Raw genomic sequence first — 217,948 nt, 5'->3', positions numbered from 1 at the left:
GCTCTACTTACGTTGGTAACCAGTTTATAATAGCAATAAGGCACCTCAGGGGTTTGTGATATATGGCCAATATACCACGGCTAAGGTCTGTATCCAGGCACTCCGCGTTGCGTGGGGCCTAAGAACAGCCCTTAGCCATGGTATATTGGCCATATACCACACCCTCTCGGGCCTTATTGCTTAAGTATACTGTATCACTACCGTCAATGGAAAACTATATAAAACAGAAGCGGGGGGAAGTCTCTCTCTCTCTCTCTCTCTCTCTCTCTCTCTCTCTCTCTAAAAGGTGCTTGACATCCATCCACCTCTTTGTTCAGGAAACATAGGTGAACCCTAACCTTTGGCACGTCCCTCACACTTGCCTGAGGGTCATTTGGCGAGTGGCAGAGTGTGTGTGTGAGAGTGAGAGATCAAACACACCCAGTCGTAAAAAAAAAAAAGCAAGTATCAGGCTGCAGTGTTGCACAATGCAACCCTCACCTTCCTAAATGCAGCAAGGAGTGTGTGTGTGTGTGTGTGTGTGTGTGTGTGTGTGTGCAGTCAGGGTCACTTAAGCCAGGGCTGTCTAAAGCATTGCGCAACAGGAGGGGACAGTGGACCAGAGTTTGGACCTAAGTGCCTATCAAAACATAATAGTAATCTGAATCACAGATCAACTAGCAGCTTCACAATGAATGGCTGATATAGTAACTGAACTACAGGATCTAGATCACAGGCTGTCCCAAATAGCACCTAATTTCTTATGTACTAATGCCCTACTTTTCACCAGGGCCCATTGGGAAAAAGGTGCCATTTGGGACACAACCACAGAGAACACAATGGAGTGAGCCATGCTAGTAACACAGTGTGACTGCTTTCTCCCCATTGACATCAGTCTCCTGACTACTAACTGAATACAATCACCCAGAGGGCATGGCCATGGACAATACAGCCACTGTTAGAGACACTATTCAAAGACTACAGATGAACTTCTACCAATCCTGTGTGTGTCTGTGTGTGTGTGTGTGTGTGTGTGTGTTAGAGACACTATTCAAAGACTGCAGATTAACTTCTACCAATCCTGTGTGTGTGTGTCTGTCTGTCTGTGTGTGTGTGTGTGTGTGTGTGTGTGTGTGTTTGTGTGTTTTTGTTTTTTTGGTTGGACCAGAAGTCCTCACAAGAATAGTAAAACAAGGAAAATTCTGACAAGTGGGGACATTTCGCCTGTCCCCACAAGGACAAAGGCTATTTTAGGCTTAGGGGTTAGGTTTAGGGTTAGGGTTACAAATAGGGTTAGGCTAAGGGTTAGGGGTTAGGGAAACTAATATTTTGAATGCTTGTGTGTGTGTGTGTGTGTGTGTGTGTGTGTGTGTGTGTATGTGTGTGTGTGTGTGTGTGTGTGTGTGTGTGTGTGTGTGTGTGTGTGTGTGTGTGTGTGTGTGTGTGTGTGTGTGTATCCATGTGTGTGTGCGTGTGTGTGTGCCTGCACATGTGTGTATTTTGAAGGTTACCGTAAAACAGCACTCTCCTCCTAAGGCCCATCTACCTCCTGTCTGCTCATAAATCAGCCCCACCAGGAGAGGCTCTGTGTGGGGCATCTCCCTCTACTTCCCAACCCACCCAGCCCCCTCCCTCACCCCCGGGCACAGGGCACACACCCCCTGCCAGCCTCCATAGTCCCACCCCCCCCAGTCTGCTGACAGGATGGGTCTCATTCACATCCTGTTAGCCCTGCCTGTCTACCTGTTAGCCCTGCCTGTCTACCTGTTAGCCCTGCCTGTCTACCTGTTAGCCCTGCCAGTCTACCTGTTAGCCCTGACTGTCTACCTGTTAGCCCTGCCTGTCTACCTGTTAGCCCTGCCTGTCTACCTGTTAGCCCTGCCTGTCTACCTGTTAGCCCTGCCTCTCTACCTGTTAGCCCTGCCTGTCTACCTGTTAGCCCTGCCTGTCTACCTGTTAGCCCTGCCTGTCTACCTGTTAGCCCTGCCTGTCTACCTGTTAGCCCTGCCTGTCTACCTGTTAGCCCTGCCTCTCTACCTGTTAGCCCTGCCTGTCTACCTGTTAGCCCTGCCTGTCTACCTGTTAGCCCTGCCTCTCTACCTGTTAGCCCTGCCTCTCTACCTGTTAGCCCTGCCTCTCTACCTGTTAGCCCTGCCTCTCTACCTGTTAGCCCTGCCTGTCTGTCACTCTGCCTGTTACACACACACACCTGAGAACACAAACACACGCTTCCACATACACGCAAGCACGCACACACATACACACACTGCTAATGAGAAAAAATTCCTGTGTAAATCCCTATAACCCTGTCTGTCAGTGTGGGTATCCTAGCCTGTCTGTTAGCCTGCATATTACAGTATCTGGCTGCCTCATCGCCTGTCAGATTCCTGTGGCTTGAGTGTGCAAGGACATGTGTGCATACACATGGTGTGTGTGTCCCTCTCCCCAACTGGTGCTCCAGGCGGTACTCCTCCCCTCCCCCCTCTCTCTGAAGTGCTAATGCTGCAGAGAGCCACAGCCACAGCCACAGCCACAGCCACAGCCACAGCCTGCAACCTCATGCCAGCGCTCGGCAGTTACACACGCACACACGCACGAACACACGCACACGCACACACACAAACACACACACACACAGTAGTAGTAAATAGTTAGTGCTCATAAAGTTTTCTATCATTATCTCAATCTGTCTCACTGTCGTAGCTGTGCTATTTCAATCTTTCTCACTGAAAGCCAGTGCTCACAGTCAGTATCTAAATAATATGTGTGAAATGCTTGATAGTGTATGTGATGTAAACAGAGAGGTCTACTTTCTTGGGGACCTGAATATTTACTGGTTTTCATCAAGCTGTCCACTCAAGAGGAAGCTTCTCACCGTAACCAGTGCCTGTAATCTGGTTCAGGTTATTAACCAGGGTGTTTACAAACACTACAGGAACAAGATCATCCACATGTATCGATCACATTTTTACTAATACCGTAGCACTTTGTTCTAAAGCTGTATCCGTACCCATTGGATGCAGTGATTATATCCAGGAAAGCCAAAGTTCCAAAAGCTGGGCCTAAAATAGTATATAAGAGATCATACAAAAGATTTTGCTGTGACTCTTATGAGAATGATGTAAAAAATATTTGTTGGTCTGAAGTGATTAATAAGGAGCATCCAGACGCTGCACTTGATGAATTCAATAAATTGCTTCTTCCAATTATTGATAAACATGCACCTGTTAGGAAAATGACTATTAGAACTGTTAAGGGTCCATGGATTGATGAGGAATTGAAAAACTGTATGGTTGAAAGAGATGGGGCAAAAGGAGTGGCTAATAAGTCTGGCTGCACATCTGACTGGCTGACTTACTGCAAATTGAGAATTATGTGACTAAACTCAACAAAAAGAAGAAGAAACTGTATTATGAAGCCAAGATCAATGATATAAAGAATGATGGGAAAAAAAGTTTGAATACTTTAAATGAAATTATGGGCAGAAAGACAAATTGAACTCCATCTTTCATCCAATCAGATGTCTTATTCATCACAAAACCATTTGATGTTGCCAAATATTTTAATGATTACTTCATTGGCAAAGTGGGCAAACTTAGGCAGGAAATGCCAACAACAAACAGTGAGCCATCGTATTCATGCATATATAAACAAATAATGAAAGAAAAGCATTGCAAGTTTGAATTTTGTAAAGTTAGTGTGGGAGAGGTGGAAAAAGTATTGTTATCAATCAATAATGACAAACCTCCTGGCATTGACAACTTAGATGGAAAGCTACTGAGGATGGTAGCTGACTCTATAGCCACTTCTATCTGTCATATCTTTAATCTGAGCCTAGAGGAAAGTATTTGTCCACAGGCCTTGAGGGAAGCCAAAGTAATTCACCTACCCAAGAATGGTAATGTGGCCTTTACTGATTCTAACAGCAGACCTATCAGCTTGCTGCCAATTCTTAGCAATCTGTTGGAAAAAATGGTGTTTGACCAAATCCAATGCTATTTCTCTGTAAACAAATGAACAACAGACTTTCTGCATGCTTATAGGGAAGGGCACTTAACATGTACTGCACTGACACAAATTACTGACGATTGGTTGAAGGAAATTGATAATAAGAAGATTGTGGGAGCTGTACTGTTAGATTTCAGTGCAGCCTTTGATATTATTGACCATAACCTGTTGTTGAAAAAACATACACTACCGTTCAAAACATTTGGGGTCACTGAGAAATGTCCTTGTTTTCTAAAGAAAAGCAATTTTTTTGTCCATTAAAATAACATCAAATTGATCAGAAATACAGTGTAGACATTGTTAATGTTGTAAATGGCTATTGTAGCTGGAAACGGCTGATTTTTTATGGAATATCCACATAGGCGTACAGAGGCCCATTATCAGCAACCATCAGTCCTGTGTTCCAATGGCACATTGTGTTTGCTAATCTAAGTTTATCATTTTAAAAGGCTAATTGATCATTAGAAAACCATTTTGCAATTATGTTAGCACAGCTGAAAACTGTTGTGCTGATTAAAGAAGCGATACAACTGGCCTTCTTGAGACTAGTTGAGTCTCTGGAGCATCAGCAATTGTGGGTTCGATTACAGGCTCAAAATGGGTAGAAACAAAGAACTTTCTTCTGAAACTCGTCAGTCTATTCTTGTTCTGAGAAATGAAGGCTATTCCATGCGAGAAATTGCCAAGAAACTGAAGATCTCGTACAACGCTGTGTACTACTCCCTTCACAGAACAGCGCAAACTGGCTCTAACCAGAATAGAAAGAGGAGTGGGAGGCCTCGGTGCATAACTGAGCAAGAGGACAAATACATTAGTGTCTAGTTTGAGAAACAGATGCCTCACAGGTCCTCAACTGGCAGCTTCATTAAATAGTACCCGCAAAACACCAGTCTCAACGTCAACAGTGAAGAGGCGACTCCGGGATGCTGACCTTCTAAGCAGAATTGCAAAGAAAAAGCCATATCTCAGACTGGCCAATAAAAATAAAAGATTAGATGGGCAAAAGAACACAGACACTGGACAGAGGAAGATTGGAAAAAAGTGTTATGGACAGACGAATCGAAGTTTGAGGTGTTTGGATCACAAAGAAGAACATTTGTGAGACGCAGACCAAATGAAAAGATGCTGGAGGAGTGCTTGATGCCATTTGTCAAGCATGGTGGAGGCAATGTGATGGTCTGGGGGTGCTTTGTTGGTGGTAGAGTGGGAGATTTGTACAGGGTAAAAGGGATCTTGAAGAAGGAAGGCTATCGCTCCATTTTGCAACGCCATGCTATACCCTGTGGACAGCGCTTGATTGGAGCCAATTTCCACCTACAACAGGACAATGACCCAAAGCACAGCTCCAAACTATGCAAGAACTATTTAGGGAAGAAGCAGTCAGCTGGTATTCTGTCTATAATGGAGTGGCCAGCACAGTCACCGGATCTCAACCCTATTGAGCTGTTGTGGGAGCAGCTTGACCGTATGGTACATAAGAAGTGCCCATCAAGCCAATCCAACTTGTGGGAGGTGCTTCAGGAAGCATGGGGTGAAATCTCTTCAGATTACCTCAACAAATTGACAACTAGAATGCCAAAGGTCTGCAAGGCTGTAATTGCTGCAAATGGAGGATTCTTTGACGAAAGCAAAGTTTGAAGGACACAATAATTATTTATATTTAAAAAATATATTTCTAACCTTGTCAATGACTACATTTCCTAAGCATTTTGCTATATTTCCTATTCAAACTCATTTCATGCATGTTTTCATGGAAAACAAGGACATTTCTAAGTGACCCCAAACTTTTGAACAGTAGTGTGTATCTTATGGCTTTTCAACCTCTGCCATATCGTGGACTCAGAGCTATCTATCTAATAGAACTCAAAGGGTTTTCTTTAATGGAAGCTTCTCTAATGTCAAACATGTAAAGTGTGGTGTACCGCAGGGCAGCTCTCTAGGCCCTCTACTCTTTTCTATTTTTACCAACGACCTGCCACTGGCATTAAACAAAGCATGTGTGTCCATGTATGCTGATGATTCAACCATATACTCATCAGCAACCACAGCTAATGAAGTCACTGAAACTCTTAACAAAGAATTGCAGTCTGTTTTGGAATGGGTGGCCAGTAATAAACTGGTCCTGAACATCTCTAAAACTAAGAGCATTGTATTTGGTACAAATCATTCCCTAAGTTCTAGACCTCAGCTGAATCTGGTAATAAACAAGATGAGGAGACTAAATTACTTGGCGTTAACTTAGATTGTAAACTGTCATGGTCAAAACATATAGATTCAATGGTTGTAAAGATGGGGAGAGGTATGTCTGTAATAAAGAGATGCTCTGCTTTTTTGACACCACACTCCAAAAAGCAAGTCCGGTAGGCTCTAGTTTTGTCTTATCTTGATTATTGTCCAGTCGTGTGGTCGAGTGCTGCAAGGAAAGACCTAGTTAAGCTGCAGCTGGCCCAGAACAGAGCAGCACGTCTTGCTCTTCATGGTAATCAGAAGGCTGATATAAATACTACGCTTGTCAGTTTCTCTTGGCTAAGAGTTGAGGAGAGACTGACTGCTTCACTTCTTCTTTTTATAAGAAACATGATTGTGTTGAAAATCCCAAATTGTTTGCATAGTCAATTTGCACACAGCTCTGACACACACACTTACCCCACCAGACATGCCACCAGGGGTCTTTTCACAGTCCCAAAATCCAGAACAAATTCAAGAAAGCGTACAGTATTTTATAGAGCCATTATTGCATTGAATTCCATTCAATCTCATATTGCTCAAATGAACAGCAAACCTGGTTTCAAAAAACAGATAAAGCAACACCTCACGGAACAACGCCATTTGACCTAGATAGTTTGTGTGTATGTATTGATATGTAGGCATTTTTTATGTAGTTCTGTCCTTGAGCTGTTCTTGCCTATTAATGTTCTGTATTATGTCATGTTTCATGTTTTGTGTGGACCGCAGGAAGAGTAGCTGCTGCTTTTGCAACAGCTAATGGGGATCCTAATAAAATACCAAATACCAAATATCTAAATCTCTCTCCATCTCACCCTCACTGTGTCTGTCTTCATCATCCCTCTCTCTTCTCTCAAGGGGAATATTTGTGATTCATTCCTACCTGCTTACTGTAACATATCAGTTAATCTGTGCTACAGTACCTGTTTAGTGGCTCACTTCTCAGAAACCCTGATAAAATATAGTTTGTTACTATCACTAAATCCAGTGAAGAGTGTGAAGGGCAGTCTACAGTGCCTCGTCAACCCCCACTCCACCAATTCAGCTGTGCATTTTGCTCAGCCTACAACATGAACTCAGTAGCATTAATCAAAGTCCTTGTGTTGAGGCCAACAGATGTATGTAAGTAATAATGCTTGTGCATTGTGGATGCCTCAGATAGAAATAGTATGACTTACTGGGACTTGTGATGGAAGAAGAACCTTCTCTGTCTGTCCTCCTCAGTCTCCCACTGGTGGACCTGGCAATACCTGTCACGCAGAGAAATATAAAGAGAGAGGAGGGAGGGGTGGGGGGGGGGGGGGGGGGTTGGGGGGTCAATAAAGGTAATCAATTCTATGTTGCCTAATACCATTATAACAAAACACTACATATGCCTGCAAGTTAACAACACTAAACCCCTATGACCCTGATAACCTGAAAACAGAGAACCCAGTGACAGCTATCACAGATCCTAGATGACACTGAGCAGCTCTGGAATCACTGGAATGCCTCCTGGCGTTCCACTGCGGCTTTCCATGGAATGTTGACTGGGAGCGGCCTATTCCATTCCAGATCGATACAGGGTGTTCTGTTCTGTTGTGTTGTGTTCTCTTGTGTTCTGTACTGATCATTCCTTATTCCAGGCCAGGAGAGTTGAGGTGTTGGAGTGTGTGTGTGTGTGTGTGTGTGTGTGTGTGTGTGTGTGTGTGTGTGTGTGTGTGTGTGTGTGTGTGTGTGTGTGTGTGTGTGTGTGTGTGTGTGTGTGTGTGTGTGTGTGTGTGTGTGTGTGTGTGTGTGTGTGTGGACTATAGTGTAGACCCTGTGTAGACTATTGGTCTCTCTGTAGAATGAGAGGTCGTCGGAGGTCACAGAGTTCAAAGGTCAACTTGGTCAACCATCACCCATGCCAGTACAGGTCATACCAGCAGTGGAAGGGTATATGGTAGATAGGCTTAGTGGGAAGATGACTAGTTGAGTTACTGATACATAGAAAGTTGGCCTACATGGCTGCAGCTGAAATTCTACCCAGCTAGTAAGAGTAAGATGAGCACCCCCTCTAGCATCACAGTTGTGATGAACTACATGCTGAGGGTAGATGTTGAGAGTACAGTCACTTCTTGTTCTTTCTTTTTCTTCATGAATTTGGCAGTCTCTCTCCTCACATATTTAGTGTTTATTGGATATGGTATAGGAGAGGAGTGACAGGAGAATAGAGGGAGAGGGTGCTGAAATTGCAGTGGGATGGATTCGAACCCATGCTAGAGCGGTCTACTGTATGTCTTCCAGGTGCAGCAGCTTAGACTGCTAGACCACCCTAGGCAACAGTAAGTATCTATTTCTAAAGAGCTGATGATGATGTGATGATGGCCACGGAACCATGGTTTATAGATAGGTGATTCAGAGGAGTCACACATGCCACAGGGGCAACCATCATAAGAGATCAGGGATTTAACCCAGTCAGTACTATTCAGATGAAATGACTCCAACCTGTGGTCACTGAGTCAACTGACCCATCCCCTGTTCTGGCTCCTCCTTTTATTTAGACACTTCCTTTCTCAGTTCTGTCCTGTATGACATCATTCACCACCATTACCAAGAGATGTGGATTCCTCTCTGAAGAGTCACCAGTGTCTTTAGAGAGACATAGACAGCTGAGGGACAGGAAGGAAGTCTAAAAGGGTTCTGACTGTATGTTACTGAATACGGTGGGAGGAAGTCTAAAGGGATTCTGACTGTATGTTACTGAATACGGTGGGAGGAAGTCTAAAGGGGTTCTGACTGTATGTTACTGTATACGGTAGGAGGAAGTCTAAAAGGGTTCTGACTGTATGTTACTGAATACGGTAGGAGGAAGTCTAAAAGGGTTCTGACTGTATGTTACTGTATACGGTAGGAGGAAGTCTAAAAGGGTTCTGACTGTATGTTACTGAATACGGTGGGAGGAAGTCTAAAGGGGTTCTGACTGTATGTTACTGTATACGGTGGGAGAAGGAGCCTGTGAGGCGTGAGTCACAAGTGGATGTGACCAGCAGAGAGAGTTAGAGAGAAAGGAAGGGGTGAGGGGTAGTGTGTGTGTGTGTGTGTGTGTGTGTTTACATGTTTAACTATTCTTGTGGGGACCAAAATTTGACCAACTGGGGACATTTTGTTAGTCCCCACAAGGTCAAATGCTATCACTAGGGGGTATAGGGTTATGGTTAGAATTAGTGTTAGAGTTAGGTTAAGTGTTAGGATTAGGAGCTAGGGTTAATTTTAGGGTTAGGGTTAGGAGCTAGCGTTAGGGTTAGGGTTAAGGTTAGGTTTTTGGGTTAAGGTTAGGGTTAGGCTTAAGGTTAGGGTTAGGGTTAGGGTTAGAGTATGGATTAGGGTTAGGGTTAGGTTTAGGGTTAGGGAAAATAGGATTTTGAATGGCTGCGTGTGTGCGTGTGTGAGTTGTAGGATAAAGGTCGCCGCACAGACAGAAGAGCATCAAAGACACGTGCTTAACACGTGAGCACATCCCTTTCCCTGTTAAATACAGTACCTATAATCCATTAAAGCACAGGCCTCTCTCACACACAAATTGATGGTTTGGACATCCTAGGCATACTTCACAAGATGACGTGCATGTGCGTCTTTGGTTTTAAGACAGAAGAAAAGAGAGAGTCTGTCTGTTAAGTCTATCTCAATGTCTATGTGTGAGAGAGCGAAGAAAAATGAGGGAGAAGACTAACATCCACTGGATCCCACAGACTGTTTTATGCTCTGGAATTTGTCTCTGTGCCCACAGAAAGCAACGCCTGGCTCTCCCAGACTGACCGACATCAGAGAGAAACCAACAGTCCAGTAACTTCAGAGAAACAGCAGCAGCAGCACAGCCAGCCATGCTCTAATTCCTCCTCCTACTGACTAACCAACAGACAGGCCAGAGAGAGGCTCCCAGACCAGACTAGCTGAGGCCAGAGCCAACACACTCATTCACTCCTCCTGCAAGATAAATACAACTAACATTCAGAAACCCAGTGAAGCTACCAGTACCAGACCAGACCAGCTAAACAGAGCCCGGTAAATATTTACTGAAGCAGGGTTGGATGAGAGCTCGACAGAGCGACTACTCTCCCCTGCCACTCACCAAACAGGCCTCTCCCTGCTGCTCTACACCACAAATGGCCCAGTAGCAACAGGTCTGTTTTTTTCAGGGAGGTGGTAGTGTTGTAACAGGAGGATGAAACTATGTGGCACACACACACACCTCTGCTAGCTTAGACAGCTACGTATTTATTTACTGTACTCCTCAACAGCAGAATCCCTCAGATAGACTGAGGGTGCTTCCCAAATAGCACCCTTTCCCTATATAGCTATATGGTCCCTGGTCAAAAGTAGTGCACTATAAAGGGAATATGGGTGCCTTTTGGGACGTACCATAGATTGACTCACCATTCACTGTTACTGTAAGTAATGGCGATGAATGATTTAAATTGGGAATTCATAATTGTTATCTAAACTGTGGCTTGGCAGAGAGCTTTAGACTACGGCTTTGAATCAACATGATGTTGAGTCCTGGAGAGGCTATGGTTGCTATAAAACAATGTTCAAACAACCTGAGAATAAGGACATTGAACTGAACAGCTGTGAGTCAATGAGGGATGTTGACATGTCAGTAAAGTACACACACCTGACCTGACTTGGGACAGGCAGCGCATGTATTTACAGTTATGAATGGGAGCAAGGCAGAGAAGCAAGTCTGTGCTTTACCTTATTCTACAGCAGAATCTCAATGGGAAACTAACGGACGCTAACTAATGAGATAACTAGAGACTGCTGATCATGTACTACAACAACTACCAAATAGATAATACATTAATAAAACATGTACGCACTACAACAACTATAAAATAGATAAATATCCCATCCAAACTTTGTGAGACAGCGAAATATATGTAGGCCTAAGGACTACAAAACAACCAACTATATAAGGCATCAATTTGACATTCAGAATATGTTAAACAGCAAAAACATGTAACAACCAAACCGATAAGGCATAATTTGGCATTTAGAGAATATGATTCAATGCCACCAGTAGCTGTAGGAGTCACACTGAGTTTAAGGAGTGGACAGACTGATCATAGGTACACTGGCAGAGTACAACAGTGTTTGAGCCAATCAACAACTCCTGTAAAGCCTGAATGGAAAATAAAAGTGTGAGCAACCCCAGAGCGGAACCCACAGTGTTGTTGGAACAAAGGAGATGTGTGTGAGAGAGAGTGTGTGTTGTTGAAAAGCCCTGGACAAGACTGAACAGGTGAGTGCAGCGCTACAGGGCCCTCTACAGCTCCACACACAACACAACCACACAGAGACAGGTGTGGCCTTATACACAACTCTACTCAGAGACAGGTGTGGCCTTATACACAACTCTACTCAGAGACAGGTGTGGCCTTCTACACAACTCTACTCAGAGTAGGTGTGGCCTTATCCACAACTCTACTCAGAGTAGGTGTGGCCTTATACACAACTCTACTCAGAGACAGGTGTGGCCTTCTACACAACTCTACTCAGAGTAGGTGTGGCCTTCTCCATAACTCTACTCAGAGTAGGTGTGGCCTTCTCCTCAACTCTACTCAGAGTAGGTGTGGCCTTCTCCACATCTCTACTCAGAGACAGGTGTGGCCTCATACAGGTGTCATGTGAATCTCCTCACACAAAGCTAGAATGGCCCTCTTAACGCTGAGGGACTGTTACAAATCACTTATGTCAGGTTTATGACAGTGTTATGTAGGTTTCATGGTGGTAAATAGCCCTGCTACATGGCTGTTGAACACACAAACACCACATGCTGTTTCACAAAAGCTTAACCACATTTTTTCCCCCAACGGTTATACAGGTCCAAGTAAAGCATTTTCATGTTTTCATATGAACAATAAAGCTTCCTTTGGTACTTCCCTAGTCCTTTGTTATTGGTGAACTGAAGTGTCTGAATAGCCGTGTTTCAGAACAATCAGTGTGTCATGTAGTGTGATTGAGTGATCTGACCGGTCAAGTGCAGGCCTCGTCAAACATGTGAAATGAAGAGTTATTGGTTACAGTTGACTGGGGAGCGAAAACAAGAGGATTGGGTGTAGAGGGCCCGTCTCCTGCAGTTTAAACCCTGTGGCCCTGTGGTACACACACACAATAGTGCATGTGCACACAAGCACACACACACACACACACACACAAACACACACACACCTCAATGGCCCTTGATCCTTCTTGACTATTTTTGTAAAGGAGGCTAGTCACTGTTTGAGCTGGAGGGCAGAGTTGAGGACGATCCATCCCTCCTTTCCCCCCATCCCTCCTCCATCCTCCCTCCTTCCCCATCCCTCCTCCTTCCTCCCCCACCCCCAGCCCCATCCCTCCCTTCTCCCCCCATCCATCCCTCCCCTCCTTCCTCCCCCCAACTCATCCATCTGACCCATTGTGTTTTCATGGCCCTCATTACACATGTTCAGAGTATGCTGCAAACACCACACAGAGTTTACACCGTTTCACAACTGGCCTGTGAAAGAGGCTGGGAATGGACAACAGGGGGAACTGACAGAGAGATGGTAATTTTTCATGTGTTTTCACAGCCCAGATAAGGTCTTTACCTGGAAGTGTCCTACCTTGTGTAATAACCACACAGATAGAATGGTACTGACCGTGAGTAGACCATGAATAGTACTGTGAATAGTACTGACCATGACCCTGAACCGCACCAGGCTCAGATAAATTGCTAAATGGTGAGCACTGATAATGTTCATGTTGGTAAAGGGACATTACACTCCAAAATCTAAGTTTGTCAGATGTTTTCATCTCACTCATCAAAACTCACTCAGGATTTTATCACAACTACTGACACAGGTGTGTTTAGTCACAATAAACTATCACAATCACACCAAAAACAGTAAATATCATTTCAGTGAAGCAGCATGACGGAAACAGCTTTTTAAAGGCAGTTTTTATGAGCTCAATAGTGAAACAGTCCTTAAGTAATAGCAGTGAATAAAACAATGGTCTGTAGTGTAATAGATATGGATCGGCCTTCCATCTTGGCAGGTAGAGTAGAGATCAGTAACTAAAATAAACTCAGACTGTGTCCCTAACTGCACCATATTCCCTATGTAGTACACTACTTTTGACCAGGGCCATAGGGCTCTGGTCAAAAGTAGTGCACTTTTATAGAGAATAGGGTGCCATTTGAGATGCAACCTCAGTTAAAAAGTCCATTGAGTTTTATGGGTTTGAAATTCCCTCTGGAACACTAGGTTCCTAGCCTGGAATCCGTACTGATATGCTCTGTTTCACCAGAATTGAGAGCCCTTTGAAGAGTTATTTTTGGTTCTAGGTAGAACCCTATTGGGATCCATGTAGAACCCTTTCCCCAGAGGGAACCCAAAAGAGTTCTACCTGGAACTAAAAAGGGTTCTCATATGGGGACAGCTGAAGAACTCTTTTGGAACCCTTTTTTCTAAGAGTTTAGGCTATTAGGGGAATACAGAAGAGGGAGGAAGGGAAGGAGGGGGTGAGAGAGAGGGGGAGAGAGAGAGAGAGAGAGAGAGAGAGAGAGAGAGAGAGCTAGCTATAGTATGTAAACTACAGGGTCATCTAGGGTTTGAGGGTAACAGATTTGTCTGTGTTTGTTTGTGTTGGCTTGGGGGTTTTCCGTAATTCAAACGTGGAATTGGGACCACTAAACAAATAATTCCAATCCTGGTCTTGAAAACCTAAAGTGTGTGTGTGTGTGTGTGTGTGTGTGTGTGTGTGTGTGTGTGTGTGTGTGTGTGTGTGTGTGTGTGTGTCTGTGTGTGTGACACCAAGAGAGATATGTGAGACAAAAAGACAAAAAGACAGACAGACGGACAAAGCTCTTTGGCCTCATACAGTATGTGTCACTATGTAGATAGAAGACACTAGCATCATCTGTTACAGCTCTTCCTCAGTCAGCCCCTCCCCTGGCATCATCTCACACCCCTGACAGACAGCTATCATCACAGAGCTGCATTCCTGTCTGGAGTCCCAGATAAACACAGAGTGGACACTTCAGACCTGGCTCCATACTGTATAGAGCACAGGATATGGTAGGAAATGGGGACTAGGCCCTGTACTGTGTCATGAGTAGACCACAGGACCAGGGGGAAAGGGGGGACACTATATACAGTATAGGTAGTTCTTGACAATGCAGCTTTTAAAGGAAATGTTCCCACATTTACGGTAAATGCTGAAGATGTCGGCCCAATCGGAAATGACCTACCTGTAAATGTCTAGTACTCTACAACACGACTCGGACTGAATCCTGGCTATAGTCTACAATAGATTCCCTCTGTCTCTCAGAGTGGGAGAATGAAACAGAATGTAGCTCAGCTGTCATCAATTTTTCTCCATACAAGACTCAACATCCAGGAACTGGGAAAACTAAGTTATTGTCTTTGTCTTAAAACTGACCAGGCATTCTGAGGTAGTGATAAAACATGTCATTAAACCCTGTCGATGTCTGGGCCCCCGCGGAAATCAAATTAGCATAATAAAATAATCCCATCTCATCTGAAGTCGGTACCGCCGATCTGCCATGTTATACTCCCGAGTGGCGCATCGCAGTGCTAGCTGTGCCACTAGAGATCCTGGTTCGAATCCAGGCTCTGTCGTAGCCGGCCGTGACCGGGAGACCCATGGGGCGGCGCACAATTGGCACAGCGTCGTCCAGGGTAGGGGAGGGAATGGCCGGTTGGTAGAGCATGGCGTTTGCAACGCCAGGGTTGTGGGTTCGATTCCCACGGGTGGCCAGTAAGACAAAAAAAATATATATATAATAATAATAATAATAATGTATGCACTCACTAACTGTAAGTCGCTCTGGATAAGAGCGTCTGCTAAATGACTAAACATTTAAATGTAAAAAATTATCTGTCTGTATCGTCCAAACAGTTTGGGCTAATATGACCCCTCTATGGAAAGGTGAGTTTCTCATGAACACGTACATGTCGGTTGTTTTGCTCTAGGACGCCCACAAGCCTCAGGTCTGAAAGTAGCCGGGTACCAGTTAAAAATATGTATGGAAGTATAAAATGCATTCGGAAAGTATTCAGAACCCTTGACTTTTTCCACATTTTGTTACATTACAGCCTTATTCTAAAATGATTAAATTGTTTTTTTCCCCCTCATTAATTTACACACAATACCCCATAATGACAAAGCAAAAACAGGTTTTTAGACATTTTTGAAAGTTTATAAAAAAAGAAAAAACTGAAGTATCACATTTACATAAGTATTCAGACCCTTTACTCAGCCTCGAGTCTTCTTGGGTATGACGCTACAAGCTTGACACACCTGTATTTGGGGAGTTTCTCCCATTCTTCTCTGCAGATCCTCTCAAGCTCTGTCAGGTTGGATGGGGAGCGTCGCTGCACAGCTATTTTCAGGTCTCTCCAGAGATGTTTGATCGGGTTCAAGTCCGGGCTCTGGCTGGGCCACTCAAGGACATTCAGAGACTTGTCCCGAAGCCACTCCTGCGTTGTCTTGGCTCTGTGCTTAGGGTCATTGTCCTGTTGGAAGGTGAACCTTCACCCCAGTCTGAGGTCCTGAGTGCTCTGGAGCAGGTTTTCATCAAGGATCTCTCTGTACTTTGCTCCGTTCATCTTTCCCTCGATCCTGACTAGTCTCCCAGTCCCTACCACTGAAAAACATCCCCACAGCATGATGCTGCCACCACCATGCTTCACCGTAGGGATGGTGCCAGGTTTCCTCCAGACGTGATGCTTGGCATTCAGGCCAAAGAGTTCAATCTTGGTTTCATCAGACCAGAGAATCGTGTTTATCATAGTCTGAGAGTATTTTGGTGCCTTTTGGCAAACTCCAAGCTGGCTGTCATGTGCCTATTACTGAGGAGTGGCTTCTGTCTGGCCACTCTACCATAAAGGCCTGATTGGTGGAGCGCTGCAGAGATGGTTGTCCTTCTGGAAGTTTCTCCTATCTCCACAGAGGAACTCTGGAGCTCTGTCAGAGCGACCATCAGGTTCTTGTTCAACTCCCTGACCAAGGCCCTTCTCCCCCGATTGCTCAGTTTGGCCGGGTGGCCAGCTCTAGGAAGAGTCCTGGTGGTTCCAAACTTCTTCGATTTAAGAATGATGGAGGCCACTGTGTTCTTGGGGACCTTCGATGCTGCAGAAATGTTTCCCCAGATCTGTGCCACGACCCAATCCTCTCTCGGCGCTCTACGAACAATTCCTTCGACCTCATGGCTTGGTTTTTGCTCTGACATGCACTGTCAACTGTGGGACCTTATAGACAGGTGTGTGTCTTTCCAAATCATGTCCAATCAATTGAATGTACCACAGGTGGACACCAATCAAATTGTAGAAACATCTCAAGGATGATCAATGGAAACAGGATGCACCTGAGCTCAATTTCGAGTCTCATAGCAAAAGGGTCTGAATACTTATGTAAATGTGATATTACAGTTTTTTATTTTTAATAAAACTTGTAAAAAAATCTAAAAAACTGTTTTTGCTTTGCCATTATTGTGTATTGTGTGTATATTGATGAGAAAAAAATCAATGTAATGAATTTTAGAATAAGGCTGTAACGTAACAAAATGTGGAAAAAGTCAAGGGGCCTGAATACTTTCCGAATGCACTGTATATGGAAGTAGTACTCCTGAGTGGCGCAGTGGTCTAAGGCACTGCATCGCAGTGCTAACTGTGCCACTAGAGATCCTGGTTCGAATCCAGGCTCTGTCGCAGCCGGCCGCGACCGGGAGACTCATGGGCGGCGCACAATTGGCCCAGCGTCGTCCAGGGTAGGGGAGGGAATGGCCGGCAGGGATGTAGCTCAGTTGATAGAGCATGGCGTTTGCAATGCCAGGGTTGTGGGTTTGATTCCCACGGGGGGCAAGTATAAAAAAAAATATGTATTCACTAACTGTAAGTCGCTCTGGATAAGAGCGTCTGCTAAATGACTAAAATGTAAAATGTAATGTAAAATGTAGTTTGGTGGACAGTTTTTTTTTGTTAAATATGGGTAAAAAATATAAATAAATAATTTCCTGATCTGTCTTATATCTCTCATATATAGGGCAGACACTTTAAAACAAACACCCTTTTGATTTATTTTTTGACTATCTGTTTTCCATGTATGAATCTGTTATTCAATGTGTTTCTATGGGCTAATAGCAGTAAGGCCAAATTCAATGTTTCATCAAATAATTGATTTATATACACCACCAGTCAAATGTTTGGACACACCTACTCATTCAAGGGTTTTCTTTATTTTTACTATTTTTTTCATTTGTAGAATAATAGTGAAGACATCAAAACTATGAAATAACACATATGGAATCATGTAGTAACCAAAAAAGTGTTAAACAAATCCAAATATATTTTATATTTGAAATTCTTCAAATAGCCACCCTTTGCCTTGATGACAGCTTTGCACACTCTTGGACTTCTCTCAACCAACTTCATGAGGTAGTCACCTGGAATGCATTTCAATTAACAGGTGTGCCTTCTTTAAAGTTAATTTGTGGAATTTCTTTCCTTCTTAATGCGTTTGAGCCAATCAGTTGTGTCGTGACAAGGTGTGTGTGGGGGGGAAATTAAGCCCTATTTCTTAAAAGACCAAGTCCATATTATGGCAAGAACAGCTCAAATAATGAAAGATAAACGACAGTCAATCATTACTTTAAGACATGAAGGTCAGTCAAGGAAGATTTCAAGAACTTTGAAAGTTTCTTCAAGTGCAGTCGCAAAAACCATCAAGCACTATGATGAAACTGGCTCTCATGAGGACTGCCACAGGAATGGAAGACCCAGAGTTACCTCTGCTGCAGAAGATACGTTAATTAGAGTTACCAGACTCAGAAATTGCAGCCCAAATAAATGATTTACAGAGTTCAAGTCACAGACACATCTCAACAGCAACTGTTCAGAGGGGACTGTGTGAATCAGTTCTTCATGGTCTAATTGCTGCAAAGAAACCACTACTAAAGGACACCAATAATAAGAAGAGACCTGCTTGGGCCAAGAAACACGAGCAATGGACATTAGACCGGTGGAGATTTGTCCTTTGGTCTGGAGTCCAAATTTGAGATTTTTGGTTCCAACCGCAGTGTCTTTGTGAGACGCGGTGTGGGTGAATGGATGATCTCCGCATGTGTAGTTCCCACCGTAAAGCATGGAGGAGGAGGTGTTATGGTATGGGGGTGCTTTGCTGGTGACACTGTCTGTGATTTATTTAGAATTAAAGGCACACTTAACCAGCATGGCTACAACAGCATTCTGCAGCGTTACGTCATCCCATCTGGTTTGGGCTTAGTGGGACTATCATTTGTTTTTCAACAGGACAATGACCCAACACATCTCCAGGCAGTGTAAGGGCTATTTTACCAAGAAGGAGAGTGATGGAGTGCTGCATCAGATGACCTGGCTTCCACAATCCCCCGACCTCAACCCAATTGAGATGGTTTGGGATGAGTCGGACTGCAGAGTGAAGGAAAAGCAGCCAACAAGTGCTCAGCATATGTGGGAACTCCTTCAAGACTGTTGGAAAAGCATTCCAGGTGAAGCTGGTTGAGAGAATGCCAAGAGTGTGCAAAGCTGTCATCAAGGCAAAGGGTGGCTATTTGAAGAATCTCAAATATTTGTTTAACACTTTTTTGGTTACTACATGATTCCATATGTGTTATTTCATAGTTTTGATGTCTTCACTATTATTCTATAATGTAGAAAATAGTAAAAATAAAGAAAAACCCTTGAATTAGTAGGTGTTCTAAAACTTTTGACTGGTACTGTATATATACTGTATATATATATATTTTTTATACCTAAAGGAGTCCCCCCCAAATCTTAAGGATTAAGGACACTATCAAAGGAGACGATGAGGTGTGTGTGTGTGTGTGTGTGCATGTGTGTGTGCGCGTGACTGCGTGTGTGCGTGTGGGAGTTATAGGATAAAGGACGCCACACAGACAGAAGAGCACCAAAGACACGTGCATAACACGTGAGCTCATCCCTCTCCCTGTTACATACAGTACCTATAATCCATTCAAGCACAGGCCTCTCTCACACACAAATTGATGGTTTGGACATCATAGGCATACTTGACAAGATGACAGGGCAAATAGTGTGTTTCAACAGAGTTTATAGATTGACTTTCAAGTTCCATCTAACACTACCTTTACACACAGCAAATCAAAGCCTGTCTGCGTATATAAACAATTTTAAAAGCCATAATGCAGAGCAATGCTTGCAATAAGTCAGAGAGGTAGTAGAAGTGTGTTTGGGGTTGGACTTGAAAGCGCATACCAGACCCAGCGATACCCTGTTATGAGTAAATCAGTGCTGTGGGCTCTGTAAATAATGAGCCTGTGTGTGTGTGTGTGTGTTTGTGTGTGTGTGTGTCCTAGCCTCTCCTTTGTGTGGTTGTTATTCATCTGCAGGTTACTGATTGATCCACCAGGCTGAGGGAGAGGCGTACAAGGCAGAGAGCAGCTCCACACACAGGGTTCAGCTACCAGGGTCAGACACTCACACACTGCCACTAGCATGTGAAGTGAACACCCTAATTTACAGTCTATGATGAATACAGTCAGACAAACATGCACATTGCACTCTCTCACACACACATTCTGTAATACTGTATAATAATACTGAGAGAAACATACAGCTCTGAGTGTGTGTATATATATATACACACACACACACACACACCATCCATATCCCATCCCCACACAGACCCAAATCCCTGTACAGTATCTCCACACACAGTTTCAGCTCTGGGGCCAAGGCCCACCCTCCACCCTTCTCAATGTCAAACCCCCACATGTCTGATGGTAGTCCACTCCAAACACTCCCACACTGATCATGAAGACGGCCTTCTCCAAACACCCCCACCACCACGACGGTCTTTGTTATTAGTCAATATCCTGTCTCCAGAGCTGAACTCTGACAACTATGCCCAGAATGTGACAGCAGCTCCGCACACGTTCCGGCGGGAGACAAACAGGACAGATGACGACGGCATGACCAGACATGCACACTCTGCTCCGATGGAAACTGTGGGAAGGGAGTTGTTGGGAAAGGAGACATTCAATGGTTTGTGTACACTGAACAGAGCAGCACAGAGCCAAGTGCTTAGGGTTAGAGGCTGTGGAGACTCAGACTGCGCCCCAAATGGCATAACTCTATGGGCCCCGGTCAACAGTAGTGCACTATATAGGGAATAGGGTGCCATTTGGGACACAACCTCAGAGAAAGGAAGCTGTAGGTTAAAGCAAATAGAGTGGGTTCTAGGAGTGGGTGAGTGAGTGGGACACCATTAAGAGTGAAAGAGTGGGTGAGTGAGTGAACCACCATTACGGGTGAAACGTGATGCTGGATACAGGCTCCAAACAGATACAGGCTACAGCAGTTGTTCACACATGGAGGTGAAACATAGTCAGGAGGGGAGAGAGACAGCACAGGGACAATGACCAGCCATGCTGAGTATTATGGATGGATGGATGGATGGATGGATATATCAACTTTTCTCCATGCTGAGTATCATGGATGGATGGATGGATGGATGAATGGATGGATGGATGGATGGATGGATGAATGGATGGATGGATGGATGGATGGATGGATGGATATTTCAACTTTTCTCCATGCTGAGTATCATGGATGGATGGATGGATGGATGGATGGATGGATGGATATATCAACTTTTCTCCATGCTGAGTATCATGGATGGAAGGAATTAAATAACAACTTTCCTCCATGCTGAGTATCATAGATGGATGGATGGATATAACACCTTGTCTCCAAGGCTCTTCGAGAGTAACTTTCCTAAATCACCACCCATGTATGGCACCTCACTGGCACACATTCTGACAGCAGACATATAGGACCAGAGAAGACGATCTGTTAGCCAATCATCATCACCTATAGACCAGATATGAAATAATCTGATGAGGGCTGTATATTGTAAACCACATTACATTTACATTTTACATTTGATTAATTTAGCAGACGCTCTTATCCAGATTGACTTACAGTTAGTGCGTTCATCTCAAGATAGCTAGGTGGGACAAGCACATATCACATTCATAGTAAGTACATTGAGAAGACGACATGTACACATCCGTCCATTGACAAAACAAATAGACAGTGTTGTAGGACATAAACCTTGTCTTGCTGCAGGGCAGTGGAAGGGAAGCAGTGGTGAGAGGACCATCAACCTGTCAATCAACTGTATTTGCAACCAAACTGTCAAGAGACAACACTATCTCGATTGGAAACATACTCTACCACATCAATGTATTATTAATCTCTATTCTACATACAATGATACATAGAGACCATACTGTAAGTAAACATCATATTCTTCTTCAGGTTTTCATGAAGTATATTTGGCAATTGTGTGACCTCCAGACCTTGAAAAGCACCCCTCATTATGCCAACAGATTAGAGGTCAGGTAAATTCACTAATGGCTCTTGTTAGTACTTTGCCTTTCCAGACAAAGTTTTTTCAAACGTCATGTGAATTACTTGGCAGTAAGAATACAGTCAGGCTTAACTATTGTCAATAGTCAGACATTGTTTAGTTAAAGACTAACAGAAATTGTCACGCCTGGCTCCATGCGTGGCTCTTTGAGAGGGTAAATTCACAACAAGGATAACTTGATGATCAAGTATCTTTAAGCAATAAGGACGAGGGGGTGTGGTATATGGCCAATATACCATGGCTAAGGGCTGTTCTTATGCACGACACAACACGGAGTGCCTGGATAGCCGTGGTATATTGGCCATATACCACAAACCCCCGAGGTGCCTTATTGCTATTATAAACTAGTAACCAATGTAATTAGAGCAGTAAAAATAAATGTTTTGTCATACCCGTGGTATACGGTCTGATATACCACGGCTATCAGACAATCAGCATTCAGGGCTCGAACCACCCAGTTTATAATATCTAATAACTCATCACAATCAACAGAACAGCATGATGTGTTGAAACAGTATATCACTCAACAGTTAGACCATTAAGGTGGGATGGCGGGATATTGTGTAGTGGTTGGAGCTTAGTGACTCAGTCAGGAATCATGGTGGCAATCATAACTGACCTTTAGAGTACAGGAAAATAAATCATTATCCCATGCCTATGTACATTTATTCTGACAGTCTCTCTAGGGCACTTTCACTTTCTCTCAACACAGCTAACCTACGCGCACGCGCGCGTACACGTAACCTAAAGTTACATATGTACAAGTAACCTAAAGTTACATAATTTAAGCTGATACTGTGCACATTTAGATGGACAACTGTAAAATAACAATGTAAAGTGTTATAATAACATTACAGCAAAGTTATAACAACAATACGAGTATCCATAATAAATATTCCATCAAACGGCACACCTACCTGAATATCCTGATTTCTTCATGATGATCCTTCGTACAGAAATGACTCGCTTTATGCCTCGATATGAGTTGTTATTATACCGAGGCAATGTCTCAGACGTGTTCGATGTTGTCCGTGGCAATCAGATCCTCATTTACAACCGTAGTTTCACAGGTATCTCGGTGCGCGCGTTTCTCCCTATTCCTCCTAATCCTTGAACTTTAAGCTTTCCAAACACACCTGGCTGCTGGGAAAACCTCTACTTCGTGGACTTGAAGTACGTTTGTGAATTATTTAATTTATCACGATCGAACGCGGACAACAGGAAGTTAACCTCAGGGCCAGGTTATCTCTAGATAAGTAGAATGGATACAATCACACCTGCGCTCCCAACGCACGCCCAATCTGAAGGCGGGACTTCGAGCAATATACTGTACACGTTAATCAGAGGAAGTTATGTCAAAGTTCACGGTGATGACACTGTAGTGTAGGCTAACCCCTTGAGAAAATATACATTTAGAAATCACAGCATGTCAACAAACAATTGCTTATGGAAGCAGGGTGAATCATTACTTTCTTTAATCAATATAAGAATCCACATTGGACTCACACAGTGTTTGATTCTAAATAGGCTACAGTTGTAATACCCTTTTCATGTACAGTATAACTTTAGTATGAAAAGCCTTTGGCAAAGACGTTTTGCTGAAGTCAAAACTCTAACACCAGGCAGCCATAACTTTTGTGTTGGGAATTGTATGTTGAGATACTGTATGTGAATGGATGGTGGGTGTGTTCTTTTTTCTTTTTTTCGGTGTCATTTATCAAGGAAACTTGGAACTTCCCTTACTGTGCCTGCCTCTCACCCATGTACCATCCCATCTGCATCATTCCATCCCATCTAATACCCAGCCTGAGCTGTGCAGCAGGACCTCAGTGTGGGAGGTCACTGAGAACAGGCAGGGCATGGGGACACAGATACAGAGCCTGTGTGTGTGTGTGTTCATCTGAATGCTCTCTCTCTCTGCCTCTCTCTCTCTGCCTCTCTCTCTCTCAGAGTGCTGATGCTACACAGATGAATGAAAAGACCAATTAACAGGTGATTAATGAAGGATGCAGCCAGTAGCTTATTCAACTGTGGGAATTCTGCTATGTCAATCATATCAAAGTGTACAACTGTCAGTGCCATTCAAACATGCAAATAAGACTTGATAAAAATTGTTCTGCTATTCTGATTGCCAAGAGTGTGCAAAGCTGTCATCAAGGCAAAGGCTACTTTGAAGAATCTCAAATATAAAATATAATTGTATTTGTTTAACACTTGCTTGGTTACTACATGATTCCATGTGTTATTTCATAGTTTTGATGTCTTCACTATTATTCTACAATGTAGAAAATAGTAAAAAGAAAGAAAAACGCTGAATGTGTCACGGATCCCCCCGGTACTGCTGCTCATTCCGTTCACCAGCTCCGGAGGTCTACGTCACCGGCCTTCTAGGCGTCACTGACGATGTTCATTACCACCAACCCCGGACTGTCTTGTCTCATTACGCACACCTGGTTTCCATTCCCCCAAATTAGTATGTGTATATATGTGCCCTCTGTTCCCCATTGTCCTTGTCGATTATTATCCCATGTCCGTTGGTCTCGTGAGTACCGTGTATTGTGTTCTTGTTTATTACGGGTCTCATCCCGTGTATTTGTTTGGAGGTTTACACCACAATCTTCTGTTTAGGTTACATCCCAGTGTTATATATATATATACGTGTTTGTTTTGGGCTTCGTCCCCATCGTTTTTCATGACGTAAATAAAACCCCTAATATGTATTCCTGTGCCTGTCCTCAAATCATTATACAACGTGACAGAATAATCAACCCATAAAATGGAGACAGCGGGAAAGGTCGAGCTGGTGACCATTATATAGACAGTCCAGCATCACAAGGACTGTCTCTCCAGACTCGGCAGCGCCGTGGACAGCGTGCTGGCAACCATCCTGCATTTGGAGAGGAATGTGCAGTCCCTCCAGTCTCCAGCACCGGTTCTGGCACCAGCCCCCACACCAACACTACCTGCCTCCATCCTATCTGAGCCGATCCGCGGAATAGCCCTGTCCCTGCCGGAGCGCATCGATGGTGCGCCAGCGAGATGCAAGGGATTTCTTCTGCAATGCGACCAGTACCTCGCTGACTACGCCGAGGCTGTATCCGGGAGAGACAGGGTTGCCACAGTCATCTCGGCACTGACTAGAAGGGCCCTGGACTGGGCTGCCGCGGTCTGGAAAACGGGCGGACCCGAGGTCAAGTCCTACGAGCGCTTCACCCTCCTCTTCCGATCGGTGTTTGATCATCCTGTGGAGGGGCGAGAGGGGGGTGAGCGTCTACTCCGACTACGCCAGGGATCTAGGACCGCCTCAGAGTTCGCCCTGGAGTTCCGGACCATCGCGGCCTCCACTGGATGGAACGAGTCGGCTCTGGTCACCGTTTTCCGCAGCAGACTGCAGGAGGAGGTATAGAGGGAGTTAGCCTGCCGTGATGACAACCTGTCACTCGACCAGCTCATCAGCATGGCGATCCGGTTGGACAACCTCCTGCGGTCCTGACGAAGACCTGTGCCGAATCCGGAGCCCATGGCCACACCTGCTCTGTGGCCAGAGCCGATGGAGGTGGGGTCTGCGCGTTTGCCCGAGGCAGAGTGTAGGAGAAGGAGGAATCTGGACCTCTGCTCCTATGGTGGAGAAAGGGGTCATTTCTCCCCGACCTGCCCTCTATCCACTAATAGGCGACGAGGTGACAAGCCAGGGAATTCCCCTGCTCCAACCAAGGTAAGATGCAATATCTCCTCTCCTTTTCTGTCGACCCAACCAGTGTGTTTTCCCATTAAATTCCATGAATACCCTAGCCCCTCACTCCCGTTAGCTCTGATTGATTCCGGAGCTTCAGGGAATCTTTTAGATAGCGCACTGGCCACTGCATTACGCATTCCTTTGGTTCAATCAATCAATCAATCAATTTTATTTTATATAGCCCTTCTTACATCAGCTAATATCTCGAAGTGCTGTACAGAAACCCAGCCTAAAACCCCAAACAGCTAGTAATGCAGGTGTAGAAGCACGGTGGCTAGGAAAAACTCCCTAGAAAGGCCAAAACCTAGGAAGAAACCTAGAGAGGAACCAGGCTATGAGGGGTGGCCAGTCCTCTTCTGGCTGTGCCGGGTGGAGATTATAACAGAACCATGCCAAGATGTTCAAAAATGTTCATAAGTGACAAGCATGGTCAAATAATAATCAGGAATAAATCTCAGTTGGCTTTTCATAGCCGATCATTAAGAGTTGAAAACAGCAGGTCTGGGACAGGTAGGGGTTCCATAACCGCAGGCAGAACAGTTGAAACTGGAATAGCAGCAAGGCCAGGCGGACTGGGGACAGCAAGGAGTCACCACGGCCGGTAGTCCCGACGTATGGTCCTAGGGCTCAGGTCTCTCAGTTGGCTTTTCATAGCCGATCATTAAGAGTTGAAAACAGCAGGTCTGGGACAGGTAGGGGTTTCGTAACCGCAGGCAGAACAGTTGAAACTGGAATAGCAGCAAGGCCAGGCGGACTGGGGACAGCAAGGTGTCATCATGCCCGGTAGTCCTGACGTATGGTCCTAGGGCTCAGGTTCTCAGAGAGAAAGAGAGAACGAGAGAATTAGAGAGAGCATACTTAAATTCACACAGGACACTGGATAAGACAGGAGAAGTACTCCAGGTATAACCAACTAACCCCAGCCCCCCGACACATAAACTACTGCAGCATAAATACTGGAGGCTGAGACAGGAGCGGTCCGGAGACACTGTGGCCCCATCCGAAGAAACCCCCAGACAGGGCCAAACAGGAAGGATATAACCCCACCCACTCTGCCAAAGCACAGCCCCCGCACCACTAGAGGGATATCCTCAACCACCAACTTACAATCCTGAGACAAGGCCGAGTATAGCCCACAGAGGTCTCCACCACAGCACAAACCAAGGGGGGGCGCCAACCCAGACAGGAAGATCACGTCAGTAACTCAACCCACTCAAGTGACGCACCCCTCCTAGGGATGGCATGAAAGAGCACCAGCAAGCCAGTGACTCAGCCCCTGTAACAGGGTTAGAGGCAGAGAACCCCAGTGGAGAGAGGGGAACCGGCCTGGCAGAGACAGCAAGGGCTGTTCGTTGCTCCAGAGCCTTTCCGTTCACCTTCACACTCCTGGGCCAGACTACACTCAATCATATGACCTACTGAAGAGATAAGTCTTCAGTAAAGACTTAAAGGTTGAGACCGAGTCTGCGTCTCTCACATGGGTAGGCAGACTGTTCCATAAAAATGGAGATCTATAGGAGAAAGCCCTGCCTCCCGCTGTTTGATTAGAAATTCTAGGGACAATTAGGAGGCCTGCGTCTTGTGACCGTAGCGTACGTATTGGTATGTACGGCAGGACCAACTCGGAAAGATAGGTAGGAGCAAGCCCATGTAACGCTTTATAGGTTAACAGTAAAACCTTGAAATCAGCCCTTGCCTTAACAGGAAGCCAGTGTAGGGAAGCTAGCACTGGAGTAATATGATCAAATTTCTTGGTTCTAGTCAGGATTCTAGCAGCCGTATTTAGCACTAACTGAAGTTTATTTAGTGCTTTATCCGGGTAGCCGGAAAGTAGAGCATTGCAGTAGTCTAACCTAGAAGTAACAAATGCATGGATTAATTTTTCTGCATCATTTTTGGACAGAACATTTCTGATTTTTGCAATGTTACGTAGATGGAAAAAAGCTGTCCTTGAAACAGTCTTGATATGTTCGTCAAAAGAGAGATCAGGGTCAAGAGTAACGCCGAGGTCCTTCACAGTTTTATTTGAGACGACTTTACAACCATCAAGATGAATTGTCAGATTTAACAGAAGATCTCTTTGTTTCTTGGGACCTAGAACAAGCATCTCTGTTTTGTCCGAGTTTAAAAGTAGAAAGTTTTCAGCCATCCACTTCCTTATGTCTGAAACACAGGCTTCTAGCGAGGGCAATTTTGGGGCTTCACCATGTTTCATTGAAATGTACAGCTGTGTGTCATCCGCATAGCAGTGAAAGTTAACATTATGTTTTCGAATAACATCCCCAAGAGGTAAAATATATAGTGAAAACAATAGTGGTCCTAAAACGGAACCTTGAGGAACACCGAAATGTACAGTTGATTTGTCGGAGGACAGACCATTCACAGAGACAAACTGATATCTTTCCGACAGGTAAGATCTAAACCAGGCCAGAACTTGTCCGTGTAGACCAATTTGGGTTTCCAGTCTCTCCAAAAGAATGTGGTGATCGATGGTGTCAAAGGCAGCACTAAGGTCTAGTAGCACGAGGACAGATGCAGAGCCTCGGTCTGATGCCATTAAAAGGTCATTTACCACCTTCACAAGTGCAGTCTCAGTGCTATGATGGGGTCTAAAACCAGACTGAAGCATTTCGTATACATTGTTGGTCTTCAGAAAGGCAGTGAGTTGCTGCGCAACAGCTTTTTCTAAAATTTTTGAGAGGAATGGAAGATTCGATATAGGCCGATAGTTTTTTATATTTTCCGGGTCAAGGTTTGGCTTTTTCAAGAGAGGCTTTATCACTGCCACTTTTAGTGAGTTTGGTACACATCCGGTGGATAGAGAGCTGTTTATTATGTTCAACATAGGAGGGCCAAGCACAGGAAGCAGCTCCTTCAGCAGTTTAGTAGGAATAGGATCCAGTATGCAGCTTGAAGGTTTAGAGGCCATGATTATTTTCATAATTGTGTCAAGAGATATAGTACTAAAACACTTAAGTGTCTCTCCCGATCCCAGGCCCTCGCAGAGCTGTGCAGATCCAGGACAGCTAAGCCCTGGAGGAATACGCAGATTCAAAGAGGAGTCCGTAATTTGCTTTCTAATGGTCATGATCTTTTCCTCAAAGAAGTTCATGAATTTATTACTGCTGAAGTGAAAGCCATCCTCTCTTGGGGAATGCTGCTTTTTAGTTAGCTTTGCAACAGTATCAAAAATACATTTTGGATTGTTCTTATTTTCCTCGATTAAGTTGGAAAAGTAGGATGATCGAGCAGCAGTGAGGGCTCTTCGGTACTGCACGGTACTGTCTTTCCAAGCTAGTCGGAAGACTTCCAGTTTGGTGTGGCGCCATTTCCGTTCCAATTTCCTGGAAGCTTGCTTCAAAGCTCGGGTATTTTCTGTATACCAGGGAGCTAGTTTCTTATGACAAATGTTTTTCGTTTTTAGGGGTGCAACTGCATCTAGGGTATTGCGCAAGGTTAAATTGAGTTCCTCAGTTAAGTGGTTAACTGATTTTTGTCCTCTGACGTCCTTGGGTAGGCAGAAGGAGTCTGGAAGGGCATCAAGGAATTTTTGTGTTGTCTGAGAATTTATAGCACGACTTTTGATGCTCCTTGGTTGGGGTCTGAGCAGATTATTTGTTGCGATTGCAAATGTAATAAAATGGTGGTCCGATAGTCCAGGATTTTGTGGAAAAACATTAAGATCTACAACATTTATTCCATGGGACAAAACTAGGTCCAGAGTATGACTGTGGCAGTGAGTAGGTCCAGAGACATGTTGGACAAAACCCACTGAGTCGATGATGGCTCCGAAAGACTTTTGGAGTGGGTCTGTGGACTTCTCCATGTGAATATTAAAATCACCAAAAATTAGAATATGATCTGCTATGACTACAAGGTCTGATAGGAATTCAGGAAACTCAGAGAGGAACGCTGTATATGGCCCAGGAGGCCTGTAAACAGTAGCTATAAAAAGTGATTGAGTAGGCTGCATAGATTTCATGACTAGAAGCTCAAAAGATGAAAACGCCATTTTTTTTTTTGTAAATTGAAATTTGCTATCGTAAATGTTAGCAACACCTCCGCCTTTGCGGGATGCACGGGGAATATGGTCACTAGTGTAACCAGGAGGTGAGGCCTCATTTAACACAGCAAATTCATCAGGCTTAAGCCATGTTTCAGTCAGGCCAATCACATCAAGATTATGATCAGTGATTAGTTCATTGACTATGACTGCCTTTGAAGTGAGGGATCTAACATTAAGTAACCCTATTTTGAGATGTGAGGTATCACGATCTCTTTCAATAATGGCAGGAATGGAGGAGGTCTTTATCCTAATAAGATTGCTAGGGTGAACACCGCCATGTTTAGTTTTTCCCAACCTAGGTCGAGGCACAGACACAGTCTCAATGGGTATGGCTGAGCTGACTACACTGACTGTGCTATTGGCAGACTCCACTAAGCTGGCAGGTTGGCTAACAGCCTGCTGCCTGGCCTGCACCCTATTTCACTGTGGGGCTAGAGGAGTTAGAGCCCTATCTATGTTTGTAGATAAGAGGAGAGCACCCCTCCAGCTAGGATGGAGTCCGTCACTCCTCAGCAGGTCAGGCTTGATCCTGTTTGTGGGTGAGTCCCAGAAAGAGGGCCAATTATCCACAAATTCTATCTTTTGGGAGGGGCAGAAAACAGTTTTCAACCAGCGATTGAGTGCTGAGACTCTGCTGTAGAGCTCGTCACTTCCCCTAACTGGGAGGGGGCCAGAGACAATTACTCGATGCCGACACATCTTTCTAGCTGATTTACACGCTGAAGCTATGTTGCACTTGGTGACCTCTGACTGTTTCATCCTAACATCGTTGGTGCCGACGTGGATAACAATATCTCTATACTCTCTACACTCGCCAGTTTTAGCTTTAGCCAGCACCATCTTTAGATTAGCCTTAACGTCGGTAGCCCTGCCCCCTGGTAAACAGTGTATGATCGCTGGGTGATTCGTTTTAAGTCTAATACTGCGGGTAATGGAGTCGCCAATGACTAGGGTTTTCAATTTGTCAGAGCTAATGGTGGGAGCCTTCGGCGTCTCAGACCCCGTAACGGGAGGAGTAGAGACAAGAGAAGACTCAGACTCAGACTCCGACTCGCTACATAATGGGGAAAACCGGTTGAAAGTTTCTGTCGGCTGAATGAGCGACACCGGTTGAGCATTCCAACAGTATTTCCCTCCAGAAGCCATGAGAAAGTTGTCCGGCTGCGGGGACTGTGCGGGGGGATTTATACTAACGTTACTATCTGTACTTACTGGTGGCACAGACGCTGTTTCTTCCTTTCCTAAACTGAGATTACCCTTGCCTAACGATTGCGTCTGAAGCTGGGCTTGTAGCACAGCTATTCTCGCCGTAAGGCGATCGTTCTCCTGTATATTATGAGTACAGCGACTGCAATTAGAAGACATCATGTTAATGTTACTACTTAGCTTCGGCTGTTGAAGATGTTGACGAACCATGTCCAGATAAAGCGTCCGGAGTGAAAAAGTTGAATAAGGGAAAAAAGTTGCGATGGAAAAAATGAAAATAAAGTAAAGTTGGCAGCAAAAACGCACAGGAAAATGACTCTTCTGTCTCGGGATAAAACGTCCGGGGTGAAAAAGTTTAACGAAAAAAGATGAGTGAGGACAAAACTAAAAAGTTGGTAAATTTGTTGAACACAGAGATTGATTAAACGTTTATTAAAAGTAAAACGTGAATAGTTTGGCAGGATAGTTTCCCCTACAGTGAATAGTTTCCCCTACAGTCACCCATTCCTGTTCGAGCCCTGGATAATCGTCCAATAGGGACAGGGCTCGTACATCACATCACTGTTCCCGTTTCTCTGCTTACCCATGACACTCATTTAGAACAGATCACCTTTTTGATTATAGACACCCCCACGCACCCCGTTGTTTTAGGTCTCCCCTTGTTGAGTTGGCATAACCCTGTTATTTCCTGGTCTGAGAGGACAGGATCTGCACCAGGTTTTTTCTAAGACCCAGGCTACATGCCGGCCTCCTCATTGCCCATGGGACTGTGCCATTGACCTGCTGTCTGACGCAGCCCTCCCGAGAGGACACGTCTATCCCCTCTCCTACGCGGACACCGAGGTCATGGAGACCTACATACAGGAGAGCCTCCAGCAGGAGTTTATCCGCCCCTCTACGTCACCAGCCTCCTCAAGCTTTTTTTTTGTTAAGAAGAAAGATGGGGGACTGTGCCCCTGCATTGATTATCGAACACTGAACAAAGCCACTGTTAAGTTCAGCTACCTTTACCCCTCATCCCAACCATCATCGAACAAATTAAAGGGGCGCAGTACCTCACGAAACTGGACTTGAGGAGCGTCTACAATCTGGTGCGCATTAGTGCAGGCGATGAATGGAAAACGGCCTTTTCCACGACCACGGGGCATTACGAGCATCTCGTTAATGCCCTTTGGCCTGTCTAATGCTCCTTCAGTCTTCCAGGCCTTTATTAACGAAGTGTTTCGGGACATGCTGGGACGGAGTGTCTTGGTTTATTTAGACAACATTTTGGTATATTCCAGCATGTCTCGTTAGTCAGGTCTGTGCTGGGAAGACTGTTGAAGCATAATCTCTATGTTAAACAAGAAAAGTGTTTGTTTTTCAAATGGTCCGTGTCCTTCTTGGGCTACCTCATATCCACGGAGGGAATGGAGATGGAGGAGCAATGCATCAGCGCAGTCAGGTCATGGCCCATCCCCAACTCCGTGTAAACAGTCCAGCGATTCCTGGGGTTCGCCAACTATTTCCGGAGGTTCATCCGGGGCTTCAGCACAGTGGTCGCGCCTCTTACCTCCCTGTTGAGAGGAGGTCCCCAGCGGCTTCGTTGGACGGCCGAGGTGGAGAGGGCGTTCGAGACGCTGAAGGCATGATTCACCACTGCTCCAGTGCTGGCACATCCCGACCCCTCACTCCCCTTCATCGTCGAGGTGGATGCCTCCGAAGTAGGAGTCGGGGCAGTCGATGAAGTACTGGAGACGCCCCGCCTCCTCCTCTGGACATCGAGGGAGGTCCGGCGTACTCGGTCCGTGAAGTCCTGGGTTCGAGGCGTCGGGTGGGGCGTCTCCAGTACCTCATCGACTGGGAGGGGTACGGCCCAGAGGAGCGGTGCTGGGTTCCTGCGGTGGACATCCAGGACGCTTCGCTGACCAGGGATTTTCACCGTCGGCGTGCTGACCGATAGCCCCGGTACTGCTGCTTATTCCGTTCACCAGCTCCGGAGATCTATGTCACCTGCCTTCTAGGCATCACTGACCTGGTTCATTACCACCAACCCCGGACTGTCTTGTCTCATTATGCACACCTGGTTCCCATTCCCCCTGATTAGTATGTTTATATACAGTGGGGAAAAAAATATTTAGTCAGCCACCAATTGTGCAAGTTCTCCCACTTAAAAAGATGAGAGAGGCCTGTAATTTTCATCATAGGTACACGTCAACTATGACAAACAAATTGAGAGAAAAAAATCCAGAAAATCACATTGTAGGATTTTTAATGAATTTATTTGCAAATTATGGTGGAAAATAAGTATTTGGTCACCTACAAACAAGCAATATTTCTGGCTCTCACAGACCTGTAACTTCTTCTTTAAGAGGCTCCTCTGTCCTCCACTCGTTACCTGTATTAATGGCACCTGTTTGAACTTGTTATCAGTATAAAATACACCTGTCCACAACCTCAAACAGTCACACTCCAAACTCCACTATGGCCAAGACCAAAGAGCTGTCAAAGGACACCAGAAACAAAATTGTAGACCTGCACCAGGCTGGGAAGACTGAATCTGCAACAGGTAAGCAGCTTGGTTTGAAGAAATTAACTGTGGGAGCAATTATTAGGAAATGGAAGACATACAAGACCACTGATAATCTCCCTCGATCTGGGGCTCCACGCAAGATCTCACCCCGTGGGGTCAAAATGATCACAAGAACGGTGAGCAAAAATCCCAGAACCACACGGGGGGACCTAGTGAATGACCTGCAGAGAGCTGGGACCAAAGTAACAAAGCCTACCATCAGTAACACACTACGCCGCCAGGGACTCAAATCCTGCAGTGCCAGACGTGTTCCCCTGCTTAAGTCAGTACATGTCCAGGCCCGTCTGAAGTTTGCTAGAGTGCATTTGGATGATCCAGAAGAGGATTGGGAGAATGTCAGATGGTCAGATGAAACCAAAATAGAACTTTTTGGTAAAAACTCAACTCGTCGTGTTTGGAGGACAAAGAACACCATACCTACTGTGAAGCATGGGGGTGGAAACATCATGCTTTGGGGCTGTTTTTCTGCAAAGGGACCAGGACGACTGATCCGTGTAAAGGAAAGAATGAATGGGGCCATGTATCGTGAGATTTTGAGTGAAAACCTCCTTCCATCAGCAAGGGCATTGAAGATGAAACGTGGCTGGGTCTTTCAGCATGACAATGATCCCAAACACATCGCCCGGGCAACGAAGGAGTGGCTTCGTAAGAAGCATTTCAAGGTCCTGGAGTGGCCTAGCCAGTCTCCAGATCTCAAGCCCATAGAAAATCTTTGGAGGGAGTTGAAAGTCCGTGTTGCCCAGCGACAGCCCCAAAACATCACTGCTCTAGAGGAGATCTGCATGGAGGAATGGGCCAAAATACCAGCAACAGTGTGTGAAAACCTTGTGAAGACTTACAGAAAACATTTGACCTGTGTCATTGCCAACAAAGGGTATATAACAAAGTATTGAGAAACTTTTGTTATTGACCAAATACTTATTTTCCACCATAATTTGCAAATAAATTCATTAAAAATCCTACAATGTGATTTTCTGGATTTCTTTTTCTCATTTTGTCTGTCATAGTTGACGTGTACCTATGATGGAAATTACAGGCCTCTCTCATCTTTTTAAGTGGGAGAACTTGCACAATTGGTGGCTGACTAAATACTTTTCCCCCCACTGTGTATATATATATATATATATATACGTGTTTGTTTTGGGCTTTGTCCCTGTCGTTTTTCATGATGTACCTTGTGTTGGGTGGAGTAAATAAAACCCCTAATACGTATTCCTGTTCCCGTCTTCAAATCATTATACAACGTGACAGAATGAGTAGGTGTGTCCAAAGTTTTGACTAGTCCTGTATATATACAAAAAATATATATTGGGGATTGGAAATGATGCAGACAATTACGTTGATGGAAGCCACAACCTATCCCCAATATTAAAGCGGATCTACCCCAAAAAATATAATTTAAAAGAATACATTAAAAGTTTAGACATGAACTCCACATTTTTTAAGTTAGGGTTAAGTTTAGGCATTAACTCTGAATTCTTAAGGTTAGGCATTCAATCCGAATGGTTAAGGTAAGGGTTAAGGTTTGGGATAGGCTTAAAACCAAAATATCAAAAACATCTTTCTATCGCTGGATTCAAACAAGCAACCTTTAGAACTAGAGGCAGATGCATCCACAACACCCCAGCAAAACCAATACCTACTTGAAGGTAACAGCGCTCACAATTGCCCCTAGTGGCTGGCTTCCACGTCATCTCCCGACTTGAGTATGTGGGCAGAGTTGAGCGGTTTGAAGTCCCGCTCATCGCTCAATGTCCTTTACAACTGCTCCACTAAAAACCTCTCCTTGCTTAAAGAAAAAAATAACTACCGCTCCAAATTAGTTCCATTCATTAAAATCACAACCACCCATCTATTTTTGTGACTACCTGGACCTACCATTTTGTTTTTTATTATTGAAACCAAACCATAAGATTTGAATGAAAAGTATTTTAGTAAACAACAATAAAACATGACTGTAAGAAGCGCTCATCATTTCAAATAGGCTACATGTCTTATTAACAGCATATACAGTAAACACTAAATATGTCAGGATCCAGAAAGGCAGCCTAACATGCAAAATAAATGTACACATACATGTTATTCAATCATTGCGCCCACACTGCTCGTGCACGTCAACTAGCGTCTGCGTGGCCAGGCGCTAAAATAGAACTCGGTTCTATTTGTCGCTGCAAGTCCTGCCTCTCCCATCTCCTCATCGGTTTTTAGGAGCATCTACCCATGTGGGGGATTGAAAGATGAACTGAGGTCTACGCTCCAGTCCAGATGGTTGTGGTAATGCACCATAAAGTTGGATGCCAACCGCCATATAAAGTCCACAGAAGAAGAAGAAGCCTGAAGGAGGAGAGATTACTAGAAACAAACTCAGTTTACCCTTTTATCTGTGGATTAATTGTCGGAGTAGAGGACCTTGTGCATTTCAGGTAAAATAACAACCCAATGTTTATATCCTAGGACAAATGAGCTAGCAACAGTAAGCTAGCTAGCTAAATTGCCATAAATGTTTAATGCTTTTCGACCTGTCCCCAAATTAATATAGTTGGTTCAGAGTTCGTTTTGATATTTCAACCTGCGTGTCCTGATTGCATCTGGTGTGGGTGGACAAGATCAACATGCGTGCGATGGCGCACGCGGACGCACGGTCTAGTCAGGATGTAAGGGAACGAAAATGAATTATTTAGGCTATATTATTTCTATTATTTCAAGGCTATAGCCTACAAATAAATAAATTGTGAAGCATTTGCTAGTGCTACACATTAGGCTGGCAGGGACATTAAGCACTCAGCATTTAAACAACATTTATTTGTATTAAATTATTATAGTCTATAAATTGCACATATAGGCTGTGACTTACAAAAAATGCCTTATTAGGCTCCATCTACAGTGCCTTTGAATTTGTTTTTAGAAACATGAGTTTTGCCAGTCTGTGGCTTCAGGCTCATACGATGGTGCCTGGAGAGCAGGCCAGCAGCGGAGAATATCCTCTCAGCGCTTGCAGAGCCACTGGGGATGCTATACACCCTTCGGACCACTCTTGCCTGGCTGGGAAGGGATGTGTGGTTGTTTTTTTATTTTTCTGTAGGTAGGCCTAAAGGATTTTAGGTAAAATAACCCTATCAAAACAGAAAGCTCCTTGAAAGAGGTAATATGCCAGGCCTATTGGGCTAAAATCAATTATGGCCTGTTGTATAGATAATAGAACAAAAATGGACAGAACCTTTAAGAGATCTGCTACAATGACACACTTAGCTAGCTATCCACCTCTTCCTTTCTGTTAGCATGTGCACGTAATAAGTACACCATCATGCTTTTGGTATACCTGTCTTTTCAGATTACACAATGATTCTTTAGTGGACACTACATCACCACACTCCCTCTCTTGCTCTTGGTCCTCATCTTTATAAGTCACCTTGATTTTCCACCTGTGTTTTATCAGTTTCTTTATGAAAATATTTAGTATAGTAGATGACAGTAGCTAAAGCAAGGGGCTATAGCAGCACACAAGTAGACTACAAATGCATGCTGGGCCGAGCATGCCCTGAGCGTGTGAAGTGAGCGCTACTGGAGAGTTACTGGAGTGAAATTGGAGCAGCGAGAAGGCCAACACTCCAGCCTTTGGGAAACTTGCTCCACGCTCCAGTCAAATTGGGCAAGCTCAGCTCCTCGCTCAGCTCCTCGCTCCGCTCCAGCTCCGCTCCACTCACATACTCTGCACCCGAAGTCCTCAGACATGGATGGACGTCGAATACTTACTTGTATCACGGGGGACCTGCCTGCTCACCCAAGATGAGTACTTTTAATAAAAAATGTAAAAAATCAGCTTTATAACTGAAAATGTACAATTATTTGTGTAAACCTAACAGTGAAATATGACTCAGACTCATTCTCTGGCTTCAAAACGGAAGTCCAAACTCTCACGGTAGGCCTACGGTAGTTGCGGTAGTTGTGTGGTTACTCCTTTCCTTTCGACACACCCACTCCTTTCCACACACCCACTACTTTCCTTTCGACACACCCACTCGCCCATACTCCGGATATTGGGCTGCAGCTACCCCCTTCTCGATAGAAGGGAAGTACCTTGGTCAAATAAAACCATAGATGCTCTTTAACAACCTGCTGTTCAATGACTGTGGTTCTCAAACAAAATAAATATAGCATGTACTTTTCATTTGGGCATGTTGGGTCATTTTGGTTCATTAGCAAACTGTAAATGTACAGTGGGGAAAAAAAGTATTTAGTCAGCCACCAATTGTGCAAGTTCTCCCACTTAAAAAGATGAGAGAGGCCTGTAATTTTCATCATAGGTACACGTCAACTATGACAGACAAAATGAGAAGAAAAAAATCCAGAAAAACACATTGTAGGATTTTTAATGCATTTATGTGCAAATTATGGTGGAAAATAAGTATTTGGTCAATAACAAAAGTTTCTCAATACTTTGTTATATACCCTTTGTTGGCAATGACACAGGTCAAACGTTTTCTGTAAGTCTTCACAAGGTTTTCACACACTGTTGCTGGTATTTTGGCTCATTCCTCCATGCAGATCTCCTCTAGAGCAGTGATGTTTTGGGGCTGTCGCTGGGCAACACAGACTTTCAACTCCCTCCAAAGATTTTCTATGGGGTTGAGATGTGGAGACTGGCTAGGCCACTCCAGGACCTTGAAATGCTTCTTACGAAGCCACTCCTTCGCTGCCCGGGCGGTGTGTTTGGGATCATTGTCATGCTGAAAGACCCAGCCACGTTTCATCTTCAATGCCCTTGCTGATGGAAGGAGGTTTTCACTCAAAATCTCACAATACATGGCCCCATTCATTCTTTCCTTTACACGGATCAGTCGTCCTGGTCCCTTTGCAGAAAAACAGCCCCAAAGCATGATGTTTCCACCCCCATGCTTCACAGTAGGTATGGTGTTCTTTGGATGCAACTCAGCATTCTTTGTCCTCCAAACACGACGAGTTGAGTTTTTACCAAAAAGTTATATTTTGGTTTCATCTGACCATATGACATTCTCCCAATCCTCTTCTGGATCATCCAAATGCACTCTAGCAAACTTCAGACGGGCCTGGACACATCTGGCACTGCAGGATTTGAGTCCTGCAGTGCCAGGCGTAGTGTGTTACTGATGGTAGGCTTTGTTACTTTGGTCCCAGCTCTCTGCAGGTCATTCACTAGGTCCCCCGTGTGGTTCTGGGATTTTTGCTCATCGTTCTTGTGATCATTTTGACCCCACAGGGTGAGATCTTGCGTGGAGCCCTAGATCGAGGGAGATTATCAGTGGTCTTGTATGTCTTCCATTTCCTAATAATTGCTCCCACAGTTGATTTCTTCAAACCAAGCTGCTTACCTATTGCAGATTCAGTCTTCCAAGCCTGGTGCAGGTCTACAATTTTGTTTCTGGTGTCCTTTGACAGCTCTTTGGCCATAGTGGAGTTTGGAGTGCGACTGTTTGAGGTTGTGGACAGGTGTCTTTTATACTGATAACAAGTTCAAACAGGTGCCATTAATACAGGTAACGAGTGGAGGACAGAGGAGCCTCTTAAAGAAGAAGTTACAAGTCTGTGAGAGCCAGAAATCTTGCTTGTTTGTAGGTGACCAAATACTTATTTTCCACCATAATTTGCAAATAAATTCATGTCGTATCGGGTGAATGGTGGCCATTATTGCTGTCAACAAAGAGTCCGTCTATGCTGCATCGTGTTAGAGGCTTTTATTAAAATCACGAGGTTACAGCATAAATGACAGGTGACATGACACCCGGAGAGCGACGCCTCAGAATGGCTGCTCGTTCTCCCTTTCTTCTTCGTTTTCCCCCCTATTTATGAACACTGATGCTCCCTCTTCTGGCCAATCACCAGTCTCCCCTGTCTACAACACACTTCCGGTCTGTGGTATGTGACGTTACACTAAAACATATACTAACATAAACAACATTCCATTTCTTCATGAAAAACATTTAACAAAGACATAATCTTCATATACGATATTCCCCCCTTCGAGACGAACAGTCTCGAAAACAAACAGAATAGGATTATGACTAGTAACAATTTATCTTATTGAGTATCTTTAACATTACACCAAACACATTCTCCTCTAGAGTGTAAATACCTTTCTATGAAATATGAATAACTGTTTATGAAGTGTGAATACATTACTATCTTTATGAAGTGTGAATACATTACTATGAAATATGAACAAATCTCTATGGAGTGTAAGAGCGAAAAACTGTCCAGCAACCTTCCATCCATCAATCAAGACAGTAAAATTCTCTCACGGTCCCTCTGCCCCAGGCAACCACCTTCGGTACTCCAGATAACCTCATTAACCATGTATATGCATTTTAAACTATGATGCAATTAAATACACATGTAAGCCCCTGCAAACAAAATCCTATCCAAAAACATCCACTCTAAGGCTGGTCAACCCATTGGACCCTATCGTGGATCTCTCCCTGCCTAGCCTTCCCTGTCCCTTTCCATCACGAAATAAACAAAAACATCTAAGATCCTCACATGTATCCAATAACATCAAATATCATTCTACAAAAATTAATACCTAAGGCTATGACACAAATTATGTATTACACATGTCTATATTTCATTGCAGACACTGGAATGTAGTCCACTACACTTCATCTCCCCCGTAGTCTCCTCTTCCAATAGATTGTTGATGATGGAATCAGAATCTTTCCACACCCTCTCCTTCTTTCATCTCCTCCAGTCATATTGTCCCTTCATATTGTCGTTGTTTGAGTATTTCAATCTCCATATGTTCCCCCAAATGCTTCTGGAAGAAAAGAAAAAACCAAACAGTATCTTTTGCAAAACAAACACTTTCAAATTGAACATCAATATCACCTAAGAATATAGAAATGATATATAAATGATGCATGAATCACATAAACCCATTCCCCCCTTTGATTCATAAATCATACCAACATCACCCTAATATTGAAAAAAAAATAATCAAAAATGATCAAATAATCAAAAATGATATTTATCCATCAGTTCCACTTGTCCATCTTTATCCAGATCAGGAACAGTCAACACCGGCATCTGAGTGTTGTCTCCAGGCACTCTCCAACCTATCTCAATATCATAGCTTTCTCAAAGATCAGTAACAAATTACAAACATCACACAGTGTTATCAAAGCTGAAACTAAATGTAACCCATCACTGCCCCTACTGGCCTACCTGATCTTGCAACTACATCTTCTCAGATCTCCCAAACACATCCCTTATATTCTTCAATGCATATATAACTATCTGAACTATCTGGACTCAAAGTATAACTATTATCATCAGTAGGATCTCCCCAAATGCTACACCATACCATGGAAAAAAAATCCTTCAATGATCGGCTTGAAGACTATGACATGTAGCCATGTCACCCTTTTAACCCTAGATTTAGCTGTGTCCGGTGCTATCCCTCTTATAATAGTAAAAACCTCATATGGAAGCTTCAACGTTGACATGTAACAACATCCTGTCTATCCATAGTGTCAGAATATATATGCTTTATCACCACAAACCCTCAAAATATCTCTAAAATTCCCCATAGTCACATTGTCAGGTTAAAGCTAATCTTTTAACCATCAAAGTCCTGCTGTTCCTACTAACTGGTACATAAAAAGTAACATATTTGTCATCTCTAACCTTATGTTCATGCTTATCCAAAGTTATCATATAACATCACAATCTGATATTCCCATAAACATACCCCTTACCTCATATGTTTTATTAGAACAAAAACAACTTTTAACCCTCCATGGTTACACCTCAAATGCTTCAGGGTTTGCTTGTTACCTGATTTTACTTTCCATCTAACAAATGCACCCAAATTAATTCACTTAACCCAATTACACCTAACCCTAGGCTTAAACCACTGTTCTGACAACGACATTATTTTATCTGTCAATGACTGTTGCTGATACCACAGTCATGACAAAGCATAAGACTGACCCATACCTGATAGAGGCCGCGCGACCGTCTAACATGTTTGGTGCTGGAATTCTCAACAGACATGGACCCTCAAGATTCCTCACTGATCTTACAGAATGAGTTAATCTATCTCTAATTTCCACAACAGAAGAACGAGCGGTACTGATCAGATACCTCTCCTTGTCTGTCATTAAAATCAAAGACCTCATCCTGTCCTCCATGATCAATCAATCAATCAATCAATTTTATTTTATATAGCCCTTCTTACATCAGCTAATATCTCGAAGTGCTGTACAGAAACCCAGCCTAAAACCCCAAACAGCTAGTAATGCAGGTGTAGAAGCACGGTGGCTAGGAAAAACTCCCTAGAAAGGCAAAACCTAGGAAGAAACCTAGAGAGGAACCAGGCTATGAGGGGTGGCCAGTCCTCTTCTGGCTGTGCCGGGTGGAGATTATAACAGAACCATGCCAAGATGTTCAAAAATGTTCATAAGTGACAAGCATGGTCAAATAATAATCAGGAATAAATCTCAGTTGGCTTTTCATAGCCGATCATTAGAGTTTAAAACAGCAGGTCTGGGACAGGTAGGGGTTCCATAACCGCAGGCAGAACAGTTTAAACTGGAATAGCAGCAAGGCCAGGCGGACTGGGGACAGCAAGGAGTCACCACGGCCGGTAGTCCCGACGTATGGTCCTAGGGCTCAGGTCTCTCAGTTGGCTTTTCATAGCCGATCATTTAGAGTTGAAAACAGCAGGTCTGGGACAGGTAGGGGTTTCGTAGCCGCAGGCAGAACAGTTGAAACTGGAATAGCAGCAAGGCCAGGCGGACTGGGGACAGCAAGGTGTCATCATGCCCGGTAGTCCTGACGTATGGTCCTAGGGCTCAGGTTCTCAGAGAGAAAGAGAGAACGAGAGAATTAGAGAGAGCATACTTAAATTCACACAGGACACTGGATAAGACAGGAGAAGTACTCCAGGTATAACCAACTAACCCCAGCCCCCGACACATAAACTACTGCAGCATAATGATGGATCTATATTCTCTCTACTACTATCTGTTCTCCTATTTTAACCCTATTCGTACTATCCTTGACAGCACTCTCCATCCGTAACATAAACCCATGAGTCCTTCTTGCTACCCCTTTAATTTCAGAAAAGTTGTTGTCGATGTCATACTCCCTACATTTGCTATTGCCATCGTATCATTAATCCCTTCCAAAGTTACCATTAAAGTAGTTGATTTAGCTGATGTATCAACACTCTTCACTACCGATATCCTATGTGTATTATTCACTGTTGGAGTGACTACTGTAATCTACTCCTCCTGAACTCCCTCAATGACTGTGGAACTTCAACAGATTTCAAATCTTCCATCATAAGCGTTACTTTACGAATTACATAGCCTTTTAACCAATAATTCTTAACCGGAACAACTTCTAATGCTTGCCCTAGATAAGTATACATATATTCTCCATAACCTTTCTCTGTAACATTACGCCAAATAAGTGAACAGTCACTCCTAACCTCTTCCACTTCATATCGTTATACAAACTATCCCTCCTTTGACTAGGGGCAACAGCTTCTACATCTGGTCCTGATAACAATACTTATTCTCCATAATTATCTCTCCATATGGGAGAAACGTCCCCATCCTAACCCTAATAAGTATTCTTTCCCTAACATTGGTGCTGTATTGGTTGTCTTCGCTTGCACTTCCATCTATCACCACTAGTGTCACTTTTTCCCCAAATCTCAGGCCTTTCTCTAATCCCTGACTTTCAAACTTTTGATTATAAAAAATACACCTACAATTACCTTGATCTTCCTACTCTAAAGTGTCATTCACCATTGTCCTCTCTCTCTTACTACTAACTTTGAAACTTAGCTTACTGTCTTAGAGTTCCCTCAACCTAGTCCTCCTAACTTATTTTAATCTAATCTTTTCTCTCATAACATTTAAAACTTTTTCCCCTGATTTATTCACAAAATCCCTTACCACCAAATTTTTAGAATATGTGATTGGTAAAGTCCCCCACCTGCTTCTGACTCATTACACACAGACTTGGCAAACGTCTAAACACCTTTTAGCCTAGCCTGAAATCCCTTGGTGTAAGAATGTAACCCAGACTCTTTTAAAATCCTCTACCAGACACCATGCATCTCTTCCCAACACTGCAACAGCCTAATATTAGTATGTCTTTTTTAAATTCTCCTTGATTTTTTATAGCAGAGCTCCATTGGTTCCCTAAGAGTACTTAACTGTTTACTACCTCAAATCCCTATCCTAATTACTTAATTTTACATAGTGATATGTTTAACCTCTTTAAGCTGAACACAGATAAGTTTTTACACTATTCACTATCACTTCAATTGTTGGATATTTTCTCTTCTTCTCTAATCGGTGCTATCAACTGGTACCCCCCTTCCGGATCTTCTAGGCACTCTAGAATCTTCAGAGTTCACCTGGAGAACAGGTGATCTTGAATTGCCCCTGTATCTTCCTTAAAAATGTTCTCTTGTTTCCTTCGACTTGTTGCACTCACAGGTAAAGTAACCAATCTGTCCACAATTATAACAGTCTTCTGAAAGTTGCTGGAAGTGTAGCTGAAATCTTCCTCCTCCTTCTAAGTCTTCTCGTCCTCTTCCTCTCCAATTCTGTGTCTGTCCAGAACCTGGCTGTGGATATGGAACATTTGTACCCCCCTTGGCTGGTACAATTGCATTTGATATTGTTCAGTTGAAGCTGTAACAGTGATTGTTGATTTGGTTCACTCTGATTCTTCATAACCAAAACTTATCTTCTCCACCAGTTGTATGATTGAGTTTTCTCAGAGCTTCTTCGTCCTGTTCTTTCTTCTTCTCCAATTCTTGGGATCCTTTTCTCAGCAGTTTCTCCTCTTCTGTATCTTCAGCTGTGTTACTTCTTCTAAACTATTTGCTTTATCCAGGCATGATAAACATCGGTCTATATCTCCTTCTATTTCTTCTTTGCTAGTCATTGTAGGATAAAATCCTCTTGAACATAAAGCACCTTTAATCTCCAAATCTTCATCGCCATCTTCATCTTCAACTTCCATCAGAGATCAAATCTCGTGTATCCTTCTTCTTTCCTCTCTTGCCAACTTCCTTCTGATCACAGAGTCATATCCACCCATGACCTCTTCATCATCACTCTCATCTTCATCATCCTCGTCTTCTTTAACCTCACTCTTCTCTTCCCGACATCTCATTTCCTTCCTTCTGGAGTTTTGGATTCACCCTGATCGTCGTTTCTGCTTGTCCTCTATCTATTATTCGTCTTCATCTCTGATGTAACAATCACCCTCCTGGATGATCACCGAAAGCTGAGGATAAACATCCCTAAGCTCTACTTTTTGCTGAATCCGTATGTGAGAAAGGTGTACTAACTTCTGCCATTAGTTTTTCTAACACTACTTTCTAACACTACTTTAGTTAAAGGATTACTATTTTTCCCTATATCAATCGGTGTAATCACCTTCATCTAGCCTTGCTGTCCTTTCTCCCCATTGTAACAACCCTTTTATATTCCTTTATCGTGAATTATTTTATTTTAGACTGTATAGCCTATGGCTTCCCCCCCCTCTAATTATTAATATAAACCTAACAATTCCAAAAAAAAATTGTTCCCCCCCCCCAAAATCAAATCAACTAAAATATGAATATTAAAAAATTCAATTAAATGTTTTATTCAAAACCCATTTCTAATTACAATAAAAAATCAATCAAAAAATCAATTAAAAATTATGAATAATTTAAAACCAATTTTTTATTTCTATATCCTAACTTATCAATTAGTCTTGGCCATCTCACCACAACCCATCAAATGCAAGTAAATGTAAGTTAGTCAACTCTAAAGCAATCCCAAAAACAAAGCCTCTAACCCTTCAATACTACAATTCCCATAAACCCCTTGCTCTATCAGCATCTAATTATCTTAAATTTACAGAATAATGTCAGTCCTTGATTCCCAACACAACTCCCATCAAACCCCAGTGATGCCCAGAGCTTCCAAAATGCCATTTTTAATGAAATAGTATTTGCCAAGCCTATGTAAAATTGTCATAACATCACATATTTTGTTAGGATGATTTTGTGAACTAGCCTGATATCTGATCCGATCGTCTCGTCACACCTTGTCACGTGACGCACGTCAGTCACACGTTAGCCCCTCCTCTCTCCTGTCGTATCGTATCGCTCCTCTCATATGACAGGAAAACAGAGACACAGAATCACATTTTAGTAGTCAATGCAATCACTGAGTTATTTCAACCATATTCAATATTCCTTCGTTCTATTATTCCCTCCAAGACTAACCTCAGAACTAAATAGATCGCTCAAAAACATTTGTATTTTATTTTAATCCGTCATTTAATTCAATTCATTATACTTCGCCAACATATATTTAATTTATAAATTCAATAGGTCACAAAACAAGTTTCATCTTTAACCATCCGCCGTTTAAACTAGAATACTCGTGTTAAAATCTCTCCTCTTTGTCTGTGTCCATTTCCCTTGCAGGGTAACGCCAAATGGGACCTATGACCTTAACCCACCATTTTGTTTTGTAGGCCTAGCCCAACCGCATGTTGTAGTTTTAGCCCCGTAAAATCAAGCGCATGCGCACATCCATTTAAAAATACTTCTTCACCGTGGAAGGAGATTTTCTACTCCCTCCTAGTCAAACAACATTTAACAGCGCTCACAAAACATATAACCTGACTCACACACACAGAGACAAATTTAAGAGACTTTAATCCATCGCAATGGAGTCTCTAAGGATACATTAGCATGTAGCACACAACACAATTAGCATTAGCCACGATGTACCATGTAGCATGAAACACACTCCCATTTTGCATTAACATTAGCCTTAGCCTTTAGCTAACTGCGGCCTACCCAGCCCTAAGTAACCTGCACTGCCCTATCAATTTTAAACATATTTATCCTACCGTTTTTGCTACCGGGACTAATGAGCATTACACCGAGAAATCAAACCCAATCAGACATCCCGTCGGACGAAAGACAAATCATAATCACAATCAGATAAACCTCATTAATCCGAGCTCTCTTTAAAAAAAAAAAACCACCGTCCACCCATTCTATCGTGCAAACGGATTTGCCGGCCCAACATCTAAAATGGCCCCCCCTGGAGGTCTTAAAGCGGTACAGTGCCCTAAAGAATGCGCATATCCGCCTTAATTGTACACTTCAATACTTAAATCCTACCGTTTAATGCTCTAAAAACTTCCAATTATCTGACGTTTCCAATGGAATAAATTTTAACAGACTCTAGTCACCAGCAATAACGCCACCCGAGGCAAGGTCGCAATGGTACATCTCTCCAGTGTACACAAGTCGTATCCAATCTAACAAACTCCGAAGCGGTAAGAAAAACTCACCCTTTTTGGCCATGCTTCAAAGCGAGTTAGCCTGGCGGTTGACTGAAACAAAGAGGAGACGCAAACCCAGCCCCACGTTGGGCGCCATTATGTCGTATCGGGTGAATGGTGGCCATTATTGCTGTCAACAAAGAGTCCGTCTATGCTGCATCGTGTTAGAGGCTTTTATTAAAATCACGAGGTTACAGCATAAATGACAGGTGACATGACACCCGGAGAGCGACGCCTCAGAATGGCTGCTCGTTCTCCCTTTCTTCTTCGTTTTCCCCCCTATTTATGAACACTGATGCTCCCTCTTCTGGCCAATCACCAGTCTCCCCTGTCTACAACACACTTCCGGTCTGTGGTATGTGACGTTACACTAAAACATATACTAACATAAACAACATTCCATTTCTTCATGAAAAACATTTAACAAAGACATAATCTTCATATACGATATTCATTAAAAATCCTACAATGTGATTTTCTGGATTTTTTTTTCTCAATTTGTCTGTCATAGTTGACTTGTACCTATGATGAAAATTACAGGCCTCTCTCATCTTTTTAAGTGGGAGAACTTGCACAATTGGTGGCTGACTAAATACTTTTTCCCCCCACTGTATCAATTAAAATGATGTTTTTGGTGTGTATTCTTTATGTAATGCAAACTTGAGCTGATTCAGCCTTTTGAAAGGAGTGATGATCCTATCAATTCTTTCTTATCTATGTTTTGAAGTTACTGTATGTAGCTTACTGCATCTAGTATGAAACTGGTATGACGTCACCAGAGATAGTAATGTAGGCTGTTGTAACCACATCCTATCAGTCAGATGCAGCCCCATGTATACTGATCCAAAATATGCAACATGCAATAATTTCAAAGATATTACAGTTCATATAAGGAAATCAGTCAATTGAAATAAATTCATTATGCCCTAATCTATGGATTTTACATGACTGGGCAGGGGTGCAGCCATGGGTGGGCATGGGAGGGCATAGGCCCACCCACTTGGTAGCCAGGCCCAGCCAATCAGAATGAGTTTTTCCCCACAAAAGGGCTATACTACAGACAGAAATAATCATTTTTTATTTCAGCTCATGAAACACGGGACCAACACTTTACATGTTGCGTTTATATTTTTGTTCAGTACACTGTAGTTCAGCTCAGCTTTCACCCTTTTAGTGTTAGACAGAGACATCAACTGACTAGTGTTGTCAGCCAAGCTATTCATTCTGTACGTGCCAGTTCAATGTGGACCCTAAGAGAGACAATTGACAGGGCAAGGAGAAAAACATTACATAATGACCATGTTGAGACCCAGACCAGATATCTGAATGAATCATTGAAGGTCATCTTGACTCATTGGAGGACAACTACAGTGTAATAATAATGTAAATTACTTTACATTGAGGAGTACTTTACATTGAGGAGTACTTTACATTGAGGAGTACTTTACATTGAGAAGTACTTTGCATTGAGGAATTTTGAGGACTTCCCTTCCGTCAGTCCAGGGTTGAGGTTCTATGAGACATCACAAGAAAGTAGGTGTAATGTTGTTGGTGCTGCAGCCTCGTTGAAACAACGTTTACACGATGAGCTGTCACAAAATCTCTTGAGACTGCACTTTTGCAGTACATACATTCTTCTCTTACAGTATCTCGCACCCCCTTGTTTTTTTCCTCGTGAGAATGTCTTCTGGGTCGTTCCATATGATTTCGTTCACTTTCTGACTGCACCCCTTTTGAGTTTAACAAAATGTTTCATACATGTTTGCCCATGGTGGAAGTGGTCAGAAAGTGACTTTTTGGACCTGAATGCCAAAACATTCAGGAGATAGAGGTACTCAAAGTTGACCCATGTTTTACAGTTTGACAACCCTGTTTGTTAGCTTTCAAAGCGATGAAGACATGGATGTCTCATGGTAGGGTGGGGGTATGCAAAATGGGTAAACTTGGAATGTTTTGGCATTCAGGTCCAAAAAGTCACCTTCTGAGCCCTTACACTATGGCCAAACATGTATGGAAGGTTTCGTTCAAATTAAAGGAGTGCAGTCAGAAAGTGATGGAAATCACATGGAATGACCCTTCTTTTGAATTGACATACAGGCCCATACTTCAGAATCAGCAATGTTACAGCTAAACAGGAAATGACTGGCTATGACTGTGACACATAATATAATAATAATAATAATAATAATATGCCATTTAGCAGACGCTTTTATCCAAAGCGACTTACAGTCATGTGTACATACATTTTTACGTATGGGTGGTCCCGGGGATCAAACCCACTACCCTGGCGTTACAAGCGCCATGCTCTACCAATTGAGCTACAGAGGACCACATATCTAGCATATAAAGCATGTTTGTTTTTTCAGAAATTTAAGTATGTGAAAATGTGCTTAGAAATATGATGGATTGAATTCAGTGTAAAAGTGAAAAAGTTACTTGGCCAGTTTGTGGTGAAGGTTTTGACTATTGACCTTTGATCAAGTTAGTCAACATCATGGTCATGTCGGTAAGTTAGCGTAACCCATGTTGTATTCCTGTAAACGGGGGTCTTGACTTCCTCTCTGCTTGCAGTTTCGACCACCCGCTGCACCAACACACGTGCACAAAGACAGGAAGTGTCTTAGTCTCGTCTCAACGCCATCTCCATGCGCACACAAACACACACCACTACCATCACACAAAGACACACACACACACTACCACTAGACAAATAACACACACACACACCACTACATACACCATACTCACATCTCTGTACCTACACTGTACACTTCCTGCATTACATAAAAACACTCGGGTCTACAGAGGGAGAAGAAAGTCACAGCTTTAACCAAACTTTCACCACACGTTCATGATGTGTACAATGAAAACAACATGCAACTCCACTGCGGTCTGGTGTTGTGCATGCTTTAGTGACAAACAGTGTGACATTTAGGCCCTTGCCTTTTGACTCATGGAAAGACTGCCTTGCAAGGCTGCAGGCCTGAGTCTCCAGATGTAACGATCCTTAACCTTTTTGTCTCACAGACCGAGCAAGCAATGGCTCCTCTCCCCCTCCCCATCCTCCTCCAAGGATGTTTTGATTAAAACAAACTAGGTCAAACTAAATCTGTCAGCCAACCATCTGAGGGACCAACTCCGCTATTAGGTTGTTGTAGAATGACACTCCACCGGAAAATTATTCTGCATTAACACACATTAGTATAATCGTAATGCAGTCTAACACTTGTGTTAATGAGTCAGTAGGTGGACTTATTGACTGATAGTAAGTCAGGCTTTCAGAATACAGTTTTATTTTTTTAAGGAGAGTGGGTTTCCACTCCTTTTCGTATTTTTTGTGATTTAATGAGAGAGACAGGAGTGAATGGAAGGGAAAAACAGTATTGAGTAAAGAGGTAGACCTGTGATTCGATCCCAGCTAGCTAGTGGGCCATACAGTAAGTTCTGGAAGGCGACAGCATTACCGGACAGACCAACCCCAGCCTGTCCAGTAAATATAAAAAAACAGACTTGTTTTCCTGTAGAGAGATGAGCCCTGCTGATGGGGGTTCTTAAAATGCAAACATCACAAAACTGTTGTGAAAAAGTTGAGATGCCACAGTGACCACAGAAGCAGAACTGTTAGTCTTATGTAGACTATCATTACAGGAACAACATGATCAGTACAGGAACTAAAGCATGCAAAAGTATACAAATAAAATAGTAGTAAAAGTTGCCTGGCACCTGGAAAATAGGTGTAGGCCCAATGCCATCAAATATGTAAACAAAAATATACTGTAAATGTAAACAAAAATATACAATTGAGAATCATTTCAACATTTAAAAGTGGTAAAAAAATATATTGTCAAACTATACAGCAAAATAGAATGTACGGCGAAAAAAATTGACATTCCATGCACAAGTTAAATTGTGGTGGTAATTACAAGACTCAAGTTCTACCTGCTGCATCAGGGTCAAGGACCATAAAAAGCATTCTCCTAGCCTCTGTATGAACAACCATTTACAGTGTGTGATGTCAGTCACATACAATGCTGTGTATACTTAAGTAGCTACAGTATATAGGTAGCTTGCCTTGAGGTTGAATGACTGACATAAGTGTACATCAATGATGCAAGCCCTTGCTACTAAACACTACCTGAGAAGATATCGTTCAAGGTCCTTCGTTGATATCATGTATTACAGTATGTTGACATCATTGTCTCCTAGTCAGCTGACATGGGCCTCCGTTTGGACCCAAAGTAAAGATGGCTGCCGTGCAACATCAGTAACAACCTGTCTGAGGGTGGTGCCCAAAGTAAAGATGGCTGCCATGCAACATCACTAATAACCCATCTAAGGGTGGTGCGCACGTCTGATGGTGGTGCGCATGTCTTCATAGACGTCGCTAGTCCTGACCTGTGTTGGTCTCATCGTTGAACGCCATGCCTTTAACTGGGAAGACAAGAGATATTGGTCAGATATGGTACTATTAGTAGGCTATATTATTAACAACAGACTTCTTTTTTTTTCCCAACATTTAGCTGACACTCTTATCCAGAGAAACTTACAGGAGCAATTAGGGTTAAGTGCCTTGCTCAAGGGCACAGCAACACATTTTTCACCTAGTCGGCTCAGGGATTCAAACCAGCGAACTTTCAGTTACTAGCCCAACGCTCTTAACCGCTAGGCTACCTGCCGCCAGTGTCTTTAGAAGGGGGAGGGATCAGAAGTGCTCTTGTGTTTCAGTAAATATATTTTGTATTGAATTGAAATTAATTGAACATACATTAACACAGTGCAAATGTCAAAAATGTACATATATACATACACACACACACACTTGAGTAAGATGAGATGGAATATGCGGGGGCAGAATTTACGCAAGACCCCAGAAGCAGTTCGTTCAGTGGTAGTGTTTGATTATAACACAACTCATGAAATACGATCAGTGTAGATCAAATCAAACACTACCACTGAACATGTCTAGTACAAGGAGATATTTCCTGTCAAATACATTGGGGGAAAAAAGTATTTAGTCAGCCACCAATTGTGCAAGTTCTCCCACTTAAAAAGATGAGAGAGGCCTGTAATTTTCATCATAGGTACACGTCAACTATGACAGACAAATTGAGGGAAAAAAATCCAGAAAATCACATTGTAGGATTTTTAATGAATTTATTTGCAAATTATGGTGGAAAATAAGTATTTGGTCACCTACAAACAAGCACGATTTCTGGCTCTCACAGACCTGTGTTGGGTTTTATTTTTCTCATAATTGGATCTGTATGTGATGAATAGCTTGGAAGGAATGCATTAATGAGGAGCACTGTACTGATATGGATTGTTTCACATAACAGGCTGTTGTTATTCATGTAAGGAACGTTAGGGGTAGGACAGATAAGACTTGTATTTCTTACAGATACGAACACTCTCTCTTTGTAGTCTGTGAAACTGTCCTTGAACATGGAGTACAGTGGAATGGTGTCTTTTGGGTGCTGACTCCGCAGGTTATTATCATAGCAACTATGCCTGGCAACAAATGAAATGCCGAGGAGTTGGGACCAACCCCTGCGCCAACGGATTGGCTGAATGGAGTCTGGACCACACTCAGTCCTTTGCTCTGGTTGGCCAACAGAAGAGGTGGAGGCTTTCTGTCAGAGTATTTGAGAAAGAATCTGTAAACAATAATTATAGTTCTCTGTCTGCCCTGCGTGGTTTTTCAGTGAGCCCGTATACGAACCTTCATACTTATCATATATACATTTTGCATATAATAAATTAAGCTTGGATTGAAGATCTCTTGATTCTTATTCCAATACCAGATTTGAATTACGCAATTTCTAACACCTGTAACTTCTTCTTTAAGAGGCTCCTCTGTCCTCCACTCGTTACCTGTATTAATGGCACCTGTTTGAACTTATTATCAGTATAAAAGACACCTGTCCACAACCTCAAACAGTCACACTCCAAACTCCACTATGGCCAAGACCAAAGAGCTGTCAAAGGACACCAGAAACAAAATTGTAGACCTGCACCAGGCTGGGAAGACTGAATCTGCAATAGGTAAGCAGCTTGGTTTGAAGAAATCAACTGTGGGAGCAATTATTAGGAAATGGAAGACATACAAGACCACTGATAATCTCCCTCGATCTGGGGCTCCACGGAAAATCTCACCCCGTGGGGTCAAAATGATCACAAGAACGGTGAGCAAAAATCCCAGAACCACACGGGGGGACCTAGTGAATGACCTGCAGAGAGCTGGGACCAAAGTAACAAAGCCTACCATCAGTAACACACTACGCCGCCAGGGACTCAAATCCTGCAGTGCCAGTCGTGTCCCCCTGCTTAAGCCAGTACATGTCCAGGCCCGTCTGAAGTTTGCTAGAGTGCATTTGGATGATCCAGAAGAGGATTGGGAGAATGTCATATGGTCAGATGAAACCAAAATATAAGTTTTTGGTAAAAACTCAACTCGTCGTGATTGGAGGACAAAGAATGCTGAGTTGCATCCAAAGAACACCATACCTACTGTGAAGCATGGGGGTGGAAACATCATGCTTTGGGGCTGTTTTTCTGCAAAGGGACCAGGACGACTGATCCGTGTAAAGGAAAGAATGAATGGGGCCATGTATCGTGAGATTTTGAGTGAAAACCTCCTTCCATCAGCAAGGGCATTGAAGATGAAACGTGGCTGGGTCTTTCAGCATGACAATGATCCCAAACACACCGCCCGGGCAACGAAGGAGTGGCTTCGTAAGAAGCATTTCAAGGTCCTGGAGTGGCCTAGCCAGTCTCCAGATCTCAACCCCATAGAAAATCTTTGGAGGGAGTTGAAAGTCCGTATTGCCCAGCGACAGCCCCAAAACATCACTGCTCTAGAGGAGATCTGCATGGAGGAATGGGCCAAAATACCAGCAACAGTGTGTGAAAACCTTGTGAAGACTTACAGAAAACGTTTGACCTGTGTCATTGCCAACAAAGGGTATATAACAAAGTATTGAGAAACTTTTGTTATTGACCAAATACTTATTTTCCACCATAATTTGCAAATAAATTCATTAAAAATCCTACAATGTGATTTTCTGGAAAAAAAATTCTCATTTTGTCTGTCATAGTTGACGTGTACCTATGATGAAAATTACAGGCCTCTCTCATCTTTTTAAGTGGGAGAACTTGCACAATTGGTGGCTGACTAAATACTTTTTTCCCCCACTGTATGTTGTTGCAGTACTGATAATAGAACTTCCCCAATAGATTCCATCAGGTCTACATATATGAGTCAAAGCAAAAGGCTGAAGTTAAAAACTGTGCATTTCCCTACCAAAGACAGTCAGTAGAGACAGTGCTGATGTGGCAATCTTGCCACCCGACACACACACACACAAGCACGAATGAGCACACACACGTACGCACGCACGCACATGAAAAAATACTATAGTATACTATGATATAAATACTGTAGTATTCACTGTAGTGTTTTTGCTGACTTTAATGTAGTATTCACTGTAGTGTTTTTGTGGACTAAAGTAGTATTTACTGTAGTATTTACAGTTAACTATAGTATAAATACAGTAGTAAAATAACTGAATTATATCCTATAGTATTTACTGTAGTGTTTTTGCGGACTGTAATATACTGTAGTATTTACAGTAGTGTTTCTGCATACTAAAGTAGTATTTACTGTAGTATACTGTAGTATTTACAGTTAACTATAGTATAAATACTGTAATAAATTAACTGTATTATTTACTATAGTATTTAATGTAGTTTTTCCCGGTTTGTATACTGTAGTATACACTGTAGTATTTACTGCAGTGTTTTTGCAGATTGTATACTGTAGTATTTACTGTAGTATTTTAGTTTTATTATCTTTGACATAGAAGTGGAGGCTTTTTCCTTGAGGAAACCTATTGGAGAAATACTAAAAGAGAAAATGTTCCATAACCTGTAGGTAGGTAGGACTGGGGTCTGAACAGATAGTTCAGAGCTTCTGTTCTTTTCTATAACCTGGCACAAATTGGGATACGGGGGAGGGGAATTGGCAGGGTATATGCAAATGAAATACTGGAGTATTTACTATCGTTAAAGTCTAGCGTTTTTGCAGATGTAATGTTTTTGCAGACAATACTGTAGTATTTACTAAAGTTTTTTTTTCTTCGGATAATACTGCAGTATCTACTACAGTATTCTACAGTCTACTACAACATGATATAGTAAGTACTGTACATGGTCGAGGGATACTACAGTGTATAGTATTGTACAGTATACTACATAATTCTATAGTAAGTACTGTAGTATTCTATAGTAAACTGTAGTATTTTTTCATGTGGGCACACACACACACACACACTTTACTGTAGTACTTACCCTGGGGATGACCCAGATGAAGAGGATGACCAGACTCAGGAGAAGCACAGAGCCAGCAGTGACAGCTGAGACCAGGACCAGATACCTGGGAATGCCTAGCCCTGAGGACGCACCATTCTGGTCATCTGTGGTACAGCAACACACCAGAGTAGAACACATTTTTTAATGCAGTTCAGTACATATTATTTAAAATATCCCCAGGGGCAATTCATGTTATAACAGAGATGTTGAAGAATACCATACAACTCAACAAATTGACCAATCTAAACTTCCTATGTTATTTCTTGTGTTGTTTTTTAAATTTATTTTCTTATTAGTTATAATATTTTGATATTGAATACTGCACTGTAGGGTAGGGCTTGCAGATTAAGCATTTCACTGTACTTGTGCATGTGACCCAAAAAACATGAACTTGAACATTGAAGGGAATAGTAAGTGCCAAATGGAGGGTTAGGGAGCGAATCAGGACTGGCTGAGACACTCACCATTCACCACCAGCAAAATAGCTCCTTCCCCCTCAGTCTGGGATTTCATAGAAACACGGTACAAACACCAGTAGACCCCAGAGTCTTCTATGGTCAGGTTTGTGATGGTGATGTCCATTTTGTTGAGTCCTCCGTTAGTCGTCAATCTGGTTTGGAACCTTTTATTGATGGTGATTTTTCCTGTTTCCTGGTAAAAGTAGAAGACTTGTATCTCTTTTGTCAGGCGCATAAACACACTCAGGTTTTCTTGGTCTTGTAGAGAGGTGCTGCAGTGGATGGTCATGGTGTCTCCCTTCTGCTTTCGGACCAGTAGTCCATTGTTCCCTTTTATGAGCAGATGGGAGAATGGAAGAAACACACACACCATATGTGTCACATGTTTGTTCTTTAAGGATAAACCAATACCAATCAGTCAGTTAAGGAGATTTTCACTACCCTAAACTAGTTTCACAGAAGGCTGGGTCTATTTTTGGAAATGTATTATGAATACAAGGAGCCATCTACTACTCTACTCTCATTTGAATATTGCACTTGAAAAGTAAATGACTTGAAAACAGCCTCTTGTATTGTACCTCTATGATATTGCAACTCTAGATTACAGTGGACTCTAGATTGCAGTGGACTCTAGATTGCAGTGGACTCTAGATTGCAGTGGACTCTAGATTGCAGTTGACTCCTGAAAAATGCAATAGCTTGGGACTGTCGTGCCAGAGCATGCAGTTATCAGGAGCAAGCTATTAACAATCATGTAATTGAAATGAGACTGGAAAACTGTATTGTACTTAAAGAATTCGCACTTATTCAAAGTGCACTTATCAGGAGTCGACTGTACATAATATATTTTAAATGTAAAACTGACTAGATGAAATGTTCAATAAAAAACCACCCCTTTCCATGAACTCAAAAAGATGTCCACCTCCCAATAGAAAATGAAAATAAACACCACTCACCTTTCCCAGCCAGGGTGCTGCAAAGGAGACAGAGGAAGAATGCACAACACAGAAAAGCAGACATTGTGCTAAAACAACATGAGCTTCACATCACAACTAAACTGAGCCTTCAAATAACAGGAAATATATGTCTATACCACAGTGGTGTCTGCTCTAGAACCTCTCCACCAATAGGAACACGAAGTATGCCTACTATATCAAGACCTGAACTTATTTCAATTGCAATTGTGGGTGTCAGTGTGTGACAGAGTCATAGGTTAGGGATAAATGAGGTTAAACAACAAAACACAATTATTTGCTGAGTATTAATTTGTGGGTTTGTCATTCAAAGAAAGTGACTTCAAGTACAACTGGAATAGTACGCTACAACAACCATTTCCAATGGACACACGCCATTAACTTTTCCAAGTTAGTGCACACTGTTGTGACCTTTTATTATTGAGACTATAGGCAGGTAGATATACCGAATCAGAGTGTGTGATAACTTTCTGCTTTCTATGTGCAACCTGGGATCAGGTGATATGTGTAACACTAGACTCCCTACTCCCAGAATGGTTCACTACAAAACATAACCTCTACTCCCAGACATGAGAGGTGAATGGTTCACTACATAACCTCTACTCCCAGACATGAGAGGTGAATGGTTCACTACATAACCTCTACTCACAGACATGAGAGGTGAATGGTTCACTACATAACCTCTACTCACAGACATGAGAGGTGAATGGTTCACTACATAACCTCTACTCCCAGACATGAGAGGTGAATGGTTCACTACATAACCTCTACTCCCAGACATGAGAGGTGAATGGTTCACTACATAACCTCTACTCCCAGACATGAGAGGTGAATGGTTCACTACATAACCTCTACTCCCAGACATGAGAGGTGAATGGTTCCCTACCGGTGGTGTAAAGTACTTAAGTAAAAATACTTTAAAGTCCTACTTAAGTAGTTATTTTTTGGCATTTGTACTTTACTTTAATTATATTTGACAACTTTTACCTCACCACATTCCTAAAGAAAATAATCTACTTTTTCCTCCATACATTTTCCCTGACATGCAAAAGTACTTGTTACATTTCAAATGCTTAACAGGACAGGAAAATTGTCCAATTCACAAACATCCCTGGTCATCCCAACCGTCTCTGATCTGGCGGACTCACAAATTATTCGTTTGTAAATGATGTCTGAGTGTTGGAGAGTGCCCCTGGCTATCTGTAAATAAAAACATTTACAAATATTGTGCCGTCTGGTTTGCTTAATATAAGGAAGGTGAAATTATTTACATTTTAGCAATTACATTTACCTTTGATAAATAAGTATACTGAAAACCAAATCCTTTTAGACTTTTACTGAAGTAGTATTTTACTGGGTGGCTTTCACCTTTACTTGAGTCATTTTCTATTAAGGTATTTTTACTTTTACTCAAGTATGACAATTGGGTACTTGTTCCACCACTGTTCCATCACACATAACATATCCTCTACTCCCAGACATGATAGAGGTGAATGGTTCACTACATAACATATCCTCACCACAACATATACTCACTACAACATATTTTACAGCATATTATATAACATTACAATGCCCTTAGAAAGCCACACTGTGGAGGAAGTGTGTATACACACCTGATTCAATAATTGTGGTCTAAATTGAAGACCATGGTCAGCTGCTTATTGAATCAGGTTAGAGTGGGTCTGGTCAGCTGCTTATTGAATCAGGTTAGAGTGGGTCTGGTCAGCTGCTTATTGAATCAGGTTAGAGTGGGTCTGGTCAGCTGCTTATTGAATCAGGTTAGAGAGGGTCTGGTCAGCTGCTTATTGAATCAGGTTTGAGTGGGTCTGGTCAGCTGCTTAGTGAATCAGGTTAGAGTGGGTCTGGTCAGCTGCTTATTGAATCAGGTTAGAGAGGGTCTGGTCAGCTGCTTATTGAATCAGGTTAGAGTGGGTCTGGTCAGCTGCTTAGTGAATCAGGTTTGAGTGGGTCTGGTCAGCTGCTTAGTGAATCAGGTTAGAGTGGGTCTGGTCAGCTGCTTAGTGAATCAGGTTAGAGTGGGTCTGGTCAGCTGCTTAGTGAATCAGGTTAGAGTGGGTCTGGTCAGCTGCTTAGTGAATCAGGTTAAAGAGGGTCTGGAACTAAAGCCAGTGCACACAGCACCTCCGTAAACCTCAAGTCAGGGTGTGAGAACATCGCTCTCTAGTGGGGGGAGAGGTGTCTGCATAAAGCCAACAATTTGGGGCTTTTTGGGGGCCAGGCCTCAGAGAGGTGGGAACACAAAAGGAAACATTTCTGGGCCAAACACTGGAGCTAAGCCTGATACAGAAAATACCCTGTTAGAAAACATTTGAAATGCATCCTCTTTTCTTCCCCCTTCACTTGAGTTCATCACTGATCTCAAGTGAGGTACCCATACAGAAAAGTTATATATTGAAATAATGTATATGGTGCTAAATTTAAAATATTTTGTAATGTACGTTCATTAAATATATAAATAAAATATTGATTTACATATTGTACATCTGTACAGTATGTAACATATGGCAATTGTAAATGATGATAGAACATACAGTATATCAAATGAATGTGAACATCAAGACATGAAGTAGAAAGGGATAATGTTTTTCTAAAGTCTCAATCATTTTTCTATGCTGAAGTCTGAAATATTCATTTGTGGATATGGTCCCTCTGGGCAAACGGCCTGTGAGACTAAATGAAAAATAATTGACATCACTGCTACTTCAGCCATTGGCTATGTAACTGTAAAAAGCTCTGTTTATGAAATCGACTAACATTGGAAGGATTTTAGTCATCTGTGCCATGGGGGTGGAGTGTTGGGCAGGGAACTGTCAAGGGAGCTGGCTTGGTGGTGTTGAGGTGGTCCCATCAGAGTAGAGCATCCTGGGATATTTTTCCCATAGACCTGCTGTTAATGGGAAAGATGTTAGCAGGCAGGAGATCACCAGAGAAAGCGATGATTGGCTGGCACAGTATTTGAATTAAACCTTATTCACCTGCTTTCCTGAAGTAAGGATTCATTCCTTTGGGAAGAGTTCCCCAGATACATTCCCATCGGGGGAGGAGGCGGTACAGGCTTGTTCTGTAAAACACATTAACAAATTCTCCAAATGATTAGTACCATTCTCACAGTTAAAATACAACGATCATCCACTATTTTTAACTGACATGATTTAAAGTGAATACCTCGGCCTTGGGCTCAGTTTTGTGTCTATATAGAATATTTAAACAGGTTCCTTACAGATTTGTATTTGTCTCAGATAGATGAACCTCCTTTCATCTCCAGAAGATCCAGCTGAGCCATCCTCCACTGTTCTGAACCGCTACAGCAGGGGTCTCAGGCTCAGCCCCCGGCCGCCTGCCAGTCTGGCTCTGAGAGTTGACCTCGGGTTAGTCTGGCTTGGTGATGGTCATTATGGAAGGATCCAGAGCATCTACTCTGGATATCTGTGACAAGTGGGGGAAGTCCGTCCACGTCACCATACAGAACAATCACTAACTGATACACTCAGAATAGCAATTTCATTACCTGAAGTAGAAATCTCCACGTGTAGTATTCACTCCACCATTCCATGTTGGTCCCACCATGGGGGTGTTGGTGTCACGATTCTCTAAGACAGAACCCAGAAGCAGACCAGGACAAGGTGAGTTGAACGAAGGTGAGTGTTTATTTACAGATTCAAAAGATGCAGAATAATCCAGGAGACGGAGCGGGTGGCGGATATGAGTAGGTGGAGGTGAAGTGGCATATTAAATGATGGCACGGCAGGGGTTGGGTGAAGGTTCCGGGAGAATGACTGTAGACAGAAAAAAACAGAGGTAAGTACAAGGCAGGTCAACAAGGTGCAAAATAACAAACGCTAACGTTAGTACTCAGAGGCTGATACGCTGACAACACATACTGTTAATGGCTAACGATCCGGCAGGGAATGGATGTCAGGTCAGAGCTTAAGAAGGGGTGATGATCAGGACCAGGTGTGCCGAGGCTGATGAGAAGCAGGTGCGGGTAATCGAGAGATCACCTGCCTAGCAACGTCGCCCGGCAACCGGACAGGGTGCGTTCAGGAACCTTCAGGAAACAGGAGATATCGAGCAGAAAAACGGCAACACAGGCAGAAACAGACTCAGGACGCAGGGTTCATGACAGTTGGAGCATTCCATTGCTCGCAGGGATGCTGGCTGTTGGGAGGGTTGGGGGGATGCCCTCCCTCTTTGCAGGGATGATATCTTGGTATTGAGCTGCCCCTGCATGTGCTTCATCTCTTGCTGCAAGTTGTTCAGCAGGACCTGAATCTCACCCTAGAGGACATCATGAAAGAGATAGGCTTCACACCATGCCCATTATACCATCTTAAGGATTCTTTGTCACCCAACTCCAATTTTATTAGGAATGCCCTGGTCTGAGCAGATTACTAGTATATTTAGACAAACCTTACCTTGTGAGATGCTTAATGACTGACGGGATGTGTCCCTGCTCCAGTGAGCTCTGATGGGATGTGTCCCTGCTCCTGTGAGCTCTGACGGGATGTGTCCCTGCTCCTGTGAGCTCTGACGGAATGTATCCCTGCTCATGTGAGCTCTGACGGGATGTGTCCCTGCTCCTGTGAGCTCTGACGGGATGTGTCCCTGCTCCTGTGAGCTCTGACGGGATGTGTCCCTGTTCCTGTGAGCTCTGACGGGATGTGTCCCTGCTCCTGTGAGCTCTGATGTGATGTCTTGGTCACTGATAATGGAAAGTGAGCCAGATTAGAGCTCTATGATTCAGCAATGAAACATTCAGCACCCCATGACTATTGAAATGTACTAATAAAGTCGAACCTTGCTCCATTGGTGGTTGTTCACAGGGGAGCCATCATTTTCCATTGGCCATATTGTGATCCATATTGTGATTCCTGTAAAAGCTGGAGATTTTGGTAAAGTTACCAGAATTTTGCGATCAAAGAGTCTAAGAGTACAGTAGCTAGCTAGCGATGTCTGTATGAAGAACCTTTTTGTTTTAGCTTGTTGGTAGCTAGTTAAAAAAGCATCGCCTTTTTGTAGAACAAATGTATCTTGTTTTTTAGGTGGAGGATTGTTATCCATGGTGCTGTGGATGGTTACAGCAGGCTTGTTGTGTTTCTGAAGGCCGCTGACAACAACAGTCATGGAGTCAATCGAAGCAGCCAACACCTGCTACGGAATACCATCCCGGGTGAGATATGACCGGGGTGGTGAAAACAACTGTATCTGTGCCTTCATGGAGCAGTTCAGGGGTGGTGAGAGGGAAAGCGCTCTCAGGGGAAGGAGCACTCACAACCAGAAGATAGAGCGGCTGAGGGGGGATGTCTGGCATGGAGTCGTTTACCATGTTTACCATGACCGGATCACCTTCTTGGAGACAGAGCAGATCATCAACATCAACAATGAGGTTCACCTGTGGGCACTGCACTTTATGTTCCTGTCACGGGTGAACAGAGATCTTGCTTTGTTTCCCAGTCAGTGGAACCACCATGGGCTGAGGACTGAACAACGGCAGTCACCTCTGCAGTTCTTCGTCTCAGGTGCCCTAGCAATGCAGAGGGCCAATCTGACAGCAGTAAGGGATTTGTTCGCCCCAGCTTCAACCACCATCACCTCTCAAGCCACCACCTCAGCTCCTCCAACCACCACCAGCAGCACCTCAGCTCCTCCAACCACCACCAGCACCACCTCAGCTCCTCCAACCACCACCAGCACCATCTCAGCTCCTCCAACCACCACCAGCACCATCTCAGCTCCTCCAACCACCACCAGCACCACCTCAGATCCTCCAACCACCACCAGCACCATCTCAGCTCCTCCAACCACCACCACCACCTCAGCTCCTCCAACCACCACCACCTCAGCTCCTCCAACCACCAGCACCATCTCAGCTCCTCCAACCACCACCACCACCTCAGCTCCTCCAACCACCACCACCTCAGCTCCTCCAACCACCAGCACCATCTCAGCTCCTCCAACCACCACCAGCACCATCTCAGCTCCTCCAACCACCACCAGCACCACCTCAGCTCCTCCAACCACCACCAGCACCATCTCAGCTCCTCCAACCACCACCACCACCTCAGCTCCTCCAACCACCACCACCTCAGCTCCTCCAACCACCACCAGCACCATCTCAGCTCCTCCAACCACCACCACCACCTCAGCTCCTCCAACCACCACCACCTCAGCTCCTCCAACCACCAGCACCATCTCAGCTCCTCCAACCACCACCACCACCTCAGCTCCTCCAACCACCACCACCTCAGCTCCTCCAACCACCACCACCACCTCAGCTCCTCCAACCACCACCACCTCAGCTCCTCCAACCACCACCAGCACCATCTCAGCTCCTCCAACCACCAGCAACTCAGCTCCTCCAACCACCACCACCACCACCTCAGCTCCTCCAACCACCACCACCACCTCAGCTCCTCCAACCAGCACCACCTCAGCTCCTCCAACCACCACCAGCACCATCTCAGCTCCTCCAACCACCACCACCACCACCTCAGCTCCTCCAACCACCACCATCTCAGCTCCTCCAACCACCAGCACCACCTCAGCTCCTCCAACCAGCACCATCTCAGCTCCTCCAACCACCACCACCACCTCAGCTCCTCCAACCACCACCACCTCAGCTCCTCCAACCACTGGCCCCGCAGCTCTTTATTGGTCGGAAGGGGTGATTGTCCCACAAATCCAGTTCACCATCAGCAACACACAAATGGAACTGTTGCGGACAATAAATCCATTGGAAGGCCCCAGAGGCAGCCTGGGAGTTGACATTCTACATTTACATTTACATTTACGTCATTTAGCAGACGCTCTTATCCAGAGCGACTTACAAATTGGTGCATTCACCCTATAGCCAGTGGGATAACCACTTTACAATTTTTATTTTTATTTTTTATTTTTTTTAGGGGGGGGGGGGGGCAGGGGGGTAGAAAGATTACTTTATCCTATCCCAGGTATTCCTTAAAGAGGTGGGGTTTCAAATGTCTCCGGAAGGTGGTGAGTGACTCCGCTGTCCTGGCGTCGTGAGGGAGCTTGTTCCACCATTGGGGTGCCAGAGCAGCGAACAGTTTGGACTGGGCTGAGCGGGAACTATGCTTCCGCAGAGGAAGGGGAGCCAGCAGGCCAGAGGTGGATGAACGCAATGCCCTCGTTTGGGTGTAGGGACTGATCAGAGCCTGAAGGTACAGAGGTGCCGTTCCCCTCACAGCTCCATAGGCAAGCACCATGGTCTTGTAACAGATGCGAGCTTCAACTGGAAGAGGGAATTCTACAGAGGGTTATTTACATTTACATTTACATTTTAGTCATTTAGCAGACGCTCTTATCCAGAGCGACTTACAGTTAGTGAATACATATCTTTTTTTTTTTTTTTATACTGGGAATCGAACCCACAACCCTGGCGTTGCAAACGCCATGCTCTATCAACTGAGCTACATCCCTGCCGGCCATTCCCTCCCCTACCCTGGACGACGCTGGGCCAATTGTTCGCCGCCCATGAGTCTCCCGGTCGCGGCCGGCTACGACAGAGCCTGGATTCGAACCAGGATCTCTAGTGGCACAGTTAGCACTGCGATGCAGTGCCTTAGACCACTGCGCCACTCAGGAGTGGCAGTTATAGACCACTGCGCCACTCAGGTTATGGCAGTTATATCTTCAGCGCCACTCGTTCCTTTGAATCAATTCATTTTTATAATCCTATTATAAATGTTATAATCAGTGGCGGCTGGCCGATAGAGGGCGCCGCCCCCTTATATAAAATTATTTAAAAAAATAAAATAAAAAATAAATAAAAATAATAATAATAATAATAAAAACATCAGTATGTCAATATTTGTGTGTTTGAAATATGGAATGCACACAGTAATATGTGTAAGATATGATAGAAAATCATATTCGCAACCTTTCCTCTGCCTGTCAAACGCCTCGTCAGCTCTGGGCGATACAGAAAGTGCCCCGAGGAGGCGGGTCTACGTAGCAGTTAAGCCAATTGCTAATTTAAGATATGAATGTATGACATAAAATGTAGCTAATCAGCGATTTTAATTCGAATCCAAGGAGGGCGATTATTTTATCGCCCCAAGCTCGCCCCTGATAAAATAAGGACCGGGCTCCAGTGGCGCCATTTTTACTAGACGACAATGGCGAGCGCAAACGTTACTCCTCCAAGACCCAACCCTAACTCTGTGAAATCTCTCCTCCAAGATCCGTTTGAGAGGAGAACTTTGTCAGAGAAAGTTCGGGTGAAAGAGCTGGGCCCAGATCAACCTAAATAAAGGTGAAAAAAAAAAAAAAAAAAAAAAAAACCTGACCTCTCAATCAGACAGCAGGCTAGCGAGAAAGGGAAGCAGTATATGCGCGGCTTCTCCCGTAGCTGGTACACCAGGAAGGCTTGGCTAGCTGGGTGCACTGATGCTAATGCTTTATTTTGCTTTCCGTGCTTGCTTTTTAAAACGACGGGGTCAGATTCAGCATGGACAGGTACCGGAGTGAGGGATATGAAGCACCTGTCAGAGAAGGTAAAGAAACATGAGAACACCAGGGCACACATGGACAACTCTGTAAAGCTAGCTGTATTAGGAAGGGTGAACATTGCTACGCAGCTGGATGACGGCCACAGGATTGCGGTGAGGAAACACAATGAGGAGGTGGATAAAAACAGGCACATTCTATCCAAAATTATCGATTGTGTGAAGTTCTGTGGGGCTTTTGAGTTGGCCTTGCGTGGGCACGAGGAGACTGACTCCTCGGACAACCCCGGCATTTTCCGGGGCTTAGTGGATTTTGTTGCCTCCCTCGACAGTGTGCTGGAGGAGCACCTGAAGACAGCTACCGTTTTTAAGGGCACGTCAAAGACGATACAGAACGAGCTGTTGGAATGTATGCTGTCAGTGCTTAAGGATTACATCCTGGAGGAAGTAAAGAGTGCTGATTTTATCGCCATTCAAGCTGACGAGACGACTGACGTTTCCACCCACTAACGTGTTTCCAGACCATCAGAGACTCTGGGAACTTTGATGCCCCGACTGTCAGAGAGGCGGGGGGCTTTGTGAGGATGCTCGAAGACGAGGCTTTCTGTTTTTTCCTGGCACTGTTCCACAAGATCATGCCAAATGTGGACATGCTTTTCAGCCAGCTGCAGAAGAGGAACATCGACCCTGTCTTCATTAAAGCACTTGTCCAGAGGTTCACAGACAGCATGCTAACAATCAGGTAAATAACTATATTTACTATTGGCTGATAAAGATGTTGTTAGAAAGATGAATAGTTCACTTACAACAGTTTAAAAGCCTAAATGTGTCTGGTCATCAAAGTGAGTGATTATCATAGAGCCGTCACAATTATATTTGTTTTAGTATTTTAAAAGGAAATAGAAGACACAATCAGACGTTGATAATAATGCAGGAAAGTACTACACAGTTTGTAATAATTATTCAGGTGTCCACCAGGTCAATTTCTAGAAGAGGCCTAGTTGTTATTGAAGATTAACTTTATTGCTAAGTGCACAGCAGAACAAAATTATGTTGCATCCCTCTCACAAATGTAATAGAAAAAGGCTTTAAAACGTAATAACATCAGTTAATTATGTACATCACAGGTTAAAAGCAGTTACTAGACATAGTTTGTGTGTATATACACACTATCTGTCTGTCTGTCTGTCTGTCTATATATATATATATATATATATATATATATATATATAAAAGTCACTGGTTGTGTGTTGAGGGGGAATTACAGTGAGCTAAGAAGTCTGATTGCAAGTTATCAAATTAAACTTTATTTTTTGGACCCAGGGCCTCAATTCCCTCTTTGTGTGGGGACAGCGCATCTGATGAGCAGCAACAGCCCATCAAGCGACGGAGGATGCTGGGACCAGGAGAACAACAGAGGTTGGCTATAGAGGTAAGTTGTGATGTAATTGTCAGTGTTTCCCCCTAGAACCTTTTTCAGGCCTGGTAGTATGTAGCCAAAACCCTGAACAATCAGCACCTTGGTAATCATATACTTGAGTTGGACATAGGCATGTGTCAGTCAGGATCACTTGCATCAAAATAGCTTAATTGCAAATTAAAGCTGATGATGTATCTTTTACAGGTATGTGATACCATCCTGAGTCATGCCAAAGAGAGGTTCTCCTTCACCCAGCACCTCATCAGCGCAACACTATTGCACGGAGAGTTGTTCCCACAACACAGTGTGAAGTTCCCCGATACAGCGCTTGAAACAACCGTGGAGGCGTACCCCATGTTGAACAAGGCCAAGCTCAAAACCGAACTGTCCCTCATCTATGAGAACAGTGAGTTCAAGGCTTGTAGTGGTGCAGTGCCCCTGTACCAGTTCTTCATGGAGAACAACCTTCAGAGCACTTTCACAGAGACTGCCAGCCTCCTCAAGATCCTCATCACCACACCCATGACAACTGCTGAGTCAGAAAGGTGCTTCTCTACACTGAAAAGGATCAAGACCTTCCTGAGAAACAGCATGACACAGGATCGCCTGAACGCTCTGGCCATGCTCTCCATGGAGAAGAAACTTGTCAGGGACATTCCTGACTTTAATCAAAGGGTCATTGAGAGGTTTGCCACTCAGAAGGACAGACGGGCAAAATTCCTGTACAAATAAGATGACAGACACACACACACAGAGCAGCTCTGGCCGCATGTTTCTTTGTATATAGTTGACCTTAGCATAAAAAATCCAGTTATATATGGTACTCTAGAAAGTCTTAATAGTGTCTTTGCTAATATTACTGTATATATGTTGTTTTGTATCAATTAATTGTTGCAGTTCTGGAGCACATTAACAATTAGTCACATTTAGTATGATCATAAAATACTGTATGCTATTCTTCCAGTCAAAGGTTTGAGTTCATCCACTTGATATCCATTTCTATATTATACATCCTTTTATACAGTGTAAGATTTCCTATAAACTTTATAATAATTTCATGTTATTGTCCACTTTCCACTCTGTTCTGACAGCATGCCTGTTGCGTTGCCTGTTTACTACCAATGGTGAAAAGTTCACTTTAAATGCAAATGAAAGGCTTGGGTTTGTGTAATATGTTTTTGTGTAAGAATGCCTCAACTTTTTAATATTGGCATTAAATAATTACTGAATGTTTCACTGAGCACTGCTGTCCTGCAGTTTGTGTTAAAATATATCGCGATGGTTACAGAAAAAAAAAAGTATGGCACAGCCCCACCGAGAATATTTTTCACCAGCCGCCACTGGTTATAATACTAACTAAACTGTTCCCAAGGTAACAAGCCTCCTGTAGCTCAGTTGGTAAAGCATGGCGCTTGCAACGCCAGCGTTGTGGGTTCGATTCCCACGGGGGACCAGTATGAAAAATTTATGCACTCACTAACTGTAAGTCGCTCTGGATAAGAGCGTCTGCTAAATGACTAAAATGTAAATGTAACACTCCCCCTCTTTCACACACTGTATGATTTGGTCTCTAGAAATGTACTACAGACATGTTTAACCCTTAACAAAGAGTGTCAAGGTGTATGGCCCCTCGGTGGGTTCAGAGATAGATCTGTGTTTAGGTAATGCTGGAGTTGCCAGTGCGCAGTGGTCCCGACAGGTTGAGGTAACTAGACAACTTATGCTGTAGCGGATCTTGACCAGAGTTGATTATTCTAAAATGGATTAAAGAAATAAAAATGTGGTGTCATACACAAGAAGACTTGAGGCTGTAATCGCTACCAAAGGTGCTTCAACAAAGTACTGAGTAAAAGGTCTGAATACTTATGTAAATGTGATATTTCCGTTTATGTTTTATATATTTGCAAAAATGTCTAAAAAACAGTTTTTGCTTTGTCATTATGGGGTATTGTGTGTAGATTGATGAGGGGGGAAAAGTAATTTAATCAATTTTAGAATAAGGCTGTAACGTAATAAAATGTGGAAAAAGTCAAGGGGTCTGAATACTTTCCGAATGCACTGTACTAACAACACAGACGGTAAGTAGATAAATGCTTAAATGTTGATGTGCAGTTACATTTTCAAACACTCAATTGCTACTGTAGTTTAGTGCTACTAGATACAATTCTATACATTCTGTATCATAAAAATAACTATTTTGAAAAACATTGAATTTAGCTGTCAAATATATCTGCTCACTTGTCTCCATTAGTCTGACAAGTGAGCAGAAAAGAGGTACATTAAGACATTCAAAAGAACAGGGTCGGAAATGTACAAGTCTTCAGCACATAGCTGGTACATATATGAAACGGTGGGAGAGGGAAGGCAGAACAAGTCCCACAGACTTCACCCTCCAATGTTCTACCTATTATCTGTCACTCTCCACTAAGGTGTGTTTCTGCAACACTGAAATGTGGGGAATTCACAATACCCTAAAGGCATTGTAGGTGCTATGAAGAGGGAGCCTTAGTGTCACAGTAAACGCGTTTGCCTCTGGGTACTTTTTCTTCTGCTGCCCAGCGAGACTCCCTCGCGCTGTGTGGAGGAATTCGATGGTCAGGGTGTCCTTAAACCCCAGGGGTGGCGCCACCGTTGCCCCAGTAGCAAACTCCAACACCATTGCCACTGTTAGAGGAGGACATTCTCCATCTGAGGAGTACACAGTAAAACATTTAAAAATACACATTTAAATCACAAATGGAATAATATGGAATAATATGGAATAATATGCAGTTACCGATAAACAACTACTATCTTACCTTGCACCTCGGCCAGCCAGTTGAACCAGTGGCAGATGGTGTCGTTCTCCAACCACCGCCGGTTGCCGTATGGAATAGGTTACTTTAAACAGGTCCCTGGCAGTGGGAGGCTTTATGGAGTGCACAAAAAGTGCTCGGAAGCTGTCCGGGTGGTTCCCCAATGCCTCAAGCAGCCCAAGAGAGTTGAGACCTTATTTGAACCTGTTATGGTTTAGAGACAGTATGTATATTTAAAAAAATAAGTGTTAAGGACAATATAGTGATGTGTATTGATTTAGTGGGGTGGACCGATTAAATACACTTACTGTATGTTAGAGGAGGTAATGACAAGTACTTCACAGATTTATAACAGCGTTGACTTACTGCTCCAAGGCCACCTGCATGCTCCCTTCGGCAAATTGTTGAGCCACCAATTCAACCACACCATCCCTGTCCTCCATTGTCTTGACAACGTTCCTTTTCAGCCTCAGTAGGCTCAGCCAGTCTACCATTTCCTCCCATTTGTTCTTTACCTCTGATAGGTCCACTGCTTTTTTGATCTAGAATTTTAAAAATGTATGACAGGCAATCAAGAATTTTAAACACAGCAAAAGAAACCATACATGTAAAAAGGATGATATATTATTTCCTTTTGCTGTTAGGGAGGACATAAAACGTACATTTTCCAAACGTGCTCTCAGAGTAGTGTGGCCCACCTCCTCCAGTCTGAGTGGAGGAGCAGGCTTCCCACACACTGCTGCAAAGAGTCGCTCAGAGAAGAAGTGTGGCCCAACCCTTCAATGGACCACACACACACTGACCATTTCCCCAATGGTTCCATACAGGCCCTCGTGTGATGCTAAAAAGACAATTTCAAATGTGTGCCAGCTTCATTATCCCTATGATATATCGCCCTGGACAAAGCGCCTGAAAAAGCCTTTTCACTAATTGTTTTGTCTTAGATGTTGTATTTGACATGAAAGTCAGACGTTAATACAGGTAAAAACAAAGGAAGGCTTTCAAAGGACAGCCGTTTCACTCCTTCCGGACCCTCAAAGATGGCAGAGTCCCTGATGTCCCTCGTGAGGAGCCTGTAATATTCCCTGGAGGGACCCCTTTGGTCAACTGCCCCCTCCACCTTGGACTCAACGTCCACAAAGGCAACGTCCAACTTAAACGTTTTTGCGTTGAAAAGCATGCAGGCTACTGTTTAGGACGTTGCCCCTGTGGACATTTATCATGTTGGCGATGGGTCAGTTGTCCTGGTCCATAGGTCCGTTCGGGGAGGGGGGGGGGGGGGGGAGCTCATTCAAAATGTATGACAAATCGAATAAGGATTGATCCTAACGGAAAATCCTCTGACATTGAGGTTGAATACTACATTTTGTTTATAAACAAATGCTCTTTTTAAAAAAACTCAGTCTCTGGATCCGATGATGGAGATGAGGGAGGTGAAGCTGAGGGAGAAGGAGAAAGTGACTTAGAAGGTGAGGGGTGATAAGAAGGAAAGAGTGAGGACGTTAAGGGTGAGGGGTGATAAGAAGGAAAGAGTGAGGACGTTAAGGGTGAGGGGTGATAAGAAGGAAAGTTTGGTGATGAAGAAGGTGAGAGAGGAGGCTGACGAGTTGAGGAGAGGGGACAGGTGAGAAGAGAGCACAGGTGAGAGGTGTTGAGAGGGGGTAGGTGAGAGATGAGGCGATAGGATTGCCTGTAAATGGACAGAAACAACCACACACAAAGGTTATAATGATCAAGTAGTTCAACTGTAGTCCTATACAAACATAAAATATATTATGTCATGCTAGTCACCTGCACATCCTCCACAGACAGTGTTGTGGACTCCTGACTGTCATGCTCCTCCAATTACCCGTTAAATCGTGCTCTTCAGGGTTGCGATGCCCGCTGCTGCCTGACGGGTAAAAACCTCATTCGAGGCATCATCCCCCCCCACAAAATCAAACATCATCTATATGACAGAAGACCAACATTAACAATTGTAATTCAGCCTGAAATGTACATTTATAGTACTGAATTTATCAACAAGTGAATGAAGGACTTACCTGAATGGATTCAGAGAGCCGGAATCTTGTAATCCGCTACCTCCCATCCGGGTATTTGATGGTAAAGGTCACTCCTTCAGGCTGCTCAGGATGAGAGATGAGAGACTACCCTCTGTCTTCTCTCCTCTATTGACTACAATATGCATTACTGTTCAGTTCTAAATATATTTATACCACAGCATTGTTGTTCTAGAATGGGCATTAAAACCAGTTCAGAAAGAAAACGGCACGTAGATATACGTTTAACCATTTATTAAGCAATGAATAATGCAAGTCTTGGCGATATAGGCTCTGCTCCTTCGGGGTAGCTCACTGCCCAAGCGTCAAAAACTCAGCTTCGCCTTGTCCCGCTGCGTCATCCATTATTTCCAAGCTAATGTACAGAACGTCTGCGTTTATCCCTTACATAATACACAGATGATATCAACTTGGTGAAATCCCTTACTCCGCCTGCTCTCCCACTCCGCAAAACGACAACGTTTCATCTCCTGTGGCAAAAATAAGTATTGAATTCATCTGTTTTGTGTATGAAAAAGTATGTGTTTCCTGTTGGAATGCCAATGATGTGTGATTTTAACAGATTTACTAAGCTATATTATATACAGTGGGGAGAACAAGTATTTGATACACTGCCGATTTTGCAGGTTTTCCTACTTACAAAGCATGTAGAGGTCTGTAATTTTTATCATAGGTACACTTCAACTGTGAGAGACTGAATCTAAAAAAACAAAAATCCAGAAAATCACATTGTATGATTTTTAAGTAATTATTTTGCATTTTATTGCATCTGCTTTTCTGATGTATCAAATACTTATGTCATGCAATAAAATGCTAATTAATTACTTTAAAATCATACTATTTGATTTTCTGGATTCCGTCTCTCACAGTTGAAGTGTACCTATGATAAAAATTACAGACCTCTACATTCTTTGTAAGTAGCAAAACCTGCAAAATCGGCAGTGTATCAAATACTTGTTCTCCCCACTGTACATACTTTCTCCTGGTCTGCAGCCAGAGAGAGCTGGTAGGCCTTGTCTTGAAGACGCTGTATCTCCCGCATTTCCTCTAGAGACTGAAATCAATACAGGGACAGTAAAAAACAAAGCCATTCGGATTGTTAGGTCATTTAACATTCCAAACCTCTAGTGTCACTGAAGCTTGTGGTGAGGCAACATGGAGGCCCATCTCCATAGGCAGAGACTCTGCCTCCGAGGGTGTCTCCTCCCTTACAGTTTCCTTTAACATAAAAATACAATAAATCCCTAGTTGCTCAATTACTTTATAACTTTTGTATACAGAGGGAAATCCCGTTTATTTTTTAGTTAATTCATTACCTCTGGCATTTATCACGTGACATAATAAAGCTCAATCTACCTCCCACTTCCTAAAACATAAACTATCAAATACATTCAATCCTAAATACAGGGCAGTGATTTTTTAATTATTTAACTAGGCAAGTCAGTTAAGAACAAATTGTTATTTACAATGACGGCCTACACCGGACGACGCTGGGCCAATTGTGCGCCGCCCTATGGGACTCCCAATCACGGCCGGTTGTGATACAGCCTGGAATCGAACCAGGGAGTATGTAGTGACGCCTCAAGCACTGAGATGCAGAGCCTTAGCCCGCTGCGCCACTCCGGAGCCCTTGTCTGGACAGCTGATGCTGTCCAGTTTTAAAGGAACTAGCCTCCTCCTCCTGTCTGTCTTAAAGGCCTCTACATTTGGATTCATCTGGGGGAATGTTTACCCCAAAACCTTCAAGAAGCTTCTCCTGAGGATAGGACACTTTGATCTGCCTCACAGGATACTCTAAAGATACTGAGATATGGAAACATTATTTAAATCTAATAAAAAGTATCCTAATATACACAGAGAAACGGTCCATGATCTTTAAATCAGTAAAATAACCTTCGATAAGTCTATGTTTAATCACAAGATAGATTCACACCTAGCTTACTTACAAAGCAAGCACTGTGTGCGTCCTCATGTACTGCATGGATATAGGGGAAATTGACCTACCCAGCAGCTGGATGGTAGTGTCAGCGATCAGGCAAACCATTTACATTTACGTCATTTAGCAGACGCTCTTATCCAGAGCGACTTACATGAGCAATTAGGGTTAAGTGCCTTGCTCAAGGGCACATCGACAGATTTTTCACCTAGTCGGCACGGGGATTAGAACCAGCGACCTTTCGGTTACTGGCACAACACTCTTAACCACTAAGCTACCTGCCGCCCCAAACCCCATTTTATCTGCCTGCTTCTCCCTGTTTGCCGCCTCTGGACTCCAGCATTATTCCGACTCCTGAATGATTTAAATCTGACAGGTGCAAGCGTTATAGAAGTTACAATAATGACACTCAGCATAATCGACGTCGCTCATTCTCGGACACTCCACCGGGCCTTAGGTGGCTGTGCCTGTCATTGTTGACTTTTGCCTGGTATTACCTACAATAATTAATCCTACCTTTGAACCACCCGATCCTCCTGGGGTCGTTGTGAAGATGGTTGTACTTGGCTGGCAAATCTTAAAAAGCGGTCTCTCATGTTTTCAAGGTTCGACATTATTTATTAGATTGTTGGTGATGATGAATGAATGTTTTTTCACATGCGCCTTATTTGTGATTGGCCAACATTTGCATATAGTTTGCATAGTGTTATTGGACGTGTATCTTTTTTGGCACTCGAAGACCCAAGCGGCGTTACATACTATACTGCTCTGCCTTTTTAACAACACTGTCAACAAGGCAGGTCCTACAGGCCCTAGTTTTGTCGCACCTGGACTACTGGTCATTCATGTGGTCAGATGCCACGAAGAGGCAAAAATTATAATTGGCTCAGAACAGGGCTGCACGACTAGCCCTTAAATGTACACGGAGAGCTAACATTAATAATATGCATGTACATCTCTCGTGGCTCAAAGCAGAGGAAAGATTGACTTCATCACTACTTGTTTTTGTAAGAAGTGTTGACACGCTGAATGCACGAGGCGTCTGTTTAAACTACTGGCACACAGCTCGGACACCAATGCATACCCCACAAAACATGCCACCAAAGGGCTCTTCACAATCCCCAAGTCCAGAACAGACTATGGGAGGTGAACAGTACTACATAGAGCCATGGCTACATGGAACTCTATTCCACATCAAGTAACTGATGCAAGCAGTGGAATGAGATTTAAAAAACAGATAGAAATACACCTAATGGAACAGCGTGGACAGTGAAGAGACAGGCACAGACACATACACACACGATAAGACACGCACTCTACACATGGATTTTGTATTGTAGATATGTGATAGTAGAGTTGTGGCCTGAGGGAACACAATGCGTTATGAAATGTAATATTTTAAATTGTATATAACTGCCTTAATGTTGCTGGACCCCAGGAAGAGTAGCTGCTGCCTTGGCAGGAACTAATGGGGATCCTTAATAAAAACAAATACCATGAGGCCATTGGTGTTTTTATTAAAACAGCTACAGAGTTGAATGGCTGTGATGGGAGAAGACTGAGGATGGATCAACAACATTGAAGTGACTCCACAATAATAACCTAAATGACAGTGAAAAGATTAATACAAATATTGTTGCATCAAGGCACTAAAGTAATACTGCAAAAAAAACAGAGCAAATACACTTTTTGACCTAGGTGCAATGCCTTATCTTTGGGGCAAATCCAACACAACACATCACTGACTGCTTATTTTCAAGCATAGAGGTGGCTGATTCATGGTATGGGTATGCTTGACATCAGCAAATACTGGGGAGTTTTTCAGGATAGAAAAAAATGGGATGGAGCTAAGCACAGGTAACATCCTAGAGGAAAACCTGCTTCACACCAGACACTGGTCGAGAAATTCACCGTTCAGCCAGACAATAACCTAAAACACAAGGCCAAATCTACACTGGAGTTGCTTACGTAGAAGATAGTAAATGTTCCTGAGGGTCCAAGTTACAGTTTTGTACTTAAATCTGCTTGAAAATCTATGGCAAGACTTGAAAATGGCTGTCTAGCAAGGATCTCCAACATCTTAACAGAGCTTGAAGAATTTTGAAAAGAATAATGGACAAATATTGCACAAAACAGGTGAGACTTATGAGACTTACCCAAGACCCACAGCTGGTGTTTCTAACATTTATCGACTCAGGGGGTTGAATACGTAAAGGTATTTTAGTGTTTTATTTTTCAATAATCTTTGAAAACAATGTTAGAATTTTTCTTCCAATTTGACAGAGTATTTTATGTAATGACACAAACACACAGGACAAAACCCCAGCCAGATCTCTCCAGACCAGCCTGCACCCCCCACCACCAAACCACAGGACAAAACCCCCTCTCCAAAATGACAATTAAATCAATTTGAATCCCACTTTGTAACAATAAAATGTGAAGAAATCTAAGGGGGTTGAATACTTATCATACCTACAGTGCCCATGTCCAGTTCCAGAACCATGACACAGGAAAACACTGGGCCTAATGGAACAGAGGCATGTCAACTAAAGCAACTCTCAAATCCACTAAAACCCAATATTGGCTTCTGAATAAATTACTTACTCAAATTGTGATGCACAAAATATGTGTTTGGTCAAGATCAATTTCACACACTGCTACTGGGTCACAATAGTGTCTTCACTGTCAAATCAATGTCCACTAAATATGTGCATATGCATGTGTCCTTCCACAGATAGTCCTATATACTCTAATTTCAGGTTTTCTTCACAATATATCATATTTTTTATGAACGAATAATCTGGTGTGGTTAACAACTACAGACAATGCTGTTAATACTGTTAGCTTGGTAGCAGGACAATGAATGGACTCTTTCTCCTGCAGAGGTGGAACAGAATAGAGTATTGCGCCAGATTTTTCCATTTTAGTCACATTCAGTTAGCTGGTTGACATTTAAGACAGAGCAGACATGACACCGACAGGGAAGAGAGCCCATAGCACTCCTGATAATACATCTGTCGCTACAGAAACAGTCCTGTCATGGTGCTGAGGTTGTGCTCTGCTGGGACTGCTGTATCCTCAGGCTCTGGTTCCATAGGAGACAATAGGAATACCAACACTGTTTTACACTATTTTACTGTACACATTTTATACATAGCATTTTATTGTTGGCCCTACAGTTTACTGTACACATTTTATACATAATATTTCACTGTTGGCCCTACAGTTTACTGTACACATTTTATCCCTTGCATTTTATAAACAGCATTTTACTATACATTTGATAGTTTTGACAGGAATCCCTGTTCCATTAGGTAGATGAAAATAATAAACACAAACATACCTTCTGCCACAACAGAGTCCTCCTGTGTCAATGGTTCATCTGGAAAGAGAAACCAGAAGCAGCCTTTTACAGGGGTTGATACTGTGTGCTCTACCATGGTTTGTGATTTATCACGCACTGACAATACAATAACAAATCCTGAATTCCTTTCTGGGAAGGAGGAGGAGAGGAATAGAGAAACTAAAACACAATTCAAACTAAGCTCAGTCCTCTTGTCTGAGGAGTTAGTTCTCCATTCCACTTATTATTTAGCAACATCCTGGCATTTAGCCAGCACAGGAAGTACTCTACTAATCTTCCCAGACCTCTGCATTCCTCTCTGCGGAGACTTTCGAAAGCAGGGTCGTGTTCACTAGGCACGAAATGGAAAGAAGTGATCTGAATAAAGTCTTGAAGCGTTTTGCAACAGTGTGCCCTAATGAACATGACCCTGGGTGCTCACGTTGTCTGAGTCTTATGGCTTGAAACAGCTTGAGAAGCAACAGTCCAATGGCAAGAGAGCCTACTACCACAAATACAGCAGCCACACCCATGTAACTGTTCTTTGGAATTTCCTTTTGAGTCCCAGGATTTTCAGGATTCTCAAGGGCTGTTTCTGTAACACATACAAAATCAGAAGTGAAAATCATGTCACATTCAGGGATGCGATCAATTAAGTCATGTTTGTAAGGTATTGGTTTAAAGGTAGCTGTCAATTTATATAATATATGGACAGTAATAGACGGTAATGTCAGAAAAGCAAGAATTCTTGATGGATCCTCTGCACAGTGGAAATCATGGCGTAAAAAGGACAATACTATAATGTTACACTGTGAGGAGATATGATGCAATGCACTGTGTGACCGCCACACTGGTGCCACATCTGTCTCTCTACATTATGTCCAATGAGTACAAGCACAGAGAAAATCCTTGTCATAGACATACAGTAAATGCTGACAAGATTTTACACTAGTAGGCTAGTCTAACTGTAATCATCCCTTCACAAGGAATGACCCCCCCCTCCCAGCCCCCTTGAGCTGTCCACCACGTCTTCTATGTAAGAGGATTACTGGGGACCCCCCCCCCCCCTCCTCTCGAGTCACTAAGTCATCAATAAGTCTTGTCATTCACAAATAAGAAGTGGATTTACTGCCAGCGATTTCTAACAAAGATTAAAGGCCAACTTTGAACTCTCTGGTAATGGCTGTGGTGTAGACCTGTGCAGTGGACAAGAGGCTTGTGTAGTTTAGACACCAGCTGGTACTGGCTTTGTCTTTCCGTGGGGTGAAATTGACCTTCAAATCAACTCTATGGTAGTACTATATTAATTAGATAATAAAATAGAAAAGAACAGGAAAGGTTTATTGTCTTCTGGGAAAAAAATATTGTGGACTGTGCATTGAACCAGTCCTTCTCAGATACATCTGAAAATGTGAGTTGCATTTAATTGTTAAATAAAAGTAAATGGTCAGTGTTAGTTTTGAATTCAAAGTTCCTTCTTCACTATGTGTAAGGACCTGAGTTTTTCCTGATTGGGAAATACTCAGGGACTGTAAAAGCTTTGAGCTCACCTGTGACATTCAGCATGATGGTGCACTTTGTGTTTCCACTGTTAGTGTTCACCACGCACTCATACTGACCCACGTCTTCAGGCTTGGTTTCTTTGACCAACAGGGACACAACTTGGTCTTCCTCATTGGCAAAAAGCTGATATTTTGGGCTCGGCGGCATCCTGGTATCAGAGGATTGTTTATTGATTATGTTGGATTGGAACACAGGTTTATCTTCGTGATCACCATTGTGGTCCAGCTTCCACAACACAACCCACTCTATCTCTACATTACCAGGGGATTTCTCACCAAACTTCACAGAGCACTTTAGGACTGCATCCTCCCCAGATTCCACCTGGATGACCTGCTTTAACTTTAACTCTGGGCCCTGACTTAGACCTGTTTAAGCAATAGATAGACAAACAAAATTAAACAGCACTGTAGGACTGTAGTATAGAAAATATTACGACTGACAAGTGTAGTTTGGGTTTAAAAAAACTCCTAGACCATTTGGTGTGAGCATTTTGGAAGTTGTAGTGTTGGCAAAAGTATTACAAATTGTGCCTGCAGAATGCCTTACTTTTGGATGTCTCAGTCCCTGTGGTGAGGACAAACATGAGAGTGGACAACCTGACGACCAATGCCATGTTAGGGCTTTTCTCCTTAGTAGAAATACAAACAAGGCTTCTGAGAAACAGTGGTCTCTCCACAGGAAAAGGTTTACACCTGACAACAATCAGTGGTTGAGCCAAATTAATCAGAGAGACAGTGGATAGCCTGAATAATATGCATTGACTAATAAAAGCGTTGACCTAATGAACACGCTCTTCTTGCTTACTAAGCGAGCAAGGCCAATGTATACAAATAAAGTCGCACTCTATATACGCTCGCAACAATTTAAATAGGAAACCTAATAACCAACGTTTTGGCAATAATCTATTTTTATTCGTGAAATAATACTTAGTGTCGAATAACAGTTAAACGCTTACTTACGGGCACTTCAACAATGCAGAGTAAGAAATGTGAAATATAAAATTATAATACGCAATACAAGTGATACTAGTGTAAAAACTAAAACATCACTGCATTGCCGAAACGATTGTTATTAGGTTTACCCATTACATTGTTGGGAGCATATAGTGTGCGACTTTACTTTTCATAGTTTACTCTGTTAGTCAGCAACTCTACAAACATGTATGGGTGTCTCATGCGTTTTACTAGACTATGTTCAAAGTCACGAACAAAAGTTACAGCTGCATAAATCAACAACATAATACTTACAATTAGATTCCGAACTCCCTATAGCCCAGTCCTCAAGAACAAATCTCATGAGCCACGAAAATACTTTCTTCTTCATCTTCTTCTTCTTCTTCAGTGGGGTTTATCGGCGGTTGGCATCCAACGTTATGGTGCATTACCGTCACCTACCTTACTGGAGTGTGGGCCAGAGACCGGGAGAAACTAAATCCTACTTGCCAGCCCCGTTGCTCTTAAAAAAGATAACAAAATATTTGAAACTATATCTAATGACGTTCTAGGCCTCTGCCTTGCTCATTGAAACTTCACCATCAACATCCCCACTACTAAGTGCTTGTTTAGCCTGTGCATCTACTGCCTCGTTCCCCTCCACCCCCACACGGGCTGGAAACCAAGTAAATCTTATCTGTATACCCATCTGTTTAATTCTGCCATGGGTTTGTAGCACCTCATAAAGCAGGTCTTGTCTGCTATGTGAGCTAAAGGACTGGAGACTCATTAACACCACAAATGAATCAGAGCAAATAACTGTCTTGTTTGACTTCCTCCACCCACTGAAAGGTCAACAGTATGGCCATCAGCTCCACCGTATGTACAGCCAGATGATCTGTAATACGTTTCCTGACTTCCACCCCACATTCCTGCACTACAAATGCTGACCCAGTACATCCTGTCCTTGGATCTTTTGAACCATCTGAGTAAATGGCCACAAAATCCTGATAGTTTCCAGACATCTCTTAAACAAATCAGATGGATCAACACCCTCCCTATCTTTGTGTAGTCTCTCCAACACTTCTAGATCAACTACTGGAGGCAGGAGTAGCCATGGTGGATTTACAGGAATAACTACAGATGGACTAAACTCCCTTCCATACAGTCCCATCTCCTTCGCCTGGGTATTACCCACCCACCCAAAGCTTGTGTTCTGTCTTGAAAAATACATTCACTTTGTGGACACTTTTAAAAGTACTTTGGAAGAGTCTTAAAATGTCAAATGGGATGTTCTAACTGTAAAAAACAGGCTGACCAAATCCTTACTCAAGAGGTTTCACTTTTGGTTTCAAATAGTTGGTTTACAGTAGTTTATCCTTGTGGTATGCCATGCATAACTAAAAACATTAGTGAGATCCTCACAAAATACATCTTTCCTCCGATAAAAATAAACCAGGAGCAAAATGAAAACAAATTCATATCAATCTTTATTGTATTTAGAAATTCACGCATCAAATCTTTGAATACTTTTTTTTTTTAACCATTTACAACAGATGGAGAATGAGACAAGCTAAAACGTCATGCCTTTTCCAGCAGGAGAAATGTAGGCACACTACAGGACGGACTGAAATGGGGGGGAGGGGAAAAAGAGACATATAAAGTGCTTCTGTCAACAATTCTCTTTTAATAGAAAAAAAAAGGGTCAAAACAAAAAGGTGGGGGGGACGGGACAGGGGCAAATTCCATGGCTCAGAGGGGACGTGGTGGATCGTGTCGGACAGAGAGGGAGTGAACAGTGGGACTGTGAGGTGAGGAAGGGGAAAATGGGGGCAATTCTTTCAAAAATAAAAAGTTCCAACGAAAGCCGACTTCAACCCAGGATGAGGCTGGACTTGCCCCCTGGGGGGTTTCTTCGGCCGGAGGGGGCGGCTGCGTTGGCAGCTCCCGAGGGGGAGGAGGGCTGTGGTGCCTCCTCCTTCTGCTCCTTCTCTTCTGGTTCCTCAGGGCAGTCTACTTTACCACACAACAGAGGAGACAATGTCAGGGTCTTCACTACCTGGCCCACTGATCAGATCCATATGATACACGACTGAGGATGCGTTTACACAGGCAGCCCAACTGATCTTTGGCCCAATTATTGGCAAAAGAGCTGATCTGATTGCTCAAAAGACCATTTAGTAGTAAAAAAATAAAATCAGTATTGTGCTGCCTGTGTAAAAACAGCCTATGATCTAGCCATGCTAGAACGGAGAGAGGCACAGCACTTACTACAAACACTATTATATACTGAACAAACATAAATGCTACAATTTCAAAGAATTTACTGAGTTACAGTTCATATGACCCGAATCAGCCAATTGAAATAAATCAATTAGGCCCTAATCCATGGATCTAACGACTGGGAATACAGATATGCATCTGTTGGTCACAGATATGTTAAAATAAATAGGCCTTGGGATTTCGTCACGGTATATCTAAGCTTTCAAATTACCATAGATAAAATGCAATTGTGTTCATTGTCCTTAGCTTATGTCTGCCCATACCATAACCTCGCCGCCACAAATGGGGCACTCTGTTCACAACGTTGACATCAGCAAACTGCTCGCCCACACGACACCATACACGTGCTCAGCGGTTGTGAGGCCGGTTAGACAATCTGCTAAGTTCTCTAAAACAACGTTGGAGGATGCTTATGTGATAGATTAATTTATATTTTAAGAATAATGACTAAAGGATTTCACCCCAAATACAGTATAAATGTGTGAGGTGTTAGAGTTATAATGTAGTGTGAACCTGTTGAAAGCATTCCAGGGTGAAGGGGACTAAGAAACTGTTTAAAGGTGGGCAGAGCAAAGTGCCTTTATGTGTCAAGGGATATAAAAGCTGTATGTATGTTTTTTGGGCGCCAGAGCTCTCCATGAATAAAAATACAGATCATTCTTGCTGGTTGCGGACCTTTGTTTAATTCATGATTAAACCAGAGAATTTACACCCTCTGGGAATTATTCAGAGCATTAAGTTTGATTAATTAGAGATATAAATTCTCGTGACAAATGGTCCTTCGAGCGGAACTTAAAATACGTTTTTATCGTTCTGAGGACACCGAAAACCGTGCACGTGCGGATGATAGCATCCGTATAGAATAGACCTGGCCTTCGACGTTAAGGTTATAAACAGGCCGGTGATGAATCTTATGAACGATAAAGACAATAACGAGTTTGAAAAAGCATTTAAATCTGAACTGCAAGGAGAAGGTCAGTAATTTTTATTCATGGTTTTTGGTGTACCGTATTTTCCGCACTATAAGGCGAACCGGATTATAAGGCGCACCTTCAATGAATGGCCTATTTTAGAACTGTTTTCATATATAGGGCGCACTGGATTATAAAACGCATAGAATAGAAGATACTGCAGTCAAACGTTTGACTGGGGTTGCGTTATGCATCCACTAGATGGAGCTGTGCTAAAGGGAATGTCAACAAAACAGTCAGATATAGTCAAACTTTATTAAGCGTTCTGACAACTCCGTTCACTCCCATGGTAACGTTGTTCAAACGTTAATGTGCATATTAACAATATCTCCCAGCCTTGCTCACTCTTCTCCCAAACGTGGAGGGGAACTTTTCCCTGATTCAGTAAACACGTAGTAAAAGAAACAGTCTGATACCACTAAATCAAACGTTAGTGCATAACTCAACATTGTTCAGTTACGTATAACACGTAAAGGTCACTTTTTCAGTTCATTCCCCATCCACGAATCCCTCGAATTCTTCTTCTTCAGTGTCCAATTGAACAGTTGGGCGACTACGGCATCCAACCTGCCCGGCTCCCTCTCGTCATTATCCGAGTCAGTGTCGCTGCTGTTGCCTGGCAGTTCAGAGATTATTCCTGCCTTCGTGAAAAGCTTGGACCACAGTTGAGACTGATATATCAGCCCAGGCATCCACGATCCATTGGCAGATAGTGGCGTAAGTCGCCCGGCGCTGTCTCCCCGTCTTGGTGAACGTGTGTTCGCCTTCTGTCATCCACTGCTCCCACGCAGCTCGCAGTATAGCTTTGAACGCCCTGTTGACACCAATATCTAGCGGCTGGAGTTCTTTAGTTAATCCACCCGGAATGACGGCAAACTCCGAATTAGTTTGGTTCACTTGTTTTTTGACAGCATCGGTGATATGGGCGCGCATGGAGTCGGTAGCCGTAATGCTGCAAGCGGTGCGGCTTTGTAGTTTACCAGTCGTACTGAAACATTTCATTATTATTAAATTGTTTTTATTGTTTTTTCATACTGAAACATTTTGACAGAGCGCCTTGAGCGCCGTGTACAACCAGTATGGATCAACCAATTAACCAATTGATCCATATATAAGGCGCTCTGGATTATAAGGCTCACTGTCGTTTTTTGAGAAAATTTAAAGGCTTTTAAGTGCGCCTTATAGTGCGGAAAATACGGTAATTATTTGAACTTGTATGAGAATAGTAATTATTGTGGAGGGCAGAGAATAGTTACCAAAATCTCATAAGAAAATTAAAAAGGGAGGAAGGGGGTCTGAAATGACTCAAGGTGAATGGCCATCACCAAAATAAACTAGTTAATATTGAGATTGTACGGGGTAGTGTTTACAATATAAACAGGAAGGGAGATAATTAGTGTAATTGTTTCAAGGAAGGGACTAAAATAGGTCGCGTGAGAAAAAAAATTGTTGTCTCATCCGTTTCATGAAACTGGTGTTTTAAAAAAAACACTGGGTTACGGGTTGGATAATTTAAATGGTTAATTACAAAAGCAGATCATAAACATTGGCTCAAGAGTCGCACCAAATAATACGTCCCAGGAAAATGATTCTGGATTGAATTATTACTAAAATTTATATTACTGAATTTCATATTTTTCCACCATGGGAAATAAATATTATAAAGAGGTCCGAGAATTAACGGGGGATGAAAGATATATGTTAGGAAGAGATCGAAGAAATATGTTTTATGGATCCATTTGGGAGAAGAGGTATGGATTTATTGGGCATCTCGATGTGGAGAAATTAGAGGCTAAACTGTGGAACGGATTTGAAGAAACAGCGAGGGGAGGGGCTAGACACAGCGAGAGTATGGCTTTTGGAGAGTCAGGAAAGACTAGAAAATTTTGCTAGAGAGTGTAAGGCCCCGTGTAAATACTGTAACAAAACAGGTCATAACCATCGCGACTGCAGAGCTAAGGGAAAGGGCAATGGCCGTTTTTTTTTTGGTTCCACAGGTAAAATGTTTGAAGAAGTAATTTGTGTCGATTAAGAATTGGCTAAAAACACCACAAAGCGATTATTTGAGAGGTACCTATACATTTCTAACGATATATACGTATGAACTTTCTCACCCAAACGTAGACGTACGTCATGGGTGAGAAAGTAGAGAATATTCACATTTGCATTTTGTGTCATTTAGCAGACGCTCTTGTCCAGAGCGATTTGCAGGAGCAATTGAGGGAGAGACAGTACATAGTTAAGATGATAGGAATATCATTAAATGTATGCTTATCAACAATATCAAGTATTTGTTTTATTAATTAGGGCCAAATCAGAGAGAACAGTTCAAGAAATTGAATAGCGAACTGAAATGGCGATAGAGCTGTGAAAATTGAGTTGAGGACAAAGGAGAATAATTTGTGGCTCTGGTTAGCGGGAAAAAATTATTTAGACAGTCCAGCGAGTTAGATTGAGCTGTAAGATTTCAAGTAGAGGTCTAAATACATGACTGGAAGGAAGTGCTTTGATAAATTCAAATGGTTATTACTTTACTGTATAGGTTGGGTAACACCAGTGGTGTATAAAAATAAGTGGTGAATTCTAAAACGATAATTTGGATTCGTTATGTGAACAATGGGATATCATTTTTACTATTAGGATGATGGATTGAATAAACATTGGTTATAAGTATGAAGTTATTAAACAATAGGTTTATATTTTAAAAACATCAATGCAACAGGTTGCAATGATTAAAGTAATAGTAAATTGGGAATATAAAGGTAAAAATTATGAATAACGAGTATGACTAAACTGAAACGTTTGATGTTTGACATAGCATAATACTGGTTTTAAATAATTAAGTTGAAGCAATTTGGTTTATTATTTAATTTAACGTTTGATGTTTGACCGTGCAAAATACTGGTTAAATAATTAGACTGAAATAATTTGGTTTATCGTTGAAATATAAATATGCACCGAATTTAACTAATTAGGTGGGAATAATTTGATTTAAATAAATAGACTAACGTACTTTAAATAACGGAAGAATATTACGTTAAAACGAAAAACAGACAAAACCTGCTCTGAGTGGAAACAGGAGGGAGAACCGCGTAGGGGTAAATTTAAAGAAGCAGTGAGAGAGAGAGTAGGAGGGGGCCAGTACCCACTGATAGCCTTACCTAATCTATTGGCGGGGAATGAAAGGGGCCCCAGCAACCTTAGATGTATACAGTAATAATAATATGCCATGTAGCAGACAGGCCATGAACACAGAGGACGTGGCCAGAGCGGTAGAAGGAATGACCCACCCCAAAACAGGAATAGTAAGGTTTGGGCTGCCGTTAGAGGGCAATGGGTTTCAGGGGATGCCCAGAGGACACTTTTGCCATGTGCCGATCACGGAGAGTATGTTGGGAAAATAACTGAATTGTGTAATAGCCTCAGAGAGACATGCGATCCATCATGAGCAGAATAACAGACAGGACAGAGCCAAGAAAGAGCAGAAAGGAGCAGAGTACCTAATGGCCACTCTTGGGGAAATAGCGGGTAAAGGCAGGGAAAAGTGAAGGCTACAGCGGGGGAGGTCGATGCTTCAACTGTAACAAAGGAGGGCATTTCGCCAGAGAGTGTGAGGCCCCATGCAGATACTGTGGTAAGACAGGCCATAACTATTTTCAATGTAGACCCAGGGGAGGAGGAAAGAAAGAAAAGATTTCCCAGCTTTGAGCGTGAGGAAGAGGAAGATAAGGCGTGACTAGTCCTTGAGGGAGAAAGAGTAGAACCCTTTGATCCAAATTGTGAGGTGTTTGAATTGGCTACTATTGACTTAGCACTTCAACAGGAACAATAGAAGGGGAGACAGATTTTCCTATGGTGTTGGTAAAATAATTGATAATGGATAATTTGAGATGAGATCACATGGAGCAGATTTAGGGGTTCAATAATCATTGAGATGAGTTATGAGGAATTAGATTTATACAAACGATTATTGAGGAGTTAGGACTGGGGATATCTGTATCATGTTTTGTGTGTACTTACCATCTTTAGATTACTGATGGTAATTGAAGGTTGACAAAATGTATAACCAGGAGAAAGAGATTAGCTTATCTCATTGGAATGTTGCCCAGGGCTAGGGGGAGCAGTAGTGAAGTTAAGCAGTATTTAGGTCGTAAAGGGGAGCTACCAAATTAAGTGGGGCCTGGCTATCTTTGATTGTTGTTTTTCAATTGGGTTTTTCAAATAAAAAACAACACACCTAGTATGATGTTTATAAAGGGTTGTTATGTTGAATTTAGGGGATTTTCAACAGTTCATAGGTGGTGTTTACTATGCTGTGGGATGGAACGGTTTGTTGGGTGATTTCAATGGCCTCTGGGCTCTGTTTTGACTTTCTGGTGTTGATTGGTCATCCACACGGGTGGTTCTGGGGGCATGAGAGGAGGACTTTGGGATGGTTTATTTTATCAAATTGAGGGTAATTTATAGTGCTGTGAAAAGTGTGAAGAAGATTATAATTTGGTAATAATAGGATTTGAAACATTAAAATAACAGAAGAGGGAGAGAGCATTCCCTGAATGAAAGATACCTGTTGCTAGTCAATTGTACTACTCTTGGATTACTTTTACGGGATAGAAGTTAGTTGAGATGTTATCAAATGTTGTCATTTACATTTCATTTTTGTTATGTTTTAATAAACAAGTTGGTATTTGAAACTAAATTAATGCAATGAGCTGCAGTAATCAGAGGAAGGCACAATGTAATGCGAAACAGCTATTGCCTAGTTCATTGATTTAGTAATAAGATCAGGAAGATAGTAATAATAGGAAGCTGGATAGGATAATTTAAGATAGGGACTAGCTGTCCAGAAATAGATGAAGAATGATGAGCTTTTGGGGAATGATAGACTGCTGTAAAGCTTGGGTACTCCATTATGTACTGCATGCTGGTAAATTAAGTGATCTTATCTATGGGAAGGCAATGAAAGCCCATGGTCAAATCATTTGGATCTCTGAGGAGGAAGAACAATTTATGAAGAGAAAAAAGTTACTCACTTCCCAAACAGTCTTAGCCTTTTCTACATATAACAGGGATTTTACCCAAATGGTAGAGAGTAAAGAGGGATATATGACATTGGTCGTGATTTAAAGATGGTGATGAGGGAGTTTCTTTTTAGTGGGCTATTAGATATAACTGGGTTAATCACGAACATAGAGTTTTTTTTATTCTTTGTTGCTAGGCAGAAGACTTAGGTGACCTAGGGTCGAAGTGCTTGCTCTTACTTCAATCCATGGCTGTCTTTTGTCTCTCTTCAAACATTGTGAAGGGAGCGGCACCAGGGTTGAGCAGAGTTCAGGCTAAAACCTGTCCCTCCTTTGCTATCTTCTTGATTGATTACAGCATGAAGGGGGGTTTGTGTTAGGTTTGAAAGATTTAAGTATGGACCTGTCATGTCCAACCATCAGTCTTCAGGTCAAGCCCGGGAGAGCCGGGGTAGAACAGAGTTTGAACTAAACATGAGTGTTTTTACAAGATTGATTGATTGGATTACTATTGATTCTGAACTGAATGAAAGTCGAATTTAGCCGCCATAAAAGACAAAGGAAGTGGGAGGAGCAATAAAGAAGCAAGGGACAGTCTCAAAAATAAATAAGGGATGGCAATTGGATGATAAATTACCAATATTACCTACAGTGGGGGAAAAAAGTATTTAGTCAGCCACCAATTGTGCAAGTTCTCCCACTTAAAAAGATGAGAGGCCTGTAATTTTCATCATAGGTACACGTCAACTATGACAGACAATGACATCCAAAAAACACCATACCTACTGTGAAGCATTGATTAAAACAAACTAGGTCAAACTAAATCTGTCAGCCAACCATCTGAGGGACCAACTCCGCTATTAGGTTGTTGTAGAATGACACTCCACCAGAAAATTATTCTGCATTAACACACATTAGTATAATCGTAATGCTGTCTAACACTTGTGTTAATGAGTCAGTAGGTGGACTTATTGACTGATAGTAAGTCAGGCTTTCAGAATACAGTTTTATTTTTTTAAGGAGAGTGGGTTTCCACTCCTTTTCGTATTTTTTGTGATTTAATGTGAGAGACAGGAGTGAATGGAAGGGAAAGACAGTATTGAGTAAAGAGGTAGACCTGTGATTCGATCCCAGCTAGCTAGTGGGCCATACAGTAAGTTCTGGAAGGCGACAGCATTACCGGACAGACCAACCCCAGCCTGTCCAGTAAATATAAAAAAACAGACTTGTTTTCCTGTAGAGAGATGAGCCCTGCTGATGGGGGTTCTTAAAATGCAAACATCACAAAACTGTTGTGAAAAAGATGAGATGCCACAGTGACCACAGAAGCAGAACTGTTAGTCTTATGTAGACTATCATTACAGGAACAACATGATCAGTACAGGAACTAAAGCATGCAAAAGTATTAAAATTAAATAGTAGTAAAAGTTGCCTGGCGCCTGGAAAATAGGTGTAGGCCCAATGCCATCAAATATGTAAACAAAAATATACTGTAAATGTAAACAAAAATATACAATTGAGAATCATTTCAACATTTAAAAGTGGTAAAAATATATATTGTCAATCTATACAGCAAAATAGAATGTACGGCGAAAAATATTGAAATTCCATGCACAAGTTAAATTGTGGTGGTAATTACAAGACTCAAGTTCTACCTGCTGCATCAGGGTCAAGGACCATAAAAAGCATTCTCCTGGCCTCTGTATGAACAACCATTTACAGTGTGTGATGTCAGTCACATACAATGCTGTGTATACTTAAGTAGCTACAGTATATAGGTAGCTTGCCTTGAGGTTGAATGACTGACATAAGTGTACATCAATGATGCAAGCCCTTGCTACTAAACACTTCCTGAGAAGATATCTTTCAAGGTCCTTCGTTGATATCATGTATTACAGTATGTTGACATCATTGTCTCCTAGTCAGCTGACATGGGCCTCCGTTTGGACCCAAAGTAAAGATGGCTGCCGTGCAACATCAGTAACAACCTGTCTGAGGGTGGTGCCCAAAGTAAAGATGGCTGCCATGCAACATCACTAATAACCCATCTAAGGGTGGTGCGCACGTCTGATGGTGGTGAGCATTTCTTCATAGACGTCGCTAGTCCTGACCTGTGTTGGTCTCATCGTTGAACGCCATGCCTTTAACTGGAAAGACAAGAGATATTGGTCAGATATGGTACTATTAGTAGGCTATATTATTAACAACAGACTTCTTTTTTTTTCCCAACATTTAGCTGACACTCTTATCCAGAGAAACTTACAGGAGCAATTAGGGTTAAGTGCCTTGCTCAAGGGCACAGCAACACATTTTTCACCTAGTCGGCTCAGGGATTCAAACCAGCGAACTTTCAGTTACTAGCCCAACGCTCTTAACCGCTAGGCTACCTGCCGCCAGTGTCTTTAGAAGGGGGAGGGATCAGAAGTGCTCTTGTGTTTCAGTAAATATATTTTGTATTGAATTGAAATTAATTGAACATACATTAACACAGTGCAAATGTCAAAAATGTACATATATACATACACACACACACACTTGAGTAAGATGAGATGGAATATGCGGGGGCAGAATTTACGCAAGACCCCAGAAGCAGTTCGTTCAGTGGTAGTGTTTGATTATAACACAACTCATGAAATACGATCAGTGTAGATCAAATCAAACACTACCACTGAACATGTCTAGTACAAGGAGATATTTCCTGTCAAATACATTGGGGGAAAAAAGTATTTAGTCAGCCACCAATTGTGCAAGTTCTCCCACTTAAAAAGATGAGAGAGGCCTGTAATTTTCATCATAGGTACACGTCAACTATGACAGACAAATTGAGGAAAAGAAATCCAGAAAATCACATTGTAGGATTTTTTATGAATTTATTTGCAAATTATGGTAGAAAATAAGTATTTGGTCACCTACAAACAAGCAAGATTTCTGGCTCTCACAGACCTGTAACTTCTTATTTAAGAGGCTCCTCTGTCCTCCACTCGTTACCTGTATTAATGGGACCTGTTTGAACTTGTTATCAGTATAAAAGACACCTGTCCACAACCTCAAACAGTCACACTCCAAACTCCACTATGGCCAAGACCAAAGAGCTGTCAAAGGACACCAGAAAAAAATAGTAGACCTGCACCAGGCTGGGAAGACTGAATCTGCAATAGGTAAGCAGCTTGGTTTGAAGAAATCAACTGTGGGAGCAATTATTAGGAAATGGAAGACATACAAGACCACTGATAATCTCCCTCGATCTGGGGCTCCACGCAAGATCTCACCCCGTGGGGTCAAAATGATCACAAGAACGGTGAGCAAAAATCCCAGAACCACACGGGGGGACCTAGTGAATGACCTGCAGAGAACTGGGACCAAAGTAACAAAGCCTACCATCAGTAACACACTACGCCGCCAGGGACTCAAATCCTGCAGTGCCAGACGTGTCCCCCTGCTTAAGCCAGTACATGTCCAGGCCCGTCTGAAGTTTGCTAGAGTGCATTTGGATGATCCAGAAGAGGATTGGGAGAATGTCATATGGTCAGATGAAACCAAAATATAACTTTTTGGTAAAAACTCAACTCGTCGTGATTGGAGGACAAAGAATGCTGAGTTGCATCCAAAGAACACCATACCTACTGTGAAGCATGGGGGTGGAAACATCATGCTTTGGGGCTGTTTTTCTGCAAAGGGACCAGGACGACTGATCCGTGTAAAGGAAAGAATGAATGGGGCCATGTATCGTGAGATTTTGAGTGAAAATCTCCTTCCATCAGCAAGGGCATTGAAGATGAAACGTGGCTGGGTCTTTCAGCATGACAATGATCCCAAACACACCGCCCGGGCAACGAAGGAGTGGCTTCGTAAGAAGCATTTCAAGGTCCTGGAGTGGCCTAGCCAGTCTCCAGATCTCAACCCCATAGAAAATCTTTGGAGGGAGTTGAAAGTCCGTGTTGCCCAGCGACAGCCCCAAAACATCACTGCTCTAGAGGAGATCTGCATGGAGGAATGGGCCAAAATACCAGCAACAGTGTGTGAAAACCTTGTGAAGACTTACAGAAAACGTTTGACCTGTGTCCTTGCCAACAAAGGGTGTATAACAAAGTATTGAGAAACTTTTGTTATTGACCAAATACTTATTTTCCACCATCATTTGCAAATAAATTCATTAAAAATCCTACAATGTGATTTTCTGGAAAAAAAAGTCTCATTTTGTCTGTCATAGTTGACGTGTACCTATGATGAAAATTACAGGCCTCTCTCATCTTTTTAAGTGGGAGAACTTGCACAATTGGTGGCTGACTAAATACTTTTTTCCCCCACTGTATGTTGTTGCAGTACTGATAATAGAACTTCCCCAATAGATTCCATCAGGTCTACATATATGAGTCAAAGCAAAAGGCTGAAGTTAAAAACTGTGCATTTCCCTACCAAAGACAGTCAGTAGAGACAGTGCTGATGTGGCAATCTTGCCACCCGACACACACACACACAAGCACGAATGAGCACACACACACGTACGCACGCACGCACATGAAAAAATACTATAGTATACTATGATATAAATACTGTAGTATTCACTGTAGTGTTTTTGCTGACTTTAATGTAGTATTCACTGTAGTGTTTTTGTGGACTAAAGTAGTATTTACTGTAGTATACTGTAGTATATACAGTTAACTATAGTATAAATACTGTAATAAATTAACTGTATTATTTACTATAGTATTTAATGTAGTTTTTCCCGGTTTGTATACTGTAGTATACACTGTAGTATTTACTGCAGTGTTTTTGCAGATTGTATACTGTAGTATTTACTGTAGTGTTTTAGTTTTATTATCTTTGACATAGAAGTGGAGTCTTTTTCCTTGAGGAAACCTACTGGAGAAATACTAAAAGAGAAAATGTTCCATAACCTGTAGGTAGGTAGGACTGGGGTCTGAACAGATAGTTCAGAGCTTCTGTTCTTTTCTATAACCTGGCACAAATTGGGATATGGGGGAGGGGAATGGGCAGGGTATATGCAAATGAAATACTGGAGTATTTACTATCGTTAAAGTCTAGCGTTTTTGCAGATGTAATGTTTTTGCAGACAATACTGTAGTATTTACTAAAGTTGTTTTTTTTTGCGGATAATGCTGCAGTATCTACTACAGTATTCTACAGTCTACTACAACATGATATAGTAAGTACTGTACATGGTCGAGGGATACTACAGTGTATAGTATTGTACAGTATACTACATAATTCTATAGTAAGTACTGTAGTATTCTATAGTAAACTGTAGTATTTTTTCATGTGGGCACACACACACACACACACTTTACTGTAGTACTTACCCTGGGGATGACCCAGATGAAGAGGATGACCAGACTCAGGAGAAGCACAGAGCCAGCAGTGACAGCTGAGACCAGGACCAGATACCTGGGAATGCCTAGCCCTGAGGACGCACCATTCTGGTCATCTGTGGTACAGCAACACACCAGAGTAGAACACATTTTTTAATGCAGTTCAGTACATATTATTTAAAATATCCCCAGGGGCAATTCATGTTATAACAGAGATGTTGAAGAATACCATACAACTCAACAAATTGACCAATCTAAACTTCCTATGTTATTTATTGTGTTGTTTTTTAAATTTATTTTCTTATTAGTTATAATATTTTGATATTGAATACTGCACTGTAGGGTAGGGCTTGCAGATTAAGCATTTCACTGTACTTGTGCATGTGACCCAAAAAACATGAACTTGAACATTGAAGGGAATAGTAAGTGCCAAATGGAGGGTTAGGGAGCGAATCAGGACTGGCTGAGACACTCACCATTCACCACCAGCAAAATAGCTCCTTCCCCCTCAGTCTGGGATTTCATAGAAACACGGTACAAACACCAGTAGACCCCAGAGTCTTCTATGGTCAGGTTTGTGATGGTGATGTCCATTTTGTTGAGTCCTCCGTTAGTCGTCAATCTGGTTTGGAACCTTTTATTGATGGTGATTTTTCCTGTTTCCTGGTAAAAGTAGAAGACTTGTATCTCTTTTGTCAGGCGCATAAACACACTCAGGTTTTCTTGGTCTTGTAGAGAGGTGCTGCAGTGGATGGTCATGGTGTCTCCCTTCTGCTTTCGGACCAGTAGTCCATTGTTCCCTTTTATGAGCAGATGGGAGAATGGAAGAAACACACACACCATATGTGTCACATGTTTGTTCTTTAAGGATAAACCAATACCAATCAGTCAGTTAAGGAGATTTTCACTACCCTAAACTAGTTTCACAGAAGGCTGGGTCTATTTTTGGAAATGTATTATGAATACAAGGAGCCATCTACTACTCTACTCTCATTTGAATATTGCACTTGAAAAGTAAATGACTTGAAAACAGCCTCTTGTATTGTACCTCTATGATATTGCAACTCTAGATTACAGTGGACTCTAGATTGCAGTGGACTCTAGATTGCAGTGGACTCTAGATTGCAGTGGACTCTAGATTGCAGTTGACTCCTGAAAAATGCAATAGCTTGGGACTGTCGTGCCAGAGCATGCAGTTATCAGGAGCAAGCTATTAACAATCATGTAATTGAAATGAGACTGGAAAACTGTATTGTACTTAAAGAATTCGCACTTATTCAAAGTGCACTTATCAGGAGTCGATTGTACATAATATATTTTAAATGTAAAACTGACTAGATGAAATGTTAAATAAAAAACCACCCCTTTCCATGAACTCAAAAAGATGTCCACCTCCCAATAGAAAACGAAAATAAACACCACTCACCTTTCCCAGCCAGGGTGCTGCAAAGGAGACAGAGGAAGATTGCACAACACAGAAAAGCAGACATTGTGCTAAAACAACATGAGCTTCACATCACAACTAAACTGAGCCTTCAAATAACAGGAAATATATGTCTATACCACAGTGGTGTCTGCTCTAGAACCTCTCCACCAATAGGAACACGAGGTACAGTGGGGAAAAAAAGTATTTAGTCAGCCACCAATTGTGCAAGTTCTCCCACTTAAAAAGATGAGAGAGGCCTGTAATTTTCATCATAGGTACACGTCAACTATGACAGACAAAATGAGAAAAAAAAATCCAGAAAATCACATTGTAGGATTTTTAATGAATTTATTGGCATATGATGGTGGAAAATAAGTATTTGGTCAATAACAAAAGTTTCTCAATACTTTGTTATATACCCTTTGTGTCACGATCGCTTAAGGAGGGAGACCAAGGCGCAGCGTTGCGGGTGAACATATTTATATTTATTGTCTAGATCACACGATCAAAACAAAGAACGAAACGTGAAGTCCTTCGATACACAACCAAAAGGAACAAGAAACCACAAAACACAAAGTGCAAGACAAACAGTTAAATATGGCTCCCAATCAGAGACACCCAGCTGACACTCGTTGCCTCTGATTGGGAGTCACTCAGACCAACATAGAAAATTAAACATAGACTTACACACCCTGGCTCAACATAACATAGTCCCCAGAGCCAGGGCGTGACACTTTGTTGGCAATGACACAGGTCAAACGTTTTCTGTAAGTCTTCACAAGGTTTTCACACACTGTTGCTGGTATTTTGGCCCATTCCTCCATGCAGATCTCCTCTAGAGCAGTGATGTTTTGGGGCTGTCGCTGGGCAACACAGACTTTCAACTCCCTCCAAAGATTTTCTATGGGGTTGAGATCTGGAGACTGGCTAGGCCACTCCAGGACCTTGAAATGCTTCTTACGAAGCCACTCCTTCGTTGCCCGGGCGGTGTGTTTGGGATCATTGTCATGCTGAAAGACCCAGCCACGTTTCATCTTCAATGCCCTTGCTGATGGAAGGAGGGTTTCACTCAAAATCTCACGATACATGGCCCCATTCATTCTTTCCTTTACACGGATCAGTCGTCCTGGTCCCTTTGCAGAAAAACAGCCCCAAAGCATGATGTTTCCAACCCCATGCTTCACAGTAGGTATGGTGTTCTTTGGATGCACTCAGCATTCTTTGTCCTCCAAACATGATGAGTTGAGTTTTTACCAAAAAGTTATATTTTGGTTTCATCTGACCATATGACATTCTCCCAATCCTCTTCTGGATCATCCAAATGCACTTCAGACGGGCCTGGACATGTACTGGCTTAAGCAGGGGGACACGTCTCGCACTGCAGGATTTGAGTCCCTGGCGGCGTAGTGTGTTACTGATGGTTGGCTTTGTTACTTTGGTCCCAGCTCTCTGCAGGTCATTCACTAGGTCCCCCTGTGTGGTTCTGGGATTTTTGCTCACCGTTCTTGTGATCATTTTGACCCCACAGGGTGAGATCTTGCGTGGAGCCCCAGATCGAGGGAGATTATCAGTGGTCTTGTATGTCTTCCATTTCCTAATAATTGCTCCCACAGTTGATTTCTTCAAACCAAGCTGCTTACCTATTGCAGATTCAGTCTTCCCAGCCTGGTGCAGGTCTACAATTTTGTTTTTGGTGTCCTTTGACAGCTCTTTGGTCTTGGCCATTGTGAAGTTTGGAGTGTGACTGTTTGAGGTTGTGGACAGGTGTCTTTTATACTGATAACAAGTTCAAACAGGTGCCATTAATACAGGTAACGAGTGGAGGACAGAGGAGCCTCTTAAAGAAGAAGTTACAGGTCTGTGAGAGCCAGAAATCTTGCTTGTTTGTAGGTGACCAAATACTTATTTTCCACCATAATTTGCAAATAAATTCATTAAAAATCCTACAATGGGATTTTCTGGATTTTTTTTCCTCAATTTGTCTGTCATAGTTGACGTGTACCTATGATGAAAATTACAGGCCTCTCATCTTTTTAAGTGGGAGAACTTGCACAATTGGTGGCTGACTAAATACTTTTTTTCCCCACTGTATGCCTACTATATCAAGAAATGAAGACGTAACATACAGAGAATCAAGACCTGAACTTATTTCAATTGCAATTGTGGGTGTCAGTGTGTGACAGAGTCATAGGTTAGGGATAAATGAGGTTAAACAACAAAACACAATTATTTGCTGAGTATTAATTTGTGGGTTTGTCATTCAAAGACAGTGACTTCAAGTACAACTGGAATAGTACGCTACAACAACCATTTCCAATGGACACACGCCATTAACTTTTCCAAGTTAGTGCACACTGTTGTGACCTTTTATTATTGAGACTATAGGCAGGTAGATATAACGAATCAGAGTGTGTGATAACAATGACTTGATGCTTTCTATGTGCAACCTGGGATCAGGTGATATGTGTAACACTAGACTCCCTACTCCCAGAATGGTTCACTACAAAACATAACCTCTACTCCCAGACATGAGAGGTGAATGGTTCACTACATAACCTCTACTCCCAGACATGAGAGGTGAATGGTTCACTACATAACCTCTACTCACAGACATGAGAGGTGAATGGTTCACTACATAACCTCTACTCCCAGACATGAGAGGTGAATGGTTCACTACATAACCTCTACTCACAGACATGAGAGGTGAATGGTTCACTACATAACCTCTACTCACAGACATGAGAGGTGAATGGTTCACTACATAACCTCTACTCCCAGACATGAGAGGTGAATGGTTCACTACATAACCTCTACTCCCAGACATGAGAGGTGAATGGTTCACTACATAACCTCTACTCCCAGACATGAGAGGTGAATGGTTCCCTACCGGTGGTGTAAAGTACTTAAGTAAAAATACTTTAAAGTCCTACTTAAGTAGTTATTTTTTGGCATTTGTACTTTACTTTAATTATATTTGACAACTTTTACCTCACCACATTCCTAAAGAAAATAATCTACTTTTTCCTCCATACATTTTCCCTGACATGCAAAAGTACTTGTTACATTTCAAATGCTTAACAGGACAGGAAAATTGTCCAATTCACAAACATCCCTGGTCATCCCAACCGTCTCTGATCTGGCGGACTCACAAATTATTCGTTTGTAAATGATGTCTGAGTGTTGGAGTGTGCCCCTGGCTATCTGTAAATAAAAACATTTACAAATATTGTGCCATCTGGTTTGCTTAATATAAGGAAGGTGAAATTATTTACATTTTAGCAATTACATTTACCTTTGATAAATAAGTATACTGAAAACCAAATCCTTTTAGACTTTTACTGAAGTAGTATTTTACTGGGTGGCTTTCACCTTTACTTGAGTCATTTTCTATTAAGGTATTTTTACTTTTACTCAAGTATGACAATTGGGTACTTGTTCCACCACTGTTCCATCACACATAACATATCCTCTACTCCCAGACATGATAGAGGTGAATGGTTCACTACATAACATATCCTCACCACAACATATTTTACAGCATATTATATAACATTACAACGCCCTTAGAAAGCCACACTGTGGAGGAAGTGTGTATACACACCTGATTCAATAATTGTGGTCTAAATTGAAGACCATGGTCAGCTGCTTATTGAATCAGGTTAGAGTGGGTCTGGTCAGCTGCTTATTGAATCAGGTTAGAGTGGGTCTGGTCAGCTGCTTAGTGAATCAGGTTTGAGTGGGTCTGGTCAGCTGCTTAGTGAATCAGGTTAGAGTGGGTCTGGTCAGCTGCTTAGTGAATCAGGTTAGAGTGGGTCTGGTCAGCTGCTTAGTGAATCAGGTTAGAGTGGGTCTGGTCAGCTGCTTAGTGACTCAGGTTAGAGTGGGTCTGGTCAGCTGCTTAGTGAATCAGGTTAGAGTGGGTCTGGTCAGCTGCTTAGTGAATCAGGTTAAAGAGGGTCTGGAACTAAAGCCAGTGCACACAGCACCTACGTAAACCTCAAGTCAGGGTGTGAGAACATCGCTCTCTAGTGGGGGGAGAGGTGTCTGCATAAAGCCAACAATTTGGGGCTTTTTGGGGGCCAGGCCTCAGAGAGGTGGAAACACAAAAGGAAACATTTCTGGGCCAAACACTGGAGCTAAGCCTGATACGGAAAATACCCTGTTAGAAAACATTTGAAATGCATCCTCTTTTCTTCCCCCTTCACTTGAGTTCATCACTGATCTCAAGTGAGGTACCCATACAGAAAAGTTATATATTGAAATAATGTATATGGTGCTAAATTCAAAATGCATTTCAATATATTTTGTAATGTATGTTCATGAAATATATAAATAAAATATTGATTTACATATTGTACATCTGTACAGTATGTAACATATGGCAATTGTAAATGATGATAGAACATACAGTATATCAAATGAATGTGAACATCAAGACATGAAGTAGAAAGGGATCATGTTTTTTTAAAGTCTCAATCATTTTTCTATGCTGAAGTCTGAAATATTCATTTGTGGATATGGTCCCTCTGGGCAAACAGCCTGTGAGACTAAATGAAAAATAATTGACATCACTGCTACTTCAGCCATTGGCTATGTAACTGTAAAAAGCTCTGTTTATGAAATCGACTAACATTGGAAGGATTTTAGTCATCTGTGCCATGGGGGTGGAGTGTTGGGCAGGGAACTGTCAAGGGAGCTGGCTTGGTGGTGTTGAGGTGGTCCCATCAGAGTAGAGCATCCTGGGATATTTTTCCCATAGACCTGCTGTTAATGGGAAAGATGTTAGCAGGCAGGATATCACCAGAGAAAGCGATGATTGGCGGGCACAGTATTTGAATTAAACCTTATTCACCTGCTTTCCTGAAGTAAGGATTCACTCCTTTGGGAAGAGTTCCTCAGATACATTCCCATCGGGGGAGGAGGCGGTACAGGCTTGTTCTGTAAAACACATCAACAAATTCTCCAAATGATTAGTACCATTCTCACAGTTAAAATACAACGATCATCCACTATTTTTAACTGACATGATTTAAAGTGAATACCTCGGCCTTGGGCTCAGTTTTGTGTCTATATAGAATATTTAAACAGGTTCCTTACAGATGTGTCTTTGTCTCAGATAGATGAACCTCCTTTCATCTCCAGAAGATCCAGCTGAGCCATCCTCCACTGTTCTGAACCGCTACAGCAGGGGTCTCAGGCTCAGCCCCCGGCCGGCTGCCAGTCTGGCTCTGAGGGTTGACCTCGGGTTAGTCTGGCTTGGTGATGGTCATTATGGAAGGATCCAGAGCATCTACTCTGGATATCTGTGACAAGTGGGGGAAGTCCGTCCACTCCGCTCACGTCACCATACAGAACAATCACTAACTGATACACTCAGAATAGCAATTTCATTACCTGAAGTAGAAATCTCCACGTGTAGTATTCACTCCACCATTCCATGTTGGTCCCACCATGGGGGTGTTGGTGTCACGATTCTCTAAGACAGAACCCAGAAGCAGACCAGGACAAGGTGAGTTGAACGAAGGTGAGTGTTTATTTACAGATTCAAAAGATGCAGAATAATCCAGGAGACGGAGCGGGTGGCGGATATGAGTAGGTGGAGGTGAAGTGGCATATTAAATGATGGCACGGCAGGGGTTGGGTGAAGGTTCCGGGAGAATGACTGTAGACAGAAAGAAACAGAGGTAAGTACAAGGCAGGTCAACAAGGTGCAAAATAACAAAAACTAACGCTAGTACTCAGAGGCTGGTGCCCTCCCTCTTCGCAGGGATGATATCTTGGTATTGAGCTGCCCCTGCATGTGCTTCATCTCTTGCTGCAAGTTGTTCAGCAGGACCTGAATCTCACCCTAGAGGACATCATGAAAGAGATAGGCTTCACACCATGCCCATTATACCATATTAAGGATTCTTTGTCACCCAACTACAATTGTATTAGGAATGCCCTGGTCTGAGCAGATTACTAGTATATTTAGACAAACCTTACCTTGTGAGATGCTCAATGACTGACGGGATGTGTCCCTGCTCCAGTGAGCTCTGATGGGATGTGTCCCTGCTCCTGTGAGCTCTGACGGAATGTATCCCTGCTCATGTGAGCTCTGACGGGATGTGTCCCTGCTCCTGTGAGCTCTGACGGGATGTGTCCCTGCTCCTGTGAGCTCTGACGGGATGTGTCCCTGTTCCTGTGAGCTCTGACGGGATGTGTCCCTGCTCCTGTGAGCTCTGACGGGATGTGTCCCTGCTCCTGTGAGCTCTGACGGGATGTGTCCCTGCTCCTGTGAGCTCTGATGTGATGTCTTGGTCACTGATAATGGAAAGTGAGCCAGATTAGAGCTCTATGATTCAGCAATGAAACATTCAGCACCCCATGACTATTGAAATGTACTAATAAAGTCGAACCTTGCTCCATTGGTGGTTGTTCACAGGGGAGCCATCATTTTCCATTGGCCATATTGTGATCCATATTGTGATTCCTGTAAAAGCTGGAGATTTTGGTAAAGTTACCAGAATTTTGCGATCAAAGAGTCTAAGAGTACAGTAGCTAGCTAGCGATGTCTGTATGAAGAACCTTTTTGTTTTAGCTCGTTGGTAGCTAGTTAAAAAAGCATCGCCTTTTTGTAGAACAAATGTATCTTGTTTTTTAGGTGGAGGATTGTTATACATGGTGCTGTGGATGGTTACAGCAGGCTTGTTGTGTTTCTGAAGGCCGCTGACAACAACAGTCATGGAGTCAATCGAAGCAGCCAACACCTGCTACGGAATACCATCCCGGGTGAGATATGACCGGGGTGGTGAAAACAACTGTATCTGTGCCTTCATGGAGCAGTTCAGGGGTGGTGAGAGGGAAAGTGCCCTCAGGGGAAGGAGCACTCACAACCAGAAGATAGAGCGGCTGAGGGGGGATGTCTGGCATGGAGTCGTTTACCATGTTTACCATGACCGGATCACCTTCTTGGAGACAGAGCAGATCATCAACATCAACAATGAGGTTCACCTGTGGGCACTGCACTTTATGTTCCTGTCACGGGTGAACAGAGATCTTGCTTTGTTTCCCAGTCAGTGGAACCACCATGGGCTGAGGACTGAACAACGGCAGTCACCTCTGCAGTTCTTCGTCTCAGGTGCCCTAGCAATGCAGAGGGCCAATCTGACAGCAGTAAGGGATTTGTTCGCCCCAGCTTCAACCACCATCACCTCTCAAGCCACCACCTCAGCTCCTCCAACCACCACCAGCAGCACCTCATCTCCTCCAACCACCACCAGCACCACCTCAGCTCCTCCAACCACCACCAGCACCATCTCAGCTCCTCCAACCACCACCAGCACCATCTCAGCTCCTCCAACCACCATCAGCACCACCTCAGCTCCTCCAACCACCACCAGCAGCACCTCAGCTCCTCCAACCACCACCACCTCAGCTCCTCCAACCACCAGCACCATCTCAGCTCCTCCAACCACCACCACCTCAGCTCCTCCAACCACCACCAGCACCACCTCAGCTCCTCCAACCACCACCAGCAGCACCTCAGCTCCTCCAACCACCACCAGCACCACCTCAGCTCCTCCAACCACCACCAGCACCATCTCAGCTCCTCCAACCACCATCAGCACCACCTCAGCTCCTCCAACCACCATCAGCACCACCTCAGCTCCTCCAACCACCACCAGCACCATCTCAGCTCCTCCAACCACCACCACCACCTCAGCTCCTCCAACCACCAGCACCATCTCAGCTCCTCCAACCACCAGCACCATCTCAGCTCCTCCAACCACCACCACCTCAGCTCCTCCAACCACCACCAGCACCATCTCAGCTCCTCCAACCACCAGCAACTCAACTCCTCCAACCACTACCACCACCTCAGCTCCTCCAACCACCACCACCTCAGCTCCTCCAACCACTGGCGCCGCAGCTCTTTATTGGTCGGAAGGGGTGATTGTCCCACAAATCCAGTTCACCATCAGCAACACACAGATGGAACTGTTGCGGACAATAAATCCATTCGAAGGCCCCAGAGGCAGCCTGGGAGTTGACATTCTACAGAGGGTTATATCTTCAGCGCCACTCGTTCCTTTGAATCAGTTCATTTTTATAATCCTATTATAAATGTTATAATACTAACTAAACTGTTCCCAAGGTAACAAGCCTCCTGTAGCTCAGTTGGAAAAGCATGGCGCTTGCAACGCCAGCGTTGTGGGTTCGATTCCCACGGGGGGCCAGTATGAAAAATGTATGCACTCACTAACTGTAAGTCGCTCTGGATAAGAGCGTCTGCTAAATGACTAAAATGTAAATGTAACACTCCCCCTCTTTCACACACTGTATGATTTGGTCTCTAGAAATGTACTACAGACATGTTTAACCCTTAACAAAGAGTGTCAAGGTGTATGGCCCCTCGGTGGGTTCAGAGATAGATCTGTGTTTAGGTACTGCTGGAGTTGCCAGTGCGCAGTGGTCCCGACAGGTTGAGGTAACTAGACAACTTATGCTGTAGCGGATCTTGACCAGAGTTGATTATTCTAAAATGGATTAAAGAAATAAAAATGTGGCGTCATACACAAGAAGACTTGAGGCTGTAATCGCTACCAAAGGTGCTTCAACAAAGTACTGAGTAAAAGGTCTGAATACTTATGTAAATGTGATATTTCCGTTTGTTTTATATATTTGCAAAAATGTCTAAAAACCAGTTTTTGCTTTGTCATTATGGGGTATTGTGTGTAGATTGATGAGGGGGGAAAAGTAATTTAATCAATTTTAGAATAAGGCTGTAACGTAATAAAATGTGGAAAAAGTCAAGGGGTCTGAATACTTTCCGAATGCACTGTACTAACAACACAGACGGTAAGTAGTGTGACGTCACGAGAGGCTACACAGCTTTCAGCGGGATTGCTCAAGTAGTGCAAGGAGACAAGGTTCAAACAAAACAAGGATTTTATTAAAGGTCTTGGGAAATTAACGAAAATATAACAAAATTCTGTTCTCTTGTGGCTCTTTAAGGGTTAACAGTTCAGGGATGTCTCTTCCACATCCAAAATCATAATTCTCACTCGCTCAGATAACTTTTCCCCAGCCTTACTGTAGTCCACGTTGCAGCTAGTGGCCAACCCAGCAAAAAGTCCTTCCAAATGTCTCTCACGTATTTCCACAGGCGAATATATCCAAAGGTGAGTATTTCCCAAAGGTAAGTATCTCCAAATCCTTATATTCCTCATGGAAGTGGACGTGCAGCACTCTTGTCCTCCAGAGAGCCCAGGTTGGAGACTGTGTTTCTTCACCACCCACACACTCCCTCAGTCTCTCTTCCCTTCCCAAAAACCTTCAGCTCATCAGCTCCTCATTTGTTTCAGCTGCGTGGGAAGATTGGCCATAGAGGGGTGGAGTTCCCGACCATACCAGCAGATGGAGCCATAGCTGTCTGGGTTTGCAGCCACCTCAGGGGGATGTAACGTCCCTCCAGGACACAGCCTCTCGTGACATCACACATCCCCCTCCTCGGGACCGACGTCCTCGTCGGGGTAAAGGCAGCGAAGAAGGCATCCCGCCGGGAGAGGGCGTCCGCATTGCCGTGGTGCTTGCCAGCCCTGTGGACAACAGAAAAGTTAAACGGTTGCAAGCTCAAAAACCATCTGGTTACTCTACTGTTTGATTCCTTGTTATTGGCCATCCACTGCAGAGGGGCGTGATCAGATACCACCATGAAACGTCGGCCCAGGAGATAGAACCGAAGGGACTCCAGGGCCCAGACTACAGCCAGACATTCTTTCTCCACCGTTGAATAGTTCTTCTCTCTTGGAAGTAACTTTCTGCTTAGGTAGAGAATGGGATGTTCTTCACCGTCATGTGCCTGGGTGAGGACAGCACCCAGACCCACCTCCGAAGCATCCGCTTGGACAATGAATTCCTTCTTGAAGTCTGGTGCCACCAGGATCGGACTGGAGCAGAGTGCTCGCTTCAGGTTGAGGAAAGCCGCCTCCGCCGCAGGGTTCCACTTCACCATTCGTGAGTGGCGTTTGGTCGTCAGCTCCGTCAACGGTGCAGCTATGGTAGCAAAATCTGCAATAAAGCGTCTATAGTAGCCAGCGAGGCCCAAAAATGACCTTACTTGCTTCTTGGTGATGGGCTGCGGCCAGTCCTGTATGGCCCGCAGTTTGGCTTCCTGTGGTTTGACCAACCCCCGCCCAATGGTGTACCCCAGGTAGTTTGTCTCACTGAAGGCCAGCTTGCACTTCTTCGGGTTTGCCATGAGCCCTGCTTCCCTGAGCGAATCCAGCACCGCTTGTACCCGGGGTATGTGGCTGGCCCAATCCAGACTTTGTATAACAACATCATCCAAATAAGCCGCTGCGTACCTCTTGTGGGGCGCAAGGACTCGATCCATCAGGCGTTGGAACGTGGCAGGTAACGATCCACCACAACGGCCTCCACCACCGCCGCTGCTGTATTCCTCTGCGGATCCAGCCATTTCCTTGCGATTCGGACAAGTTCATGCATCTGCGCCCGAGGAGGTTGGTCTGGTTGGAAGGTCCAGCTGTGAAAGCGCTGGGCCATACCAAACTTTGTGAGTCCATATCTGCTGAGGATCTCAGACTTCAGGGCATCATAGTCAGTAACCTGGTCAAGGCCCAGGTCCCGGACAGCATTCAGCGATTCCCCGGTTAGAAAGGGGGCTAACAGACCAACCCACTGTTGCTTGGGCCAGGCTTCCCTAGTGGCCGTGGCCTCAAATGCATGCAGGTATGCCTCAATGTCATCGGTAGCTCCCATCTTAGATATAAAGTCACTTGCCTTTATTGGGCGGGTATTTTGGACAACCCTCTGTCTCTGCAACTGCAATTCCTCTGCCTTCAGAAGGTTGGCTTTCTTTTGCTCCTCCAAGAGTGCCACGGTTGCTTGCATCTGGGCTTGCTGGCCAGCAACAAGGGCTTTCAATATGTCCTCCATTTCAGTCGGCGGGGAGCCTACGGCCAACTTGGAAAACTGGGTGATCAAACCTTCGGTATCCTCCTCTGACATGCACTATTAACGCTTGAGCTTGCCCGTATTCTCCACCATCTGTGACGTCACGAGAGGCTACACAGCTTTCAGCGGGATTGCTCAAGTAGTGCAAGGAGACAAGGTTCAAACAAAACAAGGATTTTATTAAAGGTCTTGGGAAATTAACGAAAATATAACAAAATTCTGTTCTCTTGTGGCTCTTTAAGGGTTAACAGTTCAGGGATGTCTCTTCCACATCCAAAATCATAATTCTCACTCGCTCAGATAACTTTTCCCCAGCCTTACTGTAGTCCACGTTGCAGCTAGTGGCCAACCCAGCAAAAAGTCCTTCCAAATGTCTCTCACGTATTTCCACAGGCGAATATATCCAAAGGTGAGTATTTCCCAAAGGTAAGTATCTCCAAATCCTTATATTCCTCATGGAAGTGGACGTGCAGCACTCTTGTCCTCCAGAGAGCCCAGGTTGGAGACTGTGTTTCTTCACCACCCACACACTCCCTCAGTCTCTCTTCCCTTCCCAAAAACCTTCAGCTCATCAGCTCCTCATTTGTTTCAGCTGCGTGGGAAGATTGGCCATAGAGGGGTGGAGTTCCCGACCATACCAGCAGATGGAGCCATAGCTGTCTGGGTTTGCAGCCACCTCAGGGGGATGTAACGGCCCTCCAGGACACAGCCTCTCGTGACATCACAGTAGATAAATGCTTAAATGTTGATGTGCAGTTACATTTTCAAACACTCAATTGCTACTGTAGTTTAGTGCTACTAGATACAATTCTATACATTCTGTATCATAAAAATAACTATTTTGAAAAACATTGAATTTAGCTGTCAAATATATCTGCTCACTTGTCTCCATTAGTCTGACAAGTGAGCAGAAAAGAGGTACATTAAGACATTCAAAAGAACAGGGTCGGAAATGTACAAGTCTTCAGCACATAGCTGGTACATATATGAAACGGTGGGAGAGGGAAGGCAGAACAAGTCCCACAGACTTCACCCTCCAATGTTCTACCTATTATCTGTCACTCTCCACTAAGGTGTGTTTCTGCAACACTGAAATGCAGGGAATTCACAATACCCTAAAGGCATTGTAGGTGCTATGAAGAGGGAGCCTTAGTGTCACAGTAAATGCGTTTGCCTCTGGGTACTTTTTCTTCTGCTGCCCAGCGAGACTCCCTCGCGCTGTGTGGAGGAATTCGATGGTCAGGGTGTCCTTAAACCCCAGGGGTGGCACCACCGTTGCCCCAGTAGCAAACTCCAACACCATTGCCACTGTTAGAGGAGGGCATTCTCCATCTGAGGAGTACACAGTAAAACATTTAAAAATACACATTTAAATCACAAATGGAATAATATGGAATAATATGCAGTTACCAATAAACAACTACTATCTTACCTTGCACCTCGGCCAGCCAGTTGAACCAGTGGCAGATGGTGTCGTTCTCCAACCACCGCCGGTTGCCGTATGGAATAGGTTACTTTAAACAGGTCCCTGGCAGTGGGAGGCTTTATGGAGTGCACAAAAAGTGCTCGGAAGCTGTCCGGGTGGTTCCCCAATGCCTCAAGCAGCCCAAGAGAGTTGAGACCTTATTTGAACCTGTTATGGTTTAGAGACAGTATGTATATTTAAAAAAATAAGTGTTAAGGACAATATAGTGATGTGTATTGATTTAGGGGGGTGGACCGATTAAATACACTTACTGTATGTTAGAGGAGGTAATGACAAGTACTTCACAGATTTATAACAGCGTTGACTTACTGCTCCAAGGCCACCTGCATGCTCCCTTCGGCAAATTGTTGAGCCACCAATTCAACCACACCATCCCTGTCCTCCATTGTCTTGACAACGTTCCTTTTCAGCCTCAGTAGGCTCAGCCAGTCTACCATTTCCTCCCATTTGTTCTTTACCTCTGATAGGTCCACTGCTTTTTTGATCTAGAATTTAAAAAATGTATGACAGGCAATCAAGAATTTTAAACACAGCAAAAGAAACCATACATGTAAAAAGGATGATATATTATTTCCTTTTGCTGTTAGGGAGGACATAAAACGTACATTTTCCAAACGTGCTCTCAGAGTAGTGTGGCCCACCTCCTCCAGTCTGAGTGGAGGAGCAGGCTTCCCACACACTTCTGCAAAGAGTCGCTCAGAGAAGAAGTGTGGCCCAACCCTTCAATGGACCACACACACACTGACTATTTTCCCAATGGTTCCATACAGGCCCTCATGTGATGCTAAAAAGACAATTTCAAATGTGTGCCAGCTTCATTATCCCTATGATATATCGCCCTGGACAAAGCACCTGAAAAAGCCTTTTCACTAATTGTTTTGTCTTAGATGTTGTATTTGACATGAAAGTCAGACGTTAATACAGGTAAAAACAAAGGAAGGCTTTCAAAGGACAGCCGTTTCACTCCTTCCGGACCCTCGAAGATGGCCGAGTCCCTGATGTCCCTCGTGAGGAGCCTGTAATACTCCCTGGAGGGACCCCTTTGGTCAACTGCCCCCTCCACCTTGGACTCAACGTCCACAAAGGCAACGTCCAACTTAAAAGTTTTTGCGTTGAAAAGCATGCAGGCTACTGTTTAGGACGTTGCCCCTGTGGACATTTATCATGTTGGCGATGGGGCAGTTGTCCTGGTCCATAGGTCCGTTTGGGGGGGGGGGCTCATTCAAAATGTATGACAAATCGAATAAGGATTGATCCTAATGGAAAATCCTCTGACATTGAGGTTAAATACTACATTTTGTTTATAAACAAATGCTCTTTTAAAAAAACTCAGTCTCTGGATCCGATGATGGAGATGAGGGAGGTGAAGCTGAGGGAGAAGGAGAAAGTGACTTAGAAGGTGAGGGGTGATAAGAAGGAAAGAGTGAGGACGTTAAGGGTGTGTCACACCCTGGCTCTGGGACTCTATATGTTGAGCCAGGGTGTGTTCATTCTATGTGTTCTGTTTCTTTGTTTGGGTGTTCTAGGTTGGTTATTTCTATGTTTGCCTGTGTGACTCCCAATCAGAGGCAACGAGTGTCAGCTGTCGGCTGGTTGTCTCTGATTGGGAGCCATATTTAACTGTCTGTGTTTCACTTTGTGTTTGTGGGTTTTTGTTCCGTGTTCGGTATTTGTTACCGTGGACTTCACGAGTCGTGTTTTGTTTTGGTATACTTTAACTAATTAAAGTCATGTTTATTTCTCACGCTGCGCCTTGGTCTACTCATTCATACGACGTTCGTGACAGAAAAACCCACCGTAAAAGGACCAAGCAGCGTGTCCAGGAGCAGGCAGACTGGACATGGGAGGAAGCGCCAGGAAAGGAGATGGAGAGGCTGGCGATGGCCCAGGTGGGCAAATCGTGGTCCTGGGAAGACATGCTCGGGGGCAAGGGACCTTGGGGTAGGATTAAGGCCCTGGCGAGAGAGAAGCAGCGGCGTCAGCAGTGCCATCGTCGGAAGGACGAGAGGCACCCCCAAGAATTTTTTAGGGGGGGGCACACGGCATGGGCGACTGGGCAGCAGGAGGCTGCCACAGGGCGAAATGGGAGACGAGGAGAGAAGGCCACCGGGTTACGGGAGCCATTGGCGAGAGGAGGGAAGGAAGTTGTAGAGGCACGGCGAGAGGTACTGAGGTGTATTGCCAGTCCGGTCCGGCCCGTTCCTGATCCCCGTTTAAGGCCAGTGGTGTGTGTTCCCAGTACGGTCCGGCCTGTTCCTGCTCCACGCACCAAACCTACGGTGTGCGTCGCCAGCCCAGCCCGGCCTGTCCCTGCTCCACGCACCAAGCCTACGGTGTGCGTCGTCAGCCCAGCCCGGCCTGTTCCTGCTCCACGCACCAAACCTACGGTGTGCGTCGCCAGCCCAGCCCGGCCTGTTCCTGCTCCACGCACCAAGCCTACGGTGTGCGTCGCCAGCCCTGTCCGGCCTGTTCCTGCTCCACGCACCAAGCCTACGGTGTGCGTCGTCAGCCCAGCCCGGCCTGTCCCTGCTCCACGCACCAAGCCTACGGGGTGCGTCGCCAGCCCTGTCCGGCCTGTCCCTGCTCCACGCACCAAGCCTACGGTGTGCGTCGCCAGCCCTGTCCGGCCTGTCCCTGCTCCACGCACCAAGCCTACGGTGTGCGTCGACAGCCCTGTCCGGCCTGTTCCTGCTCCACGCACCAAGCCTACGGTGTGCGTCGACAGCCCAGCCCGGCCTGTCCCTGCTCCACGCACCAAGCCTACGGTGTGCGTCGACAGCCCAGCCCGGCCTGTCCCTGCTCCACGCACCAAGCCTACGGTGTGCGTCGCCAGCCCAGCCCGGCCTGTCCCTGCTCCACGCACCAAGCCTACGGTGTGCGTCGTCAGCCTGGTCCAGCCCGTTCCTGCCACTCGCACCAAGCCAGGGGTGCGAGTCGTCAGCCTGGTCCAGCCCGTTCCTGCCACTCGCACCAAGCCAGGGGTGCGAGTCGTCAGCCTGGTTCAGCCCGTTCCTGCTACTCGCACCAAGCCCGGGGTACGAGTCGTCAGCCTGGTAAGGCCCGTCGCTGCTCCACGCACCAAGCCTAGGGTGCGAGTCGTCAGTCCGGCACAACCCGTGCCTGGGTCATCGGTGCCAATTCAGGTACTGCTCCACTAAGGAGCTGAAGCCTACCGCCCCTGCTACGTCCAGTCCAGCTCCAGCCAGCGGGGCCAGACCGGACCAGGGGCGCTATGGGGGGTTTGTTGGAGGGTGGTGGGCAAGGCCGGAGCCAGAACCGCCGCCGAGGAGGTATGCCCACCCAGCCCTCCCCTGTTTTGCTCGTATTTAGGCGCGGTCGCAGTCCGCGCCTTTAGGGGGGGGTACTGTCACACCCTGGCTCTGGGACTCTATATGTTGAGCCAGGGTGTGTTCATTCTATGTGTTCTGTTTCTTTGTTTGGGTGTTCTAGGTTGGTTATTTCTATGTTTGCCTGTGTGACTCCCAATCAGAGGCAACGAGTGTCAGCTGTCGGCTGGTTGTCTCTGATTGGGAGCCATATTTAACTGTCTGTGTTTCACTTTGTGTTTGTGGGTTTTTGTTCCGTGTTCGGTATTTGTTACCGTGGACTTCACGAGTCGTGTTTTGTTTTGGTATACTTTAACTAATTAAAGTCATGTTTATTTCTCACGCTGCGCCTTGGTCTACTCATTCATACGACGTTCGTGACAGGGTGAGGGGTGATAAGAAGGAAAGAGTGAGGACGTTAAGGGTGAGGGGTGATAAGAAGGAAAGAGTGAGGACGTTAAGGGTGAGGGGTGATAAGAAGGAAAGTTTGGTGATGAAGAAGGTGAGAGAGGAGGCTGACGAGTTGAGGAGAGGGGACAGGTGAGAAGAGAGCACAGGTGAGAGGTGTTGAGAGGGGGTAGGTGAGAGATGAGGCGATAGGATTGCCTGTAAATGGACAGAAACAACCACACACAAAGGTTATAATGATCAAGTAGTTCAACTGTAGTCCTATACAAACATAAAATATATTATGTCATGCTAGTCACCTGCACATCCTCCACAGACAGTGTTGTGGACTCCTGACTGTCATGCTCCTCCAATGACCCGTTAAATCGTGCTCTTCAGGGTTGCGATGCCCGCTGCTGCCTGACGGGTAAAAACTCATTCGAGGCATCATCCCCCCCCACAAAATCAAACATCATCTATATGACAGAAGACCAACATTAACAATTGTAATTCAGCCTGAAATGTACATTTATAGTACTGAATTTATCAACAAGTGAATGAAGGACTTACCTGAATGGATTCAGAGAGCCGGAATCTTCTAATCCGCTACCTCCCATCCGGGTATTTGATCGTAAAGGTCACTCCTTCAGGCTGCTTGTCACGCTCTGGCTCCGGGACTGTGTATTTTGAGCCAGGGTGTGTTCATTTGGTTGTGTTGTATTTGGTTGTGTTTCCTTGTTTGGTCGTGTGACTCCCAATCAGTGGTAACGAGTGTCAGCTGTCGGCTCGTTATCTCTGATTGGGAGCCATATTTAAACTGTCAGTGTTCACCTTAGTGTTGTGGGTTTTTGTTCCTTTACGGTCATTGTAACTGTGGACTTCATGAATCGTTTATTGTTTTGCACTTTAGTATAATAAAGTCATCATGTTCGCTCAACACGCTGCGTATTGGTCTGCTCCTTTTGAAGACGATCGTGACAGAAAAACCCACCAAGATGGGACCAAGCAGCGTGTCCAGGAGCCATCGCCAGGGAGATCCCTCACAGATCTCCTTCGCCTCCTGGACTGGGTCAAGCCGAGTGAGGAAGAGAAGGGCTTGACATTATGGCAGAAGGGCGAGAGGCTGGCGAGGGACATGGAGACCTGGTCCACGGGTAGGAGAGACGCCCCGAAAATTTTTAGGGGGGGGCTCACGACGTCGGACCAGCGGGAGGCCGCGATAGAGCGGCCCAGTGGGTTGCCGGAGAAGGCCGCCGGGTTACGGGGGCCACTGGTCGAAGAGGGGATGGAGGAAGTAGAGGCACGGCGAGAGGTACTGGCGTGTGTTGCCAGTCCGGTCCGGCCCGTTCCAGATCCCGGTGTAGGACCAGTGGTGTGTGTCCCCAGTACAGTCCGGCCCATCCAAGCTTCCCGCACCAAGCCAGTGGTGTGCGTCGTCAGTCCGGCACGGCCCGTGCCTGCTCTCCGCATCAAGCCTGTGGTGCGTCTCGTCAGCCCGGCTCTGCCCGTTCCTGCTCTCCGCACCAGGTCTGTGGTGCACGTCGCCAGCCCAGTCCGGCCCATTCCTGCCACTCGTACCAAGTCAAGGGTGTGAGTCGTCAGCCGGATTCAGCCCATTCCTGCTACTCGCACCAAGCCAAGGGTGCGAGTCGTCAGCCGGATTCAGCCCATTCCTGCTACTCGCACCAAGCCAAGGGTGCGAGTCGTCAGCCGGATTCAGCCCATTCCTGCTACTCGCACCAAGCCAGGGATGCGAGTCTTCAGCCTGGTGAGGCCTGTTCCGGCTCCACGCACCATGCAAAGGGTGCGTATCGTCTGCCAGGTCCGGTCCATTCCTGCCTCACGCGCCAAGCCAGGGGTGCGCGTCGGCAGTCCTGATCCAGCTAGCTGGGTCAGATCGGACTGGGGGCACTACGGGGGGATTGTAGTAGGGTGGTGGTCAAGCCCGGAGCCGGAGCCGCCTCCGAGGAGCAATACCCACCCAGCCCTTCCCTATTTGGGGTGTAGGCGCGGTCGGAGTCCGCGCCTTTAGGGGGGGGGGTACTGTCACGCTCTGGCTCCGGGACTGTGTATTTTGAGCCAGGGTGTGTTCATTTGGTTGTGTTGTATTTGGTTGTGTTTCATTGTTTGGTCGTGTGACTCCCAATCAGTGGTAACGAGTGTCAGCTGTCGGCTCGTTATCTCTGATTGGGAGCCATATTTAAACTGTCAGTGTTCACCTTAGTGTTGTGGGTTTTTGTTCCTTTACGGTCATTGTAACTGTGGACTTCATGAATCGTTTATTGTTTTGCACTTTAGTATAATAAAGTCATCATGTTCGCTCAACACGCTGCGTATTGGTCTGCTCCTTTTGAAGACGATCGTGACACTGCTCAGGATGAGAGATGAGAGACCACCCTCTGTCTTCTCTCCTCTATTGACTACAATATGCATTACTGTTCAGTTCTAAATATATTTATACCACAGCATTGTTGTTCTAGAATGGGCATTAAAACCAGTTCAGAAAGAAAACGGCACGTAGAAATACGTTTAACCATTTATTAAGCAATGAATAATGCAAGTCTTGGCGATATAGGCTCTGCTCCTTCGGGGTAGCTCACTGCCCAAGCGTCAAAAACTCAGCTTCGCCTTGTCCCGCTGCGTCATCCATTATTTCCAAGCTAATGTACAGAACGTCTGCGTTTATCCCTTACATAATACACAGATGATATCAACTTGGTGAAATCCCTTACTCCGCCTGCTCTCCCACTCCGCAAAACGACAACGTTTCATCTCCTGTGGCAAAAATAAGTATTGAATTCATCTGTTTTGTGTATGAAAAAGTATGTGTTTCCTGTTGGAATGCCAATGATGTGTGATTTTAACAGATTTACTAAGCTATATTATATACAGTGGGGAGAACAAGTATTTGATACACTGCCGATTTTGCAGGTTTTCCTACTTACAAAGCATGTAGAGGTCTGTAATTTTTATCATAGGTACACTTCAACTGTGAGAGACTGAATCTAAAAAAACAAAAATCCATAAAATCACATTAGGTAGCTGTGCCGGTCATTGTTGACTTTTGCCTGGTATTACCTACAATAATTAATCCTACCTTTGAACCACCCGATCCTCCTGGGGTGGTTGTGAAGATGGTTGTACTTGGCTGGCAAATCTTAAAAAGCGGTCTCTCATGTTTTCAAGGTTCGACATTATTTATTAGTTTGTTGGTGATGATGAATGAATGTTTTTTCACATGCGCCTTATTTGTGATTGGCCAACATTTGCATATAGTTTGCATAGTGTTATTGGACGTGTATCTTTTTTGGCACTCGAAGACCCAAACGGCGTTACATACTATACTGCTCTGCCTTTTTAACAACACTGTCAACAAGGCAGGTCCTACAGGCCCTAGTTTTTGTCGCACCTGGACTACTGGTCATTCATGTGGTCAGATGCCACGAAGAGGCAAACATTATAATTGGCTCAGAACAGGGCTGCACGACTAGCCCTTAAATGTACACGGAGAGCTAACATTAATAATATGCATGTAAATCTCTCGTGGCTCAAAGCAGAGGAGAGATTGACTTCATCACTACTTGTTTTTGTAAGAAGTGTTGACACGCTGAATGCACCGAGGCGTCTGTTTAAACTACTGGCACACAGCTCGGACACCAACGCATACCCCACAAAACATGCCACCAAAGGTCTCTTCACAATCCCCAAGTCCAGAACAGACTATGGGAGGTGCACAGTACTACATAGAGCCATGGCTACATGGAACTATATTCCACATCAAGTAACTGATGCAAGCAGTGGAATGAGATTTAAAAAACAGATAGAAATACACCTAATGGAACAGCGTGGACAGTGAAGAGACAGGCACAGACACATACACACACGATAAGACACGCACTCTACACATGGATTTTGTATTGTAGATATGTGATAGTAGAGTAGTGGCCTGAGGGAACACAATGCGTTATGAAATGTAATATTTTAAATTGTATATAACAGCCTTAATGTTGCTGGACCCCAGGAAGAGTAGCTGCTGCCTTGGCAGGAACTAATGGGGATCCTTAATAAAAACAAATACCATGAGGCCATTGGTGTTTTTATTAAAACAGCTACAGAGTTGAATGGCTGTGATGGGAGAAGACTGAGGATGGATCAACAACATTGAAGTGACTCCACAATAATAACCTAAATGACAGTGAAAAGATTAATACAAATATTGTTGCATCAAGGCACTAAAGTAATACTGCAAAAAAAAACAGAGCAAATACACTTTTTGACCTAGGTGCAATGCCTTATCTTTGGGGCAAATCCAACACAACACATCACTGACTGCTTATTTTCAAGCATAGAGGTGGCTGATTCATGGTATGGGTATGCTTGACATCAGCAAATACTGGGGAGTTTTTCAGGATACAAAAAAATGGGATGGAGCTAAGCACAGGTAACATCCTAGAGGAAAACCTGCTTCACACCAGACACTGGTCGAGAAATTCACCATTCAGCCAGACAATAACCTAAAACACAAGGCCAAATCTACACTGGAGTTGCTTACGTAGAAGATAGTGAATGTTCCTGAGTGGCCAAGTTACAGTTTTGTACTTAAATCTGCTTGAAAATCTATGGCAAGACTTGAAAATGGCTGTCTAGCAAGGATCTCCAACACCTTAACAGAGCTTGAAGAATTTTGAAAAGAATAATGGACAAATATTGCACAAAACAGGTGTGCAAAGCTCTTATGAGACTTACCCAAGACCCACAGCTGGTGTTTCTAACATTTATCGACTCAGGGGGTTGAATACGTAAAGGTATTTTAGTGTTATATTTTTCAAAAATCTTTGAAAACAATGTTAGAATTTTTCTTCCAATTTGACAGAGTATTTTATGTAATGACACAAACACACAGGACAAAACCCCAGCCAGATCTCTCCAGACCAGCCTGCACCCCCCACCACCAAACCACAGGACAAAACCCCCTCTCCAAAATGACAATTAAATCAATTTGAATCCCACTTTGTAACAATAAAATGTGAAGAAATCTAAGGGGGTTGAATACTTATCATACCTACAGTGCCCATGTCCAGTTCCAGAACCATGACACAGGAAAACACTGGGCCTAATGGAACAGAGGCATGTCAACTAAAGCAACTCTCAAATCCACTAAAACCCAATATTGGCTTCTGAATAAATTACTTACTCAAATTGTGATGCACAAAATATGTGTTTGGTCAAGATCAATTTCACACACTGCTACTGGGTCACACTAGTGTCTTCACTGTCAAATCAATGTCCACTAAATATGTGCATATGCATGTGTCCTTCCACAGATAGTCCTATATACTCTCATTTCAGGTTTTATTCACAATAGATCATATTTTTTATGAAAGAATAATCTGGTGTGGTTAACAACTACAGACAATGCTGTTAATACTGTTAGCTTGGTAGCAGGACAATGAATGGACTCTTTCTCCTGCAGAGGTGGAACAGAATAGAGTGTTGCGCCAGATTTTTCCATTTTCCAGGCAAAGCAGTCACATTCAGTTAGCTGGTTGACATTTAAGACAGAGCAGACATGACACCGACAGGGAAGAGAGCCCATAGCACTCCTGATAATACATCTGTCGCTACAGAAACAGTCCTGTCATGGCGCTGAGGTCGTGCTCTGCTGGGACTGCTGTATCCTCAGGCTCTGGTTCCATAGGAGCAGGGACGGCCTGTTCAATAGGGCGATATGGGCGACGCACTGCCAAACGGGAAAAGGAAGGGATTTTTTTTCTAATCAATTATATCACGGCAACAGTAGTTATCAGTGTTGTAATCTATACGTCTGATCTGCCACAGTGCCACACTGCCACTAAATGTCGAATCAGGCTAAAGTCGTGCTTCAAATGGCTCCACCCCCTTTTGGGGCGATTTCAGTCAGATTGAAAATCGCCCAGAACTTCTGTCATAGACTCCCATGTAAAATCTATTTTTTTCAAATTTCAGAGCCTTCAATACAATCTCAATGGGTGTCTGTGGGCTTGCACTTACGCGCTTTCGTCACATGAACGTAACTAAGAAAAGAGAGGGTAGCAGCGTCAATCAATTCACTACTACTATCAACATGGCTAGGCTTCAGTGCAACTCGGTTGTGTCTTTGAAAGAATTTCCTTTTTGTCGGCGAACAAATGAAGATAAATTGGCAACGAAACAATTAGGACCTCCCAGACCAAATTTAATAATTCAACAGGTTTCTACTAAAGGCGGAAAGTCCTACACCCGAGGATTTTCCAAAAATTGGTACGAACGAAAAAAGACATTGCCACTCACTCAACTGGATGACGAGGGATACAGGCTAGCTGTCCGCCGCCACAACGATGAGGTTAGTGTTGATAATCACAAGTTTACTGGATGTGGATATGGTGTAATAAAGGCAGTTTATTCAGAGGTAAATATATCTGGAATCGCGTTCACGGACCCGTTCGTCAAACTCTTAAAAATGAACTTGGGCTGGGAATTGCCAGGAACCTCACGATAAGATATATGCATCAGCATTGCGAGTCTCATGATTCTATACGTATTGCGATTCGATACTGTGATTTTATTGCGCACCATATGTCTGTTGCAGAGGGATCAGAAAGCCATGAGAACGAGTTTTGATCAGTCATGGAAATAAAAGTGCTGAAAACAAATTGGCTCCCAATGTGAAAAGATTGAGAACAAGCTATGAAGGAACAATAATGGTGTTTTGGTGCAGGTACAGCCAACTAGCGCTAAAATATTGCGATATTGTCAATACAGTATATCGTAAAGTATCACTATGTAACTCGATTTCTTTCACCCCAATCCCTCAAATTAACGGTAAATAACTGAATTGTTTGCCCCACATTTAGCTAAGATGATTAGCTAGCCAGCTAAAATGTTTTAGTTAGTTAGCAGTCGCATCTACAATAGTTTACTGTCAATAACATGTCTCCAAAAATGACGTGGTGTCTCCAATTGTGTTGACATTTTACAATTGCAATGCGCATCCATGAGTATCCACTTTCTGTAGCTCAGCTGGTAGAGCATGGTGCTTGTAACGCCAAGGTAGTGGGTTCGATCCCCGGGACCACCCATACACAAAAATGTATGCACGCATGACTGTAAGTCGCTTTGGATAAAAGCGTCTGCTAAATGGCATATTATTATTATTATTATTATTATTATTATTATTATTATTATTATCTGAAGAGAGCCCCGAAACATTGTGTGCAGACATTTTATGCAATAAATGAAGTAGGTTCAATCTAGTAGTTCTGATCTTCTGATTGGTCCTGATGAGTTGGGCGAGGTCCCCTGCAGGCTACTGTCACTGTTGCATTGGCTCTGAGTCGGGTTCTCTGTCTTCAAATGTTCAGCCTAAGAGAGGGGATTTGTGTGTGTGTGTGTGTGTGTGTGTGTTTAACAGTGATGATGTGTGTGTGTGTGTTTAACAGTGATGATGTGTGTGTGTGTGTGTGTGTGTGTCCTCAGAGCAAGAACTCGTGAGTTGGAAGAACTGAGAGGCCTATGGCGTGGGTGTTGTCCTTGGCCACCTGCTGACAAGGCTGACAAGATAGGACCCTTTTGTCCATTGTTATTGGATAGGAACAGAACTTATAACCAGCTCCTGACCTAAATAGATCTTAGCACAACATTTTACTCAACATATCATATTCCATATTCACTATAACAAATATATTTACTACGACATTAGCAAGAACCGCCACATCCTCAGCCGGCTAATCCAGTGTGTGAAGTTTTGCGGAGTGTTTGAGTTAGCTTTGCGAGGCAAAGATGAAACTGAGGGCTCCACCAACCCTGGTAAGCCAACACTTTTGAGATCAGTCAATAAATGCTTCTGGTATTGACTTATATGCTGCCCCTGTCTTCATGTTGTTGCTGGACATATCTTTTTTTAAATGTGTGTAGGTCACCTAAATCATCAGAAAAATTGCCCCTCCTGAGAATTTTTTCAGGAGCCGCCACTGCATAGGAGACAATAGGAATACCAACACTGTTATACACTATATTACTGTACACATTTTATACATAATATTTCACTGTTGGCACTACAGTTTACTGTACACATTTTATCCCTTGCATTTTATAAACAGCATTTTACTATACATTTGATAGTTTTGACAGGAATCCCTGTTCCATTAGGTAGATGAAAATAATAAACACAAACATACCTTCTGCCACAACAGAGTCCTCCTGTGTCAATGGTTCATCTGGAAAGAGAAACCAGAAGCAGCCTTTTACAGGGGTTGATACTGTGTGCTCTACCATGGTTTGTGATTTATCACGCACTGACAATACAATAACAAATCCTGAATTCCTTTCTGGGAAGGAGGAGGAGAGGAATAGAGAAACTAAAACACAATTCAAACTAAGCTCAGTCCTCTTGTCTGATGAGTTAGTTCTCCATTCCACTTATTATTTAGCAACATCCTGGCATTTAGCCAGCACAGGAAGTACTCTACTAATCTTCCCAGACCTCTGCATTCCTCTCTGCGGAGACTTTCGAAAGCAGGGTCGTGTTCACTAGGCACGAAATGGAAAGAAGTGATCTGAATAAAGTCTTGAAGCGTTTTGCAACAGTGTGCCCTAATGAACATGACCCTGGGTGCTCACGTTGTCTGAGTCTTATGGCTTGAAACAGCTTGAGAAGCAGCAGTCCAATGGCAAGAGAGCCTACTACCACAAATACAGCAGCCACACCCATTTAACTGTTCTTTGGAATTTCCTTTTGAGTCCCAGGATTTTCAGGATTCTCAAGGGCTGTTTCTGTAACACATACAAAATCAGAAGTGAAAATCAAGTCACATTCAGGGATGCGATCAATTAAGTCATGTTTGTAAGGTATTGGTTTAAAGGTAGCTGTCAATTTATATAATATATGGACAGTAATAGACGGTAATGTCAGAAAAGCAAGAATTCTTGATGGATCCTCTGCACAGTGGAAATCATGACGTAAAAAGGAGAATACTATATTGTTACACTGTGAGGAGATATGATGCAATGCACTGTGTGACCGCCACACTGGTGCCACAGCTGTCTCTCTACATTATGTCCAATGAGTACAAGCACTGAGAAAATCCTTGCCATAGACATACAGTAAATGCTGACAAGATTTTACACTAGTAGGCTAGTCTAACTGTAATCATCCCTTCACAAGGAATGACCCCCCCTCCCAGCCCCCTTGAGCTGTCCACCACGTGTTCTATGTAAGAGGATTACTGGGGACCCCCCCGAGTCACTAAGTCATCAATAAGTCTTGTCATTCACAAATAAGAAGTGGATTTACTGGCAGCGATTTCTAACAAAGATTAAAGGCCAACTTTGAACTCTATGGTAATGGCTGTGGTGTAGACCTGTGCAGTGGACAAGAGGCTTGTGTTGTTTAGACACCAGCTGGTACTGGCTTTGTCTTTCCGTGGGGTGAAATTGACCTTCAAATCACCTCTATGGTAGTACTATATTAATTAGATAATACAATTAGAAAAGAACAGGAAAGGTTTATTGTCTTCTGGGAAAAAAATATTGTGGACTGTGCATTGAACCAGTCCTTCTCAGATACATCTGAAAATGTGAGTTGCATTTAATTGTTAAATAAAAGTAAATGGTCAGTGTTAGTTTTGAATTCAAAGTCCCTTCTTCACAACCTATGTGTAAGGACCTGAGTTTTTCCTGACTGGGAAATACTCAGGGACTGTAAAAGCTTTGAGCTCACCTGTGACATTCAGCATGATGGTGCACTTTGTGTTTCCACTGTTAGTGTTCACCACGCACTCATACTGACCCACGTCTTCAGGCTTGGTTTCTTTGACCAACAGGGACACAACTTGGTCTTTCTCATTGGCAAAAAGCTGATATTTTGGGCTCGGCGGCATCCTGGTATCAGAGGATTGTTTATTGCTTATGTTGGATTGGAACACAGGTTTATCTTCGTGATCACCATTGTGGTCCAGCTTCCACAACACAACCCACTCTATCTCTACATTACCAGGGGATTTCTCACCAAACTTCACAGAGCACTGTAGGACTGCATCCTCCCCAGATTCCACCTGGATGACCTGCTTTAACTTTAACTCTGGGCCCTGACTTAGACCTGTTTAAGCAATAGATAGACAAACAAAATTAAACAGCACTGTAGGCCTGTAGTATAGAAAATATTACGACTGACAAGTGTAGTTTGGGTTTAAAAAAAACTCCTAGACCATTTGGTGTGAGCATTTTGGAAGTTGTAGTGTAGGCAAAAGTATTACAAATTGTGCCTGCAGAATGCCTTACTTTTGGATGTCTCAGTCCCTGTGGTGAGGACAAACATGAGAGTGGACAATCTGACGACCAATGCCATGTTAGGGCTTTTCTCCTTAGTAGAAAAACAAACAAGGCTTCTGAGAAACAGTGGTCTCTCCACAGGAAAAGGTTTACACCTGACAACAATCAGTGGTTGAGCCAAATTAATCAGAGAGACAGTGGATAGCCTGAATAATATACATTGACTAATAAAAGCGTTGACCTAATGAACACGCTCTTCTTGCTTACTAAGCGAGCAAGGTCAATGTATACAAATAAAGTCGCACTCTATATACGCTCGCAACAATTTAAATAGGAAACCTAATAACCAACGTTTTGGCAATAATCTATTTTTATTCGTGAAATAATACTTAGTGTCGAATAACAGTTAAACGCTTACTTACGGGCACTTCAACAATGCAGAGTAAGAAATTAGAAATAGAAAATTAAAACACGCAATACAAGTGATAGTAGTGTAAAAACAAAAACATCACTGCATTGCCGAAACGATTGTTATTAGGTTTACCCATTACATTGTTGGGAGCATATAGTGTGCGACTTTACTTTTCATAGTTTACTCTGTTAGTCAGCAACTCTACAAACATTTGTGGGTGTGCCATGCGTTTTACTAGACTATGTTCAAAGTCACGAACAAAAGTTACAGCTGCATAAATCAACAACATAATACTTACAAATAGATTCCGAACTCCCTATAGCCCAGTCCTCAAGAACAATTCTCATGAGCCACGAAAATACTTTCTTCTTCTTCTTCTTCTTCTTCAGTGCGGTTTATCGGCGGTTGGCATCCAACGTCATGGTGCATTACCGCCACCTACCTTACTGGAGTGTGGGCCAGAGACAGGGAGAAACTAAATCCTACTTGCCAGCCCCGTTGCTCTTAAAAAAGATAACAAAATATTTGAAACTATATCTAATGACGTTCTAGGCCTCTGCCTTGCTCATTGAAACTTCAACATCAACATCCCCACTACTAAGTGCTTGTTTAGCCTGTTCATCTACTGCCTCGTTCCCCTCCACCCCCACATGGGCTGGAAACCAAGTAAATCTTATCTGTATACCCATCTGTTTAATCCTGCCATGGGTTTGTAGCACCTCATAAAGCAGGTATTGTCTGCTATGTGAGCTAAAGGACTGGAGACTCATTAACACCACAAATGAATCAGAGCAAATAACTGTCTTGTTTGACTTCCTCCACCCACTGCAAGGTCAACAGTATGGACATCAGCTCCACCGTATGTACAGCCAGATGATCTGTAATACGTTTCCTGACTTCCACCCCACATTCCTGCACTACAAATGCTGACCCAGTACATCCTGTCCTTGGATCTTTTGAACCATCTGAGTAAATGGCCACAAAATCCTGATAGTTTCCAGACGTCTCTTAAACAAATCAGATGGATCAACACCCTCCCTATCTTTGTGTAGTCTCTCCAACACTTCTAGATCAACTACCGGAGGCAGGAGTAGCCATGGTGGATTTACAGGAATAACTACAGATGGACTAAACTCCCTTCCATACAGTCCCATCTCCTTCGCCTGGGTATTACCCACCCACCCAAAGCTTGTGTTCCGTCTTGAAAAATACATTCACTTTGTGGACACTTTTAAAAGTACTTTGGAAGTGTCTTAAAATGTCAAATGGGATGTTCTAACTGTAAAAAACAAGCTGACCAAATCCTTACTCAAGATGTTTCACTTTTGGTTTCAAATAGTTGGCTTACAGTAGACTATCCTTGTGGTATGCCATGCATAACTAAAAACATTAGTGAGATCCTCACAAAATACATCTTTCCTCCAATAAAAATAAACCAGGAGCAAAATGAAAACAAATTCATATCAATCTTTATTGTATTTAGAAATTCACGCATCAAATCTTTGAATATTCTTTTTTTTTTTACCATTTACAACAGATGGAGAATGAGACAAGCTAAAACGTCATGCCTTTTCCAGCAGGAGCAATGTAGGCACACTACAGGACGGACTGAAATGGGGGGGGAGGGGAAAAAGATACATATAAAGTGCTTCTGTCAACAATTCTCTTTTAATAGAAAAAAAAAGGGTCAAAACAAAAAAGGTGGGGGGGACAGGACGGGGGCAAATTCCATGGCTCAGAGGGGACGTGGTGGATCGTGTCGGACAGAGAGGGGGTGAACAGTGGGACTGTGAGGTGAGGAAGGGGAAAATGGGGGCAATTCTTTCAAAAATAAAAAGTTCCAACGAAAGCCGACTTCAACCCAGGATGAGGCTGGACTTGCCCCCTGGGGGGTTTCTTCGGCCGGAGGGGGCGGCTGCGTTGGCGGCTCCCGAGGGGGAGGAGGGCTGTGGTGCTTCCTCCTTCTGCTCCTTCTCTTCTGGTTCCTCAGGGCAGTCTACTTTACCACACAACACAGAGGAGACAATGTCAGGGTCTTCACTACCTGGCCCACTGATCAGATCCATATGATACACGACTGAGGATGCGTTTACACAGGCAGCCCAACTGATCTTTGGCCCAATTATTGGCAAAAGAGCTGATCTGATTGCTCAAAAGACCATTTAGTGGTAAAAAAATGAATAAAATCAGTATTGTGCTGCCTGTGTAAACACAGCCTATGATCTAGCCATGCTAGAACGGAGAGAGGCACAGCACTTACTACAAACACTATTATATACTGAACAAACATAAATGCTACATGCAACAATTTCAAAGAATTTACTGAGTTACAGTTCATATGACCCGAATCAGCCAATTGAAATAAATCAATTAGGCCCTAATCCATGGATCTCACGACTGGGAATACAGATATGCATCTGTTGGTCACAGATACAGTGGGGAGAACAAGTATTTGATACACTGCCGATTTTGCAGGTTTTCCTACTTACAAAGCATGTAGAGGTCTGTAATTTTTATCATAGGTATACTTCAACTGTGAGAGACGGAATCTAAAACAAACATCCAGAAAATCACATTGTATGATTTTTAAGTAATTAATTTGCATTTTATTGCATGACATAAGTATTTGATCACCTACCAACCAGTAAGAATTCCAGCTCTCACAGGCCTATTAGTTTTTCTTTAAGAAGCCCTCCCGTTCTCCACTCATTACCTGTATTAACTGCACCTGTTTGAACTCGTTACCTGTATAAAAGACACCTGTCCACACACTCAATCAAACAGACTCCAACCTCTCCACAATGGCCAAGACCAGAGAGCTGTGTAAGGACATCAGGGATACAATTGTAGACCTGCACAAGGCTGGGATGGGCTACAGGACAACAGGCAAGCAGCTTGGTGAGAAGGCAACAACTGTTGGCGCAATTATTAGAAAATGGAAGAAGTTCAAGATGACGGTCAATCACCCTCGGTCTGGGGCTCCATGCAAGATCTCACCTCGTGGGGCATCAATGATCATGAGGAAGGTGAGGGATCAACCCAAAACTACACAGCAGGACCTGGTCAATGACCTGAAGAGAGCTGGGACCACAGTCTCAAAGAAAACCATTAGTAACACACTACGCCGTCATGGATTAAAATCCTGCAGTGCATGCAAGGTCCCCTTACTCAAGCCAGCGCATGTCCAGGCCCGTCTGAAGTTTGCCAATGACCATCTGGATGATCCAGAGGAGGAATGGGAGAAGGTCATGTGGTCTGATGAGACAAAAATATAGCTTTTTGGTCTAAACTCCACTCGCCGTGTTTGGAGGAAGAAGAAGGATGAGTACAACCCCAAGAACACCATCCCAACCGTGAAGCATGGAGGTGGAAACATCATTCTTTGGGGATGCTTTTCTGCAAAGGGGACAGGACGACTGCACCGTATTGAGGGGAGGATGGATGGGGCCATGTATCGTGAGATCTTGGCCAACAACCTCCTTCCCTCAGTAAGAGCATTGAAGATGGGACGTGGCTGGGTCTTCCAACATGACAACGACCCGAAACACACACCAGGGCAACTAAGGAGTGGCTCCGTAAGAAGCATCTCAAGGTCCTGGAGTGGCCTAGCCAGTCTCCAGACCTGAACCCAATAGAAAATCTTTGGAGGGAGCTGAAAGTCCGTATTGCCCAGCGACAGCCCCGAAACCTGAAGGATCTGGAGAAGGTCTGTATGGAGGAGTGGGCCAAAATCCCTGCTGCAGTGTGTGCAAACCTGGTCAAGACCTACAGGAAACGTATGATCTCTGTAATTGCAAACAAAGGTTTCTGTACCAAATATTAAGTTCTGCTTTTCTGATGTATCAAATACTTATGTCATGCAATAAAATGCAAATTAATTACTTAAAAATCATACAATATGATTTTCTGGATTTTTGTTTTAGATTCCGTCTCTCACAGTTGAAGTGTACCTATGATAAGAATTACAGACCTCTACATGCTTTGTAAGTAGGAACACCTGCAAAATCGGCAGTGTATCAAATACTTGTTCTCCCCACTGTATGTTAAAATAAATAGGCCTTGGGATTTCGTCACGGTATATCTAAGCTTTCAAATTACCATAGATAAAATGCAATTGTGTTCATTGTCCTTCGCTTATGTCTGCCCATACCATAACCTTGCCGCAACAAATGGGGCACTCTGTTCACAACGTTGACATCAGCAAACTGCTCGCCCACACGACACCATACACGTGCTCAGCGGTTGTGAGGCCGGTTAGACAATCTGCCAAGTTCTCTAAAACAACGTTGGAGGATGCTTATGTGATAGATTAATTTATATTTTAAGAATAATGACTAAAGGATTTCACCCCAAATACAGTATAAATGTGTGAGGTGTTAGAGTTATAATGTAGTGTGAACCCACTAACTGAGGGGGAAGTTAGAAACTGTTGAAAGCATTCCAGGGTGAAGGGGACTAAGAAACGGTTTATAGGTGGGCGGAGCAAAGTGCCTTTGGGTGTCAAGGGATATAAAAGCTGTATGTATGTTTTTTGGGCGCCAGAGCACCCCATGAATAAAAATACAAATCATTCTTGCTGGTTGCGGACCTTTGTTTAATTCATGATTAAACCAGATAATTTACACCCTCTGGGAATTATTCAGAGCATTAAGTTTGATTAATTAGAGATATACATTTTCGTGACAAATGGTCCTTCGAGCGGAACTTAAAATACGTCTTTATCGTTCTGAGGACACCGAAAACCGTGCACGGGCGGATGATAGCATCCGTATAGAATAGACCTGGCCTTCGACGTTAAGGTTATAAACAGGCCGGTGATGAATCTTATGAACGATAAAGACGTTAACGAGTTTGAAAAAGCATTTAAATCCGAACTGCAAGGAGAAGGTCAGTAATTTTTATTCATGGTTTTTGGTGTACCGTATTTTCCGCACTATAAGGCGCACCTTCAATGAATGGCCTATTTTAGAACTGTTTTCATATATAGGGCGCACCGGATTATAAGGCGCATAGAATAGAAGATACTGCAGTCAAACGTTTGACTGGGGTTGCGTTATGCATCCACTAGATGGAGCTGTGCTAAAGGGAATGTCAAAACAGTCAGTTATAGTCAAACTTTATTAAGCGTTCTGACAACTCCGTTCACTCCCATGGTAACGTTGTTCAAACGTTAATGTGCATATTAACAATATCTCCCAGCCTTGCTCACTCTTCTCCCAAACGTGGAGGGGAACTTTTCCCTGATTCAGTAAACACGTAGTAAAAGAAACAGTCTGATACCACTAAATCAAACGTTAGTGCATAACTCAACATTGTTCAGTTACGTATAACACGTAAAGCTCACTTTTTCAGTTCATTCCCCGTCCACGAATCCCTCGAATTCTTCTTCTTCAGTGTCCAATTGAACAGTTGGGCGACTACGGCATCCAACCTGCCCGGCTCCCTCTCGTCATTATCTGAGTCAGTGTCGCTGCTGTTGCCTGGCAGTTCAGAGATTATTCCTGCCTTCGTGAAAAGCTTGGACCACAGTTGAGATTGATATATCAGCCCAGGCATCCACGATCCATTGGCAGATAGTGGCGTAAGTCGCCCGGCGCTGTCTCCCCGTCTTGGTGAACGTGTGTTCGCCTTCTGTCATCCACTGCTCCCACGCAGCTCGCAGTCTAGCTTTGAACGCCCTGTTGACACCAATATCTAGCGGCTGGAGTTCTTTAGTTAATCCACCCGGAATGACGGCAAACTCCGAATTAGTTTGCTTCACTTGTTTTTTGACAGCATCGGTGATATGGGCGCGCATGGAGTCGGTAGCCGTAATGCTGCAAGCGGTGCGGCTTTGTAGTTTACCAGTCGTACTGAAACATTTCATTATTATTAAATTGTTTTTATTGGTTTTTCATACTGAAACATTGACAGAGCGCCGTGTACAACCAGTATGGATCAACCAATTAACCAATTGATCCATATATAAGGCGCTCCGGATTATAAGGCGCACTGTCGTATTTTGAGAAAATTAAAGGATTTTAAGTGCGCCTTATAGTGCGGAAAATACGGTAATTATTTGAACTTGTATGAGAATAGTAATTATTGTAGAGGGCAGAGAATAGTTACCAAAATCTCATAAGAAAATTAAAAGGGAGGAAGGGGGTCTGAAATGACTCAAGGTGAATGGCCATCACCAAAATAAACTAGTTAATATTGAGATTGTACGGGGTACAGTGTTTACAATATAAACAGGAAGGGAGATAATTATCATCGTGTAATTGTTTCAAGGAAGGGACTAAAATAGGTCGCGTGAGAAAAAAAATGGTTGTCTCATCCGTTTCATGAAACTGGCGTTTTAAAAAAACACTGGGTTACGGGTTGGATAATTTAAATGGTTAATTACAAAAGCAGATCATAAACATTGGCTCAAGAGTCGCACCAAATAATAAGTTATTTTTCCACCATGGGAAATAAATATTCTAAAGAGGTCTGAGAATTAACGGGGGATGAAAGATATATGTTAGGAAGAGATCGAATAAATATGTTTTATGGATCCATTTGGGAGAAGAGGTATGGATTTATTGGGCATCTCGATGTGGAGAAATTAGAGGCTAAACTGTGGAACGGATTTGAAGAAACAGCGAGGGGAGGGGCTAGACACAGCGAGAGTATGGCTTTTGGAGAGTCAGGAAAGACTAGAGAATTTTGCTAGAGAGTGTAAGGCCCCGTGTAAATACTGTAACAAAACAGGTCATAACCATCGCGACTGCAGAGCTAAGGGAAAGGGCAATGGCCGGGAAATGACAGTCAATTTTTTGGTTCCACAGGTAAAATGTTTGAAGAAGTAATTTGTGTCGATTAAGAATTGGCTAAAAACACCACGAAGCGATTATTTGAGAGGTACCTATACATTTCTAACGATATATACGTATGAACTTTCTCACCCAAACGTAGACGTACGTCATGGGTGAGAAAGTAGAGAATATTCACATTTGCATTTTGTGTCATTTAGCAGACGCTCTTGTCCAGAGCAACGTGCAGGAGCAATTGGGGTTGGGTGCCTTGCTCGGGGGCACATCGGCAGATTTTTCCCTGGTCGGCTCGGGGATTGGAACCGGCGGTAATCGGACCATAACTAATGTGGTTATAGAAGTAATGTATAAATAGTAGAGAGCCAATAGAGGGTTCCATTGAACTATTATGTTTTGTTGGGCATTTCAATGGCATAAGGTGAAATCTGTGTGTATGAGTGAATTCAACAGCTGGTATGAATGGTAACCGGATACTACTGAGTATTTGGTTTGTTGATGCTGAATGGAAGATTTGTAGCGTGGTTGGGGTTAAATAGAAATACTCACTTATTCAATAGGGAATGGTGTAGAGAGAGAGTTTTTACGTGTATTAAAAGTTGAATTAGATAGCTTTAGAAGTATTCTAGATAAGTCTATGAAAATATGTTACAAGTACGAATGACATTATTTCCTAAGAAGGAAGATGATTAGGGCAGGTCCCCGCGCCTCCCCCGTTGTGTAGGAAGGAGCAGGGGGGTGAGAGACAGTACATTGTTCAGATGATAGGAATATCATTAAATGTATGCTTATCAACAATATCAAGTATTTGTTTTATTAATTAGGGCCGAATCAGAGAGAACAGTTCAAGAAATTGAATAATAGCGAACTGAAATGGCGATAGAGCTGTGAAAATTGAGTTGAGGACAAAGGAGAATAATTTGTGGCTCTGGTTAGCGGGAAAAAATGTACAGTCCATCGAGTTAGATTGAGCTGTAAGATTTCAAGTAGAGGTCTAAATACTTGACTGGAAGGAAGTGCTTTGATAAATTCAAATGGTTATTACTTTACTGTATAGGTTGGGTAACACCAGTGGTGTATGAAAATAAGTGGTGAATTCTAAAACGATAATTTGGTTTCGTTACGTGAACAATGGGATATCGTTTTTACTATTAGGATGATGGATTGAATAAACATTGGTTATAAGTATGAAGTTATTAAACAATAGGTTTATATTTTAAAAACATTAATGCAACAGGTTGCAATGATTAAAGTAATAGTAAATTGGGAATATAAAGGTAAAAATTATGAATAACGAGTATGACTAAACTGAAACATTTGAACTGATATAACTGAACTGTAACGTTTGATGTTTGACATAGCATAATACTGGTTTTAAATAATTAAGTTGAAGCAATTTGGTTTATTATTTAATGTTTGATGTTTGACCCAGCAAAATACTGGTTAAATAATTAGACTGAAATAATTTGGTTTATCGTTGAAATATAAATATGCACCGAATGTAACTAATTAGGTGGGAATAATTTGATTTAAATAAATAGACTAACGTACTTTAAATAACGGAAGAATATTACGTTAAAACTAAAAACAGACAAAACCTGTTCCGAGTGGAAACAGGAGGGAGAACCGCGTAGGGGTAAATTTAAAGAAGCAGTGAGAGAGAGAGTAGGAGGGGGCCAGTACCCACTGATAGCCTTACCTAATCTATTGGCGGGGAATGAAAGGGGCCCCAGCAACCTTAGATGTATACAGTAATAATAATAATAATAATAATAATAATAATAAGCCATTTAGCAGACAGGCCATGAACACAGAGGACGTGGCCAGAGCGGTAGAAGGAATGACCCACCCCAAAACAGGAATAGTAAGGTTTGGGCTGCCGTTAGAGGGCAATGGGTTTCAGGGGATGCCCAGAGGACACTTTTGCCATGGGCCGATCACAGAGAGTATGTTGGGAAAATAACTGAATTGTGTAATAGCCTCAGAGAGACATGCAATCCATCATGAGCAGAATAACAGACAGGACAGAGCCAAGAAAGAGCAGAAAGGAGCAGAGTACCTAATGGCCACTCTTAGGGGAAATAGCGGTTAAAGGCAGGGAAAAGTGAAGGCTACAGCGGGGGAGGTCGATGCTTCAACTGTAACAAAGGAGGGCATTTCGCCAGAGAGTGTGAGGCCCCATGCAGATACTGTGGTAAGACAGGCCATAACTATTTTCAATGTAGACCCAGGGGAGGAGGAAAGAAAGAAAAGAGAGAAGCCTAACAGACGTCTATTTCCCAGCTTTGAGCGTGAGGAAGAGGAAGATATTGTAAAGTGGTTATCCCACTGGCTATAGGGTGAATGCACCTATTTGTAAGTCGCTCTGGATAAGAGCGTCTGCTAAATGACGTAAATGTAAATGTAAATGTAAAGATAAGGCGTGACTAGTCCTTGAGGGAGAAAGAGTAGAACCCTTTGATCCAAATTGTGAGGTGTTTGAATTGGCTACTATTGACTTAGCACTTCAACAGGAACAATAGAAGGGGAGACAGATTTTCCTATGGTGTTGGTAAAATAATTGATAATGGATAATTTGAGATGAGATCACATGGAGCAGATTTAGGGGTTCAATAATCATTGTGAGATTAGTTATGAGGAATTAGATTGATACAAACGATTATTGAGGAGTTAGGACTGGGGATATCTGTATCATGTTGTGTGTGTACTTACCATCTTTAGATTACTGATGGTAATTGAAGGTTGACAAAATGTATAACCAGGAGAAAGAGATTAGCTTATCTCATTGGAATGTTGCCAAGGGCTAGGGGGAGCAGTAGTGAAGTTAGGCAGTATTTAGGTCGTAAAAGGGAGCTACCAAATTAAGTGGGGCCTGGCTATCTTTGATTGTTGTTTTTCAAATAAAAAACAACACACCTAGTATGATGTTTATAAAGGGTTGTTATGTTGAATTTAGGGGATTTTCAACAGTTCATAGGTGGTGTTTACTATGCTGTGGGATGGAACGGTTTGTTAGGTGATTTCAATGGCCTCTGGGCTCTGTTTTGACTTTCTGGTGTTGATTGGTCATCCACAATGGTGGTTCTGGGGGCATGAGAGGAGGACTTTGGGATGGTTTATTTTATCAAATTGAGGGTAATTTATAGTGCTGTGAAAAGTGTGAAGATTATAATTTGGTAATAATAGGATTTGAAACATTAAAATAACAGAAGAGGGAGAGAGCTTTCCCTGAATGAAAGATACCTGTTGCTAGTCAATTGTACTACTCTTGGATTACTTTTACGGGATAGAAGTTAGTTGAGATGTTATCAAATGTTGTCATTTACATTTCATTTTTATTATGTTTTAATAAAACAACAAGATGGTATTTGAAACTAAATTAATGCAATGAGCTGCAGTAATCAGAGGAAGGCACAATGTAATGCGAAACAGCTATTGCCTAGTTCATTGATTTAGTAATAAGATCAGGAAGATAGTAATAATAGGAAGCTGGATAGGATAATTTAAGATAGGGACTAGCTGTCCAGAAATAGATGAAGAAGGATGAGCTTTTTGGCCCATGGTCAAATCATTTGGAACTCTGAGGAGGAAGAACAATTTATGAAGAGAAAAAAGTTACTCACTTCCCAAACAGTCTTAGCTTTTCCTACATATAACAGGGATTTTACCCAAATGGTAGAGAGTAAAGAGGGATATATGACATTGGTCGTGATTTAAAGATGGTGATGAGGGAGTTTCTTTTTAGTGGGCTATTAGATATAACTGGGTTAATCACGAACATAGAGTTTTTTTTATTCTTTGTTGCTAGGCAGAAGACTTAGGTGACCTAGGGTCGAAGTGCTTGCTCTTACTTCAATCCATGGCTGTCTTTTGTCTCTCTTCAAACATTGTGAAGGGAGCGGCACCAGGGTTGAGCAGAGTTCAGGCTAAAACCTGTCTCTCCTTTGCTATTTTCTTGATTGATTACAGCATGAAGGGGGGTTTGTGTTAAATCTTTCAAACCTAAGTATGGACCTGTCATGTCCAACCATCAGTCTTCAGGTCAAGCCCGGGAGAGCCGGGGTAGAACAGAGTTTGAACTAAACATGAGTGTTTTTACAAGATTGATTGATTGATTGATTGGATTACTATTGATTCTGAACTGAATTAAAGTCGAATTTAGCCGCCATAAAAGACAAAGGAAGTGGGAGGAGCAATAAAGAAGCAAGGGACAGTCTCAAAAATAAATAAGGGATGGCAATTGGATGATAAATTACCAATATTACCTACAGTGGGGAAAAAAGTATTTAGTCAGCCACCAATTGTGCAAGTTCTCCCACTTAAAAAGATGAGAGAGGCCTGTAATTTTCATCATAGGTACACGTCAACTATGACAGACAATGACATCCAAAGAACACCATACCTACTGTGAAGCATGGGGGTGGAAACATCATGCTTTGGGGCTGTTTTTCTGCAAAGGGACCAGGACGACTGATCCATGTAAAGGAAAGAATGAATGGGGCCATGTATCGTGAGATTTTGAGTGAAAACCTCCTTCCATCAGCAAGGGCATTGAAGATGAAACGTGGCTGGGTCTTTCAGCATGACAATGATCCCAAACACACCGCCCGGGCAACGAAGGAGTGGCTTCGTAAGAAGCATTTCAAGGTCCTGGAGTGGCCTAGCCAGTCTCCAGATCTCAACCCCATAGAAAATCTTTGGAGGGAGTTGAAAGTCCGTGTTGCCCAGCGACAGCCCCAAAACATCACTGCTCTAGAGGAGATCTGCATGGAGGAATGGGCCGAAATACCAGGACAGTGTGTGGAAACCTTGTGAAGACTTACAGAAAACGTCTGACCTGTGTCATTGCCAACAAAGGGTATATAACAAAGTATTGAGAAACTTTTGTTATTGACCAAATACTTATTTTCCACCATAATTCGCAAATAAATTCATTAAAAATCCTACAATGTGATTTTCTGGATTTTTTTTCTTCTCATTTTGTCTGTCATAGTTGACGTGTACCTATGATGAAAATTACAGGCCTCTCTCATCTTTTTAAGTGGGAGAACTTGCACAATTGGTGGCTGACTAAATACTTTTTTCCCCCACTGTAAGTGATTGTTTAGGTAGGTGGTAATATTGACACATGAGCAGAACCATGTGTCAAGAGGGGGGAAGAGGCTAGTGGTAGGATTAAATAATATATGAATGAGAGGACAAAATACTTTTAAAAAAAAAACTTTTTTAGATACAGTCTAGAAAGAGAATACTGATGTGAGCGGCATCCAGTCCCTAAAGAAGAAAGACTGGAAGCAGGCCTGTTGGGAAGGGCCCTATCAGGTGATATTGGTCACTGCCTTTGCCATTAGAATAGCAGAAAGAGCAACCTGGGTCCACGTTACCCACTGCAAAAAGGTAAGAACACATACAAGCACCACTGAACACACGCAGTTAGAGAGAAGAACTGGCCCAATAGGGTCCGGGGATCACCTCTGTTAACGAAGATCTCCTACCCCGACCTATCATCACTGTAGTGTGTTCTTAGGGTGTGAGTATGGGGTGATACCAAGCAGAAAGACTGAGGACAGGAGAGGGTTGGCGGTTTTTGGGAATAGGGGTAACTTGAGCTGCATCATAGTCTCGGCAATGGTCTTGATATTTCAAGATCCACCACCAATTACGCTATGCCCTTACCATTGTTAAGAAGTAAAAGAGAAGAGAAGTGACCCGACATACTGACCGTCAAGGACGAGTGGCCTACAAAATGGGAGTCAGAGAAGGGCAGACTGTCGGATTCAGAATAAGGGTTAGGGACCCAATGGGTGGGGTACCTATGTCAATAAGAAATTTGGGATTATAAAATCCCATTATATTTGTGTTCGGCCCCCACGGCGGATTGTTCCTAGACTCAAGTGTTTAAACACACTTGGGGACGGGAATATGAGACCGGGCGGGACTGAACATCCAGATGGGGGGTAAAGAGAAACAAAGACATCACCAATTATCAATTGGAGATAGTAGTGATGTGATTGACTTAAGTTCAGAAGCACAGGAGAGAATTCTGAACCTTACAGCCCCTGTAACCGATGTGTGGTGGGCGTGTGCCAGTAAAGGCAGGATAAGGCAGAGAATACCAAAAGGGTGGCTGAATACGTGCGCCCTGGTTCTACTGATTCAGCTAGTTAGAACTATTCACCAGGAACCAAGGAAAGGATTAAACAGACGTAGGAGGAGTTTTAACAAGAAGGAGAATAGCCCTATTTAGATGGATGCGATACCAAGGGGGGTATCGGATGGATAACAAGCTATGAAAGAATTAGGGGAAGGGTTTACTACCACGTTCTTTTGGTGGGTGACAATAAACAAAATTGTGAAGTGGATTAATTATATCTATTACGACCAACAACGATTTATTGGCGGGACTAGGGATGCAGTAAAAGGGATTTCTGAAATTATCCGCCATCCCACTCATGACTTAGTAAAAGAGGTTGGCTCTAGATCAGGCAGAAAGGGCCAATGTCTATAGAATGATAAGCCATTGTTGCACATTTTATCCCTAACACCACCACACCGGATGGGACAGTCACTCTTGCAGAATTAACTGCACTAAGTGAAGAATGAGCTGAGAACTCAGAAGTTAGTACATCGTGGATAGGGTGGTTTGATGAAATGTTTGGTAAATAGAAAACCATAGCAGCCACCATCTTAGGGGCGGTCAGTGTTTGTATGGGTAATCTCTGAGATTAATCATGCTTGTAAATACATTTATCCTGAATGTGAAAACATTTAGTCAAAGGGGTGGATTGATAGATTAATTTGTATTTTAAGAATAATGACTAAAGGATTTCACCCCAAATACAGTATAAATGTGTGAGGTGTTAGAGTTATAATGTAGTGTGAACCCACTAACAGAGGGGGGGAGTTAGAAACTGTTGAAAGCATTCCAGGGTGAAGGGGAGTAAGAAACGGTTTATAGGTGGGCGGAGCAAAGTGCCTTTGTGTGTCAAGGGATATAAAAGCTGTATGTATGTTCTTTGTGCGCCAGAGCTCTCCATGAATAAAAATACAGATCATTCTAGCTGGTTGCGGACCTTTGTTTAATTCATGATTAAACCAGAGAATTTACACCCTCTGGGAATTATTCAGAGCATTAAGTTTGATTAATTAGAGATAGAAATTCTCGTGACATTATGGTAGAGAAATGACCATTCAATTCTCAGGCAACAGCTCTGGTGGAGATTCCTGCAGTCAGCATGCCAATTGCAAGCTCCCTCAACTTGAGACATCTGTGGCGTTGTGACAAAACTGGACATTTTAGAGTGGCCTGTTATTGTCCCCAGCAGAAGGTGCACCTGTGTAATGATCATGCTGTTTAATCAGCTTCTTAATATGCCACACCTGTCAGGTGGATGGATTATTTTGGCAAAGGAGAAATGCTCACTAACAGGGATGTACACCAAGTCACTTGGCTCTGTCATATCCTCACATGGTCTCTCCTATCATTGCTACGCAGACGACACACAATTAATTTTCTCCTTTCCCCCTTCTGATAACCAGGTGGCGAATCGCATCTCTGCGTGTCTGGCAGACATATCAGCGTGGATGTCGGATCACCACCTCAAGCTGAACCTCGGCAAGACCGAGCTGCTCTTCCTCCCGGGGAAGGACTGCCCGCTCCATGATCTCGCCATCACGGTTGACAACTCCATTGTGTCCTCCTCCCAGAGTGCAAAGAACCTTGGCGTGACCCTGAACAACACCCTGTCGTTCTCCGCTAACATCAAAGCGGTGACCCGATCCTGCAGGTTCATGCTCTACAACATTCGCAGAGTATGACCCTACCTTACACAGAAAGCGGCACAGGTCCTAATCCAGGCACTTGTCATCTCCCGTCTGGATTACTGCAACTCGCTGTTGCCTGGGCTCGCTGCCTGTGCCATTAAACCCCTACAACTTATCCAGAACGCTGCAGCCCGTCTGGTGTTCAACCTTCCCAAGTTCTCTCATGTCACCCCGCTCCTCCGCACACTCCACTGGCCACTGTGTCAGTCAGTGAACCATTTGGAAGGGCCAGACAAGATCATCCCAGGGTCCGCTGCCAGTCCAGAGACCGTTTCAAGCCCCCATCTACAGTGCTTACACAAGACCATAACAGCGGAACGGATGTAGCATTGATTTTTAAATGCACTGAGATGTGTGATGCCTTAACCCTCCATTATCCCAAGAACACACTATTACTAACGTTTGCAGCACCTGGAAGTTAATAAATAGCCTAGCTCTTCATGGGAACGGCATTCTCATTACAAAACAGATGGCTGACCACAGAGACATTATGAAAGGGCACAACTGGATCAAAGAGAATCTGATTGTGAGTTATGACTCCAAGGTGCGCCGTAAAAATGAAAACCCTATATAAAAGCCTTCTATGAGTCATGTGTGTTAAAAACTAGGACACCAGAGTTTCTCCTGGTCAGATCAACATGGTCAGGACAAACTTCCCAGGTATGACAAATGTCATGGTTGAAAACAAAGGGAGAGACAAAGTGGTGACATGACCCCGTTTAAAAATGGCAGAATTATCGGAGCTGCCACAGTCGACCATGAGGCCATTCATTGTGGCCATTCCTATCTAATGGGAGTCATGCACTGCTGTTTACAGATAGCTCTGAGAGAACGAGGGAGAATGTGGAATCTTTCCTTCGAGTCTGTTAGGGACTTCTTTTAAGTGGCTTCTCCTCAAGACTCTTCAATGAGATTCATCACTGGAAACAAAATTATTTTATCTAACCTACATAAATACCATATATTAAAATACTGACAAAATGCAACCAGAGATACTTACCATTGTTTGCCTGTTCGCACTCCTCAACCTGCCAGGGAGAATTATAAGGTCAGTCACACATAACCCTGGCATTTTACTTTATTTTGGCTGACTCATTTTACTACATCAATGACTTAAGTCAGTTCAACAATACAGGACTGAGAATCACTGAAAATCCTCCATGACAGCAGAATTGTAGCTCAATTAGTAGAGCATGGCGCTTGTAACGCCAGGGTAGTGGGTTCGATCCCCGGGACCACCCATACGTAAAAATGTATGCACACATGACTGTAAGTCGCTTTGGATAAAAGTGTCTGCTAAATGGCATATTATATTATAAGCATTTACCAGTGGAAAGCACACACACATTACATCTATGAATAAAACAATGGCCGACATATGTCAGTGACCCCTCACCCTTACCCCTAAAGGAACATTGATGGAGGTGATGACCTCGTCTGTCTCATTGTTTTTGGGGAAGAGGAGCGGCTGCTGGCACCGTCTAAGGGGGGCGGACGGTTCTCCGCACAGAGTACCCTTGGCCGTCCCGCCTACGGAGAGAAACAACAACCAGTTAATAAGTGATGACTCAGACTTCACATCACAAATGAGTCAGAGGAGATGACCTCACTACTAGAGTTCTGTAAAGGAGAAAACCCTCCTCCCTGAGGCTTTCCAGCACACCTGATTCTACTAATTAGCTGCTTGCTAGGACCTTGATTAACTGACTCGCGTGACTTACACAACAGGGTTGGAGTAATAGCCTGCATACACAGTAGCTCTCTGGGAGAAGGGTTTAGGTCAGTGATAGGGACTAGTGTTAGGCCTAATGATAGTTAATAGTGTCGATGCTAGAGGTGCTAATACGAACACGAGTTTCCTTACGGTTTGTTTCCACTTCACATTTCATTGATCAAAACAAATTAATTCACTGGCCGTGCGGATTTTACGATTTGGTTGAATGGGTCTAAATCGATTAAAGACTGGTGTGGAAGGCTGTAAACAGTGTGCTTTACAGTCTTGATTTGTGGTGCATTCCTGTTTTAGTGGATGTGAGTGACTAACATACAGTATGGCAGTGTTCTCTTCGGAATTCTACCCTCTCAGATTTTCACTGAGCGCGATGTTGCTAGGCACAATTTGCCAAAATAATGGAAAACCACTTTTTCCAACAAATCCGATTGCCTACCTATCAGTCTCAGACAGATACAGACACAGACCCAGCAGCAAAGCAGCCAGTGGATGTAGGCTAATCCAGACAAATGCTGAGCCAAAACTCATAGGCTAACCCACACACTCCACTCAGCGAAAGGGCATTATGGCTGACATTTAAGCTAGGCTACAGTCCCATATAAACTCCCATTGAACAACAACTGTACAGCAGAACCAATGGGAAGTCAACAGATTGGTCTACCTGCCATCTATGACTAGGAGGAACAAAGCCAGACAAAGGGATGATTATTGGTCAATATATCACTGCTTGTTAATGAAGTGAGAGGAGTCAGCATTGTGAAGTAATGGCACAGTGACTCAACAAGGTTTCCTTTATAATGGCTCTGCATCTGTTTATCAGGCCCTGCTGAATTACTGCTTTTACATTAGCTTTGGCAATGGGACATGAACAGTGGACATGGCCAATACGTGATGCTTTAATTGACTATGGTGCCATTACATGGTGCCATTACAAATGACACATTCAGATAGTACTGCAAGATCATGATGTAGGTCTATATAATTGATTTGACAAAGTGTCCGATGTTGTGATGAAACAACTGGATTTTGGGCTATTATGTAGGATCTTCACCTCTATCTTTTATGGAGTGTCGTTCCAATATGTGCATCACAGTTCCCATTTCTGAGGCTGAGAGAAACCGTTACACCGGTTCAGTGGGTTGTTAAGAAGCTCAGTACTGCTCTGATTGCAGAATGTCCCTTGTGTGGCTGGGAGTGGGCCCTTGAATAAACCCACTAAGGATCATCTCAAGGCCATAGTGAGTTTCACAGGGCATCACCAAAAAAGGCTACGGCAAAAGCTATGCTAATGTCTCAGGACCATAGTAATGTAAGCAGAGGCCAATGGCTGAATTTAAATACCACAATGCTACATCGCAGCATATATTCTACTACACCATGTGGGTGAAACTTTACAACAAAATGTAATTATGGTTGTGTAGAGTAAGTATGATCATATATGGTTAAGGACTGTTCACCATTTTACAACTTGATGTTAGATTGTTCCTCACCCTGAAAGTAGTCTATGGGCCAGGAGAAACGAATCCATGGTTCAGTTCTTTAAACAGCCACAATAAATGGAAGTGATGGGGGCATGTGAGTATGTTTTTTTAATTTGTATTAATTATTTATTTTTCATGGCCAAATCACCTTTAAGTAACATCAAATAAAATATGGAGATTATTTGATTTCAGGTGATTTGGACATTTTGTGGTGGCTAAGGTTAGCTTAAGTTTGTTGTGGCTGTTTAAAGAAAACTGAACCATGGATTAATGTTTTTTTCTTGGCCCAGACTACTTTCAGGGTGAGGAATCATCTAACAAAGTTGTAAAAAATTGAACTACTCCTTTAAGTATATATTCATGCATGGTCATGCCTTCTAACCTCAAGGTTAATGACCTCCCGTGACTGACTTTGTTCAATAAAAAAAGTTCAAGTGGAAGGCCATACAAACAACAATACATTGTTGGCCAGCTTCTAAATTCACAGAGCCAAGAGAAATCTGTTTGGCTACATTTCCAGCTCATATCCAGATTGTGATGTCATTAGGTAAACAGTAGCCTAAGTCAACAACATCCTATAGCCTACTAACAGAGAAAACAGTACATGCAAACCATGAATATCCAGACATAAACACAGCCAAATAATCCAAGTGTATCCATGGAAATATATCAAGACTAATGTAATTTAAATTAAAAATAGGCTTGCATAGCCAAGTGCTCAACTTCCAGACGAGACGGCACCGAAGCCAACCTAACCAAATAATTCAGGTGTATCCGTTGAAATGTGCATACCATGACATTGTTCGTTTGTCTGAACTGAACTTGAACCTAGCTTAAGACAATGTGGAATAGCAGAGTGTGAACACTGCATGCAGCTGTCGGCTCCGGAGGTCAGAGGTTACAGTGAACACACCACATTCTCCACACTTCATGCGTGGGCACGGATACGCCGCTACACCAGTAAATGGATTACTACATAAAGGGGTGATGCAATTGTGAAAACGTGATCCTGTGCCATGTGAGATCAGTACCCACCACACCCTTATTTTACATGTATACTGTGAACGTCCCTTGCTATGCTCTAGTTGTAGGCCTACTTAATAAACTATTGCGTCAACTTGATGTTGATTGAACCGACATTGTCTAGGAATGTGTTTAGCCTGTACACAACTAGAAATGTCTGATCGCCATTGCCTGCTTTCTCCAACAATAAAAATCCTCACTATACTTAGCAGTATGGATGGGCACCATGTACAGCAGCCTATATACCATAACATTCTGCCACTTGGATGTCTATCAGGGCCTGCAATAAGGACCACTGTTCTGTGATCACCAGTGAGGTGTACACTACTACAGCCAGGGAGGGACAGCCAGATCCAGCCCGACAGACAGAGGTGGCTCCCTCAGCAAGGCCCTGCTGTACTACAAGTCAGTCTATCTAGGTCAGGTGGAAAAACTGTACACTATGCACATTATCCAATGTGAATGACTGGAGTCTGGACACTGATTGAATGAACGTCCACATAGTTTTACCCCAAAGGGTCTTTGTCAGCTTGATGCCCATTTTGGGCCCCATTGTTCGAGCACTCAGTGTGCAGGTATTCTTCTTTTGCCATGCCACATTTTTGTACCCTGCCCCAGTGGACGTTTGTTGGATGTGTGCGTACACTAGTTTTGAACCAATGTGAGTAGCTAGGAAATACCAGGTGGGTTGCTCCTCCGATGGGCGTGGGGGTCGTCGGGCTCTAGGAAAATGTTGGAGGCCATTTTGTTCTTGCGTACAGGTGGGGCTTCGTCTGTGCCGAACGATATGTTGGAGGCCCCGCCCGGCGGCCGCAGCACCCTGCAGGACAACAAAGGGAAGGTGAGGACTCATTTAACTGACTGCCACACACTATTGAACAGACACCCCCACTCCCAGGTCATGCTAAATACACAAAGACCATGTCACAATAGTGATCAGCAGCAGCACTGCTGAAATCAATACATGACAAATACAAACATATTGCTCTGATGCAGCCCCCGCTCTCTCTCTCTCCATCCACGGTAGGGTCTCCACTCCCTAAGCCCCGGCTGTCAGGCTGAGGGATACTCCCAATCTCTCCCCTCCCCTGGCTACAGCTGACTCCATGCGCCTGCAATCTGCCAGGCTAGCCAGCCACAGCCGCCGATTTGAGCCAGGCAGAAATTCCGCAGCAGTTACACACAGGGGATGGCTTTCATTCCAGACAGCATAGCCGTTCCAACATTTGATTGGACAAATCCAGGCTAGGCTACATCATGGCCTGTGCTTAGGCACAGGGAACAATGTCAAGGTAAAAACAAACATCAGATAGCCTTAATATGTGATCTGAATATCAAAAAGGCAAGAGAGGATAACCACAGCTCACAAAGCACACTTCCAAACCGACATTCTTTCCTCCTAGTAAACAGAAGGGTCACTATAATGAGAAGGAAAGCCTTTTTCCCCCTTGACTAAGGACAGTCGGGTGGAGGACAGAAATTGATGTGTTTGCAGAGCCATTCCCCGACCCCTCCTCCCCTCTATTCAGCTCCACACACAGAAGGCTGAATCCACCAGCTGACACTAGGCAGCTGTCCAAAGGCACTGTGGGGGCAAAAAAACCCCGACAAAAACCCACTGAAGACAGTGGCAAGATGAAAAAACGGGATTTGGGTGTTGCTGGTGCTGTATGCCCCGCGTAGTTAATCGTAATGCCTAAAGCAGACTTGTTAACCCTTGTGTGATAACTAGGATGAGCTCATGCTTTCCACCAGGCTGCGAAGAGAAAAGGCTATTTGAGACCCCACCCAACAATGAAACGGCAAATATTTCCTGTGAAAGGAGAGGCACTGCGTTTAGAAAAGTGGGACAACTCGACAGTTGTTCAACAGCAGATTGATTGAAAAGATAGCAAGCACGAGCCTGATGCTGTCACATACATTGAAGGCCTTTGATGACCTTATCTGCAATTACTAAAGGCTGCCAAAGTTGGATTGCTGCTGTCGGGAAAGCCTACATTTATAGATTGGTCAGCAGCAGGGCCGACCAAGATGGCTAAAGCAAAGATGAACTGAACAAAGATTTGCAGGCTTAGCTAAACCCCCTCACCCAAGTAAAACCCGCATTAGCCACCAATTAGTCGACAACGTAGCTAGCTGGAATGCCGAATGTCTTAAAGACTGGTCGTGATTTCACGGTTTTGGACTAACTTACTTGTAGCAAAACTATCCAGCCGAAAACGGTTACAGCTCACATTTTTGTTAACGAAATAGCTAATTGTCCGGCCTCCCCGAAGCGCATCAAAGGTTGAAAAAGAAAGTTACAACGTTATATTTTTCTTCCGCATGTCATCCAGCCGCCGCAAAGGCAGGAGTTTCCTAGACTATAGGATGGATGCATGCGGTGCATCATTTTCTGGCAGTGAAAAAAAGGTGATTGCGTGCAGACCCTTTGCCTCAAATAAGTCATCAAAACGTGTAGACAATACAGATTTTAAAAGCCTTGAATTAACTCCTAATAAACTGATTGGGTCAACCGTATTCTTAGAAACATCCATAAAAGGAGCTCAATTTGGCATGTCTGGTAACCCAATTTGGCATGTAGGCTAATCTAGCTAGCTAACCAACAAACTATCCAGTTTTGGGGCATCAGAGGCCGAAAGACACTATGGGGTTTGGAGCTTGCAAACGACGTGTGAGTGGTTGTTTCTGCAAATAAAAGTTTCACGCGACAGCAGAGCTTGCTGTTAGCCAGACAGCTAACTTAACAAAAAAAGTTGCTGTCCAGACCGACAACTAGCTAGCTAATTACATAGCTAAAATTGTCCATTCTATTTAAATGTGTCCTGATGCCGAGTCCTTTGCTCTGAACATCTAATTTTCAAAGTTAAATCCCAACTTCCACTATTAACACCGCGCGGGCCTCTGCCTGGTGTGGTAGTTAGCGTCGCTAGCAGTAACCAGGTCGCTGATGATGCGGCTAGCCCAAATGCCCTCTTCACACCATCATATCAGCTAATTAGTAAGACAACGTGTGCCATTAATACAATTTCGCTAAATCAGGAAAAATCCACCGCCCGACAACTGGCCGGTTAGCTCCCAAAACTGGCTGGCAAGCGATGGTAAGTGGATCCCATTTTCTTTTGTTTGTCCATGAAGATTTTTCGGATTCATTTTTTTACCTGGAACTGCTTTTCGCAGCGGGATCCATCCCTTGAAATGTTTTTGTCGTCGTCATTTCGACTGTCTAATTTACTACTTTCGTATTTCGATATGTAAGTCTATAAACTACAAAAATAAGATTTTCTAAATCCTCGGCAGGACAGAAACTGAAATACGGACTCCACCCGACTGAGCGCACGAGACCAGAAGGAAGAGCACAGCGACAAGTTATCCCAGCCCACTTGAGTTCCACTCGCTGTGGTTGGACGGAACCTCACCGACCGTCTTTCTGGTTGGTGGCACATACCGACATTCGACGTCAATCCATTTTCTTTGAAAAGCAACGTTCTCCACCCCTGTGCGAAGCATGAAACAAATATTCCCGATTACATTTACATTTTAGTCATTTAGCAGACGCTCTTATCCAGAGCGATTTACAGTTAGTGAGTACATACATTTTTCATACTGCCCCCCCGTGGGAAACGAACCCACAACCCTGGCTTTGCAAGCGCCATGCTCTACCAACTGAGCTACAGGGGACTGACTATAACTTATTTCTTTTCAACAATTGTCTCAAAAAGTAACCTTATTTTAGAAAAATAAATCACATTAAGTGCTATTTACTACCAGTTTCATTCCCATTCTGTATCTTATATTAGATCTTGATAAACATGCTGTCAGTACAGTATCAAGATGTTATCTAATGGTGAAGAGCATGGACACAAATGAGGTTACTCAAGAGTTACTATATTTGTTTGGCTTGTCTTCATACAATATTCCCACTGTCCTAACATCCTCTTTCCCCGTTTTGAGTTCATCTTTACACTGACAGTGCCAACATTTGGCTACAATGTGGTATTTTAAACAGTCAGTGGTGATCATCAAGCTTTACGGTTCAATCACCATGGTGGTTTTTCACTGATAAAATATCCATATATATGTTTTCATACTGAAAAAGGGGATTGGTGAGCATAAGCTGTTGTACTCACAAGGACGTGCTCTTACAATGAATGATTACAAATATTTGCACCAGTTTTAATGACCCAGTCACACACTAAACAGAGACAAAATAAATTGAGTTTGGTTAAAAAGAGAGAATAACTTTATTTTAACAAGACATTTATGAGACAATACAGATGTTTACCTGGACTAAAACATCTCTTCAGGGTTTCCTTATTACAAGCATGGCCTAGTCAAACTATGTTCAAGACATGTTTCATTTTACACAACCACTACTATATAAAAAAGATATAAAACCAATTTTCTGAAGCAGACAACAGAAAATTAAGTTGAATAACAAACCAGTCTTATTCTCAAACAGTGAACGGGTTGGAAAATAGCTTTTCTTGATCTCTGAGTAAGTGATAACCAACCAGTCCCCAAAACAATGGACTTTTTAAGAGTCGGATCTTGCAGCGTTCGTTCGCAGCACACCTTGTATGAATGGAACTCAAATCTGAGTTCTCTTAGCGGAGGTTGTTTATGTACAAAACAGGAAGAAACAAAGGCAAGAATGAAAACACTATACAACAGCAGTTATGTATAACTGTGAGCAGGACTTCTTCCATGGTATTGATTCTGTGGTGGAAAATAGGACAAGCTGCAAAGGAGCAGTCTGGAGGGGATGGAAGGGTGGGAGAAGTTGTGGGGGAGTACTTGACATGCTAGTAGAGGCCTCCTGTCTGTTGCTGGAAAACATCGATCGTATCTTCATCCTCCATTTCCAACTGTCAGGAAAAAGGGAGGAAATTAAGTAAATTTGATATAAAACCCGATTTCATTAGATGACATGGCATTCATGACAAAAATGTACATACATTAGCTGTGAATGGAGAGCTTTCGTTAGAAGAAATGTTGCATTTAACATTCTTTCAGCATGCACAAATGTTAATTGGTATTCTCTAACAGGGAGGAATGTATAATGGGTTTTTGCTGGAATGGTGTTGTTCAAGCAAAATAGAGTGAATTGACGTAATAAATCAGTTCCTCCCATGAGACTCCAGGCTTACCTGTGCAGGTGTGTCTGTCTCGTTTATTGGCTGTCCATCGAACCGGAACCGGATTTGCCTAATCGTCAACCCCTACAGACACACAGATACTAAATTCCATTAAACTGTCTGACACAAAACAATCTCCAAGTAAAATGTCCAAAGAAAACAATATTTTCCTAACCCCTGCCAAGCAAACCATGAATAGTGTACGCACTATGGAAGCAAGGTTAGCCAATCCTTTAAAAACTCCTGTCACTTCTCTACTATGTGAATGAAAACACTGCAGAAAGGAAGGGATGAGGAGATAGGGAAGGGCGTTACTATATTACCACTCCATTTCCACGTTGACAGAAATCATTTTGATCAGATAAAGGAAGAAAAACAACAGGATAGGGAGGGAAGTGGCTTCTACTCAACAAAGCCAATAGAGCATGGCCTACTTCCATGACTTCATAGGTCTAAAGAGACACACAAGATCGATTATGGGCGGGCAGGCAGGCACACACAACATTGAGATTAGGGCTGGGCAAGCCTGGATAAGACAGGCCTAGCACTAGAGAGCAAAGACTCAGTTTCTACATCTCTGCCTCAGTTCCTACATCTCTACATCTCTGACTCAGTCTCTATATCTCTGTACTTGCCAGTGCAAGCAGCATGAACACAATCATTCAAAAAGACATGTAGAACAGAACAGCTCCAAGTGCACTAGGGAAGAGAACAAAAATACCTTTGATATGTTGGGAGAATCCAATGCCAAGAACCCTATTTTAAAAGTACTTATTAGGTAATGCAGTGTAAATCCCCTCAATTAGCCTATAAGATCATAAATAGCACAGATCAGATTGGCCATATGATCCAGCAGTAAGGCTTAGTATTTACTAATCAGCCTACAGCCAGAGAGAGAAAGGCAAGTTAAGCTTAAGCCTTGATAAATGCAAATTGCATTGAATATGACAAGTACATTTGGTGCATATAATAATAAAGGGTATTTTACCAAATAAAAAGTGAATCAGAAGAGTGGACAGTACAGAATCATTACTACATTACATTTTAGTCATTCAGCAGACGCCTTTATTCAGAGCGACTTACAGGAGCAATTAGGGTTAAGTGCCTTGCTCAAAGGCACCAAAAATATTTTTTGCCTAGTTGTCTCAGGATTCGAACCAGCGACCTTTTGGTTACTGGCCCAACACTCTTAACCACTAGGCTATATGCCACACATAGAGTTGTGACACTGGAATAATGAGGACGGTGAAAAGGAAGATAATAATATGATGAAGACAACACAGCTCAAAGCACTCGTTTCCTGTCACGGACAATAGAGGCTACATCTGACAGTGAACAGATCAAAGAGTTACAAGTGTATAAAAAGGTGCATGTATCGCATCCTCTCTTCGATGAGTTTCCTTGTCCTCAATGGATAATATCATCTTTCATCAACCCCTGTATTCCCATAGTTAGGGTCAGGACTTTTCCCAGGTCAGGTCATTAGGAAAAGGTTCCTGGGCCCATATTCATAAAGCGTCTCAGAGTTCAAGTTTGTTTATTAGTCATATACCTGTACACATGACATACACTACCGTTCAAAAGTTTGGGGTCACTTTGACATTTCCTTGTTTTTGAAAGAAAAGCAATTTTTTTGTCCATTAAAATAACATCAAATTGATCAGAAATACAGTGTAGACATTGTTAATGTTGTAAATGGCTATTGTAGCTGGAAATGGCTGATTTTTAATGGAATATCTACATAGGCGTACAGAGGCCCATTATCAGCAACCATCAGTCCTGTGTTCCAATGGCACGTTGTGTTTGCTAATCTAAGTTTATCATTTTAAAAGGCTAATTGATCATTAGAAAACCCTTTTGCAATGTTAGCACAGCTGAAAACTGTTGTGCTGATTAAAGAAGCAATAAAACTGGCCTTCTTGAGACTAGTTGAGTATCTGGAGCATCAGCAATTGTGGGTTCGATTACAGGATCAAAATGGGCAGAAACAAATAACTTTCTTCTGAAACTCGTCAGTCTATTCTAGTTCTGAGAAATGAAGGCTATTCCATGCGAGAAATTGCCAAGAAGCTGAAGATCTCGTACAACGCTGTGTACTACTCCCTTCACAGAACAGCGCAAACTGGCTTTAACCAGAATAGAAAGAGGAGTGGGAGGCCCCGGTGCACAACTGAGCAAGAGGACAAATACATTAGTGTCTGGTTTGAGAAACAGACGACTTACAGGTCCTCAACTGGCAGCTTAATTAAATAGTACCCGCAAAACACCAGTCTCAACGTCAACAGTGAAGAGGCGACTCCGGGATGCTGACCTTCTAGGCAGAGTTGCAAAGAAAAAGCCATATCTCAGACTGGCCAATAAAAAGAAAAGATTTAGATGGACAGTAGTACACAGCGTTGTACGAGATCTTCCGTTTCTTGGCAATTTCTCGCATGGAATAGCCTTCATTTCTCAGAACAAGAATAGACTGACGAGTTTCAGAAGGAAGTTCTTTGTTTCTGCCCATTTTGAGCCTGTAATCGAACCCACAATTGCTGATGCTCCAGATACTCAACTAGTCTCAAGAAGGCCAGTTTTATTGCTTCTTTCATCAGCACAACAGTTTTCAGCTGTGCTAACATAATTGCAAAGGGGTTTTCTAATGATCAATTAGCCTTTTAAAATAGCAAACAACGTGCCATTGGAATACAGGACCGACGGTTGCTGATAATGGGCCTCTGTACACCTATGTTGATATTCCATAAAAAAATCAGCCGTTTCCAGCTACAATAGCCATTTACAACATTAACAATGTCTACACTGTATTTCTGATTAATTTGATGTTATTTTAATGGACAAAAAAAAATTGCTTTTCTTTCTTAAACAATGACATTTCTAAGTGACCCCAAACTTTTAAATGGTAGTGTACGTGGAGTACACAGTGCAAAGAAATGCTTATTTACAGGTTCACCTCTCGACAATAGGAAAGTAATTAAGTAAATAAAAGAGTACAAAAAAATTAAAGCTCAATGAATAAGTACTAGGATAAAAATGTTGCTAACATATAATACAAGGAGGCACTCAAACAAATTGAAGTAGGATATTTACAAATGTGCCAGGGAGGAGGAATGATGACGTTGGACCAGTTTTGCCTTGGCCCCTTTAGATCATAATGAATAAATGACATCGACAGAGGGGGACCTGATCCCACTCTGAGATCCTTTATGAATACTGGCCCTGGCCCTAAGTATAGGGTAAAGGAGCTGCTGGCTGCTTATTACTTGGCCCCTGTCAATAAACCACCTCTACCCCCTCAGCACTTTATGCAGATTGAAAAGGACTTGATAGGTATAACCAATATGGTAGTAGCTCAACCTTGCCCTCTGATGCCGCTGCTGATGTTGTGCAGTCAGTGGCATCATCATGGCTGCCATGTCAGACTCACCTGTCTCTCGCAGTACGCCTTCATGAGTTTGCTGAGCGGCGTGTGTCTCTTGATCTTGAACTGCACCACCGAGCCATCCTGTCCCGCCACCTTCAGGTTTATGTGGTCGTTGTTTTCTGTTTTCACTCCCTCCTGATGTACACAACAAACATTGGGGGTGTATTCAGTGAGATTAAACACAGATACAGTATACATTTTATGTCAAGATTTAACATGATACCCACTATCACGTGACAGACAATCATGTATGTTCTACACCATACATTTCAGCTTATCTTTAAAGGTGCACTATGCAGAAATCGCTCCACCATTTCATTGTTGCTAAAATTAGAATAGTCCGCTTATTTCAGTTTATGTGAGGAAAAAAAGCAGGTATATTGTAGAGAATTATTGTACCATCTAAACCGCTGTGAAATATATTTTCCATAACCAAAAATATTGTATTTTCAGGTGTTTGAAGATGGTGTAGAAAACCGAAAGTAAAAGATGCAAAAACGAAACTGAAGAATGGTAAGCATAGAAATAGCGCACATAGAACATATCTACCGCTTCTTAGACTTGCTTTCAATGAGAATGACAGCTCTATATTTCTATGTGAATTTTGTCGGCTCGCCCAAAAAGTTACATATTGCAGCTTTAAACATTGCTAGTTCATATAGGCAAACACTGAATACAATATATGGTAACCTAGCCGCTTTTAGCAACGCTAGTATTTACACACCAGCGTTGCTGGAATTAGCTTGAAAAAAACAGAATAGTCCGCCGAAAGCCAGAAGTTAAATACAATTTCAACTCTGACGATTGTCTGTAGGCTTGGTCCTTATGCAGGGGGGAATTTGAGAAAAAACAAACATCTAATGGAAGGTATAATTAAACAGACTTTCCAAACGTGGGTCTATTGTAGACCCATGCAGTTCCTCAGCGACCTCAGTTCCTCTCGGCTTACCTCATGTCAAAATAAAAGTACCCCACAAGTTGTTGCTTTTTTTGTGCTGGTATGGCGCGCGTGCAGGACTTTTATTTTGACATGAGGTAAGTGGAGAGGAATTGGGTCTACAACAGACCCAACGTTAGGAAATTCTGAATGTTCTATTAGTTGTTTTTTCTCAATTTCCCCTCCGCATAAGTACCAGCCGTATGGACAATCGGCAGAGTAAGTTGAAATGGAATTTAATTTAACTTCTGGATTCTGGCGGACTATTTCGTTTTTTTGCAAGCCAATTCCTAGTAGTGTGTAAATACTAGTGTTGCTAAAAGCAGCTAATGATAAGCTTGCCTGGGAGGACCAGATACAAATGTTGCTTGGCTGATAGTTGATACAACTATGGCGGCAGGTAGCTTAGTGGGTAAGAGCGTTGTGCCAGTAACCGAAAGGTCGCTGGTTCTAATCCCCGAGCCGACTAGGTGAAAAATCTGTCGATGTGCCCTTAAGCAAGGCACTTAACCCTAATTGCTCCTGTAAGTCGCTCTGGATAAGAGCGTCTGCTAAATGACTAAAATGTAAAATGTAAATACAAAGCAAATTATCAGTCTGGTCCCAGGCAAATGTTAACCTTGATATGACCATCATTGATTTTAGGCAAGTGCAAAAATGTACACATACAGTGTTTTTGTCAGCAGTGCAATGTTTGAATATAAGCGATTTCTGAACAGTGAATATAGACCAAATATTTAACGTTTTATGGAACACTTACAAGGGCCATGGATAGTTCAGCAGTGACATACACAAGTGAATCTGTCTTAACTATTATTTAGAGCTTACTTGTTCTAAAAGTCATGGTGCTGTGGCAATGTAATGAAACAAGATGTGCTTTTGGACAATGTTTAGTCTACCCCTAACCCCAGAGTGGAATTTATCATGCTGACTACAGGATGTGCTTTTCACATTCTAGAATTCATCCAAATGAAGACGCATATTAAACATGTATATGTCAAACATCTGATCATTGGTCAACACGCACACAGGATTGATGCATTCAAAATATTGACAATACTTTTACACAGGAAAACACATAGGAGTAAAACATGGTTTTTAACACTGCCTCAGTCACATCATTTCACTCATTTGTAACATGCTGTGATAACTGGCTCCATAAGCAGAGGAGGGGACCCTTGTTGTAGCCATGAATGAATGTTACAAGTTTGAAACCTGAGAAGTTTTGACAAAGTGATGAATGCATTTGATTGATATGAACTGATTTTGTCAGATTACATTTGCAAATACAAAAGATTAAGAACTGAAGAGAGTATGCGTGCATGGCTGACTGTCATGTTCAGCTAGCAAATGCTAGCTGGCTGGGAATCAAGCAGCAAGCTACGCGCCCATGCAGGCGCGTGCACAGGTCTTCCGGTGTCTCCAATGGAGTACTTACATTTTTTTAACTTGAGTCTACTAAGATCTCAAGTAAGGAAATATTCCATGTCAATTTTTCCTTAGTTCTATTTGAGTTATGTATGTGAAGAAATGTAATGAGATGTAAGCATATTTTCAAGCAACTCACCTTGGGTTTCTCGTCAGCCATGGTTACTCTATTTGCGCTTCTCTACGCCGCCACACAACGAATAGACGTGTACGCGCACGTACCCGCTCCCGTTTAAATTACCGGCCTTGCGTGCGCGATCACAAACACATGCTCGTGCCCTGTACTTCACATTCATTGGCCAACGTGGGTCACAAGGTAACATGTTGAGCGCTGGCAGAGGGCGGGAATGTCGTAATGCGCGTTTCTGTAACACGTGCACGCGCATTTATAACACGTTCCCTTTTGTTTTGTTTTATGAAAATATTCACCGAAAACGTCCTAATGCTTTGATGTTAACAGTCCCATTGCTTTACATTTGCTCAATAAAAATCGGTTTATTTGGGAAAGGGTACTGAAGGGTCAATGTTTGGGAATTTAAAGCATTCTGGAATTTTTTCATGGAAGAAAGGACTGATCCTCAGTAGCCATCTTGTTTTTATAGACCATAACATTCAGGCAACAAATTATGCACAGTTGTAACACAGATAGAACAATGAAGTCTTTGGTTGTACAGTAGTTGTACCATTACAGAGATGATCCAGCAAGCAACTAATGTTGCCTACACAGTATTGGATGGATGTTGATGAAGTCCAGAATGGTGCAACATTGTAAAAATCCCATATTTGCCTATAATGCCATTAGAAACAGCCTAAATGTTATAAGGAAAATGTAATTAGACAATAGATGTTTTAATTATTAACTAAATCTGCACATTGGGGTAAATAAATAACTGTTTGCATATAGTGCCCATTAGTTCTTACCACTTTGAGAAAATTAGTACCAAAACATTACGATTAATAGATATTCGTACTGGTTGATTTTATTCATTGGAATAATATATTCTCATGTTGACATTACTTGTCAAATTGACAACTGACTAATTGTGTCCCCTTTGGTGCAAGCTTTGATAGAGAAGACGCATTCACATTTCTAGTCAGGCACTACACAGAATTACCCTATGACGTCAGACATGCGCACGCTTTGGGGTCCTTCCGCTGAATGGTTGAGGCGCCTAATTTCTGTATTATATTATTTGAAATGTCAGTATTTATATCGCTAGTGCACTAAGTTATATTTATTGATTCGCCTTATTGATTTGATTAAAGTGGGTGGTAATGGAGGAGGTAGATGTGGAGCCGACAACTACTGTAAGTACCGCTCGTGCTCTGTTTTTGTGGAATCAAAATGTGTCCAGGGCAGGCTATAGTATGCAGTTAGTTAGCTAGCTAGCTAACGTTAGTTCGCTAACAATTCATTCAAACGTCTCTGAGCTCAAGTGTCCACAATAATACTGGCAGCACTGCACAATGTTGAATTGTCATTTGCGATGACTGGTTTCAGTGGGTTGAAAGGTACTGGCAGAAAGGCAGAATAATCTCTAGACGGTTAACTACCTAGCTAGGTCAACATAAACTAACGAGACTTTTCTCGCTTTCAGCCTATCCCTGGGATCGACAGCAACCAAAAACACTTGGGATTTGTGTGGGGTCCTGGAGATATCCTGGTTTATGAGACCATTTACAAAGCATCAGGTAGAATGAGAGTTGAACATATAACTTGGCAGTAAAGCCATGACTCAAATCATGTCAAAGTACAAAGCATCCTCCTCTCTAACTAACTCACTCTCCCTGTGCATCTCTTCAGGTGGATCTGCAGGGGGTTGTCCCTTCGTCCATGAGGTCAGGAAAGATGAGGACATCTATTCCCCTATTTTGCGTAAACTCTTCAATGAGTCCCATCACATCTTTGTTGGTCTGCAGAGGATCAGAGAGGATCTGCCCAGCAAGAACAAGAAACCCCAGTAAGGCTGGGATAGGCTACTTTCTTTTTTAATTCAAACTAGGGCTCTTAGTTTTCCTTTGTCATGTGGTTAGGAAAAACTCCTGATTCTAAATATAACCAAACAGTGGTGATGTGTGTGACTTGATCTCATAGTAATCAAAAGGTTTTGCATTGTAATAGGTACACTCTAATTGCTAAGCATTTATCAATTTCACGTATTTATTCAGGTTCGTCAGTATTAGCAAGAACTACAGGTCTGTGATTCGAGCATGCATGGAGGAACTCCAGCAAGTCGCAGGTATAGTATATGGCAACATTTCAACAATCAAATGTTTAACTATGCAGTTCATAGACAGACTTAAGTAGCATGCTATTTCCCCTCACTTTGCAGTTTCTACACAAGATGCAGCGTTGGCTACACAGTATGGAAATCAGGTAGAGTACTTGTCTGCACCTATTCAGATCCAGACTAACCACTTACTCTCATGTCAAGAGAACATAACCGAAGTAATATAACTTTGAATAACATTTAATCAGCAAACGTGAGAAAAAAGTATCCTGAATCGAAGATGAAGATGAACACTTTTGTGATGTTATACAACTCATAGACTGTCATTGTGATTCCCTTGGCACGACTCTTCTCTCCTGTTTTTCATGACAGGTGTCAATCCTGCTGGCAGTAGAGCTGATCTGGAACCTTTGTGAAGTGTTGTTCATCGATGCAGCTCCAGGTAGCGTCTATATTTTGTGTGTCAACTGTGACGTTGCTTTGGACACAGAAGCATCCTCTAGGTGTGAACCATAGAGCTAGATAGAAGACTCATCTTTGTATCTGTGCCATTACAGCGTCTGTGACAGCAGGGTCAGCGCCATTGAGGCGAACTCCATTTTAAAGTAGTACATTTTCTTCTTTTTCATTGGCTGATTGCTCCCACAGGGGTCACGTTAACGCAGGATTCTGCATTTTTCACACAGAAGGGGAAATATAAAACGCAGGAAAAAATTGTGCTGCGTTTTGTAAACGCAGATCTAAAATGCTTCTTATTGTAAATTCTGCTCAGCATCAGTCAGGGTTTGCTCCAAATCATGATTGTAAAAGGTGCTTCAGTTCCACTTCTCCACTCAGATGAAACATATTTGCTCTCGTCATTGGATCATCGGCGCTCAGACTGATGTGTAGGCTACTTTTCTCCGGTACTTTCCTCCAGTGTAGTTTTTCTCCAGTAGCAAGTTAAAATGCAAGCTAAACATAAACATTAGAAATATGATGGCCATGCATAGTTTTAGCAAAAAATACCTTGCTTTTTCATTGTAAGCTAATTTACTTATGTCTGGCTGCTAGCCAAATAGCGTTGCACTTCTGTTGTCATCTGATGAAAATGTTTTTCTGGTGAATGTGTTGCACTAATGTATTTTGTGTAAAGAAAAACTACACTTGCAAGCCCCTGATCACTCCATTGAAGCCAAAAAACACTGTTGACTTTCAATATGAAATGCAGGTAAAATGGTTTAAAACATATATATTTTTTTATGGTCTGCGTTTTGAAAGCTAACGCGACCCCTGTCCCAACTCGTATGAATCCCCACCCTGTTGACTACTTTTAAATGGTGGAAGCCCTCAATGGCAATGTCCATGCTAAAAGGGGTTATATCCATGATGAGTCATCAATCTCTGTGGTGTGAACAGAACATAATATTTTCTGCACCCTGTTTTTTGTATGTGACCCTCCAGCTGGCTCCCTGCTGCTCCACCTGCTCGACTGGGTGAGGCTGCACAAGGCTGACGTGGATGAGAAGGCCAGGGAGGTGCTTGCGAGTGAGAGCCCCGCAGAGCACCAGGCCTACTGGGATGTGGTACGTACACATACACCCCTCTCCTGTCTCTGTCTGCCTTTTAAAACTTTTATTGGCACAGTGCGCACATACGTCACACCGATTTTGTCTTTGACCGGGCTCTACAGTGCGACCATTTTACTCACAAATGCGCCTATAAATAGATGTGTGCGAACTGCAAAAGTAATGTATGAGCATGTGATTTATAGTGAACAAATTGCTGCCGTAGCTATTTTCAAAGTATTTCTGCCGTTTTTGTTTCATAGCTGGTAGCTAATCACACAAAGAACTACGAATCCCATATAGCTTTCCCACCTCGAGCAGCAACAGTGCCTGGGGCGCACTGTGAGTGAAGTGCTGAAAGATACATATTTTGAAGCGCACAGCGTAGAAGTTCGTTGATTTCACCTGAAAGTCTACTAAAGTGGCTATTTACATAGTTTTGTTCAAACGCTATGTGGTTTTTCAATGTTAGAGTTTGCTCAACTGCTAGCGAAGAGACACGTTGGAGAATCTCAAAGGGGCAGCTGAACATTGTTGTCTCACCTAAATTACTCAAATATTTGTGGGTACACTGTAATTGATTGAGCATGGAACACTCCAAAAAACGTTTTATTCATTCACTTTTATTAATTTCTTATCATAAAAACACTTCCTCAAATACTTTCATTGTGCTCCTTAATTTCTTTGTGTTCTCCTAAATTTTTCTACTTACGAACACATGTGCTCCTTGTAAAAAAAAAAATTGTCAGTGTAGAGCCCTGTTTGATCAAAACGTCTTTAGTGGAACCTCAAGATCTCTAGTGGAATTTTGAGGTGAAATTGCCTTCAAATGGATGGACTTGATCTCCATGATTGCTTCCAATGTGGTTGAAATAAACTGTCATTGATATACTATGTATTTTATCTGTGCAGACTTTCTTTGCCCAGTTTAACTCTTATAACTTATGTCTATTGTGTAATAACTGCTATTTATGTGTACAATGTTGGTAGCTCAGTTGGTAGAGCATGGCGCTTGCAACGCCAGGGTTGTGGGTTCAATTCCCTCGGGGGGCCAGTATGAAAATGTATGCACTCACTAACTGTAAGTCGCTCTGGATAAGAGCATCTGCTAAATGACTAAAATGTAATGTAAAATATATGTTTATTTGTGTACTAGTCTATGCAGATATTCTTTCTCCCCTATTGAACCACACTGTCCCCTCTGTGTGTCTCCAGGTGATCAGCTACGTGCTGCAGGGCCGGATGGACGAGGCCAGGCAGGTCCTGGTGAAACAGGCAGCTCTGCAGCCTGCAGCCAGGGCCATGTTCAAACTGCTGGACAACCTGCTCATGAAGATGCCCATCTTCAATGTACATAATGCATTTCTATCTGAACGTTTCAACCTCCTGAACAGCACCCAGTTTTAACCACAGAATCAAGTAGAACACGTATATTATATAGAACATATTATATGTATATCTATGGTTGTAACTCTACCTCTCTCCTCTGTGACATCCTACTGTAGCCTGGTGAGACTCAGACCCTGACAGAGTTTGATGTAAAGTGGAGACACTGGCGCGAGGAGGTAGACCGCTGTCTCCAGGACCAGTCCTTCGCCAGCAACCCCCACCTGGAGGTTATCTGTAAGGTCAGTGGCAGAGCCCAATACCTGCCCTGGCACACTATACCTGCATCTGTGTGGTGATCAGTAGAGCTAGGTAACAGGTATACACTGAATGTACAAAACATTAGGGACATCGTCATAATATTGAGTTGCACCCCCTTTTGCCCTCAGAACAGTCTCAATTCGTTGGGGCATGGACTCTACAAGGTGTCCAAAGCATTCCACAGGGGTGCTGGCCCATGTTGACTCCAATGCTTCCCACAGTTGTGTCAAGTTGGTTGGATGTCCTTTGGGTGGTGGACCATTCTTGATACACACGGGAAACTGTTGAGTGTGAAAAACCAAGCAGCGTTGCAGTTCTTGACACACTCAAACCGGTGCGCCTGGCACCTACTACCATACCCCGTTCAAAGGCACTTAAATCTTTTGTCTTGCCCATTCACCCTCTGAATGGCACACATACACAATCCATGTCTTAATTGTCTCAAGGCTTAAAAATCCTTCTTTAACCTGTTTCCTCCCCTTCATCTACACTGACTGAAGTGGATTTACCAGGTGACATCAATAAGGGATCATAGCTCTCACCTGGTCAGTCTATGTCATGGAAAGAGCCTAATGTTTTGTACACTCAGTGTAGGTACCTGTAGTATACAATGTGTACCTTAGCCAAAGGGCACTCGCTCTGTACATTTAGAGTCCATGCTTTGGCTCTGTACCTGCATCTGTGTGAGCGTGAACTGTAAAGGAGCCAAAATGATCTGTCTTGTTGGTGCTATCTGTCTCTTCCATCTGCTATCCATATGTTCCACCTGTTGATCCATTCATTCATCCATCTATGGTTTGTCCATACCCTCCTAATTATCCATCCATGGTTTGTCCATACCCTCCTAATTATCCATCCATGGTTTATCCATGCCCTCCTTATTATCCATCCATGGTTTATCCATACCCTCCTTATTATCCATCCATGGTTTATCCATACCCTCCTTATTATCCATCCATGGTTTATCCATACCCTCCTTATTATCCATCCATGGTTTATCCATACCCTCCTTATTATCCATCCATGGTTTATCCATACCCTCCTAATTATCCATTCATGGTTTATCCATACCCTCCTTATTATCCATCCATGGTTTATCCATGCCCTCCTTATTATCCATCCATGGTTTATCCATACCCTCCTTATTATCCATCCATGGTTTGTCCATACCCTCCTAATTATCCATCCATGGTTTATCCATACCCTCCTAATTATCCATCCATGGTTTATCCATACCCTCCTAATTATCCATCCATGGTTTGTCCATACCCTCCTAATTATCCATCCATGGTTTATCCATACCCTCCTAATTATCCATCCATGGTTTATCCATACCCTCCTAATTATCCATCCATGGTTTGTCCATACCCTCCTAATTATCCATGTAGATCCTGGTTGGTGATGAGGATGTTCTCCTGGAGCACAAGGAGCTGCTGAGTACCTGGTATCACTTCCTGGTCACCAGACTGCTGTTCTCCCACCCCACTGTCAAGCCCACAGAGCTGCACTACTACGCACAGGTACTTACTACTACACTACACACTTACTACTGCGCACAGGTACTTACTACTACGCACAGGTACTTACTACTACGCACAGGTACTTACTACTACGCACTGGTACTTACTACTACAAACTGGTACTTACTACTACACTATACACTTACTACTACACACTGGTACTTACTACTACACACTGGTACTACCTACAGTGAGGGAAATAAGTATTTGATCCCCTGCTGATTTTGTACGTTTGCCCACTGACAAAGACATGATCAGTCTATAATTTTAATGGTATGTTTATTTGAACAGTGAGAGACAGAATAACAACAAAACAATCCAGAAAAACACATGTCAAAAATGTTATAAATTGATTTGCATTTTAATGAGGGAAATAAGTATTTGACCCCTCTGCAAAACATGACTTAGTACTTGGTGGCAAAACCCTTGTTAGCAGTCACAGAGGTCAGACGTTTCTTGTAGTTGGCCACCAGGTTTGCACACATCTCAGGAGGGATTTTGTCCCACTCCTCTTTGCAGATCTTCTCCAAGTCATTAAGGTTTCGAGCCTGACGTTTGGCAACTCGAACCTTCAGCTCCATCCACAGATTTTCTATGGGATTAAGGTCTGGAGACTGGCTAGGCCACTCCAGGACCTTAATGTGCTTCTTCTTGAGCCAGTCCTTTGTTGCCTTGGCTGTGTGTTTTGGGTCATTGTCATGCTGGAATACCCATCCACGACCCATTTTCAATGCCCTGGCTGAGGGAAGGAGGTTCTCACCCAAGATTTGACGGTACATGGCCCCGTCCATCGTCCCTTTGATGCGGTGAAGTTGTCCTGTCCCCTTAGCAGAAAAACACCCCCAAAGCATAATGTTTCCACCTCCATGTTTGACGGTGTGGATGGTGTTCTTAGGGTAATAGGCAGCATTCCTCCTCCTCCAAACATGGCGAGTTGAGTTGATGGCAAAGAGCTCGATTTTGGTCTCATCTGACCACAACACTTTCACCCTGTTCTCCGCTGAATCATTCAGATGTTCATTCAGATGTTCATTGGCAAACTTCAGACGGGCCTGTATATGTGCTTTTCTTGACCTTGCAGGCGCTGCAGGATTTCAGTTCTTCACGGCGTAGTGTGTTACCAATTGTTTTCTTGGTGACTATGGTCCCAGCTGCCTTGAGATCATTGACAAGATCCTCCCGTATAGTTCTGAGCTGATTCCTCACCGTTCTCATGATCATTGCAACTCCACGAGGTGAGATCTTGCATGGAGCCCCAGGACGAGGGAGATTGAGAGTTCTTTTGTGTTTCTTCCATTTGCGAATAATCGCACCAACTGTTGTCACCTTCTCACCAAGCAGCTTGGCGATGGTCTTGTAGCCCATTCCAGCCTTGTGTAGGTCTACAATCTTGTCCCTGACATCCTTGGAGAGCTCTTTGGTCTTGGCCATGGTGGAGAGTTTGGAATCTGATTGATTGATTGCTTCTGTGGACAGGTGTCTTTTATACAGGTAACAAACTGAGATTAGAAGCACTCCCTTTAAGAGTGTGCTCCTAATCTCAGCTCCGTACCTGTATAAAAGACACCTGGGAGACAGAAATCTTTCTGATTGAGAGGGGGTCAAATACTTATTTCCCTCATTTAAAATGCAAATCAATTTATACATTTTTGACATGTGTTTTTCTGGATTTTTTTGTTGTTATTCTGTCTCTCACTGTTCAAATAAACCTACCATTAAAATTATAGACTGATCATTTCTTTGTCAGTGGGAAAATGTACAAAATCAGCAGGGGATCAAATACTTTTTTCCCTCACTGTACCTCTTTAAGGAATACCTGGGATAGTATAAAAGTAATCCTTCTTCCCACCCCCACAAAAAAAACATATATATATATATATATATATATATATATATATATATATATATATATCAAATTAAAATTAAAAATATACTCTAAAAATTAGAAAAATATATATTTTTAAAAATTGTAAAGTGGTTGTCCCACTGGCTATCATAAGGTGAATGCACCAATTTGTAAGTCGCTCTGGATAAGAGCGTCTGCTAAATGACATAAATGTAAATGGTACTTACTACTACGCACTGGTACTTACTACTACACACTGGTACTTACTACTACACTATACACTTACTACTACGAACTGGTACTTACTACTACACTATACACTTACTACTACACATTGGTACTTACTACTACGCACTGGTACTTTCTACTACGCACTGGTACTTACTACTACGCACTGGTACTTTCTACTACGCACTGGTACTTTCTACTACGCACTGGTACATTCTACTACGCACTGGTACATTCTACTACGCACTGGTACATTCTACTACGCACTGGTACTTTCTACTACGCACTGGTACTTTCTACTACGCACTGGTACTTTCTACTACGCACTGGTACTTTCTACTACGCACTGGTACTTTCTACTACGCACTGGTACTTTCTACTACGCACTGGTACTTACTACTACGCACTGGTACTTAGTACTACACTATACATGATACAGAGTAGCACTAGTATGCTCTGGGACTTAACACAACACTATGAGTAAGTGTCCTGTCCTATGTGTGTGTTCCAGTCGAGCATGCACATGTTCCTGGACACGAGGAGTGTCCCAGAGCCCCTGGACAGCATCCTGCTGGCAGCCTTTGAGTTTGACATCCACCAGGTCATCAAGGACTGCAGGTGAGGAGGAGCGTCTGTTGACCATAGAAATACAGAAACCATAGTAATGAACCCAGGAAGAGTAGCTGCGTTGTTGCTAAGGTAACAGTAACTGCTAATGGGGATAAGAGGAAATAAATGTGGGGGCTAGACACACAATGTGATTTTCCCTCTGTCTCTCCTCATGTAAACTACTGTTCAGTTTCATATGTTGTGATATTTATGACATGTTATTTGTGCTTTCCAGCATTGCTCTCAACAACTGGTGGTTTGTAGGGCATCTGACTGACCTGCTGGACCACTGTAAACTGCTCCAGTCTCACAACCTACAGTAAGCTAAGCACACCACTGTCCCACAAAGGGTTAACATTAACTGCCAAATGATACAAGCTTTCAATATTGTTCCAATGGTAACATTGATCATAATCATAGAAAGAGAAATTGGCGTGTTCAGCTCAAATGTTTGTAATAACCGGATTCAAAAGGCATACACTTGAATAAAGGAAGAACCCATACTCACTGAAATATTTTAATGTATTTTTTTAGCAGCTGAGGTCAGAGCAAACGGAGGCGTTTCGGTGGCAGACTTCATCAGCGTTGATCATAATAACATGTGTTCTCTGTTTGTGTCGATTAGTTTTGGCTCCAACCTGAGGGAGTTTCTACTGCTGGAATACGCCTCAGGACTGTTCACCCATCACAGGTGAGACAGACCACTCTTCTGGTTAGTATAGATTTGACTATATGCATAACTCCCAGTGCCAACATGTCTCTGTTTTTCTAATAGATAACTCCCACATACACTATCACGTCTGCAAAACTACACATGCAGATACACTGTGTCCAGCAGTTATCTTTCATAGAAAGAGAAGTGTTGTCGGCTAGACATACAGTGGGGAGAACAAGTATTTGATACACTGCCGATTTTGCAGGTTTTCCTACTTACAAAGCATGTAGAGGTCTGTAATTTTTATCATAGTTACACTTCAACTGCGAGAGACGGAATCTAAAACAAATATCCAGAAAATCACATTGTATGATTTTTAAGTAATTAATTTGCATTTTATTGCATGACATAAGTATTTGATACATCAGAAAAGCAGAACTTAATATTTGGTACAGAAACCTTTGTTTGCAATTACAGAGATCATACGTTTCCTGTAGGTCTTGACCAGGTTTGCACACACTGCAGCAGGGATTTTGGCCCACTCCTCCATACAGACCTTCTCCAGATCCTTCAGGTTTCAGGGCTGTCGCTGGGCAATACGGACTTTCAGCCCCCTCCAAAGATTTTCTATTGGGTTCAGGTCTGGAGACTGGCTAGGCCACTCCAGGACCTTGAGATGCTTCTTACGGAGCCACTCCTTAGTTGCCCTGGCTGTGTGTTTCGTGTCGTTGTCATGCTGGAAGACCCAGCCACAACCCATCTTCAATGCTCTTACTGAGGGAAGGAGGTTGTTGGCCAAGATCTCGCGATACATGGCCCCATCCATCCTCCCCTCAATACGGTGCGGTCGTCCTGTCCCCTTTACAGAATAGCATCCCCAAAGAATGATGTTTCCACCTCCATGCTTCACGGTTGGGATGGTGTTCTTGGGGTTGTACTCATCCTTCTTCTTCCTCCAAACACGGCGAGTGGAATTTAGACCAAAAAGCTCTATTTTTGTCTGATCAGACCACATGACCTTCTCCCATTCCTCCTCTGGATCATCCAGATGGTCATTGGCAAACTTCAGACGGGCCTGGACATGCGCTGGCTTGAGCAGGGGGACCTTGCGTGCGCTGCAGGATTTTAATCCATGACGGCGTAGTGTGTTACTAATGGTTTTCTTTGAGACTGTGGTCCCAGCTCTCTTCAGGTCATTGACCAGGTCCTGCCCTGCCGTGTAGTTCTGGGCTGATCCCTCTCCTTCCTCATGATCATTGATGCCCCACGAGGTGAGATCTTGCATGGAGCCCCAGACCGAGGGTGATTGACCGTCATCTTGAACTTCTTCCATTTTCTAATAATTGCGCCAACAGTTGTTGCCTTCTCACCAAGCTGCTTGCCTATTGCCCTGTAGCCCATCCCAGCCTTGTGCAGGTCTACAATTTTATCCCTGATGTCCTTACACAGCTCTCTGGTCTTGGCCATTGTGGAGAGGTTGGAGTCTGTTTGTTTGAGTGTGTGGACAGGTGTCTTTTATACAGGTAATGAGTTCAAACAGGCGCCGTTAATACAGGTAATGAGTGGAGAACAGGAGGGCTTCTTAAAGAAAAACTAACAGGTCTGTGAGAGCCGGAATTCTTACTGGTTGGTAGGTGATCAAATACTTATGTCATGCAATAAAATGCAAATTAATTACTTAAAAATCATACAAGATTCCGTCTCTCACAGTTGAAGTGTACCTATGATAAAAATTACAGACCTCTACATGCTTTGTAAGTAGGAAAACCTGCAAAATCGGCAGTGTATCAAATACTTGTTCTCCCCACTGTATAGGTCTCTTCCCCTATTTGACCTCCTCCAGTGCTGCTCCTATTGGATGATTGGTTAAGCTGTGCATGATTAACAAGCTATTTCCTGTCTCTCTGGTCCTCAGCCTGTGGCAGCTGGCTGTGGACTACTTTGACCACTGTCCAGAGTTTGGCCGTGTGTACCTGGAGCTACAGATAGAGCGTGTTCCTCTGGACACGGAGCGCAAGGCCCTGAAGGTGATCAGGATCTGTGAGCAGAGGCAGATGCCTGAACAAGGTAGATATTATGCATATGCATACATGTACGTACGCACACATACTCACATGCACACACACACACACACACACACACACACACACACACACACACACACACACACACACACACACACACTTTTCCAAAACAGTTGTCCATCTTACTCTCATGCATGAAGCTCTCACTGAGACTCACATTCAGTCTCACTCCCTTAGTCTCAACATGCACACTTACTAAAATGCACATGGAAAATACATACAAAATCCCCTGATTTGTCATGCCTGTTGTGGAGAACACCCCCTAACTCTTTGGTATAATGTCTCTCTCTGTGTTGCAGTGAGGAGCATCTGTAAGATCATGGCCAAGAAGGCCCTGAGGAACAACAGACTGGGCTCAGCTCTCTCCTGGAGCATCAGAGCCAAAGATGCCGCCTTCGCCACCCTCATATCAGAGAGGTACTGTATGTCTACAGGAGTTTTTACTGATCCTGACCATGTGACCTGTTCAGGAAAAACTCTGGGCCCTAATGGAAGGCTGTGTTTTTTTCCTGGACAGTCGTCGGCCTGTTCTTTAGAACTTTGAAAAAGCCTTCCTCCTTTCCTTGATGTAACCACTGATCTAACATGAGTGGGTTGATGAAAGCTACATAGTGGAGTCACTGTATTAGATCTGTAATGACTTCAAGAAGGGCAGGAAAGATGTCCTCCCATGACATCTGCTTCCACAGCACTAGTAGTAGCTACCAGACCATTCTGTAGTCTCTCTCGCTCTCTCTTTGGGTTTAACCCAGTCTGTGTCTGTATCCTAGATATAGGTATACAGTATCTCTGTGGTCTATAGATATATCTCTGTGGTCTATAGATATATCTCTATGGTCTAGAATTAGGTATATCTGTGGTCTGTATCTCAGGTTTCTCCAGGACTACTGCGCCAAAGGGACCTTCTCTGATCTGGACCTGATTGACAACCTGGGCCCAGCCATGCTGCTCAGTGACAGGCTTACTTTTCTAGGTATGGGGTGCAAACATGTACATACACAGACATGAAGCACTGTACACACACAACCAAACAGTCCTTGGCAGGGCTCTATGCTGACCTTTTATACAAGTAGCACGTTTGCGCCTAAGTTGAAAAATATAGGCGCACACAAAGAAATTTAGGAGCACAAATCAAAATATTTGAGGTAATAAAGCTAGAATCGTACATTTTTCTAGGCACACTGGTGCTCCTAAATTAAAATTCCAGGTCGCACAGCAAAATGTTTAGGCGCATATGTGAGTAAAATGGTTGCACTGTAGATCCCTGCTTGGTGTTGCTTGTTAACTTGAGATTCAGTCAGCCACATATCACTCACATGCCCCCACACACACTGGATCAGACCCATAATGTATTTTGGCCTTTCTAGTAAATTATTTACTCTCACATAGGAGAAATGTGGTTCATATAAGGCTGCAGTCTGTGACTTAACGCTGCTGTAACAGCTGATGATAACCTACAGCTGGGGAAAATGTAACATGTGAGTGTAATGTCTCACTTTACAATTAGTCACTCATGAAGGCAGAACTAACTGTTCATTGACTATGATGTATGTAATGTTATCTCATTCTTAAACATTCAAGTGGAACCACAGTGTATTTACATTTAGGCCAAAACAAGTTATACCAGTGCTGTAGCAAGTAGAATGAGAATTATCTTTCTAAACAATTCTACAGTGACCATATTGGGTGTTCCATCTGGCATCATGTTTGATTGATTGTTCTCACATCATTTCTCGGATTTTGGTGCATTTCTCAGTGTTAAATACTTGAAACCGTGGCATATTAATTTTACGCCATACTATGTCTGTGTAACCAATGATACCAATGAGAGAGCATCATGTGATTGTATCTGTTTGTTCAGTCTGTTCCCCTCCTGTCCTGGCTCATATTCATTAGGCACCATTTACGGAAGAAAACAGGATGACTACCTGAATATGTCCAATAAGAAACGCTCATTACCGCTTTCCGTAGCTATTTATTTATTTTTGCTTTGTCCTGATGAATGTGATGCTGTTGTCTGCAGGGAAGTACCGTGAGTTCCACCGTCTGTATGGCGAGAAGCGTTTCTCGGACGCCGCCAAGCTCCTCCTCTCTCTGATGACGGCCAAGATCGCCCCCCGCTCCTTCTGGATGACTCTGCTGACCGACGCCCTGCCCCTGCTGGAGCAGAAAGAGGTCAGCTGGCCCACAGCATTAACTTCGACCCTTGACTTAACATTGAAATTAACTTTTTTGTATTTACGTAGTGTATAGCATATTCCATAGATTGAATTTCCCTTTTTTTGGTTTACTAACTAAATATGAATGGCAAGACATCTTTGCAATCTTAAAGCAAATTAATGTCATATTATTTATATATACACTACCGGTCAAAAGTTAGAGAACACCTACTCATTTTTTTTTTTTTTACTATTTTCTACATTGTAGAATAATAGTGAAGACATCAAAACTATGAAATAACACATATGGAATCATGTAGTAACTAAAAAAGTGTTAAACAAATCAAAATATATTTTATATTTGAGATTCTTCAAATAGCCACCCTTTGCCTTGATGACAGCTTTGCACACTCTTGGCATTCTCTCAACCAACTTCACCTGGAATGCTTTTCCAACAGTCTTGAAGGAGTTCCCACATATGCTGAGCACTTGTTGGCTGCTTTTCCTTCACTCTGCGGTCCAACTCAACCCAAACCATCTCAATTTGGTTGAGTTCGGGAGATTGTGGAGGCCAGGTCATCTGATGCAGCACTCCATCATGCTCCTTCTTGGTAAAATATCCCTTACACAGCCTGGAGGTGTGTTGGGTCATTGTCCTGTTGAAAAACAAATTATAGTCCCAGTAAGCCCAAACCAGATGGGATGGCGTATCGCTGCAGAATGCTGTGGTAGCCATGCTGGTTAAGTGTGCCTTGAATTCTAAATAAATCACAGACAGTGTCACCAGCAAAGCACCTCCACACCATCTCCTCCATGGTTCACGGTGGGAACCACATGTGGAGATCATCCGTTCACCTACTCTGCGTCTCACAAAGACACGGCTGTTGGAACCAAAAATCTCACATTTGGACAGATTTCCACCGGTCTAATGTCCATTGCTCATGTTTTTTGGCCCAAGCAAGTCTCTTCTTCTAATTGGTGACCTTGTAGTGTTTTTTATACTTTTCCACGTTAAATAAGATTTGGTTCATGTGATCACCTAATCAGTACCTAATTCAGTAGAATGAGGTGTGCCTGTGTTGGAATTCAACAGACACTGGAATGGAATGGCTGTCATACATGTAGAGATGCTGATTTAAGAAATATTTGCAGTGGTCTCTTAATGTTTTCCACAGCTGTATGTGTATGTGTGTGTGTGTGTGTGTGTGTATATATAATCAAAAGATCTCCTTACCTTATTGATTCCCATCAGATCTGTACCTCTGAATATATGCTCTTACCTTTGGCAGGTGGTTTTGTAGATGGTGCCTCTTCAGGCTAATAGCCTTTTACATTCACATTTACATTTTAGTCATTTAGCAGACGCTCTTATCCAGAGCGACTTACAGTTAGTGAGTGCATACATTTTTCATCCTTTTGAAGCTGTCAGAAGCCTAAACTCTGGTGTTGTCCTCTTGTAGGTGATTTTCTCTGCTGATCAAACTCATGAGCTGATGTTCTGTCTAGAGGAGCTGACCTCATGGAAGAGTGTTCCCAACCCAGACAGACCCATGCAGGTAATGGGTTACACACACCCCCTTGCCCTCTATCTAATGTCCGTTTCCCTTTCAATCTCCTAACACCCTTTTTTATAATATGCTCTCATCTCTACAGTTGCTTAGCCCAGGGCCAGAAAAGTGACAGTTGGTTTCATTAACATCAAGAATTATATAATTATGAGAAGGGCTTACAAATAAAATTTGACAAAAGGACTAATTAAAGGCAGAAAGGAACAGTTCGAGCGCGCAACAAAAAAAAGCTTTATTTATTTTTTTACAACTCCTTTCTACCTTGAATGAGTCCTTTTGGGAGATTCTTGGTCAGCCCGTGTCATGGGTTTTGTTATCGTTGTTGAGCAGCCCTCCTTTCCTTTGTTTGCTGAAGCACGAAGGCCCACCTGCACTATTACATCATCATTATTGAATATGGAATCACTAAAAACATTGAGGATGATCCATTAAATGTGTTTCCCTGTGCTTTTTCAGGATGAGGACATCGAGACGACCAAGATTGAGCTCCTGCGGCTAGCGCTAGCCCGTAACCTGGCCATGGCCATAGTGAAGGAGGGGACAGTGGAAGTTTGACCAACACTTAGACGAGCGCTTATCTTTTTCATTTTATACTGTACATAAACCAAATCTGATCAAAATGTGCTATTTGATAAAGACATTTTTTGATTCTGTGGAAATGCTTGACATGAACACTGTGGCTGGGATTCAAATTCAAGCACACTGCGCTGTCAACAATGTGCCTTTTTAAAGGCAATTTCCCTGACATTCGCTGAGATCGCATTCACAGTAAACCTTTAAGTCAACTTGTCAAGCCTTTTTTAGTTCATACAGTTGATTCCTATGCTGATGCCTAAGGTATGAATAGAACAGCCTTTTTTAGTTCATACAGTTGATTCCTATGCTGATGCCTAAGGTATGAATAGAACAGCAATGCCTTAACAACTTGTTAGAACGACAAAGACAAAAGATTACAATCAGCTAAATTACACCAGATCAAAAGTATCCTTTAAAAGAAATACTTTAATTCGCCATGCAGCAAACAAATAGCACATGTAATACAGTATGTACAATCGTAAAACATCCTTCAAGACCTTTACACATCACATTGACCTCTACACATCTTCTGACTAGAGACGATCTGACAGACGATAAGTACACCTATGTACAGAGCTATTGTGCCTCTCACAATGCTACAAGCCAGGGACAACCAGAGAGAGGACAGGGGGCAAACTGGCTGCTTTCCAATTCCCTAACCTCCCCGAAGTGTTCACTTGCTCACTCATCCTTGTGGATTTAAAAGCAATGTATTAGTGCAAGCATGGGTTAGGAGTTTCCACCATATTCTCACATCCTTCCATTCATTTTGAATCTGTTAGGATGAAGGTTAGCGAATCAACCTTTCACCATAGATGAAGTATGAAATCAGTGCCCTATTGTGGGCTCAATATTACTGGAAATGATTTTGACTCCTTGGTTTCACCTTCCTCCGTGTTAGTTCCAATTTGTGTCAGATTACGCTTTCAGTCAGTGTTAAGCTTGGTCAATTCAGTGATGCACTGAAATACTAAAACTGAAATAAATAAAACAATACATAATTCCAATACTGACAATGGAGAAAATAATATTACACATCCTAAAACTCAGGACTAACGGATATCTTAACTCTGACAGACAACTTCGAAAACTCCAAAACACCATGGCAAGCATCAGAGGGAGTATAAGAAGAACCCGTACATTAAACCAACTAAGGTTTGCATTTATGATCACAACTTACAGAAACATGCCAGGAGTAACCACAATATTGATTAGAGTGTTGCTAGGAAACCCAGTCATCAAAATAGTAGCTGTATATTAGTCTGTGGTAAGACCTAAAGATGGTCCAGCAAACCCATTAAATAACTAATATCATTGAGAAATACAATATACCTCACTTAAAAACAATGTCATAATAATCACCACAATTATGTCTAATAAGCATGATCACTGGATATGCACTGAAGAAATATTGAAACACCTGATGGAATCATGTTCGAGGCCTTTGTCAACAGCTAGCTAGCACCCACATCTAATCAACATAACTTCCTGTATCTTGACTCAAGTTTTAAGTCTGAGCTAACATACTAGCTAGCAAGTCCTCCGGATAAGATTCCCAGATTTCACCAAGTTCTATTCCAGTTATAGGACTAATCAATCATTTTTCCTAGTTATAAGCTCTGAATAATAATGTCCATTCTAGAATGCCCTTCTAGCCCATCAGAAACAAGCATTTAACAATGCTGTGATATATATATATATATATATACATACATACAGTACCAGTCAAAAGTTTGGACACCTACTCATTCAAGGATTTTTCTTTATTTTTACTATTTTCTACATTGTAGAACAATAGTGAAGACATCAAAACTATGAAATAACACATGAAATCATGTAAACAAATCAAAATATTTTATATTTGAGATTCTTCAAAGCAGCCACACTTTGACTTGATGACAGCTTTGCACACTCTTGGCATTCTCTCAACCAGCTTCACCTGGAATGCATTTCAATGAACAGGTGTGCCTTGTTAAGTTAATTTGTGGAATTTCTTTCCTCCTTAATGCGTTTGAGCCAATCAGTTGTTGTGACATGGTAGGGGTGCTAAACAGAACATAGCCCTATTTGGTAAAAGACCAAGTCCATATTATGGCAAGAACAGCTCAAATAAGCAAAGAGAAACGACAGTCCATTATTACTTTAAGACATTTCAAGAACTTTGAAAGTTTCTTCAAGTGCAGTCGCAAAAACCATCAAGCGCTATGATGAAACTGGCTCTCATGAGGACCACCACAGGAAAGGAAGACCCAGAGTCACCTCTGCTGCAGAGGATAAGTTCATTAGAGTTAACTGCACCTCAGATTGCAGCACAAATAAATGCTTCACAGAGTTCAAGTAACAGACACATCTCAACATCAACTGTTCAGAGGAGACTGTGTGAATCAGGCCTTCATGGTCGAATTGCTGCAAAGAAACCACTACTAAAGGACACCAATAAGAAGAGACTTGCTTGGGCCAAAAAACACGAGCAATGGACATTAGACCGGTGGAAATCTGTCCTTTGGTCTGATGAGTCCAAATTTGAGATTTTTGGTTCCGACCGCCATGTCTTTGTGAGACGCAGAGTAGGTGAACGGATGATCTCCGCATGTGTGGTTCCCACCGTGAAGCATGGAGGAGGAGGTGTGATGGTGTGGAGGTGCTTTGCTGGTGACACTGTCTGTGATTTATTTAGAATTCAAGGCACACTTAACCAGCATGGCTACCACAGCGATACACCATCCCACCTGGTTTGTGCTTAGTGGAACTATCATTTGTTTTTCAACAGGACAATGACCCAAAACACACCTCCAGGCAGTGTAAGGGCTATTTGACCAATGAGAGTGATGTAGTACTGCATCAGATGACCTGGCCTCCACAATCCCCCAACCTCAACCAAATTGAGATGGTTTGGGATGAGTTGGACCGCAGAGTGAAGGAAAAGCAGCCAACAAGTGCTCAGCATATGTGGGAACTCCTTCAAGACTGTTGGAAAAGCATTCCAGGTGAAGCTGGTTGAGAGAATGCCAAGAGTGTGCAAAGCTGTCATCAAGGCAAAGGGTGGCTATTTGAAGAATCTCAAATATAAAATATATTTTGATTTGTTTAACACTTTTTTAGTTACTACATGATTCCATATGTGTTATTTCATAGTTTGTCTTCACTATTATTCTACAATGTAGAAAATAGTAAAAATAAATTACATTTAACATTTACATTTAAGTCATTTAGCAGACGCTCTTATCCAGAGCGACTTACAAATTGGTGCATTCACCCTATAGCCAGTGGGTTAACCACTTTCCAACATTTTTATTTTTTTATTTTTTTTTATTTGGGGGGGGGGGGGGGGGGGGGCTAGAAGGATTACTTTATCCTATCCTAGTTATTCCTTAAAGAGGTGGGGTTTCAAATGTCTCCGGAAGGTGGTGAGTGACTCCGCTGTCCTGGCGTCGTGAGGGAGCTTGTTCCACCATTGGGGTGCCAGAGCAGCGAACAGTTTTGACTGGGCTGAGCGGGAACTATGCTTCCGCAGAGGAAGGGGAGCCAGCAGGCCAGAGGTGGATGAACGCAATGCCCTCGTTTGGGTGTAGGGACTGATCAGAGCCTGAAGGTACGGAGGTGCCGTTCCCCTCACTGCTCCATAGGCAAGCACCATGGTCTTGTAACGGATGCGAGCTTCAACTGGAAGCCAGTGGAGTGTGCGGAGGAGGGGGGTGACGTGAGAGAACTTGGGAAGGTTGAACACCAGACGAGCTGCGGCATTCTGGATGAGTTGTAGGGGTTTAATGGCACAGGCAGGGAGCCCAGCCAACAGCGAGTTGCAGTAATCCAGACGGGAGATGACAAGTGCCTGGATTAGGACCTGTGCCGCTTCCTGTGTAAGGCAGGGTCGTACTCTCCGAATGTTGTAGAGCATGAACCTGCAGGATCGGGTCACCGCCTTGATGTTAGCGGAGAACGACAGGGTGTTGTCCAGGGTCACGCCAAGGCAATAAAAACCCTTGAATGAGTAGGTGTGTCCAAACCTTTGACTGGTACTGTATGTGTGTGTGTATATATATATATATATATATATATATATATATATATATATATATATAAATAAATAAGTGTCTGGTCATAATAATTAGTTTAGTTATATTTCCTTTTCCAGCTAGTCTATGTGCTGTATCCAGTAGCTGCAGGGCGGGACTACGTTTGTTAGGAAATGTGCTGTATACAGGGACAACTGGCTGGTCTGCTAAAACACCTTGTAGTTGTTCTCAGTTAATGAACACAATAACAAATCAAGAGAGAGATTTGTAACCTCCATTTGGTGCATCTTTGTATCAATTTCTTAAACATGGAAAAAGCATATGTAATAATAATAATAATATGCCATTTAGCAGACGCTTTTATCCAAAGCGACTTACAGTCATGTGTGCATACATTTTTACGTATGGTTGGTCCCGGGGATCGAACCCACTACCCTGGCGTTACAAGCGCCATGCTCTACCAATTGAGCTACAGAGGACCACAACATTACATTTTTAGCAGACGCTCTTATCCAGAGCGACTTACAGGAGCAATTAGGGTTAAGTGCCTTGCTTAAGGGCACATCGACAGATTTTTCACCTAGTCGGCTCGGGGATTAGAACCAGCGACCTTTCGGTTACTGGCACAACGCTCTTACCCACTAAGCTACCTGCCGCCCACTAAGCTACATGTCTCTTTGCTCTTGTGTCCCTTTAGTTGAGATGAAGTCCTGGAATAATATGCAATACAAACTCTGTTAAGCTCTGCAAGCTATTGCAAAACTGGCTTAAACTGTATGCCATGTATGCTATATTACGCTTACAAAGTTACAGGTGCCTCAATAGCAACTGGGCAATTACAAAGAAAACATCAAAACAATCTAAAATAAACGGAATGGTTGGCTGGTAGGTAGCACTATGTTGGTACTGTAACATTGCAGCACATTTCTCCCACCCTATCCTCTCCTTGGCTCCTCCTCTCTCTCTCTCACTCTCTCTCTGGGGTATGTGTGGTTAACACCCCAATCATGGAGTGTTGGTTTGGACCGTCCCGGCTCGGCTCTGTGGTGTATGGGGGTGGCTATAGGTGACCCCATCTGTCTGGCTGGGGGAACTGGTCCACTTCGCCCACCTCTGAGCACTGCCTGTTTCCGAGAGTGAACGCCAGCTTGTAGCGCAGACGCACCTTCTCCTGCAAGAGGCAAATGTTTGAAGAGGGTCAGCAAGGGGTTTCACAAAGACTATAAAGTGTAAGGAAGCCCATCAGGTCCAAAAAGACCTAGGCTCTATCTCAATTAATCTTTCCTTGATTCCTCACATCCTCTCTCCTCGTCTCCCCAAAACACATTGGAGAAGAGTCAGAGAGGAGGAACCATGAACCTCCAATACAGTTGAAAAGATGAGATAGGATGCAAGGAACCATGGAAAGATGAATTGAGATCGAGCCCTTGTCCTACAATGACTCTGGCCTGTGTATTAAAGAAGTGGGCTGCTCCCTAACCACGTGACCTGGGCCCTAGGTAGGTCATATGACTTTTCCCTGACCATGTGACCTTACCAGGAAATACTCCTGGCCCTGCTCTTACCTTCAGGGGATTGGCCAGCAGCATGACCTGTGTGACGGAGGCCGGGGGAAGGATGGGGTTAAAGGGAGCCAACTCTGTTCCTGACGGAGGCTGCAGCTTCACCTTCATGGACTGGAGGGCAAGGAGAGGAGGGGTTAAGGAGTGTGTGAAAGTGGGTTTGTGGATGAAATTTCACACTGAAGATGGCTGCAAAGCCGAAACGTCTGTGTACGCTATCCCTGATTCAGTGAAAATAATAAAACATCTAATTTAAAAATGAAGTAAGCTTTATGCAACATATTTTTGAGTGCGGACCCATCACCTTTTGTTTGGATGAAATGATACAATGTTTGAGTGAGTAAGTTTACAGGAGTGGGCAGACCTGTAAGTATTATATGAGTGCATGTGTACACATTGCCCTGAGACATGGCTGTAGACTCCTATGGCGTCTAGACACAGCAAGTGTACACAAAGCGTGTGCGTGGACCATGTGTGTATTGCGCCTGTGTGTTACCTTGGGCACGGCGGCCTGTAGGACCACGTTCTGAACGGGCAGTGGTGCATTGTTCAGCATGGACACCACTAACACCAGTACGTCTGGTCTGCAAGGGGGACAGTCTGAGGCAAAGTTCAACAGCACACGCACCCCGTCCTTATCATAGGCCGTTACAGGGAGCACTTTACCTGGAGGGGACAGGACAGAGGCAATGAGAGGCTATATCAATGTTATCCAGACAGTGTACTGTGGACATCAAATGGTTAAAAAAGACGAACAACGTTCAATTTCACAGGAGGATATAAGAGGCATTCCCTGTTCCCCTTTCTACCTCCCTCCCCTATCTCCAGGACTCACTGGGTCTGATGGCCTCCAGGGGGACGTGCACGTTGCCCAGGGAGGCCTCCGGTCCTAGTCCCCTGGCTGGACTGCCCCCCTGGAAGGAGGAGTGGTGGAAGGGGGAGAGGGAGCTGAACAGGGGGCTGCCCGGTGCAGAGTTCAGCGTCTGGGCTTTGGTGTGGGACACCGCTGGGGAGCCGGGCATGGGGCCTGGGAGGAGGGAGGTCGAGGAGAGGGGGACCGGGGGGATGATGGCCCCCAAGGAGGGTGCCATCCCGAATCGACCGCCAACGCGCAAACTGGAAACGACAGAAAACATGAGCTCTCTGTGGAAACATAACTAAATCAAACAAGCAAGTGTGCAATCAAGAGCATGTTGATTTGTACCATATTCAGGATAATGTTGAGTAGTAGTATCTAGTAATGTAATGATGGGATGCACTATTAATGACAACCCTGAGCCTTCGGATTACCTCAGAAATGTTGCTTCACTTCAGCCATGCACTGAAGCACCTGATCTAATTCAATGTGGGTAATATAATACCTTGAATTGATCTACAATATTACCAGCGAAGTAAAGGGAGTAAGGTTAATTGAGCACCTCTTTGGCTCTCCAAAGTCCAGCATGGCCAGGTCTTGGAGGTCCTGGAGGCTGTGGGTGGCGGGGGCCGTGGCGGGGGCTGGCGCTGGCTGGACTGGGGGAAATACTGGGCCTGGTCCCGCTATAGCGCCAAACAAGTCCAGGCCAGGATCAGGAGCCTGGAGATGGATAGAGGGGAAGAGACACTTACAAATCTACCCAATGTATCACAAGAGTTGTGCAAAATACCTCACTGGTAGAGACACAGAAAATGACCGGAGAAAAAAAGTAATGCTTTTCAATGCTCTGACCATTGTGGTCATCATCAAGAAGAACTACCTGTAAGGAGGTCCACGGATTGGCTATTTCATCCAGCTTTGGTTTTGATTGGCTGCTCAGAGAAGGAACTGGATTGTTCAGGCCTGAAAAAAGACAGAAGGGAAATTATTATTATTATTGACCCTTATTTTACCAGGTAAATTGACTGAGAACATATCTTTTACAGCAACGATCTGGAGAATAGTTACAGGGGGGAGGAGAGGGGATGAATGAGCCAATTGGAAGCTGGGGATGATTAGGTGGCCATGATGGTATGAGGGCTAGATTGGGCATTTTGCCAGGACACTGGGGTTAACGCCTATACTCTTACGATAAGTGCCATGGGATCTTTAGTGACCACAGAGAGTCAGGACACCCGTTTAACATCCCATCCGATAGATGGCACCCTATGCAGGGCAATGTCCCCTTCACTGCCCTGGGCATTGGGATCCCCTTAGACCAGAGGGAAGAGTGCCCCCTAATGGCCCTCCAACACCATTTCCAGCAGCATCTGGTCTCCCATCCAAGGACCTACCAGGACCTAATCTGCTGAGCTTCAGAGGCAAGCCAGCAGTGGGATGCAGGGTGGTATGCTGCTGGCATAATGAAATTAAGTACCATGGGGTATTGTCTGAACATTGGTGAACACAGTCCTCATGAATATATTTTGAATAAAAATCAAATAGGAAATATGGCCTACATTTAATAAGAATACGTTTACACATAACTTCCATAAAATGCAAGGTCAGTGAGGTACCTAAGGATAGCAGCTCATCGTCAAGGAGAGAGAGAGCATTGAGGGCCTTGTCGGTGGCTGGGAGGCTGGGGCTGTTGTTCTGACTGGCATGTGACCCGGCCAACCTTTTTGGAGGAGGAGGCAAGACAGGGATTGGGAACCCCAGGTGATTAGCTGAAGTGGGATCGGAGACCAATGGGAGAGGGGCAGGCGGAGGAGGGGTGGAGTTTGGAATGTCAATGCCAGCCAGGTCAATCAAGGTCTCTGTGTTGTCACTGTTCCCTGTGGTCTCTGTAGAATAGAGAGAGTGAAAGAGGGAGAGGTGGAGAGAGGTAGAAGGAAGCAGAGAGAGGAATTGAAATCAAATGAGGTAGAAAGAGAGAGATACAAAATGGCAGAAAGGAAACAGTTTGCTCTGAAAGTGCTATGAAAAGAGCTGAGAGTGTGTGTATACACTGCATGCCATCACTCACCTTCACCAGCTGCAGATCTAGGATCCTCGCTGTCTCCATTCACCGTCTGTCCCTTGACAATCTTCTTGTAGGAGTTGATGACCCGTGAGAGGTCATCGCTGGCCTGCAGGATGTCACCTGGAGGGCAAAGGTCAGAGGTTAAGAGATGGAACAACAAATAAAAATGTAAGAGGTAGAAAAACATTAAAATAACTATTTCCTCACCTAAACTTGTGTCGTTATCTTCAGTCTCGGTGGCCATTTTGAAAGCAGCGCGTCTCAACTTGTCGCAGCGGTCGTATAGTTCCTGTTATTAAAGGAAATGTACGACGACATGCTTCAATCAGCCACTGACATAGTTTACAATTCTAATTAATTTCACATAACATCAAAGTCTACCACACTCATATCATTCTAGCAGCCATTCCTAATTCGCTCCCTACCCCTTCCCCTTGGCCCTACCACTTCCTCTTGGACATAACACTTTGGTGTTTGCAGATATGTAAGGAGTAAGCAATATGATGGAAGCTCCACCACTAAACTGCTTATACCTATCCAGACCCTTCAGATCTGCAAGCATCGAAAGGTTAGGGCCCAGGGGAAGTGGTAGGGAACAAATTGGGACTGGCTGTAAAACTGTTAAGGACTGGCTATAGCCTGAGGTGATATATAGGGGTCTTATTGCTTCACAGGGAGAAAAGATGATAAGTATCTAAGTAACGCACAGTTCAGATGCTGAACTTTTGGCAAGTAGAACTGAATAGAAATGAAAAGTGGGCTGGCACGGCTGAGAGCCTGCTTGACGTACCGATTGCTTTCATACAACCGCTCTCTCAACACTGCAGACTTCCTCGTAGCTTTTGGGTTGAATTCAGGCATAACAGCCACCTATCAGAAGTCCTCCACCTGCGAATCAGCCATGATTGTGCTTCCATTGTGGGTGTGGTAGCCAAGCAACCTTTATTTGCATGCAATTAACATATATTCATATTCATGACCATTTCTCCCGACAGTGGAAGAACTGCTCTGGCACACTGCATGAAACAGAGGCATGCTTCACAATCACTGCGCCACAAGAGCAGCAGAGACTGACAAACTATTGTCGAAGGTCAGACGAGGCGCACTATGGTTTCAGACGGCACTCTATCCCCGCTCTTCCAAAGAGAAAGTTACATATTATTTTGTTCGGTGCGGCAATAGAGCGATATTTGAACTAGGGCTAAGTGTGATGTGTGTGGAGTCTGAATGGAACACACACCTTGATGATCTCTCTGTCTGACTGGGAGGACCTGTCCTTGTCGTAGTGGGACAGCATCTCACTCAGCAGCTTGACATTGATGCCCACCTCCTCCAGGGTGTGGATGCGTTTGGTCACCTTCTGAACCCTGACATCGTCCTGAGAGAATAAGGGTTAATAAGATGTTCAAGACTTGTTATAACATTGTTATAAATTTCTATAACAGCCTTATATGCATGCGTAACAGTTATACTGTAAATGCATTCAGCCGTCCTGGGAAAACAGAACGATACAAGTGTGATAGAGAACTTCTAACATGGATGCATGATCGGCTATGATAACATTTTCTAAGAACCATCTGTGTGTAATGTTTTCTATAGTGTATTTATTATACCATGGTAAATTATTAAAGCAATAAGGCCTGAGGAGGTGTGGTATATGGCCAATATACCACAGCTAAGGGCTGTTCTTAAGCATGACGCAACGCGGAGTGCCTGGACACAGCCCTTAGCCGTGGTATATTGGCCATATACCACAAACCCCCGAGATGCCTTATTGCAATTATAAACTGGTTACAAACATAATTAGAACAGTAAAAATAAATGTTTTGTCATACCCGTGGTATACGATCTTATATATCAATAAGCATTCAGGGCTCGAACCACCCAGTTTATAAAAGCCTTTCTATAAGCATTTATTACCGCTAAAAGCTAGTTAAAACAGTCTTATGAACCCATTATGACTATGAACACACAGATGGTGTGTCACAGGCTGAGTATGAGCATTCATAACAGCTTACGGCTCCTTACAACAGCCTTTATAAACACTTAAAGGGCATGTCGTTGTCTCTCACCTCCTTCACCATGTTCTTGATGAGCCTGTTGGCTTCCTGCAGGTCCTCTGGGTTTTTGCTCCTCAGAAGCTCTGCTAGCAGCTAAACACACATAAAGGCATGTCCCTGTCAAATATCCATCGTGACATTGACATCTGCTTGTTTGACCCTATCTGTACATCAGTGGTCAGCAATGCTGGTCCTAGAGAGCTAGAAGGAATGCAGGCTTTTGTTCCAGCCCAGCACGATAACCCCCGTTTCAGCAAATCAAGGTTTCAGTGTTTTGCTCTAAGTAGGTGTGTTAGTGCTGGGCTGAAACAAAAGTCTGCACACCACACATAGTTCTCTAGGACCAGGGTCCAGGACCAGGGTTAAAGACCAGTACTGTGGATACACTCAGTCTGGAGCCAGTGTCTCACCTTGCCCATGTCCTCATTGTCAAACACAGGGTTCTTGGGACGTGTGGGGGGTGAAGGAATCAGAGTCTTGTCCACTGGGAGCTCAGGGTCCGTAGTTACAAGACCTGAAGAGGGGAAGGTGTGTGTGATTTAGTTCACAGATAAGATTTAAAGAATAACCTAAAATAACTCTATGGGACTATTCATCACAAACAGAGTTCCATTTCAAAGCAATGAGGAAAATTGATGAAGAATATCAGTTTACTTCCTGAATTGAAATGGTATTAAGCAGGGAGCCTAGCGGTTAGAGCGTTGGGCCAGCAACCGAAAAATTGGTTGATGTGCTGATAGATTAATTATTAATGACTAATTATTACACCCTGAAACTGTGTATAATGTGTTAGAAATGTGTGAGTGTAGGACCAGTAAAGGCTATGGCATTGAGCCACTATTTAGCAATGTGAGTAAGAGTTAGGCCAGACAACAAAGACAACTGAGAAACTAAGATAAAGAGGCCTCCCAATTTAGGGAGGGGAGAAACTGTTATGAAAACATGGTGCAGAATATTGTGAGAACGGCAATAACTGAGTAAAGCAGGGAGTAGGATATGTGTGTGTGTGTGTGTGTATGTATGTGTGTATGCATGTGTGTATATGTGTGTGTGTGTGTGAACTGAAGGTCAGTAGAGCAGTTTTAGAGTGGAAAACTACAGCCCGCCTACAGAGGGAAGGGATTTCTTTTTGTATGACGTATGAGTATAAAAGATGGACTCTGAAATTGTGATGGCAGAATTCTCAATGAATAAATATCTCTGACTATGCAGACCGGGACTCTGGCCGTTACTTAAATCCCATGAGACTTACAACCTTTTGGGAGACGCACAGAGACACTAAAATAGTTTGTTAAATAATTCACATAACAGCTTGACCCTGTTTCTGTCATTCCAGGTAACTCTGAAAACCGTCGACGGGCGAATGATACATTCGTAAATAGAAAGTCCTGCCCTTTGACATTAAGGGTTAAAACAGGCCAGAGGACACCTGATTAATGACAGAGACGGTGACGGAATCCAAACCTACATTGAATCTCGGCTGCAAGGATAAGGTCAGTAGTCTTTATTCATTAACTTGGTGAAATTGATTGGAGGACTTGCTAAAATATTGAAAAGTAGCAAATTGATCAATGCGTAGCCATTTTAAGTGAAATGTGGGGTTGACTGTCAGGAATTATCAAGATTACATTGTGAGGATAGACTCCTCCGTAGAGTAGGAGATAATTCTGGGGGACTAGTCAACCTGGTGGTGGGTCCGTAATGATTCACGGTAATAGGCCATTACCAAAAGAAACTACCCGGTGTTGAAATAGAAGGAACTATTAAAAGTACACCTATGGGATGTAACGTGTAAGAGATTATTGAGCAGTCAACAAATAATCTGGGTTAAACAAATACAAAAAGTACACCAGAAGGAATTAAAATAGCATGTGTGAGAAATAGAATATTAGTTAAGTCAAAAGTCACAAACAACTGTAGATTTTGCTGTAACTCTATCCGTTCTGGAGCCTTATAAACTCCAGGTTACCGATACAACACCAATAATCATGTAAGGTTGTATACGTGTGAGACCTAATGTTTGCTCAAAAGTCACATGAATAATTCCAGGTGGTTGTATAGAGGAGGGAGAACCCATTCCTGTTGTATGAGACTGTCAGGAATTATCAAGATTACATTGTGGGGATCAATCCCTCTGTAAAAGTATGAGATAATTATGGGGGACTAGTCAAGATTACATATACAGGAAGGGGTGATTCAAGGTGTTGTTGTGTGAAGCTATTTTGAATTACTTGTTAAATTGACTTGTTATATAGAAGAGGTGGCTAAGGGATTTTTAACAGTACCAACCATGGGGGGGCAAATCCTCACAAGAGGTCCCAGAATTTACTGGGGACGAGAAATGCTTGATGTAATTAAAATGGAATCCAGGGATAGAAGAAATCTCCATTATGTAACCAGGTGTAGGGAGAGGTATGGCTTTGAGAGACGTCTAGACGCAGATAAACTCGAATCCATGCTTAAACAGATACATAAGGTGTATAAATGAGAAATAAGCAGTGAGAGAGAGAGAGAGTAGGAGGGGGCCAGTACCCACTGATAGCCTTACCTAATCTATTGGCGGGGAATGAAAGGGGCCCCAGCAACCTTAGATGTATACAGTAATAATAATAATATGCCATTTAGCAGACAGGCCATGAACACAGAGGACGTGGCCAGAGCGGTAGAAGGAATGACCCACCCCAAAACAGGAATAGTAAGGTTTGGGCTGCCGTTAGAGGGCAGTGGGTTTCAGGGGATGCCCAGAGGACACTTTTGCCATGGGCCGATTACGGAGAGTATGTTGGGAAAATAACTGAATTGTGTAATAGCCTCAGAGAGACATGCAATTCATCATGAGCAGAATAACAGACAGGACAGAGCCAAGAAAGAAGAGGAAGATGCAGAGTAACTAATTGCCACTCTGGGAGAGATGGCGGGTAGAACTAGAAACTTAGGAGAGAGAGGAGATAAGGCAGGAAGAAAAGAGAAGTGAGTGAGAGGGAAAGAGAAGTGAAGGTTGAGGTCTCCGTGCCTCCCCCAGAGCAGAGGGCAGAAAGGTTATATCCAAACTTGGCAGACCAGGCATGGAGAGAAAATCTAGATGATGAATACGTAGGGAGGAGAAGGAGAGTGCAGGGGAATAATGTTGCCCCCACACCGGCCCCACCTCCCTATGAGGAAGAAGGGGCTGGAGGAGGAAGGGAAGATGAAGGTGAGGAAGAGCCAGAGGTAGAGGAGTACAGGACAAGGGCAGAGAAAGTCAGACAGGAGAGAAAAGAGAGAAAAGAGAGAAGAGAGAGAGAGAAGTCCATCCCCCAGCTTTGAGCGTGAGGAAGAGAAAGATAAGGCGTGACTAGTCCTTGAGGGAGAAATAGTAGACTCTAGTGGGGGGAAGACTAAGGAACCCTTTGATCCAAATTGTGAGGTGTTTGAATTGGCTACTATTGACTTAGCACTTCAACAGGAACAGAAACCTTATTTGACATTGACAGTAATGGGTATGAAAATTACATTCCTTTGTGATACGGGAGCCTGCAGGACAGCAACCTGTGCAACAGACAAGCCAGATGGAGTCAGGATTGATGGGGAGAAAATCATAGTGCGATCTGCCTCTGGTCATCAATTTATTGAAAGGTTATCAGCCCCAATAACCCTAAAACATGACCAATCAGGATGAGAGGCAACCATACCCATCCTGATATCTAAGCTGTGTCGGGTAAATTTACTAGGACGTGATGTAATGACTAAATTGAATGTGGCTGTCATTTCCGCTGAGAGGGGAATGAAAGTACACATAGTCAGAGACAATATGGTGGTCTGTGGGGAAGGGGAGCCATGTTATTGGGATAGGCAAGATTTGTTTAGGGGGGGAATAACTGATATTCCCCAAACCTTGATGGAACTTGCTGATGATGTAGTACCAGGCCCCACTAAAATGTCCCCCGATGACCTACACTGTACTCTCTGGTATAACAAACACCCAGGTCCAGATGCAATCTATGAGAAAGCATTATTTATAACCACAGAAAGGACTATAGCCTTGAAATGGTTTCACTATGACAACACCCACGCAGTAGTGGAGGTGGAAATAGGGCCCCAAAGTCAGAGACTGTTCAGGGAAATATGGAGCCCACATGTGTCCCTAGCAAAGGAGCCAGCAGAGGACTGGAAAGACATGGGCCAGTGGGTATCCAAGGGTAAGAGGATCACTGATTGGGTCAATATTGTGAGTGGCGATCAACACAGCCCATCCACAGATAGTACATTTAGATGAGAATAGCAGATGCTGAGGAGAGGAATACCTGTTGACAGAACAACAGGAGTCAGACTTAAAAGAAGTTCCAGAGCATTTGTGGTCCCGGGGTCCAGCAGACGTAGGATTAATAAAAGGGGTAATTCCAGTACAGGTGATACCCAAATCTAATCATAGGCCATATCAGAAGCAATACCCTATGAAACCAGAAGCAATAAAAGGTTTGCAGTTTACCAAGAGCAGATTGGGAGGGACCTTGAGGGAGGGCCAATTCCCGGGGAGATAGTGAGGCCAGAAACAAAGGTGCAGTGTCCTGGAAATCACAGTCTGTTTTGTTGTTTTTTCAGTTCTGCTGGGAGAACATTGGATGATGGGGTTTTGTGTTGAATTAGAGACAGTGAGACTATTAGTCAATACCTAGGAGAGAAGAGAGGTTACGGTAGCAAAGACAGACAAGAAGGAAATGGTAATAGTGGAGACAGGAGTGAGTGGAAGTGTTACAATTGTGACAAAACGGGACATTTTGCTAGAGAATGTGAGGAACCGTGTAGTTACTGTGCAAGGAAAGGGCACCAGTTAAGAAACTGTAGGCAGAAGGGGAAGAGAGAAATCAGGAGTCCTCATGACCTGGCTGTTTGGTTGTTGTTTTTTAATTGGGGTTTTCATAAAAAACAACACACCTAGTATGATGTTTATAAAGCCTTGTTGTTTCAATTTTGGGGGGTTTTCAGCAGGTCAAGGGTGATAGGTCTTAGAGGAGCACACAGTGAATTTTATGGAGTTTTTTAGGTTTTGGCTGAGTTTGGGGTATATATGATTTCTTATGAGAATGAATGTCATGAGGATTAATGAACACTTGGGATAAGTAACATTTATTAAATATTTAGAATAATGGTAATGTTTGGTATACTATGGGATGGAATTTCAATTGCCTCTGAACTCTGTTTTAACTTTCTGGTGTTAATTAATCATCCACACTGGTAAATTCTAAAGGCATGAGAGGAGGACTTTAAGATAGTTTATTTTACCAATAAATAAAAATAAGGGATGGCAATTGGATGATAAATTACCAATATTACCTAAGTGATTGTTAGGTAGGTGATAATATTGACACATGGGCAGTGACATGTGTCAAAAGGAGGGATGGATGGTAGAACAGATTAGACAACACTTTGTTGCACATGGGATTACTAATTATTTAAAAAAAAGATGTGTTATCTGTGCTCAAAATAATCACCAGGGCAGACAAAGGGCACCTCAGGGTGAGTATCCTCCGGCTAAGTACCCTTTCCAGCAATTGGAAATTGATTTTATAGAGTTATCACGGAGTGAAGGGAAGAAATTTAGAGTAACCCCAGATAAAGATGGGTTATCCCCCTTTGAGAAAGTGTTTGGAAGACCTTACAGAATGCCACAGTTGGCAGGACCAGACAGGCAGACATAGAACTAGAGAGCACCCTAGCAGAACACGTGAGAAGGTCGTTTATTAACCACACCTGTATGTCAGAGGTTTTGTGCCCCCACAGGTGAATTAAAGGAGAAGGTGACCCACTCTATCTAACCAGGAGACTGAAGCAGGCCTGGCGGGAAGGGCCCTACCAAGTACTGCCTTTGCCAGCAGAATAGCTGAGAGATCCATCTGGGTGCATGTCACACACTGTAAAAAGGTAAAACCAGCTACACCTGACGAACAAACACAGAGTTAGGAGAAAGATCCGATCACCACTAGGGCTCGGGGGTTGGCTCCTTAACGAAGATTCCCTTACCCTGTCTGATCATCCCTGTGTGAGTTCGATAGAAGGTAAAGCAATGGGTTGGCCTCTGGCATCTGACATGTTCTCAGGGCGAGGGTGGGGATTCACAGGTCTCCTGACGGTAGGTAGCTGTCTGATTGTGGGGGCCATATTCCTAACACACTCAAACCCTCCTGATCCGCCAGAAGTAGTAGTTAACCTAACACAAGTTGATAAAATAATACCTGAGCACAGTCTACGAAGGCATAGGAGACAGCTAGATGTAGGGAAAGGGGAAGTACTAGGGACTGTAGGGAAGGACATCACCTTTGAGGTCTTTGCGGACCAGTTGGGAAGTTGGGGACTACTGGCTGGTAGTATCATAAAGGATGGGAGATATATATGTATGTCACCATGTACATCCTGGGACCATGTAGTTGCTCATACCGAGCGAGGGGGATATGTCAATCTCCATACACAGTTTAAGGACAGGTGGAGTATTGTGAAAGTAGGGAATTACCAGAAATGGCAGTGCGACCCATATAAGGGTAGGTACTGTCTGAAAGTCCGAATTACGCTAAAACAGGTAAAGGCTACGGATGAGGGAATGTGGTGAAGGAGTCTTGTAGTAACTTGCACTATCTGTATCCCCCGATAACAAAGTCACCCCGACCTAGGTTACCTCCGTTTGAAGTCTCAGGGAAGTCTTACTATTGTTTCTCTAGGACTGATAAAATAGGATACAGGGTAGGGCATCTTAGCTCCTGCTCCCACACAGAGAATGTCACAACTAAAGAGACCATGACTAATCTCTCCTCTTTGTTGCAGCCAGAGGATTTTAGAAACCAAAACCAGGCCCGTGCTGACATCTGGTGGTTGTGTGGTGATGACAGACTGTGGCCTCACCTACATACTAATTGGACAGGAACCTGTGCGCTAGCTCAGCTGGTAATGCCCTTCACTCTCATCAAACAATGAAACGTGTCAGAGACTGGTGAGTTGTCACGTAGAAAGCGGGACCTCCTCCCGGGATCCTTTGATGAAAGGATATATATTGATGGGATAGGAGTACCTCGAGGGGTTCCAGAAGAATTCAAAGCTAGGAATCAGATCGCAGCTGGGTTTGAATCAAGTCTTTTCTGGTGGTCAACAATTAATAAAAACGTAGATTGGATAAATTATATTTACTATAACCAGCAAAGATTTATAAACCACACTCGTGATGCAATAAAGGGATTGGCTGAGCAGACAGCGGCAACTAGCTTAATGGCATGGCAGAATAGAATAGCTTTAGATATGCTTTTGGCTGAGCGGGGCGGAGTTTGTGTTCTGTTTGGATCTATGTGCTGTACTTTCATCCCCAACAATACAGCACCGGACGGGTCCGTGACCAAAGCGCTTCAGGGACTCACCACGCTGGCGAACGAACTGGCTGAGAACTCTGATATTGATAGCTCCCTAAACGGTTGGTTTGATAACATATTTGGTAAATGGAAAACTATTGTTGTAACTATTCTGGGTGAAGTTATAGCTTCTATGGGTATACTTGTTCTTTGTGGATGTTGTCTTATTCCCTGTGTCTGAGGGTTGGTGAGCAAGGCGGTTTCCCAACAGATGGTGAGATACAGCCCAATCCCGGACTCCGACCTAAGGAATTAAGGATATGACCTACCAGGCTTGGTGGAGGACGACGACGATCCAGATAGTTTGAGACTGGATGTTTTCCTAGAACTATAAATCTCTAGTTTAAAAGTTATTGTAATGATCTTTTGTGTATTAAAGTCTTGTTTTAAGTATGATGTACTAGTTACCATTGCTAAAAAGTAACGTTACGCTTTTAATCATGGGGTAACACTGATGAACCTGTAATGTTGTTATATGCAAACCAACTTATATACTTCAATGAGTGTGATTCATTTCTATAACAACATATATTTTGTATGTGTGTAATATTTAGTCAAAGGGTGGAATTGATAGATTAATTATTAATGACTAATTATTACACCCTGAAACTGTGTATAATGTGTTAGAAATGTGTGAGTGTAGGACCAGTAAAGGCTATGGCATTGAGCCACTATTTAGCAATGTGAGTAAGAGTTAGGCCAGACAACAAAGACAACTGAGAAACTAAGATAAAGAGGCCTCCCAATTTAGGGAGGGGAGAAACTGTTATGAAAACATGGTGCAGAATATTGTGAGAACGGCAATAACTGAGTAAAGCAGGGAGTAGGATATGTGTGTGTGTGTGTGTGTATGTATGTGTGTATGCATGTGTGTATATGTGTGTGTGTGTGAACTGAAGGTCAGTAGAGCAGTTTTAGAGTGGAAAACTACAGCCCGCCTACAGAGGGAAGGGATTTTTTTTTGTATGACGTATGAGTATAAAAGATGGACTCTGAAATTGTGATGGCAGAATTCTCAATGAATAAATATCTCTGACTATGCAGACCGGGACTCTGGCCGTTACTTAAATCCCATGAGACTTACAACCTTTTGGGAGACGCACAGAGACACTAAAATAGTTTGTTAAATAATTCACATAACATGTGCCCTTGAGCAAGGCACTTAAGCCTAATTGCTCAAGGGTCGCCATTGATAATGGCAGACCCTGGCTGTGAACACACTCTCCGGGAGTTGGGATATGCAAAACACATTTCCAACAGGACAAATATAAGCACCCACCTAGTTATTATTATTTCCTGATAGGAAACAGTGTTCCATTTCAAAGCAATGAGGAAAATTGAGGAAGGATATCCTTTAACTTCCTGAATTTAAATGGTATTGAGCCTGAGCTCAATCACACACAAAGAAATAGCAGAGGATATTTCCTGATTGGAGGACAAAGGTCTTTCGGTTATCACTAGTTACCACAGCCACAAAGTCATAAGCCCCACCCATTTCTACAATTTATTTTCTTAAAATGTGATTTTAAACCTAAACTTATCCACACTGCTAACCTTATACCTAACCCTAACTTTAAATTAAGACCAAAAAGCACATTTAAATTTTCATTAATTTTTACGATATAGCCAATTTTGACTTTGTGGCTAATTATTATTATTATTATTATATTATATAGTGATGGGGGGGAAATCGATACAGTTACATATCAGGATATAATTTGACAATATATCGTATCGTATTGACAATATCGCAATATTATTTTTGCGCTAGTTTGCTGTATCTAAAACCAAAACTCCAGTATTTTTCCTTCATAGCTTGTTCTCAATCTTCTTTTTAAATTAGGAACCAATTTGTTTTCAGCTATTTTATTTGCAATGACTGATCAAAACTTGTTTTCTCATGACTCTCTCTTTTCCCTCTGCAGCAGACATATGGTGAGCAATATGTTTGGAACATCGAATCGCAATAAAATCACAGTATCGAATCGTAATATATATAGAATCGTGAGAATCACAATGCATATCGTATCGGCACCCAAGTATCGTGATAATATCGTATCGTGAGGTCCCTGACAATTCCCAGCCATAGTGGCTGTGGTAACTAGTGGAAACCAAGTCTTACCCTGTCTCCTTAGTGTCTGGTATGCTTCGTTGATTTTGGCCTCGTTGGGGAAAGCTACTGTCCAGCTGTACAGCATCTCAATTATCTTAGTCTTCACCTTCTCTGGCACTCTGTCTCCCATGTACTAGATAGAAGTGTACCAGATCTTTGTCAGTGATGTATTCACACACAGCACACAGGGAAAATAGAAGAAGAATAGAATAACGCATTCAGGATACCAAGTCCACTCACCTTGGGAGAAACAACTTTGATCAGCTCGTTCAGAAACCGATATTTCCCGATTTCATTATGAAACCTTCTCCCGCAGTTCTTCATACATGCCTCTAATACCTGTACATTTGTGTAAATGTGTAAATTTTGTCAGTGGAGGCTGCTGAGGGGAGGATGGCTCATAATAATGTCTGGAACAAACTTAATGGAATGGCATCAAACACAAAGAAACCATGTGTTTGATACCATTCCACTGATTCCGCTCCAGCCATTACCATGAGCCTGTCCTCCCCAATTAAGGTGCCACCAACCTCCTGTGGCCTATATAGCCCTGAGACAAGACTGTATACACCATATGAGTACATACAGCTATGCCTCAGGGCTAGAACATAATATTGGACAAAATGAAATAGTACAAACAAACAATACTCACTGTTAAAGCCTGAAGCGCCTCCCATTCTTGCGGCGATTGGATTTTGTGAGCCAGCAACCTGACAGCTATCTGGGGACTGCACAAAGAGATTGGGTTACATTGACACATTTCCTATACACATACTATAACAATGGGTCAAAGATAGCTAATACATACTGAATTTACACAATGGTATTAGGTGAATCAGGAAGTAACATACCCTTCCAATTCCTTATTGATCTGGTCACAGAAACCGATGATGTACTCCCAATCCTCCTGTCTGTTTGTTGGATGGGTGGCTTTATCTATACTGAGATCAAATAAGAAGACAATGTGTTTAACACATGCCTTTACAGTTGAGAGCAGACAGACCTATTGAAAGGACAACACATGTGAGCAACCTGACACTGATAGTCAAGAATTCGATTGTGTCATCCATCCTCTGTCATCCTCCACATTGCACTGGCTACTAGCATCAAGGCCACAACGTGTATACATGCAGTGTAGCCATCACTGTTACGTTAGCCCCCAGTTCCTCGAAAGGCTATCAATTATACCTGTCAACCAACACAAGATAGGCGCTTGATACTAAAATCATAATCATCAATTCAGCTGTCTTAACTCTCGAAATCAAAAGGGAGCTCAGCTGAGGTTCAGCGGCCACATCCCCTGGGTTTATGCTTGAATGTTCGCCTCCCACAACTGATCCAGATTCAGTGCCCAGCTTTCCTGAAACGGCTGCTTAGAACGAGGATGCTAACACAGATCCTAGAACCGGGATGCCTCGAAGGCAGTAGCCCTGGAGGATTGCAGACAGTTCAACAGATCGCACTCTTCATTCATTCACTCCATTAATTCAATGCAATGCAATAAGCTAATAATGTAAATTAACTGATTGGATACATAGGTTAATTCACTCACTGAGCCAGGATTCTAGCGTCTCCCCTTCCTGGTACGCCATAGCATTGGAAACATCGCGTGATGACATCACCAATGTGTGCAACTATGCGCGAGAATCACGCAGTCTGCGTTGTCAATAAAACCTAGAAAAATATGAATTTATTGCTTGGTGTAAAATTTAGAAATTCGAACACTTAGCTGAATAATGATTTATTTTGGAAAATAAATCATAAACATTTGTTTTGCTTTGTGGCATCTACAGAGAGCTTACCCAGGGGTCTTCGAGGCACCACATTTTCCAAGATGGCTGCCTCCATCACAGGTTTACTAAAACCTTGGACACCAAGGTAATTATAATTTTGCTGATTAACGATTGCAAACATCGATGAAATGTAGTGGATGTGTATCTTAACACTGTGATATTGCACAAGCTGTCTTGCACCCATGCAGACGTGATTATATAACTAGCTAGCTAACGTTAATTCAGTTACCTACAGTCAGTGACGTTTAAATTCTACTTTGTTCGTTTTTTTATTTAGAGACATGCCACCGAGTGTATTCATTGTAGCAAAATACAAAATCGCCAGTGCTGTAAGAACATGTTTGTGAATCCGTGTGAGTGTGGCTGGCCACGATCTGTTCATATAGATTTAACAAGCAAAGCAAGCACAGAAACCTTCTAGCTCAGATCCAGGGCGCGAGGTGACAGGACCAGAGCTAAGAAACACTAGTTACCCCTTATGTTTCTGCAAGCAACATTAGATGGTTAAATGATCATGTAAAGATATTTTCCATGATATACTATAACCATTGCATTGTATTTGACCATTAAACATGAAGTGTCATAACCTTCTGTTGCTCATGCTTCTCTAGGGTATTCCTGGTGAGATGGAGCAGGTACAACCCTTACTACCTGGAGCCCGAGCCTCGGAAAGAGGTGTACCACATCCCAGAGACTGAGCTCACAGCTGAGCAGAAAGAGGAGAGGGAGCTGAAATCTGTCAGGCCCATAAAGGCAGCCACCAGCTCTGTCACCAGCTCTGTTTTCAACGACCCTGTGTTGAGGTACCTAACCCCAACACACTAATGCATAAGCATACACACACACACACTGAAATACATGTAACTAGGTCATGTGGTTGTATGTTTACGCAGTGTGAATTACAGTTCATCACTATTCTTTCTCTTCACAGCAAGTTTGTCAACATGATGATGAAAGATGGTGACAAGATTATAGCCAAAGGTATCATCACACAGGTAGAAGTGGGATTCTATGGGACTGTTTGATGGAATGATTGATATAGTTTGCCAAGTAATGTAAATATACACTAATGCCCGTCCTTATCTCTTCCCAGACATTGGAGGACATGAAGAGAAAACAGGTGGAGGAGTACCACAAAGCCCCCGAGGGAAAGAAGGCAGAGATCGAGTGTAATCCATACGCCATCTTCCACCAGGCTCTGGAGAACTGCAAACCTGTCATTGGCCTGGCTAGCATTCAGAAAGGGGGCAAGTTCTATCAGGTCAGTGCTCTCACCAGTTCTACAGTCACCAGGGTCTTATTCATTAGTACACAACGTAGCAAAACATTTCGCATCGTAGTAAAACGTTCTGCAACGTAACGAAAACAAGCATTCAGGTAGTCCCTCCCTGTTTGTCTCTTTCCTTCTCTTTGGTGCCTAATGAGCACAACCTTGGGGTGATATATTTAGTAGAAAAGTATACATCAACTCTTTATTCTCCACTATACAGACATGACATAAAATGTAATGAATATCTTTAGTCTCATACAGTAATGCATTCAGTGTGTAATGACGTCCTGTATTGTCCCTGTCCACTCTGCAGGTGCCCATCCCTCTGACAGACAACAGGCGGCGCTTCCTGGCCATGAAGTGGATGATCACAGAGTGCCGGGATAACAAGCACAGACGCACGCTGATGTACGAAAAACTATCACAGGAACTGCTGGCTGCCTTCTCCAAGGAGGGCAACGTGGTCAAACGGAAACACGAACTGCACAAGATGGCCGAATCCAACAGAGCCTACGCCCACTATCGCTGGTGGTAGTTGTCGACTTTGAAGCCTGGGAGCAGCATTCAAAATGGGACCTTCTGGACTGGAAGGAATTCACCTCAGGTTTGACCGAAGGGACAATGGATTGGATTTCCTTGTTGGAAAAAAAAACATAATGGACATTTGTGCAACACATCATGGGAGATTGTCTTCAATGTAGGGCAATGACAGGCATTTTAAATATAAAGCTCTTGGACTCCATTGTGAAATATTTGGAATGGTGTGTATCCAAGTATACTGACCATGAATACAATTACTGTAAATGTGGCTTCTTTTACAAAAAATGTATTATGGTTCAATAAAGAATGATTGTGAAAACATTACAAATGACATGATCACATACTGTATTTAGAATATAGGTGCATTCAACAGTGTAATCTTAAAATAAATACAAAGCTTTGTTAAACCCAGGTCAATTTTATTTGAACATGTGATTTTTTAAAATCTGCAGTCAATGTACACAGTAGCAAAAAGGTAAACCAACGTTTGTACTTCTGACATTTGAACAGATCGTCAGATACCCAATTATAGTAATGGAAATATTTATAGGAAAATATAATACACTGAACTCTGTCATAACGCAGTCAATTCTAACTTTCTATACATCTACTAGAGTAGATAAATGTACAAAATGCTCAAACTTATTTGGTAATTCGGTGTAAAACAAAAGGCATGTAGGCAAACTGGGTGCTGCACTTCCTGTCCAATTTAGGTTTCTACTGAATTACTTTACTTTGAATACTTGGTATTTATGTAGCAATAAATAGGCCCTATAGCATATACACATTTACTTTAAAATAATCTACTTTCAACATCATGGCCCTATCAAATATGCTCAAACTAGTGGGTGACCAACAGCAAGTTTATTTTAGTGCAGTGTTTCGCAGCCTCATTTTATCTAAGCTGTACTCCAAAATATGTTAGCTGTACTCCAAAACTGAGGAGAACCACAGCTTGTTAGTCCTTTGAATGAAAACGTTTGAGAAACACTGATCTAGTGAACTAAATTTCAAACAATAGAAAAGCTGTCAAGTCCCCCAAGTGTTACTTTTCAGATTCCACAACTACTATTACCAAATAAACATTTCAATCTATTCTACAACTGTCCACTAGGGCCAACAGAGGTTGCTAAAATAGCCTACTAATAAACACAATGTGTGATCATATCTTTGAGATTTTTTAAAAAATCGAATTCCATGGTTCTTCCCTCTTCAAAGAGTTTCATTCAGTCAATGGTCCTGTTTGAATACTTAACAATTCCTCCATGCCTCCCTTACTTTCTTGCAGTAATCACTGATCTGACATAACTAGGGTAGGAAAAAGCTCTGCAATGGATCACGTTAGATCAGTGATTACTATGAGGAAGGAAGGATAGATGAATGTTAAAGATATTGGAACAGGACCTAGAAATAGTCTGCTGCTTGTCTCGACTCATCCTGTTTGTGTGCAGTGGTTTTTCCAAGACACTGTTTGGTTTTGTGAGCCTATTAAAGTACTCGATCAGCACACAGTGTAAACATTATGAACATACATATTCTGAACTACACAAACTACTAGATGTGGACTTCTTCAATCAAGTTAACCTGGTAAAACCTTAGTGCTGGTGGAATGAATCTCAGAAACTCAAATAATAGAGTCATCTTCAGATTTACTACTGTTTTGAAAATCTAACAGCAACGAGTAGTGAACAGCAAGAGAGAACTTATAAAGTTGCTATAATGCAGTAATATTCTCAGCTTCCAAACTGCATAAACGTCTGCATTGTGGTGTACAGTTTACCCAAGCAGAAAGCAAAAAAAAGCCAGCATCCATTTTGTAGCACCAAAGTGTGGACTATGTCCTTTAAAGAGGTACCTCTAATAGACTTCAGAATACATAAACATCAGCAAAACTATTTGTTCTTATTAGAATCAACAAAAGCTGACTATAACTTCCAGCTTTGACAATATTGCTGTCCATATTGGCACCACATGTTCTACAAAACAATTTTTCAGATAACCTTGTGATTATAACAATTCAGAAACTAGGATTCACACCTAAAAAAGTAAATGTATTGATATTTTCAGAAAGGAAATATTACAAATTACTTTTGACAAATCTCTTGGTCCCAAATCCCAATTATAACAAATTCTCTCTCTCTCTCTCGTCATGTGTTTTTTGACCTTAGTGGAAACAAAGAGGCTTAAGAGTCATTGGCAGCAGGGTGGACCCACATTGTAGTGTTACATGCGTTGTCTTAATCTTTTGTGTGATTGATTTTGTCAAAAATCCCTCAAATCAGTCCAAAATGCTTTTCAGTCATTTTAATCTACCACTCAAACAATAGGTGCTTTTAAAACAAAAGTTGACTGGAAAGTATATTGTACAATTGATTTGGACCCTATGGCTGCATTTACACAGGCAGCCAAATTCTGATATTTTGCCCAATTATTGACAAAAGAGCTAATCTGATTGGTAAAAAGACCAATTAGTGGTAAAACAAAAAAAATATCAGAATTGGGCTGTCTGTGTGAAAGCAGCCTTTTTGTAAAGCATTGATTGTGAGATCATCATTTGATCCATACATTCACTTGGGCCTAATGATTGTCTAAGCTCTCCACATTTTCTGCACACCTCTCAAGATTCTTTGTAGAAAAAAGTAACAAAGATCACCCTTAAAAACATGGACATGGACGACTGGCAGAAGATCTATAAGAACTCAATTCATGGTCAAGCCCAAGTGACTGGAATGTGTATCTGAACTACTTTTGTACAATAGTGAAATGTCTCATAACATTGGAATGTCAGAAAGCAAAGGGATAAACAATAAATAATTTGACTGGAGTAAAAATTGCTAATCGAAACCCACAAAATATCCTGAAATTCAGTCAAACTTGCTTCAAACCAACCCAATTCAAATACACTTCTGTATATAAACCTCTCACCAACAAAAACCTTTTTACAACCATTTACAATTTCACATTTCGAACGGACTAACTGGCTATAGTGGAAATATCCCTGTTGCTAACCATACTGGTTAGTGGCTACCCCATGGCAAAGCCCAGCAAAAAAGTGTCCTTTCTGTAATCATCCACTATGCAGCCCCTCTCCCAATACTATCACCCAGGGTCACATTCAGTATACATGAAACGGAAGATTCCAACCTCAGCTCGTCCAATCCCATTTTGTGCCTACTGAACACCACCCACCCACCTACTGTAGCCTGGCCTAGCCTCCGTCTAGTCGCTGACTTCGCTGTAGTAGTATTTCTGGGCCGTGTCGCTGAGCGTCCAGCCCCCGGCTCTGAACTCTAGGATCTCCAGTAGCAGCAGACGGGCCATGGAGCTCAGGCCCTCCTGCAGTAGGAAGCCGTCCCGCAGCAGGTAGAAGAGCTCGTCCATCTTTTGGCCGTTCATCTTCTCCAGCTGGTCCCCGATGCGGTGCAGCTGCAGCACCAGGCAGTCTACCTGGGGGAAGGGAAGGAAAGGAGCACCAATATTAAACAAAGGGGAACCCCCCATTCAGAGATCTAGCCAGTATATAAAGCCAAACATTTAAGCCTGGAGATTTTGTCAAGTGTGTGCAGACATTTTCTCTTTGGGTCTCCCTTTAATCTGAAATTGACGCTTGGTAAGTAACCAACATATTGCGCTTTAAGAAGTGAGATAGACAATTGAAATATGTACACAGTTGAAATACTAAATTGGGTGCTGTGCTATCTTTGACCCACCTCTTCCTCATTGTTCAGTGAGTCGGGCTGAGCCAGCCTTAACAGGCAGTCAAACACAGGATGCACCAGAGCCACCATAGGCATGTTGTTCACCTGGGGAGGGGAAAAATCCAAGGCGCTATTAGCATTTCATTGATAAGAAAGGCTTCTATGCGTATACAATCCATGACGAAACAGCTCAAATAAAACTGGACAGTATTATGCCTGATTCACACTATAGGGATGAAACGTACTGCGCTGGTTTTGGATATTGTCCTTTCACAATGTTCTTTACAGCAATTATGGTGGATGCGTAACCAGGCCAGCCCAGTACAGCTTGGCTCAGCTCAGTTGTGTGAATAGGTTGTTAGATACCTCCAGTCAGAATATGAATTGGGATTCTGGAATGTTTTGGCTCGTACCTTGAGGTAGTCGAAGACGTTGCAGATGAAGGTGACGAAGCAGACCCACTCCTGCAGCGAGCGAAGCCGCGTCTCCTCCCGGGCTACAAACTCCAGCTGCAGTCGGTTGAGCAGGTTCCGCCGGAACACATTGCCGTTGTTGTGCTTGGCCTCGGCCTGCAAGGGGTGGTAGAGAACAAGGTCACACAGCCATAAGCATCTGTATGGTTTCAGTCTATGGATATATACAACTATGAAGTTAAAGCACTGATCCTGGGGAGCAAAATAGTAGGATTGGGTTGAGTAGGATTGAGTTGCCCCTTGACAATGATAACCCCCTTGATCCCCCCCCCCCCCCCCCCACCCCTAAGCTGCCCACCCGCCAAATGGTTAGGATTTGGAGACGGTAAGCTGATCTTAGATCTCCGAGCTTCTAGAAAGGAGCTAATTCGACCTTGTTTACAGTCAAACTCCAGCTTTAGTTCACACCATGTTCTAGGCCTAGGTGTGAAGCCCTAGTCAAACAAGAGAATCAAAGACAACAATTCACCTTACTGTTGTTACCACCATTATTATCAGCCAGAAAGGCCAGTAGCTAAGGTGATTATTACCATACCTGAACGATAGTGTAGCAAATGCGTCCTGCCTCTTTGCTGAAGACCTGGTCCTTCAGAGACTGGTCCACAATGACATTGGACACCTTCTCCAGGTCCACCGTGCTGGGCTCTGAGGGCATAGAGATGGCTAATCCAAAGACAGCCACACTTACACTTGCTACTGGGTCATGTTCAATAGGCACGAAACTGAACATAAACGCTCTGAAACGGGGCAGTTCTATCTGAGCTTGTCCAATAAGAAATGCTTATTTTTGTTTTCTGTTGCAAAATGTTTTAAATCTATTGCTACGGTTTGCCCTAATGAACATGACACTGTACTATGTACTCAATTGTAAAAACAAAATGTTATCAATCTGACCACATTGATTTTTCCACACAGACTATTATATATATCTTCACAGAATCACTACATTAGAGACTGACCTTTCAGGGCCGTTTTCAGCAGCTTCTGGGTCTCCAAGTCGAAAGACTGAATCTTGTAGTCCTCTTTAGGGTTTTCCATATTTTACAAGTGATACTGAAATACAGACAGTGGATACTGACAGACTGTGCTTTCAAACACCGTTTCGAGCTAAATTCATTAGACAGAACTATTTGTCTCAGCACAAAGCTGTCTAAAGCTGTGTTGTCATCAATCTGGCTGCCCCCCAGGCCTCTTTCATAGGGGGATATGGGGGATTAAGCCAACATAAGCAGCTCCTCTAATATTGCCCCCCAAAAAGATGTTGGTTTGCATTCAAGCAATGAAGAAACAGTTAGTTAGATTTATCATATCTTCAAATCTCAATAGTTAATTGCCATTTGTGGTGGTATTTTGTATGTTAGAGGATGTATTTCCCACCCATCCATTGTAAAAAGTCACAATGAACGTGCATGACTTCTACTGGGTCAGGAGTTGCATTTTCAGACCAACGAAACCCTATGCAGCAGCCCATCCTCGTTCCCAGGATATATGACATAGCAGCAATACTGGTGCACGAGACTAGCAGCAGCCGTTCCGGTTGCATCAAACTGCACTACATGCCAACCCAGCAATAAATACCGGTACAGGCATAAATATTTCATCATTAGAGATTGGATCGAGCTAGCTAAATTGGCTGCTACTAAACATGCACGCAATTAATGCAAAAAGTCCGTACAATGTAGCTAGCGAGCTAACTATACTAGCTGCTAAAATTAGAAACGAAACAAATAGCTAACTAGTTAACGACTTGTTAGACAGATAATATTAGCTACCTAGCGAATATGTTGGAAACAGCGTTTTGTGGTTGGGTGGCTAGCTAAGTTAACTGACTTGCTGAGTCTGATTTACAAGGTTTACAAGAGCACAAATTACTTTCGTTCAGGTTTCTGAATATAAACTTAAGTCATGAGTTACTTACTTTCCTAAAGTTCAGTTTGAAGCAGTGATTACATTGTACACACACCCTCCACTGTGCTGTGCTGTTTGCTCCCCACTTCCTGAGTGCTTTCTGCGCACGCCAAGGGTATAGGACCAAATGCGCTAGCACTGACGCCTAGAGAGAAGTGTCCAGTGAAGTTAAATAAACCGTTTGCCCATAGAATAAACCCACATTATCAATGTATTTAAAAAAAAAAAGTATGTTCTATTCTGACTATATCATTCCAATGAAAGGTTAATTTTCATGCATATTCTTTATTCAAAAATAGTTCAAAATAACAAAACATAAGTACATACAATGTGTTTGATATAAAAACCAAAATAGACTGACACACCTGCCACCACTTTGTACAGTGCATCAGTACCGACACAAATGGTACACATAGTACAAGAAATTGTTCCACCAAGTGCAATCTTTCCAACGTTAAACATACACATAATGAATATTCCATTTTAAATACAGTGTTAGATATGCTGTGTATAGACATTTACATTTTAGTCATTTAGCAGACACTCTTATCCAGTTGGTCATATCTTTAAAACTAACATACACTGTCATGCTTCTTTAGTCATCCAGGCTCTGTCGTAGCCGGCCGCGACCGGGAGACCCATGGGGCGGCGCACAATTGGCCCAGCGTCGTCCAGGGTAGGGGAGGGAATGGCCGGCAGGGATGTAGCTCAGTTGGTAGAGCATGGCGTTTGCAACGCCAGGGTTGTGGGTTCGTTTCCCACGGGGGGTATGAAAAATTAAAAAATAATGTATGCACTAACTGTAAGTCGCTCTGGATAAGAGCGTCTGCTAAATGACTAAAATGTAATGTAAATGTAATATTTGAGCACTGAGCAAGTCAACAGTAGCCAGTTTAAGAATTTTGCTCAGAATTCCAATGCTGACACACATAAAAGCTGTTACAACAGGTTACATGAAATGAAAGTACAGTACATCAAAGAAAGCAAACAGAAAACAGCATAGATGGTAATTTACTTTTGTTATTAATAAGCATTACCAACCATATATAAATATTGCAACACATTCCACACAGAAAGAAACAAAACCTTGCCCCTCATTTAGAATGTATGATAATTTTGAGTCTATGCTAACATATTAGTTAACACCACAACTTTTAGCTGAAATTGATCGAATCGTCCATATTAAAACGCATTCCATGATAGGATCAACTTTGGCCTGGCTCTGACTCCGTTTCTTTAAGCCTAGATCAAGCATCTCTTTCCCTTCGCTTCATGGTATCTTTCTGTTTTACGTGCAACCATCTGGGCTTATCAATTTAACACACAAAACATTGAAAGGAGAATTTTAAGTGCTTTTCCTCTCATTCCGCAGCTGTCAAAACACAGAAGAACACTTGCAGAGGTATATTCTCGGTACATGATCTAAGACAATGGTAATATCCTCCTTATGCTGCACGTCAAATGTAAGGCAATTCTGCAGGTAGTTTAAAAACAGAATACATTGTTGTTACAAATATGGTAATTTTTGGTGGATGACAAAGGTCTTTAAAAGTAACAGGCATCCAGTCCTCAATATAGACTGTGCAACACAAACCATGAGTATAGTATAAAAAATAAAAAAAAGAGTTACATGATAGACATACTTACATATACCTGTGCAAGGTGTTTGAACACTGACACCAAACACATGGCAAGGTGAGGTGACATCATTCCTTATTATGTGTAAGGTCCAGAGCAACACCACACCTTGACTTTCCCAAATTGTAGGATACACCATAGGTAAACAGCAGTAAGGAGACACTTTTTTCTTCCCAGCAATGTTGACTCCTATCACCAGTGGGATGGGGATATGGCATGTACGATGTAGATGTGTGTGATTCTGCCATTCCCTCCTTTCTTTTCCAGTGCTTTGAGTTCCTCTGCTTCTTCAGTTGCCCCTAGACCAGGGTTTCCTAAACTCGGTCCTGCCCCCCCGGGTGCACATTTTCATCAAGCTTTGATCATTTGAATCAGCTGTGTAGTGCTAGGGCAAAAAACAAAACGTGTACCCTTTGGGGTCCCGAGGACCGAGTTTGGGAAGGTTAGAATTTGGGGAGGTTGAGCTGATCCTAGATCTGTGCCTAAAAGCAACTTCTACCCAGAGCTCCTCTACTCACTGGCTGCCCTTCAAATTCTGTATGGCATTAAGGAAGAACTCATACCAGAAGAAGGTGAAGCCCGTGGAGACAGCTGCTTTCACTAGGCTGGGAGATAGGCCTTTGAGAAAGCCCCGGAGACCCTCCTCTCTGGCGATCTGGGACACACAGTCTACAAAGCCACCGTACTTCCGCACCTGCACACAGTAAGCAGAGACAATACACTTCAATGTCAAGTAGATGGTGGCCCCGTATGACAGGCATCTTGGCTCTAATATAAGACCTGCAGTCAGGCACATGACTGAATGAGACAATGTAATGAGATGTCTACTGTACCTGTCCAAAGTGGGCTCTGGCTTCTTCAAACCCTCCCACCTGCAGTCTCTTTTTGATGAGGTCAAAGGGGTATGTCATTGTCTTGCTGATGACTCCAGCACAGCTTCCACATACCAAGCTTCTGAGGTTTCCTACAATAGAAAGGAAATGGGAAAAAAGCAGTAATGTTCAGGTAGTTTCTAGGCCCCTATCCTTCAGTCATGTTTATGTGTTCAGTCAGTGGTACTGGGCACAATCCAGGCCCTAGTTTCAAAGTTAGTTTCCTGTTTGCTAGGACACAAGCCAAGCCTAGGTTATATTCTAGTTTCTAGTTTCTAGGTCCTATACCCTTAACAGTCATTGGTATATGTACAGTGTTGTGTATTTAAAACATGACCATCCCTACACTGGCCACTGACCTCCGACGTTGCTGTCCTTGGGCGGTGGTCCCATGAGGTTCTTGAGGACCTTATAGAAGAAGAACTGCAGGCCTGCGTAGGGGAACACTGCCACCAGTGTGGGAGCCAGGCCACGGTAGAACCCCAGGGCCCCCTCAGTGCGGTACATGGTGGACACAGCATGTCTCAGGCTCCGATACACCTATGTTTCAGATTATACCTGTGGTTAGCTAACAGCTATCAGTAGCACAAGCCAAAGATTAAATGATAACGCTTTAACAAAACCAAAGTGTGGATTGCAGTCACTCCTTGTCCATAGACTGCCTTCAAGGTAAGGAAACAAATATCTAAATAAAGATATATAATTTCGCTAAACTATCCTTTTAAGGGGTTATAAGTAGTTTATTGACAGTTAATTATTATATATGGTTTATTATAAATGTATATTTAGTTTATAAATAATTACTTACTGGTTGAAATTGTGTGGTTGTCGTTTTGGTGCTTGCCAAAATATGGGTTGCACAGTTAATGGACTATTACTGCTGTTGATAACGGTACAATGAAGCTAAAGCTTTTCCATATACTCATACTGTAGGTTTTTCTTTCTCTCTCACCTTGGGCTCTCCCTGAGCTGCGAAGCGTGTTCGCAGTGTGTCTAGTGGCTGGCAGGCTACAGTGGCAGAGCAGGCGGCCAGACCACCACACACAAAGTGCACCCCTGCTGTCTGGCTGTCATATGCTGTGCTCTTGTGGGTCATCTCAGTCAGGAACTCAAAGCTGGCAAACTACGGAGGGACGAATACATAGTCTCAAAACACAGCCTTAAAACACAGCCTTAAAACAGTTTCAAAACACTGACAAAGACAGAGCCTTAAAACACAGCCTTAAAGCACAGATGAAAACAGTTTCAAAACACAGACAAAAACATAGCCTCAAAAACAAAGTCCAGACACAACAGTGCCTAGTTCTACACCACAGCTATGAATGGAGACCACAGTGATAAAAAAATAGAAATAAAAGGCACATGACTATATTATAATCTATCAACGCACTACCATGTGAGAGATGCTATTGAGGCGTTACAGGGCAAAGGCTAGCTAGGGACAAAGAGTTGCATTTAGGACAACTTTTCAAGTTGAGTCAGAAAACAACTATCAGACATCACTTCATTCAACTACGACACTGTGTGACATACAACAGGGTATTCTGGTAGGAAAAATGCCCCAGTGTATGTTCCATACCTGTACTGCCCCGAAGCAGACAGAGAGGAGCTGGGCAGGGACATGTCCTTTCCAGAAGGCAGGCAGCCCCTCCTCTGCCAGGATACAGCGTGATGCCTGGAACAGGCCCCAGTACTTTCCTTCGGGGTGCTGGGACGACACACGCTCTATCTGCAACTGTGGATGCAAGGAGGGATGTGTAGTGTCAGACAGGGAAAGAGGACATTCTGCTAAAGACATTCTTCTGTAGAACGAAATACACATATGCATGCACACACACACACACACAGACAGACAGACAGACAGACAAACGCACACAGTTGTAAGCAATTCCCCAGCAAATGCTGAGCACATCATCAGTGTGTGTTGCCATGGCCACCAGTGTGTGTTGCCATGGCCACCAGTGTGTTGTGAGGAACTGGGCATGCCCAGTGGTGTCTGAGGGTTTGGGTGTGGTGCTGTGACTCATATCAAAAGAATGCAGTACAACCAAACAATGTTCAGTAGCAATTAAACAAAACTTCTTCAGGACTTGATGTAACTGAGTCGCACACAACACTGAGCTTTTTGGTTTGAATCATAAAAGCCTGGGCAGAGATTAGCATGCACAAATAACAGAGTTGTATGTTTACCAGAACCACTAGGGTTAGGCCACATATAGTTCCATCTTACATAACTGTAAAATGTCTGTCAATGTTTAGGCCTACATTATGTTGCATTTAATTGTGTAGTTAGTTAGTGCCCAAAGTGGCCATGCAACTAAAAGTTGCACCACAATAATATCCATCTGATGATGCTTACTGTACCTGGAATCTTATCTTGATGACATCCAGGGGGCTGATCAGGGCTCGGGTCACCATGCCTGCGGCCGACCCAGCCAGGGCTGCATCTTCTGGGGCTAGAGTAGCGCCCTGAGACCCTGGGTCATAGCCCACCATGATGACTCCACAGCAGCCTCACCAGAGGACCTCAGGTCTGGGGGAGAGAAAACATGTTATACATTTTGACATTTTAGTCATTTAGCAGACGCTCTTATCCAGAGCGACTTACAGGAGCAATTAGGGTTAAGTGCCTTGCTCAAGGGCACATCGACAGATTTTTCACCTGGTCGGCTCGGGGATTAGAACCAGCGACCTTTCGGTCACTGGCACAACGCTCTTAACCACTAAGCTACCTCATACAGCACAGGAGGTTGGTGGCACCTTAATTGGGGAGGACAGGCTGGAGCGAAGTAAGTGGAATGGTATTCAATACATCAAACACATGGTTTGATGCCATTCCATTTGCGCCGTTCCAGAGGTTTGATGCCATTCCATTTGCTCCATTCCAGACATTATTTTGAGCCGTCCTCCCCTCAGCAGCCTCCACTGTATACAGGGTGACTAGTAGTTTCTCTGAGAGACAGTCACTGTAAATATGGACAGTCTATCGTGATTCACGAGGAATGATTGAGTATGTTGGTATTTTTATTGGAAGCCAATTCCGTATCACTTACTTATTTGTGCATCACTGCCACTAGAGATACAGTTAGTAGCTGTATAAAAGAGTCATCAGGCACCTTCCACTGATCAATCATGTGTTATGGATTTATTCATTGGTAGACTTTTCTCTGTCTAACCGGAAGTTGACTTTACAGATACTGACGTAACACCTGCATCTAGCTGACAGCTACTGTAATTTACTGTTGTTGATTAGCCTAACTTGCTAGCTAACTAGCTACAAAGTTATTGATCAACCCTCCCTCCTATTCAGACACATGTGGAGATCGCACACGTTGACTGCCATTGATGATCACGTCCTTCTCTTCGGTACATTAGTTGCAGTAATAATTCATAGTAAATACAGTAGCTATTATTCAGAAAATATCATAGAGGACAGGACCTTGACATAACTTTGAGGATAGCTATCTTAACCACTCAGTCGTCCTGGTTTACTTCAAGCTAGCTCGCAATTTATAGCTAAAATGCGTAAAACTGTCGACTCACTTTTATGTGCTGCTCCTCCATGAAAATGTGTGAAAGAATAGAGATGGTGAAGGACAGGTAAGCTACATGTTCTTCTTCTCTTCATACAATTTAGCTTACTCAAACCAACCTGGGGACAGGAGAATGGTGGAAATCGAACCAATCCGCATGGAGGGATGGATCACGTGACCCTGCAGTCCCAGCTGCATTACATGTGTTCCACTTTATGACACAAGATGTCGATGTTGTTAGGTAACCATTTCAACATTCAGTACTGTATCACAATGTCTGCATAGTTTCAGGTAAAGCACATTGTACAAGTCATCAAATAAATAAAAACAAAACAGTCCACAGGTTGATGCTCTAAAAAACGGTTGTTAAAAGTCCAATAACATTGATTTATTGCACAATTTTCTGTTTTATTGACTGTGAAAGGGAAAAAAACAGTCTGTGACCAAGACTCATTATACAGTAACAATCATGTTTATATTAAAGTACAGCAGCTCAATAAAATCCGACCTCAAAGTCTGTTTAAATCCCAAGGTCATATAGATCATGTGACATTTATTATAATAATTTTAGAGGCAACGCTGGTGAGAGAGAACAATTAGTCTAGTTTGTTGGCTCTGTTTCAATGTAGTGTGGAAGGAGGTGGTCAATGCGCATAGTAACCTTGAGACCTGAAGAGTTATGTTAGCTACCAGAGTGCCTTTAGCTCAGTGGGCTAAGGTGGTATTGAGCCATGCAGATTAACCTGATTCAATACATGGTCGCTCACACATACAGTGGGGAGAACAAGTATTTGATACACTGCCGATTTTGCAGGTTTTCCTACTTACAAAGCATGTAGAGGTCTGTAATTTTTATCATAGGTACACTTCAACTGTGAGAGACGGAATCTAAAAAAAAAAAAATCCAGAGAATCACATTGTATGATTTTTAAGTAATTAATTTGCATTTTATTGCATGACATAAGTATTTGATACATCAGAAAAGCAGAACTTAATATTTGGTACAGAAACCTTTGTTTGCAATTACAGAGATCATACGTTTCCTGTAGGTCTTGACCAGGTTTGCACACACTGCAGCAGGGATTTAGGCCCACTCCTCCATACAGACCTTCTCCAGATCCTTCAGGTTTCGGGGTTGTCGCTGGGCAATACGGACTTTCAGCTTCCTCCAAAGATTTTCTATTGGGTTCAGGTCTGGAGACTGGCTAGGCCACTCCAGGACCTTGAGATGCTTCTTACGGAGCCACTCCTTAGTTGCCCTGGCTGTGTGTTTCGGGTCGTTGTCATGCTGGAAGACCCAGCCACGACCCATCTTCAATGCTCTTACTGGGGGAAGGAGGTTGTTGGCCAAGATCTCGCGATACATGGCCCCATCCATCCTCCCCTCAATACGATGCAGTCGTCCTGTCCCCTTTGCAGAAAAGCATCCCCAAAGAATGATGTTTCCACCTCCATGCTTCACGGTTGGGATGGTGTTCTTGGGGTTGTACTCATCCTTCTTCTTCCTCCAAACACGGCGAGTGGAGTTTAGACCAAAAAGCTCTATTTTTGTCTCATCAGACCACATGACCTTCTCCCATTCCTCCTCTGGATCATCCAGATGGTCATTGGCAAACTTCAGACGGGCCTGGACATGCGCTGGCTTGAGCAGGGGGACCTTGCGTGCGCTGCAGGATTTTAATCCATGACGGCGTAGTGTGTTACTAATGGTTTTCTTTGAGACTGTGGTCCCAGCTCTCTTCAGGTCATTGACCAGGTCCTGCCATGCAGTTCTGGGCTGATCCCTCACCTTCCTCATGATCATTGATGCCCCACGAGGTGAGATCTTGCATGGAGCCCCAGACCGAGTGTGATTGACCGTCATCTTGAACTTCTTCCATTTTCTAATAATTGCGCCAACAGATGTTGCCTTCTCACCAAGCTGCTTGCCTATTGTCCTGTAGCCCATCCCAGCCTTGTGCAGGTCTACAATTTTATCCCTGATGTCCTTACACAGCTCTCTGGTCTTGGCCATTGTGGAGAGGTTGGAGTCTGTTTGATTGAGTGTGTGGACAGGTGTCTTTTATACAGGTAATGAGTGGAGAACAGGAGGGCTTCTTAAATTAAAACTAACAGGTCTGTGAGAGCCGGAATTCTTACTGATTGGTAGGTGATCAAATACTTATGTCATGCAATAAAATGCAAATTAATTACTTAAAAATCATACAATGTGATATTTTGGGTTTTTTGTTTTAGATTCCGTATCTCACAGTTGAAGTGTACCTATGATAAAAATGCCAGACCTCTACATGCTTTGTAAGTAGGAAAACCTGCAAAATCGACAGTGTATCAAATACTTGTTCTCCCCACTGTATGTGCAAGTCCAGGATCATATAGACATGAAAAACACCTCAAATTGGCAATACTATATATAGACTCTATATGAAAAGAATGCTATGTTGATGATAATGTATAGTCCTGTTAAATGCTGAAGGTCAGTGTATTGTGTCTGTGCCAGTGTTTGGTCTGTTCTCCTTGCCCCCTGCAGTGTCCAAACGAGATAAGCAGGAACTTGTGTAATCCGTTATGTCCCAAAGTTCATGTCCAGCCAGGCCCCAGCTTTGCTCACCCCCCCCCCCCCCCCCACACACACACACACACACACACACACACACACTCACACAAGATCTCACAGTTTGACCAATTTGACTTCAGATTCCGGTGTTTGTCCACATTTCTCCAAACGTCAAATGTTGAAGTTGCTCCAAACGTCACATTTCGTGGTGTTCTGGACACCCCAGGTTGCACCCCTGCTGTCACAAGTTTAGGCATTCATTTAGAATGGTTAAGTTAAGGGTTAAGGTTTGGGATAGGGTTAAAACATAAACAACTCCACGGTTAAATGTAGGCCTTCATTCCGAATGGTTAAGCGTTAAGGTTTGGGATAGGGTTAAAATAAAAACAAGTGTCTATCACTGGGATTGAACATGCAACCTTCAGAGCTGGAGCTGGCAGTTTACGCCCATCTGCCACCCCAGTCCACAACGTCCAAGCCTACTTGATGGTAATAGCGCTCACTGTTGCCCATAATGGCCGGTTTCTGGTACCTGGATGGATGTCGGATTTCAAAGGGGATCTTGAGCGACCTGGCTGCACACACACACACACACATATTTACATTACATTTTAGTCATTTAGCAGACGCTCTTATCCAGAGCGACTTACAGTTAGTGAGTGCATACATTATTATTTTCTATTTTTTTTCATACCCCCCGTGGGAATCGAACCCACAACCCTGGCGTTGCAAACGCCATGCTCTACCAACTGAGCTACATCCCTGCCGGCCATTCCCTCCCCTACCCTGGATGACGCTGGGCCAATTGTGCGCCGCCCCATGGGTCTCCCGGTCGCGGCCGGCTACGACAGAGCCACACACACACACACACACACACACACACACACACACACACACACACACACACACACACACACACACACACACACACACACACACACACACACACACACACACACACACACACACACACACACACACACACACACACACACACACACACACACACACACACGCAAGCAGGTATGTACACACAAACGCAAACGCACACAAACAAACATATATACACACATTTGAAACACATGTACACACATTTGACTCATGGGGCGGCGCACAATTGGCCCAGCGTCGTCCAGGGTAGGGGAGGGAATGGCCGACAGGGGATGTAGCTCAGTTGGTAGAGCATGGCGTTTGCAACGCCAGGGTTGTGGGTTCGATAAAATAATGTATGTGCTAACTGTAAGTCGCTCTGGATAAGAGCGTTTGCTAAATGACTAAAATGTAATGTAAATGTAATTTGGCTCCCGAGTGGCCCAGTGACCTAAGGCACTGCATCTCAGTGCTTGAGGCGTCACTACAGACCCCCTGGTTCGATTCCAGGTTGTATCACAATCCGGACGTGATTGGGAGTCCCATAAGCCGGCGCACAATTGTCCCAGCGTCATCCAGGTTTTGCCGGGGTTGGCAGTCATTGTAAATAAGAATTTGTTCTTAACTGACTTGCCTAGTTAAATAAAGGATTAAAAAAACATGTCCTGCCAGGACTCAGCTGTGCTCTCACACACACCCTCTACGTGGCATGATGGATGGGGAGGCAGATGAACATAACGCCCACTGGATGTAGACAGATAAAAAAACAGGGATGAATTAAGCATCTGACTGTTGAAAAATAGTGGTCAAGTTATATTTTACTAGAAACAATGGCTATATATTATTAATTTAAAAGTAAAAAAAAATGTATGTACCAATTCCAGATTGCTCCTTTAATGGAGAATGCATTGGTTGTGGTTTAGCGTTCAACTTCACCTGTCCAAGGAAAACTACCATATTTGGTCCATCAGTTGGATAAATCAGTATTGCTGATGGAAACTTTCAACAAGTATGAGTCTGAAAGGAAAATATCCCATGGTGATATTGGATTTATTTTGATGTGGTGGACAGTATTCACATGTTATTCTACATTGGTTTTACCTTCAGTTTATTCCATGCATTTACAAAACTCTACTTCATTGCACTGCTAGAAAGAGAAAGAGAGAGAGAGAGAGGGGGGGGGGGGGGGGGAATAGCCTATATGCTACAACCTGGATGCGTTTAACCTGGATGCGTTTTTAGAAGTGATGAGAGACGTGCGAGAGTGAAGATCCTATCCAATCCTATAGACAAGTGTGACAGTGTTTTCATACTGAGCAGAGGACAACATTGTGTTTTCATACTGAGCCGAGGACAACATAGGTGCTGCTGTGTGATTCTTTTAATCTGGATTAGTGTTTTTCTCCCTTGCCAGGACTCTAATAATCAGATTGTTCAGCGTTTGCTTGGCGCTTCTTCAAGAGGGAGGAGAGAGACGCGAAGCAAGGGCTCCTCGGTTATATGGTGGTGTCTCGGCGCATACTGTTACTGTTCATGCTGGTTCATGCTGGTTCAGGAGATCTGCACGTCTGAAGTGAGGCTACGAGAGACTATCCGTGCTATTACATCTATTGGGAGTTTTTTCCTACGCCATGCAAGGCAAAGCGAACGCGTGCAAAGCGTGAGCAAAGTTATTTTAACAGGGTTTAAATTCTAGTCAGTCCACTGCAGTGCATCCCTGTGCAGTATTCGGACATACAGAGTGCTGCGCTCTGGTCTGCAGTCAGACTGCGGCTTTGACAGTTTTGAGAGCGAAATCGAAAGACGACTGAATTTAACGAGAGTGACTTGGGTTTTATTCCTTACCTGTCAATCAACGGGGATAACAGTATCGGCTATAGCCTACATTATGGGTCCTTCATTGTCGTTTTGATGGTGTTCAGGTGAGTAGCTCTAAATTCGAGTGGGTAGGCTATGTTTTGTCATCGCCAAAGATATTGAAGTAAGTATATTTTGAATCAACAAAATATAGGCCTATGTTTAGCAGTCATTTAGCCTAGATGGTTTAGCCCTGAAATTTGACTTGAATTAGCCTATATTGAAGTTTGATCATGTTTACATTTGGCATTTTAGGCCTGTAGAAAAAAACAAAGTAAAAATCACATTAAGACCTATGCACGTCATGGAAATAATAACCAAAACAAAAACACAGTAAGTCTGATGCAACCGGTGGATAAACACTCATCAACCACTTGTGTGTGTAGCCTTATGCCCTAATGTCAGGACAGCTTTATTGTTCTCCAGGATAATCCCATCAGATTATTTGTCTGATGTAAGAATAGGATGGCCATCAATTAGACATAATTTGTCTAATCCAGATGAGTTAGATCTCTCTGCCTGCCTGCCCTCCTGACAGGGCCCCACATGAATATGCCTACACAGGCCTGTGCAGGTCAGGTAAGGACAGTGGTGTTTAGTTTAGTTTATTAGGATCCCCATTAGCTACTGCACATGCAGCAGCTACTCTTTCTGGGGTCCACATAAAACATATAAATACAGTGCCTTCAGAAAGTATTCATACCCATTTTTTTGTGTTACAGCCTGAATTCAAAATGAATTAAATCGATTTTTCTCTCTCACCCATCTACCCACACTACCCAATAATGACAAAGTAAAAACATGTTTTACATTTTTTGGGCAAAATTATTGATAATGAAATACAGAAATACTGTATCTCATTTAAATAAGTATTCACACCTCTGAGTAAATACATGTTAGAATCACATTTGGCAGTGATTACAGCTGTAAGTCTTTCTGGGTAAGTCTCTAAGAACTTTGCACACCTGGATTGTACAATATTTGTGCACATTATTCTTCAAGCTCTGTTAAATTGGTTGTTGATCATTACTAGACAGCCATAGATTTTCAAGCTGATTTACTGTCAAAACTGTAACTAGGCCACTCAGGAACATTCAATGTCGTTTTGGTAAGCAACTCCAGTGTATATTTGGCCTTGTGTTTTAGGTTATTGTCCTGCTGAAAGGTGAATTTGTCTCCCAGTGTCTGTTGGAAAGCAGACTGAACCTCTAAGATTTTGCCTGTGCTTAGCTCTATTCCGGTTGTTTTTAATCCCAAATAATTGCCTAGTCCTTGCCGATGACAAGCATACCCATAACATGATGCAGCCATCCCCATGCTTGAAAATATAAGAGTGGTGCTCAGTGATGTGCTGTGTTGGATTTTGCCCAAACATAACGCTTTGTATTCAGGACATAAAGTTAATATCTTTGTCATATTTCTTTGCAGTTTTACTTTGGAGCCTTATTGCAAACAGGATGCATGCTTTGTAATATTTTTATCCTGTACAGGCTTCTTTCTTTTCACTCTGTCATTTAGGTTAGTATTGTGGAGTAACTACAATGGTGTTGCTCCATCCTCAGTTTTCTCCTATCACAACCATTAAACTCTGTAATGGTTTTAAAGTCACCATGGTGAAATCCCTGAGCGGTTTTCTTCCTCTCCGGCAACTGAGTTCGGAAAGACACTGTGTCTTTGTAGAGACTGGGTGTAGTAGTAAACCATCCAAAGTGTAATTAATAACTTCACCATGCTCAAAGGAATATTCAATGTCTGCTTCTTTTTTACCCATCTACCGATAGGTGCCCTTCTTTGCGAGGCATTGGAAAACCTGCCTGGTCTTTGTGGTTGAATCTGTGTTTGAAATTCGCTGCTCGACTGAGGGATTTTACAGATTATTTATGTGTGGGGTACAGAGATGAGGTAGTCATTCAAAAATCACGTTAAACACTATTATTGTACACAGAGTGAGTGTTTGCAACTTATTATGTGAGTTGTTAAGCAAATGTTTACTCCTGAATTTATTTAGGCTTACCATAACAAAAGGCCTGAATACTTATTGACTCAAGACATTTCAGATTTTCATTTTTTATTAATTTGTAAACATTTATAAAAACATAATTCCATTTTGACATCATGGGGTATTGTGTGCAGGCCAGTGACACAAAATCTCAATTTAATCAATTTTGAATTCAGGCTGTAACACAACAACATGTGGAAAAAGTCAAGGGGTGTGAATACTTTCTGAAGGCACTGTACATTACAAAGTACAGAACAGTTATAGACAAGGACATTAAATAAAATACATATATATATATATACAGTGAGGGAAAAAAGTATTTGATCCCCTGCTGATTTTGTATGTTTGCCCACTGACAAAGACATGATCAGTCTATCATTTTAATGGTAGGTTTATTTGAACAGTGAGAGACAGAATAACAACAAAAAAATCCAGAAAAACGCATGTAAATTTTTTTATAAATTTATTTGCATTTTAATGAGGGAAATAAGTATTTGACCCCCTCTCAATCAGAAATATTTCTGGTTCCCAGGTGTCTTTTATACAGGTAAGGAGCTGAGATTAGGAGCACACTCTTAAAGGGAGTGCTCCTAATCTCAGTTTGTTACCTGTATAAAAGACACCTGTCCACAGAAGCAATCAATCAATCAGATTCCAAACTCTCCACCATGGCCAAGACCAAAGAACTCTCCAAGGATGTCAGGAACAAGATTGTAGACCTACACAAGGCTGGAATGGGCTACAAGACCATCGCTAAGCAGCTTGGTGAGAAGGTGACAACAGTTGCGATTATTCGCAAATAGAAGAAACACAAAATAACTGTCAATCTCCCTCGGACTGGGGCTCCATGCAAGATCTCACCTCGTGGAGTTGCAATGATCATGAAAACGGCGAGGAATCAGCCCAGAACTACACGGGAGAATCTTGTCAATGATCTCAAGGCAGCTGGGACCATAGTCACCAAGAAAACAATTGGTAACACACTACGCCGTGAAGGACTGAAATCCTGCAGTGCCCGCAAGGTCCCCCTGCTCAAGAAAGCACATATACAGGCCCGTCTGAAGTTTGCCAATGAACATCTGAATGAACATCTGAATGATTCAGCGGAGAACAGGGTGAAAGTGTTGTGGTCAGATGAGACCAAACTTGAGCTCTTTGGCATCAACTCAACTCGCCGTGTTTGGAGGAGGAGGAATGCTGCCTATGACTCCAAGAACACCATCCCCACCGTCAAACATGGAGGTGGAAACATTATGCTTTGGGGGTGTTTTTCTGCTAAGGGGACAGGACAACTTCACTGCATCAAAGGGACGATGAACGGGGCCATGTACCGTCAAATCTTGGGTGAGAACCTCCTTCCCTCAGCCAGGGCATTGAAAATGGGTCGTGGATGGGTATTCCAGCATGACAATGACCCAAAACACACAGCCAAGGCAACAAAGGAGTGGCTCAAGAAGAAGCACATTAAGGTCCTGGAGTGCCCTAGCCAGTCTCCAGACCTTAATCCCATAGAACATCTGTGGAGGGAGCTGAAGGTTCGAGTTGCCAAACGTCAGCCTCGAAACGTTGATGACTTGGAGAAGATCTGCAAAGAGGAGTGGGACAAAATCCCTCCTGAGATGTGTGCAAACCTGGTGGCCAACTACAAGAAATACCTCTGTGATTGCTAACAAGGGTTTTGCCACCAAGTACTAAGTAACGTTTTGCAGATAGGTCAAATACTTATTTCCCTCATTAAAATGCAAATCAATTTATAAAATTTTTGACATGCGTTTTTCTGGATTTTTTAGTTGTTATTCTGTCTCTCAATGTTCAAATAAACCTACCATTAAAATTATAGACTGATCATGTCTTTGTCAGTGGGCAAACGTACAAAATCAGCAGGGGATCAAATACTTTTTTCCCTCACTGTGTATATACAGTGGGGGAAAAAAGTATTTAGTCAGCCACCAATTGTGCAAGTTCTCCCACTTAAAAAGATGAGAGAGGCCTGTAATTTTCATCATAGGTACACGTCAACTATGACAGACAAATTGAGAAAGAAAAATCCAGAAAATCACATTGTAGGATTTTTAATGAATTTTATTTGCAAATTATGGTGGAAAATAAGTATTTGGTCACCTACAAACAAGCAAGATTTCTGGCTCTCACAGACCTGTAACTTCTTCTTTAAGAGGCTCCTCTGTCCTCCACTCGTTACCTGTATTAATGGCACCTGTTTGAACTTGTTATCAGTATAAAAGACACCTGTCCACAACCTCAAACAGTCACACTCCAAACTCCACTATGGCCAAGACCAAAGAGCTGTCAAAGGACACCAGAAACAAAATTGTAGACCTGCACCAGGCTGGGAAGACTGAATCTGCAATAGGTAAGCAGCTTGGTTTGAAGAAATCAACTGTGGGAGCAATTATTAGGAAATGGAAGACATACAAGACCAGTGATAATCTCCCTCGATCTGGGGCTCCATGCAAGATCTCACCCCGTGGGGTCAAAATGATCACAAGAACGGTGAGCAAAAATCCCAGAACCACACGGGGACCTAGTGAATGACCTGCAGAGAGCTGGGACCAAAGTAACAAAGCCTACCATCAGTAACACACTACGCCGCCAGGGACTCAAATCCTGCAGTTCCAGACGTGTCCCCCTGCTTAAGCCAGTACATGTCCAGGCCCGTCTGAAGTTTGCTAGAGTGCATTTGGATGATCCAGAAGAGGATTGTGAGAATGTCATATGGTCAGATGAAACCAAAATAGAACTTTTTGGTAAAAACTCAACTCGTCGTGTTTGGAGGACGAAGAATGCTGAGTTGCATCCAAAGAACACCATACCTACTGTGAAGCATGTGGGTGGAAACATCATGCTTTGGGGCTGTTTTTCTGCAAAGGGACCAGGACGACTGATCCATGTAAAGGAAAGAATGAATGGGGCCATGTATCGTGAGATTTTGAGTGAAAACCTCCTTCCATCAGCAAGGGCATTGAAGATGAAACGTGGCTGGGTCTTTCAGCATGACAATGATCCCAAACACACCGCCCGGGCAACGAAGGAGTGGCTTCGTAAGAAGCATTTCAAGGTCCTGGAGTGGCCTAGCCAGTCTCCAGATCTCAACCCCATAGAAAATCTTTGGAGGGAGTTGAAAGTCCGTGTTGCCCAGCGACAGCCCCAAAACATCACTGCTCTAGAGGAGATCTGCATGGAGGAATGGGCCAAAATACCAGCAACAGTGTGTGAAAACCTTGTGTAGACTTACAGAAAACGTTTGACCTGTGTCATTGCCAACAAAGGGTATATAACAAAGTATTGAGAAACTTTTGTTATTGACCAAATACTTATTTTCCAAATAAATTCATTAAAAATCCTACAATGTGATTTTCTGGATTTTTTTTCTCAATTTGTCTGTCATAGTTGACGTGTACCTATGATGAAAATTACAGGCCTCTCTCATCTTTTTAAGTGGGAGAACTTGCACAATTGGTGACTGACTAAATACTTTTTTCCCCCACTGTATATACAGTCATGGCCAAAATTGTTGGCACCCCTGAAATTTTTCCAGAAAATGAAGTATTTCTCACAGAAAAGTATTGAAATTACACATGTTTTGCTATGCACATGTTTATTTCCTTTGTGTGTATTGGAATAACACAAAAAAAACAGGAAAAAAGCAAATTTGACATAATTTCACACAAAACTCAAAAAATGGGCCGGACAAAATGATTGGCACCCTTAACTTAATATTTAGTTGCACACCCTTTGGAAAAAATAACTGAAATCAGTCGCTTCCTATAACCATCAATAAGCTTCTTACACCTCTCACCCGGAATTTTGGACCACTCTTCTTTTGCAAACTGCTCCAGGTCTCTCATATTGGATGGGTGCCTTTTCCCAACAGCAATTTTAAGATCTCTCCACAGGTGTTCAATGGGATTAAGATCTGGACTCATTGCTGGCCACTTCAGAACTCTCCAGCGCTTTGTTGCCATCCATTTCTGGGTGCTTTTTGAAGTATGTTTGGGGTCATTGTCCTGCTGGAAGACCCATGATCTCGGACGCAAACCCAGCTTTCTGACACTGGGCCCTACATTGCGACCCAAAATCCTTTGGTAATCCTCAGATTTCATGATGCCTTGCACACAGTCAAGGCACCCAGTGCCAGAGGCAGCAAAACAACCCCAAAACATCTTTGAACCTCCACCATATTTGACTGTAGGTACTGTGTTCTTTTCTTTGAAGGCTTCATTACATTTTCGGTAAACAGTAGAACGATGTGCTTTACCAAAAAGCTCTATCTTGGTCTCATCTGTCCATAAGACGTTCTCCCAGAAGGAATTTGGCTTACTCATGTACATTTTGGCAAACTGTAGTCTTGCTTTTTTATGTCTCTGTGTCAGCAGTGGGGTCCTCCTGGGTCTCCTGCCATAGCGTTTCATTTCATTCAAATTTCGACGTATAGTTCGCGCTGACACTGATGCACCCTGAGCCTGCAGGACAGCTTGAATTTCTTTGGAACTTGTTTGGGGCTGCTTATCCACCATCCGGACTATCCTGCGTTGCAACCTTTCATCAATTTTTCTCTTCCGTCCACGTCCAGGGAGATTAGCTACAGTGCCATGGGTTGCAAACTTCTTGATCATGTTGCGCACTGTGGACAAAGGAACATCTAGATCTCTGGAGATGGACTTGTAACCTTGAGATTGTTGATATTTTTCCACAATTTTGGTTCTCAAGTCCTCAGACAGTTCTCTTTTCCTCTTTCTGTTCTCCATGCTTAGTGTGGCACACACAGAAACACAATGCAAAGACTGAGTCAACTTCTCTCCTTTTTATCTGCTTTCAGGTGTGATTTTTAGATTGCCCACACCTGTTACTTGCCCCAGGTGAGTTTAAAGGAGCATCACATGCTTGGAACAAACTTATTTATCCACAATTTTGAAAGGGTGCCAATAACTTTGTCCGGCCCATTTTTTTAGTTTTGTGTGAAATTATGTCAAATTTGCTTTTTTCCTGTTTTTTTTTGTGTTATTCCAATACACACAAAGGAAATAAACATGTGCATAGCAAAACATGTGTAATTTCAATACTTTTCTGTGAGAAATACTTCATTTTCTGGAAAAATTTCAGGGGTGCCAACAATTTTGGCCATGACTGTATATATATATATATATGTATGTATATTTATTTTTAAATTTATTTTATTTTACCTTTATTTAACTAGGCAAGTCAGTTAAGAACAAATTCTTATTTACAATGACGGCCTACACCGGCCAAACCCGGACGACGCTGGGCCAGTACCAGTCAAAAGTTTGGACACACCTACTCATTCAAGGGTTTTTCTTTATTTTTACTATTTTCTACATTGTAGAATAATAGTGAAGACATCAAACCTATGAAATAACACATATGGAATCACATATTAACTAAAGTGTTAAACAAATGAAAATATATTTTGTGTTTGAGATTCTTCAAATAGCCACCCTTTGCCTTTATGAAAGCTTTGCACAATGATGTTCCAAGATGAGATGAGCAATCTGTTTGACCCAGTAGTAACAGGAGGAGGGGTGGGCCTCAGCAAGATTTTGGAATAGGTTTAATCTGAAACGCCTGGACACAGGGTTGAGGGGAGGAGAGGAGGGGAAGGGAGCAAGCTGCCCTGTAAGTATGCCAGAGGTGGCCTAGCTGCTTTGGTCTCTGTAAGCTCATCGAAGTCAGTCCTCTTACATTACCTCACCTGAGATGAACTATTCACCCTGGTCTCCTATCTCTTCCCATGGATAGTCCCCCATAGAGGACAGCAGACAGCCACTAAGAACTTTAGTCTTCGTTAGCAGGGGTAACGAGTGTATCATGTCGGCTATGACACTCATAATATAAATATGATGTCACTTTTTTATTACTGTGACAGCAAAAAAATATTATTCTGCCAACCTCCACACACAGCCTGGGATTTGAACCGGCAATCTACTTTCCAGGTATTACTTTTTCTCTCCCTAACAAAGTCCCTGCGAGGTGGTTATGTGAAGGCGGTCCCTGGAAAGATGTGGAGAGTTGTTTGTCGTTGTCAGGTACTAGAAGTTTAAGTTCAGGCTAATTGACCCTAATACCCTGATCCCAAACAATAGCTGTGTCTCAAATGGCACCCTGGTGCACCCAATGTCTTCGTTCAACACACCACATTCTAATCCATATGACCATTTTCTTACACGATACTGCAGAAACAGTGCTGTTACACATTGACCGTGACTAACCAACTGGGAGGAGTAGGTGAGAATTGCAGACAACCGTGACAGACGATGGCTGCCAGAGAGTTGCAGTAGGCCTATAGATCCAGCCGGTGCACAAACTTAATACTAGTCATACCGACTAAAAAGAGTACATGTTTTCATTGACGTCAGCTTCATTGATCCTGTGAAACACTATGGACTCATATCAGTGCCTGTGGCTGCAGTTTCAGTTTCTACTAAAACTCTCCACCAAGGAGCATGTCTGAAATGCTGCCAAACGTTTGCTGACTCAAGGCTTTCGAAGGAAGAGAGTTTTTACTATATCTGTCGCTGTGGATTGATCTGGATTGACTGTGAAGTCTAAATTGATTAGGATAATGCCATGGGTATCTGTAATAGATTAGACCCATGTCTAGGCTCTCACTTCAGTCTGATTGTATGCAGTGGTTCAGTATGGCAGGCTATGGGAAGCCCATATATGCTAGTAAGTAATAACACTGGGTCAATCTCAATTGGTCTCCCTTGATTCCTCATGTCCTCCCTCCTAGTCTCCTTCTCAAAGCACATTAGAGCAGAATATAGTAGATTTGTTTTGTGTGGGGGGGGGGGGGGGGGTAGATCAGCTATGAAATTAGCAGATAGAATTGGAGACTATCAAATAACATTACATTGATCATTTCCAATCCCCTTTTTATATAAATATATAGAGAGTGCATTCGGAAAGGATTCAGAAATACCATATTTACATAAGTATTCAGACCCTTTGCTATGAGACTCGAAAGTGAGCTCAGGTGCATCCTGTTTCCATTGATCATCCTTGAGATGTTTCTACAGCTTGATTGGAGTCCACCTGTGGTAAATTCAATTGATTGGACATTATTTGGAAAGGCATACACCTGTCTATATAAGGTCCCACAGTTGACAGTGCATGTCAGAGCAAAAACCAGCCATGAGGTCGAAGGAATTGTCCGTAGAGCTCAAAGACAGGATTATGTCGAGGCACAGATCTGGGGAAGGGTACCAAAAAAATTCTGCAGCATTGAAGTTCCCCAAGAACACAGTGGCCTCCATCATTCTTAAATGGAAGAATTTTGGAACTACCAAGACTCTTCCTAGAGCTGGCCGCCCAGCCAAACTGAGCAATCGGGGGAGAAGGGCCTTTGTCAAGGAGGTGACCAAAAACCCGGTGGTCACCCTGACAGAGCTCAAGAGTTCCTCTGTGGAGATGGGAGAACCTTCCAGAAGGACAACCATCTCTGCAGCACTCTGGTCTGACGAAATCTAGATTGAACTCTTTGGCCTGAATGCCAAGCGTCACGTCTGGAGGAAACCTGGCACCATCCCTACGGTGAAGCATGGTGGGGGGGATATTTTTCAGTGACAGGGACTGGGAGACTAGTCAGGA

The 217,948-nt window shown here is 43.0% G+C and overlaps 12 protein-coding genes across 18 annotated transcripts in view; 2 read left to right on the top strand and 10 right to left on the bottom strand.

Annotated features, from left to right (window-relative positions):
- The window catches only part of LOC311104213 (neuronal-specific septin-3-like), a 105,524-nt gene extending 82,597 nt beyond the window's left edge, over window positions 1–22,927 (bottom strand). The window contains exons 1-2 of the mRNA XM_084145948.1: window positions 22,590–22,927; window positions 7,392–7,463 (exon numbers count right to left, since the gene is read on the bottom strand). Of these exons, the coding sequence (XP_084002074.1) occupies window positions 7,392–7,463; window positions 22,590–22,611 (94 nt within the window). The 5' untranslated portion in view covers window positions 22,612–22,927. The remainder of the gene's footprint in view (window positions 1–7,391; window positions 7,464–22,589) is intronic.
- A 26,950-nt stretch (window positions 22,928–49,877) lies between these two features.
- LOC311104497 (uncharacterized protein) lies at window positions 49,878–56,489 on the bottom strand. Of its 2 annotated transcripts, XM_084146351.1 has the most exons (5): window positions 56,387–56,469; window positions 55,437–55,760; window positions 54,952–55,076; window positions 50,934–51,036; window positions 49,888–50,877 (listed from the first exon to the last, which is right to left on the bottom strand). In XM_084146351.1, the coding sequence occupies exons 1-4, from the start codon at window positions 56,448–56,450 to the stop codon at window positions 50,938–50,940; spliced, it is 612 nt and encodes a 203-aa protein (XP_084002477.1). In that variant the 5' UTR covers window positions 56,451–56,469; the 3' UTR covers window positions 49,888–50,877; window positions 50,934–50,937. The 2 variants fall into 2 exon arrangements, with proteins under 2 accessions (XP_084002476.1, XP_084002477.1); XM_084146350.1 differs by having other exon boundaries at window positions 49,878–51,036; window positions 56,387–56,489.
- A 19,417-nt stretch (window positions 56,490–75,906) lies between these two features.
- LOC311104331 (uncharacterized protein) lies at window positions 75,907–79,332 on the bottom strand. 2 transcript variants are annotated; one of them, XM_084146143.1, is made up of 6 exons: window positions 79,258–79,332; window positions 78,557–78,638; window positions 77,998–78,375; window positions 76,890–77,042; window positions 76,448–76,486; window positions 75,907–76,189 (listed from the first exon to the last, which is right to left on the bottom strand). In XM_084146143.1, exons 2-6 carry the CDS (start codon window positions 78,621–78,623, stop codon window positions 76,125–76,127), a joined length of 702 nt encoding a protein of 233 aa, XP_084002269.1. In that variant the 5' UTR covers window positions 78,624–78,638; window positions 79,258–79,332; the 3' UTR covers window positions 75,907–76,124. The 2 variants fall into 2 exon arrangements, with proteins under 2 accessions (XP_084002269.1, XP_084002270.1); XM_084146144.1 differs by having other exon boundaries at window positions 76,977–77,042.
- A 1,077-nt stretch (window positions 79,333–80,409) lies between these two features.
- Window positions 80,410–143,042, bottom strand: LOC311104554 (jupiter microtubule associated homolog 1-like). 3 transcript variants are annotated; one of them, XM_084146423.1, is made up of 5 exons: window positions 142,843–143,042; window positions 140,362–140,501; window positions 136,848–136,975; window positions 136,446–136,473; window positions 80,410–80,958 (listed from the first exon to the last, which is right to left on the bottom strand). In XM_084146423.1, the coding sequence occupies exons 1-5, from the start codon at window positions 142,896–142,898 to the stop codon at window positions 80,816–80,818; spliced, it is 495 nt and encodes a 164-aa protein (XP_084002549.1). In that variant the 5' UTR covers window positions 142,899–143,042; the 3' UTR covers window positions 80,410–80,815. The 3 variants fall into 3 exon arrangements, with proteins under 3 accessions (XP_084002549.1, XP_084002550.1, XP_084002548.1); XM_084146424.1 differs by lacking the exon at window positions 80,410–80,958 and adding an exon at window positions 122,278–122,826; XM_084146422.1 differs by lacking the exon at window positions 80,410–80,958 and adding an exon at window positions 122,278–122,829 and having other exon boundaries at window positions 142,843–143,041.
- On the bottom strand, window positions 88,213–94,050 carry LOC311103779 (uncharacterized protein). Its single transcript, XM_084145432.1, has 4 exons — window positions 93,974–94,050; window positions 93,024–93,347; window positions 92,539–92,663; window positions 88,213–89,364 (listed from the first exon to the last, which is right to left on the bottom strand). Exons 1-4 carry the CDS (start codon window positions 94,035–94,037, stop codon window positions 89,266–89,268), a joined length of 612 nt encoding a protein of 203 aa, XP_084001558.1. The 5' UTR covers window positions 94,038–94,050; the 3' UTR covers window positions 88,213–89,265.
- Window positions 114,212–121,222, bottom strand: LOC311104553 (uncharacterized protein). The gene is made up of 6 exons (XM_084146421.1): window positions 121,129–121,222; window positions 120,428–120,509; window positions 119,868–120,245; window positions 118,769–118,921; window positions 118,327–118,365; window positions 114,212–115,817 (listed from the first exon to the last, which is right to left on the bottom strand). Exons 2-4 carry the CDS (start codon window positions 120,492–120,494, stop codon window positions 118,860–118,862), a joined length of 507 nt encoding a protein of 168 aa, XP_084002547.1. The 5' UTR covers window positions 120,495–120,509; window positions 121,129–121,222; the 3' UTR covers window positions 114,212–115,817; window positions 118,327–118,365; window positions 118,769–118,859.
- Window positions 143,043–143,843: 801 nt separating the features above from the next.
- On the bottom strand, window positions 143,844–150,830 carry LOC311104457 (small ubiquitin-related modifier 2). Its single transcript, XM_084146297.1, has 4 exons — window positions 150,745–150,830; window positions 148,244–148,375; window positions 144,832–144,903; window positions 143,844–144,549 (listed from the first exon to the last, which is right to left on the bottom strand). Exons 1-4 carry the CDS (start codon window positions 150,763–150,765, stop codon window positions 144,487–144,489), a joined length of 288 nt encoding a protein of 95 aa, XP_084002423.1. The 5' UTR covers window positions 150,766–150,830; the 3' UTR covers window positions 143,844–144,486.
- A 909-nt stretch (window positions 150,831–151,739) lies between these two features.
- LOC311104282 (nuclear pore complex protein Nup85-like) lies at window positions 151,740–168,282 on the top strand. The gene is made up of 19 exons (XM_084146072.1): window positions 151,740–151,913; window positions 152,204–152,297; window positions 152,410–152,566; window positions 152,775–152,845; window positions 152,939–152,982; window positions 153,209–153,278; window positions 154,280–154,401; window positions 155,599–155,733; window positions 155,889–156,011; window positions 157,419–157,550; window positions 160,136–160,242; window positions 160,469–160,552; window positions 160,859–160,924; window positions 162,804–162,955; window positions 163,272–163,389; window positions 163,845–163,945; window positions 164,996–165,147; window positions 166,592–166,687; window positions 167,156–168,282. Exons 1-19 carry the CDS (start codon window positions 151,881–151,883, stop codon window positions 167,252–167,254), a joined length of 1,956 nt encoding a protein of 651 aa, XP_084002198.1. The 5' UTR covers window positions 151,740–151,880; the 3' UTR covers window positions 167,255–168,282.
- A 3,276-nt stretch (window positions 168,283–171,558) lies between these two features.
- LOC311103334 (ADP-ribosylation factor-binding protein GGA3-like) lies at window positions 171,559–188,936 on the bottom strand (the record flags this gene model as incomplete). Its single annotated transcript, XM_084144892.1, has 17 exons — window positions 171,559–172,462; window positions 172,857–172,967; window positions 173,350–173,519; window positions 173,689–173,969; window positions 174,272–174,429; window positions 174,590–174,672; window positions 175,326–175,595; window positions 175,778–175,894; window positions 175,982–176,063; window positions 177,015–177,152; window positions 177,847–177,927; window positions 178,245–178,348; window positions 187,327–187,450; window positions 187,558–187,656; window positions 187,970–188,045; window positions 188,169–188,253; window positions 188,870–188,936. The coding sequence occupies 17 exons, from the start codon at window positions 188,934–188,936 to the stop codon at window positions 172,352–172,354; spliced, it is 2,157 nt and encodes a 718-aa protein (XP_084001018.1). The 3' UTR covers window positions 171,559–172,351.
- Window positions 188,917–191,332, top strand: LOC311103335 (small ribosomal subunit protein uS7m-like). Its single transcript, XM_084144893.1, has 5 exons — window positions 188,917–189,195; window positions 189,722–189,913; window positions 190,042–190,105; window positions 190,204–190,371; window positions 190,694–191,332. Exons 1-5 carry the CDS (start codon window positions 189,152–189,154, stop codon window positions 190,913–190,915), a joined length of 690 nt encoding a protein of 229 aa, XP_084001019.1. The 5' UTR covers window positions 188,917–189,151; the 3' UTR covers window positions 190,916–191,332.
- A 2,342-nt stretch (window positions 191,333–193,674) lies between these two features.
- On the bottom strand, window positions 193,675–197,094 carry LOC311103336 (MIF4G domain-containing protein B-like). Of its 2 annotated transcripts, none has more exons than XM_084144894.1 (6): window positions 197,010–197,094; window positions 196,051–196,144; window positions 195,627–195,754; window positions 195,032–195,187; window positions 194,631–194,723; window positions 193,675–194,367 (listed from the first exon to the last, which is right to left on the bottom strand). In XM_084144894.1, exons 2-6 carry the CDS (start codon window positions 196,127–196,129, stop codon window positions 194,140–194,142), a joined length of 684 nt encoding a protein of 227 aa, XP_084001020.1. In that variant the 5' UTR covers window positions 196,130–196,144; window positions 197,010–197,094; the 3' UTR covers window positions 193,675–194,139. The 2 variants fall into 2 exon arrangements, with proteins under 2 accessions (XP_084001020.1, XP_084001021.1); XM_084144895.1 differs by having other exon boundaries at window positions 195,627–195,736; window positions 197,010–197,073.
- A 166-nt stretch (window positions 197,095–197,260) lies between these two features.
- LOC311103460 (mitochondrial thiamine pyrophosphate carrier-like) lies at window positions 197,261–203,169 on the bottom strand. Of its 2 annotated transcripts, XR_014610091.1 has the most exons (8): window positions 203,053–203,169; window positions 201,874–202,042; window positions 201,089–201,244; window positions 200,462–200,632; window positions 199,869–200,049; window positions 199,471–199,601; window positions 197,870–199,331; window positions 197,273–197,542 (listed from the first exon to the last, which is right to left on the bottom strand). XR_014610091.1 is itself a non-coding variant. In XM_084145029.1 (7 exons), the coding sequence occupies exons 2-7, from the start codon at window positions 202,003–202,005 to the stop codon at window positions 199,152–199,154; spliced, it is 951 nt and encodes a 316-aa protein (XP_084001155.1). In that variant the 5' UTR covers window positions 202,006–202,042; window positions 203,053–203,169; the 3' UTR covers window positions 197,261–199,151. The 2 variants fall into 2 exon arrangements, 1 of the variants encoding a protein (XP_084001155.1); XM_084145029.1 differs by having other exon boundaries at window positions 197,261–199,331.
- Between the last annotated feature and the right edge of the window lie 14,779 nt (window positions 203,170–217,948).

This window comes from Coregonus lavaretus, assembly GCF_964263955.1.
Source record: "Coregonus lavaretus genome assembly, chromosome: 28".
In the NCBI taxonomy this organism is placed as follows: domain Eukaryota; kingdom Metazoa; phylum Chordata; class Actinopteri; order Salmoniformes; family Salmonidae; genus Coregonus; species Coregonus lavaretus.
The sequence above is the reverse complement of the archived record's forward strand: the minus strand, read 5'-3'. Positions and strand labels throughout refer to the sequence as shown.

Excerpts from the sequence above, each read along its gene's own strand:
- LOC311103460 (XM_084145029.1), bottom strand. The coding sequence starts at position 202,005 with ATGGTGGGCTATGACCCAGGGTCTCAGGGCGCTACTCTAGCCCCAGAA. Across the intron at positions 200,633-201,088 it reads TCTGCTTCGGGGCAGTACAG|TTTGCCAGCTTTGAGTTCCT; the intron begins GTATGGAACATA and ends GTCCCTCCGTAG. Across the intron at positions 200,050-200,461 it reads CAGCTCAGGGAGAGCCCAAG|GTGTATCGGAGCCTGAGACA; the intron begins GTGAGAGAGAAA and ends TCTGAAACATAG.
- LOC311104497 (XM_084146350.1), bottom strand. The coding sequence starts at position 56,450 with ATGTCTGCTTTTCTGTGTTGTGCATTCTTCCTCTGTCTCCTTTGCAGC. Across the intron at positions 55,077-55,436 it reads TATTTTGCTGGTGGTGAATG|ATGACCAGAATGGTGCGTCC; the intron begins GTGAGTGTCTCA and ends GCTGTACCACAG. Across the intron at positions 51,037-54,951 it reads TCATCTGGGTCATCCCCAGG|TTAAAGGCATGGCGTTCAAC; the intron begins GTAAGTACTACA and ends TTGTCTTCCCAG.
- LOC311104553 (XM_084146421.1), bottom strand. The coding sequence starts at position 120,494 with ATGGCATTGGTCGTCAGATTGTCCACTCTCATGTTTGTCCTCACCACA. Across the intron at positions 120,246-120,427 it reads AGGGACTGAGACATCCAAAA|GTCTAAGTCAGGGCCCAGAG; the intron begins GTAAGGCATTCT and ends TTGCTTAAACAG. Across the intron at positions 118,922-119,867 it reads CATCATGCTGAATGTCACAG|AAACAGCCCTTGAGAATCCT; the intron begins GTGAGCTCAAAG and ends TATGTGTTACAG.
- LOC311103779 (XM_084145432.1), bottom strand. The coding sequence starts at position 94,037 with ATGTCTGCTTTTCTGTGTTGTGCAATCTTCCTCTGTCTCCTTTGCAGC. Across the intron at positions 93,348-93,973 it reads CAGCACCCTGGCTGGGAAAG|GGAACAATGGACTACTGGTC; the intron begins GTGAGTGGTGTT and ends TGCTCATAAAAG. Across the intron at positions 92,664-93,023 it reads TATTTTGCTGGTGGTGAATG|ATGACCAGAATGGTGCGTCC; the intron begins GTGAGTGTCTCA and ends GCTGTACCACAG.
- LOC311104554 (XM_084146423.1), bottom strand. The coding sequence starts at position 142,898 with ATGACGACGACAAAAACATTTCAAGGGATGGATCCCGCTGCGAAAAGC. Across the intron at positions 140,502-142,842 it reads GCTGCGAAAAGCAGTTCCAG|GGTGCTGCGGCCGCCGGGCG; the intron begins GTAAAAAAATGA and ends GTTGTCCTGCAG. Across the intron at positions 136,474-136,847 it reads CCATCAATGTTCCTTTAGGG|GTTGAGGAGTGCGAACAGGC; the intron begins GTAAGGGTGAGG and ends TCTCCCTGGCAG.
- LOC311104457 (XM_084146297.1), bottom strand. The coding sequence starts at position 150,765 with ATGGCTGACGAGAAACCCAAG. Across the intron at positions 148,376-150,744 it reads TGGCTGACGAGAAACCCAAG|GAGGGAGTGAAAACAGAAAA; the intron begins GTGAGTTGCTTG and ends TGTGTACATCAG. Across the intron at positions 144,550-144,831 it reads AGACAGACACACCTGCACAG|TTGGAAATGGAGGATGAAGA; the intron begins GTAAGCCTGGAG and ends TTTTCCTGACAG.
- LOC311104282 (XM_084146072.1), top strand. The coding sequence starts at position 151,881 with ATGGAGGAGGTAGATGTGGAGCCGACAACTACT. Across the intron at positions 152,298-152,409 it reads GACCATTTACAAAGCATCAG|GTGGATCTGCAGGGGGTTGT; the intron begins GTAGAATGAGAG and ends GCATCTCTTCAG. Across the intron at positions 163,946-164,995 it reads TGACAGGCTTACTTTTCTAG|GGAAGTACCGTGAGTTCCAC; the intron begins GTATGGGGTGCA and ends TGTTGTCTGCAG.
- LOC311103336 (XM_084144894.1), bottom strand. The coding sequence starts at position 196,129 with ATGGAAAACCCTAAAGAGGACTACAAGATTCAGTCTTTCGACTTGGAG. Across the intron at positions 195,755-196,050 it reads GCTGAAAACGGCCCTGAAAG|CCATCTCTATGCCCTCAGAG; the intron begins GTCAGTCTCTAA and ends TCTTTGGATTAG. Across the intron at positions 194,368-194,630 it reads CACTGAACAATGAGGAAGAG|GTAGACTGCCTGGTGCTGCA; the intron begins GTGGGTCAAAGA and ends CCCTTCCCCCAG.
- LOC311103335 (XM_084144893.1), top strand. The coding sequence starts at position 189,152 with ATGGCTGCCTCCATCACAGGTTTACTAAAACCTTGGACACCAAG. Across the intron at positions 189,196-189,721 it reads CTAAAACCTTGGACACCAAG|GGTATTCCTGGTGAGATGGA; the intron begins GTAATTATAATT and ends ATGCTTCTCTAG. Across the intron at positions 190,106-190,203 it reads CCAAAGGTATCATCACACAG|ACATTGGAGGACATGAAGAG; the intron begins GTAGAAGTGGGA and ends ATCTCTTCCCAG.
- LOC311104331 (XM_084146143.1), bottom strand. The coding sequence starts at position 78,623 with ATGGCATTGGTCGTCAGGTTGTCCACTCTCATGTTTGTCCTCACCACA. Across the intron at positions 77,043-77,997 it reads CATCATGCTGAATGTCACAG|AAACAGCCCTTGAGAATCCT; the intron begins GTGAGCTCAAAG and ends TATGTGTTACAG. Across the intron at positions 76,487-76,889 it reads AGCCATAAGACTCAGACAAC|ATGAACCATTGACACAGGAG; the intron begins GTGAGCACCCAG and ends TTCTCTTTCCAG.